Raw genomic sequence first — 288,358 nt, 5'->3', positions numbered from 1 at the left:
AGGGAAAAGGACAGACACTACCTCAGAGTAAAAGGCTAGAAAACACTTTTCCAAGCAAACAGTCCTAAGAAAGAAGCTAGAGTAGCCATTCTAATATCAAATAAAATCGACGTACAACCCAAAGTTATCAAAAAAGACAAGGAGTGGCACTTCATACTCATCAAAGGTAAAATCTTCCAAGAGGAAATCTCAATTCTGAATATCTATGCTCCAAATGCAAGGGCATCCACATTCATTAAACAAACTTTAGTAAAGCTCAAAGCACACATTGTACCACACACAATTATAGTGGGAGAATTCAACACCCCACTCTCTTTAATGGACAGATCCTTGAAACAAACTAAACAGAGACACATGGACACAAACAGAAATTATGAAACAAATGGATTTAACAGATATCTACAGAAAATTTTATCCTAAAACAAAAGGAAATACCTTCTTCTCAGCACCTCATGGTACCATCTCCAAAATTGTCCATTTAATCTGTCACAAAACAGGCCTCAACAGATACAAAAATATTAAAATTATCCCATGCATCCTATCAGATCACCATAGACTAAGGCTGATCTTCAATAACAACATAAATAATAGAAAGCCAATATTCACATGGAAGCGGAACAACACTCTACTCAATGATAACTTGGTCAAGAAAGAAATAAAGAGATTAAAGACGTTTTATTTAGAGTTTAATGAAAATGAAGCCACAACATATCAAAACTTATGGGACACAATGACAGCAGTCCTAAGATGAAAACTCATAGCCCTGAGTGCCTCCAAAAAGAAACTAGAGAGAGCATACACTAGCAGCCTGACAGTACACTTAAAAGCTCTAGACAGAAAGGAAGCAAATTCACCCAAGAGGAGTAGACAGCAGGAAATAATCAAACTTAGGGCTGAAATCAACCAAGTGGAAACAAAAAGAACTGTTCAAAGAATCAACCAAACCAGAAGCTAGTTCTTTGAGAAAATCAACAAGCTAGAGAAACCCTTAGCCTGATTAACTAGAGGGCACAGGGACAGTATCCTAATTAACAAAATCATAAATGAAAAAGGAGACATAACAACAGAACCAGAGGAAATTCAAAACTTCATCAGATCCTACTACAAAAGGCTATACTCAACAAAACTGGGAAACCTGAATGAAATGGACAACTTCCTAGACAAATACCAGGTACCTAAGTTAAATCAAGATCAGATTACTGATCTAAACAGTCCCATTTCCCCTAAAGAAATAGAAACAGTCATTAATCATCTCCCAAGCAAATAAAGCCCAGGGCCAGCTGGGTTTAGTGCAGAGTTCTATCAGACCTTCAAAGAAGACCCAATTCCAATTCTCCTCAAACTATGCCACAAAGAGGAAACAGAAGGTACTCTACGCAATTCATTCTATGAAGCCACAATTACTTTGATACATAAACCACATAAAGACCAACAAAGAAAGAGAACTTCAGACCAATTTCCTTTATGAATATCGATGCAAAAATACTCAATAAAATCCTCGATGTGGAGAAAGAGGAACACTCCTCCATTGTTGGTGGGATTGCAAGCTTGTACAACCACTCTGGAAATCAGTCTGGTAGTTCCTCAGAAAATTGGACATAGTACTACCGGAGGATCCAGCAATACCTCTCCTGGGCATATATCCAGAAGATGTCCCAACCAGTAAAAAAGACACATGCTCCACTATGTTCATAGCAGCCCTATTTATAATAGCCAGAAGCTGGAAAGAACCCAGATGTCCCTCAACAGAGGAATGGATACAGAAATTATGGTACATTTACACAATGGAGTACTACTCAGCTATTAAAAAGAATGAATTTATGAAATTCCTAGCCAAATGGATGGACCTGGAGGGCATCATCTTGAGTGAAGTAACACAATCACAAAAGAACTCACACAATATGTATTCACTGATAAGTGGATATTAGCCCAAAACTTAGGATACCCAAGATATAAGATACAATTTGCTAAACGCATGAAACTGAAGAAGAATGAAGACCAAAGTGTGGACACTGTGCCCCTTCTTAGAATTGGGAACAAAACACCCAGGGAAGGAGTTACAGAGACAAAGTTCATAGCTGTGATGGAAGGATGGACCATTTAGAGACTGCCATATCCAGGGATCCATCCCATAATCAGCTTCTAAACGCTGACACCATTGCATACACTAGCAAGATTTTGCTGAAAGGACCCAAATATAGCTGTCTCTTGTGAGACGATGCCGGGGCCTAGCAAACACAGGAGTGGTTGTTCACAGTCAGCTATTGGATGTATCACAGGGCTCCCAATGGAGAAGCTAGAGAAAGTACCCAAGGAGCTAAAGGGATCTGCAACCCTATTGTTGGAACAACATGATGTACTAACCAGAACCCTGGAGCTCTTGTCTCTAGCTGCATATGTATCGAAAGATGGCCTAGTCGGCCATCAATGGAAAGAGAGGCCCATTGGACTTGCAAACTTTATATGCCCCAATATAGGGGAATGCCAGGTCCAAAAGAATGGGAATGGGTGGGTAGGGAAGTGGGGGGCGCTATGGGGGACTTTTGGGATAGCATTGGAAATGTAATTGAGGAAAATATGTAATAAAAATATTAAAAATTTAAAAAAAAAGAAAAAAAAAAGAAAAAAATCCTCACAAACTGAATCCCAGAACTCATTAAAAATCATCCATCATGATCAAGTAGGCTTCATCCCAGGGATGCAGGGATGGGTTAACAAAAGGAAATCCATCAACATAATCCACTACAGAAACAAACTCAAAGACAAATACCACATGATCATCTCATTATATGCTGAGAAAGCATTTGACAAAATCCAACACCCATTCATGATAAAAGTCATCAGAAAAATCAGGAATTCAAGGCATATGTCTAGACATAATATAAGCCATATACAGCAGACCAGTAGCCAACATCAAACTAAATTGAGAGAAACTTGAAGCAATCCCACTAAAATCAGGGACTAGACAAGGCTGCTTACTTTCTCCCTACATCTTCAATATAGTACTTGAAGTCTCAGCCAGAGCAATTTGACAACAAAAGGATATCAAGGGGATACAAATTGGAAAGGAAGAAGTCAAAATATCACTATTTGCAGATGATATGATAGTCCATATAAGTGACCCTAAAAATTCCACCAGAAAACTCCTAAACCTGAAAAACAGCTTCAGTACAGTAGCTGGATATAAAATTAACTCAAACAAATCAGTGGCCTTTCTCTACACAAACGATAAAAAGGCTGACAAAGAAATCAAGGAAACAACACCCTTCACAATAGTCACAAATAATATGAAATACCTTGGTGTGACTCTAAGTAAGGAAGTGAAAGATCTGTATGATAAGAACTTCAAGTCTCTGAAGAAAGAAATCGAAGAAGATCTCAGAAGATGGAAAGAGCTCCAGTTCTCACGGATTGACAAGTTTAATATAGTCAAATGGCTATCTTGTTGAAAGCAATCTACGGATTTAATGCAATCCACATAAAAATTCCAACTCAATTCTTCACAGAGTTAGAAAGGGCAATTTGCAAATTCATCTGGATTAACAAAACACCTAGGATAGCAAAAACTTATCTCAACAATAAAAGAACCTCTGATGGAATTAACATGTTTGACCTCAAGCTGTACTATAGAGCAATTGTGATTAAAACTGCATGGTACTGGTACAATGACAGACAGGTAGGTCAATGGAATAAAAGTGAAGACCCAGAAATGAACCCACACACCTCTGGTCACTTGATCTTTGACAAAGGAGCTAAAACCATCCAGTGGAAAAGACAGCATTTTCAACAAATGGTGCTGGCTCAACTGGTGGTTATCATGTAGAAGAATGTGAATTGATCCATTCCTATCTCCTTGTACTAAGGTCAAATCTAAGTGGATCAAGGAACTCCACATAAAACCAGAGACATTGAAACTTACAGAGGAGAAAGTGAGGAAAAGCCTCTAAGATATGGTCACAGGGAAAAAATTCCTGTACAGAACTGCAGTGGCATGTGCTGCTGTAAGACTGAGAATCAACAAATGAGTATTCTTAAAATTGTAAAGCTTCTTAAGGCATGGGACACTGTCAAGAAAACACAAAAGGCCACCAACAGATTGGGAAGGTATCTTTACCAATCCTAAGTCTGATAGGGGACTAGTATCCAATATATACAAAGAACTCAGGAAGCTGGACTCCAGAAAATCAAATAACCGTATTAAAATTGGGGTACAGAGCTAAACAAAGAGTTCTCAACTGAGAAATACTGAATGGCTGAGAAGCGAGTGAAAAAATGTTCAACATCCTTAATCATCAGGAAATGCAACTCAAAACAACCCTGAGATTCTACCTCCCACCAGTTAGAATGGCTAAGATAAAAAATTCAGGTAACATCAGATGCTGGCAAGGATGTGGAGAAACAGGAACACTCCTTCATTGCTGGTGGGATTGCAAGCTGGTACAACCACTCTGGAAATCAGTCTGGTTGTTCCTCAAAAAATTGGACCTAGTACTACCGAAGGTTCCAGCAATACCTCTCCTGGGCATATACCCAGAATACGTTCCAAGTTGTAATAGGATACATGCTCCCTTATGTTCATAGCAGCCTTATTTATAGTAGCCAGAAGCTGGAAACAATCCAGATGTCCCTCAACAGAGGAATGTATACAGAAAATGTGGTACACTTACACAATGGATTAGTACTCACTATTAAAAACAATGAATTTATGAAATTCGTAGGCAAATGGATGGATCTGGATGATATTAACCTAGGTGAGGTAATCCAATCCCAATGAACACACATGATTTGCACTCCCTGATAAATGGCTATTAGCTCAGAAACTTAGAATACCCAAGATACAATTTGCAAAACACATGAAACTCAAGAAGATGGAAGACCATAGTGTGGATACTTTGTTCCTTCATAGAATGGGGAACAAAATACTCATAGAAGGAGTTACAAAGTTCAGAGCTAAGATGGGAGGAAGGACCATCCAGAGACTGTCCCCCCCCCCCGGGGGAATCCATTCCATAAACAACCACCAAACCCAGACACTATTGCATATGCCAGCAAGATTTTGCTAACAGGATCCTGATATAGCTAACTCTGTGAAGCTCTGCCAGTGCCTGTCACATACAGAAGGGGATGCTCACAGTCATGTATTGGATGGAACTCAGGGCCCCCAATGAAGGAGGTAGAAAACATACCAAGGAGCTAAAGGGGTCAGCAACCCTATAGGAGGAACAACAATATGAACTAACCAGTATCCCACAGAGCTTGTGTCTCTAGTTGCATATGTAGCAGAGGATGGCCTAGTCAGCCCTCAATGGGAGGAGAGCCCTTTGGTCTTGGGAAGATATATGCCTCAGTACAGGGGAATGCCAGGGCCAGGAAGTGGGAGTGAGAGGATTGGGGATCAGAGCATGGGATGGGTATAGGGGACTTTCAGAGAGGAAACTAGGAAAGGGGATAGCATTTGAAATGTAAATGAAGAAAATATTCAATAAAAATTAACATTAAAAAAAAGAAGTGTGAGGGTATGGGGAAGAGAGGAAGGTAATCCTTGTATTGTTATATAACCTTATTTATCATTCTTATGTCTAAGCAAGTGGTGATTTTTCTAATTGAGATTAAATAAATCATTGAACATGTAAGCCACATGTGCGGCTTTTGACCTTCCTTTTAGCCCAGTCCAAACCTTTGAGGTCTGTCTTGTCCCTCTTCTCTAGTATAGAAGGGATGGAGACTTGTCGAGGATCTGTGGCTGGTAAATGACAGTGGTAGTGTGCTTACCTAGCATGTTCCATGTCCTGTCACCCAGAACCACAGGGTGCATGTCGGGGTGGAGAGGGGGAGGAGAGAATGGGAAGAGGAACATGGAGAGAATATTAAAACTTTTTTTTTTTTGTTATCCAATCATTTTTAGGGTTTGAGAGTGTTTCTGCCTGGAGTGGAAGAGTTTGCCTAGGATCAAAAACAACTTTTAGTGTCAAAGCCCATCATAGAGCCTAAAGCTTTTTGTTTTGAAAACTTGCTTTTCTCCACTCAGGACTCAGTTGTATGTCCTTCTTCACTCCTTCCTGGTAATGGCTGTAAGGCTGGCTCCACTAGATCTCATGGTCTCGTGTTTCCTGTCTAACTTTTAGGCATCACCTACAAAAATACAAGAATCATAATGTGACATGACTGGGTGCCATTAATTTGAATCTGGGATTGGGTGTTAGGAAATTCTGTATTGTGTAAAGAGCTAAGATTTCCAAGGACACAGTGTAGTTTTTTTCACACTTCATTACCAGGTAAGATCAAAACTCCCAGACCTGGAAGATATCTCAGAAACTTTCCTATCTCATCCTTCTCATGGACTACAACTTGGTTTTCTTGGCTAGACTGTACCCAGAGCTGAGGACTCATGACACAAAACAGTAAAAGTCACCCAGAACTTAGCACTTGCTTAAAACATTAGGATGAATTCAGTTCCTTTGGGGTGAGGTTTTAAAACAGGGCATTTTTCCTATCTATCTATCTATCTATCTATCTATCTATCTATCTATCTATCTATCTATCTATCTATCTATCATCTATCAATTTAACATCTGTTTATCTATCTATCTATCTATCTATCTATCTATCTATCTATCTATCTATCTATCATCTATCTATCTATCATCTGTTTATCTGTTTAAATATCTATCTCTCATCTATCTACATGTGTTATATGTTATTTTTAAATTAATTGTATACAGCAAGTATTGATTAAATTTTTAGTTGGAACAACTATAATTTATTTTAAAAAATACATAGATAGTGCTTGCTAGATTATAATTTTCTGCAAGATGCAAAGAATCAATTACAATAGTCATGCTTTCAGTTCTGAATGAGTTTATTAAACATGGGAAGCCAAGGAAAAGAATAAATAGTAGATAGATAGGTAGATAATAGATGGCACATATAGATGATAAATTAATAAGCAGTTAGATGACAGATAGATATCAAAAAATCATATACTTGTGTGCTCAAAAGATCCAGCAGAAATTGACTATACAGTTTGTTTTACATCCGTGGAGAGAGCAGTGTCTCATGAAGCTTCCAAGAAAAACAACAAGTATCACATATAATATCAAATTAGACCCTAATGAGATCCAGATGAAACCAACTGGGGAAGCTGACTGGCTGGATGTCCCCATTCCTTATGTCTGAGTTTCTCAGGGTTGAACACTTTAGCTTCTCTTTCCCACTGTGGGCACTCCTACATCACGGGTAGAAATAACCCTTGGAAATTGTTTTATCTTTTCTTAAGGGCACAGGGTTTTCCCTCATTTTGATTTTAAGAAATGACTAGCAAGTCTGTTTTTGGACAATTATGTACATATGTAGTGTGTGAGGGAACGACACAAATTGTTTTCATACTTTTCTCCATAAGTGGACACACACATTTGTTATGTTTCATGTTTTTCCCCAAAGCTAGAAAATTGGTAGGTGTAGCTCAAATTTGGTTCATGTGTATGTCTTAGCCAAAACCAAACCAAAACCAAACCAAAACCAAAACAAAACAAAACAAAAACAAAAAACCCAAACAAACAAACAAACAAACAAAACCCACTTGTGAGTTTTGCTTTTCTCTTTTTTAGTTTTGCATGAGCTTGTGTGTATGTGTGTGTCCACGTGTGTGTATTGCTGAGTACTGAACCCAGGGCTTGGCACATGCTAGGCCATCATCCAATATTGAACTGCTTGCCTGTGTTTCTATCCCTTTTTCTTAAGTTTTACTTTAGTTGACAACATTTATAAATTGGGAAATTGACCATAAAATCTATGTTTTTGGCATCATTTTGAGTAGTACAGACTATAACGAGTTTTCGCCTTGTTTCTAGCCATGGAAATTCAGGCTTGGCCTGAGACATAACTGATCTGAGGAAGCTGGTGTTTGCCACTTGGTCAAAGTTTTCAACATTTTTCTGCTGCTATTTAGAGTTCTCTTGCTATATCTACACGTTTGGCTTTTGACAGTTGGATGTGATTATATGTACCTCTTTATAGGCAGAGGAAGATTGGACTGCTTAATGAATTAAGCATTAAAATGAGACATTATGTGGAGACTTCCTTCTTTTGAATTATTTTTTTGTTTGTTTATGCTTGTTTCTGTTTGCCTGCTTGAGCTCATTTATATCATATACCTACAGGGCCACCATGCATGTGGTGGAAACCAACCTTATGTCCCCTGGAAGAATAGTGAGTTCTCTGGACCAGTGGTCCTTCTCTCTAGTTCTGAGTGGAGATTTCTTTAGTATACAGTGAAAGTTTTCTAAGAAAATGGCTTTTAAAAGCCTTTAGCCTAAAATATCATGGTCATGGACAAACATCCTTGAAATGCCTGCTAAGCATCTTATTTCTTATAGACATCTATCTCTGACTTTTATATGAACAAAATAAATAGGAATTGGAGGCACAAGGAGAAAGAAGAACGTGTACAAGATCATACATCTCACATGTGGTGGAATCAGAGCATAAGCTGGGCAATCTTGATTTAGTACATTTTTATTTTACACCAGATTTTCTTTCTAGAAACTCTGAGTCTCTAGCTCTGTAAGCAAGTGGAATTTGATGGTGATTTTACAATGGCTATGTGAATTCTCAAGCCTCAAGCACTTATCCTCATGGATGTATTTATATTTCTGTTCAGACTGGGAGAGTTTGCCCTGAACCTTCTCTAATGCTGGCTTAGTAGTCATGACTTTCTTTAGCCTTCTTTGATCATGTAAAGTTTTTCTTTTTCTCTTACCAAGTCCGGCTTGACAGCCAGTCTTTTAACTTGGAATACATCCTTCCTTGCTGCTTTTGCTCTTAAGTTTCTGTGGGTCAGTCAACTGGTAATCCATTGGGCCTGCATTCAATATAACTTGGTATTTTTCCCTTCTAACGTTCACTGTAGACCGTTTCTTTGGTCTATTTATTTAGTACTTTTACCTATAATACGATATAGGGAGAGCTCCTTTTACCTGATGTGTTGTGCTTCTCCTGATATATTCTATGTGCTAGAGTTTCTACTACTTAAGTTTTCTCTTCAGAATTTCTCATTATTGAGTTATATTTTCATATATCAACCTACATATTTTTAATTAATCTGTTTGTCTTCACTTGAAATTCACTTAGTAATTTATTACCGCGCCCTTTGATTTGTTTCAATGAATTTATAATTATTATTTTGCATTCTTTATCCAATATTTCATCTGATGTACTCCTTAGCCCTCACTGTTGGATTACTCATTTTGGTCAAAAGTCATATTGCTTCAGCTTTTCATTTCTTGTTTTTAGTGTGTGTGTTAAGATTTGCATATTTTGGATTAAGTCATTAGATGATTGAAAACAATAAGCCACATTTATTCTTTCAGTAGAATGGTCAACAAGGACTAGGTTATAGTGTAACTGAGGACCTGTTTTCTTCTACCAGGCTGATACCCATGGTATCAGACTTGATCCCAAGTACTCCCTGAGACTAGAATACTGTCAGAAACAAAAATTATTATCATAGGGTAAGCTCAAGATAAAAATAAAATGGTAGAAACTAAAAGGCAGTGATTTTATGTGGTCATTAATATATTATCTAGTGTGCTTTACTTATGAATGGAAAGAAAAATGGAATGGAAAGAAAGTAAGAGTGGTTATTAATATTGGTTTTATAGCCAAGACATAGAGGGGGAACACAAAGGGCAAAGGACACAGCAAAAGGCGTTTTTAGATGGAGGTGACCGAAAAGGGAGATAAAGACCTAGAAATAAGTAACATCATCAGAAGCCTGGGTCATGGACCTTGCAGACTTGCCTAGGCCATAATTTTTTTCTTCTGAGAAGGAAATTAAAAGGGAAAGAATAGGGAGAGAGAACAAGAGAGAGAAAAGCAGAGGTGAAGGACAGGGGTGAGCAGCAGGGAGTTGACATGCTAGACTCATCTTGGGCATCACAGAGGATTAAGTATGAAGAGGATAGAGCTGGGTGAGGGTAGAGAGCAGGCTGTCTTACCTGATTCCTGGTTTCAGTTTCTAGTTTTTGGCATGCCTTCCTTAGTTCCTAGAGGCCTCTCTTACTTTTGGGCATTCCCTTTATGATGTCAGGTCACCAGTGCTGGACATATCCCTGGTTAGTCATGCCCTTATCTCCTGGTAAGAACCTATCTTTCTTTTGAGAGTGCTTTCTGTCCAGGGGGTACAACTACATAGATACCTGTCATACTTCTGGACAATCTTTCAGAAGTCTAATTGTGAATGCTGGTGAGACAACTGTGCAATCTTTTTTATTATCCAGTGTCAGCATTAAGTTGGCCCCTAGGGCCAATGACTTAGCTAGCCACAGGTTATTGGCATAGTTAATGTCACCAGGCCTAAGTTCCACTTTGTGACACGAGTCTTTAATCCAGTCATAAAGTGATTGGTTACTCTCCTAATATCTGTACCAGTGGGCATACTTTCTCATTCCAGATGTTACTATTATCAAGGTTCACAGCTGTGTAAGATTGTACTTTTTCTTTTCCCTCCCTCCCTCCCTCTCTCCCTCCCTCCCACCCTGCCTCCCTCCCTCTCTCCCTCCCTGTGTCCTTTCTTTCTTTTCCTTTCTTCCTCCCTCCCTCCCTCCCTCCCTCCCTCCCTCCCTCCCTCCCTCCCTCCCTCCCTCCCTTCCTCCCTCCCTCCCTGTGCCCTTTCTTTCTTTTCCTTTCTTCCTTCCTTCCTCCTCCTCCTCTTCCTTCTTCTTCTTCTTCTTCTTCTTCTTCTTCTTCTTCTTCTTCTTCTTCTTCTTCTTCTTCTTCTTCTTCTTCTTCTTCTCTCTCTCTCTCTCTCTCTCTCTCTCTCTCTCTCTCTCTCTCTCTCTCTCTCTCTCTCTCTCTCTCTTTTCCTTTCTCCTTGCCTAGAACATTTCAGCTTTATGAAATCTGTCCATTAGAGATGAACCTTCCAGGTCAGTGCTGGCTTGATTTACCCATATCCTATGCTGCTTCCTATATGATGTCTTCAGCAATAGAGTTTTACCATAAAGTTCTGGAAAGTAAAAAAGAACAATAACAATAGCGTGCAATGTTTTAGGGGTTTAGAAGCCTCACATAACAGAAATTTGAAAGTAGGTAGCCCATACATGAGCACTTGGCTTTTTCTTGATAGCCTACGGTGTCAGGGGTGGCATCATCCATTGATTACAGACTAACTCCATTTTAATTCCTTTTATATATACATATGCATGTGTTTTAGGAAGCAACTGCAGTAATACATTTCTACATGGCATTTTCAAAGTTCTTTAGTGTTAATTATTTCTATCTCTCCCTCTCTCATCAGCCTCTACACTGCTTTAACAATTTCTTTTCTATTATTACAATCTCTCTTCATATACCTGCTTTCTATTCTCCTTCCCCTGACATCTGAGCTATGCCTCCATATTAGTTCCTTACCTTCTGTGGGTACTCCAGTTTAAACAAACATATCTGAAAATTCAAAACTAGCATCCACATTATCAACATGTGGCATTTTTCTTTTTGGATCTGTGTCATCTCACTCTATGATTATTTTCAGACCCATCTACTTACCTGCAAATATCATAATTTCATTCTCTTTATGGATGAATAATATTCCATTGTGTATTTGTACGATGTTGTCATTGTTCAGTCATCAGTTGATAGACATTAGTTGTTCTTGGTGTTGTGAATAGAGCAGCACTGAGGAAGAATGAACACATGTCTCTTTGGTGAGATATAAAGTATAAACTTTATATTGCCTGTGGGTGTTATTGCCATATCATTGGGTAGGTCTATTCCTATTGTTTTGAAACTCTACACTTGATGTGACCCTCAGGAATAAGGGTCCTCAATAGTGAGGTGTGAAGTGAGAGAGACAGAGATAAATACTAAAGAAGACAAAACAAAGTATTTTATTTGCAAGGGGGAGAGCAAAGTCAACAGGGTTGGTAAGGAGAACACAGCATACCTCAGGCACAGTTGCCTAAAGACTGAAAACCACTCCTAGGCAAGGACACAGAACTCAAATTCCCTTTCTCCTTTTATCAGGGCCTCTTTGAAAGTCTTTGGTTGATTTGCCCCCCACCGCTCCCCACCCTGACTCATTTCCATGATGGTTGTATCTACTTCATGATCAAAACTCAGTAAGTGTTCCTCTTTCTCCTTGTCTATGCCAACAGTTGCTGTGGTATGCTTTTCTTTTTTTTTTAAATCTTAGCATATGTATACATACAAACAAAAACATACAATTTTCATCAGATATAATTGTCTTTGGGATGTATTTAGGAATGTTTTAAATTCTGCTCATTGCCTTCATTGAGAATATCTCTTTTAAGTACTATAGCAACTTTCTGAGAAAAGAAATGCCAACAAAATACATGGAAATGAAAGGAAAACAAAAACAAAAACAAAAACAAAAATCCCTTAACCAGAAAAGTACAATGGAAGAAACATAACAGGCAATGAAGAGTTTTTTCTTTAGTCCATCAGTAACCAGGTTTAAAACAGTTTCAAATTCTATTTTCCTAATGACAAGTTTCTATATTTATGCAAATTAAGATGCACTTATTTTTCAAATTCTTTAGGTGTTGTTGGTCTCTATGTTTATATCTGCCTAATCCTCCCTGTAGCATCCTACATTATATATTATTTACACATTGTGTAAAGTAAGTTATTTAGGCAGAAGGAATATGTTAGACAGAAAAATCATGCACTGATATGATGAAATGAAAGTGTTAAAAATGATAAAAAGAATTAAATATAAAATGTACTTTTTCTTAGTTTTGAAGATAAATGACTAGACATTTATAGCAATGCATTTTATGTATACAAGATGAATGTTTATTGAGACTGATTTGCTATTTGGATATCTGGAAAGTTTAATAAGGTTTGGCGTGACTGAAGATCATTGTTTAGCATTTAGTTCACAGATCCATATGCCCATGCAACAAACCAACCAACAAAATTATTCCAGAGATTTTAACATTAAAAAACCCTATATTTAAGAAATTTTTTTAAAGAAAAAATTTTATACCAACATTTAGGGTTGGTTTTTATTGTGGCTTTGTTCCAAAGGATGGCTTATTGTTATAGCAATGCTTCTTCTTCTTCTTCTTCTTTTTTTTTTTTAATCTCATATGCCTCGGAGAAACATTAGCTAAATTGCCCAATTGGATTCATAACAGAATTCTACTCTGTTTATGAACAGATATCATTTTCTATCATTGTATCATTTCTATTTTGTATCGTTGATACAGCATCCCTTGTCTGCTTTTCCCATGCTGATTAAATGCCAGTTCTTTTGTTTTGCTTAGTTTTGTAAAATTAGTTTTGCTTTAAAAGAGTTGGAAGGAGAGGAGAGGAGAGGAGAGGAGAGGAGAGGAGAGGAGAGGAGAGGAGAGGAGAGGAGAGGAGAGGAGAGGAGAGGAGAGGCCATATGTGCGTATGTGAGAGGAGTCTTTCAAATATTATGTTGTACAGTTTTGTTGGGTTTGAAGAAGAAATAACTTGATAAATAGAAACTCAAGCAGTTCATATTTTCTTGAATGTGTTTCTAACTCTTGTCTGTGTGAGTAAATTGATTGGTAAAGTTCTAGGTTAAACGAAACATTTCACTCAGATTTTGCATATAACTGTGGGTTACAGTAATCTGCCACAAGATGTTTGTGGTACTTCGTAAGGACCCATTTGATACAACCCAAGGTGACGTAATGTGGTGCTGCTGGAGCAGCATTCACCTTTGACTCAGTTGTTTCCCAATAAGCCAGCAGTTCTTGTGTATTCTCTTCATCCCACCAGCCTCTATTGACTTCTAGGAGTCTACATTTCTTAAAAACTTGTTAAGTTTTGAAACTAACTGGCTATCCGATACTAAAAATTTTCCCTGAAAACATAAATACAAGTAACACTATACAGACTGAGCAGGTTATATTTAGGAACATTCAACATACATATATGTATACATATGCATGTGCATAAATGAATGTAATAACAATTAATAGAAAATAGACCACGAAATTGAAATGAAGCAAAGAGGAGTTTATGAGAAGATTTGGAGGGAGAAAAGGAGAACAGTAAAATGATGTAATTATATTATAATCCCAAAAATAAAGAGATAAGAAAATGAAAACCATGGCAAGTTTCATGCATTACTGGTTAATAATGATTAATTTGATATCACAATTTTTATCATTGGTTTTAAATTTCTTTAGTCATTTTTATTATTTATTTTTTATTTTTATTGGATATTTTATTTATTTACATTTCAAATGTTATCCTCTTTCCCAGTTTCTCCTCCTCCAAACCCCTATCCTATCCCCCCTCCTCCTGCTTCTATGAGGATGCTCCCCCCTCCCCCCACTCTCACCTCACTGCCCTGGCATTCCCCAACACTGGTGCATCAAGCCTTCATAGGACAAAGGGCCTCCCCTCCCATTTTTTAATTTACTCTTATAGTTAATTTTTTTTTTCTTATTCTTTCTTGTATTGAACCTTTTTCTAGCTTCTTGAACCGAACATCTAAAAAAAATCAGGTTGGTTGGGAAACTCAAGTGAAGGCTTTGTTTGGTAAGGGATTTGTTGCTGTGTCATTAGATGACAAAGAGAAGGTATGCACCAGAAAGTGAAGTTGGGCTGAGCCCATTCTTTTCACTGGAAACCTTGATAGTTGACCAGGCCTAATGAAAGAAACAATGGTCCCTTAATGAGAGAAACAGCTTGGGAAGACCAACCATTGCATTGCTCTACAATGACAACTAAAGTCAACACATGTTTTGGAGGAGCCATCCATGCTATACCAATTATTGTTAGTACTTACTTATTTTAAGCCTTCTACTAATATTTTCTCCAATTTTGTAGGAAAGTAATTTTACTTACAGTTTTTGTTTGTTTGTTTGTTTTGTTTTAGTAAGTCATCCACAGACTCTTGTTTTGGGTTAATTTTCACTTCCCCGAGTTTGTGAGAAGATGGAAATGTCAATCAGTTTCTCCCTTGTATCTTGTTAAATTCATAAAATTGTATACAATTTAGTAAATGCAGATGTTCATTAAAATAGTTGTCCCAGGGCAAGTTACTACCCAAGACAACCATTCAGGGTAACAAGCATTTCAGAGATTAGCAATTGTTTTTAAATGGTATAACCACTTCTGAAATCCAGAAATCTTATGAAGTTTCTTTGACAGAATTAACTTTTATATTAATAGCATGGGTACTATAATACAAAATAATAGCTATTTTTCTATAGCTTCATTTGAACAAGTTATTACTTTTTTCTTCTTTTTTTTCTTCTTTGTATATTACGTTCACAAATAATAGAAAAGGTCTACATGAATAAAGAATAAACAGTACAATCGTATTAATAAATTCTAAGAAAATACTGTTTTCCTTAGAAAATGAATATAATACAGACCATTTAACTACTTCAGAAAAAAAATAACCAAAAAACCATATAACTAGGGCCAATGAAGCCCCCAGGTGCAGTCTGCTGTCATTAATCTGAGAAAAATTCATTGCACTTTTCTCTTGAAATTATGCTTGCACTTAAGATTAGTAACTCATCCTGACATCGAGCCAAGAATCTTTGCAGACAGGTACAAAATGTCTGGATTGTTGATAACACAATTGAATTTCTTAACTTGATTATATTTGTTAGGCAAATGAAAGATGGCTACGTTCTGGGACAGGCGGGAGCCACAGAACTGCTGAGGCAGCACCCTTTTGGGGCTGCAAACATCTGGCACCCTCCCAGCCGGAGGACAGTGGCCCGCCCTGCACGGGAGCCCTCTGTGTGAGGAGCAGAGAGCGCCATCTTGGATCCAGGACTCCACTGAACTTAGGAACTTAGTCTGCACAGGTGAGAGTGTGCACGACAGAAGCTGACAGCTTCTGTGACCTGCCAAAGCAACACAGCATCTGGCAAAGGTCCTGTTTTGGGCCTTCTTCTTTGGCCGGGAGGAGGTCCAAACACCAGTTATCTGTGCACCTTCCCTGTAAGAGGGAGCCTATCAGCAGAGAGTGCTCTAACCACTGAAACTCAGAGGAGAGAGCCTGTCTCCCAGGTCTGCTGATAGACGGTAATCAGAATCACCAGAAGAACAATCTATAAACAGAGACAACTATAACGACTCCAGAGATTACCAGATGGCAAAAGGTAAACGTAATAATCTTACTGACAGAAACCAAGACCACTCACCATCATCAGAACCCAGCACTCCCACTTCGCCCAGTCCAGGGCACCCCAACACACCTGAAAAGCTAGACCTGGATTTAAAAGCATATCTCATGATGATGGTAGAAGACATCAAGAAGGACTTTAATAACTCACTTAAAGAATTACAGGAGAACATTGCTAAAGAGTTACAAGTCCTTAAAGAAAAACAGGATAACACATCCAAACAGATGATGGAAATGAACAAAACCATACTAGACCTAAAAAGGGAAGTAGACACAATAAAGAAAACCCAAAATGAGGCAACAATGGAGATAGAAACCCTAGGAAAGAAATCTGGAACTATAGATGCGAGCATCAGGAACAGAATACAAGAGATGGAAGAGAGAATCTCAGGTGCAGAAGATTCCATAGAGAACATCGGCACAACAATCGAAGAAAATGGAAAATGAAAAAAGATCCTAACTCAAAACATCCAGGAAATCCAGGACACAATGAGAAGACCAAACCTACGGATAATAGGAGTGGATGAGAATGAAGATTTTCAACTCAAAGGACAAGCAAACATCTTCAACAAAATTATAGAAGAAAACTTCCCAAATCGAAAGAAAGAGATGCCCATGAATATACAAGAAGCCTACAGAACTCCAAATAGACAGGACCAGAAAAGAAATACCTCCCGACACATAATAATCAGAACAACAAATGCACTAAATAAAGATAGAATACTAAAAGCAGTAAGAGAAAAAGGCCAAGTAACATATAAAGGCAAGCCTATCAGAATGACACCAGATTTTTCACCAGAGACTATGAAAGTCAGAAGACCCTGGACAGATGTTATACAGACACTAAAAGAACACAAATTCCAGTCCAGGCTACTATACCCAGCCAAACTCTCAATTAACATAGATGGAGAAACCAAAGTATTCCACAACAAAACCAAATTCACACATTATCTCTCCACGAATCCAGCCCTTCAAAGGATAATAACAGAAAAAAACCAATACAAGGACAGGAACCACACCCTAGAAAAAACAAGAAGGTAATCCCTCAACAAACCTAAAAGAAGACAGCCACAAGAACAGAATGCCAACTTTAACAACAAAAATAACAGGAAGCAACAATTACTTTTCCTTAATATCTCTTAATATCAATGGACTCAACTCCCCAATAAAAAGACATAGACTAAAAAACTGGCTACACAAACAAGACCCAACATTTTGCTGCTTACAGGAAACTCATCTCAGAGAAAAAGATAGACACTACCTCAGAATGAAAGGTTGGAAAACAATTTTCCAAGCAAATGGTATGAAGAAACAAGCTGGAGTAGTCATTCTAATATCTGATAAGATTGACTTCCAACCCAAAGTCATCAAAAAAGACGGGGAGGTGCACTTCATACTCATCAAAGGTAAAATCCTCCAAGAGGAACTATCAATTCTTAATATCTATGCTCCAAATACAAAGGCAGCCACATTCATTAAAGAAACTTTAGTAAATCTCAAAGCACACATTGCACCTCATACAATAATAGTGGGAGACTTCAACACACCACTTTCACCAATGGACAGATCATGGAAACAGAAAATAAACAGGGACACAGTGAAACTAACAGAAGTTATGAATCAAATGGATCTGGCAGATATCTACAGAACATTCTATCTTAAAACAAAAGGATATACCTTCTTCTCAGCACCTCATGGTACCTTCTCCAAAATTGACCACATAATTGGTCACAAAACAGGCCTCAACAGATACAAAAATATTGAAAATTTCCCATGCATTCTATCAGATCACCATGAACTAAGGCTGATCTTCAATAACAAAATAAATAATAGAAAGCCAACATTCACGTGGAAACTGAACAACACTCTTCTCAATGATACCTTGGTCAAGGAAGGAATAAAGAAAGAAATTAAAAACTTTTTAGAGTTCAATGAAAATGAAGCCACAACATACCGAAACTTATGGGACGCAATGAAAGCATTTCTAAGAGGAAAACTCATAGCTCTGAGTGCCTCCAAAAAGAAACTAGAGAGAGCACACATTAGCAGCTTGACAACACACCTAAAAGCACTAGAACAAAAGGAAGCAAATTCACCCAAGAGGAGTAGATGGCAGGAAATAATCAAACTCAGGGGCGAAATCAACCAAGTGGAAACAAGAAGAACTGTTCAAAGAATCAACCAATCAAGGAGCTGGTTCTTTGAGAAAATCAACAAGATAGATAAACCCTTAGCCAGACTCACTAGAGGGCACAGGGAAAGCATTCTAATTAACAAAATCAGAAATGAAAAGGAGACATAACAACAGATCCTGAAGACATCCAAAACACCATCAGATCCTTCTACAAAAGGCTATACTCATCAAAACTGGAGAACCTGGATGAAATGGAGAAGTTTCTAGACAGATACCAGGTACCAAAGTTGAATCAAGATCAGGTTAATGATCTAAACAGCCCTATAACCCCCCAAAGAAATAGAAGCAGTCATTAATAATTTCCCAACCAAAAAAAAGCCCAGGACCAGATGGCTTTAGTGCAGATTTCTATCAGACCTTCAAAGAAGATCTAATCCCAGTTCTTCACAAACTATTCCACAAAATAGAAACAGAAGGTACTCTACCCAACTCATTTTATGAAGCCACAATTACTCTGATACCTAAACCACAAAAAGACCCAACAAAGATAGAAAACTTCAGACCAATATCCCTTATGAATATTGATGCAAAAATCCTCAATAAAGTTCTTGCTAACCGAATCCAAGGACACATCAAAACAATCATCCATACTGACCAAGTAGGTTTCATCCCATGGATGCAGGGATGGTTCAATATACAGAAATCCATCAACGTAATCCAGTATATAAACAAACTCAAAGACAAAAACCACATGATCATCTCCTTAGATGCGGAAAAAGCATTTGACAAGATCCAACACGCATTCATGATAAAAGTCTTGAAAAGATCAGAAATTCAAGGCCCATACGTAAACATGATAAAAACAATCTACAGCAAACCAGTAGCCAACATCAAAGTAAATGGTGAGAAGCTGGAAGCAATCCCTCTAATATCAGGGACTAGACAAGGCTGTCCACTTTCTCCATACCTATTCAACATTGTACTTGAAGTCCTAGCCAGAGCAATTCGACAACAAAAGGAGATCAAAGGGATACGAATTGGAAAAGATGAAGTCAAAATATCACTTTTTGCAGATGATATGATAGTATATATAAGTGACCCTAAAAATTCCACCAGAGAACTCCTAAACCTGAGAAACAGTTCGGTGAAATAGATGGATATAAAATTAACTCAAACAAATCAATGGCCTTTCTCTACACAAAGAATAAAAAGGCTGAGAAAGAAATTAGGGAAACAACACCCTTCTCAATAGTCAGAAATAATATAAAATATCTTGGCGTGACTCTAACTAAGGAAGTGAAAGATCTGTATAATAAAAACTTCAAGTTTCTGAAGAAAGAAATTATAGAAGATCTCAGAAGATGGAAAGATCTCCCATGCTCATGGATTGGCAGGATCAACATTGTAAAAATGTATCTTGCCAAAAGCAATCTACAGATTCAATGCAATCCCCATCAAAATTCCAACTCAATTCTTCAACGAATTAGAAAGTGCAATCTGCAAATTCATCTGGAATAACAAAAAACCTAGGATAGCAAAAACTCTTCTCAAGAATAAAAGAACCTCTGGTGGAATCACCATGCCGGACCTAAAGCTTTTCTACAGAGCAATTGTGATAAAAACTGCGTGGTACTGGTATAGTGACAGACAAGTAGACCAATGGAATAGAATTGAAGACCCAGAAATGAACCCACACACCTACAGTCACTTGATCTTCGACAAGGGAGCTAAAACCATCCAGTGGAAGAAAGACAGCATTTTTAACAAATGGTGCTGGCACAACTGGTTGTTATCATGTAGAAGAATGCGAATTGATCCATTCCTATCTCCTTGTACTAAGGTCAAGTCTAAGTGGATCAAGGAACTTCACCTAAAACCAGAGACACTGAAACTTATAGAGGAGAAAGTGGGGAAAAGCCTTGAAGATATGGGCACAGGGGAAAAATTCTTGAATAGAACAGCAATGGATTGTGCTGTAAAATCAAGAATTGACAAGTGGGACCTCATGAAACTGCAAAGCTTCTCCAAGGCAAAGACACCATCAATAAGACAAAAAAACCACCAACAGATTGGGAAAGGATCTTTACCTATCCTAAATCAGATAAGGGACTAATATCCAATATATATAAAGAACTCAAGAAGGTGGACTCCAGAAAATCAAATAACCCCATTAAAAAATGGGGCTTAGAACTGAAAAAAGAATTCTCACCTGAGGAATACCGAATGGCTGAGAATCTCCTGAAAAAATGTTCAACATCCTTAATCATCAGGGAAATGCAACTCAAAACAACCCTGAGATTCCACCTCACACCAGTCAGAATGGCTAAGATCAAAAATTCAGGTGACAGCAGATGCTGGCAAGGATGTGGAGAAAGAGGAACACTCCTCCATTGTTGGTGGGATTGCAAGCTTGTACAACCACTCTGGAAATCAGTCTGGCGGTTCCTCAGAAAATTGGACATAGTACTACTGGAGGATCCAGCAATACCTCTCCTGGGCATATATCCAGAAGATGTCCCAACTGGTAAGAAGGACACATGCTCCACTATGTTCATAGCAGCCTTATTTTTAATAGCCAGAAGCTGGAAAGAACCCAGATGCCCCTCAACAGAGGAATGGATACAGAAATTATGGTACATTTACACAATGGAGTACTACTCAGCTATTAAAAAGAATGAATTTATGAAATTCCTAGCCAAATGGATGGACCTGGAGGGCATCATCTTGAGTGAGGTAACACAATCACAAAGGAACTCACACAATATGGATTCACTGATAAGTGGATATTAGCCCAAAACTTAGGATACCCAAGATATAAGATACAATTTGTTAAATGCATGAAACTCAAGAAGAATGAAGACCAAAGTGTGGACACTATGCTCCTTCTTAGAATTGGGAACAAAACAGCCATGGAAGGAGTTACATAGACAAAATTTGGAGTTGTGATGAAAGGATGGACCATCTAGAGACTCCCATATCCAGGGATCCATCCCATAATCAGCTTCCAAACGCTGACACCATTACATACACTAGCAAGATTTTGCTGAAAGGATCCAGATATAGCTGTCTCTTGTGAGACTATGCCGGAGCCTAGCAAACACAGAAGTGGATGCTCACAGTCAGCTATTGGATGGATCACAGGGCTCCCAATAGAGAAGCTAGAGAAAGTACCCAAGGAGTTAAAGGGATATGCAACCGTATAGCGGGAACAATATGATGACCTAACCAGTACCCTGGAGCTCTTGTCTCTAGCTGCATATGTATGGAAAGATGGCCTACTCGGCCATCACTGGAAAGAGAGGCCCATTGGACTTGCAAACTTTATATGCCCCAATACAGGGGAATGCCAGGGCCAAACGAATGGGAATGGGTGGGTAGGGAAGTGGGGGGTGCTATGGGGGACTTTTGGGATAGCATTGGAAATGTAATTGAGGAAAATACGTAATAAAAAATATTAAAATTTTTTAAAAATAAAGACATAAAGCACAAAAAATAAATAGGTTTTACGAACCCCCCCCAAAAAAAATGAAAGATGGCTACACTTTAAAGCTTACTTGAGAGACTCGTTACCAGTCCAAATGTCCCTTAGGTTGGCATCATCAGGAAAAGGAAATAAGCAAGCAAAAAGTACACCAGTAAACCATTGGCAAAGGGAAATAGTAGCACAAGTACATGAGCCTAGTATGGCTTCAGTGTACATTTGATAACCTAAGAAAACTAGTTGAGGGTATTTGTTCTAAGTGTATGTTGGAATAGGCAACCGTCAGGACTACGGGAATCCTACTCTAACTCAGTGACCCTGCAGCCTGGCCTCTCTGCATCCTAGACACTGAAGCAGAAGGGCTTGGCTTGGTCCTGCACTCACAGATCTCCAGGCCCACATCCGGGTCTGAATCAGAGGTAAAGGTCAAATTTTTCTCCTAAGATGGAAATTGGGAATTCATCTTAGAACATCACGTTTCTGGCTTCCATGAGTCGTTCCGCATTACCAGTTAATATGTAAATTTAGATGAGAGGTTATTGTGGTTTTTTAAAGAATGTATAATCTTTGGTGTAGATTGAACTAATGAAATGTTTGGATTTTGTTTTGTTTGTTTGCTTGTTTTTAAAGAGCTGACAGCTTTCCATCCTGCAGTGGTTAAGTGGGTAATTTCCCTTTTCTCTGGGCATTGATTTGATTTTTTTTCAGTTTTCATTGTTTGTGCTGGTCTATAAGCATGTTTTAAAACTAATACTAACATTTATGAGAAATTGTTTTTGTTTACATTTGTTAAAACTCTTAAAATTTTTTCTTTGGTTCTCAAATTTCACCCTTTGAAGATATAAGGAATAGTTTAGAAGACATTGTTACATCCAGTGTGGTCAGAGGCTTGATGTAAGCTGATTCTGAGGTTCTAAAACGTCAGGATTTGGGAGTTCATAACGTATCAGCTATCATCTGTTTCAGACATAGGTGTAAGAGAAAACTGAAGAAGCTGAATCTGTACACTAAACCATGCTTTAGGAATTTTAAATCCAAAGATGGCTCTCGGTTCTCTATCGGCCTGAATGGCTCTTTATATATCTCAATTCCAGATGCTTGATGGATGAGCACATGTTTTCTTTTTCCTTTCCCCACAGCAAAATTCCTCTGCTTTGGGGAGCTCTCTACCATTCAGAGGATTTAATGAGCATCATGAAATCTACACTGACATTCAAGGGCATCCTGTCACATGCTCCTGGTATAAGGTTACAGCTCACTTTTAGACATGGTTAATCTAACTTATATTAAGCAAGACACTATAAAGTAAGTAAATGACCCATACAACGGCTAATACTGTGGACACGCATGCCCTGCTGTAGTAAGGATTTATATCAGGGAAGGCAGAATCTCTGGTCTTGGAAAGTGTCCATGCTACAATGCTATGAGAAGCTGAGAAAACAAGGAAATATAACAGCTGTGAAGAATGAGGCAGAAGTTGTTGCCAAAGCAGTGTGAGAGGATAGAGGCATAAAGGTTAGTTTTCTAGGACTCTTTGCAAGATCATTTCTATTTTTTGTCACAATACTTGTATTAATAATCTGGAGAATTTAAAATACAGTGATTGTCATGAAATCATTATTCAGCTCTCTGTAGTTGCTTAAATACATTTTAAAAAGTCTAAAATTGGCACCTTCTTTGGAAATTCAGAAGCAAAGGAAGGTTTGCTAGATTTTGGTAAAATTTTATTGAAAACACAGCAAGCTGTTACTACAGATTTCATCAGATTGTTGCTTTTTTGGCTTCTGTAGAATTGGAGATTATTTAAGAGTTGGCAAGGGTTGGTGTCCACAAATTGAACCTGGCTGAAGTAGAGGCATATTATCTTCCCACAGCCGTCTGAACAAGGCAGTGGTTAGGATTATTTACGCTCATGTGCTCTTAACTAGATTTTCATCTGAAGATGTACTTGACAATGACAACAGCTACACACACACCACACAGACACACACACACTACACAGACACACACACAGACAGACAGACACACAAACACACACAAATACACACAAACATACACACAAACACACAGACACACACAGACAGACACACACCACACACACAGACACACACGAGCACGTATACACACATAAAACACACACACAAACACACACAAACACACACACAAACACACACACAAACACACACCACACAGACACACACCACACAGACACACACCACACAGGCACACACCACACAGACATACACACAGACACACAAACACACACACATACACAGACACACAGACACACACAGACACACATGCGCACATACACACATACACAAACACACATACACACACACATACACACACACATACACACACACACATACACACATACACACACACACACACGCAGGCACACGCACACATACCCCTTTCACATAGACGAGAGCCATACAGCATCAGAAAATCCAACCCTGCTTACCAGGGAGAAATGGCAGAGACTCTGATGAAGTCTATGATAGGCCTTCCCTTGCAAAACCCACTGCTGCTCTTTTGGATATTGAAGAAGTATTTGTAATTATTCTTGGCTGCAACTTCAGGAAGTGTTGTATGCTGTAAGTCTCTGAAATATAACTTTTTCACCTTTTCTTAGTAGTCTGGTTTTAATGTAAGAAGAAATTATAATATGAACAAGTCAATTTTCTAGGCAGAATAGGCTTTGTCTATCTAAGGATAAACACTGAAATATTTTATGCAATGAAAGCATTATTGGAATAGTCTTTAGTGGACATTTTAAAGACACAGCCTATAGTGGAATACAAACCTTTTTGTACACTCAATTCACACTTCAAGAAATGGTAGTACGAAATAAGTTACATCATCATGATTCCACAAGAAAATCATGTGAGAACGAGGAACTATTTTCTGCCTGGGCTTCCTGGTGGAGTTGGCTTAGACTTTGCTTCTAAAGAATGTCAGTAACAGGCTGGACAGATGGCAAGAGGCTTAAGAGCACATGCTTGCCCCTGCAGAGGACCAGGGTTTGGTTTCCAGCAGTGACATGGCTCCTTACAACCATCCATAACTGTAGTTTTGGGTGATCCAACACTCATCTCTGACCTCTGAGGTATCAGACACATAAACAGTGCACATACCTATAAGCAGACAAGACACTCATACATCTTGTACCCTACAAAGGAGTTGGAAGTCTTTTAAAATACAGAGAAACTAGAAGTTTACATTTCCTAAGGCAGTGTCAAAGCATAGTACTTAATTAAGACTGTGAGCTATGGTTGGTTTGATGTTATGACAAAACTCTTTTCTGTGTTTTCTGATTTCTTTATTTAAAGTTTTTTTCATTTTATTTTATGTGTGTGTGTGTATGTGTGTCTGCCTGTCTGCCTGTCTGCCTGTCTGTCTGTCTGTCTGTTGTCTGTGTATATATGTGTCATGTGTGTGCAGGTGCCTATGGAGGCCAGAAGAGGATATCTGGTCACTTGGAACTGGAGTTGCAAGCAATTGAGATCTGCCTCATGTGAGTGCTGAGATCTGAACCTTGATCCTTTGCAAGAGCAGCCAGTGATATTTTCCACTGAACCAGCTCTTCAGCCATTGTTTTAGTTTATTTAGGTATAACAAATAGGGTGATACTTAGAAACTTTGAGATTAACTCTCTCTCTCTCTCTGTCTCTGTCTCTGTCCCTGTCTCTGTCTCTGTCTCTGTCTCTCTTTCTCTCTGTGTGTCTTTCTCTCTTTGACTGGGATTCAGTTTCAATCCTTATTATGTGGTGATAAATAACATCATTACTACTTCACAAAACAGCTGAATACAGGAGACCCCAGGACAGAGTCAAAAGACTTTCTACTGGTGGCATGTGGCATGTGGCATGTGGCATATATCCTCAGCTTCAGTGAGTTTCCAAGTCCTGGTTGAGGGGAGGGTGTTATGCACAAGATCCAGGTTGCTGGTAGATGCTCTGCTCCCAGGGAGTTTGAGATGAAATGAAAGGCTTGATGAGCCATACTTTTGGAAGAGGATAGTAAACAGATTTCCCCAGGGTCCTGGTGGGAAATATTTCCTTCTTAGCCTGCTTCAGACTTGGAAACTGGTCTTGCATTATTGGCATTCCTAGGGGGACATATTCCTTATGTGTACACATGGAAGGCTGTCTTTTCTAATAACTTAAAGGACTTACAAAAACCACTGTGTACATATTAAATGATACGGCTGTCTTTACTGGGCCCTAGACTACGTATCCTAAAACATAGAAGACATAATTTTCATGAACTAAAATTTATGATTTATGTATTCCAAAACTTACTTTTGTAAGTAAAAGTTACAAAAATGTTTTTCATAATACATATTTCTCAGATATACTTAGCAACACTTGGTCTATAGCATGAATACTTAGTATTTATTGGTCACTGTAACAGAAAAATAAAATATCATTTTACTAAGCAACACAAAATATAAACAATTGGAATTTAACAAATTTTTTTTTCTGAAGGCTTTCTTTGAGGAAGTCAGTGAGCAGGATGCAAAGTGAATAAGGAAAAAATTAAATTAAAAAAGAAGTTGCTACTACTTTTACATGCAGTAGATTTTTTTTCAGTTTCTTTCTTGATGAATATTTTTAAGACTTCAGATTTTCAGAAATTCTTTTTCATGACACTACATCAGAGTGTATGTATATGTATATATATATGTGTATATATATATATATAATAAGCATATATACGTATAGAAAAATAGAGGCATATTATAAACAAATATTATGAAAGGAAGAGGAACCATTAGCACAATAACAAAAGCAAAAATAAAGGAATAACCCTGAAATGTTGAGTATCTCAGTCATTAAATTTCAAGAAGAAATAAAAAACCTTGGGATGAGTCTGTTTTAAAGAACATAATTGAGAGAGTGGGAGTAGGGCAGGGGAGAGACTTGTGTAAGTATTAATGAAAAATTATAATATTAGTCAAAAATATAAACTTTCAATAAGAATTCATGCTACAAGATGGAAGCGTCACAGACTCCAGTCATACTGAGAGGGATTGGCCACAAGCATGACACCCCTCCTCCCTGGGCACCAATCCTCTGGCCTCCTCTCCAGTCTCAGCTCTTGCCTGTAGTTAAGCTTAAGTGCTTTCTCTGTGGTTGAAACCACACTGCGTTGCAAACTGAAACATTATTAAAAAAAAAAAAAAACACACCACTTTTTGTGTGCCTTGTACTGGCATTTAAACTTGCAAGAAACTTAGACTCAGAGTCTTCTCGTGGAACAGGCTGAGCTATTTGGCATGTTGCGGTTGAAGCCTGTGTAAACAGACTATTTCCTTTTATGTTGTTCCTAAAGGAATGGTGAGTTGGGTTTCTGCAGATGCATTATATAACAGAATAAAATGACACTGTAGAGCAGTTGTTCTCAGCCTTTCCAACGCGGCAGTTCTAGATGCTGCAGAAGTTATAGTTCCTTATGTTGTGGTGACCCCCAACCATAAAAATATTCTCATCGCTTCTTCATAACTAATTTTGCTTTGTGAACTGTAGCTGTGAATCTCTGTGTTTTCCAACAGTCCTAGGTGACCTGCAGGAAAGGAGTGTTGTCTCCAATGGGGTCATGACCCACAGGGTGAGAACTACTGTTTTAGAGTTTTCATTCACACTTGGAAACTATGACAATGACCAAAATTGAAACTTGAACATGTAAACACAACTTAATAATAATAAAACAATGGGACTGAACTAAAATAAATGATTTTGCACAGTACTGGAAACAATGCATAAAATGAAAAGGCAGCCTACAGATTGGAGGAGATATCTGCAAACTATACATTTGAGAGGCTGATAAAGAAGATAGGAAAACAGCCCCATAGCTATTACAAAGCCATAAGTTTGCCTCAAATTTAAACTAATTTATAGCATAGGTACATTTTATTTTCTTAATTTTTCATAAAGCACTACAGAAGCCAGCGTAAACTTTTGAAAACTGGTAAATGAAAACAAGGCTTTCCTTTGAGTCTTACTGCATGTCTACTTTATTGTTACAAAATTGAACCTATTTCCATGTTTAACATCATTTCCTTCTCTGTGATTTTTATATTCATGTCTGTGGCTCCTTATTTCACTGGGCTTATATTCTGTTTTTAAAATACCATATCTTAAAAAGAAATAAATACTGTTCTGCAGTTGAAAATAAAAAGACAGTTGTATTATTCAAAGTTTTTAATGAGTTTTTCAAAAAACAATAGTTTTTATCTCTTCATCTTCTTTCATTTATTTATTTATTTATTTATTTACTTACTTATATCCCAAATGCTGCCCCCTCCCTGTTCCTCCTTCTATCCCCTCTCCCCATCTACTCTGAGAGGACAGCCCACTCCCTGGTATCCTCTGACCCTGATACATCAAGTCTCTGCAGGATTATATACATCCTCTCCCACTGAGCCAAACAAGACAGCCTTCTGTGACATATGTGCGGTGGGCCTTGGACCAGCCTGTATCTGCTCTTTGGTTGGTGGTTCAGGAAGAGTTAGGGGAAGGATTGAAGGCCCTCAGGGAGATGGCAAAACCACAGGAAGACCAACTGTGTCAACTAACCCTTTTGGTCCTTTCATACTCCATTCTGTGGGAAGACACATACATCTATTAGACATGTAACTTATATTTTTGTGACCTACGTTTATATACTGAATAACAACTACTGCTTTAAAATACAAAGTAAAGGCTTCATAGGCTGGGCTGGAGAGACTGGACTGGCATTCAGTAAGCAACCATGTTGGGTGGTTCACAACTGCTCGTATTTCAGGGGTAATGCCCTTGGCCTCTGCAGGCATCTGCACTCATGTGCACATACCCTCACACAGACTTATAATTTTAAACAAAATAATTCTCAGAAAAAACTTCATAGGTTCAGGTCCAGGGTAAAGGAAAAAATCAAGTAAAATGTATGTTATGTAACAGCAAATCCTATGAGGGCAGAATAGTGATTAAAAACTAGCCCAGTTTAATTTGTGCAGAACAGCTGAAAAGTGATATAGAAATATATTTAAAGATGAAATTTAAACTAAAAAGGATGCATGTACACTATATACAGAAATATGCAAGTTTACATTTAAAGTTAATTCTCATCTACTGCCTTGGAAAGACATATTTGTTAAGTGGGAAGCTGTGGCTTTTCTCCAAAAACCAGGTTTTAAGTGAGATAATGCTTAATGGCTTTTTCCTGGAAACAGAACTCTCTGCCTGTGTGGAAAATTCCATGACATATAAAACAGGCTAAAAACCAAAGTAATATACTTCAGAGGTGTGACTCTGAGATGCTCTGTCAAAAAGTTATTGAAATAAATACACCCTACCCAACATAGAGCCAGAGATGGAGCACCAGGAACAAGAAGATATTGGACTAAGTAAGTTCTGCAAATCTTCTCATCTCAGGAAGGCCCTGACAGAGAGCCTATCCCAGACCCTGGACGTGTTCCTATGGCACAGGGGTGACAGTCTTCAGAAGTTGACCAGTGTTCTCATTGGTATAATTCTGTAATTTCTGGGATGTCAGAAACAAATATGTTCTCTCTTAAGTAGCACAAATTCTAACAAATCAGGATGAAGGCTCAGTAATAATGTCTTACTATTCAAATAGCAGTCTTTAATAGGAAAATGAACTGGAAGCAATCTGCAGGCATGTTTATGGTTTTTCTCCCTAAGGAAGAGGTTTTGCTGTGGGTTCTAACACATTTACCATCACTAACAACACTTGGAGAATTTATGGAATTGGATAAGTCTTTGTGGACTTGAAATTAGGAGAAAAATACAACTTTTCAAACCATGTTTAATAAATTTTACTTTCATGCTTTTGCTAAACTTGGGATCAAACTAGAACTTGATTTTCTGTGCTCAATGGTTGTACCCTGAGCTCCAGAAGCTAAACATTTCCTTGGCTACGCATTAGCCCAAGTGGCCTCATGCTGCGTGTGTGGCCTTCAAAACACATCCTGGAGTAGTTTAGACAGCAATGTAATCACAGTTTTCAAAACTCCAAACAACAGATTGAGTTTTCTTGGCTTACTACTATCATGAGTGGCTCTCACTATGAGAGTTCCCCTTTCTCTTTTCCCTTTCTCATGGCTGATATCATCTTCTAGACATGCTATCTGGGGACCCAGAGCCTCTCCTGCATAGCTAGGTAGGACTGTAGATAGCTTCTCTCCCTTAGCTCATATAAACACCTTTCAGCACCATAAAATCCAGTCTGTAGCAAGGGAAGCTTTCAGCTCAGTTCTAAATTTCTCTGGGTCCTGTAACTGAAGTATGTGATATCTTCATCAAAAGTACCTTATGAGCTAGTATTGTTACATATCAAGAGCACAGACAATAGTCTGGTGTTTGAAGACCTCTGAAACCTCCCTGAATGTCAGCTTGCAGTGGACAGTGACTTTTTAAACAAATTTATTTTCTTTACCCTATTGCTTGAAGTAGGAAAATACTGACTTGATCTTTGTTTTGAAGACTCTTCTTCAGCTCCTTTCTTTCTGTATGATCAATATTCCCCATTTGGCTCACTGGAAACCTAACTTTTTTTTTTTTTTAAGTGAGGTGGTACCCAATTCTAGAAGTGAAAATGAAACAGAATGGTTAGCATGTAAAATAATGCTGTAAAATCGTTTGTTTGTTTGTTTGTTTACAATATCTCAGTGGTCCCAAGACTTAGAATGTGTCAGAATTATTCAAAAGGCTGTTTAAAACTCAGGTTTCTGGGCCCTAGGACAGAGTTTATTATTCAGTTCTTACTGAATCCTTGTAATTGGTTCCTTTGGTTCCAGGTGATTAGGATGCTGTAAGTTCAGGACTACTTCAATAATCACTGTTGTACTTGAACCAATTTCATCAAACAGCAATGAGTTCAGTAGAGGAGACAGTCTGGCTTCCTGTTCTGCCACATGAACAGCGAGCCCTTTCTCCATCTAACCAGACCCTTGCTTAAATGTGGAATTGTTTCCTCTATGATTGCATATTCTATACATTAAACTCTGAGGTGTTTGTTCAGATGTTTACAATCTCCTAGAAATAATTAAATTTGGAATGGAGCTTTTAACGTGGGGCTAGCCAGGAACTCCCAGTTAGTGAAAACTATCAATCTTATAATATAATTCAGGTCAAAGAGAAACCAACAGCTGAGCTTTTGGGGTACAAAAATTTGAGAAGTTGAATTGTGCTATTAAATAAGGGTAAGCTAGCTGTTTAGGACCGCAAAAGGAGATGCTATGTCCCACTTCTGATATGTCTCCTCCAGAATGCTATTTGACTGTGATGTACCCCCTCTTCCTTATGTCTACAACCTGACTGTTTCCCCTCCCCCCTTTTTGAAAGTGAACGAAAAGCTATTTACAGGGGCCAATCAGACTCCCCTTGAAATTCTAAAATAAACACAAAGTTATTTAATAGATTCAGGGAGTTCTATAAGCACATTAATATGGAGGACTGACATATAGGAGGCTGTCATTTGTCTTCAGATGCAAGATGAAGAACAGAAAGTATATAGCTGAGAGATGGGATACAGTTACCTCTATCTGAGACTCTTCATGTGATTTTCTTGCTGGATGAGCCATGTTTTGCATCACTTGCCTCTATCCAGACAGTTTTCTGTCACATTGACACTGTAGCACTGAGACTTCTGCTGGAATTATATTATAATTGACACAGCAGTCACTGGTGTTCCTCACTCACACCAAGGGTCATGAGCATCATTGGCGCTCTCACAAGAAAAGCAAGAGAAAACAGCAAGAGAAAAACGTGCACCCCATGGACTCCGAGTGTTACATCATGGAGGTTTTCAGAATTGGAGATGCTACATTTCAGAAAGAAAACACAAACAAACAAACAAACTAGTTTTCGTCGTTAGGTTTGATGAAAATTATTTTTAGCCATTATGGTTAAGGAAGCATTGGCAGCCATGTAGAAGGCATAAAGAAGTTGTTTTAGATGGAGGAGAGCAACACACAAGACTTCTTCTCATATTTGTGTAGACCTTTCCCCTGGGCATAAAATAGGAGCCCTCCAGACTAAGAGTCTTTAAAGAAAGAATTAGTGACCTTTCTTAAGGTTTGTGGCTTGCTTTATGGGACAGGGGTTGCAATGTGTCTATGAATAACCTTGAGAATAAGAAATTCTGATGTCTGTGATGCCCCTTTGTGGCATGAGGACTAGAGGAAGACCAGAAAGAGTTTGTTTCTGAGGCTTTCCCTGTCTCCTTCTGCTCTGAGTGCTCAGAGCACTAAGCTGCTGCCTTGCTGTGGGGATGCCAGGTTTTGAGCTCCAGTTACTTCGGTGTCTCAAGTCTTTTGTTAGTAAATGAAGGAGGACTTGACAGGACTATTATTAAGGAGACTCTTCAGGTCTAGTATTCAGCACAAGTATGCTGTAGGAAGATGAGAAAATGGATGTTTCCATTCTAGGGATGGTCTGCTAAATGGGAACTTGAATTTTTCAAAGCTGAGTGTTGGCAAACATAGTGGAAAGGAAGCAAGGGGAATTAACTGGGACAGACTAAATTTCTATCTAAGAGAGTCAAGGATTATTGAATGATTATTCCTAAAAATAGGTAGATATTTTGAGTCATTTCAAATTTCTCTTACACTTTTATGTGTTATAACATGAGGTATATATTAGAATCACTCAGGACCAAAAGGAGACAGCTAAAAAAAAAAAAGTCAAAGAAATAAACTGATTTAAGGAGTCAAACTGATCTAGCCATATCACTGGCCAATTAAATCCTAAGTTTTTCAGGCTGAAGAGAAACAGATGGAAGAAAAGCCATGACTATCCTGATTATTGTGTCTAAGACTTTTAAGTATATCAATATAGTGAGACTACTCTAGGGTTATCAAGATAATGCCAAACTCTCTCTATAACATTCTTCACACATTTTAACATTTAGTTCTCTCTCTCTCTCTCTCTCTCTCTCTCTCTCTCTCTCTCTCTCTCTCTCTCACTCTCATGTGTGTGTATGTGTGGTGTGTGTTCATGTGTGAGCAGTACTCATGCTGAAGTCAGGGGGTAACTTTTGGGACTTGGATCTGTCTTTCTGTTCTATGGGTACCAGGTATCTGCTTTGGCAGAAAGCACCCTCACCAAACTGATATCTTTTGCTGATTGTCCATCAGCAAAATCTTTAAAGATATATATATATATATATATATATATATATATATATATATATATGTGTGTGTGTAAAATGTTTGAATAAAAGACAAAGATTCTGGGTTTTTTATTTGTTTGTTTGTTTGTTTTCTTGGTTTGGTTTTGGTTTTGGTTTTGGTTGTGAGCCTAGTTTTTGATGGTCAAGACATCACACAAAGAAAGAGTTTCTTCTTCACACGGTAGGGCACCTATACATATTGTATATACATACATAGCATAAACAAATCCTACACAAGCCCTAGGAAAGCCAAACCCATCAGAGGGGCACAGAAATCCCACCCCTAGTTACGGAATACTGGTAATTGTTAGCTGCTGGGAGAGAAAGAGACTGTTTTCTCTAAGACAACTTGGTAAATAGAGCACTAAACAGTTCAAGACCACACATCTAAGAATGTTTGGGCAGCACAAACATGTCCTCAAAGATAAAAACAAAACCAAAAAACTATGAAGATGGGTGGGTGCGGGGTAGGGGTGTAGATCCAAGAAGAGCTGAGAGAAGAATTTCATATGATTAAAACCAGCTATATGAAATTCTCAAAGAACTGAAAGAAAGAACAAATGAAAGAAAAATAACAGACAGGAAGGAAGGAAGGAAGGAAGGAAGGAAGGAAGGAAGAAAGAAAGAAAGAAAGAAAGAAAGAAAGAAAGAAAGAAAGAAAGAAAGAAAGAAAGAAAGAAAGAAAGAAAGAAAGAAAGAAAGAGAGAAAGAAGAGAGAATCATCCAGTCTGAGGTAAGTTTCACTAACCTATGATGAAAAAATGGTCAGTTCCAGTATGTTGTCAGCAAAGCAAGTGCTGTGTTTACCAGGACACAGATGATTTAGACATCTCAGGGCTCACAAAAGGGACTCAACCTTAGCCTCTGAACATTTAGAATAATTCATAGAAATTAGTGGCCTAAGAGCAAGTTTGTGATCTGTGATTTATGCCCACTCATCCTTAAGATTAGTCTTTTCTATTTTATTAAAACAAACTTTTCTCTCTTCCTTCCTCTCTGCTCTCTACTTGATGGCTTCTCTGTGCTGTCATTCAGATCCTTTGCTCAGCTTGTCTGTCTCTTGATTTGAAAGATCTTCACTCCTTTTTTGGACCTATTAGTTGTTAGGGGCTGGAAGTTCACTGTAGTGAATGCTATAAAATTCCACTCCTTTCATAGATTTATCATTTTTTTATTTAATTTTTAATATTTTTATTACATATTTTCCTCAATTACATTTCCAATGCTATCCCAAAAGTCCCCCATAGAGCCCCCCACTTCCCTACCCACCCATTCCCATTCTTTTGGCCCTGGCATTCCCCTATATTGGGGCATATAAAGTTTGCAAGTCCAATGGGCCTCTCTTTCCAGTGATGGCCGAATAGGCCATCTTTTGATACATATGCAGCTAGAGACAAGAGCTCCGGGGTACTGGTTAGTTCATAATGTTGTTCCAACTATAGGGTTGCAGATCCCTTTAGCTCCTTGGGTACTTTCTCTAGCTTCTCGATTGGGAGCCCTGTGATACATCCAATAGCTGACTGTGAACATCCACTCCTGTGTTTGCTAGGCCCCTGCATAGTCTCACAAGAGACAGCTATCTTTGGGTCCTTTCAGCAAAATCTTGCTAGTGTATGCAATGGTGTCCGCGTTTAGAAGCTGATTATGGGATGGATCCCTGGATATGACAGTCTCTAGATGGTCCATCCTTTCATCACAGCTCCAAGCTTTGTCTCTGTAACTCCTTCCATGGGTGTTTTGTTCCCAATTCTAAGAAGGGGCACAGTGTCCACATTTTGGTCTTCATTCTTCTTGAGTTTCATGCGTTTAGCAAATTGTATCTTATATCTTGGATATCCTAAGTTTTGGGCTAATATCCACTTATCAGTGAATACATATTGTGTGAGTTCCTTTGTGATTGTGTTACCTCACTCAAGATGATGCCCTCCAGGTCCATCCATTTGGCTAGGAATTTCATAAATTCATTCTTTTTAATAGCTGAGTAGTACTCCATTGTGTAGATGTACCATAATTTCTGTATCCATTCCTCTGTTGAGGGACATCTGGGTTCTTTCCAGCTTCTGGCTATTATAAATAGGGCTGCTATGAACATAGTGGAGCATGTGTCCTTCTTACCAGTTGGGACATCTTCTGGATATATGCCCAGGAGAGGTATTGCTGGATCCTCCAGTAGTACTATGTCCAATTTTCTGAGGAACCGCCAGACTGATTTCCAGAGTGGTTGTACAAGCTTGCAATACCACCAACAATGGAGGAGTGTTCCTCTTTCTCCACATCCTCGCCAGCATCTGCTGTCACCTGAATTTTTGATCTTAGCCATTCTGACTGGTGTGAGGTAGAATCTCAGGGTTGTTTTGATTTGCATTTCCCTGATGATTAAGGATGTTGAACATTTTTTCAGGTGCTTCTCTGCCATTTGGTATTCTTCAGGTGAGAATTCTTTGTTCAGTTCTGAGCCCCATTTTTTAATGGGGTTATTTGACTTTCTGGAGTCCACCTTCTTGAGTTCCTTATATATATTGGATATTAGTCCCCTATCTGATTTAGGATAGTTAAAGATCCTTTCCCAATCTGTTGGTGGTTTTTTTGTCTTATTGATGGTGTCTTTTGCCTTGCAGAAGCTTTGCAGTTTCATGAGGTCCCACTTGTCAATTCTCGATCTTACAGCACAACCCATTGCTGTTCTATTCAAGAATTTTCCCCCTGTGCCCATATCTTCAAGGCTTTTCCCCACTTTCTCCTCTATAAGTTTCAGTGTCTCTGGTTTTATGTGAAGTTCCTTGATCCACTTAGACTTGACCTTAATACAAGGAGATAGGAATGGATTGATTCGCATTCTTCTACATGAAAACAACCAGTTGTGCCAGCACCATTTGTTGAAAATGCTGTCTTTCTTCCACTGGAAGGTTTTAGCTCCCTTGTCGAAGATCAAGTGACCGTAGGTGTGTGGGTTCATATCTGGGTCTTCAATTCTATTCCATTGGTCTATTTGTCTGTCACTATATGAGTACTACGCCGTTTTTATCACAATTGCTCTGTAGTAAAGCTTTAGGTCCGGCATGGTGATTCCACCAGAGGTTCTTTTATCCTTGAGAAGAGTTTTTGCTATCCTAGGGTTTTTGTTATTCCAGATGAATTTGCAGATTGCACTTTCTAATTCGTTGAAGAATTGATTTGGAATTTTGATGGGGATTGCATTGAATCTGTAGATTGCTTTTGGCAAGATAGCCATTTTTACAATGTTGATCCTGCCAATCCATGAGCATGGGAGATCTTTCCATCTTCTGAGATCTTCTATAATTTCTTTCTTCAGAGACTTGAAGTTTTTATTATACAGATCTTTCACTTCCTTAGTTAGAGTCACGCCAAGATATTTTATATTATTTGTGACTATTGAGAATGGTGTTGTTTCCCTAATTTCTTTCTCAGCCTGTTTATTCTTTGTGTAGAGAAAGGCCATTGATTTGTTTGAGTTAATTTTATATCCAGCTACTTCACCGAAGCTGTTTATCAGGCTTAGGAGTTCTCTGGTGGAATTTTTAGGGTCACTTATATATACTATCATATCATCTGCAAAAAGTGATATTTTGACTTCATCTTTTCCAATTTGTATCCCTTTGATCTCCTTTTGTTGTCGAATTGCTCTGGTAGGACTTCAAGTACTATGTTGAATATGTATGGAGAAAGTGGACAGCCTTGTCTAGTCCCTGATTTTAGAGGGATTGCTTCAAGCTTCTCACCATTTACTTTGATGTTGGCTACTGGTTTGCTGTAGATTGCTTTTATCATGTTTAGGTATGGGCCTTGAATTCCTGATCTTTTCAAGACTTTTATCATGAATGGGTGTTGGATCTTGTCAAATGCTTTTTCCGCATCTAACGAGATGACCATGTGGTTTTTGTCTTTGAGTTTGTTTATATACTGGATTACGTTGATGGATTTCCGTATATTGAACCATCCCTGCATCCCTGGGATGAAACCTACTTGGTCAGGATGGATGATTGTTTTGATGTGTTCTTGGATTCGGTTAGCAAGAACTTTATTGAGTATTTTTGCATCAATATTCATAAGGGATATTGGTCTGAAGTTTTCTATCTTTGTTGGGTCTTTTTGTGGTTTAGGTATCAGAGTAATTGTGGCTTCATAGAATGAGTTGGGTAGAGTACCTTCTGTTTCTGTTTTGTGGAATAGTTTGTGAAGAACTGGGATTAGATCTTCTTTGAAGGTCTGATAGAACTCTGCACTAAACCCAGCTGGTCCTGGGCTTTTTTGGTTGGGAGACTATTAATGACTGCTTCTATTTCTTTGGGGGATATAGGGCTGTTTAGATCATTAACCTGATCTTGGTTCAACTTTGGTACCTGGTACCTGTCTAGGAACTTCTCCATTTCATCCAGGTTCTCCAGTTTTGTTGAGTATAGCCTTTGGTAGAAGGATCTGATGGTGTTTTGGATGTCTTCAGGATCTGTTGTTATGTCTCCTTTTTCATTTCTGATTTTGTTAATTAGAATGCTTTCCCTGTGCCCTCTAGTGAGTCTGGCTAAGGATTTATCTATCTTGTTGATTTTCTCAAAGAACCAGCTCCTTGATTGGTTGATTCTTTGAATAGTTCTTCTTGTTTCCACTTGATTGATTTAGCCCCTGAGTTTGATTATTTCCTGCCGTCTACTCCTTTTGGGTGAATTTGCTTCCTTTTGTTCTAGTGCTTTTAGGTGTGTTGTCAAGCTGCTAATGTGTGCTCTTTCTAGTTTCTTTTTGGAGGCACTCAGATCTATGAGTTTTCCTCTTAGAAATGCTTTCATTGCGTCCCATAAGTTTGGATATGTTGTGGCTTCATTTTCATTGAACTCTAAAAAGTCCTTAATGTCTTTCTTTATTCCTTCCTTGACCAAGGTATCATTGAGAAGAGTGTTGTTCAGTTTCCACGTGAAGGTTGGCTTTCTATTATTTATTTTGTTATTGAAGATCAGCCTTAGTCCATGGTGATCTGATAGGATGCATGGGACAATTTCAATATTTTTGTATCTGTTGAGTCCTGTTTTGTGCCCAATTACTTGGTCAATTTTGGAGAAGGTACCATGAGGTGCTGAGAAGAAGGTATATCCTTTTGTTTTAGGGTAAAATGTTCTGTAGATATCTGCCAGATCCATTTGATCCATAACTTCTGTTAGTTTCACTGTGTCCCTGTTTAGTTTCTGTTTCCATGATCTGTCCATTGGTGAAAGTGGTGTGTTGAAGTCTCCCACTATTATTGTATGAGGTGCAATGTGTGCTTTGAGATTTACTAAAGTTTCTTTAATGAATGAGGCTGCCTTTGTATTTGGAGCATAGATATTCAGGATTGATAGTTCCTCTTGGAGGATTTTACCTTTGATGAGTATGAAGTGCCCCTCCCTGTCTTTTTTGATGACTTTGGGTTGGAAGTCAATCTTATCAGATATTAGAATGGCTACTCCAGCTTGTTTCTTCATACCATTTGCTTGGAAAATTGTTTTCCAGCCTTTCATTCTGAGGTAGTGTCTATCTTTTTCTCTGAGATGAGTTTCCTGTAAGCAGCAAAATGTTGGGTCTTGTTTGTGTAGCCAGTTTGTTAGTCTATGCCTTTTTATTGGGGAGTTGAGACCATTGATATTAAGAGATATTAAGGAAAAGTAATTGTTGTTTCCTGTTATTTTTGTTGTTAAAGTTGGCATTCTGTTCTTGTGGCTGTCTTCTTTTAGGTTTGTTGAGGGATTACCTTCTTGTTGTTTCTAGGGCGTGGTTCCCGTCCTTGTATTGGTTTTTTCCTGTTATTATCCTTTGAAGGGCTGGATTCATGGAGAGATAATGTGTAAATTTGGTTTTGTCGTGGAATACTTTGGTTTCTCCATCTATGTTAATTAAGAGTTTGGCTGGGTATAGTAGCCTGGGATGGAATTTGTATTCTTTTAGTGTCTGTATAACATCTGTCCAGGATCTTCTGGCTTTCATAGTCTCTGGTGAAAAATCTGGTGTAATTCTGATAGGCTTGCCTTTATATGTTACTTGGCCTTTTTCTCTTACTGCTTTTAGTATTCTGTCTTTATTTAGTGCATTTGTTGTTCTGATTATTATGTGTCGGGAGGTATTTCTTTTCTGGTCCAGCCTATTTGGAGTTCTGTAGGCTTCTTGTATGTTCATGGGCATCTCTTTCTTTAGATTTGGGAAATTTTCTTCTATAATTTTGTTGAAGATGTTTACTGGTCCTTTGAGTTGAAAATCTTCATTCTCATCCACTCCTATTATCAGTAGGTTTGGTCTTCTCATTGTGTCCTATATTTCCTGGATGTTTTGAGTTAGGATCTTTTTGCATTTTCCATTTTCCTTGATTGTTGTGCCGATGTTCTCTATGCAATCTTCTGCACCTGAGATTCTCTCTTCCATCTCTTGTATTCTGTTGCTGATGTTCGCATCTATGGTCCCAGATTTCTTTCCTAGGGTTTCTATCTCCAGTTTTGCCTCATTTTGGGTTTTCTTTATTGTGTCTACTTCCCTTTTTAGGTCTAGTATGGTTTTGTTCATTTCCATCATCTGATTGGATGTGTTTTCCTGTTTCTCTTTAAGGACTTCTACCAGTTTGGTTGTGTTTTCCTGTTTTTCTTTAAGGACTTGTAACTCTTTAGCCATGTTCTCCTGTAGTTCTTTAAAGTCCTTCTTGATGTCCTCTACCATCATCATGAGATATGCTTTTAAATCCAGGTCTAGCTTTTCAGGTGTGTTGAGGTGCCCTGGACTGGGCGAAGTGGGAGTGCTGGGTCCTGATGATGGTGAGTGGTCTTGGTTTCTGTTAGTAAGATTCTTATGTTTACCTCTCGTCATCTGGTAATCTCTGGAGTTGTTATAGTTGTCTCTGTTCAGAGGTTGTTCTTCTGGTTATTCTGAGTATCGTCTGTCAGCAGACCTGGGAGACAGGCTCTCTCCTCTGAGTTTCAGTGGTTAGAGCACTCCCTGCTGACAAGCTTTCCTCTTAAAGGGAAGGTGTACAGATATCTGGCGTTTGGACCTTTTCCTGGCCGAAGAAGAAGGCCGAAAACAGGACCTTTCCCAGATGCTGTGTTGCTTTGGCAGGTCACAGAAGCTGTCAGCTTCTGTGGTGCATACTCTCAGCTGTGCAGACTACGTTCCTAAGTTCAGAGGAGTCCTTGATCCAAGATGTGCTCCCTGCTCCTGAGGCAGAGGGCTCCTGTGCAGGGCAGAATACAGTCTCCCAGCTGGGAGGGTGCCGGATGTCTGCAGCCCCAAAAGGGTGCTGCCTCAGCGGCTCTGTGGCTCCCGCCTGTTCCAGAAGCTGTCTGCCTCTGTGGTCCTCACTCTCACCTCTGCAGACTAAGTTCAGCGGAGCCCCGGAGCCAAGATGCTGCTCCCTGCAGGGCGGATCACTGTCCTCCGGCTGGGAGGGTGCTGGATGTCTGCAGCCCCAAAAGGGTGCTGCCTCAGCGACTCTGTGGCTCCGGCCTGTCCCAGAAGCTGTCTGCCTCTGTGGTCCTCACTCTCACCTCTGCAGACTAAGTTCGGGGAGCCCTGGATTCAAGATGGCGCTCCCTGCAGGGTGGATCACTGTCCTCCGGCTGGGAGGGTGCTGGATGTCTGCAGCCCCAAAACTAGATTTATCATTTTAATGGAAGAAAAACACACCAAGAAAGTGATAGATAATTGAAGAATATACTGTGCAATAAAAAGGGCCCGGTGGGAGAGAGATGTATTGCCCGCGCTTTTGTTCCCCCTGGTAAGAACACGCTCAGGGCAACCGGAATCTTCTGCAGCACAAGCTTTATTGCTTACCCCTTCAGGAGCCAGTGGAGAAGAGAGCCAGAGAGAGAGAGAGAGAGATAGAGAGATGATCGAATGGTGGAAACCCGTCCCTTTTATGGAGGACTGTCCTCCACCTCGGACGTGTCGCTCCCTGATTGGCTGCAGCCCATCGGCCGGAGTTGTTGTCACAGGGAAGGCAGAGCACATGGGGTGGGAAACTACCCCGGCACATGCACAGATGGTTTGATTACATGGGTGCCAGTGCCATCAACGCCATCTTGTAATGGCAAATGTGAGGGCGGCTCCTTACAGAGATGGTGATGGGAGCATCGGATCACCACCTTGCAGTGTAGCTGTACTAGAATTGGTTTCGAAGAGCTTTTGTTTTGCTGTTTTATCATCAAAGTGTTTTCCTGTGAAGCAGTGTTTCTCATTCATCACCTTAGGTGTATCAGACTCACCTGAGAAACTTACAACAACTCTAGTTGACATTGCTTCAACCCTGAGAAGTGATCTAAAGTAGCCTTAGCATCAATGTTGTAGACCCTGTTGACTAAATGAGCTGACTTTGTCATGACATGAATGACAGACTAGTCAGATATAAAAATATGTAGAGAATCTGAACTCAAACTAAGCTGTATGTAAATATGTGTTTGTTTAAATCAGATTAGACATCCATATGGAGATCAAGGTTTTTCTTGACTGAGTATATATGTTGAACAGGCTGTTTTACCAAGCTGTAACACCTACCCTCTATAATATTGTTTATAGTTGGTTGATTAAAAATAAGAAAGAAAATATTGCATGGTTATTATTATAATAATATAAATAAAGTTGTCCAAACAGCTGAGAACATATGCTTTCTAATGTTGCTTATCATGTGCCAAAGTTCACATGCGTTCAAAGAATCCTGGAATATGAAGGAAGTCCTATAAATATTTGCTACAAACAGTCTTCAGATTTCTTGGTAAACATACAACTTGAGAAAATATCATGGTTTTCAATAAAAACTCACCACATATTTACCTTCAGTTTCCCAAGTTAAAGTAGGAAGCGTGTGGTCATTCATAACATGTGAATGTGCCATTTACTTCTGGCTCAGGCCACCCTGGGAGTGTGTATACTTAGGAGCCTGTGGAGAGCCAGAGTCTTGATTTATTAACCTATTAAGTATGAAAATCCTAATTTTCTTTCTGTAAGTACAGGTGAAGGGGAAAAAAGAAAGAAAACTAAGCAAATAAAGAATCTTAAGATATATCTTTTTCTGTGTGAATTTCTCTATTCTCTGTAATGAATATCTTACACGAATGTTTTAAAAGGGGGATTTTATGAACTAGAGAACCATTCCATTAGATTTCTTACCAAAATATAGACCTCATGATAGGATATGTGCTGGCCCAATAATAATAAACGTTTCTACAATTTTAGTTGCATGTAGAAAAGCAGCTTAAATCATATATTTATTTTACCACCTTTATTTCAACCTAAATTCTGCTTTTTCTTTCCTTTTTCAAGAATTACTAAATTACTAAAATCTGCTTGGAATTAGTATAGACATGAGAAGTGTTAAATTCTGACAAAGAACTATGGAATTATTCTCTAGGTTGAGCTGCTGACTCAATTTCAGTTATAAGACGTTATGCTACAAACAGAAGAACAAACCATATATAGAACATTATAGACACTTGGGTGATTTGAACAACAGAGAGGACCATGGTACCATTTCCTTCTTGTTCCTACATCTTAGTGGCTTCTAGTCTCCAAAGGAACATTTGGCTCTTAACTCCTTCTTTCAGTCTCTAATTTGCTCTGCCTTTACAGGACCTTTTACCAACTTCTCAGAGCCTCAAAGCTCCCTTTCCCAGCCCTCAGATGCTTACTGAGATCTCACTGTACCAAGTACATCTTTGGAAATGAATAGATAAACATTTTTAATGTTTCCTTTCCATTCCAGTCACTTGGGTGTGACCTCCACATGGTGAATGAGATGATTTTATAGTTCATTCTCTGACTATTATAATCATAAAGAATGTCTGTGTGAAAGGGGAAAGGGAGATGGATTTGAAGGAGGAAATGTGAGGAAAGACAGTGAAAATCGAGGGGTATTTAAGGGATGTATAGAAGCCTAGTGCCATGCAAATGCCATAAAATATATGAAGTGATCCTAATGAAGTCTCCAAATAACGAGGGAGATCAGGCCCCAACTGGCCATCCCATAATCAAATGAAGCTTCTAGTACTGGGACTACATCTAATAATTGGGAGTTATAGCCAATTGAGTTTTTGGCCAAAGGAATCCCATGGAAATCCCCAAACATCTCAGGCTGTTGTCAAGACAATTGGTTGTTCTCCACAAACTGACAGTAAGACTCCATGTTGAAGCTTAAAAAACACACAACTCATTGAAAATGGAAAGGTAGAGCTGGTGTCTCCATAGAACCTTCACTCAATATTCTAATGTCTTTAGTATGGGAAGGTACTGTGCCACCTACTAAAAGAAAAGCATAAACACAAATCTAGCCATGAAAATTTTGATCTACAATCTTTTCTGTTGCAAAGTATGCTAGGAGAGTGGTGGCACAAAACTTGTGGGAATAACCAACCAATGTCTGATTTAACTTAGCACTCCTTCCTTGCAATGGAACCTATACTCAACATTGCTCGGGTAACTAAGAACCAGAGACTTGATGGTCCAGAGACCTGGGGTAAACCCAAATACTAATGTTCTAAAAAAAGTAACAATTAATCAGATCTTAATGATACTCTATTATAGTCATAGGTCAGTGTGTTGTTTAGTCATCATCAGAGAAGCTTCCTCCTGCAGCAGATGGTAAAAATATAAAAACTCAGACAGACATGAGAGAGAGAGAGAGAGACAGAGAGAGAGACAGAGACAGAGACAGAGACAGAGACAGAGACAGAGACACACAGAGAGAGAGAACTTAGAAGCCATAGCTCTAAATGAGATGTCTCTATCAAATCCTTCTTTGAGCTCAGGGAACTCCAAAGAAGAGAAGGCAGAAGGAATGTGTGAACCAGAAGGGATGAAGAACACCAGGAGAACAAGTTCCTCTAAATCAAGTAAGAAAAGCTCACATGTACTCACAGAATCAAAAGCAGCAAGCACAAGGTCTGCTCAGCTATGCATCAGGTCCTCTGTGTACATGCTATAGCTTTCAATTTAGCACTTTTATGGGACTCGTGGGTATATAAAGTAGTAGCTTTCAGTTTAGCACTTTTATGGGACTCATAGGTATATAAACTAGTGTGTCTTTGATTTTTGTGCCTTCTTTTGGGGCTCTATTCTGTCTGTTTGTTTGCCTTGTCTAACTTCAATGTGTTTTTTTTTTAATCACACACACACATATAAAATGTTTTGTTAAAAAAAGAGTAAGAGAATTTTCACTCATTTACATTCATATTACTATTTAAATTCATATTATCTAATCAAAAAGAAGGGAAATATATATATATATATATATATATATATATATCACATATTGCTTTAGATTCACTTCTTCTTTTTTTTTTTTTAGTGACTTTATTTATCATTGTTAAACCCCATGATTAATTCAGATGACTTTTAGTGTGGAAATGGTAAGTAAATGTATACCGTGGTAATGCAGACAATAGACTAACATCCAACATTCAAAAGAAACATGTTATAAAACCCTGGACAACCTAGAGGAAATGTTAATTCACATTACATAGAGAAGGAAACCTACAGAGCAAGACAGCCACATACCACTTGCTAAAATATACTCCAAGAAAAAAAATACCCAAACTATAGATGCTGAGTAAATAATGAATAAGTACCAGCAGTTGGGGAGAGGGAAGAATGAATAAGCAGGGACAGAGAATTTTCAGGATGGTGATTCCCTTTGTGCAAACCATGGGCTTTGGGTGATGATGTTGCAGCAATGTAGCTTCATTTCTTGGACCACTCTGCTAAGGGCAACTCTGCATGTGCAAGGAAGATCTCCAGCCTTTGCTCTGAATTTTGTCTTTACTGGAGAACAACAAACAGGGGATCTGCCTAGATATGCTTTGAAAACCAAGACACATGAAACCTCCAGAAGACTTTGACCCAAGTAGAGATACTAAATTCAAACTTTTCCACCAAAATGTAGCAATGAGGTATTTCATGTTTGCTACACAACTAAAGACACCAGATGCCTTTCCAAGACAAGATTCCTGAAGCTACTGAAGAGAGGTGAATTTGCGCTAAAAAGTTGAAACTAAAAGTTTAGTTTGCAACTAAAAAGTTGAAAGCCATCTATCATGGGGTCTTTAGTGTGGATATTTACAACCGAGAAGACTCATGCTCAATTGAGATGCTTTCTTTCTACCCGTGAAGTATGCATTGAGTATATTCTTCTTAGTTTCACTTCTTAGAAGTAAAATCTATATCATTAAAATCCTGCAAGCTAACAGGAAAAGACTTAGGCATTTTATATCTCATCATAATGATTTTTCTTTAAATGTTATACTCATTTCATCATGATTTGAGATATCATATGAAATACTCTAAGTTGTATAATTTTTTCTCCAGTATTTATCACTGTTGTATCTTTTACTATTGTTGGGGAATTTCATATATGAATATAATGGGTTTTGATCAAACCAACTCCCTATTTTCTCCCATCTAAATTCTTTCCTCTCCCCTTAACATCTTTATATTTCAACTTTATATGGCCCCCTTTTAAATCCATTGAGTTCACTCATAGCTGCCTATATGTTCATGGTTATGGTGCTATCTACCAGAGAATGGCTAGATCTTAGGGGAATAAGAGGAGTCTCAGGGTCTGCATCCCTGAAAAATATCTGACATTCCCTTTCCCAGCTAAGAGGTGGGACTTAATGAATTCCTCTTTATTGATGCTGGGGTTGTGACTGGCTTGATCTAGTGCAGGTCTTGTGCATACATGTTGTTTTACCCCCTGTGAGCTTGTATGTGCAACAGCCTTGCCATGTCAGGCAAATAGTGTTTCATCCCAGAAATCTACTAACCCAGTTCTTAGAATCTTTCGGCTTTATCCTCCTCAATAATTCCTGGGGCTTGGAGAATAGGCTGTGTTACATGCCTCAATTAAAGTCAAGCTTTCCTCTTCATATATCTTATTCTTGGCATGTGGAATACGACTCTGCATTGATTGCCATCTACTGCAAAAAAACAAAACAAAGCAAAGCAAAGCAAAGCAAAACAAAACAAAACAAAAACCAAACGCTTCTCTAGTGAGGAACAAGAGATGTACTAATCTATGGTATTCTATGGGATAAAGATGGTGACTTATGGACAGATTATTACTATGTCTATTTAGAAGAAGAATAGTATTAAGCTCTCCCCTAGGATACATGACCTAGACAGCCACAGGAATTTTGCCCAGATAATGATTCCAAGCATAAGTTCTCTCTTGTGAATTATGCTATATATTAAATGAGAAAGTGATTGATTATTCCCACAGTAGTCATGCTACTATTGTAGCAGTGGGCCTTTTTTTTTTTTTTAAACTGGCAGGCTCTTAGCTGGATAAGAATGCTGATAACTTTTGTCCCTAGTAGCTTTTGTCCCCTACTGACCAACAACTGAAACTGAGGTAACCCATGTGCCTTTTAATTTGACAGTGTATGTATGGTGTTTATGATAGGCATTATAGGGTAAGGCCATTTAAACTCAGTTTGTGTGTGTGTGTGCGTGTGCGTGTGTGTGTGTGTGTGTGTGTGTATTTTAGGAAGCTTTTATAGTAGCATGTTTCTATATAGCCTTTTCAAAGGTGCTGTCCCATCCCATATGCCCTCCCTGCCTGCCCATTCCCCACCTTGCCTAACTTTTTTGAACCATCATTTCCCCTTCTCCATATCTCCTGCTTTATCTCCTGCTTCCCATGAGAGCACTGCCACCCTCATGGGCCTTCGCTAGGTTCATGACCTCTATGAATATACTAATTTAAAAGCAGCCACCTACAGATTCAGAGTTACAATTCATACACTACAAAGGACATGTGACATTTGTTGTCCTGGGTTTGATGCTTATTTCCAGATACAACAATTTACTTGTGAATTTTAAAATTTCATCTTTGTATAGCTTAAGAATATTTCACTGTCGAGGCCAGCCTGGTCTACAAAGTGAGTTCCAGGACAGACAGGGCTATAGAGAGAAACCCTGTCTCGAAAAAAACAAAACAAAAACAAAAACAAAAAAAAATGTTTTTTTCACTGTGCATTTGTATCACATCAGTCCATGGACATTTATGGTGTTTCCATTCTCTGGCTACTGTGAATATACTAGCAATGAGCATGAATGAACAAGTATTGTTGTAGTATTATATAAAGTTATTTGGAAATATGCCTAGGGGTCTCACACTTGGATCACATAGAGATCTATTTCTTGCTTTTTTTTTTTTTGCTAAGTCTTTGCACTTATGTTCACAGTGGCTGTACCAGTTTGCACTCTCTTTATCAGTGAGTAAATGTTCCCCTTTACCCACATCCTGGCCTGCATTTGTTGTCATTTCCTTTATTTCATCTTCCTAGTTCAGACTGGGGTAAGAAAGACATCTCAAATAAGCTTGAATTTGCATTTCATCAGTAGCTAAGGATATTGAGATTTTTAGAACATATTTTTATTAATTCTTTTAGAATTTCATATACTACCTTATTATTAACTTCTGTATACTGTTATAAAATTATGTTCAAGTTACCCATTAATAAAGGTAATGCAGATAAGATGAAGGGTTATTGTTCGGGTAATGGCATTGAATGGAGTTAAAAGCGTAGAAGATATTCAGAGATAAAACATAAGGAGATTCTGCCAAGTATGGGTTCAATCCCACAACTCATGTACAAAACCCAACCATGCTGGAGCAAACTTTTAGCACCAGTGCTAAGGAGATAGAGGCAGGCAGATCCCCAGGGCTCACTGTCAGGTTACCCTTGCTTGCTCAGCCTACTTGGTGACCCCAAGCCTAATAAGAGACCCTGTCCCAAAATATAGAGTGGATAGCTCCCGAACAATGACATCCACAGTTGACCTCTGACCCATGTGCACACAGTTACATACAGACTTATGTACAGAGAGAGAGAGAGAGAGAGAGAGAGAGAGAGAGAGAGAGAGAGAGAGAGAGAGAGAGAGAGAGAGAGAGATTAGGGAACAGCCTTTTGGACCAGCCTTGAAAGAGATGAGTTGGCTGTCTTCTCAGATTCCTGAGGGTAGAGGGTTCTGCTTATTTGAACAAGGGAGCAGCAACATAACCATTTCCCTATGTCTTAAGCCTGATTCATTTTGGCAGCTGTGCCTTGAAGATTACCAAACCATATGAAGTTAGTTTTCTTTTCTCCAAGTATTACCCAGCAGAGGAAGAGCTTATATGTTCTTGGCATTCCTGGCTTCCTGTCATGCAGACGTAAAGAATGATGGATAATATTTCCATGTATAGTATTTCCAGGGAGAGGAATTGGCCACATCTTGACATTTAAGAAATAGTAATTAATAACAAATGTTTCTCTGTAGTTTTCAGTCCTTTGTTTTTGCTTGTGGCAGATGAGAAATTAACCTTGGGGACTGGCTAACTCTAGACACTGAGTTGTAGCTAAAATGTCTCACAAAAGATTGTCCTCCTTTTGGTACCTAAGAATTGTATAATGAATTGAGATTAGTCATGTTACCTCAAAAGCCTATGGCCAATAAAGGATTTAGCTGATTTTGAGCTCTTACTTTTATCCAGGAACAATGGAAATGCTTCTTTAGTTATTAAACTTATCATTGAGAACTGTGGGATGGATTATTTTTTATATATATATATATATATATATATATATATATATATATATATATATATATATATATATATATTAAGAGGGGCCCTTGCAGCACATGGGAATTTGGTACACCATCTGTGACCTTCTTACAAATTTCTCTTCTCACCACTCTCTCATACATGTGCTTCAGCATCATGGTCCCTAATTTCTGAGTCAGTTAGTCCCCTTGATCCAAATTTATATCTTTTTTTTTCACAAGGCATCTGAATATTTGTCAAATTCAATTACAGGAAAATGAGAGTATGCCCAGTTGCCTTTCATAAATCCCAGGCCCAGTTCACTGAGTCCAATAACAGCATCTATGTGATGCAATTTACAAAATCTCCCCATTGTATGAACAAAATAAAAGTTTCAAAGCTTAGTTATTGTTTCATTATCTTAAGAGTACAAGAATTAAGGAAATCTTGGAGCACATAGACTGTGCATCATGATTGGGATTGTCAGACTATATCCTAGGCTCTTTTCTTCTATTTTTCATTTTAAACAATTCTAAAGGTTCATGACATCAAATGTTGGGATGACTCTTCCTAGTGTGCACTTGGGATTTAGAATTTTGAGGAAGAGGGAAAGTGAGAGTTAAGTGTTCTCCTTGAGTCCTGTGGAGTCTGGGAAACAGACTTAACAGACTTGTGCTTGGCATTGGTACAAAGGTACCAGATAAGCAATAGTCATCAGAGGGCAATAGTCACCAATTCCAGTCTCATGAGACCTAAGAATAAAACATTCTAATAGTAGGTGAGTGTACATACAAATTACATTTATTGAACAGCAAGCAAAGGACACACACACACAGAGACACACACACAAACACACACACCACATTCGGGGGAGAGCTGGGGGACAGGGGGAGGGAAAGGAAGAGAAAAAGAGACAGAAAGAGGAGGAGGGGAGGGGAGGGAAGAGAGAGAGAGAGAGAGAGAGAGAGAGAGAGAGAGAGAGAGAGAGAGAGAGTGAGAGCGAGCTAGAGAAGAGTACAAAAGGGACTTGGATCAATAGTAATCACTGTCACTACAGCTGCCCAACAGGAAAGATGGAGTGCCTTGGTCCAGATTTTTGTTTGGAACTTACTAAAGTTCTCTGCAAAGCAGTAGGTATTATAGCTGCATGCCATTCTGCAGATTGATGGCTGTGTGTGTGTGTGTGTGTGTGTGTGTGTGAATGTGTGAGTGTGTGTCTGTGTGTGTGCTTTCTCCAACTCAAGATGTCTTCAGTTATTTGGTTATCAAGTCGTTGTTACCAAGCAGTAAGCTGTCAATTCAGAAGTGGCAACCTGTTGGGCCATGAGGGTGAGGGCCTTGAGGGTGGGGGCCATGAGGGTGAGGGCCTTGAGGGTGGGGGCCATGAGGGTGGGGGCCGTGAGGGTGAGGGCCATGAGGGTGGGGGCCGTGAGGGTGAGGGCCTTGAGGGTGAGGGCCTTGAGGGTGGGGGCCATGAGGGTGGGGGCCATGAGGGTGGGGGCTGTGAGGGTGAGGGCCTTGAGGGTGGGGGCCATGAGGGTGAGGGCCTTGAGGATGGGGGCCATGAGGGTGAGGGCCTTGAGGGTGGGGGACATAAGGGTGAGGGCCTTGAGGGTGGGGGCCATGAGGGTGAGGGAGGTGCTCTATCCTGACTGCTTGGTGAAGTCTCAGAGATAGCCTCAAAAAACACTCAAGTATTCTCTCTCTCTCTCTCTCTCTCTCTCTCTCTCTCTCTCTCTCTCTTTCTCAAGCTTTATTTACTTTTATTTTGTATGTACGTGTTAGTGTCTACATGAATTACAAATATTGTCAGGTCCAAAATAAGTGTGGGACAAATGGAATGTGGTATCTATTAGTATACCAAAGTGAATGCTGGTTTCCAGGCTTCCTCAGTACCACACCTAGCTGTGACTCCTCTCAGCTCTTCTTATTCTGCCCTTACCCTAAACTTCACTAAACTGCTAGCCTTCCCTCCCTCAGCTTCTCATTCTCATATAACTCTGTCATTGTAGTCACTATCTGCTTACTCTTTTTGTCTTACCCTCTTGATCCCCTCTCTTTTTTGGTCTCCTTTACTTCTGTTCACTTTGTCTTCCTTTCTTCCATAGCCTTGGCTAAGTCCAGTCTGCTGGTCATGTCAGTACACTACAGTACTGTACTGGCTAGTTTTGTGTCAACTTGACACAGCTGGAGTTATCACAGAGAAAGGAGCTTCAGTTGAGGAAATGCCTCCATGAGATCCAACTGTAAAGCCTTTTCTCAATTAGTGATCAAGGGGGAAAGGCCCCTTGTGGGTGGTGCCATCTCTGGGCTGGTAATCTTGGTTCTATAAGAGACCAGGCTGAGCAAGCCAGGGGAAGCAAACCAGTAAAGAACATCCCTCCATGGCCTCTGCATCAACTTCTGCTTCCTGACCTGTTTGAATTCCAGCCCTGACTTCTTTTGGTGATGAACAGAAGTGTGGAAGAGTAAGCTGAATAAACCCTTTCCTCCCCAACTTGCTTCTTGGTCATGATGTTTGTGCAGGAATAGAAACCCTGACTAAGACAGGAACTCTCCCTTTTCTGGACTCTTCCAGATGCCTCTGGCAGTACTCTCTCTCGCTGCTACAATCAAAACCCTCTCCTCAACGTATCTTGGAGCACTCAGGTCTTCAGTTTATACACATACTATGTGTATTCCTGATACTTGCAGAAATCAGAAGAGGGGATCAGATTCCTTGAAACTTGGGGTTACTTGCAGTTTTGAACCACTGTGTGGGTGCTAGGAATGGAATCTAAGTACTTTGCAGGAGCAGCAAGAAGTTGTAACTGCTGAGCCATTTCTCCAGCCTTTAGTCTTCTTCGTTTCTGAAAATATGTGACCTGATTGTTTCATGCCTGTAGACATTTCTTTTCTTGATTTTTTCCATTCACTGTTCTCTTCTGATTCAGAGCTAATTTATCGAGGTTGCCCAGGCATCATTCTCACTATTTCCTGCTGTACTGCCTATTTTTTTTTAATTAAAAAAAATGGTGGGTAGTTAGTCTTTTTTAAATTATTAGCTATTTTCTTCATTTACATTTCAAACGATATTCTGAAAGTCCCCTATACCCTCCCCCTGCCCTGCTCCCCAATCCACCAACTCTCACTTCCTGGCCCTGGCATTCCCTTGTACTTGGGCATATGATCTTCACAAGACCAAGGGCCTCTCCTTCCATTGATGGCTACCTAGGCCATCCTCTGCTACATATGCAACTAGAGACACAGCTGTGGGGGTTACTGGTTAGTTCCTCTTGTTTATCCTTCCATAGGGTTGCAGACACCTTTAGCTCCTTGGGTACTTTCTATAGCTTCTTCATTAGGGGCCCTGTGTCCCATCCAATAGATGACTGTGAGCATCCACTTCTGTATTTGCCAGGCACTGGCATAGCCTCACAGGGATAACTATATCAGGGTCCTGTCAGCAAAATCTTGATGGCATATGCAATAGTGTCTGGGTTTGGTGGTTGTATTTGGGATGGATCCTCAGGTGGGGCAGTCTCTGGATGGTCCTTCCTTCCTTCTCAGCTCTGAATTTGGTCTCTGTAACTCCTTCTATGGGTATTTTGTTCCCCATTCTAAGAAGGAGCAAAGTATCCACACTTTGGTCTTCCTTCTTCTTGAGTTTCATGTGTTTTGCAAATTGTATCTTGGGTAGTTTAAGTTTCTGGGCTAATATCAGCTTATTAGTGAGTGCATATCATGTGAGTTCTTTTGTAATTGAGTTACCTCACTCAGGATGATATCCTCCAGATCCATCCATTTGCCTAAGAATTTAATAAATTCATTGTTTTTAATTGCTGAGTAGTACTCCATTGTGTAAATGTACCACATTTTCTGTATCCATTCCTCTGTTGAGGGACATTGGGTTCTTTCCAGCTTCTGGCTATTATAAATAAGGCTTCTATGAACATAGTGGAGCATGTGTCCTTATTAAAAGTTGGAACATCTTCTGGCCCAGGAGAGGTATTTCTGGATCTTCCAGTAGCACTTTCCCCACTAGAGGAGAGTTGGCCTCCAGGGAGGGCTCTGACACCGGGACCTGGAGTACTGCTTATTTAATCACTGCTTCCTTCTTCCTCTGTCTCTGCCTTAAACTACACACCATAACCAAAATGCCACTATGAGAGTCTGGCATTTTCATTTGATGGAGACTGCACCTCAACCTTGCATCTTAGGCTACACTTCTCTTTCCATTTTGTCAGCTTCTTCCCTCTTAACAGTTGCATGAACTTTGTAATGACCTTTGTCTATTACTTTTCTTCTGTCTCTGCAGGCTCATCCCAGTGCCAATTCAAGCGTCTTCCTCTTATCTTTATTTGTAGTTTCACCTGCAAGCTGCACTCCTCCAGATCTTTCAGACTTTTGAACTTCCTTTGATTTAGAATCTGCATATGACTTTAAACCAGGGATAAATGCAGCCACTAGGGATAATACTCCATCTTCGCATAAATTAAATCACCCAGTGAAATGTCAAGGAACTGGAAGAGACAGCAGGCAGGGTGGACCTCCGTGATCCTCTGTTGAGGTTCTTTAGCTCAAGTGGGAACATGGACACCTCCAAGTTCTCAGACCCAGTCTCAGACTCTCTCCAGACTACAAGTCATGTGATAGTAACTGCTATTGGCCTCTGCTGTTGGATGCTCTACTGATGATTTCTTCTATGACACTCTTGCAGCAATGCCAAGGGAAAGGGCCCAGTTGGTGTCCTAGTATTTTCAAGAAATAAAGACTTGGGGAAGAAGCTGTACAGGATGCTTCTAGACATTGTGGTGGTTGGCAGAACTAACCTTTGCAAAGGTCAGACCTAGCTCCTAAGATACCACATCATTATATAAATAAAGGCTGCTGCTAGTTTTCTACAGCATGTGATGTCACATGCATCTGCATTTATGAACTGTCAAAACTTGGCAATAACTGTAAACATCCGATTTATTAACACTATCATCAGCCTACTCTTACTTCCTAATGCTTGGGAATCTAAGGATAAAAGATTATTTGGTTGATTCTGAGTTCAATATTGGCAGTGGTTATAAGAAAGTTGCAAGGGTTTTTTAGTTTTTGGGTTTTTTTGTTGTTTTTGTTTTGTTTTGTTTTTATGCAAAAGCAAGAGGTTTATTTTCTGGTGTGTGGGAGTCAACCCTCAATCAGTCCCTCAAAGTGAGTGACCAGAAGGTGACCCTGCATGGCTATTACAAGCAGTTTTTATACTTTTTAGGGACACAGGTTATATCAGCAAGGTTGCAGTTCAAACTTATTGGCTAAGCATATTGACCTTTAAAATCTATTGGCTAGCAAGCATGGCATGAATTTGAACTCTACCTGGGACTTTCCAGAGGGTTAGATGACTATTGTACATTCTGCGATTTTTAACTCAAGAATATTCCTGTGGGTGTAGAATGGAACTTGGTCTAGCCCTGACCCCAGGTGGGAGGGAGACGCTGTAAGGAAGGTATAGGACTGGAAAATCCCTTAGAGTCTCTCATTGCCCTAAAAGTAAGCTTCGTTGTTTCTGCCCAGTTGAGAACCAGGGACCTTTTGCATGTGAGGCAAGTGTGAAACCACTGCACTACAGAAACAACATGTAAGTGGTTATTGAAAAGGATAAAGTAATTTTAGTGTTCAGGCTGAGTAAGTGACATGAGAAAATGGGAATTTGGGTAAAAACCAATGTAACATTAAAATGGAAAGACAGGGAAAGCAGGTTAAGAGATATGATCAGAGGGTAAAAGGTCAGAGCTCAATATTTCAGTCATAATTATGATCAACTAAAAATCAGGCCTTATTGACATAAAAGTTTGTTGTTTAAACAGTGAAGGTTGGGACTGTTCTGAAGGTGAGGCAATGTGGCAGGTGGACCTGCCCTGGAGTGCTTCAGGAAAAATGAGACTCGTAACAATGAGGCAGCATAAAAGCAAGACTAGATAGAGCACAATAGGGAGGAGAGAGAAAACGGAAGCTGGGTAGCAACTCTGAAATGGAAGAAACCTGGTATCCTTCCAAGGCACTCCTGCTGCACTGATGTGCTCTCTGTGAGGTGCACTCTCTCAGGAACTTCAGAGCAGGCAGTGCTGTCTATTAGAGAACTCTGCCACTAGAGATCTTGTCATCTTGTCTATAAACCTCATAGGGGACAAAAGTCAAGACTGCAGTATGTTCTCTAAATATTTAACATGTTATCCATCCACCATAGTTGCTGTTTTCATTTCTCACCCTACACAAAATTCAACTCCAAATGGATTTGAACTCTTAAAAATATCATCCTGAATGAGGTAAACAGACCCAGAAGGACAAACATGTACTCATGAATAGTAGCTATTAAGTAAAGAATAATCATGCTACAATCCACAGACCCCAGGAGGATAAGTAATAAGGAGGGCTCAGAGGGGACATATGGATCTTGCTAGGAAGGGGAAATAGAATGGATTTTGCAGATGGAATGGGGAGGATAGAGATGAGAACAAGAAGGATCATGTAGGGCATGGGGAGAGAGAACTGGAAGAGATGACTGGAAAAGTAATGCATTTCGGTGGTGATGTTGAAACCCAGTGCAGTGGAAACTCCATGTAATCTATGAGGGTGACCTAGGAAAGACTCCTACTAATAGGGGATATGAGCATGAACCAATCATCTTCTGTAACTAGACAAGGCTTCCAGTGGTGACTTGAACACCAATCTAGCCCCAAAACTTTCAACCTATAATTTGTTCTGCCTGCAAGATGTGCTAGGGTACAGTGTTGCAAAACGTGTGAGGGTGGCCAAGCAATGACTGATCCAACTTGAGGCCCATGCTTGACACTGCCTGGATGGCCAGGAACCAAAGGTTGGATAGAAGCAAACATAACTGTTAGGGGGAAAAGTCAGTGAAAGATTCATTAATGATATTCTACTATACTCACTGGTTAGAGTCTAGCCCAATTGCCATAAGAGAGAGACTTCATCCAGAAACTGATCGGAGCAGATGCAGAGATTCACAGCCAAACATTAGATGGAGCTTAGGGAACCCTATGGAAAAGGGGTGAGGACTGTAGGAACCAGAGGGGTAAAGGACTGAACACTTTGCACAGAACCAACTAAGCAGGCCTCATAGGGGCATACAGAAATGGAAGTAGCAATTAGGAAACCTGCATGGGTCTACAGTAGGCCCTCCATGCTGCTGGGGTTTTTTTGTTTTTTGTTTTTTTGGTTTTTGTTTTTTGTTTTTTCTCTCTCTTCTAGGCACATATGTCATATTACAGACACAAATAGAAACTGGCTTCAGAAAGACTCCGTTGGGACTTGCCTCTCATCCAAACTGCAAACCAGCTGAGCACAGTCTATTTTTAATACTTTTGCTCATTCTTTGGCTTTCATTTTCCCATAGAAGAAATAAAAATGTGTGGAAAAACTCTAGTTTATTCTTACTTTTAATGAAAAATCATGGGAATGTTTTTGATTTAAGAATTCTACTTCAATGTTTCCATTGAACAAAGATTGGAATAATTACATTTTTTCTTTGTGGTTTCCAAATTGGTGGCTATGAGCTCACAGAGATCAGTGACTACCCTCATGTCTGCCTGGCTGTATCAAACAATTTTAAAGTCTTGACTGAGCTTCTTTTATGCATGACTCTTTTTCATATGAGCAAAGCATTGGCTTTTATCTTAGCAGCATTCTAACAGAAGCTCAGAATCATGTTTCCCTCTGCCACCCTTGACTCTGGTAGACTAGAGATCTAGAGATTAGCTTTCATCTCCACATTTAAAAAATTTCACTTACCATTCCTCATTTTTACATAAAACTCTTGAACCAACTTTACATTTAATCCTCTCTAGGCTATTGCAAAAGGCTTCTTCTGAGTCCACTTGTGGCCTTATTCACCTGCTTTTTCACCTGTCAGCCCTCTCAATCCATCGATTATACAGCCAAGTTATTTGATAGTGTTGGAACAAAGGCATAAGGAAATTAGGAACTGCAACGAATTAATCTATTATATACATGTACTGGCTAATTATTTAGCTAGATTATATAAATAAACAGTTTGGCTACTTTTTATCTTTTCCTTCTAAGAATAATTCTAAGATGAATGTCACTAAAATATGCCAATTATCAATATAAATACACAAATGGGGTCATATTTTAAGGCTTTCAGGGTTAAGTGATATGCATACTTGTAATTTGAGGAGCTATTATTTAATAACCTTTCTCAGAGACAGTTTCAAGACATGGTCTCCATGGGAACATGTGAAGGTTCCCATAGTTAAATAGCTTCACCAGCAGGTTTTGGTTTTAATAGAATTTTGTGATTATTGCCAATTATGACAAGCATGAAATATGTCTAGCTGAATATGGTTAGGTGTTGCCTGAAATATTTAAACGAGGCACCAATTTTCCGTGCTACACCCAGCTACTCTCTGCCTTGGTGGGCTGGCCTGCTATGTACTGGTGTCAATGGCTGGCCTGCTCTTATCTCATGGAGACAGTTTGACTCAGAGCTCCAAAATCTCTCCACCCAGCTTGCTAAGTTCCCATTGCCAGGTCGATACCACATCAGCCTCATGCTTCAAAAACTCCCACGGCCTTTTGTGGTGTACATCAGGCAAATCTACGCTTTGCCTCACCCCCCACCCCCTACCTTTCTCTCTGGGATCCAGTCAAACAGCTACTTGAAGGAAAACACACAAACTTAGTTCAGAAACAATGGTAACTCAATCTCTGGGTATAACAACTAGAATCCTAATCTTGTAAAACATATTAAATCTAAATCCTCCGTTGGCAAATCCTGGCAGATCCACCATAGAAACCAGGAGACTTTAGCAGCTACTTCATGTCCTTTCCTATCCTTGCCCAAAAAGCTCACAACTCTCTCCTGCTTCCTCTCTTCCTCTGTCCAACCAGGAAGTCCTGCCTACTCACCCATTGATTGGTCCCTTTATTCAATTGGGGGAAGGTTCACAAGACTCATTCCTCATTCCAGACAACCGCTTCAGAGAAAGCAGAATTAACACCAAAATACAGGGAGCACCAGGGACATCCACAACAGTTAGGAACTATTTGAAAAATTTCTGTTTCACATTCATGGTCACTGAAATATGACATCAGATAAAATATCTCTTTGACATTTTGTGATGAGTTGTGCATTTTTAACATTATTAGCAGCCAGATATTAGAAAGTTTGGAGGTTGTTAATGAAGAATTTCTCTAGCAATTAGCATTGAGCTTTACCTCTTGTATCTCTAGTGATGCACTAATTTTAAGAAAGGTGAAAGAATAAAAATTGTCCCCTTTTAGCATAATCATCACTCCTCCTCATTACCAATACCTTGCTCAGACGTTGATTTTTTTGATGAAGATGACAGGAGCTTCTTTTGCCAAGGCAAAGCCAAAGTCCTCCCATAAAAAGGGGAAAATTATATTTATAACCCCAGAGAACAGCCAGAAAATGATAAAACCATACACCTAAAGATAAATCGAGAAGATCGCAGAAATATCTGTTCTGTAATTATACACACACACACACACACACACACACACACACACACACACACACACATATATTCTTATATAGTCTAGAACCTCCATACCATACAATTGCTTATAGACACTTACTGCTAAACTGGCTAGTTTCTATCTTTTCACTTTTTCTGTTTCTTTCTCTTTATATACTATTTAAATTCTAAATCTGGTTACCACAACACTGTGGACTTTTGGACTCTCTGTTTCTTTCTCCCTCCCCCAACCTTTCTCCCAAGCTCCCTCCTCTCCTCATTCTCTACCATGCAGCTGGCTGCTCGCTCCTACTGCTGAGCCTGCTTGCTTTCCATTCTTCACCTTTTCCATTTCCTTCCTTCGGGCAGTTCCAGAGGGCGTGATCTTACCTGGCACAGTGTTACATTTCCACTCAAACTCCAAAAAGATTCTCTTCAGTATTCCTTCTGAGGCTGTCATTAAATTCTTTATTCTCTTCATCTATGAGTTAAAGAACTTGCAAAATGGGTCCTGAGTCACCAGGGGGTAATACCCATCTCCTTAATTATCTGTGTTTGCATGCACTCATAGTGGACAGAGAGGCTTCATTATATAAATCCAAGAGAAGGAAAATATTAACTCTAAGTTTTGATAAAGTTTTCTTATTAAGAAATAATACTGACTTTGTTAACACAAATCCAGCTTCTTATTGGTCTATGAAAGTACGCACTGACCTAATTTAAACTGGATTTTGGTTCTTTCCCATTAGTTTTCCTGAGCCTTTCTCCTCTTCCCTCTATTTCAAAGGTGCAGAGATGGAAAACAAAGTCTGCAAAAGTGGAAAATGAATAGACTTGGAAGAAAAACTGTTGGGAAGCAAAACAGATTGAGATATGTTTTAATGTGGTTTGAAATGGAATTAAAATGTATCAAAAATAAAGTGTAAAGCCTCATTCATTCATTTTTCCATATCCTGCATTGCCTACAGTCTTTGTAGCTTAGAAATATCAGTAAACAGACAAAATGGCTATGAGGTGAAGCTTGCCTTGTCTTCTGCCTTTAATATTTTAAACTGTTCTTCCTGCTTGTGATAATTTCTGTGAAATACTTTTGGAGGGCTATTATTGGAGTGTGGTTTCATTACACGCATGTCAAAATTTAATGACACATAGGGAATCCTTTAGATTTGGAAATAATTTTTGACTATGAACATCGGACACGTGGCCTTCGGAAAGGATTCAGAAAGAATGTCTCACTAAAATGGAGCTCTATGACTGAATCCTGGTGTCCTTACATGAGAGGGAAAGTCTAGCTAGACAGAAACACATAAATAACCATACCTTCCTCCTCTCTTGTTGTGTGATGACTGTCTGGACTCGGATAATCAGGAGGTCATTACCAGATGCAGGCCCTTAGCTTTGTATATCCAACAGGTCGCCAATAAACCTGCTTACCATAGAAGGAGGCCTGCATCAGATATGTGAATTGCTATTAAACTAGGGTCATGGCAGAGATAGGGATTTGGATATTAAAAACAGAATAATTCTTTTGAAATGATTTTTTGGCTAACCTCACTGAAAAGTCTCACTAAAATGTCAAGAAATGCTTTCATAGATGTGGAAGAATTTCATTTAATTATACGTTCACAAAACAAGAGCAGCAAGGACTCCTTGCTGTGTGGTGATCAGGAACTGTGGGGGAATTACTTGTGCTGTAGTGGAATTCCTCTACTGACAACCTACAAGCTTGGAAAAGCCATTCTTGACTGTTCTTGGAACTTGGCTCTTAAGTTCTAGAAAACTGTTAATAGCCCTTTTAATTTGAATGTCAAAGATTTTGAAGTTTCCTTAGTTTAATCTGTTTTCTCCTGGCAAATATTTTTTCCAAATCTATTATTTATAGATTTCTTTGAATCCCTATGCTCTCTACAAATAGTTCAAAGACAAATCCGAGTGGGAGAATAGATTGCTCTTTACAGACTTTGCGCTCTTAAAGACTGAGAAACAACAATTCAGAATGACTGTGAAGCTCAGGAGCTGCCTGGGCTTTGGACCTTCAGAAAACAGTGAAGGAGGATGATATCCTCCTGGTCCATCCATTTGCCCGAGAATTTCATAAATTCATTGCTTTTAATAGCTGAGTAGTACTCCATTGTGTAAATGTACCACATTTTCTATATCCATTCCTCTGTTGAGGGACATCTGGGTTCTTTCCAGCTTCTGGCTATTATAAATAAGGCTGCTATGAACATAGTGGAGCATGTGTCCTTATTACCAGTTGGAACATCTTCTGGGTATAGGCCCAGGAGAGGTATTGCTGGATCTAGTGGTAGTACTATGTCCAATTTTCTGGACAAGGAGTATCTCTTGCCTAAAATCAAAGTATGGACCTCTCAGACAAAGATATACAACACAGATGAAAAACTATTCTCATTACCTATCAATTTGTGGTAACCATAGTTACTTTTCCCCAACTTTTTGATTTTTTAAAAAAGTTTATCTTAATGGTCTTGAAATTAGAGAGTATTTTAGTGTTCACACCATAAATTGGTGGACTGAAACTATCCTCTTAGATGAACAAGGTAGAATATTAGCCAAATTAAACAACAGCAGCAGCAGCAACAACAACAACAACAACAACTACACAATAGGCATCAGAACCTTGAGGTTTGAACTTGAGAAATAATTTATGGTTAGACAAAACAAAATCTCAGAGGTATGGTTTCTTTGCTTGTTATTAATAGTAATTTCTAGTACCGTTGCTTTTCTTTTATGACTTTTAGGCTTTTTAAATGGTTTGCAAAAATATTAGATGATTGAGTGTTTACCCTATTTTCATTCAGACATGTGCTCAGGTGTGTTAAGTGGAGTGCTCTTCTTTCTGACAGGTATAGAAATGAATATGTGTGTACTGAGCCTGTATGTAGAAGATCAGGTTACTCACTGTCATTGTTGATAGATCACCCTTACTGGGCAGTGATGCCCAGTTGCAGAAATTACCACCAACATATGTTTTTATCTGTCAGGATGATCTAAGAGGTGCTGGGCTTAATTATGTTTCAGAACTTCAAAATCACAATGTTCAAGTTGTTCATGACCATGTTGAGATGGAATCCACAGACAATGGTCATATATGGCATCATCACTTAATTTACATATGGATTTCATGCATTAGACATATCTATATGCATCAGATCTTAAACATATCTAATGCCTATATGTGATTCTATCTATCATCTATCTATCTATCTATCTATCTATCTATCTATCTATCTATCTATCTATCTACCTATCTATCTCAGATATAAATGTATAAAAAATACTTACTTATACCTCAATGAAGTTTAATTTGAGATAATTTATAGGTGTATAAATAACAATGTAGTTTCTGTTGTCTAACTCTAGACTTGAATCAGTTGTAAGTTACTATGTCTCCTTAAACTAAATATTAAGTTGTCTGTCTCATACACTCTATAATATGAAGTATCAGTACAATTATCCTTTTAGTTTATTCTTCTTCTTGTGGTTCCCAAAGGGGCTAACACTTGATGAAACTTTTAAAAAGTAGTGATCACTATTACTGAATTTAAGTTCTCATACCAGACAGCTGTAATTTATTATTCATTTATTTTGGCTTTTGAGACAGAGTCTATCTAAATAGCCTAATGCTGCCTTAAACTCATTATCATCCTGTCTTAGAATCCCAAGTAATGAGATTAGAGGCACTCCCAATCCAAGCATCAGTTTTTATGTTATTGCTTGTCCCAAGACTTTCATGATCTGACAGTTTTTTATTGACTTCTTAGACATTGGTGGTAGTTTGTCATGTCCTTATTCAGAATTAGTATTGAGCAAATGGAAGAATTATAGATAAATATGAACTTTCCCTTTGCTCTATACATGCCATATAATATCTGAAAACAATTGAATTTTCTTGTCCATGCATATGATTTGATGTTGCAGGAGAGGTCTTTTGAGTCTTTTACTAGAATATGTCATGTAGTCTATCTGTTTAATATTTTCACCTAAATACATTCACTATTTAGTTTGACATCTCTCAAAAATTTTCATTTAATGTTGATTTAAAGAGCAGAGTAATTATTCTATTCTCTCCCTTTGATTATTTTTCTATGGGGGATTTTACTCTATCTTTATTGGCTAGTCCTTCCCTGAAGTGATCATTGCTGTCTGTTAAAAAGCATTAACATTTTGTTTTTAGTATTTTCTTTGTATTCATGTGCTTATAAGTTTTTATTATAATGTTCATTACACTTGATATGTATACAGTCAGGCAAATTTCACTACCTGGGAGCCACTGGATAGCTCCATCACTGCAGATACTTACTCCTCTTTGTCTAGTGAAACTCTCCCTTCACCCTGTCTTTTATAGCTGCTGGTCTTTTTTTCTCCATATGTTAGTAAAAGATACTGTATGTAGACTTTTGTAGCATTTATCCATCAAGTGCCTTTTATCTCATACTTTTTTTTTACTTTAATGTTACATTTCCCTATGTCCTTATCTCATTTACATCTTATGTCAGTTTTATTCTCCCATTTGTCCATTTGTATCTCACTTATAGTTTTTGAAATGCTATAGTTTGCTTGATCAATTGTTTGTGGGCATTTCCTTTTTAATTTTGACAAAGTGTCCCTCTCTTTGTTGTCCGAGCTAGTATTAAATTCCTGATGTCAAGTGATTTTCCTGCGTCAACCTCCCAAGTGTCTGAGACCAATGGCATGCTCTGGATGATGAGGCTATATTTTGTAGACTAATATGTAGTGTGCTATTTACAAATTTCTAGGGTTTAATGAGTCTGGGTTTTCTTTCACACCATTGGTAATGTTCTTCTCCATTTTCAATGGTCTTGGTGACTGGTTTATTTTAAAACAAGATGTGGTTTATTTCTGTTCTGTGTGCTTTTCTTGCCTATAGCAATGTTATTGCTTGGTTTTCTATTTATTTTGAATTAGGGAGTTCAACACTATAATTTTCTTAACTTTCAGAAGGAGGTGATGATTTTGGTTCTTTTCTAACCTGTGGCTCTAGAGCCCCTTCTTCAATTTATTGTTCTTCCAGACTTTACCTTTTCTTTCCATGCTTCATTTCATTCACCATGCATCGGCCCAATTCTATTTGACTTTCTGAAGTTTCTTCTCAGTGTGGAAATCTTTCTTTGACATGGCTTTAATTGAAGAGTGCTGAGTGTTAAGAGAGCTCAGCTTAGGCCCCTCAGACGTAACATCAGATGGGTTCCATTTACCTACATTAGGATGTGGTGCCCTGCTAGGGTCAAATGCTGTTTCACATTTATCAGTACAATTTCAAGTGAGTGCATGCTCTTCAGTCATATATTCTTTTGCTTCCTGCATAGATTTTTTTTTTTTTATGATCAAGCTTTGTGGTTGTTGGAATATTCTTCCTGTGTTAGGTTTAAACATTTATACAATAAAACAAGTTTCCTTGTCCTTATGTAACTTAGGAATGTGCCAACTAGGAAAAAAGGCTTTTAGAAAGTATTTTCCTACCATTAAGTCAGTGGATATCCAACAACTGAAGGAGTTGCCAATGGAAAAATGTATAAAACAAAACTGAAATCTAATCATAGGTTTTAAGTATCTTACTGAGGAAGAAGAGGAAACAAAGTCCTTGTTTGTATTTCCAATCGAGTACTACCATCATCATCATCATCATTATCCGTAGTAGTAGTAGTAGTAGTAGTAGTAGTAATAGTAGTAGTAGTAGATTGCTGCAGTCTAACCTCTATTGGGTCCCCTATCTGCTGGGAAGGGGTTTGTGGTTGCAGGTGAGCAAGGGGTCGGCAAGAATTGACAAACAGACTAAGGCACAAGAGAGTGTGCTGGATCTGAATGTATTTTGTCCAAATGAACACCAGACTTTTAATACAGAAGAAAAACAAGAAATCCAGGGGAATACATCTACCAAGTTACATTGACACAATACAAAAAGAATGCATACATAAAAAGATGGCAGGGGCCGGGCAGTGGTGGCACACACCTTTAATCTCAGCACTCTGGAGGCAGAGGCAGGCTGATTTCTGAGTTCGAGGCCAGCCTGGTCTACAAAGTGAGTTCCAGGACAGCTAGGGCTATACAGAGAAACTCTGTCTTGAACCCCCCCCCCAAAAAAAAGACGGGGGGAGCCAGGCCATGTTACCACTTAATTAAAAAGCTCAGCTAAACACTGGAGCCAGGTGAATGCTCTGATGTAATGCTAGTCTATTGTTAAACCCACCACCAGGGGTTCTTTAGTAAATAGCTAATTATGCTATTCCTCTGGGCCTAGTGAAGAAACCTGTACCAGGGGAATTCCCTTCCACTAATTCTTTCATGTGACAATTCACCTATTTACTAGGCCATTGTGTATTCCTGTGTTTGGGTGTGAATATTGTCCTAAGTAATTACTATGCAGACTAGCTCTGAGCTTTTCTAGTTCGGTTTAGAGTAAATTGTAATGCCTAGTTTTACCTTCTCTACTAGAAGTGAATTTGAATGTTACTGAATAGGAAACATTCTTACTGAATTCCAAGCTCAGGGTTGGCTTCAAGGATTTTCTAGGAACTATGGGAACACTGGCAGAGGCTTACCTATATGTCAAAAATCAATCCTTAAAGGCACTTATAATAAAACAATACTGAAAGAGAGCACATGGATCCATACACCAGACTAACGTGGGGACAGGATTTGAGTATAGGGGCTATTGGAATGCCAAGGTTCCAGGAGGCTGTTTCCATAAAACTCTTCACCTCGTGACTGCTTTCAGGCCCTTAGACCTACCAAGCAGACTGCACTGGAGTGGACATAGCATTCTCCCCCTTTCTTTTATTATTTTTCAGCCGGAAGTTCCAGAGTGTCCCTCTTCGTTGTAGCTACAGATCTCAGAAGAACTCTAAAGATGAATGGAAACACAATGATTACTAAAAAAATAATGCCAATAATAACAGCAAGCAGGATTATATATTGAACCCAATCCAAGGTATTCAATACACTTAGGTTATTTTTTAAATCTCTGGCCAATTCATCAATGTTCCAAGTGTCCAAATGACTTCTGCTACTGCTAATATCTGAAATTTCTACCTTTCTAGCATTAATATTTGCTATATCCTGCCCTATTGCTAAAACTACTTCTAAAGCATTAGCCTTTTACCTCCAATTTTTTATCTATAATATGCAGCTCTGACAAAGCTATGGAAATATTCCTATGCATATCATTAACAAAATGAGTAGTATTCAGCTGCTGAACTAAAACTGTGGTAGATAATACACAAGAAGTTAAAATTGCAATTAAAGCAGTAATTCTTAAAATCAGAGCTGCAATAAATCTCCTTGGTCTCATAAGCTCATTTTACCTTTTCAAAGTTTGCATTCCCGAATTCTGAAACCAAGGATCATTTCATAACTCTATTGTCAGCAAAACATAAGCAGGTCTTTTTTTTTTTAATATTTTTATTACATATTTTCCTCAATTACATTTCCAATACTATCCCCAAAGTCCCCCATAGCGCCCCCCACTTCCCTACCCACCCATTCCCATTCTTTTGGCCCTGGCATTCCCCTATATTGGGGCATATAAAGTTTGCAAGTCCAATGGGCCTCTCTTTCCATTGATGGCCGACTAGGCCATCTTTCGATACATATGCAGCTAGAGACAAGAGCTCCAGGGTTCTGGTTAGTACATCATGTTGTTCCAACAATAGGGTTGCAGATCCCTTTAGCTCCTTGGGTACTTTCTCTAGCTTCTCCATTGGGAGCCCTGTGATACATCCAATAGCTGACTGTGTACATCCACTCCTGTGTTTGCTAGGCCCCGGCATCGTCTCACAAGAGACAGCTATATTTGGGTCCTTTCAGCAAAATCTTACTAGTGTATGCAATGGTGTCAGCGTTTAGAAGCTGATTATGGGACGGATCCCTGGATACAGCAGTCTCTAAATCGTCCATCCTTTCATCACAGCTACGAACTTTGTCTCTGTAACTCCTTCCCTGGGTGTTTTGTTCCCAATTCTAAGAAGGTGCACAATGTCCACACTTTGGTCTTCATTCTTCTTGAGTTTCATGCGTTTATCAAATTGTATCTTATATCTTGGGTATCCTAAGTTTTGGGCTAATATCCACTTATCAATGAATACATATTGTGTGAGATCTTTTGTGATTGTGTTACTTCACTCAAGATGATGCCCTCCAGGTCCATCCATTTGGCTAGGAATTTCATAAATTCATTCTTTTTAATAGCTGAGTAGTACTCCATTGTGTAAATGTACCATAATTTCTGTATCCATTCCTCTGTTGAGGGACATCTGGGTTCTTTCCAGCTTCTGGCTATTATAAATAGGGCTGCTATGAACATAGTGGAGCATGTGTCCTTTTTACCGGTTGGGACATCTTCTGGATATATGCCCAGGAGAGGTATTGCTGGATCCTCCGGTAGTACTATGTCCAATTTTCTGAGGAACCGCCAGACTGATTTCCAGAGTGGTTGTACAAGCTTGCAATCCCACCAACAATGGAGGAGTGTTCCACTTTCTCCACATCCTCGCCAGCATCTGCTGTCACCTGAATTTTTGATCTTAGCCATTCTGACTGGTGTGAGGTGGAATCTCAGGGTTGTTTTGATTTGCATTTCCCTGATGATTAAGGATGTTGAACATTTTTTCAGGTGCTTCTCTGCCATTCGGTATTCCTCAGGTGAGAATTCTTTGTTCAGTTCTGAGCCCCATTTTTTAATGGGGTTATTTGACTTTCTGGAGTCCACCTTCTTGAGTTCTTTATATATATTGGATATTAGTCCCTTATCTGATTTAGGATAGGTGAAGATCCTTTCCCAATCTGTTGGTGGTTTTTTTGTCTTATTGATGGTGTCTTTAGCCTTGCAGAAGCTTTGTAGTTTCATGAGGTCCCACTTGTCAATTCTCGATCTTACAGCACAAGCCATTACTGTTCGATTCAGGAATTTTTCCCCTGTGCCCATATCTTCAAGGCTTTTCCCCACTTTCTCCTCTATAAGTTTCAGTGTCTCTGGTTTTATGTGAAGTTCCTTGATCCACTTAGACTTGACCTTAGTACAAGGAGATAGGAATGGATCGATTCGCATTCTTCTACATGTTAACAACCAGTTGTGCCAGCACCATTTGTTGAAAATGCTGTCTTTCTTCCACTGGATGTTTTTAGCTCCCTTGTCGAAGATCAAGTGACCATAGGTGTGTGGATTCATTTCTGGGTCTTCAATTCTATTCCATTGGTCTATTTGTCTGTCACAATACCAGTACCATGCAGTTTTTATCACAATTGCTCTGTAGTAGAGCTTTAGGTCCGGCATGGTGATTCCACCAGAGGTTCTTTTATCCTTGAGGAGAGTTTTTGCTATCCTAGGTTTTTTGTTATTCCAGATGAATTTGCAGATTGCACTTTCTAATTCGTTGAAGAATTGATTTGGAATTTTGATGGGGATTGCATTGAATCTGTAGATTGCTTTTGGCAAGATAGCCATTTTTACAATGTTGATCCTGCCAATCCATGAGCATGGGAGATCTTTCCATCTTCTGAGATCTTCTAGAATTTCTTTCTTCAGAGACTTGAAGTTTTTATTATACAGATCTTTCACTTCCTTAGTTAGAGTCACGCCAAGATATTTTATATTATTTGTGACTATTGAGAAGGGTGTTGTTTCCCTAATTTCTTTCTCAGCCTGTTTATTCTTTGTGTAGAGAAAGGCCATTGATTTGTTTGAGTTAATTTTATATCCAGCTACTTCACCGAAGCTGTTTATCAGGTTTAGGAGTTCTCTGGTGGAATTTTTAGGGTCACTTATATATACTATCATATCATCTGCAAAAAGTGATATTTTGACTTCATCTTTTCCAATTTGTATCCCTTTGATCTCCTTTTGTTGTCGAATTGCTCTGGCTAGGACTTCAAGTACAATATTGAATAGGTATGGAGAAAGTGGACAGCCTTGTCTAGTCCCTGATTTTAGAGGGATTGCTTCAAGCTTCTGACCATTTACTTTGATGTTGGCTACTGGTTTGCTGTAGATTGCTTTTATCATGTTTAGGTATGGGCCTTGAATTCCTGATCTTTCCAAGACTTTTATCATGAATGGGTGTTGGATCTTGTCAAATGCTTTTTCCGCATCTAACGAGATGACCATGTGGTTTTTGTCTTTGAGTTTGTTTATATACTGGATTACGTTGATGGATTTCCGTATATTGAACCATCCCTGCATCCCTGGGATGAAACCTACTTGGTCAGGATGGATGATTGTTTTGATGTGTTCTTGGATTCGGTTAGCAAGAACTTTATTGAGGATTTTTGCATCAATATTCATAAGGGATATTGGTCTGAAGTTTTCTATCTTTGTTGGGTCTTTTTGTGGTTTAGGTATCAGAGTAATTGTGGCTTCATAGAATGAGTTGGGTAGAGTACCTTCTGTTTCTATTTTGTGGAATAGTTTGTGAAGAACTGGGATTAGATCTTCTTTGAAGGTCTGATAGGACTCTGCACTAAACCCATCTGGTCCTGGGCTTTTTTTAGTTGGGAGACTATTAATGACTGCTTCTATTTCTTTGGGGGATATAGGGCTGTTTAGATCATTAACCTGATCTTGATTCAGCTTTGGTACCTGGTATCTGTCTAGGAACTTGTCCATTTCATCCAGGTTCTCCAGTTTTGTTGAGTATAGCCTTTGGTAGAAGGATCTGATGGTGTTTTGGATGTCTTCAGGATCTGTTGTTATGTCTCCTTTTTCATTTCTGATTTTGTTAATTAGGATGCTTTCCCTGTGCCCTCTAGTGAGTCTGGCTAAGGGTTTATCTATCTTGTTGATTTTCTCAAAGAACCAGCTCCTTGATTGGTTGATTCTTTGAATAGTTTTTCTTGTTTCCACTTGGTTGATTTCACCCCTGAGTTTGATTATTTCCTGCCGTCTACTCCTCTTGGGTGAATTTGCTTCCTTTTGTTCTAGTGCTTTTAGGTGTGTTGTCAAGATGCTAATGTGTGCTCTCTCTAGTTTCCTTTTGGAGGCACTCAGAGCTATGAGTTTTCCTCTTAAAAATGCTTTCATTGCGTCCCATAAGTTTGGGTATGTTGTGGCTTCATTTTCATTGAACTCTAAAAAGTCCTTAATTTCTTTCTTTATTCCTTCCTTGACCAAGGTATCATTGAGAAGAGTGTTGTTCAGTTTCCACGTGAAGGTTGGCTTTCTATTATTTATTTTGTTATTGAAGATCAGCCTTAGTCCATGGTGATCTGATAGGATGCATGGGACAATTTCAATATTTTTATATCTGTTGAGGCCTGTTTTGTGACCAATTATGTGGTCAATTTTGGAGAAGGTACCATGAGGTGCTGAGAAGAAGGTATATCCTTTTGTTTTAGGATAGAATGTTCTGTAGATATCTGCCAGATCCATTTGATTCATAATTTCTGTTAGTTTCACTGTGTCCCTGTTTAGTTTCTGTTTCCATGATCTGTCCATTGGTGAAAGTGGTGTGTTGAAGTCTCCCACTATTATTGTATGAGGTGCAATGTGTGCTTTGAGCTTTACTAAAGTTTCTTTAATGAATGTGGCTGCCTTTGTATTTGGAGCATAGATATTCAGGATTGATTGTTCCTCTTGGAGGATTTTACCTTTGATGAGTATGAAGTGTCCCTCCCTGTCTTTTTTAATGACTTTGGGTTGGAAGTCAATCTTATCAGATATTAGAATGGCTACTCCAGCTTGTTTCTTCATGCCATTTGCTTGGAAAATTGTTTTCCAGCCTTTCATTCTGAGGTAGTGTCTATCCTTTTCTCTGAGATGAGTTTCCTGTAAGCAGCAAAATGTTGGGTCTTGTTTGTGTAGCCAGTTTGTTAGTCTATGTCTTTTTATCGGGGAGTTGAGTCCATTGATATTAAGAGATATTAAGGAAAAGTAATTGTTGTTTCCTGTTATTTTTGATGTTAAAGTTGGCATTTTGTTCTTGTGGCTGTCTTCTTTTAGGTTTGTTGAGGGATTACCTTCTTGTTGTTTCTAGGGCGTGGTTCCTGTCCTTGTATTGGTTTTTTTCTGTTATTATCCTTTGAAGGGCTGGATTCGTGGAGAGATAATGTGTGAATTTGGTTTTGTCGTGGAATACTTTGGTTTCTCCATCTATGTTAATTGAGAGTTTGGCTGGGTATAGTAGCCTGGGCTGGAATTTGTGTTCTTTTAGTGTCTGTATAACATCCGTCCAGGATCTTCTGGCTTTCATAGTCTCTGGTGAAAAGTCTGGTGTAATTCTGATAGGCTTGCCTTTATATGTTACTTGGCCTTTTTCTCTTACTGCTTTTAGTATTCTATCTTTATTTAGAGCATTTGTTGCTCTGATTATTATGTGTCGGGAGGTATTTCTTTTCTGGTCCAGTCTATTTGGAGTTCTGTAGGCTTCTTGTATGTTCATGGGCATCTCTTTCTTTAGATTTGGGAAGTTTTCTTCTATAATTTTGTTGAAGATGTTTGCTGGTCCTTTGAGTTGAAAATCTTCATTCTCATCCACTCCTATTATCCGTAGGTTTGGTCTTCTCATTATGTCCTGTATTTCTTGGATGTTTTGAGTTAGGATCTTTTTGCATTTTACATTTTCCTTGATTGTTGTGCCGATGTTCTCTATGGAGTCTTCTGCACCTGAGATTCTCTCTTCCATCTCTTGTATTCTGTTGCTGATGCTCGTATCTATGGTTCCAGATTTCTTTCCTAGGGTTTCTATCTCCAGTGTTGCCTCATTTTGGGTTTTCTTTATTGTGTCTACTTCCCTTTTTAGGTCTAGTATGGTTTTGTTCATTTCCATCATCTGTTTGGATGTGTTTTCCTGTTTTTCTGTAAGGACTTCTACCTGTTTGATTATGTTATCATGTTTTTCTTTAAGGATTTGTAACTCTTTAGCAGTGTTCTCCTGCAATTCTTTAAGGGATTTTTGTGCTTCCTCTTTATTGTCTTCTGCCTTTTTATCAGTGTTCTCCTGCATTTCTTTAATTGTGTTATTAAAGTCCTTCTTGAAGTCCTCTATCATCATCAGGAGATATGCTTTTAAATCCGTGTCTAGCTTTTCCGGTGTGTTGGGGTGCCCTGGACTGGGCGAAGTGGGGGTGCTGGGTTCTGATGATGGTGAGTGGTCTTGGTTCCTGTTAGTAAGATTATTACGTTTACCTTTCGCCATCTGGTAATCTCTGGGGTTAGTTGTTATCGTTGTCACTATTTAAAGATTGGAGCAGAAGCTGTGTTCCACTCACCAGCAGTCTCTAAATCCTGCGGCGGGGGTCGTGGGTAGCTGAAGGTACCCCGGTGCTGGTCCAGCTGGAAGAGGCCTGTGGTCCTACTCAGGCCGTTTTTCTGCTTCCCTAACTAATGCAGTCTCTGGTCCAGCGTGCAATTGGATTGGAGCAGAAGCTGTGTTCCACTCTCCAGAAGTCTTAAGATCCTGTGGTGGGTGTTGTGGGTAGCTTGTGAGTGTCAGCTGACCCTGCGCCCCAGCTGCCCAGGTGCTTTTCTGACCGGAAGAGGGTTGTGGCCCTATGTAGGCCGGATTTCTCTCTCCCCAACCAGAGCAGTCTCAGGTCCCGCGTGATTGGACTGGAGCAGAAGCTGTGTTCCACTCACCAGCGGTCCCAAAATCCTGCGGCGGGGGTCGTGGGTAGCTGGAGGGTGTCAGGCAACCCTTAGCTCCCGCTACCCCGGCGCTGATCTGGCCGGATGAGGCCTGTGGCCCTACTCAGGCCGGTTTCTGCTTCCCTAACTAATGCAGTCTCAGGTCCCGCGCAATTGGATTGGAGCAGAAGCTGTGTTCCACTCACCAGCAGTCCCAAAATCCTGCGGCGGGGGTCGTGGGTAGCTGGCGGGTGTCAGGCAACCCTGCGCTCCCGCTACCCCTGCGCTGATCCAGCCGGATGAGGCCTGTGGTCCTACTCAGGCCGGTTTCTGCTTCCCTAACTGTCTTAGTCAGGGTTTCTATTCCTGCACAAACACCATGACCAAGAAGCAAGTTGGGGAGGAAAGGGTTTATTCGGCTTACACTTCCATGCTGCTGTTCATCACCAAAGGAAGTCAGGACTGGAACTCAGACAGGTCAGGGAGCAGGAGCTGATACAGAGGCCATGGAGGGATGTTCTTTACTGGCTTGCCTCTCCTGGCTTGCTCAGCCTACTCTCTTATAGAACCCAAGACTACCAGCCCAGGGATGGTCCCACCCACAAGGGGCCTTTCCCCCTTGATCACTAATTGAGAAAATGCCTTACAGTTGGATCTCATGGAGGCATTTCCTCAACTGAAGCTCCTTTCTCTGTGATAACTCCAGCTGTGTCAAGTTGACACATTAATAGCCAGTACAATTGACCCCTTGTCAACTTGACACACAAACACATCACTAGTAAGCCTCAACCCTTACATTCTTATTCATCCCCAAGATCTAAATAACTTTAAAAGTCCCACAGTCTTTACATATTCTTAAATTTTCAATCTCTTTAAAATATCCATCTCTTTAAAATCCAATGTCTTTTTACAATTAAAAGTCTCTTAACTGTGGGCTCCACTAAAACAGTTTCTTCCTTCAAGAGGGAAAATATCAGGGCACAGTCACAATCAAAGCAAAAATCAATCTCCAACCGTCCAACGTCTGGGATCCAACTCACGATCTTCTGGGCTCCTCCAAGGGCTTGGGTCACTTCTCCAGCCATGCCCTTTGTAGCACACATGTCGTCCTCTGGGCTCCAGATGCCTGTACTCCACTGCTGCTGCTGCTCTTGGTGGTCATCTCGTGGTACTGGCATCTCCAAAACACTGCATGACCCCTTCAGTCCTGGGCCTTCAATTACAACTGGGGCTACACCTTCACCAATGGCCTTCCATGGCCTCTCACAGTGCCGAGCCTGAGCAGCTGTGTGACCCCTTCATGCCTTCAAAACCAGTACCACCTGGGTGACCCTTACACATTACCAAGTCCCACTGCAGAAGGAGTACAACCTTGCCTATCTCTGGAACACAGCCTCTTTGTGCTTTCAGAAAACACTTCCCAGAAGATGTCACCTCACGATGCTGGTCTCTTCTTAATCACCGCTAATTTCTTAGCTCCAGCTAACCAGCATCAATAGTCCCAGTAATGCAAAGTTTTTGCTTTAGTAGTTCTGGTATCTTGTTAATCACAACTGATTCTTCAGCCCCAGCTAACCAGAACTACAAAATCTTCACAATAAAAACAGCAATGGCCCTGAAGAGAGTCTTTAATTTTCCCTCTGAAATTTCACAAACCAGGCCTCCATCTTCTGCACTGTTCTCAGCATTATCTTCCAAGCTCCTACACAACATCTGACAGAGCTCTTAACAACGAATGGATCTTCAAGCCCAAAGTTCCAAAGTCCTTCCACAGTCCTCCCCAAAACATGGTCAGGTTGTCACAGGAATACCCCACTCTGCTGGTACCAATTTGTCTTAGTCAGGGTTTCTATTCCTGCACAAACACCATGACCAAGAAGCAAGTTGGGGAGGAAAGGGTTTATTCGGCTTACACTTCCATGCTGCTGTTCATCACCAAAGGAAGTCAGGACTGGAACTCAGACAGGTCAGGGAGCAGGAGCTGATACAGAGGCCATGGAGGGATGTTCTTTACTGGCTTGCCTCTCCTGGCTTGCTCAGCCTACTCTCTTATAGAACCCAAGACTACCAGCCCAGGGATGGTCCCACCCACAAGGGGCCTTTCCCCCTTGATCACTAATTGAGAAAATGCCTTACAGTTGGATCTCATGGAGGCATTTCCTCAACTGAAGCTCCTTTCTCTGTGATAACTCCAGCTGTGTCAAGTTGACACAAAAATAGCCAGTACACTAACTAATGCAGTCTCAGGTCCCGCGCAATTGGATTGGAGCAGAAGCTGTGCTCCACTCACCAGAAGTCTTAAGATCCTGTGTCATAAGCAGGTCTTTTAACAAAATCATAACAGCAGATTCCTTATCTAAATTAATATCTACACAAGTAGTTAATTGACAAGAATTACAATGAATATGAAAAGACTTGCCAAGATTGTTGATTTTAACTCTGTCAACATTATCTAGCAATATAGCATGCAGGTAAGGTACACAAAGTTTTACAGCTACAGGGGAGTTGGCCTGAATGGCCAAAAACAGTGTCTCTGAAAAAAGCATCTTGTCCAATACTCTAGCAGTCCCTCTGCCTCATGAGTCAGCTTTTTTCGTTGTTTTTATTTTAAGTTGGCACCAGGTCGGTTCTCCTTGCTGTAGTCTGTGGTGGAGATAGGAAGATTCTTCATTTTGCTTGCAAGTGTCTGCTTTCCCTGCTTCCTCCTTCTCGGTGTGCTCAATACACCTTTCCTGTCACCACTGTCAGGGAACTCAAGAACTTACAGGTCAGCCTGTTACAGGAATCATTCTGGAAGCTAGTATGCTCCTGCAGCATTCTGTGGAAAAAACACAAACATGCCTCCTCTTCCCCATATTAAGTACCTAAACAGGATCATACCATGTGCCAGTAAGTGGATCCTTTCACTTCACCTAGATATAAGTATGCCTAGTTGTAGAATACTATAAGGCACTCACTCAGCAAGGAGTATTTTGGCATCTAAATTTTAGCGTTGCAATAGGATGTTAAAACTTTACTTGTAGATGAAGAAAGATTAATTTTTTTTTTTGGTCAAAGAATTGCTGTGTGCAAATTAAGTGACAATAACTAGAAAAAGCAGGTAATATTTGATTACCATTGATTACAATTGATACCAATTGATCACAGAAGTTTCCCCTACTTTCTGTAAAGCTTTTTTGTTTCTCACCAGTTAATTTGAATCTCACTTGATAGCACCTAACAAAGGCTTAAGTTCTCCTGTGGTGAGTTTAAGGTGCGGTCTTAGCCAATTAACATCTCCTGGAAACTTTTGAAAATAATTGAAGTAAGCAAATCATCATTTCTTTCTTAAATTTTCTGTACTACAATTTTTCTAGGATAACTAAGACCCTAAATATTAGAAAGACATTGCCTCTGAATCTCTATTATGGAGCAACAGCTACTCCCCAGAACTTTAAAGTTCATTATGTGAAAGCAAAGATTTGAAGTAAATTTTTCTTTAGAGGCATTTGTTAATAAATTACTTTCTATTTAAGAAACAATATACTGAAAGATTCAAAGCTTCTTGTATTGAAGCCGAGATGATAAAAATTTCTTATATAATGTAAGACTATTAGCCATACATAGGGGCAAAATTTCCCAGTGATAACAAGCTCACTAGAAGCAAACACTTTACAATTATCAGGATGCAAAGGAAAAAAACAAACGTTCAAATCTATAATAATTTTATATGAAGTAAGCAAGCCAGCTTGTAATGCCTTTAAGTTGTACAGCCTGATTGAACTTTTATGAATCTTAAAATTAAGCTTTAAACCTTACTATGAACAACACCTGGTAGATCTGAAACAAGGTCATTTAGCTAAAAAGAAATTCTCCTGAAGGCAGGGAGAAGTTTCAAGAATTTCTTTGAGCACTGTGCGCAAAACTGAGATTAAATGAAAACAAAATTGGAGCTGGAGAGATGGATCAGTGCTTAAGAGAGTGTACTGCTCTTGCAGAGGACCTGAATTCCGTTCTTAGCACCCACATCAGGCATCTCACAACCACCAGAGGCCCAGACACCGCTGCTAGTCTCTATGGGTACCTGCACTCACATGCAAACACTCATACACAGAGACACACAAGTAAGTATACACAATTAAAAAATTAAAGTCTCTTAAAATATCTGGTTGTAAGTAGAGAATCAGGTAGATTTTCATGTCATGATATTAAGTATTGACCTTAAAGATTGAATTACCTTTAATTATAAACAAGTTATATCTCTGTTCACTTTAAGTTTAATTCACATATCTTTCTAGCACATATTTTAATCTTCTAACTCTGTTTTACATGCATTTTATATTCATTTACTTTGTTGTGTTCTTTTGCTATTGTTTTACCTTTGATTATCGTAACATTTAATAGGCTCGTTGGAGTTTTTTAAGTGTAATATATGCAAATCACTTTCTATATGTGATTATACAAATTTTGTATTCTCTCTCATACAATAATCCCAACCACAATTTCTCCTCCCTCCTGTCCTCTCAGATCCCTTCTCTTCCCTCTCCCCCAGATACACTCCTCCTCCATTTCCATTCAGAAAAGAGCAGGTCTCCCAAGGATATCAACTGAACATAGCATAACATGTTACAATAAGTTGTTCATATTAGTACAACCCTTCATATTAGCATAGCCTGAAGCAACACAGTAGGAGTAAAAGGGTAACAAGTAGACAAAAGAGTCAGAGACATCCCTATTACCACTATTAATAGTCCCATAACATATTTGTAGGGGATCTACTGTGCATCCATGCAGGCCAGTGATTTCTTCTCCAGTCTCTGTGAGCCCCTATGAGCCCTGCTTACTTGGCAATGTGAGATGTGTCCTTGACCTCTCTAGTTCTTACATATCTTCCCTTTCGCTCTTTCTTGGGGTTCCCCAAGCTCCAAAGGGGACAAACCCAATGGAGATCTCCAATTTGAGCTCTCTCCTGGGATAATGCTTAGCTTTGGGTCTCTACATATGCTCACATTAGCTAGCTGCCACAGGAAGTCTCTCTGATGATGACTGGGATAAGCACTCATCTTCATGTATAGCAGAATATCATTAGGGATCAGTTTATTGACTTTTTTCTTTCCTAGGTCTCTGGGCTATCCAGTCTCTGATTTCTGATCATCCTGGCAATGTGGGTCATGGGCTCGCTTTCCTGGCGTGTGCCCCATTTGCTGGCCACTCCCACAAGCTCTGAACAACCATCATTGCCCCTTTACATCTTGAAAACAGGATAGATCATAGGTAGAAAGTTTTGTGGCTGTGTTGGCGTCCCTGTCCTACCTCTGGAAGTTGCCCATTTACAGAAGATGACCAGTTTAGGCTCTGAATCCTCCATTACTAGAATCCCTTGCTAGGGTCATTCACCTAAAATCCTAGGAGTTTCAACCTTATTAGGGTCTCCGATGCCCTTCAGTTCCAGTTGTGTCACCCCATACACTCTCTCTCTCTCTCTCTCTCTCTCTCTCTCTCTCTCTCTCTCTCTCTCTCTCTCTCTCTCTCTCTCTCTCTCCATCCCTCCTGGTGACATGATTCCTCCTGTTCCCATTCCACCCACCCTGGTCTACCCATAAAATTTATTTTATTTTCCATTCCTAGGGAGATTCATACATCTGCCTTAGAGCTCTCCTTGTTACTTAACCTTTTTGGAACTGTGGGTTATAGCCTAATTATCATTTATTTAAAAGCTAATATCTACTTATCAGTGAGCACACAGCATGTTTGTCCTTCTGGGTCTGGGTTACCTCATTCAGGATGAGATAATACAAATGTTTTATACCTGTTCTTAAAACTTCAGTAGGTTTAGATATATGTTGAATATTTTATTTTATTCAACTTTTAATATGTAATTCTAGGCCTATATGCACAAGGACATCATTTTAAAATTAGAAAACATGGGCTAAATATACTGGGTCATGACTGGTTGGTGTTAGGGATATCTATGAAATAAGGAAGTTAGGATTTTTCTGAAAAGAAAATGTTTATAAATACTTGGATTAGTATAAGCCTTCTTTTGTCTCTTACTGTTTTCTTTTTTCCAACCTTCATTTTTCTTTCTCAAAAGGAACATATCAATGATGGAATCTGGAGTTAATATATGTATAAAGTCTATTCAATGTGCACTCTCAGTTGTCTTTTCCTTGGTTTGTTTTGTGAAAAAAAAGTAAGACTTTAAAAGTACAGCTCTTGATATTAGTAGGAGAAACAATCTCAGAGCCAAGTCTTTGATCCTTTGGTTCTTACAAGAGCTCCAGTCTTGCTTTCACAATGTTCTAAACATATATTGAACAATGGGGACACCAGTGCATTCTACTGGGGATATCTCATGACTCTTCAACTCTTCAAAGAGAACTAAAGGCAACTGAACCAAGCCACAAGTGGAAGGGGTAGTCTTCTTTAGGGAAGAACAGACCAATTGGCTGTCCAGTGCCAAGTGGTCAGCTCTGAAAACATATATACAAATAGCATTATATAGACTCAGCACGTCCTATGTATATGCAGACACACAGACATGCAGACCCCGCCCCTACACACACACATACTAGCAATTGATGAAAAGAAGGCCTTGATTATGGAGAGTATGGAAGGACATATGGAAGAATTTGTAAGGAAGAAAGGAAAGGGGAAAATGTAATTAAAGTATAATCTCAAAAGTGTGTAATAAAAAAAGTTCATGTGGTTTTCATGAGAATTTTCATTTCCTTACATTAAAGATTATTTTATGAAAAGTGAAGAGCACAAGATAGTTAGACAGAGAAGGGATAGGGTTACCCCTCCTGTTTTAAAAAGATATCCTGTATTTACAAAGATGCTCAAAAACAAACAATCCTTGGCAAGCACTTCTAGAGGATAGTAAATGTATTATTTATCTTTTTGTTTCAACCTCTAATCCAAGAGCCTTGATTAACCAAGTCTCATGTCTGTGTTGTGTTCAAGTAACGAAATTCTAGAGGTTCCTAAATTTCTTTATTATCATAAGTGGAAATTGGTGGCGCTTATACATCAAGGCATATGAAATTCACTAATATGGCATTATTATGTTTTGCTAAATACTTTAACAGAGATAGAATTTCTCTTTAAATTCATTCTGAATTTTGTCATAATCTTCTAAGAATACTTTAAAGCTAGAGTTAAGGTCAAGTGTTTTTGTTTTTATGGCGAAATATTCTTTTCTGTTACTCTTAGAAAAGGAAAAGCCAGGAAAAAATAGGGAAAGCAGCTGTCCCAAAAGAATATCCACCAAAATCTGAAAGCAGCGCAGAAACAACTTAACACAGGCTTTAGTTTATTGTGGTGTTTGGAATACTGTCTGCTACTTTGTCAATTGGACTCAACAAAGTTTAATCCCTTGTAAAATCCTGTTTAGAAAATGATTTCTGTAAATTATTCCCTATGCCTTATTCATGTGATGCTTTGTGTGCTACCCAATAAATGTAGAAAAAACTTTTTCAGGAAAATATGCACATATATACACATAAGGCAAAGGGACATACAGACAAACATGACAGCCTTGAGGAAAATACAGGTCTAGACTCATACAAATGTCAGTTTACAGTCAGAGGACAACAGAAACTCAAGGAGACACAAGTAGAGAAATAAATTCTGGTCTCTCTCTTACTAAAATCACCCCAAAGGAAAATATTTTAATTCTTTTTCTTAATGTGAAAGAAACAGTTTTGCTTACTCTGATGGTATTACTAATATATTCAAAATTACACAATAATAAATGACAATGTGTTAGGAATTATTTTTCACAGCTTCCAAACCATGCAATTGCTAACAGACATACTGCTAAGATTGCCCATGGTCTTTCTCCCCACCCATATTTTGGAGTCTGGAAACATTTCTAAACTTATTTTTCCTGACACACAGGGCTCTCCAATTTTCTCTATGAAGCCCGTTCTTCCTGTATTCACAGATTTCTGCTGCTAAACCAGCCTACTTTCTTGACCTCTAACTCAGAAGCCATGACTTCGTCCCTCTTCTCCATCTTTTTTGTACTGGTAGCCAGAGGCTCCAGCTTACCTGATACACTATTGTTTTCCTATTCAATTCCATAGGATTCTTTTCAAGATTCTTTCTCTGTCTGTTTCTAATTCTTTTCATTTTTGATACTAAATACATGCAAAATGTGCTCTATGTTCCAAGGAGACAAGAATTGTCTCCTTAATTATCTGTCTGTAAATACAGTTATAATGCAGAGTTGGGCTTCATTATATATATTTTGAGGAGACAAAAATATTTTTTTCTGTTTTAATAAATCTTTCTTCTTATTACATAAGATTGGTTCTGTAAGCCAGACCTGCCATCTTCTGCCTGAACCCAGTGGAGGTCACTAAGGGCTCCGGAGTACTCTCCATGCTGCAGTACCTCTGGATTACCTCAGGATCAGAAGTGAGTGGAATGCAACATCAGCTTCAAACAATTGCGGAGGGTCTTGCACCAGCAGGAATTGGGACATAGGAACCCAGCCCAACGAGAGGGTGGGATCCATTCCGGCCGGGGCCAGAACCACCATCTTCCTGGTGAACCAGTCTAGGGCCACAGAGGACTCTCCAAGCCACAGGACCCCTAGCACACCCAGGATCTCGTGATCATGGGAGAGAACATGGGTGACAGAAGTAACAGAGCTTCTTGTTCAGGGTCCCTTCAGGCCTTCATACTCAGCAAGGAGGCAGAGCTGAGACCCAGATCCCTGGGTACCTACCTTGCAAGAGGAGAGTTGGCTTACAGGGAGGGCTCTGACTCCAGGAATCAGGAGGTGGATCAGAGCTCCAGACTTCTGGACACCTGCCCTGTAAGAGGAGAGCTTGCCTGCAGAGAGTGCTCTGACCACTGGGACTCAGGTGACTCCCAGGAGTGCTGACAGAGGCTAATAGAATCACAGGAGGGGTACCTTCCATTGGCGCCAACACCGGGGCACCTTGGGCACAGAGTCTGTGGACACCCCCAAGGTCCCGAGAGGACTCTCCACGGGATCTTAGGACCTCTGGTGAGTGGAACATAACTTCTGCCAGGAGGCAAATTTATACGCCAGGTATCTGGGCACCTTCCATGCAAGAGGAAACCTTGCATGCAGAGAGTACTCTGACCACTGAAACTCAGGAGAGAACTAGTCTCCCAGGTCTGCTGATAGAGGCTAACATAATCACCAGAGGAACAAGCTTTTACAAGAGTCAACAAAAACAACTAACTCCAGAGATTACCAGATGTCGAAAGGCAAATGTAAGAATCTTACTAACAGAAACCAAGACCACTCACCATCATCAGAAGGCAGCACTCCCACCCCACCCAGTCCTGGGCACCCCAACACACACAAAAAACTAGACACAGATTTAAAACCATATCTCATGATGATGGTAGAGGACATTAAGGACTTTAATAACTCACTTAAAGAAATACAGGAGAACACTGCTAAAGAGTTACAAGTCCTTAAAGAAAAACATGAAAACACAACCAAACAGGTAAAAGTCCTTAAAGAAAAACAGGAAAGCACATCCAAACAGGTGATGGAAATGAACAAAACCATTCTAGACCTAAAAAGGGAAGTAGACCTGATAAAGAAAACCTAAAGTGAGGCAACACAGGAGATAGATACCCTAGGAAAGAAATCTGGAACCATAGAGTGAGCATCAGCAATGGAATACAAGAGATGGAAGAGAGAATCTCAGGTGCAGAAGATTCCATAGAGAACATCGGCACAACAATCAAAGAAAATGCAAAATGCAAAAAGATCCTAACTCAAAACATCCAGGAAATCCAGGACACAATGAGAAGACCAAACCTACGGATAATAGGAGTAGAGGAGAATGAAGATTTTCAACTTAAAGGGACAGCAAATATTTTAAACAAAATTATAGAAGAAAACTTCCCCAACCTAAAAAAAAGAGATGCCCATGAACATACAACAAGCCTACGGAACTCCAAATAGACTAGACCAGAAAAGAAACTCCTCCGGACACATAATAATCAGAACAACAAATGCACTAAATAAAGATAGAATATTAAAAGCAGTAAGAGAAAAAGGTCAAGTAACATATAAAGGCAGGCCTATCAGAATTACACTAGATGTTTCACCAGAGACTATGAAAGTCAGAAGATCCTGGACAGGTGTTATACAGACACTAAGAGAACAGAAAGGCCAGTCCAGGCTACTATACCCAGCCAAACTCTCAATTACCATAGATGGAGAAACCAAAGTATTACACAACAAAACCAAATTCACACATTATCTTTCCATGAATCCAGCCCTTCAAAGGATAAGAACAGAAAAAAACCAATACAAGGACAGAAAACATGCCCTATAAAAAGCAAGAAAGTAATCAATCCTTCAACAAACCAAAAAGAAAACAGCCACAAGAACAGAATGCCAATTCTAACAACAAAAATAATAGGGAGGAACAATTACTTTTCCGTAATTTCTCTTAATATCAATGGACTCAATTCCCTAATAAAAAGACATAGACTAACAGACTGCCTACACAAACAGGACCCAACATTTTGCTGCTTACAGGAAACCCATCTCAGGGAAAAAGACAGACATTACCTCAGAGTGAAAGGCTGGAAAACAATTTTCCAAGCAAATGGTCTGAAGAAACAAGCTGGAGTAGCCATTCTAATATCGAATAAAATCAACTTTCAACCCAAAGTTATCAAAAAAGACAAGGAGGGACACTTCATACTCATCAAAGGTAAAATCCTCCAAGTGGAACTCTCAATTCTGAACATCTATGTTCCAAATGCAAGGACAGCCACATTCATTAAGGAAACTTTAGTAAAGATCAAAGCACACATTTCACCTCACATAATAATAGTGTGAGACTTCAACACCCCACCTTCATCAAGGGAGAGATCATGGAAACAGAAACTAAACAGGGACACAGTGAAACTAACAGAAGTTATGAAACAAATGGACTTAACAGATATCTATACAACATTTTATCCTAAAACAAAAGAATATACCTTCTTCTCAGCACCTCATGGTACTTTCTCCAAAATTTACCATATAATTTGTTATAAAACAAGCCTCAACAGATACAAAAATATTGAAATTGTCCCATGCATCCTATCAGATCACCATGGAATAAGGCTGATCTTCAATAACAACATAAATAATGGAAAGCCAACATTCATGTGGAACTGAACAACACTCTTCTCAATGATACCTTTGTCAAGGAAGGAATAAAGAAAGAAATTAAAGACTTTTTAGTTTAATGAAAATGAAGCCACGACATACCTGAACTTATGGGACACAATGAAATTATGTCTAATAGGGAAACTCACAGCTCTGAGTGCCTCCAAAAAGAAACTAGAGAGAGCACACACTAGCAGCTTGACAACACATCTAAAAGCTCTAGAAAAAAAGGAAGCAAATTCACCCAAGAGGTGTAGACAGCAGGAAATAATCAAACTCAGGGGTGAATTCAACCAAGTGGAAACAAGAAGTATTCAAAGAATCAACCAAACCAGGTGCTGGTTCTTTGAGAAAATCAACATGGTAGATAAAACCTTAGCAAGACTCACTAGATAGCACAAGGACAGCATCCTAATTAATAAAATTTGAAATGAAAAGGGAGACATAACATCAGATCCTGAAGAAATCCAAAACACCACCAGATCCTTCTACAAAAGGCTATACTCAACAAAACTGGAAAACCTGAATGAAATGGACCAATTTCTAAATAGATAAGAGGTACCAAAGTGAAAACAGGATCAAGTTAATGATCTAAACAGTCCCTTATCCCCTAGAGAAATAGAAGCAAAGTTAATGATCTAAACAGTCCCTTATCCCCTAGAGAAATAGAAGCAGTCATTAATAGTATCCCAACCAAAAAAAAAAAAAAAAAAAAAAAAAAAAAAAAAGCCCAGGACCAGATGGGTTTAATGGAGAGTTCTATCAGACCTTCAAAGAAGATCTAATTCCAGTATTGCACAAACTATTTCACAAAATAGAAATAGAAGGTACTCTAAACAACTCATTCTATGAAGCCACAATTACTTTGATACCTAAACCACAGAAAGATCCAACAAAAAAAGAAAACTTGAGACCAATTTCAGTTATGAATATCGATGCAAATATACTCCATAAAATGCTTGCTAACTGAATCCAAGAACACAATAAAACCGTCATCCATCCTGACCAAGTAGGTTTTGTTTCAGGGATGCAGGGATGGTTTAATATATGGAAATCCATCAACGTAATCCAGTATATAAGCAAACACAAAGACAAAAACCACATGATCATCTCCTTAGACACAGCGAAAGCATTTGACAAAATCCAACACCCATTCATGATAAAACCCTTGGAAAGATCAGGAATTCAAGGCCCATACCTAAACATGATAAATGCAATCTACAGCAAACCAGTAGCCAACATCAAAGTAAATGGTGAGAAGCTTGAAACAATCCTACTAAAATCAGGGACTAGACAAGGCTGCCCACTTTCTCCCTACCTATTCAACATTGTACTTGAAGTCCTAGCCAGAGCAATTCGATAACAAAAGGAGATCAAGGGGAAACAAATTGGAAAGGAAGAAGTCAAAATATCACTTTTTGCAGATGATATGATAGTGTATATAAGTGACCCCAAAAATTCCACGAGAGAACTCTTAAACCTGATAAACAGCTTCAGTGAAGTAGTTGGATATAAAATTAACTCAAACAAGTCAATGGCCTTTCTCTACACAAAGGGTAAACAGGCTGAGAAAGAAATTAGGAAAACAACACCCTTCTCAATAGTCACAAATAATATAAAATACCTTGGCGTGACTCTAACTAAGGAAGTGAAAGATCTGTATAATAAAAACTTCAAGTCTCTAAAGAAAGAAATTAAAGAAGATCTCAGAAGATGGAAAGACCTCCCATGCTCATTGATTGGCAGGATCAATATAGTAAAAATGGCTATCTTGCCAAAAGCAATCTACAGATTTAAGGCAATCCTCATCAGAATTCCAACTCAATTCTTCAACATATTAGAAAGAGCAATCTGCAAATTCATCTGGAATAACAAAAAACCTACCATAGCAAAAACTCTTCTCAAGGATAAAAGAACCTCTGGTGAAATCACCATGCCTGACCTAAAGCTGTACTACAGAGCAATTGTGATAAAAACTGCATGGTACTGGTATAGTGACAGACAAGTAGACCAATGGAATAGAATTGAAGACCCAGAAATGAACCCACACACCTATCTATGGTCACTCAATCTTTGAAAAGGTAGCTAAAACCATCCAGTGGAAAAAAGACAGCATTTTCAACAAATGGTGCTGGCACAACTGGTGGTTATCATATAGAAGAATGTGAATTTTTCCATTCCTATCTCCTTGTACTAAGGTCAAATCTAAGTGGATCAAGGAACTCCACATAAAACCAGAGACACTGAATCTTATAGAGGAGAAAGTGAGGAAAAGCCTCAAAGACATGGGTACAGGGGGAAAATTCCTGAATAAAACAGTAATGGCTTGTGCTGTAAGATCGAGAATTGACAAATTGGATCTCATAAAACTGCAAAGCTTCTGTAAGGCAAAAGATACCATCAATAAGGCAGAAAGGCCACCAACAGATTGGGAAAGGATCTTTATCTATCCTAAATCTGATAGGGGATTAATATCCAATATATATAAAGAACTCAAGATGGTGGGCTCTAGAAAATCAAATAACCCCATTAAAAAAAGGGGCTCAGAGCTAAACAAAGAATTCTCACCTGAGGAATACCGAATGGCTGAGAAACACCTGAAAAAATGTTCAGCATCCTTAATCATCAGGGAAATGCAAATCAAAACAACCCTGAGATTCCATCTCACACCAGTCAGAATGGCTAAGTTAAAAAATTCAGGTGACAGCAGAGGCTGGCAAGGATGTTTAGAAAGAGGAACACGTCTCCATTGTTGGTGGTATTGCAAGCTTGTACAACCACTCTGGAAATCGGTCTGGTGGTTCCTCAGAAAATTGGTCATAGTACTACACGAGGATCCCGCAATACCCCTCCTGTGCATATATCCAGAAGATGTTCCCACTGGTAAGAAAGACACATGCTCCACTATGTTCATAGTAGCGTTATTTGTAATGGCCAGAAGCTGGAAAGAACCCAGATGCCCCTCAACAGAGGAATGGATACAAAAAATGTGGTACATTTACACAATGGAGTACTACTCAGCTATTAAAAAGAATGAATTTATGAAATTCCTAGGCAAATGGATGGACCTGGAGGGCATCATTGTGAGTGAGGTAACCAAATCAATCACAAAAGAACTCACATGATTATGTACTCACTGATAAGTGGATATTCGCCCAGAAACTTAGAATACCCGTGTTATAAGATACAATTTGCGAAACACATGAAACTCAAGAAGAACAAAGACCAAATTGTGGATACTTTGCACCTTCTTAGAATTGGGAACAAAACACCCATGGGAAGGAGTTACAGAGACAAAGTTTGGAGCTGAGACAAAAGGATGGGCCATCTAGAGACTGCCATATTCAGGGATCCATCCCATAATCAGCCTCCAAATGTTGATACCATTGATACACTAGCAAGATTTTGCTGAAAGGACCCTGATATAGTTGTCTCTAGTGAGACTATGCTGGGGCCTAGCAAACACAGAAGTGGATGCTCACAGTCAGCAATTGGATGGATCACAGGCCCCCCAATGGAGGAGCTAGAGAAATTACCCAAGTAGCTAAAGGGATCTGCAACCCTGTAGGTGGAACAGCAATATGAACTAACCAGTACTCCCGGAGCTCGTGTCTCTAGCTGCATATGTATCAAATGATGGCCTAGTCAGCCATGAGTGGAAAGAGAGTCCCATTGGTCGTGCAAACGTTATATGCCTCAGTACAGGAGAACGCCAGGGCCAAGAAGTATGAGTGGGTGTGTAGGAGAGTGGGGGGCTGGGTATGGGGGACTTTTGGGATAGCATTGGAAATGTAAATGAGGAAAATACCTAATTTAAAAAAAAAAAAAAAAGAATCACAGGAGGAACAAGCTCTGGCCAGAGACAGCTAGACTATTAACCCCAGAGATTACCAGATGTCAAAAGGCAAACATAAGAATCTCACTAACACCCGGGGTAGCTAGGGCGCAGGGTCAGCTGACACTCTCCAGCTACCCACAACACCCGCCACAGGATTTTGGGACTGCTGGTGAGTGGAACACAGCTTCTGCCCCATTCCAATCACGCGGGATCTGAGACTGCTCTGGTTGAGGAGAGAGAAATCCGGCCTACATAGGGCCACAAGCCTCTTCCGGTCAGAAAAGCACCGGGGCAGCTAGGGCGCAGGGTTGGCTGACACTTGCCAGCTACCCACAACACCCGCCACAGGATCTTAAGACTTCTGGAGAGTGGAACACAGCTTCTGCTCCAATCCAATTGAGCGCAGGACCAGAGACTGCATTAGTTAGGGAAGCAGAAAACCGGCCTGAGTAGGACCACAGGCCTATTCCGGCTGGACCAGCACCGGGGTACCGCCAGCTACCCACGACCCGGATTTAAAAGCATATCTCCTGATGATGATAGAGGACTTCAAGAAGGACTTTAATAACACACTTAAAGAAATGCAGGAGAACACTGCTAAACAGGCAGAAGACAATAAAGAGGAAGCACAAAAATCCCTTAAAGAATTGCAGGAGAACACTGCTAAAGAGTTACACATCCTTAAAGAAAAACAGGATAACATAATCAAACAGGTAGAAGTCCTTACAGAAAAACAGGAAAACACATCCAAACAGATGATGGAAATTAACAAAACCATACTAGACCTAAAAAGGGAAGTAGACACAATAAAGAAAACCCAAAATGAGGCAACGCTGGAGATAGAAAACCTAGGAAAGAAATCTGGAACCATAGATACGAGCATCAGCAACAGAATACAAGAGATGGAAGAGAGAATCTCAGGTGCAGAAGATTCCATAGAGAACATCAGCACAACAATCAAGGAAAATGTAAAATGCAAAAAGATCCTAACTCAAAACATCCAAGAAATACAGGACACAATTAGAAGACCAAACCTACGGATAATAGGAGTGGATGAGAATGAAGATTTTCAACTCAAAGGACCAGCAAACATCTTCAACAAAATTATAGAAGAAAACTTCCCAAATCTAAAGAAAGAGATGCCCATGAACATACAAGAAGCCTACAGAACTCCAAATAGGCTGGACCAGAAAAGAAATACCTCCCGACACATTATAATCAGAACAACAAATGCTCTAAATAAAGATAGAATACTAAAAGCAGTAAGAGAAAAAGGCCAAGTAACATATAAAGGCAAGCCTATCAGAATTACACCAGATTTTTCACCAGAGACTATGAAAGCCAGAAGATCCTGGACTGATGTTATACAGACACTAAAAGAACACAAATTCCAGCCCAGGCTACTATACCCAGCCAAACTCTCAATTAACATAGATGGAGAAACCAAAGTATTCCACGACAAAACCAAATTCACACATTATCTCTCCACGAATCCAGCCCTTCAAAGGATAATAACAGAAAAAAACCAATACAAGGACAGGAACCACGCCCTAGAAACAACAAGAAGGTAATCCCTCAACAAACCTAAAAGAAGACAGCCACAAGAACAAAATGCCAACTTTAACAACAAAAATAATAGGAAACAACAATTACTTTTCCTTAATATCTCTTAATATCAATGGACTCAACTCCCTGATAAAAAGACATAGACTAACAAACTGGCTACACAAACTAGACCCAACATTTTGCTGCTTACAGGAAACTCATCTCAGAGAAAAAGATAGACACTACCTCAGAATGAAAGGCTGGAAAACAATTTTCCAAGCAAATGGTATGAAGAAACAAGCTGGAGTAGCCATTTTAATATCTGATAAGATTGACTTCCAACCCAAAGTCATTAAAAAAGACAGGGAGGGACACTACATACTCATCAAAGGTAAAATCCTCCAAGAGGAACAATCAATCCTGAATATCTATGCTCCAAATACAAAGGCAGCCACATTCATTAAAGAAACTTTAGTAAATCTCAAAGCACACATTGCACCTCATACAATAATAGTGGGAGACTTCAACACACCACTTTCACAAATGGACAGATCATGGAAAGAGAAACTAAAAAGGGACCTAAACATGATAAAAGCAATCTACAGCAAACCAGTAGCCAACATCAAAGTAAATGGTGAGAAGCTTGAAGCAATCCCTCTAAAATCAGGGACTAGACAAGGCTGTCCACTTTCTCCATACCTATTCAACATTGTACTTGAAGTCCTAGCCAGAGCAATTCGACAACAAAAGGACATCAAAGGGATACAAATTGGAAAAGATGAAGTCAAAATATCACTTTTTGCAGATGATATGATAGTATATATAAGTGACCCTAAAAATTCCACCAGAGAACTCCTAAGCCTGATAAACAGCTTCGGTGAAGTAGCTAGATATAAAATTAACTCAAACAAATCAATGGCCTTTCTCTACACAAAGAATAAACAGGCTGAGAAAGAAATTAGGGAAACAACACCCTTCTCAATAGTCACAAATAATATAAAATATCTTGGTGTGACTCTAACTAAGGAAGTGAAAGATTTGTATAATAAAAGCTTCAAGTCTCTGAAGAAAGAAATTATAGAAGATCTCAGAAGATGGAAAGATCTCCCATGCTCATGGATTGGCAGGATCAACATTGTAAAAATGGCTATCTTGCCAAAAGCAATCTACAGATTCAATGCAATCCCCATCAAAATTCCAAATCAATTCTTCAACGAATTAGAAAGTACAATCTGCAAATTCATCTGGAATAACAAAAAACCTAGGATAGCAAAAACTCTTCTCAATGATAAAAGAACCTCTGGTGGAATCACCATGCCGGACCTAAAGCTCTACTACAGAGCAATTGTGATAAAAACTGCATAGTACTGGTATAGTGACAGACAAATAGACCAATGGAATAGAATTGAAGACCCAGAAATGAACCCACACACCTATGGTCACTTGATCTTCGACAAGGGAGCTAAAAACATCCAGTGGAAGAAAGACAGCATTTTCAACAAATGGTGCTGGCACAACTGGTTGTTAACATGTAGAAGAATGCGAATCGATCCATTCCTATCTCCTTGTACTAAGGTCAAGTCTAAGTGGATCAAGGAACTTCACATAAAACCAGAGACACTGAAACTTATAGAGGAGAAAGTGGGGAAAAGCCTTGAAGATATGGGCACAGGGGAAAAATTCCTGAATCGAACAGTAATGGCTTGTGCTGTAAGATCGAGAATTGACAAGTGGGACCTCATGAAACTACAAAGCTTCTGCAAGGCTAAAGACACCATCAATAAGACAAAAAAACCACCAACAGATTGGGAAAGGATCTTCACCTATCCTAAATCAGATAAGGGACTAATATCCAATATATATAAAGAACTCAAGAAGGTGGACTCCAGAAAGTCAAATAACCCCATTAAAAAATGGGGCTCAGAACTGAACAAAGAATTCTCACCTGAGGAATACCGAATGGCAGAGAAGCACCTGAAAAAATGTTCAACATCCTTAATCATCAGGGAAATGCAAATCAAAACAACCCTGAGATTCCACCTCACACCAGTCAGAATGGCTAAGATCAAAAATTCAGGTGATAGCAGATGCTGGCGAGGATGTGGAGAAAGAGGAACACTCCTCTATTGTTGGTGGGATTGCAAGCTTGTACAACCACTCTGAAAATCAGTCTGGCGGTTCCTCAGAAAATTGGACATAGTACTACCGGAGGATCCAGCAATACCTCTCCTGGGCATATATCCAGAAGATGTCCCAACCGGTAAGAAAGACACATGCTCCACTATGTTCATAACAGCCCTATTTATAATACCCAGAAGCTGGAAAGAACCCAGATGTCCCTCAACAGAGGAATGGATACAGAAATTATGGTACATTTACACAATGGAGTACTACTCAGCTATTAAAAAGAATAAATTTATGAAATTCCTAGCCAAATGGATGGACCTGGAGGGCATCATCTTGAGTGAAGTAACACAATCACAAAAGAACTCACACAATATGTATTCACTGATAAGTGGATATTAGCCCAAAACTTAGGATACCCAAGATATAAGATACAATTTGCTAAAGGCATGAAACTCAAGAAGAATGAAGACCAAAGTGTGGACACTGTGCCCCTTCTTAGAATTGGGAACAAAACACCCAGGGAAGGAGTTACAGAGACAAAGTTCGTAGCTGTGATGAAAGGATGGACCATTTAGAGACTGTAGTATCCAGGGATCCATCCCATAATCAGCTTCTAAACGCTGACACCATTGCATACACTAGCAAGATTTTGCTGAAAGGACCCAAATATAGCTGTCTCTTGTGAGACGATGCCAGGGCCTAGCAAACACAGGAGTGGATGTTCACAGTCAGCTATTGGATGTATCACAGGGCTCCCAATGGAGAAGCTAGAGAAAGTACCCAAGGAGCTAAAGGGATCTGCAACCCTATTGTTGGAACAACATGATGTACTAACCAGAACCCCGGAGTTCTTGTCTCTAGCTGCATATGTATCGAAAGATGGCCTAGTTGGCCATCAATGGAAAGAGAGGCCCATTGGACTTGCAAACTTTATATGCCCCAATATAGGGGAATGCCAGGGCCAAAAGAATGGGAATGGGTGGGTAGGGAAGTGGAGGGCGCTATAGGGGACTTTTGGGATAGCATTGGAAATGTAATTGAGGAAAATATGTAATAAAAATATTAAAAATAAAAAAAAAAGTATCTCACTAACAGACACCAAGAATAGTGGGCATCTTCAGAACCCAGTACGCCCCCCACAGCATGTCCTGGATACCCCAACACACCCGAAAAGCAAGACTTGGATTTAAAAATCATATTTCATGATGTTGGTAGAAGATTTTAAGAAGGACATTAATAACTCACTTAAAGAAATACAGGAGAACACTGCTAAACAAGTAGAAGTCCTTAAAGAGGAAACACAAAAATCTCTTCAAGAATTACAGTAAAACACAATGAAACAAATGATGGGAGTCTTTCACTAGCAGCCTTTGGATGAAGATGTAAAACTCTCAGCTCCTCCTGCGCCATGCCTGCCTGGATACTGCCATGCTCCCACCTTGATGATAATGGACTGAACCTCTGAACCTGCCTCATCTGGCTGGATCAGCGCCAGGGTAGCAGGAGCTCAGGGTTGCCTGACACCCGCCAGCTACCCACGACCCCCGCCGCAGGATTTTGGGACTGCTGGTGAGTGGAACACAGCTTCAGCTCCAATCCAATTGCGCGGTACCTGAGACTGCATTAGTTAGGGAAGCAGAAACCGGCCTGAGTAGGGCCACAGGCCACATCCGGCCGGATCAGTGCCGGGGTAGTGGGAACACAGGGTTGCCTGACACCCGCCAGCTACCCACGACCACCGCCGCAGGATTTTGGGACTGCTGGTGAGTGGAACACAGCTTCTGCTCCAATCCAATTGCACGGGACCTGAGACTGCATGAGTTAGGGAAGCAGAAACCGGCCTGAGTAGGGCCACAGGCCTCATCCGGCCAGATCAGCACCGGGGTAGCGGGAGCGCAGGGTTGCCTGACACCCGCCAGCTACCCACGACCCCCGCCGCAGGATTTTGGGACTGCTGGTGAGTGGAACACAGCTTCTGCTCCAGTCCAATCACGCGGGACCTGAGACTGCTCTGGTTGGGGAGAGAGAAATCCGGCCTACATAGGGCCACAACCCTCTTCCGGTCAGAAAAGCACCGGGGCAGCTGGGGCGCAGGGTCGGCTGACACTCACCAGCTACCCACAACACCCACCACAGGATCTTAAGACTTCTGGAGAGTGGAACACAGCTTCTGCTCCAATCCAATTGCACGCGGGACCAGAGACTGCATTAGTTAGGGAAGCAGAAAACCGGCCTGAGTAGGACCACAGGCCTCTTCCGGCTGGACCAGCACCGGGGTACCGTCAGCTACCCACGACCCCCGCCGCATGATTTAGAGACTGCTGGTGAGTGGAACACAGCTTCTGCTCCAATCTTTAAACAGTGACAACGATAACAACTAACCCCAGAGATTACCAGATGGCGAAAGGTAAACGTAATAATCTTACTAACAGAAACCAAGACCACTCACCATCATCAGAACCCAGCACCCCCACTTCGCCCAGTCCAGGGCACCCCAACACACCGGAAAAGCTAGACACGGATTTAAAAGCATATCTCCTGATGATGATAGAGAACTTCAAGAAGGACTTTAATAACACACTTAAAGAAATGCAGGAGAACACTGCTAAACAGGCAGAAGACAATAAAGAGAAAGCACAAAAATCCCTTAAAGAATTGCAGGAGAACACTGCTAAAGAGTTACAAATCCTTAAAGAAAAACACGATAACATAATCAAACAGGTAGAAGTCCTTACAGAAAAACAGGAAAACACATCCAAACAGATGATGGAAATGAACAAAACCATACTAGACCTAAAAAGGGAAGTAGACACAATAAAGAAAACCCAAAATGAGGCAACACTGGAGATAGAAACCCTAGGAAAGAAATCTGGAACCATAGATACGAGCATCAGCAACAGAATACAAGAGATGGAAGAGAGAATCTCAGGTGCAGAAGATTCCATAGAGAACATCAGCACAACAATCAAGGAAAATGTAAAATGCAAAAAGATCCTAACTCAAAACATCCAAGAAATACAGGACGCAATGAGAAGACCAAACCTACGGATAATAGGAGTGGATGAGAATGAAGATTTTCAACTCAAAGGGCCAGCAAACATCTTCAACAAAATTTTGGAAGAAAACTTCCCAAATCTAAAGAAAGAGATGCCCATGAACATACAAGAAGCCTACAGAACTCCAAATAGACTGGACCAGAAAAGAAATACCTCCCGACACATAATAATCAGAGCAACAAATGCTCTAAATAAAGATAGAATACTAAAAGCAGTAAGAGAAAAAGGCCAAGTAACATATAAAGGCAAGCCTATCAGAATTACACCAGATTTTTCACCAGAGACTATGAAAGCCAGAAGATCCTGGACTGATGTTATACAGACACTAAAAGAACACAAATTCCAGCCCAGGCTACTATACCCAGCCAAACTCTCAATTAACATAGATGGAGAAACCAAAGTATTCCACGACAAAACCAAATTCACACATTATCTCTCCACGAATCCAGCCCTTCAAAGGATAATAACAGAAAAAAACCAATACAAGGACAGGAACCACGCCCTAGAAACAACAAGAAGGTAATCCCTCAACAAACCTAAAAGAAGACAGCCACAAGAACAAAATGCCAACTTTAACAACAAAAATAACAGGAAACAACAATTACTTTTCCTTAATATCTCTTAATATCAATGGACTCAACTCCCTGATAAAAAGACATAGACTAACAAACTGGCTACACAAACAAGACCCAACATTTTGCTGCTTACAGGAAACTCATCTCAGAGAAAAGGATAGACACTACCTCAGAATGAAAGGCTGGAAAACAATTTTCCAAGCAAATGGCATGAAGAAACAAGCTGGAGTAGCCATTCTAATATCTGATAAGATTGACTTCCAACCCAAAGTCATTAAAAAAGACAGGGAGGGACACTTCATACTCATCAAAGGTAAAATCCTCCAAGAGGAACTATCAATCCTGAATATCTATGCTCTAAATACAAAGGCAGCCACATTCATTAAAGAAACTTTAGTAAAGCTCAAAGCACACATTGCACCTCATACAATAATAGTGGGAGACTTCAACACACCACTTTCACCAATGGACAGATCATGGAAACAGAAACTAAACAGGGACACAGTGAAACTAAGAGAAATTATGAATCAAATGGATCTGGCAGATATCTACAGAACATTCTATCCTAAAACAAAAGGATATACCTTCTTCTCAGCACCTCATGGTACCTTCTCCAAAATTGACCACATAATTGGTCACAAAGCAGGCCTCAACAGATATAAAAATATTGAAATTGTCCCACGCATCCTATCAGATCACCATGGCCTAAGGCTGATCTTCAATAACAAAATAAATAATAGAAAGCCAACCTTCACGTGGAAACTGAACAACACTCTTCTCAATGATACCTTGGTCAAGGAAGGAATAAAGAAAGAAATTAAGGACTTTTTAGAGTTCAATGAAAATGAAGCCACAACATACCCAAACTTATGGGACGCAATGAAAGCATTTCTAAGAGGAAAACTCATAGCTCTGAGTGCCTCCAAAAGGAAACTAGAGAGAGCACACATTAGCAGCTTGACAACACACCTAAAAGCACTAGAACAAAAGGAAGCAAATTCACCCAAGAGGAGTAGACAGCAGGAAATAATCAAACTCAGGGGTGAAATCAACCAAGTGGAAACAAGAAAAACTATTCAAAGAATCAACCAATCAAGGAGCTGGTTCTTTGAGAAAATCAACAAGATAGATAAACCCTTAGCCAGACTCACTAGAGGGCACAGGGAAAGCATCCTAATTAACAAAATCAGAAATGAAAAAGGAGACATAACAACAGATCCTGAAGACATCCAAAACACCATCAGATCCTTCTACCAAAGGCTATACTCAACAAAACTGGAGAACCTGGATGAAATGGAGAAGTTCCTAGACAGATACCAGGTACCAAAGTTGAATCAAGATCAGGTTAATGATCTAAACAGCCCTATATCCCCCAAAGAAATAGAAGCAGTCATTAATAGTCTCCCAACCAAAAAAAGCCCAGGACCAGATGGGTTTAGTGCAGAGTTCTATCAGACCTTCAAAGAAGATCTAATCCCAGTTCTTCACAAACTATTCCACAAAATAGAAACAGAAGGTACTCTACCCAACTCATTCTATGAAGCCACAATTACTCTGATACCTAAACCACAAAAAGACCCAACAAAGATAGAAAACTTCAGACCAATATCCCTTATGAATATTGATGCAAAAATCCTCAATAAAGTTCTTGCTAACCGAATCCAAGAACACATCAAAACAATCATCCATCCTGACCAAGTAGGTTTCATCCCAGGGATGCAGGGATGGTTCAATATACGGAAATCCATCAACGTAATCCAGTATATAAACAAACTCAAAGACAAAAACCACATGGTCATCTCCTTAGATGCGGAAAAAGCATTTGACAAGATCCAACACCCATTCATGATAAAAGTCTTGGAAAGATCAGGAATTCAAGGCCCATACCTAAACATGATAAAAGCAATCTACAGCAAACCAGTAGCCAACATCAAAGTAAATGGTGAGAAGCTTGAAGCAATCCCTCTAAAATCAGGGACTAGACAAGGCTGTCCACTTTCTCCATACCTATTCAACATTGTACTTGAAGTCCTAGCCAGAGCAATTCGACAACAAAAGGACATCAAAGGGATACAAATTGGAAAAGATGAAGTCAAAATATCACTTTTTGCAGATGATATGATAGTATATATAAGTGACCCTAAAAATTCCACCAGAGAACTCCTAAGCCTGATAAACAGCTTCGGTGAAGTAGCTGGATATAAAATTAACTCAAACAAATCAATGGCCTTTCTCTACAAAAAAGAATAAACAGGCTGAGAAAGAAATTAGGGAAACAACACCCTTCTCAATAGTCACAAATAATATAAAATATCTTGGCGTGACTCTAACTAAGGAAGTGAAAGATCTGTATAATAAAAACTTCAAGTCTCTGAAGAAAGAAATTATAGAAGATCTCAGAAGATGGAAAGATCTCCCATGCTCATGGATTGGCAGGATCAACATTGTAAAAATGGCTATCTTGCCAAAAGCAATCTACAGATTCAATGCAATCCCCATCAAAATTCCAAATCAATTCTTCAACGAATTAGAAAGTGCAATCTGCAAATTCATCTGGAATAACAAAAAACCTAGGATAGCAAAAACTCTTCTCAAGGATAAAAGAACCTCTGGTGGAATCACCATGCCGGACCTAAAGCTCTACTACAGAGCAATTGTGATAAAAACTGCATGGTACTGGTATAGTGACAGACAAATAGACCAATGGAATAGAATTGAAGACCCAGAAACGAACCCACACACCTATGGTCACTTGATCTTCGACAAGGGAGCTAAAAACATCCAGTGGAAGAAAGACAGCATTTTCAACAAATGGTGCTGGCACAACTGGTTGTTAACATGTAGAAGAATGCGAATCGATCCATTCCTATCTCCTTGTACTAAGGTCAAGTCTAAGTGGATCAAGGAACTTCACATAAAACCAAAGACACTGAAACTTATAGAGGAGAAAGTGGGGAAAAGCCTTGAAGATATGGGCACAGGGGAAAAATTCCTGAATCGAACAGTAATGGCTTGTGCTGTAAGATCGAGAATTGACAAGTGGGACCTCATGAAACTACAAAGCTTCTGCAAGGCTAAAGACACCATCAATAAGACAAAAAAACCACCAACAGATTGGGAAAGGATCTTCACCTATCCTAAATCAGATAAGGGACTAATATCCAATATATATAAAGAACTCAAGAAGGTGGACTCCAGAAAGTCAAATAACCCCATTAAAAAATGGGGCTCAGAACTGAACAAAGAATTCTCACCTGAGGAATACCGAATGGCAGAGAAGCACCTGAAAAAATGTTCAACATCCTTAATCATCAGGGAAATGCAAATCAAAACAACCCGAGATTCCACCTCACACCAGTCAGAATGGCTAAGATCAAAAATTCAGGTGACAGCAGATGCTGGCGAGGATGTGGAGAAAGAGGAACACTCCTCCATTGTTGGTGGGATTGCAAGCTTGTACAACCACTCTGGAAATCAGTCTGGCAGTTCCTCAGAAAATTGGACATAGTACTACCGGAGGATCCAGCAATACCTCTCCTGGGCATATATCCAGAAGATGTCCCAACTGGTAAAAAGGACACATGCTCCACTATGTTCATAGCAGCCCTATTTATAATAGCCAGAAGCTGGAAAGAACCCAGATGTCCCTCAACAGAGGAATGGATACAGAAATTATGGTACATTTACACAATGGAGTACTACTCAGCTATTAAAAAGAATGAATTTATGAAATTCCTAGCCAAATGGATGGACCTGGAGGGCATCATCTTGAGTGAAGTAACACAATCACAAAAGAACTCACACAATATGTATTCATTGATAAGTGGATATTAGCCCAAAACTTAGGAAACCCAAGATATAAGATACAATTTGATAAACGCATGAAACTCAAGAAGAATGAAGACCAAAGTGTGGACATTGTGCACCTTCTTAGAATTGGGAACAAAACACCCAGGGAAGGAGTTACAGAGACAAAGTTCGTAGCTGTGATGAAAGGATGGACCATTTAGAGACTGCTGTATCCAGGGATCCGTCCCATAATCAGCTTCTAAACGCTGACACCATTGCATACACTAGCAAGATTTTGCTGAAAGGACCCAAATATAGCTGTCTCTTGTGAGACGATGCCGGGGCCTAGCAAACACAGGAGTGGATGTTCACAGTCAGCTATTGGATGTATCACAGGGCTCCCAATGGAGAAGCTAGAGAAAGTACCCAAGGAGCTAAAGGGATCTGCAACCCTATTGTTGGAACAACATGATGTACTAACCAGAACCCTGGAGCTCTTGTCTCTAGCTGCATATGTATGGAAAGATGGCCTAGTCGGCCATCAATGGAAAGAGAGGCCCATTGGACTTGCAAACTTTATATGCCCCAATATAGGGGAATGCCAGGGCCAAAAGAATGGGAATGGGTGGGTAGGGAAGTGGGGGGCGCTATGGGGGACTTTTGGAATAGCATTGGAAATGTAATTGAGGAAAATATGTAATAAAAATATTAAAAAGAAAAAAAAAAAGAAACAAATGATGGAATTGAACAAAATCATCCAAGTTCTAAAAATGGAAGTAAAAACAATAAAAAAAAAACCCAAACAAACAACCCAAATGGAGACCATGCTGGAGCTAGAAATCCTAGGAAAGAAATCAGGAACCATAGATGCAAGCATTAGCAACAGAATACAAGAGATGGAAGAGAGAACCTCAGGTGCAAAAGATTCCATAGAGAAAGTGGACACAACAATGATAGAAAATCCAAAACACAAAAAGATCTGAACTCAAAACATCTACGAAATCCAGGACACAATGAGAAGAACAAACGGATAGTAGGAGTAGATGAGAATGAAGATTTTCAACTTAAATGGCCAGCAAATATCTTCAACAAAATTATAGAAGAAAACTTCCCAAACCTAAAGAAAGAGATGTCCATGAACATACAAGAAGCCTATAGAACTCCAAATAGACTGGACCAGAAAAGAAATTCCTCCACACTCATAATAATCAGAACAACAAATGCACTAAATAAAGTCAGAATATTAAAAGCCATAAGGGTAAAAGGTCAAGTAACATATGAAGGCAGGCCTATTGGAATTACTCCAGACTTCTCACCAGAGACTATGAAAGCCAGAAGACCCTGGACAGACATTATACAGACTCTAAGAGGACACAAATGCCAGCCCAGGCTACTATACCCAGCCAAACACTCAATTACCATAGATGGAGAAACCAAGGTATTCCATGACAAAACCAAATCCACACAATATCTTTCCATGAATCCAGCCCTTCAAAGGACAATAAAGGGAAAACATCAACACAAAGATGGAAACTATACCCTAGAAAAAGCAAGAAAGTAATTCTTCAACAAAACTAAAAGAATACAACCACAAGAATAGAATCCCAACTTTAACAACAAAAGTTACAGGAAGCAACAATTACTTTTATTTGATTTCTCTTAACATCAATGGACTCAATTCCCCAATAAAAAGACATAGACTAATAGACTGGCTACACAAACAGGACCCAACATTTTGCTGCTTACAGAAAATCCACCTCAGGGACAAAGACAGACACTACATCAGAGTAAAAGACTGGAAAACAACTTTCAAAGCAAATGGTCCAAAGAAATAAGCTGGAGTAGCCATTCTAATACCGAATAAAATCGACTTCCAACTCAAAGGTATCAAAAAGACAAGGAGGGGGCACTTCATACTCATCAAAGGTAAAAGCTACCAAGATGAAGTCTCAATTCTGAACATCTATGCTTCAAATGCAAGGGCAGCCACATTCATTAAAGAAACTTTAGTAAGCTCAAAGCACACATTGCACCTCTCAAATAATAGTGGGAGACTTAAAACCCCACTCTCACCAATGGACAGATCCTGGAAACAGAAACTAAACAGGGACACAGCGAAACTAACAGAAGTTATGAAACAAATGGACTTAACAGATATCTACAGAACATTTTATCCTAAAACAAAAGGTTACATCTTCTCAGTACATCATGGTACCTTCCCCCAAACTGACCATATAATTGGTCACAAAACAGGCCTTAACATATATAAAATTATTGAAATTATCCCATGCACCCTATCAGATCACCATGTACTATAACAGCATAAATAATACAAAGCCAAGATTCACATGGAAACTGAACAACACTTTACTCAATGATACCTTGATCAAGGAAAAAATAAAGAAATTAAAGACTTTTTAGAGTTTAATGAAATAGAAGCCACAACATACCCAAACTTATGGGATACAATGATAGCAGTCCTAAGAGGAAAACACATAGGTCTGAGTGCCTCCAAAAAGAAATTATAGAGAGCATACACTAGCATACACCTAGAAGCTCTAGAATGAAAGGAAGCAAATTCACCCAAGAGGAATAGAAAGCAGGACATAATCAAACTTAGAGCAGAAATCAACCAAGTGGAAACAAAAAGAACTTTTCAAAGAATCAACCAGGAGCTGGTTCTTTGAGAAAATCAACAAGATAAATAAACCCTTAGCCAGACTCACTAGAGGGTACAGGAGAAGTAAGAAAATCAGAAATGAAAGGGAGATATAACAACAGATCCTGAGGAAATCCAAAATACAATGAGATCCTAATGGACAACTCCCTAGACAGATACCAGGTACCAAAGTTAAATAAGTATCAGATTAACGATTTTAACAGTCTCTTTTCCCCTAAAGAATAGAAGCAGTCATTAATAGTCTCCCAACCAAAAGATTCTCAAGGAGCTGAAGGGGTCTGCAACCATATAGGTGGAACAACAATATGAAATAACCAGAGCTTGTAACTTTAACTGCTTATGTAGCAGAAGATGGCCTAATCAGCCATCACTGGGAAGAGAGGCCCCTTAGTATTGCAAACTTTATATGCCCCAATACAGGAGAATGCCAGGGCCAAGAAGCAGGAGTGGGTGGGTAGGGGAGCAGGGCAGAGGGAGGGTATAGGGAACTTTCAGGATAGCATTTGAAATGTATAAAAAAAAATATCTAATAAAAAAATATCACAGGACCAGGTGATATTTTAGTGCAGAATTCTATCAGACCTTCAAAGAAGACCTACTTCCAACTATCCTCAAACTATTCCACAAAATAGAAACAGAAGGTACTGTACCCAATTCATTCTATGAAGCCACAATTACTCTGATACCTAAACCACACAAAGATCCAAGAAAGAAAGAGAACTTCAGACCAATTTCCCTTATGAATATCGATGCAAAAATACTCAATAAAATCCTTGCAAACTGAATCCAAGAACACATCAAAATGGTTATCCATCATGAGCAAGTAGGCTTCATTCCAGGGATGCAGGGATGGTTTAATATATGGAAATCCATCAACGTAATCCACTATATAAACAAACTCACAGACAAAAATCACAGGTTCATCTCGTTAGATGCTGAGAAAGCATTTGACAAGATCCAACACCCATTCATGATAAAAGTCATGGAAAGATCAGGAATTCAAGGCCCATTCCTAAACATAATAAAAGCAATCTATAGCAAACCAGTAGCCAACATCAGAACAAATGGAGAGAAGCTCGAAGCAATCCCACTAAAATCAGGGACTAGACAAGGCTACTCACTTTCTCCCTACCTATTCAATATAGTACTTGAAGTCCTAGCCAGAGCAATTCGAAAACAAAAGGAGATCAAGGGGATATGAATTGGAAAGGAAGAAGTCACAATATCACTATTTGCAGATGATATGATAGTATATATAAGTGACCCTAAAAATTCCACCAGAGAACTCCTAAACCTGATAAACAGCTTCAGTGGCGTAGCTGGATATAAAATTAACTCAAACAAATCAATGGCCTTTCTGTACACAAAGGATAAACAGGCTGAGAAAGAAATTAGGGAAATAACACCCTTAACAGTAGTCATAAATAATATAAAATACCTTTTGTGACTCTAACTAAGGAGGTGAAAGATCTGTATGATAAGAACTTTAGGTCTCTGAAAAGAAATCAAAGAAGATCTTAGAAGATGGAAAGATCTCCCATGCTCGTGGATTGGCATGACCAATATAATAAAAATGGCTATCTTGCTGAAAGTAATCTACAGATTCAGTGCAATCCCCATCAAAATCCAACTCAATTCTTCAACAAATTAGAAAGGGCAATTTGTAAATTCTTCTGGAATAACAAAAAAACCTAGGATAGCAAAAACTCTTCTCAATGATAAAAGAATCTCTGGTGGAATAACAATGCCCAAGCTCAAGTTGTACTACAGAGCAATTGTGATTAAAACTGCATGGCACTGGTACAGGGACAGACAGGTAGATCAATCGAATAAAATGGAAGACCCAGAAATGACATCACACACCTATGGTTACTTGATATTTGACAAAGGAGCTAAAACCATCCAGTGGAGAAAAGACAGCACTTTCAACAAATGGTGCTGGCACAACTGACAGTTACGTAGAAGAATGCGAATTGATCCATTCTTATCTCCTTGTATAAAGGTCAAGTCTAAGTGGATCAAGGAACTCCACATAAAACCAGAGACACTGAAACTTATAGAGGAGAAAGTGGGGGGAAAGCCTCAAAGACATGGGCACAGGGAAAAAAAAATCCTGAATAGAACAGCAATGGCTTGCTTTGTAAGGTGGAGAAATGACAAATGGGACCTCATAAAATTGTAAAGCTTCTGTAAAGCAAAAGACACTGTCAATAAGACAAAAAGGCCACCAACAGATTGGGAAAGGATCTTTACCAATCCAAAATCAGATAGGGGACTATTATCCAATATACATAAAGAACTCAAGAAGGTAGACTTTGGAAAATCAAATAATTCCATTAAAAATTGGGTCACAGAGCTAAACAAAGAATTCTCAACTGAGGAATATCAAATGGATAAGAAGCACCTGAAAAAATGTTCAACATCCTTAATCATCAGGGAAATGCAAATCAAAACAACCCTGAAATTCCACTTCACACCAGTCAGAATGGCTAAGAAAAAAAAATCAGGTGACACAAGATGCTTGCTAGGATGTAGAGAAATTGGAAAACTCCTCTATTGTTGGTGGGATTGCAAGCTTGTACAACCACTCTGGAAATCAAATTGGCAGTCTTAAGAAAATTGGACATATTACTACCGGAGGATCCAGCAATGCCTCTCCTGGGCATATACCCAGAAGCATTCCAACTTGTAATAAGGACACATGCTCCACTATGTTCATAGCAGCCTTATTTATAATAGCAGAAGCTGGAAAGAACCCAGCTGTTCCTCAGCAGAGGAATGGATACAGAAAATGTGGTACATTTACACAATGGTGTACTACTCAGCAATTAAAAACAATGAATTCATGAAATTCCTAGGCAAATGAATGGATCTGAAGTGAGTGAGGGAACCCAATTACAAAAGAATGCACATGGTATGTACTCACTGATAAGTGGATATTAGCCCAGAAACTTAGTATACCCAAGATACAATTTGCAAATCACATGAAACTCAAGAAGAACAAAGGCCAAAGTGTAGACACTTCTTCGACCCTTCTTAGAATTGAGAACAAAACGCCCATGGAAGGAGTTACAGAGACAAAGTTGGAGCTGAAATGAAAGGATGGACCATCCAGAGACTCCTGCACCCTGGGATCCATCCCATAATCAGCCACCATACCCAGATACTATTGCATACGCCAGCAAGATTTTGCTGAAAGGATCCTGATAAAGTTGACTTTTGTGAGGCTATGCCAGTACCTGGCAAACACAGAAATGGATGCTCACAGTCAGCTAGTGGATGGAACACAGTGTCCCCAATGGAGAAGCTAGAGAGAGTACCCAAGGAGCTGATGGTGTCTGCAATTCTATAGATGGAACAACAATATGAACTAACCAGTACCCCCAGAGCTTGTGTCTCTAGCTGCATATGTAGCAGAAGATGGTCTAGCCGCCATCATTGGGAATAGAGGTCCCTAGGTCTTGAAAACTTTATATACTCTAGTACAGGGGAACACCAGGGCCAAGAAGTGGGAGTGGGTGGAGAGGGGAGCAGCGGGGGGTTTAGGGGACTTTCGGGATAGCATTTGAAATATAAGTGAAGAAAATACCTAATAAAAAATTGGAAAAAGAAAAAAAAAACCTCAGGTGACAGCAGATCCTGGTGAGGATGTACAGAAAGAGGAATACTCCTCCATTGCTGGTGGAATTGTAAGGTGGTACAACCACTCTGGAAATCAGTCTATTTGTGCCTCAGAAAATTTAATATTGTACTACCTGAGGACCCATCTTCACCATTCCTAGGCATATTCCCAGAAGATGCTCCAACATGTTATAAGGACACACACCCTGCTATGTTCATAGTAGTCATATTTATAATAGCCAGAAGCTGGAAAGAACCCAGATGTCCTTCAACAGAGGAATGGATAAAGAAAATGTGGTACATTTATACAATAGTGTACTATTCAGCTATTAAAAATAATGACTTCATGAAATTTTTATGCAAATGGACAGAACTAGAAAATACCATCCTGAGTGAGGTAACCCAGTCACCAAAAAAACACACATGGCATGCACTCATTGATAAGTGGACATTAGCCTGAAAGTTCAGAATACCTAAGACACAATTCACAGACCATATGAAGCCCAAGAAGGAAGACAGGAAAGTGCAGATGCTTCAGTGGGGGAACAAAACACTCACAGGAGGAAATATAGAGACAAAGTATGGAGCAGAGCCTGAAGAAAAGGCCATCTAGAGACTGCACACCTGGGGATCCATCCCACATACTGTCACCAAACCCAGATGCTATTGTAGATGCTGGGAAATGCATGTTGATAGGAGCCTGGTATTGCTGTCTTCTGAGAAGCTCTGCCAGAGCCTGACAAATATAGAGGTGGATGCTCATAGCCAACCATTGGGCTGAGAATGAGGTCCCCGATGGAGGAGTTGGAGAAGGGACTGAAGGAGCTGAGGGGGTTTGCAGCTCCATGGGGGGAGCAATAGTATCAGCTGCCCAGATTCCCTGGAGCTTCCGGGTACTGTACCATCAACTAAAGAGTACACATGTAGAGACATCTGATCACAGTTGTGGCTTAGGATGACCTTGTTGGACATCAGTGGAAGGAGGAACGGTCCTTGCCCTGAGGGTGTTTGGTGCTCCAGTGTAGGTGAATGCTAGGACTGGAAGACAGTAGTAGGTGGCTTGGTAGGGGAGCAACCTCATAGAGGCAGGGGGAGGGATGATAAGATAGGGGAAGGGGAGACCTGGAAAGGGGAAAACATTTGAAATGTAAAAAAAGAAAACATTCAAAACAAAACAAAAAAGGTATTCAAGAACACTGATTAAAATAAAAATATCCAAAATAAAAATATCTGTGTAGAGAAAAAAAATCTGACTACTGATTTCATTTTTAAGAGCCATAGACTGGGAATGTAAATAAACAAAATAAATGTCTAAAAAAGAAAAAAAACAGAATAAGCACTAAACATGTCAAACAATCATAAACGAGCAGCAGAATGACCAGGACCTCAGAGAAATAGCTTTAATTTCGCGGTTTCCCAGTGGAAATGCAGCTATTTTGAATTCATTTGTGCTGATAGGAACTTGAGTTCCATCATCACAGGAAAGCAAACGTGTCTGGAGATCATCAACTCAGATAACTCCCTGGATATGCAGTCTCTGCGCACACAGTGGATCACCTCAGGAATTCAAAAGAATGCTATAAGTAATTATACCTACAGCCTGTAGTTGACTGGGTACCATCCCTCCATTAAAGGGCTTTAGGAATATGTGCAGTGAAATGTTAACAGTTTCCTCCAATACACAGATTGTTCTCTTGAAAAGCAATATATAAATTCCATGAGATGAATAACAAGAACAACTACCTTAATTTACCTACAACTGACTAAAATAATGTATGGATAGCACATGACTGGAAAAACCATAGCACAAGTACATTACAATGCTCAGTCGATAGAAATGTCACTACAATTGTACTTTATCACATTTTCTTCTCATTTGTGGTTTCTTTTCTTTGATATTTATTAAAATTTTTCTTTTCTTGAGACAGCATGCCACTATATAGCCATGGTTGTACTAGAATTAGCTATATAGATCATCTGAACCTTGACTCTCAGATTTCTGTACCTTGTTGCCTCTGGGGTACTGGACAGGAATGTGCCAACCCAGCCAGTCATCAAGATTCCATCCATATTGCAAGCCTGTATGTCACCACATTTTTGCACTATCCTATCATTTTTGAAGACTCAGAATATATCTTTCCTGATAAATATAAATTAATTGCAATCATGAAGTGAATATCCTCATTTTAGCAATATTTCTAAGACTTAGAAGATGAAGTAACTTTCTCAAACATATTCAGTCCTCTTTATTCAAACTGAAATATAGTTTACCCCAAACTCAGATTATTTTGTGCCCATTCATCATACAGTAGCTCAAATACAGCTATCAGATTACTTTTCTAACTAGATCACTTCATGGCTACATGTACCTCTAATTTATAGGTAGGTTTTCCTCTAACCAACGAATATACATATCTCTTATTTTAAATCCTAGATGTAAAGCCAATGTACCCATAGTGAATGAGAGAGCCCCATGAACACCTTCCTCTATGTGCTCATGAATAACCCTAACTCCAACATTTCTAAGCTGAGTGATGTAAATGAAACTATCATCTCTCAATAGATCATGTTCACAAGAGAGGATGTAAGTGAGAGGCAAATTCTGCAACTGGGAGTCATTGACTAACAAAGGAAACATTCTGCTGTCCATAAATGCTGGGTAGGAAGCATTCCATTTTCCAAGCACTGGTTCAGTGTAAACATGGTTCTTTTTATACTTCTCAGGAAGAAAGTCACTCCAGTTAGCAAACTTGAATAGGTGCCTTGATTCTTCGGGCATGTGCACATTTCTCAGTAAGGCCTGAGTCAGTGATGAGTCTTTAGTCACATATAGAGATGCCACCCGTAGCATCATCTCCCTGTGCAGGATTGGACCATGTCCATACTCTCGGTGAGATGGCAGAAAGGTGTCAATCATTTGTAGGGCAGGGTATAGTAAGGCTTGTGCCTTGATTTTATTTTTGAATTCTGGATCATTTCGTAGCTAGAAATATAATGAATATTAATGAGTCAATAACTTCCACACAAAAGGATTGGCAGTTTTACTTTAATAGCCTGAGGTAAAATTGATTTATTAATATGAAACATTATCAGTGATTTTTTTTCATAAAATTTACTCATTAACTTAGACATGAGAGTATGTCATTCTAATTTCATCTGTTCAGGAACAATGCATATTCTGTTTCTTACACATTTATTCACATATAACAAGCAAACAGGAGTATGGTCAGGATGATCAGAAGCATCCTAGTAAATATGACAGAATAACTACAATGTATTTGTTGTTTGTTCTTTTAAGAGATTTAGCTTCTGTTTTAATAAATCTTTGTTGTGAATCTCAGGCTGTTCTAGAACATAGTTTCCTCCTGACTCAGTTTCCCAATTTCTATAATAATAATAATCATGTGTTATTATGTCTAGTTTCCCTAGAAGAATATTTGACCTGAGTAATATGATGAGAAAAATCTACAAGTATAATGAAATACAATTGCCAATACTTACATATAATGTCTAGTCTAATGGACCATGGCATAATAAAGAAAACATTGATCTAAGTAGTGTGGTGTGATAACAGTGATAGATGAGACAGAATAATTTATGAAAAGCAGAAGATCAGAAAAAGATGCAGAATGTTGCATGTGAAGTCCTTGTTTCTTATCAGAAATAAGAGGAGTCTTGAGTCTGCAGCTAAATTCTTTTCTTCATGTACACTCTGTAGCAGTGAACCTAGACTTCACCTGTGAGCTTGAGAACCTTAAGAGCACCAGCTTCTACAGCACTTCTGCATCAGTGACTGTATCTGCTGCCATTCTTTAGGAAATCCCAAACTATTCAAAGTGCTCTCAAGTATAGAGAGAATTGCTTGTGCAACGTATAAAAACATCACTTGTCAATAAAATGCTGTTGGTCTATGAGCATAGGCAGGAAATAAGGAGGTGGAAGTACTGGTAGAGTAAGAGGATTTCTGGGATTGAGTCAGATGCTGCAAGATTTGCCCCAAACTCTTAGGAAGATGTTTAAATGAACCTGAGGAGAGGTAATTAACCACACGGGGGTAGTTAGAATAGAGGAAGTGGGATAATTAAGCTAGTGGGAGGAAGCTAAAATGTGTGGTCTAGGGATTTATTCATATATGTTTAAGTCTCTGAGTCATTATTTCTGGAACTTGTGCATGGGTGGGAAAGCACGAGGATTTACTCAAGGCCATAAAGCCCTTGTAAAGGAAAAGGACTTACACAAAATGAAAGAATTCTGGGAAATTCCTTAGCTCATCACAAGGCTAACCATCTGCACTATTTCAAATTACAGAACAATAGAAGCAGGTTGTACAGGTCAGGAAGAAATGAAGAAATAAAAAATTTCTCAAGAAAATCTTTCTAGATTCTTGTTACTTCCCAGTGGTTTTAGAATAGGAATTTTCTAAATGAAATGAAGCCTTTCAGAGGAGTAGAGAAAGATTCTTCAATGAGCATAGTTTGTTTCAGCATCTTCATGTGTATCAGGGCTTACAAGTGACTTAGCACACATGCTTGTACCTGAGGAACACCAAAGTTATAAGGTAGATGACCTTTTAATGCCATATTGAAATACAAAAGAAAATAGATGAGAAATTATTCCAATCAGATGTGGAGTACATGGAGATGGCTCAGTCATTAAATTATTAGTTGAAACAAGCTTGGTGAGCTGAGTACAGATGGCCAGGACATAGAAACCTGGGCATAGCAGCATATACCTGCTACCTTAGCATTGTGTGGGTAGGATGGACTTGAGGGGAATCCTGAATCTCAATGTACAGCAAATCTAGCTGCTCAGATATCTTAGGCCCTGTTAAAGACCCATTTTAAAAAATAAGGTAGAGAAATATAGAAGAAGACACTTAATGTCAACTTCTGGAGTCTACATGCATAACCATACATGTGAACATGCATATGTAAGTACACACATTTAAAATGTGTATACTAACATAAACCCATGTACACACACACACACACACACTCATTAAATAAAAAGTATTGCACTTAACAAAGAAAAAGTCGGAGAACATTAATTCTCTAGGTAGTAGTTGAATATTCCACATGCTTTAAATGAAAATAGTCTGGAATAAATGCCACAATATATTATCCATTGGGGATGGGGTCTGGGCTTCAAATTGTATTAGTCCTGTGCTGATCTGAACCACTATATTCCTTTGTCTTTTAATACCCACTGTACTAAAGCTAGCAAGTTTTCATGGTGGAAATACTTTCTTTACCTCTAAGTTTTTGTATTAAACTTTACTTTCGACTTCATTATAATTTTTATTTCAAATAACAGTCATCATAAATACTCATTACTATCAGCATCATTTATTATAAACTCCTGAATTTGGATCATAATACACTAAAACAATTTCAGAATATCACATACCAAATCTTCTGTAGAGACTTTGGTGACCAGGTAAAGGTCCTTTTTCACCAAAGAGGACAATTGCTGAATAGTTGGCAGTGTTAACATTTATCTAGGACACTGAACACCTGATGAGGAACAACAATGGATGTCTTAACCTTAGCAAGTCAGGTGGGTCAGAGGGTCAAATCTAGTCCAAAGTATCTGACCCTTGAAGCACAGGAAGGCAACTTTGCGGCCACATCTCTGCTTCTCACAATCTTTTTACATGTGACAGTCTCTTGTGACACCAACCTGGACTTTGTGGGAAAGGTATCACCCTTACAACAGAATCAGAAGATGGCTTTACACTCTATACAATGTTCCTACTGCCATAGTCATAAGCAATTTCCACTGCCATACCTTTCCTGCCATTATGAACTGAATGTTTCAAACTAGGAGCTGTTAAAATCCCCTCTTTCCGTTAAATGCTTCTTGCCAGATATTTAGTCTCAGAGGAAAAGAGTGACTAACGCACTCATCAATGATATTGATTAAAAAATTGATAATTTTATATTTTATCTATAGAAACTCAAATCATGAGTGTAAAATCCATTATTGTAAAGAATATAGTGGTTCATAAATAATGTTTCATTTTTTCCTATCATTGGCAGGTTGAGCCAGAATCATTACAATTTCCTAATATCTGGTTCTTGAGTTGTTGGACCAGGAGGCTCATAAGTTCAAGGCCAGCACAAACTACAGAGCAATTCAGGATATTTTATCAAAACCACATTTTGAAACAGTTTACTTTTAAAAGTGAAGTTTGCATAGTCCTCTGGTAGCATATATACCTGGCAAGCACACTGCCCGGGATTCAAAGCCTAGAATCTGCCCCCAACCTCTTAAAATACCTTCCCTTGCATTAGACACGAAAACCACATCTGAAGTAATATCATGCAAAATGGATAATCACACTTGTTTAGTTTAAATTTCACATACTTTCCATACCTAAAGAAAAAGATGCCCATGAACATACAAGAAGCCTACAGAATTCCAAATAGACTGGACCAGAAAATAAATTCCTCCAGACACATAATAATCAGAACAACAAATGCACTAAGTAAGGACAAAATATTAAAAGCTGCAAGGGAAAAAGGTCAAGTAACATATAAAGGCAGACCTATTAGAATTACTCCAGACTTCTCACCAGAGACTATGAAAACGAGAAGATCCTGGACAGATGTTATACAGACAATAAGAGAACACAAAGGCCAGCCCAAGCTACTATACCCAGCCAAATTCTCAATTACCATAGATGAAGAAACCAAAGTATCCCATGACAAAACAAAATTCAAACAATATCTTTCCATGAATTCAGCCCTTCAAAGGATAATAACAGAAAAAAAAATGCAAGGACAGAAAACACACCCTAGAAAAAGCAAGAAAGTAATCCTTCAACAAACCTAAAAGAAGACAGCCACAAGAACAAAATGCCAATTCTAACAACAAAAATTATAGGAAGCAAGAATTAATTTTCCTTAATATCTCTTAATATCAATGGACTCAATTCCCTAATAAAAAGGCATAGAATAGCAGACTGGCTACACAAACAGGATCCAACATTTTGCTGCTTACAGTAAACCCATCTCAGGGAAAAAGATAGACTCTACCTCAGAGTGAAAGACTGGAAAACAATTTTCCAAGCAAACGCTCTGAAGAAACAAGCTGGAGTAGCCATTCTAATATCGAATTAAATCAACTTCCAACCCAAAGTTATCAAAAAAGACAAGGAGGGACACTTCATACTCACCAAGGTAAAATCTTCCAAGAGGAACTCTCAATTCTGAATATCTATGCTCCAAATGCAAGGGCAACCACATTCATTAAAGAAATGTTAGTTAAGGTCAAAGCACACCTTATACCTCAAACAATAATAGTGGGAGACTTCAACACACCACTTTCATCACTGGAAAGATCATGTAAACAGAAACTAAACAGAGACACAGTGAAACTAACAGAAGTTATGAAAGAAATGGATTTAACAGATATCTACAGAACATTTTATCCTAAAACAAAAGGATATACCTTCTTCTTAGCACCTCATAGTGCCTTCTCCTAAATTGACCATATAATTGGTAACAAACAGACCTCAACAGATACAAAAATATTGAAATTGTCCCTTGCATCCTATCGGATCACCATGGACTAAGGCAGATCTTCAATAACAACATAAATAATAGAAAGCCAACATTCATGTGGAAACTGAACAACACTCTCAATAATGCTTTGGACAAGAAAGGAAAAAAGAAAGAAATAAAAGACTTTTTAGAGTTTAATGAAAGTGAATCTACCAATAACCAAACTTATGGGACACAATGAAAACATTAGTAAGAGGAAAACTCATAGCTCTGAGTGCCTCCAAAAAGAAACTAGAGAGAGCACACACTAGCAGCTTGACAAAACACCTAAAAGCACTAGAACAAAAGGAAGCAAATTCACCCAAGAGGAGTAGATGGCAGGAAATAATCAAAATCAGGGGTGAAATCAACCAAGTGGAAACAAGAACTATTCAAAGAATCAACAAACAAGGAGCTGGTTCTTTGAGAAAATCAACATGATAGATAAACCCTTAGCCAGACTCACTAGAGGGCACAGGGAGAGCATCCTAATTAACAAAATCAGAAATAAAAAGGGAGACATAACAACAGAACTGAAAAAATCAAAAACACCATCAGATCCTTCTACAAAAGGCTATACTCAACAAAACTGGAAAACCTGGATGAAATGGACAAAATTCTAGACAGATACCAGGGACCAAAGTTAAATCAGGATGATTTTAATGACCTAAACAGACCTATGTCCACTAAAGAAATAGAAGCAGTCATTAATAGTTTCCCAACCAAAAAAAGCCCTGGACCAGATGGGTTCAGTGTGGAGTTCTATCAGAACTTCAAAGAAGATCTAGTTCCACTTCTGCACAAACTATTCCACAAAATAGAAGCAGAAGGTACTCTACCCAACACATTCTATGAAGCCACAATTACTCTGATACCTAAACCACAGAAAGATCCAACAAAGATAGAGAACTTGAGACCAATTTCCCATATGAATATCAATGCAAAAATCCTCGATAAAGTTCTCAGTAACCAAATCCAAGAACACATTAAAACAATCATTCATCCTGACCAAGTAGGTTTCATTCCAGGGATGCAGGGATGGTTTAATATAGAGAAACCCATCAATGTAATCCACTATATAAACAAACTCAAAAACAAAAACCACATGATCACCTAGTTAGATGCGGAGAAAGCATTTGACAAAATCCAACACCCATTGATGATAAAAGTCTTGGAAAGGTCAGGAATTCAAGGCCCAAACCTAAACATGATAAAAGCAATCTACAGCAAACCAGTGGCCAACAACAAAGTAAATGGTGAGAAGCTGGAAGCATTCCCACTAAAATCAGGGACTAGACAAGGCTGCCCTCTTTCTCCCTACCTATTCAACATTGTACTTGAAGTCCTAGCCAAAGCAATTCGACAACAAAGGGAGATCAAGTGGATACAAATTGGAAAGGAAGAAGTCAAAAATATCACTTTTTACAGATGATATGATAGTATATATATATATATATATATATATATATATATATATATATATATATATGACCCTAAAATTTTCACCAGTGAATTCCTAAACCTGATAAACAGCTTCACTGCAGTAGCTGGATATAAAATTAATTCAAACAAGTCAATGGCCTTTCTCTACACAAAGGATAAACAGGCTGAGAAAGAAATTAGGGAAACAACATCATTCACAATAGTCACAAATAATATAAAATACATCGGTGTGACTCTAACAAAGGAAGTGAAAGATCTGTATGATAAGAAATTCAAGTCTCTGAAGAAAGAAATCAAAGAAGATCTCAGAAGATGGAAAGATCTCCCATGCTCATGGATTGGCTGAATCAATATAGTAAAAATGGCTATCTCGCCAAAAGCAATCTACAGATTCAATGCAATCCCCATCAAAATTCCAACTCAATTCTTCAAGGAATTAGAAAGGGCAATTTGCAAATTCATCTGGAATAACAAAAAACCTAGGAGAGCAAAAACTCCTCTCAATGATAAAAGAATCTCTGGTGGAATCTCCATGCCTTACCTAAAACTGTACTACAGAGCAATTGTGATAAAAACTGCATGGTACTGGTATAGTGACAGACAAGTAGACCAATGGAACCCACACACCTATGGTCACTTGATCTTTGACAAGGGAGCTAAAACCATCCAGTGGAAAAAAGACAGCATTTTCAACAAATGTTGCTGGCACAAGAGGCAGTTATCATGTAGAAGAATGTGAATTGATCCATTCTTATCTCCTTGTACTAAGGTCAAATCTAAGTGGATCAAGGAACTCCACATAAAACCAGAGACACTGAAATATAGAGGAGAAAGTGAGGAAAAGCCTCGAACATATGGGCACAGGGGGGAAATTCCTGAATAGAACATCAATGGCTTGTGCTATAAGATCGAGAATTGACAAATGGAACCTCATAAAATTGCAAAGCTTCTGCAAGGCAAAAGACACTGTCAATAAGACAAAAAGGCCACCGACAGATTGGGAAAGGATATTTACCAATCCTAAATCAGATAGGGAACTAATATTCAATATATATATAAGAACTCAAGAAAATGGACTCCCGGAATTCAAATAACCCCATTGGAAAATGGGGCACAGAGCTAAACAAAGAATTCTGACCTGAGGAATACCGAATGGTTGAGAAGCACCTAAAAAATGTTCAGCATCCTTAATCATCAGGGAAATGCAAATCAAAACAACCCTGAGATTCTACCTCACACCAATCAGAATGCCTAAGATAAAAAATTCAGGTGACAGCAGATCCTGGCAAGGATGTGGAGAAAGAGCAACACTCCTCCATTGTTGGTGGGATTGCAAGCTTGTACAAACACTCTGGAAATCAGTCTGGTGGTTCCTCAGAAAATTGGACATGGTACTACCAGAGGATCCCTCAATACCTCTCCTGGGCATATATCCAGAAGATGTTCCAGCTGGAAATAAGGACACATGCTCCACTATGTTCATAGCAGCCTTATTTATAATAGCCAGAAGCTGGAAAGAACCCAGATGCCCCTCAACAGAGGAATGGAGACAGAAAATGTGGTACATTTACACAATGGAGTACTACTCAGCTATTAAAAAGAATGAATTTATGAAACTCCTAGGCAAATGGATGGACCTGGAGGATATCCTGAGTGAGGTTACCCAATCACAAAAGAACTCACATGATATGTACTCACTGATAAGTGGATATTAGCCCAGAAACTTAGAATACCCAAGATACAAGTTGCAAAACACATGAAACTCAAGAAGAATGAAGACCAAAGTGTGGTCACTTTGCCCCTTCTTAGAATTGGGAACAAAACACATATGGAAGGAGTTACAGAGACAAAGTTTGGAGCTGAGATGAAATGAGGGACCATCTAGGGAATGCCACACCCAGGGATCCATCCCATAATCTGCCTCCAAATACAAACACCATTGCCTAAGCCAGCAAGATTTTGCCTAAAGGACCCTGATATAGCTGTCTCTTGTGAGGGTATGCCAGTGCCTGGCAAACAGAAGTGGATGCTCACAGTCAGCTATTGGATGGAACACAGGATGTCCAACGGAGCAGCTAGAGAAAGTACCCAGAGTGCTAGGTGGAACAACAATATGAACTAACCAGGACCTCCAGAGTTCGTGTCTCTAGCTGCATATGTATCAGAAGATGGCCTAGTTGGCCATAATTGGTAAGAGAGGCCCCTTCGTCTTGCATACTTTATATGCCTCAGTGCAAGGGAACATCAGGGCCTAGAAGTGGGAGTGGGTGGGTAGGGGAGTTGGGGGGTATGGGGAACTTTTGCAATAGCATTTGAAATGTAAAATAAAAAAATACCTAATTAAAAAAAAGAAATATGTGAAAGGAAAAAAAAAGACTTCAGAATTCATATATTAGTCTATATAGCACCACTACAAGACAGTATGTCTTTGTGGATCTGCAGAGATCTGGTCCACAGGGCTGTGATATTACTTAATGATTGTTACATGTATTTAATATGAACAGGAAACACATATTAATAGCAGGAAACTTTCCTAAAATGAATCTCTAAAAGCCTTGCTTAATAAGGGCAAACCTGTCACAGTTGATATAGTAATCCAAAGCAGGTCATCTCAGGAAGATTCCAGGTAGCTTGATCCAATATGGCTCCTGAAAAAATTGATCAGTAATGTCTTAGATAGCTTATCAAAAATACTCAAGACAGCCTGACTTCAATGGTATAATTACAAGGTAGCTTCTCTTTCCTTAGAGGAATTTTAAGAAAAAGAAACTGTTTTGTAACTGGAAATGAGGATCATAAACTATAATTAACATAGTAACTGCAAAACATTTTATAATCTTTAAACTAAAGTAGAGATAACAGAGATTGCATAATGGGCAAAAATCCTTGCTGCACAAGCATAAAGATCTTCATTCGGGTCTCCAGAACTCACAGACATCTGAATGTAGTAGCATGGATTTCCTGCAGTGGGAGGGGAGGGGAAGACAGGAGAATCACTAGAAGCTCCTGGATCAGAAAGATTGGCATATATAGCTGGAGCAATTGAACTTGACTTTAAAAAGGTTAAAAGATAAAGACCAACACCACAGTCTAACTTCCACAAGCACACATGGTTGACATGATTACACACACACACATACACACAAGGAGAGAGAGAATTCTATAATACTAAATTGAATGACCAATGAAACAAAAATAAAATATTGGAATATACATAGAATGTCATATTATAGACAGTTTTTTTAGATAAAACTATAGTTAAATCATACCTATGCAAAATGCATTGAAAAATTTGGTGGCATTAAATGAGATTACTATTTCTAAACATTTAGAATTTAAGTTATTTATTTATTTGTACCTTATGTATTCCCTGTTGCATTAATTCTTTGAGAATTGTATACAATTATGTTTTTACCAGTCTTGAAACTCTTTACTTAACCATCCAAATTTCCTAACTTTCTCTCTCTCTCTCTCTCTCTTTTTCTTTTCTTCTCTACTAATCATGTTCAATCTGTATTACCTGAGCCCTCTTGGATATGGCATCAACTGGAGGTAGGGTGATATATGAGAAGCCAACTCCTTTGAAAAAACTGACTCTTCCTCTCCAACTAGCTAAAGGTTTCCAATAGCTCCTTGGCTAGGTGTAGGACATCATGTCCACTTCCCTCAACCAAGATGGGATTTAGGGTGACTTAAGTTTCATGGGCTTGTGCATGGTGAAAAATCACTGATTTCATGTAATCAGCTAACATTGTTTCTGAAGAACACTGGGTTGTTGGTATTTTTGTTTTTGTTTTTGTTTTTAATTCATTCAATATCTCTGGCCTATATAGTCTTTCAGTCTCCTCTTCTGCAATAATCTCTGAGCTTTGGCAGAAGAGAAGACAGTATAGATAATCCATTTAGAGTTGAGTCCATATTGCATCTCTGTGTTAATCACAATCTACTACCAACAGATGCTTCTGTAATAAGGACTGAGAGATTCATTAATCTACAGCTATAACAATAAGTCATTAGGAGATTGTTTACGACTATGCACATTTATGAGTGGCAGTAGTAGGTTCCTACTATGGCCTATGACCTGTCTATTCAGATTCTTGACCCAAAAATGGGATTAGATATAAGTTTCATCTTGTGTAGTGGGGCTTAAATCCAATAAAAATGTGATTTTTTTTAACCCATAATATTCAACTCTCTATTGCAATAGTAGGCAAATTTTGCCATCCCAGTGGCTATTGTAGTTCACAAGGTTCACAGTTGGGCAAGATTGGTGATGGCAATTCTCCTCTGGTAGTATGCATAGCAACTTCCGGTCTTATAATAACAGGAAAGTAGGGATAAAGTTTCCAAGTCAGTATCAATTATAATATGTGCAAGTAGGCATTTATTTATTGTTTGTTCATTTGACAGTTTTATTCATTTACCTGATGAAGTTCCTTCTTTCACCCCTTCATGAGCCTACTTGAATCCATTTTCTAAACATGTTTTCCTCCTACTTTTATATCTTCAATCTTTTGTGTGATCCAATGAGTTTAATTAGTAACTTGATAAGAATTTCAGGGAGATTATTTACTAGAACAAGGGTAAATGACTCACAGATATTAAAAAAAATTATACCTCCTTCCTCAATAACCAATAACTGCCAGTATGTCTCCAGGGAGGAATGGGATTTTGCTCATCCCCCATCATATGACTTGTTCATGAACTCAATCTTGTGCTGGTCTGATGCAGATGAACACACTGAGATATCCATGCTACAAAATACAGTCTGAAAATAATATCAGTCCTCTAAAGAATTATCACATTATATCTGTCATTACAGATGTGTGTTTGTTGCTATTAAAGTAAAAATGTATAATGGTTAAATTTTTTGTCGTGCTTTTATAGGCTGAATTATTTGAAAAAATAGGTCTCATGAAATATGAAAAAATATTTTCAACTATATCAGCACTTTACATTGTACAAGCAGTTTCAGATGAAAACGTTACAGTGATTGACAAAGACTTCAATAACATCCCTGTTCGTCTGTACTTGCCAAAGAGGAAGTTGGAAAGAAAGAGTCCAGCTGTGATTTTCATTCATGGTGGCATGTTTGCCTTCGGAAGTTGCAGTAAGTATATTTCTGATATATGTGTTGTTCATACACACACACACACACACACACACACACACACACACACACACACACACATATATATTCAAAAAAGTTCTGTGTATTGACAGAGTTTTGTCCATATAATGTTGACTTGGGTAATATGTACTTCTTAGCAGACATACATTAGAAATTATAGGCTGTGGCTTACACATTTACAGCTTTGTAATTAAAACAGTCTTTGAAAAATAAGATTGTTTCATTAGGAAAATGTTACTTTTAAATAAACATGTGGATAGCCTAGACTTGGAAGTGTAAATGATGACCTTGGAATTCAGATTAAAATCACATAAATTTCACATAAATTGTATGAAACACTAACGTGAACCAGTTACTTTAGTTGTCAGACCTGAAATATAATTGTGATACTGCAGTCCACATTTGTACAAGTAGTAGATTTTGATATAACAATAACATGTGAAGGTTAGAAAACAAAGCATAGCTTGCTATTGAAATGATAAAAGTTAAATAAAGCTGAGTAATCAGTTCCTGGCTTAAAATTCTGTACTTTTTTCCGTTTTGTTTTCTTTCTTTCTTTTTTTATACCCCAGTACAGGAGAATTCCAGGGACAAGAAGTGGGAGTGGGTGGATAGGGGAGCAGGGCATGGGGAGGGTATGGGGGACTTTCGGGATAGCATTTGGAATGTAAATGAAGAAAATATCTAATAAAAATTGGAAAGCAAAACAACAACAAAAACAAAATAGAAACTTCTGTATTCTTATCCAGAGGTGAGTGTGGTTGCTATAACACCAACATACACACATGGGGGTGGGGGGTGCAGAGAGACAGAGATAGACATAAGAACTCAGGGGGAAAGGGAGAATTTTAAACTTGATGACTTATGGATTTACTACACAGAAAAGTATTGGAATGTTGTACTGTGTACTTAACAGATGTAACAAACAAGTAATGGAACTCCTGTCCTCAATGACTCTGTAGCTAACAATGATATCTAGTATTTTGTCTTCATAATCTGTGAATATTTCAAGTTAAGCTAAAACACCACTGTGGAAAGCTGGGCAGCAAACTGAGTGAGCATGTTTCAGAAAGGTATTTCAGAGACTTCTGCTGAGTAGTTCCTTTTTAGATAGGTGTTATCATCATGCTTTACTGCTGAAAAAGCAAATAGAGTGAGAAATGTTTTCAAAGTCCAAAAGAAAGAAGAGGAAGCAAGAAGCCTGTAAGCAGAAATCAGGGAGGAGCAGCCCATGCAAGCTCTCCGTGTGGCTGGAAAATTCTACCTCTCAGAAGCACTTAAGCCCTCTGTTGTGCTCCAATGTCTAAACTGTCATCCTGTTTCCATCCTTACCTGCTCTTCTGGAATATAGGTGCATGTTTGGTATCTCCCAGTCCACCTCTCTCCTTACCTGTCTACACTGTCTGAAACCTACTGTCATATTATTGATCCCTTCTTCATTACTCTCTACTTATATCCTGGGATAAGACATGTTTATCTTATGTTATCAAAATGAGTCTCCACTTCCTTGGAATTATATTTCCTTCCAATTTGTTACCTAATTTGTGTTTCTTCTACCTACAATTGTACCCCCTTTGTTGATTCCTAAGTATGCACTCTTTTCTGCCTTGACCTCTGGCTGTTCTGAGACTTGTTTCCATATTTGTCTCTTTCTTGGCTTTTGACTCTTTCTTAGAGAAGCATAGTCTGAGAGGAATCCTTGTGCTTTGCTCCACTGTTAGCTTGTGTAAAAGAAATTACGGTGTCCTTCATTTTTCCTCCTTTACTTTATCCCTTCCTTTGCACCTGCAACATTAAAACAAGAGAAAAGCTAAAACCATGATGAAATAAGTTAATTATTTGTACTTTATCAATACTAATATTCCCTACATTCTAGTATTTTATTCTTCAGTTGTTAATTCCACATTTTCCTATACTTTATTCTTCATTTGTTTCCACTCTAATCCCATGCCCCTACTGTTGATATGGGCTGTTCCCCTCCTCTAATATTCTTGCTGAACTTAAGTTCAATCAATTCATGTAGACTGTTGTGCATACCTGGTTATTAGTGTGTCATATGAATTCCTTAATGGATACCATCATATTTCTTTCTCAAAGAGTAAACAGAGAAATGAATACATCTTCCAAGAACAGAAGAAAGGCAGATATCCCTCGGCAGTGACCACTGTACACTGTGTTACAGTCTCTTACCTCTTATACTTTATAACATGCTCTGGGCAAAGAATTCTGAGCATCTTCCTGTTCCTACCCATACTTGGTAGCTTAACATTTAGATTGCATCCTGGTCTTCAATTCTGTCACTTTTTTTCTCACCTTCCATGCCTTGAAAATATAGCTACAGAAATTATTGATCAACATTTGAGATATACTGACCACCTAAGGATAAACCTTTGGTTGAACATTGATGCGTAGATCTTTCTTTCCTAATTTTATAATTTTGTCCACTTTCTGACTCTACTTAGTTACATATATTTCTCTGAACTCTGAAAATTCTCATAAACATTAATTTTTTCACTAAAATATTTTAATTTTTCTCTAATGTGTTTCTTCATGGTTATTTTTTATCTGTTTATGTCTAACATGATGGATGGCAATTTATACATTTTAGGTGAATCAATATATTTTGCTACCTGAAAGGAACACTGACATTGCTGCCTGTGAAGCATTTTCCTTTGCTCTCCTATCTAATTCTTTTAAGTTGATTATGACTTTATTCCATCCACAGTTTACATTTTAAGGAACTCCAAATGTAAGTAAGAACAGGCTATTACTTGATTTTATACAAATTAAATTACTTTTCTATACATAAAATTAATATGAAGTTTACTTCTAAGTTTATTAAATATGCATGACCTTATGTAAAAATGTAAGCCTTTGGCAAAGGAAAATATTCATTTGTTTTAATTACAGTAAAAGTACATCTTGCTTTAAGTAAGTTGACGTCCCTTCATTGAAAAATTCCTTTAAAAAATAACTATGGTTATATCTTCCTTTGTGAAAATTATAACACTAGCTACAATGTTATTTCTCAACTTAATTCCATATTTCCTAATTCTTCTATCAAGGGTTTTAGGGAATATGGTGGTAATGAGTTGCAGACAATTTACTTTTTATTTCCTAAATTCTAACAGTATTTTTCTATATAAGAACAAAAGTGGGGACTACAGTGTTCCATCAATTTACCACAAATCACATTTCTAGCACATTCATAGGTATTGGTAGGTTGCCATTGTTTTTCTACTAACAGTGCACCAATTTATATTTATTTCATTCATTTCAGAGTTAGAGGCTTATGACAACCTGAACAGACTCACATCAAACAAGCTTGGAGCTGTTGTTGTAGGAATTGAGTAAGAGAATAATAATACTTTTTAACACATCCTGTGTCCTCACAATATAAGCTTGACTTTTTCAAAGCTTGTCACCTAGCCATCATATAGCTATATTCTGGGGGATTTCGGTATATAATTTTTCCTAGAAATTTTATATCAATATATCCTCAAAGGCATTAGTATCTGCTGTAATTTTTGCCATTGTACATACAATTATAAAACCAGAGGAATAAACATCTTTATTGTCACAGCTATGACATCTCTTGAAATATGAATTCCAGGTTTCACAAGTAGCTAACTTTACCTGCAGGTAACTTACCTAAAATGTGTACTCATTCTATTCTTGGTATGTTGGGTTTTATTTGACCTGGCTATAAAACAGTATAAGGTTACTGCTGTTCTTGGTTCTAGTGTTTTTAAGTTAAAATGTTAGAAAATTTTTGAATATTTTAAGACATTAACAGAATAATATCTTAATATCTCATAACTTTTATCAACATTTCCACTAACATACAAAAATATGAGCAAGTTCTTTTTTACTTTATGAACAACAGTTTCCTCTGTACTACTGAAACTCTCATCAGAAGGATGAAGACTTTGCTATATATTTTGCCAGTTCCATAGTGCATGATGTAGAAATAGACTTTACAGACTTACAGAACTCAGGCAAAATTACTGAAAGAAATTTCATAGTTCAGAGTAGATTATGAGCCAGTAGAACCCACCAGAGATTTCAGTTCCAATCTGGTCATAGTTTCTTGTTAATGGAACCAGAAAAAAATCTTAGGTTTTAAGAAATATTATAACAGGAAAAATGATGTGCCTTTCATACATAAATTTTGGCTAAATTTAGTACATTATTGCCTTAAATAATGTACTAAATGCTTTTTAGTGGGATGATATATTGTATACTGTTTAAGACTTCAGATACTTTTCAGATACTTTTTGTTCTTTATCTTGAAGAATATTAATATTTAAGTTATTTTGCTAGTTTTCAAATATTAAAAAAACAGTAAAATATAAACATGCACAAGGATCATATGGTGGGCACTATTTGATATAAGCATGTGTAGTATTCACTAATTCTAGCAGATATTAAGATGATAAAAATAAAAATGTGAACTCCATTGAAGTGCACTCCAAAGACAAAACACACACAACAAAGACTGAAAAGATGTAGTAGTACTTAGTCTAATGAAAAAAAAACAAAAATTTGTGTAAGATCTTTGGTATACTTAAAATATGTATATTTCATAATGACTATGTTGATTTAAACACTGATCTTCAGTTTAAGATATGAAATTCTACATTTTTGTTGATTATGTACATACATATATTTATAATTAAAGTCATCTGTCAATAATTTTTTCTCATATTTTCTGCATTCAGTTTCTGGGTACTCCTGTCAATGATTCTGAATTGTTTGCACTGGGGACCACTGACACATGCAGACATCAACCTGTGAACACACCTTCTCACTCATTTACCTTCTACCAATATCTCAAACCCTTAAGCACAAACTAGTCCTCACTTTTAAGACAGAAGTTACCAGTGAGCTCTATTTAATTTGTGAGACTGAGAATTTAACGTAGGGCAAATATCAGTGTATCTGTTGGTGAAAGTGAGATATTTCCTTGCATAACTTTAACAAGGGATTTGTTTTGCTTCTGCTTGATTTACCTCTAAAGCTACAGGCTTACTCCTCAATATCAATTCCCAGCTGCCCTTGAAGACTGTGTTTATGTGACCAAGTTCTTTCTCCAGGATAAAGTTCTTGCAAAATTCAGAGTGGATCCTTCTCGCATATGCAATATGGGAGACAGTTCTGGGGGTGCCTTGGCAGCAACAGTGACTCAGCTGGTATGTTGTGTGTGTTATATACATTTTAATCCTAATGTAAAAGAAGCTGTGTTTCAGGTGTGTTTGTGTCACTTTGAATTAAAAGACGTTTCAGTGGAAAAAAGCCTTGAAGATATGGGCACAGGGGAAAAATTCCTGAATAGAACAGTAATGGCTTGTGCTGTAAGATCGAGAATTGACAAGTGGGACCTCATGAAACTACAAAGCTTCTGCAAGGCTAAAGACACCATCAATAAGACAAAAAAACCACCAACAGATTGGGAAAGGATCTTCACCTATCCTAAATCAGATAAGGGACTAATATCCAATATATATAAAGAACTCAAGAAGGTGGACTCCAGAAAGTCAAATAACCCCATTAAAAAATGGGGCTCAGAACTGAACAAAGAATTCTCACCTGAGGAATACCGAATGGCAGAGAAGCACCTGAAAAAATGTTCAACATCCTTAATCATCAGGGAAATGCAAATCAAAACAACCCGAGATTCCACCTCACACCAGTCAGAATGGCTAAGATCAAAAATTCAGGTGACAGCAGATGCTGGCGAGGATGTGGAGAAAGAGGAACACTCCTCCATTGTTGGTGGGATTGCAAGCTTGTACAACCACTCTGGAAATCAGTCTGGCAGTTCCTCAGAAAATTGGACATAGTACTACCGGAGGATCCAGCAATACCTCTCCTGGGCATATATCCAGAAGATGTCCCAACCGGTAAAAAAAACACATGCTCCACTATGTTCATAGCAGCCCTATTTATAATAGCCAGAAGCTGGAAAGAACCCAGATGTCCCTCAACAGAGGAATGGATACAGAAATTATGGTACATTTACACAATGGAGTACTACTCAGCTATTAAAAAGAATGAATTTATGAAATTCCTAGCCAAATGGATGGACCTGGAGGGCATCATCTTGAGTGAAGTAACACAATCACAAAAGAACTCACACAATATGTATTCACTGATAAGTGGATATTAGCCCAAAACTTAGGAAACCCAAGATATAAGATACAATTTGCTAAACGCATGAAACTCAAGAAGAATGAAGACCAAAGTGTGGACACTGTGCCCCTTCTTAGAATTGGGAACAAAACACCCAGGGAAGGAGTTACAGAGACAAAGTTTGTAGCTGTGATGAAAGGATGGACCATTTAGAGACTGCCATATCCAGGGATCCATCCCATAATCAGCTTCTAAACGCTGACACCATTGCATACACTAGCAAGATTTTGCTGAAAGGACCCAAATATAGCTGTCTCTTGTGAGACGATGCCGGGGCCTAGCAAACACAGGAGTGGATGTTCACAGTCAGCTATTGGATGTATCACAGGGCTCCCAATGGAGAAGCTAGAGAAAGTACCCAAGGAGCTAAAGGGATCTGCAACCCTATTGTCGGAACAACATGATGTACTAACCAGAACCCCGGAGCTCTTGTCTCTAGCTGCATATGTATCGAAAGATGGCCTAGTCGGCCATCAATGGAAAGAGAGGCCCATTGGACTTGCAAACTTTATATGCCCCAATATAGGGGAATGCCAGGGCCAAAAGAATGGGAATGGGTGGGTAGGGAAGTGGGGGGCACTATGGGGGACTTTTGGGATAGCATTGGAAATGTAATTGAGGAAAATATGTAATAAAAATATTAAAAATAAAAAAAAATAATAAAAAAAAAGACGTTTCAAATATACTTATACCATGGTGCCCTGATTCCCCTTTTAAAATATATTACCATATGTGAAATCACTCGTACAAGAGTATCCGTGAATCTCACTTTCCAGGGTTCTTCAATATTCTCTGGAATGGGTGAATAAAGACAATAAGCCAATAAAATACAAGAGAATCCAAAGCACAGAGACTTGTATCCCATGATAAATGTCCCGCGAACCTGTGTGCTGTGATAGTGAACATCGTCCCATATATGGAACAGAAAGACAAAGGTAGGTCAACTGTGTGAGGTCCAATGATGGTATTAGCAATGGAGTTCTAAGATCAAGTCACTGTTGAAACTGGTTATGCAACTGCAATGCTTTCTGGAACAGAACTTACTACAAAATGTCTGATAAAGTATGCAGCAGTGGCAAAACCTTATGAGAGCAGTGAGTTCCTAGTTCACCACAGGACACCAGAAAAGCAGAAGCATTAGGAAACCTAATTAGAGCACATAAAAAAGACCAAGAAATCCCTTTGTTCTATTGCCATTTGCAAAGAGTAGAAGCAACACTATGAAAACAACATAAAATGTTAGGCAACATTTGATCATCCTTAAGGCTAACAACCACAGCACAGGTCATTTAGAAAATTTCAATGAAATGAAATTGCTATTCTTTTCCAACTTACCAACCAATTCATCTAATACTTAGATTTGTATGTAGCTCGCCACATATTAAACATAAACCTTGTAGATTCATATAGTTACTTGTACAATCATGGAAAAAGCTACACTTTGATTAAACACTTGCTGCATCCTGTTATTCCATATCCTCAGATTAGATGAAAAATTTTAAAAATTGAGAAGGACTTGCCATCATCTGTTCCCCTGTGAAATTTTTTTGTCTGACTCTCCTAATCATGTCCTACCAGCTCATCCATAGAACACCTACTTCAGGTGAGGGCTCTCCCAGCTTCCACATTAACCTGTCTCTCAGAAGCATTTCCAGGCATTCCTCTCATGTTGCAATCATAACACAGCCCTGCTTTCATGTCAGTCTGAACACTGGAACTTCTAGGTCAAAAGTCATTCTCCAATTTGGGGAACTAAAAGGGTATGGATCATGGATAGAAGAAGGTTTAGGAGGCTGCAAACCAGTTGAACTGGTCAACCCTGCAGGTGCATCCTAGAAGCATCAACCCACTACTTAAAATATTAGGTTACTTTTGCATATTCTTCCTACCTTCTCTCCTCTGAAGGGCAAAGAACTCTCACATGGAATTAAATTGACCTTATTCTCACTCCCATCCAGTCAGGTTAGCTCTGTTTACCCTCAAATTTTCAAAAACAAAATTATAATCAGTAAGAAAGAAAACATTAAAATGTTTTTATGTCTGGCTTCTGACATCACATTTTATTTCCTAATAAGGAAAGCTCCACATTTCTAACCTGGAGAGATGGGAAAGGCAAATCAGAACAAATTCAGGTGTATGTTATGTTGAATTTGCCTGTAACTCTATGGGGAAGAGATCTCTTGTCACAGCTGGGAGTTATAATATACAGTCCTAATGAGAGGATGACTAAGCAGATGCTCAGACAGGGACTTTTGCCTGGTCATGGGCTAAAAAAGAAGGGACAAGGTATTAAGACTTTTGAAGATCCTAAACCCCACTCTAACACAAGAGGTTTGGAGTATTTTCAGTAATGGCCATTATCTTGCCTGCATCCCACACCGATAAAATTCAATGGCTTAATGATATTCCGGTGTGGGTGGATCAGTGGTCTTTACCTTAAAAAAAAAAAAAATAGAAGATGCCTCTTCGCCAGTGCAGGAGCAAGTAGATGCAGGACATTTAGTAGAATCTCAGTCCCCTTGGAATACACCAATTTTCATTATCAAGAAAAAAAAAATCTGGTAAATGGAGATTGTTGCAAGTTTTAAGAAAAGTTAATGAGACCATGGCATCTATGGGAACTTTACAACCTGGGCTTCCATCCCCAGTAGCCATTCCTAAAAGATATTATAAAATTGTGGTATATCTGAAGGATTATTTCTTTACTATTCCTTTGCTTCTTAAGGATTGTGAAAGATTTGCTTTTAGTGTTCCTTCTATAAATTTATTTATTTATTAATTTATTTATCATTATACATAAGTACACTGTAGCTGACTTCAGACGCACCAGAAGTGGGTGTCAGATCTCATTATGGGTGGTTGTGAGCCACCATGTGGTTGCTGGGATTTGAACTCAGGACCTTCGGAAGAGCAGTCAGCGCTCTTACCTGCTGAGCCATCTCGCCAGCCCCCCTTCTATAAATTTTAAGGAACCTATGAAGAGATATCAATGGACAGTTCTCCCACAGGGCATGGCTAATATTCCTACCTTATGCCAAAAGTTTGTGGCACAAGCCATTCAGCCTGTGAGACAACAATGGCTTATTATCCACATCATTCATTTCACAGATGATGTTTTGATGGTGGGAAAAGAACCCCCAGGATTTTGCTTTTGTGTTATAGAGATTTACAAAAAGCTTTAGCTGGTAAAGAATTACAGATAGCTCCTGAAAAGATACAAACTAGGGATCCTTATAATTATTTGGGCTTTAGACTTACTAATCAAGCTGTTTTTCCCCAGAAGATAGTTATTCGCAGAGACAACTTAAGAACTTTGAATGATTTTCAAAAAATTTTAGGTGATATTAATTGGCTTTGCCCCTATTTAAAGCTTACTACAGGGGAGTTGAAACCTTTATTTGATATTTTTAAAGGGAGTTCTGATCCTACCTCCCCTAGATCTTTAACCTTAGAAGGATTGCTGGCCTTACAACAAGTGGAAAAAGCTATTGAAGAACAATTTGTCAATTATATAGATTACTCTTTGCCTTTACATCTCTTAACTTTTAATACAATTCATGTGCCTACAGGATTATTATGGCAAAAGTTTCCTCTAATGTGGATACTTTCGAGGATATCTCCTAAACGTAATATCTTGCCATATAATGAAGCAGTAGCTCAGATGATTATCCTTGGAAGAAAGCAGGCACTAACTTAATTTTGCAAAGAGCAAATATTATTGTTCAGCCTTACAATGTAGGTCAAGACACTTGGCTGAAGCAGCACAGTACAGATTGGTTGCTTGCTCAAATAGGATTTAAAGGAACTATAGACAGCCACTACCCTCAAGATAGGTTGATAAAAGTTTTGAATGTACATGAGGTGATATTTGCTAATATGACCTCTTTACAACCCTTATACAATTCTGTTCCAGTGTTTACTGATGGCTCCTCTAAAGGGTAAGCTGGATTTCTTATAAATAATCAACAGGTAATCATAAAGACTCCTGGCCTCTCAGCTCAATTAGCAGAATTAACAGCAGTACTGAATGTCTTTCAGTCTGTGAATGATGCTTTTACTATTTTTACTGATAGTTTATATGTTGCACAATCAGTGCCCTTATTGGAGACCTGTGGTATGTTTAATAACTTTAATACGCCAGCAGGATCCCTGTTTTCACAATTGTGAAACATCATTCTTGCCCGAAAACATCCGTTCTATATTGGACACACAGGATCTCATTCTGGTTTTCCTGGACCTCTAGCTGAAAGCAATGATTGCATCGACAGAGCTCTAATAGGAGAAGCCTTAATTTCAGAACCTGTTGCTTTGGCCAAATGTGATCATGAAAATTTCATCTCTCTAGCTATACCTTAAGGCTCCGACATAAGATCACTAAGGAGCAGGCAAGAATGATTGTAAAACAATGTCCTAAATGTATTACATTATCTTCAGTGCCACATTTAGGAGTTAATCCACGAGGTCTTATACCTAATCATATTTGGCAACTGGATGTAACTCATTATGCAGAATTTGGAAAGTTGAAATATATACATGTTTGTATTGACACTTGTTCAGGATTTCTTTTTGCTACTCTGCATACTGGAGAAGCCTCCAAAAATGTAATTGATCGTTGCCTACAAGCCTTTAATTCCATGGGATTGCCTAAACTTATTAAGACAGATAACAGGCCATCCTATTCTAGCAAAAATTTTACTTCATTTTGTAAAGAATTTGGCATCAAACATAAATCTGGAATTCCTTATAGCCCCATGGGACAAGGAATAGTTCAACGTGCTCATCTCACTTTTAAAAACTTGGCTTTTAAAAATGAAACAAGGACTGCTATATCCCCCAAGGTCCCCAAAGGCACATCTTGCTTTTGCTTCATTTGTTCTAAATGTTTTGCAAACTGATGTTAAAGGTCAGTCTGCAGCAGATCACCACTGGCATCCAGTTACTTCTAGTTCTTATGCCATGGTAAAATGGTGGGACCCATTAACTAACGAATGGAAGGGTCCAGACCTGGTCCTAATCTGGGGAAGGGGCTCGGTCTGTGTTTTTTCACAAAAAGAAGATGGAGCATGATGGCTGCCTGAAAGATTAGTTTGTCAACTGGACACAGATCCTGAATCTTCCAGTAAGCATGACTCTGACCTTGATTATAGCTAAAAATCCTCTTTAGCTGAAAAGTTAATTTGGAGCACAACCTCCTCTCCCAGAAAGTTACAGCCTTTCTGTGATTCTCAAAGCACCTCCCCAACACCAGGACCTCTGAGTCTAAGCCTGATCATTGCTAATTTGCAATTGAATGGAGTACCTGGACTTCCCTCAAGGAAGCTTATATATTGTTGCTTTTCACTGTCTCGACTTTGATTTTCAAGCAGGTCAGTCAACTCCCTTCAGCTTGACTGCAGCAGGTGTGCAGCCTCACCTCCAACAGCACAGATGGCAGTTATTAATCTTCATCAAGAAGAGAACATATTGTGGCTTTGGTCTGAATTGGAATTAAGGTGTGCTAATGAGAGGGCTGGACAGTCAATGACAGGCACCCATATCTCAGAACCATACCAATTTAAGACAGAGGTACATGCCAAAAGGCCGTGGCTGTTGATAACACACCACAGAGCCATGTTTTGTGTGAAATATAACACAAACAAGCTGCATGTAGCTTCCAAGACAGAATTGGATGGTTCAGGAAGATCTAAGATTTCCTAAGACAGCCACCATAACTCTCAGGCAGGACTACAGAGCATAAATAAATTTTATGCCTCAGTCCAGTTTTTTTAATATTAATAACAGGGAGGAAATTGTAACCTCCCCACAGCCTGAAGCAGGCTGAGCCAGACCTTGACCTTGCTCCCACTAAGGAGATTACCTAGGGTGGAGCTTTCCTCCCTAGATCACTCTATTGTTCAGCCACTGCCTTTGTTCCCCTTCAAGATACTGCTACCTGCTGGGAGGCTGCTGAGCTATTCCGGAGACTACACCCTATCCTGCATGTGTTCACCTGCAGCTGGTTCCAGGCTCCAAGGATGAATTGGTGGGAATGGGCCTCCCCCCTCCCCCTTTATAAGGACATTTCCCATTAAACATTTGAGCTTTGATCAGGAACCTTGACTTAACTCCATTTTTCTCTCAACTGCCCAATTCCCCTCTCTTTTAGCTCCAGCCTGCCACTCAGGTGTACCCAGTCCATGTGAGCCGCTGGCCAGCTCGAAACATATTCCTAAAAGCATAAACATGAAAGCACGAGAACACGCCAATACTTATGTCAATAGTATCAGAGAAAAATAAAAATGTCAAAGGCAGCAAAGCCTGAGAGATGTTTTCCTGCCCTGATTTCCTGTGTATCCAGGTGACTCTCATGAGCACAAGAGAGAACTGGTTGGGGAGAGGGCATTGCTCTGGGTGAGGGGCATTGTTGTGTTGGAAGAGACTGAATGTGCGCTGGTGCAAACTGAGAGAGGACACCAAACCAAACTCCAGTATCTCAGTGTAACTAGCAGTTTTGCAAGCAGTATAAAGACAGCAGTTTTGCAAGCAGTATAAACACAGAGGAATCCCCCAAAAATTCACAACTGCTGACAAAACAAAGTAAAAACCGTGGAGTAAATAGAATTCTAAGGTGACCCTCAAGGTTCCCAGTCACTGGGAAATACACATTATCTTACATAGTCAGTTAGACAATAAGATTAGTACTGAGGAAATTTTGTAGGTGAAATGAAATTTTCAAACAAGGGGCCTTCAGACCAGGTGACTAGATTAGATGCCCTAACCAATCACATGGTCCCTTAAATCAAGGATTTACATTTTCTGCACAAAAGACAAGTCTGAGAGGGGAAAAATGGAGACCAATTGAGATATCTCAATTGCCTCTTAAAGTAAAAGGGTTCACATGGCAAACTTTAAAAAAGAGATGGTTTCCCAGAAAGTAACTGAAAAAAAAAAGCCAAAAAAAAAAAAATTTACGCCAGTTATGGTTGGGCACAGCTGAATCCCCAGCAAGAAGGATATCACTTGGAAAAAGAATTATGAGTTCAAAGTGAATCTTGGCAGCATTTCGTGCTTTAGGTCAGCTTTACTATGAAGTAATCCTTTTTCTCAAAATATAAAAGAGACTGGTAGGGAGTAAGAGACATAGAGAGATGGGAGAAGAAGAGCAGGAGGGAAAATGGGAGGAATGAGAGAAGAGGGAAAGAAAGAGAGAAGGAGGAGAGGGGGAGGGGAAGATTAAGAAGTAGACAATGGAGAGGGAGAGAGAGAAGGAGAGGGAGAAGGGAGAGGGAGGGGAAGTAGAAAGGAGGGAGGGGGACATGAAGGGGTAGGGGTACAGGTATGGTTAGAAGGAGGGGAAAGGGGAGAGAGGGAGAGGGGGAGGTAGGGGACAAGAGAGGGAATGTTCTTAGAATGATTCTTTAGTTTCATAGCCATAGAAAATTACAGAGGTTCAGTATATAATATCTAAAGATCTGCATCTTGTAGCATACTTTTGCTAGTTGGTTTTTATTTTCCACCAGTCGCTGGGTTCACATGCAACAGGCAAAACCAGAATGATTTTATGTGAAGACTGAGCTCCCAAGCCAAAGCTATAGGGGTCTGAATATTCAGTGGGGGTTGTGAGAGGATATTCTAATTGCTGATATAAATGTTGATCACTGTGAGAAATTTTAGTGCTGTTTCCTTTGCTGTCCATTTGATGAAAAAAGAAATTGAACTGGGCATTAGAATATCAGAAGGCTGACATTGTCTTATAAGTACCAAGCAAAATGGGAAGGGTGGGGTCAGATCTTCCATCTCTACCACTAACATATGGTGCTTCTTTTAATACCTATTTCTGGAATGTTTGTCAAATTCAGGATGATGAGGTCACATGGGTTATTTTCATGACTTCTAGTCTGATCCAATGAGTCCTTTGATCTACACATCTATTTTTAAGTCTGTGTCATGCTTATTTCCTTCCTATGGCTCAGCACTATAAGAAATCTAGTATGAGGCTTTGTGGGAATTTGTCAAGCAGCATTCTTTTCCCTAGAACTCTTTTGCTGTGCAGGATCTTTTTTAATTCCTGATGCATTTAAGATTGGTTTGCAGCGACACTGCAGTTTTAAATGATGGCCTTGAATCTACAGTAGGCTTTGTATAATGGATATTTACTCAATAGTAATTAGTGATATCTGTAGTTATGTTTGGTTTTTCATTTTCTAGTGTCCTGCTCAGTTGTTTTAAGGTTTTAACCTGTTGTCAGACTGTTAAATGAATAATAAGGTATTATTTTCTCAAATTATTGATGATGAGATTATTTTACTGATTCATTCCCAAAGGGATTGCCAGCTGTATAGAGGGAGACTACAGATTATTATATTTTAATTTTGTCTTCTTCCACTTTACTGTATGTACTTTTCATGTCTTAGTGTTTTCTGGTCGACTATTATTAGGGGCACTTATATGTCGAAACATGTACAAAAAAGGAGGCTGAGACTTCTCCTTAGTCTACACATCACTTTTGTGTTTATCTTGTCTTATTTCTCTAGTGAATATTTTAGCATAAAATTAAATAAGAATAAGAAAATTGTACATTTTACCCAAATGTTTCTTTATATATCCTTTATTATGTTGAGATATATTTCTTCCCATTTAGAAAATTTTATCATGAAGATTGCTGTTTTGTCAAAATACGGTTTTTGCACCTATTAAGAAAACCATATAATTTCTTTATTTGAGTTCACTCATATCATTTACAACATATATTGGCGTATGCATATTGAACCATCCCTGCACATCTGCAAACAAATCTACTTATGGTGAGTGAACTTCTTCATGTGTTCTTGATTTTGGCTCACATGTATCTTTTAAATACTTAATCCCAGATATTTGTTTGTCAATATAATTGGTCACAAAACAGGCCTCAACAGATACAAAAATATTGAAACTGTCCCATGCATCCTATCAGACCACCATGGACAAAGGGTGATCTTCAATAACAACATAAATAATAGAAAGTCAACATTCACGTGGAAGCTGAACAACATTCTTCTCAATGATACTTTGGTCAAGGAAGGAATAAAGAAAGAAATTAAGGACTTTATAGAGTTTAATGAAATGAACCCAAAACATACCCAAATTTATGGGACACAATGAAAGCATTTCTAAGAGGAAAACTCATAGCTCTGAGGGCCACCAAAAAGAAACTAAAGAGAGCACACACTAGCAGCTTAACAACACACCTAAAAGCTCTAGAATAAAAGGAAGCAAATTCACCCAATAGGAGTAGACAGCAGGAAATAATCAAACTCAGGGGCAAAATCAACCAAGTGGAAACAAGAAGAACTATTCAAGAAATCAACAAAGGAGCTGGTTCTTTGAGAAAATCAACATGATAGATAAACCCTTAGCCAGACTCCCTAGAGGGCACAGGGAGAGCATCCTAATTAACAAAATCAGAATGAAAAGGGAAACATAACAAAAGATCCTGAAGAAATCCAAAACACCATCAGATCCTTCTACAAAAGGCTATACTCAACAAAACTGGAAAACCTGGATGAAATGGACAAATTTGTAGACACATAACAGGTACAAACGTTAAATCATGATCAGATTAATGATCTAAACAGACCTATATCCCCTAAAGAAATAGAAGCAGTCATTAATAGTCTCCAACCAAAAAAAGCTCAGGACCAGATGGGTTCAGTGCAGAGTTTTATCAGACCTTCAAAGAAGATCTAATTCCAGTTCTGCACAAACTATTCCACAAGATAGAAGCAGAGGGTACTCTACTCAATTCATTCTATGAAGCCACAATTACTCTGATACCTAAACAACAGAAAGACCCAACAATGACAGAGATCTTTAGACCAATTTCCCTTATGAATATCGATGCAAAAGTCCTCAATGAAATTCTCGCTAACCGAATCCAAGAACACATCAAAACAATCATCCATCCTGACCAAGTAGATTTCATTCCAGGGATGCGGGGATGGTTTAATATATGGAAATCAATAAACGTAATCCACTATATAAACAAACTCAAAGACAAAAAACCACAGGATCACCTCCTTAGAAGTGGAGAAAGCATTTGACAAAATCCAACACCCATTCATGATAAAAGTTTTGGAAAGATCAGAAAGTCAAGGCCCATACCTAACCATGATAAAAGCAATCTACAGCAAACCAGTAACCATCATCAAAGTAAATGGTGAGAAACTGGAAGTAATCACACTAAAATCAGGGAATAGACAATGCTGCCCACTTTCTCTCTCCCTATTCAACATTGTACTTGAAGTCTTAGCCAGAGCAATTTGACAAGAAAAGGAGATCAACGGGAAACAAATTGGAAAGGAAGAAGTCAAAATATCACTATTTGCAGATGATATGATAGTATATATAAGTGACCTTAACAATTCCAACAGAGAATTCCTAAACCTGATAAACAGCTTCAGTGAAGTAGCTGGATCTAAAATTAACTCAAAAACTCAATGGCCTTTCTCTACACAAAGGATAAACAGGCTGAGAAAGACATCAGGGAAACAACACCCTTCTCAATAGTCACAAATAATATAAAATACATTGGCGTGACTCTAACTAAGGAAGTGAAAAATCTGTATGATAAGAACTTCAAATCTCTGAAGAAAGAAATCAAAGAAGACCTCAAAAGATGAAAACATCTCCCATGCTATTGGACTGGCAGGAACAATGTAGTAAAAATAACTATCTTGCTGAAAGCAATCTACAGATTCAATGCAATGCCCGTCGAAATTTCAACTCAATTCTTCAATGAATTAGAAAGGGAAATTTGCAGATTCACCTGGAATAACAAAAACCTAGGAGAGCAAAAACTCTTCTCAACAATAAAAGAATCTCTGGTGGAATCACCATTCCTAAACTTAAGCTATACTACCGAGCAATTATGATTAAAACTGTATGGTACTGGTACAGCTACAGACTAGTAGACCAATGGAATAGAATTGAAGACCCAGAAATGAACCCACACACCTATGGTCACTTTATCTTTGACAAGGGAGGTAAAACCATCCAATGGAAAAAAGACAGCATTTTCAACAAATGGTGCTGGCACAACTGGTGGTCATCATGTAGAAGAATGACAATTGATCCATTCCTATCTCCTTGTACTAAGGACAAGTCTAAGTGGATCAAGGAACTCCACATAAACCAGAGACACTGAAACTTATAGAGGAGAAAGTGGGGGAAGCCTCAAAGATATGGGCACAGGGGAAAAATTCCTGAACAGAACAGCAATGGCTTGTGCTGTAAGATCAAGAATCAACAAATGGGACCTCATAAAATTGCAAAGCTTGTGTAAGAAAAAGGACACTGTCAATAAGACTTAAAGCTACCAGAGGATTGGGAAAGGATATGTAACAATCCTAAATCTGATAGGGGACTAATATCCAATATATATGTAAAGAACTGAAGAAGATAGACTCCAGAAAATCAAATAACCCCATTAAAAATGGGGTACAGAGATAAATAAAGAATTCTCAACTGAGAAATACTGAATGGCTGAGAAGCACCTAAAAAAAAAAATGTTCAACGTCCTTAATCATCAGGAAAATGCAAATCAAAACATCCCTGAGATTCCACCTCACACCAGTCAGAATGGCTAAGATAAAAAATTCAGGTGACAGCAGATGTTGGCAAGGATGTGGAGAAAGAGAAACAATCCTCCCTTGCTGGTGGGATTGCAAGCTCAAACACTTTGGAAATCATTTTGGTGGTTCCTCAGAAAATTGGACATAGTACTACTGGAAGAACCAGTAATACTTCTCCTAGACCCCAACCAAAAATATTCTCCTGACACATAATAATCAAAACACAAATCTACAGACCAAAGAAAGAATATTAAAAGTGTTATGGAAAAAAAGGGCAGATAACAGAAAAAGGCAAACCTGTTAGAAATACACTCACTTCTCAAGAGAGACTCTAAAAGCTAGAAGGGATTGGAGAGATAAGTTCCAACCTGGTAAAGAAACATACATGCCAACCTAGACTACTTTATCTAGCAATACTTTCAATCACCATAGATGGAGAAAACAAGTTATTTCAAGACCAATCAATGTTTATACAATACCTATCCACAAATCCAGCCCTTAGAAAATAATATAAGGAAAATTCCAACCCAAAGAGAATAACTACATCTAAGAAAACACACATACCAGCAAAATCAAGAGAAATACACACACACACACACACACACACACACACACACACACACTACCAACATCAAAATAACATGAATTAACAATAACTAGTCATTAATATCTCTCTACATCAATGGTTTCAATTCCCATGTAAAGACACAGGATAACAGAATGGATGCATAAACAGGATCCATTATACAACTGTATATAAGAAACACACCTCAGCAATAATGATATACATTATCTTAGAGTAAAGGACTGGAAAAAAGGTTTTCAAGCAAACAGACCCAAGAAGTGAGCTTGAGTAGCCATTCTAATATCTAATAAAATAGACTTTCAACCAAAATTAATCAAAAGAGACAGGAAAGGATGCTTCATTCTTAAAGGAAAAAAAAAAAAACTACCAAGAAAGAATCTCAATTCTGAACATCTGTGCTCCAAACTTAAGGGCACCCACATTTGTAAAAGAAACATTAATAAAGCTTAAATCCCACCAAAAAATGCATTAATAGTGGGAGATTTCAACTCCCTACTCTTCCCAATTTACTGGTCATCCAGTCAAAAGTTAAACAGAAGCTCATTGGCTAAACACTCAGGGCCCATCTAGATATCTCCGTAGTATGCAAAATTCCAGGTTTTTATGCTATCTGACTGTCCTCAAGTAGAGGCAAGTGTGGGGGCTTAGAATCCACTGACAAGGTCAGAGAAGGAGAAAATCTGTTTAAAAGTGTGTTCCGTTTTATACCTTTCTCAGAGGTCATCAGGTCATGGTGAACTTCAACACTAATTAGCAGAGTTGTCCCAAAAAATTAATGAGAGTAACAGACATTATGAATCAAATGGGCCTAAAAGACATCTATAGAATGTTTCAATGAAACATAAAAGAATATACTTTCTTCTCAGCACCTCATGGATCCTTCTCCAATACTAACCATATAGTTGGACAAACAGCAACCCTCAACAAATGCAAGAAAACTGAAACAACACCTTGTATCTTGACAGACCACTGTGTATTAAAGATGGAATTAAACAACAACAGAATCACAGAAAGCCTACATACTCATGGAAATTGAAAAACTTTATACTCAATGATCTCTGAGTCAAGAAAGAAATAAAAAAAATAATAAAGACATTTTATAATTCAATGGAAATGGAGGGACAACAGCACAAAACTTGACTTACTTCAAAAGCCTATACTCCACAAAATTGGAAAATCTTAAGGAAGTGAATGATTTTCTTTTTTCTTTTTCATTTAAATTTTTTATTAGGTATTTTCTTCATTTACATTTACAGTGCTATCCCAAAAGTGCCCCATACTCTCCCCACCACCACACTCCCCTACTGACCCACTCCCACTTCTTGGCCCCGGCATTCCCCTGCACTGAGGCATATAAAGTTTGCACAACCAATGGGCTTCTCTTTCCACTGATGGCCGACTAGGCCATCTTCTGCTACATACGCAGCTAGAGACATTGGCTCTCGGGGGTGGGGAGCGGGACTGGTTAGTTCATATTGTTGCTTCACCTATAGGGTTACAAATCACTTTAGCTCCTTGGGTACTTTCTCAAGCTCCTGCATTGGGGGCCCTGTGATCCATACAATAGCTGATTGTAAGCATCCACTTCAGTATTTGATAGGCACCTACATAGTCTCACAAGAGACAGCTATATCAGGGTCCTTTCAGCAAAATCTTGCTAGTGTATGCAATGGTGTCAGCGATTGGAGGCTGATTATGGGATGCATCCCTGGATATGGCAGTCTCTAGATGGTTGGTCCATCCTTTCTTCTCAGCTCCAAATTTTGTCTCTGTAACTCCTTCCATGGGCTTTTTATTCCCAATTCTAAGGGGCAAAGTGTCCACACTTTGGTCTTCATTCTTCTTGAGTTTCATGTGTTTTGCAAATTATATCTGGTATCTTGGGTATTCTAAGTTTCTGGGCTAATATCCACTTATCAGTGAGTACATATCATGTGAGTTCTTTGTGATTGGGTTACCTGACTCAGGATGATACCCTCCAGGTCCATCCATTTGCCTAGGAATTTCATAAATTCATTCTTTTTAATAGCTGAGTAGTACTCCATTGTGTAAATACACCACATTTTCTGTATCCATTCCTCTGTTGTGGGGCATCTGGGTTCTTTCCAGTTTCTGGCTATTATAAATAAGGCTGCTATGAACATAGTGGAGCATGTGTCCTTCTTACCAGTTGGGACATCTTCTGGATATATGCCCAGGAGAGGTATTGTGGGTTCCTCCAGTAGTACTATGTCCAATTTTCTGAGGAACCACCAGACCGATTTCCAGAGTGGTTGTACAACTTGCAATCCCACCAACAATGGAGGAGTGTTCTTCTTTTGCCACATCCTGGCAAGCATCTGTTGTCACCTGAATTTTTAATCTTAGCCATTTTGACTGGTATGAGGTGGAATCTCAGAGATGTTTTGATTTGCATTTACCTGGTGATTAAGGATGCTGAACATTTTTTTCAGGTGCTTCTCAGCCATTTGGTATTCTTCAGTTGAGAATTCTTTGTTTAGCCTTGAGCCCCATTTTTAATGGGGTTATTTGTTTTTGGGGGTCCACCTTCTTGAATTCTTTATATATGTTGGATATTTGTCCCCTATCTGATTTAGGATTGGTAAATATCCTTTCCCAATCTGGTGGTGGCCTTTTTGTCTTATAGACAGTGTCTTTTGCCTTACAGAAGCTTTGTAGCTTTCATAGTCTCTGGTGAAAAGTCTGGTGTAATGCTGATAGGCCTGCCTTTATGTGTTACTTGACCTTTTTCCCTTACTGCTTTTTTTTTAATTTTTAATATTTTTATTACATATTTTCCTCAGTTACATTTCCAATGCTATCCCAAAAGTCCCCCATAGCGCCCCCCACTTCCCTACCCACCCATTCCCATTCTTTTGGCCCTGGCATTCCCCTATATTGGGGCATATAAAGTTTGCAAGTCCAATGGGCCTCTCTTTCCATTGATGGCCGACTAGGCCATCTTTCGATACATATGCAGCTAGAGACAAGAGCTCCAGGGTTCTGGTTAGTACATCATGTTGTTCCAACAATAGGGTTGCAGATCCCTTTAGCTCCTTGGGTACTTTCTCTAGCTTCTCCATTGGGAGCCCTGTGATACATCCAATAGCTGACTGTGAACATCCACTCCTGTGTTTGCTAGGCCCCGGCATCATCTCACAAGAGACAGCTATATTTGGGTCCTTTCAGCAAAATCTTGCTAGTGTATGCAATGGTGTCAGCGTTTAGAAGCTGATTATGGGATGGATCCCTGGATACGGCAGTCTCTAATTGGTCCATCCTTTCATCACAGCTACGAACTTTGTCTCTGTAACTCCTTCCCTGGGTGTTTTGTTCCCAATTCTAAGAAGGTGCACAGTGTCCACACTTTGGTCTTCATTCTTCTTGAGTTTCATGCCTTTATCAAATTGTATCTTCTATCTTGGGTATCCTAAGTTTTGGGCTAATATCCACTTATCAGTGAATACATATTGTGTGAGTTCTTTTGTGATTGTGTTACTTCACTCAAGATGATGCCCTCCAGGTCCATTCATTTGGCTAGGAATTTCATAAATTTATTCTTTTTAATAGCTGAGTAGTACTCCATTGTGTAAATGTACCATAATTTCTGTATCCATTCCTCTGTTGAGGGACATCTGGGTTCTTTCCAGCTTCTGGCTATTATAAATAGGGCTGCTATGAACATAGTGGAGCATGTGTCCTTTTTACCGGTCGGGACATCTTCTGGATATATGCCCAGGAGAGGTATTGCTGGATCCTCTGGTAGTACTATGTCCAATTTTCTGAGGAACCGCCAGACTGATTTCCAGAGTGGTTGTACAAGCTTGCAATCCCACCAACAATGGAGGAGTGTTCCTCTTTCTCCACATCCTCGCCAGCATCTGCTGTCACCTGAATTTTTGATCTTAGCCATTCTGACTGGTGTGAGGTGGAATCTCAGGGTTGTTTTGATTTGCATTTCCCTGATGATTAAGGATGTTGAACATTTTCTCAGGTGTTTCTCTGCCATTCGGTATTCCTCAGGTGAGAATTCTTTGCTCAGTTCTGAGCCCCATTTTATAATGGGGTTATTTGACTTTCTGGAGTCCACCTTCTTGAGTTCTTTATATATATTGGATATTAGTCCCTTATCTGATTTAGGATAGGTGAAGATCCTTTCCCAATCGGTTGGTGGTTTTTTTGTCTTTTTGATGGTGTCTTTAGCCTTGCAGAAGCTTTGTAGTTTCATGAGGTCCCACTTGTCAATTCTCGATCTTACAGCACAAGCCATTACTGTTCTATTCAGGAATTTTTCCCCTGTGCCCATATCTTCAAGGCTTTTCCCCACTTTCTCCTCTATAAGTTTCAGTGTCTCTGGTTTTATGTGAAGTTCCTTGATCCACTTAGACTTGACCTTAGTACAAGGAGATAGGAATGGATCGATTCGCATTCTTCTACATGTTAACAACCAGTTGTGCCAGCACCATTTGTTGAAAATGCTGTCTTTCTTCCACTGGATGGTTTTAGCTCCCTTGTCGAAGATCAAGTGACCGTAGGTGTGTGGGTTCATTTCTGGGTCTTCAATTCTATTCCATTGGTCTATTCGTCTGTCACTATACCAGTACCATGCAGTTTTTATCACAATTGCTCTGTAGTAGAGCTTTAGGTCCGGCATGGTGATTCCACCAGAGGTTCTTTTATCCTTGAGAAGAGTTTTTGCTATCCTAGGTTTTTTGTTATTCCAGATGAATTTGCAGATTGCACTTTCTAATTCGTTGAAGAATTGATTTGGAATTTTGATGGGGATTGCATTGAATCTGTAGATTGCTTTTGGCAAGATAGCCATTTTTACAATGTTGATCCTGCCAATCCATGAGCATGGGAGATCTTTCCATCTTCTGAGATCTTCTAGAATTTCTTTCTTCAGAGACTTGAAGTTTTTATTATACAGATCTTTCACTTCCTTAGTTAGAGTCACGCCAAGATATTTTATATTATTTGTGACTATTGAGAAGGGTGTTGTTTCCCTAATTTCTTTCTCAGCCTGTTTATTCTTTGTGTAGAGAAAGGCCATTGATTTGTTTGAGTTAATTTTATATCCAGCTACTTCACCGAAGCTGTTTATCAGGCTTAGGAGTTCTCTGGTGGAATTTTTAGGGTCACTTATATATACTATCATATCATCTGCAAAAAGTGATATTTTGACTTCATCTTTTCCAATTTGTATCCCTTTGATCTCCTTTTGTTGTCGAATTGCTCTGGCTAGGACTTCAAGTACAATGTTGAATAGGTATGGAGAAAGTGGACAGCCTTGTCTAGTCCCTGATTTTAGAGGGATTGCTTCAAGCTTCTCACCATTTACTTTGATGTTGGCTACTGGTTTGCTGTAGATTGCTTTTATCATGTTTAGGTATGGGCCTTGAATTCCTGATCTTTCCAAGTCTTTTATCATGAATGGGTGTTGGATCTTGTCAAATGCTTTTTCCGCATCTAAGGAGATGACCTTGTGGTTTTTATCTTTGAGTTTGTTTATATACTGGATTACGTTGATGGATTTCCGTATATTGAACCATCCCTGCATCCCTGGGATGAAACCTACTTGGTCAGGATGGATGATTGTTTTGATGTGTTCTTGGATTCGGTTAGCAAGAACTTTATTGAGGATTTTTGCATCAATATTCATAAGGGATATTGGTCTGAAGTTTTCTATCTTTGTTGGGTCTTTTTGTGGTTTAGGTATCAGAGTAATTGTGGCTTCATAGAATGAGTTGGGTAGAGTACCTTCTGTTTCTATTTTGTGGAATAGGTTGTGAAGAACTGGGATTAGATCTTCTTTGAAGGTCTGATAGAACTCTGCACTAAACCCATCTGGTCCTGAGCTTTTTTTAGTTGGGAGACTATTAATGACTGCTTCTATTTCTTTGGGGGATATAGGGTTGTTTAGATCATTAACCTGATCTTGATTCAACTTTGGTACCTGGTATCTGTCTAGGAACTTCTCCATTTCATCCAGGTTCTCCAGTTTTGTTGAGTATAGCCTTTGGTAGAAGGATCTGATGGTGTTTTGGATGTCTTCAGGATCTGTTGTTATGTCTCCTTTTTCATTTATGATTTTGTTAATTAGGATGCTTTCCCTGTGCCCTCTAGTGAGTCTGGCTAAGGGTTTATCTATCTTGTTGATTTTCTCAAAGAACCAGCTCCTTGATTGGTTGATTCTTTGAATAGTTTTTCTTGTTTCCACTTGGTTGATTTCACCCCTGAGTTTGATTATTTCCTGCCATCTACTCCTCTTGGGTGAATTTGCTTCCTTTTGTTCTAGTGCTTTTAGGTGTGTTGTCAAGCTGCTAATGAGTGCTCTCTCTAGTTTCGTTTTGGAGGCACTCAGAGCTATGAGTTTTCCTCTTAGAAATGCTTTCATTGCGTCCCATAAGTTTGGGTATGTTGTGGCTTCATTTTCATTGAACTCTAAAAAGTCCTTAATTTCTTTCTTTATTCCTTCCTTGACCAAGGTATCATTGAGAAGAGTGTTGTTCAGTTTCCATGTGAAGGTTGGCTTTCTATTATTTATTTTGTTATTGAAGATCAGCCTTAGTCCATGGTGATCTGATAGGATGCATGGGACAATTTCAATATTTTTGTATCTGTTGAGGCCTGCTTTGTGACCAATTATGTGATCAATTTTGGAGAAGGTACCATGAGGTGCTGAAAAGAAGGTATATCCTTTTGTTTTAGGATAGAATGTTCTGTAGATATCTGCCAGATCCATTTGATTCATAATTTCTGTTAGTTTCACTGTGTCCCTGTTTAGTTTCTGTTTCCATGATCTGTCCATTGGTGAAAGTGGTGTGTTGAAGTCTCCCACTATTATTGTATGAGGTGCAATGTGTGCTTTGAGATTTACTAAAGTTTCTTTAATGAATGTGGCTGCCTTTGTGTTTGGAGCATAGATATTCAGGATTGATAGTTCCTCTTGGAGGATTTTACCTTTGATGAGTATGAAGTGTCCCTCCCTGTCTTTTTTAATGACTTTGGGTTGGAAGTCAATCTTATCAGATATTAGAATGGCTACTCCAGCTTGTTTCTTCTTGCCATTTGCTTGGAACATTGTTTTCCAGCCTTTCATTCTGAGGTAGTGTCTATCCTTTTCTCTGAGATGAGTTTCCTGTAAGCAGCAAAATGTTGGGTCTTGTTTGTGTAGCCAGTTCGTTAGTCTATGTCTTTTTATCGGGGAGTTGAGTCCATTGATATTAAGAGATATTAAGGAAAAGTAATTGTTGTTTCCTGTTATTATTGTTGTTAAAGTTGGCATTTTGTTCTTGTGGCTGTCTTCTTTTAGGTTTGTTGAGGGATTACCTTCTTGTTGTTTCTAGGGCGTGGTTCCTGTCCTTGTATTGGTTTTTTTCTGTTATTATCCTTTGAAGGGCTGGATTCGTGGAGAGATAATGTGTGAATTTGGTTTTGTCGTGGAATACTTTGGTTTCTCCATCTATGTTAATTGAGAGTTTGGCTGGGTATAGTAGCCTGGGCTGGAATTTGTGTTCTTTTAGTGTCTGTATAACATCCGTCCAGGATCTTCTGGCCTTCATAGTCTCTGGTGAAAAATCTGGTGTAATTCTGATAGGCTTGCCTTTATATGTTACTTGGCCTTTTTCTCTTACTGCTTTTAGTATTCTATCTTTATTTAGAGCATTTGTTGTTCTGATTATAATGTGTCGGGAGGTATTTCTTTTCTGGTCCAGTCTATTTGGAGTTCTGTAGGCTTCTTGTATGTTCATGGGCATCTCTTTCTTTAGATTTGGGAAGTTTTCTTCTATAATTTTGTTGAAGATGTTTGCTGGTCCTTTGAGTTGAAAATCTTCATTCTCATCCACTCCTATTATCCGTAGGTTTGGTCTTCTCATTGCGTCCTGTATTTCTTGGATGTTTTGAGTTAGGATCTTTTTGCATTTTACATTTTCCTTGATTGTTGTGCCGATGTTCTCTATGCAATCTTCTGCACCTGAGATTCTCTCTTCCATCTCTTGTATTCTGTTGCTGATGCTCGTATCTATGTTTCCAGATTTCTTTCCTAGGGTTTCTATCTCCAGTGTTGCCTCATTTTGGGTTTTCTTTATTGTGTCTACTTCCCTTTTTAGGTCTAGTATGGTTTTGTTCATTTCCATCATCTGTTTGGATGTGTTTTCCTGTTTTTCTGTAAGGACTTCTACCCGTTTGATTATGTTATCCTGTTTTTCTTTAAGGATTTGTAACTCTTTAGCAGTGTTCTCCTGCAATTCTTTAAGGGATTTTTGTGCTTCCTCTTTATTGTCTTCTGCCTGTTTAGCAGTGTTCTCCTGCATTTCTTTAAGTGTGTTATTAAAGTCCTTCTTGAAGTCCTCTATCATCATCAGGAGATATGCTTTTAAATCCGTGTCTAGCTTTTCCGGTGTGTTGGGGTGCCCTGGACTGGGCGAAGTGGGGGTGCTGGGTTCTGATGATGGTGAGTGGTCTTGGTTTCTGTTAGTAAGATTATTACGTTTACCTTTCGCCATCTGGTAATCTCTGGGGTTAGTTGTTATCATTGTCACTGTTTAAAGATTGGAGCAGAAGCTGTGTTCCACTCACCAGCAGTCCCAAAATCCTGCGGTGGGGGTCGTGGGTAGCTGGCGGGTGTCAGGCAACCCTGCTCTCCAGCTACCCCGGCGCTGATCGGCTGGATGAGGCCTGTGGCCCTACTCAGGCTGGTTTCTGCTCCCCTAACTAATGCAGTCTCAGGTCCCGCGCAATTGGATTGGAGCAGAAGCTGTGCTCCACTCACCAGAAGTCTTAAGATCCTGTGGAGGGTGTTGTGGGTAGCTGGCGAGTGTCAGTCGACCCTGCGCCCCAGCTGCCCCGGGGCTTTTCTGATTGGAAGAGGGTTGTGGCCCTATGTAGGCCGGATTTCTCTCTCCCCAGCCAGAGCAGTCTCAGGTCCCGCGTGATTGGACTGTAGCAGGAACTGTGTTCCACTCACCAGCAGTCCCAAAATCCTGCGGCGGAGGTCGTGGGTAGCTGGCGGGTGTCAGGCAACCCTGCGCTCCCGCTACCCCGGCGCTGATCTGTCTGGATGAGGCCTGTGGCCCTACTCAGGCCGGTTTCTGCTTCCCTAACTAATGCAGTCTCAGGTCCCGCGCAATTGGATTGGAGCAGAAGCTGTGCTCCACTCACCAGAAGTCTTAAGATCCTGTGGCGGGTGTTGTGGGTAGCTGGCGAGTGTCAGTCGACCCTGCGCCCCTCTCCTGCAATTCTTTAAGGGATTTTTGTGCTTCCTCTTTACTGTCTTCTACCTGTTTACCAGTGTTCCTTTGTATTTCTTCAAGTGTGTTATTAAAGTCCTTCTTGAAGTCCTCTACCATCATCATGAGATATGCTTTTAGATCCGTGTCTAGCTTTTCCGGTGTGTTGGGGTGCCCTGGACTGGGCGAAGTGGGAGTGCTGGGTTCTGATGATGGTGAGTGGTCTTGGTTTCTGTTAGTAAGATTATTACCTTTACCTTTCACCATCTGGTAATCTCTGGGGTTAGTTGTTGTCGTTGTCACTGTTTAAAGATTGGAGCAGAAGAGGGCTCCCAATGGAGAAGCTAGAGAAAGTACCCAAGGAGCTAAAGGGATCTGCAACCCTATTGTTGGAACAACATGATGTACTAACCAGAACCCCGGAGCTCTTGTCTCTAGCTGCATATGTATCGAAAAATGGCCTAGTCGGCCATCAATGGAAAGAGAGGCCCATTGGACTTGCAAACTTTATATGCCCCAATATAGGGGAATGCCAGGGCCAAAAGAATGGGAATGGGTGGGTAGGGAAGTGGGGGGGGGGTAATGGGGGACTTTTGGGATAGCATTGGAAATGTAATTGAGGAAAATATGTAATAAAAATATTAAAAATCAAAAAAAAAAATCCTGTGGCAGGGGTCCTGGGTAGCTGGTGGGTGTCCGCCGACCCTGCGCTCTAGCTACCCCAGTGCTGGTCCGGCCGGAAGAGGCCTGTGGTCCTACTCAGGCCGGTTTTCTGCTTCCCTAACTAATGCAGTCTCAGGTCCCGCGCGCAATTGGATTGGAGCAGAAGCTGTGTTCCACTCACCAGAAGTCTTAAGATCCTGTGGCGGGTGTTGTGGGTAGCTGGCGAGTGTCAGCCTACCCTGCGCCCTAGCTACACCGGCGCTTTTCTGACTGGAGAGGCTTGTGGCCCTACTGAGGCCGGATTTCTGCCTCCCCAACCAAAGCAGTCTCAGGTCCCGCGTGATTGGACTGGAGCAGAAGCTGTGTTCCACTCACCAGTAGTCTCAAAATCCTGTGGCAGGGGTCCTGGGTAGCTGGCAGGTGTCAGCCGACCCTGCGCTCTAGCTACCCGGATGCTGGTCCGGCCGGAAGAGCCCCTTACTGCTTTTAATATTCTATCTTTATTTAGTGCATTTGTTGTTCTGATTATTATGTCGGGAGGAATTTCTTTTCTGGTCCAGTCTATTTGGAGTTCTGTAGGCTTCTTGTATGTTCATGAGCATCTCTTTCTTTGCTGGCCCTTTAAGTTGGAAATCTTCTTTCTCATCTACTCCTATTATTTGTAGGTTTGGTCTTCTCATTGTGTCCTGGATTTCCTGGATGTTTTGACTTAGGGTCTTTTTGCATTTTGCATTTTCTTTGATTGTTGTGCCTATGTTCTCTATGGACTCTTCTGCATCTGAGATTCTCTCTTCCATCTCTTGTATTCTGTTTCTGATGTTCGAATCTATGGTTCCAGATTTCTTTCCTAGGGTTTCTATCTCCAGTGTTGCCTCACTTTGGGTTTTCTTTATTGTGTCTACTTCCCTTTTTAGGTTTAGTATTATTTTGTTCATTTCTATCACCTGTTTGGATGTGTTTTCCTGTTTTTCTTTAAGGAATTCTACCTGTTTGGTTGTGTTTTCCTGTTTTTCTTTAAGGACTTTTAACTCTTTAGCAGTGTTCTACTGTATTTCTTTAAGTGAGTTATTAAAGTCCTTGTTGATGTCCTCTACCATCATCCTGAGATATGCTTTTAAATCCAGGTCTAGGTTTTTGGGTGTGTTGGGGTGCCCAGGACTGGCTGACGTGGGAGTGCTAGGTTCTGATGATGGTGAGTGGTCTTGGTTTCTGTTAGTAAGATTCTTACATTTGCCTTTAGCCATCTGGTAATCTCTTGAGTTAGTTGTTATAGTTGTCTCTGGTTAAAGCTTGTTCCTCTCATGATTCTCTTAACCTCTATCAGCAGACATGGGAGACTAGCTCTCTCCTGAGTTTCAGTGGTCAGAACACTCTCTGCAGGCAAGCTCTCTTCTTGCAGGGAAGGTGCACAGATATCTGGTGTTTGGATCTGCCTCCTGACAGAAGATGAAGGCCCGAAACAAGGCTTGTCCCAGAAGCTGTTAGCTTCCGTAGTCCACACTCTGACCTGTGCAGACTGGTCTCAGAGGGGTCCGGGAACCAAGATGGCTCCCCTAGATGCTCCAGGAAATCCCTCCCAGGCAGGGCAGACACCTCTCCTCTGGCAGGGATGGTGCCTGGATGTCTGGAGCCCGAAAAGGGGTCTGCCTCAGAAGCTCTGTGGTTTTTGCCTGTCCCAGAGGCTGTTAGCTTCTGTAGTCCACACTCTTACCTGCACAGACTAGTCTCACAGGGATCCGGGAACCAAGATGGCTCATATTAAGAGATATTAAGGAAAGTAGTTTCTTCATGTTATTTTTGTTGTTGGAGTTGTGATTCTGTTCATGTGGCTATCTTCTTTAGGTTTGTTGAAAGATTACTTTCCTGCTTTTCTAGGGTGTAGTTTCCCTTATTGTGTTGAAGTTTTCCCTTTATTATCCTTTGAAGGGCTGGATTTGTAGAAAGATATTGTGTAAATTTGGTTTTGTCATGGAATTCTTTAGTTTCTCCAACTATAGTAATTGGGAGTTTTGCTGGGTATAGTAGCTTAGTGCTCTTGCAGAGGATCTGAATTATATTTTTAGCACCTGCATCAGGCAGCTCACAACCACCTAGAGCTTAAGTTCTGGAAGCCCAGACACCGCTGTTGATCTCTATGTGTACCTGCATTCACATGCACACAATAATACACAGAGACACACAAGTAAGTATACACAATTATAAAATGAAAGTCTCTTAAAATATCTTGTTATAAGTAGAGAAGCAGATATATTTTAATGTCATGATATTAAGTATTGGCCTTAAAGATTTAATTACCTTTAATTATAACCAAGTTATATCCCTGTTCACTTTAAGTTTAATTTCCACATCTTTCTAGCACATATTTTAATCTTCTAACTGTGTTTTATATGCAGTATTGATTCTTTTACTTTGTCATGTTCTTTTGCTATTTTTTACCTCTGATTATCTTAATATTTAATAGGCTCATTTGATTTTTTAAAATGTAATTTATGTAAATCACTTTCGATATGTGATTATACAAATTTTTGTATTCTCTCTCATACAATAATCAAAACCACATTTTCTCCTCCCTCCTGTCCTCCCAGATCCCTTCTCTTTCCTCTTCCCCAGATACACTCCTCCTCCATTTCCATTCAGAAAAGAGCATGTCTCCTAAGGATATCAACTGAACATAGCATAACATGTTACAATAAGACATGTTCATATTAGTACACCCCTTCATATTAGCATAGCAGGAAGCGATGCAGTAGGAGTAAAAGGGTCCCAAGTAGACCAAAGATTCAGAGACATCCCTATTCCCACTACTAACAGTTCCATATCATATTTGCAGGGGATCTAATATGGACCCATGAAGGCCAGTCATTGCTACTCCAGTCTCTGTGAGCCCCAATGAGCCCTGCTTACTTTGAAATGTGAGATGTGTCCTTGACACCTCTAGCTCTTACAATTCTTAACTTTCCCTCTTTCTTGGGGTTCCCCAAGCTCCAAAGGTTAGGAACCCAATGGAGATCTCCAATTTGAGCTCTCTCCTGGGATAACGCTTAGCCTTGGGTCTGTAAATATGCTCACAATAGCTAGATGCCAGAGGAAGTCTCCCTGATGATGACTGGGATAAGAACTCATCTACATGTATAACAGAATATCATTAGGGATCAGTTTATTGACTTTTTTCTTTCCTATGTCTCTGGGCTCTCTAGTCTCTGGTTACTGGTCATCCTGGCAATGTGGGTCATGGGCTCCCTTTCCTGGTGTGTGCCCCAAATTAGACCAATCATTGGTTGGCCACTCCCACAAGCTCTGAACAACCATCATTGCCCCTGTACATCAGGCAAACAGAATAGATCATAGGTAGAATAAGTTTTGTGGCTGTGTTGGTGTCCCTGTCCTACCTCTCAAAGTTGTCCATTTACAGAAGATGATCAGTTTAGGCTCTGAATCTTCCATTACTAGAAGCCCTTGCTAGGTTCATTCACCTAAAATCCTGGGAGTTTCCACCTTATTAGGTTTCTAAATCACCCCTCCAATGCTCTTCAATTCCAGTTGCCTTGCCCCATACTCTCTCTCTCCATCCCTTCTGATGACATGATTCTTCCGGTTCTCATTTCTACCCACCCTGGTCCATACACAAAATTTATTTAATTTTCCCTTCCTAGGGAGATTCATGCATCTGCCTTAGAGCACCCCTTGTTACTTGGCCTTTTGGAACTGTTTGTTATAGCATAATTATCATTTATTTAACAGCTAATATATACTTATCAGTGAGTACACAGCATGTTTGTCCTTCTGGGTCTGGGTTACCTCACTCAGGATGAGATAATGCAAATGTTTAATACCTTTCCTTAAAACTTCAGTAGGTTTAGGTATATTTTGAATATTTTATTTTATACAACTTTTAATATGTAACTCTAGGCCTATATGCACAAGGACATCATTTATTTTTTTCTTTTCTTTTCTTTTCTTTTCTTTTCTTTTCTTTTCTTTTCTTTTCTTTTCTTTTCTTTTCTTCCCTTCCCTTCCCTTCCCTTCCCTTCCCTTCCCTTCCCTTCCCTTCCCTTCCCTTCCCTTCCTTCCCTTCCCTTCCCTTCCCTTCCCTTCCCTTCCCTTCCCTTCCCTTCCCTTCCCTTCCCTTCCCTTCCCTTCCCTTCCCTTCCCTTCCCTTCCCTTCCCTTCCCTTCCCTTCCCTTCCCTTCCCTTCCCTTCCCTTCCCTTCCCTTCCCTTCCCTTCCCTTCCCTTCCCTTCCCTTCCCTTCCCTTCCCTTCCCTTCCCTTCCCTTCCCTTCCCTTCCCTTCCCTTCCCTTCCCTTCCCTTCCCTTCCCTTCCCTTCCCTTCCCTTCCCTTCCCTTCCCTTCCCTTCCCTTCCCTTCCCTTCCCTTCCCTTCCCTTCCCTTCCCTTCCCTTCCCTTCCCTTCCCTTCCCTTCCCTTCCCTTCCCTTCCCTTCCCTTCCCTTCCCTTCCCTTCCCTTCCCTTCCCTTCCCTTCCCTTCCCTTCCCTTCCCTTCCCTTCCCTTCCCTTCCCTTCCCTTCCCTTCCCTTCCCTTCCCTTCCCTTCCCTTCCCTTCCCTTCCCTTCCCTTCCCTTCCCTTCCCTTCCCTTCCCTTCCCTTCCCTTCCCTTCCCTTCCCTTCCCTTCCCTTCCCTTCCCTTCCCTTCCCTTCCCTTCCCTTCCCTTCCCTTCCCTTCCCTTCCCTTCCCTTCCCTTCCCTTCCCTTCCCTTCCCTTCCCTTCCCTTCCCTTCCCTTCCCTTCCCTTCCCTTCCCTTCCCTTCCCTTCCCTTCCCTTCCCTTCCCTTCCCTTCCCTTCCCTTCCCTTCCCTTCCCTTCCCTTCCCTTCCCTTCCCTTCCCTTCCCTTCCCTTCCCTTCCCTTCCCTTCCCTTCCCTTCCCTTCCCTTCCCTTCCCTTCCCTTCCCTTCCCTTCCCTTTCTTTCTTTCTTTCTTTCTTTCTTTCTTTCTTTTTGGTTTTCCTGGAACTCACTTTGTAGACCAGGCTGGCCTCGAACTCAGAAATATGCCTGCCTCTGCCTTCCAAGTGCTGGGATTAAAGGCATGTGCCACCACCGCCTGGCAGACATCATTGTAAAATAAGAAAACATGGGCTAAATGTACTGAGTCATGACTGGTTGGTGTTAGGGTTATCTATGAAATAAGGAAGTTAGGATTTTTCTGAAAAGAAAATGTTTATAAATACTTGGATTAGTATAAGCCTTCTTTTGTCTCTTACTGTTTTCTTTTTCCCAACATTCATTTTTCTTTCTCAAAAGGAACATATCAATACTGCAATTTGGAGTTAATATATGTATGAAGTCTATTCAATATGCACTCTCAGTTGTCTTTTCCTTGGTTTGTTTTGTGAAAAAAAAAGTAAGACTTTAAAAGTACAGCTTTTGATTTTACTAGGAGAAAGCATCTCAGAGCCAAATCCTTAATCTTTTGGTTCTTACAAGCACTCCTACCTTGCTTCTACAATGTTCTGAACATATCCTGAACAATGGGGACACCAGTAAATTCTACTAGGGATAGTTCATGACTCTTCATTTTTCACAGAGAACTAGAGGCAACTGAGCCAAGCCACGAGTGGAAGAGGTGGTCTTCTCCAGGGAAGAACAGACCAGTTGGCTGTCCAGTGCCTAGTGGTTAGCTCTGAAAACATATATACAAACAGCATTATATAGACTTAGCAGGTCATATGTATATGCAGACACACAGACACACTGACACCCCCCCCCCACTAACAACTGATGAAAAGAAGACTTTGAATTTGGAGAGTAGGGAAGGACATCTGGAAGAATTTGGAAGGAAGAAAGGAAAGGGGAAAATGTAATTAAATTATAATCTCAAAAGTGTGTAATAAAAAAAGTTCATGTGGCTTTCATGAGAATTTTTATTTCCTTGTATTAAAGATTATTTCTTGAAAAGTGAAGAGAATAAGATGGGTAGACAGAGAAGAGCTGGAGTTACTACTCCCGTTTTTAAAGGATATCCTGTATTACAAAGATGCTCCAAACCAAACAACCCCTGGCAAACCCTTCTAGAGGATAGCAAATGTATAATTTTTATTTTTGTTTCAGCCTCTAATCCAAAAGCCTTGATTAACCATCAGTCTCATGTCTGTGTTGTGTTCAAGTGACAAAATTCTAATGGTTCCTAAATCTCTTTATTATCGTAATAAATGGAAATTGGTGGCACTTATACATCAAGGCATGTGAAATTCACTAATATGGCATTTTTATGTTTTGCTAATTACTTAAACAGTGACAGAATTTCTCTCAAAACAAACTTATTCTTGATTTTATCACAATCTTCTAAGAATACTTTTAAGCTAGAATTAAGGTCAATTGTTTTTGTGTTTATGGCAAATCACTGTTTTCTGTTACTCTTAGAAAAGGAAATGCCAGGAGAAAATAGGAAAAAGCAGCTGTGCCAAATGGATATCCACAAAAACCTGAAAGCAGCATAGAAAACAACTTAACCCACAGGTTTTAGTCTGTTGTGGTGTTTGGAATCCTGTTTGCTACTTTATCACTTGGACTCAACAAAGTTTAATCCCTTGTAAAATCCTCTTTTAAAACAGTAATTTCTGTAAATTATTCCCTATGCCTTATTCATGTGATGTTTTGTGCACTATCCAATAAGTGTAGAGCAAGCTTTTTCAGGAAAATATGCACATATGTACACGTAAAGACAGAGGGGCAGACAGACAAACTTGACAGCCTTGAGGAAAGCACAGGTCTAGACTCATACAAATGTCAGTTTATAGTCAGAGGACAACAGAACCTCAAGGAGACACAAGTAGAGAAATAAATTCTGGTCTTTCTTTTACTAGAATCATTCCAAAGGAAAATATTTTAATTTTTTTCTTAATGTGACACAGTTTTGCTTACTCTGATGGTATTACTAATATATTCAAAATTACACAATGATAAATGCCAATGTGTTAGGAATTATTTTTCACAGCTTCCAAACCATGCAATTGCTAACAGACATACTGCTGAGACTGCCCATGGTCTTTCTCCCCACCCATATTTTGGAGTCTGGAAACATTTCTAAACTTATTTTTCCTGACACACTGGGCTTTCCAATTTTCTCTATGAAGCTCATTCTTCCTGTGTTCTCAGATTTCTGCTGCTAAACCTGCCTACTTTCTTGACCTCTAACATAGAAGCATGACTTTGTTCCTCCTCGTCATTGCTTTTGTATTGGTAGTCAGAGGGTCCAGCTTACCTGACACACTGTTGTTTTCCTGTTCAATTTCATAGGATTCTTTTCAAGATTCTTTCTCTGTCTGTTTCTAATTCTTTTCATTTTTGATACTAAATACCTGCAAAATGCACACTATGTTTCGAGGAAACAAGAATTGTCTCCTTAATTATCTATCTGTAAGTACAGATTTATTGCAGAGTTGGGCTTCAGTATATAAATTTTGAGGAGACAGAAATATCTTTTTCTCTTTTAATAAATCTTTCTTCTTATTAAATAAGATTGGTTCTGTAGAATCTGAGGTAAAAATTTTGTTAGCAATTAGTGCAAACTGAACAAATTCCAAATATTTTCTATCTCAATCCTTCAGTTTTCCTAAGTCTCATTTTTCCTCTTCCTGTATTTAAAGGCTGCACCCAGATATGGGTAATAAAGTCTTCATCCAGAAAAAAATATGAGTAGACTTGGGGGAAAAGGCTATTTTGAAGAAAGTGGGGTGATGAGATATATTTGGAAGTAACTTGGGATGGATTAAATTGTCTCAAAAATGAAGTTCACATTCTCACTCACTCCTTTCCTTCTTGCTGGTATTCACAGTCTTTAGAGCACACCAACTTCACTCAAGTCAAATTGTTTTTTTCTGCCTTTACATTTTTTAAACTGATCTTCTAGTAGGGATAATTTCTATGAACAGATTTTGGAAGGTTATTGTTTGTATGGTGTTTTCCTCACATTTATGCTAAAGTTCATTCAATCATCAGAAACATTAAAACTGGGAACTATATAACTTAGATGTACTTATATGGGTCCTTTGAGAGGGTTTAAGGTAGAATGAATCCTGTTCCTAATGGTACCTTAATCCTGTTTTTTTTTTTTTTTCCTCTAAGAGTGAGGGAGACTGGATAAACAGATACATACAAACAAGCATGCTCTTTCTGTCTCTTTCAATCTGACTGGTCTCCTAGATTAAGCTAGATAGAAGGTACTTGAACCGGCTACAACTCGGAGGCAGGCTGGGGCTGAAAGAGACTTAGATGGCAAGAGATTAATGGAGATCAAGACATGATTCTGTTCAAGGCCTGCCAGTTTATTAAGAGAATCTGCTTATAAAAGGGGAAGGCCCATCCCCTACCAGTCCATTCTTGGTGTCTGGAGCCAGCCTGGAGGCAACTTGCAGAATAGGATGTTCCTCTGGGATATCTCAGGGGCTTCTCAGTGGGTAGCAGTGTCTTAGAGAGAGCAGTAGAAGGTGACAGAACAAAAGAGCCATCTAGGTCAGGAGGTTCCACCCTAGGTAACCTCCTTCTCAGTGGCAGCAAGGTCAAAGTCTGGATCAGCCTGCTTCAGGGCTATATGCAATATGTGTATGTGTGTGTGTGTGTGTACATAGACATTATTTTAAAATTTAAATCATTTTTTTGTTTATGTATGCATGCATGATTCTCTCTCTCTCTCTCTCTCTCTCTCTCTCTCTCTCTCTCTCTCTCTCTCTCTTTCTGGTTGGATATGGCATGGACATACCACAGAAGGAGGTGAATGTCAGGAAGACTTGCAGGAGTCAGAGACCATATTCCTTTGAGTTTTGAGGATTTACCTCAGATGGTTAGGTTTAAAGCCAGCACCTTTTCTTGCAGAGCCATCTCACCATCTGATGTATATACACCAACCCTCTGATTCTAGTAACAGTACATTATTATTTGCACAGTCAATAATTTGTCCTTACAAGGAACGATTTAATAGGATTTATCTGAATAAATAAATAAATAGAGTTATGAGAGATTTTCCTAAACAGATGAACACCCAGAGAAGAATTATTTTCTAAGTTCTCTGTTTCCTGGAGAAATTTAAATAGGAAATAAATGTAGATTTGTGCTATTTTATTAAGCCACATATAATAAGCAGACTTATTTGACATAATTTGTCTGCTCTGTGAAATGCGTGAGACACTATTTTATGCATTAGCTCTTTATTCCCCAAGTATATTTGTCTTTTATTATATAGACTTTTGGGTTAATAAAATTGAAGGAACATCTTTTTTTTGCATAAAAATCAGACTGACTCCTCAGAACAAAGCTGTACAATCATATCTAAAAATCATTACCCATTTATCTGTGGTGCTCAACAGATTTGCTAAGCATTGGTTTCTGTTTCAAAGTTTATCTTAGCATGTCTGGTATAAAATTAAAGTATTTCTGTGTATATGTCCAAAATGGCATACTTAAATTTCTTATCCAGGATGAGAGAACAGAAGTCAGAAAGTAGAGAGAAAGGGAGAGCATGAGGGAGGGATGGGGAGAGACACAGAGTGAGAATGAGACAGAGAGACAGAGGAGGAGAGAGGGAGAGAGAGAGAGAGAGAGAGAGAGAGAGAGAGAGAGAGAGAGAGAGAGAGAGAGAGAGAGAGAGAGAGAGAGAGAGAAACACCATGTAGCACTTAGAACTTAGAGTATGCCCCTAGAAATTTACCTTCTCCAAGTAAGGATAACCTTCTAACACCAACTTTAGCTATGAATTAAGCCTCCAGTGAAGCTAGACTGCCATGGATCACTAACCAGTCTATGACACCAACTCTGAACAATACTCCTTTAGGATTAATTTCACAACATATAAGTTTTTGCGGGACATTCCAGATCAAAACCATACCAAGTTTTGAATGACTTTGAAGTGGATATTATGGTACTTAAAATAAACAGTAGCTATATAATAATATTTTTGTCAAACCCATTTCTGATTTAATTTTGTATTGCAGTTTATGCTTTTCCCCCTTATTTCATTGAAAAATTATTTCCATCCATTACCATTGCCAATTTCTATACCAATATTTTGGGTATATGAAGTAAACTAAATATTATTTCTACACCAAAGGCTAAGGAATATGATATATAGATAAAAATATAATTTACCATCACATATTATAATAACATTTTCACTACAGACTGTATTTACTGGCACTAGAAAGAAGAAATTGGTTTAACTTGCTTTGATAGAAAAGGATGAAAAGACATAGTAGAGGAACATATTTCATAATTTAATAGATGGTTTTCAAGTTAATTAAATTGAGACATTTCTCTTAACAAATATCATTATTTAATGACTCATAGTTGGTAGCACCAGTCTACAAAAAACTGTCACATCTCAAACCATAGTGCTCCTAATGTTTAAGTACTTACAGTTTACTTATATGTGGCTGCTGGGAGCCATTAAGACAACACAATTGTCCTGATCTCTGAATTGGGCCTCTCCCCCCGAGAAGAAAAGGGGGTCAAAAGTGGGCCACTGACACACCACTCCGAAAGCAACCACAGATTGTTCCAGCCCTAAGTCAGCGCCGGATGTCCTGATACCACCAAGTTCCTGCATCCCCGTGTAATCGCCAAAAGAAAAATTTCTATTGTCCCACCCCTCCCGCTGATAAGTAACTGTACTTCCTCTTTTGCTTGTACAATTCTACTGCCCCATCCTTCCTGCTGAAAGGCACTTCCCCTTTTGCTTGTGCATTTACACCTTGGGCCTGGCTAATACAGTGGGACCTTGATGCCACTCAGAATGTTTCTGTGTCATTCTTGCACAAGGTTCTCGTCTCTCTCTATCCCCCCATTTGGTTCTTAGGAGAAGGTCCCCTCAAGACCCTCGAATAACTGGACCTGCTGGACAGGTCACGTGGCCAGACTTGAAGTATGAAAGAATCTAAGATACAATTGAATCAGATTGTTAGTGGAATACACTGAAGTAGAAATGCTTGAAGTAAAAGCCAATATCCACAGTTAATGATTAAAAGATGCAAATGAATGATATTCATTCAGATTAAAAGAGGCAAATGAATGATATACATTCAGAGAAGGGGGAGCAGGAAGAAGAGTAAATTAGATGGAAGACTTAGGAAAAGATTATGCGTAAACTCTAGTAATGAACGCTATAAGTGCATGACAATAGAGCTCTATACTCTTTGCTTGTTTTGCTAAGAGAAAATAATCACACAAAACACTATAAGGGAGAAAGGGTTATTTTGGCTTCTAGGTCCAGGGGATGTAGTCCATCTTGAATACAAAAGCTAGGCTAGTCACACTGATTCCACAATCAAGAAGCAGAGGGAGATAAAAATTTCATTGCTTAGGATTCTTTCTTTCTTCTTTTCATTCAGTCCAAAACCCCAGTCCATGGAATGGTAGAGCTTCCTACCTTGCCCAATATAATCTAGATAATTGCTAGTAGATATGTAAAGATACCTGTTTTCCTTGTGATTCCAAATTTCATCAAGTTGACAGTCAAGAATAATAATAACAGAAACAGAATGTTAAGATATCTAATAACCTTTTTTATGAAGACTTAATTCTAGACTCATGTTGGTAGAGTTTCTTGGTATGAAAATTTACTGAGTTTATGTTTGAACTTCTGTTTCCTGTTATTCAACTTTATCAGGTGACTGGTCAGGTACAGAGCTTAGAATTTAATCTTTAGGCAATTCTGTGTTGGTTTTTAAGTGACTTATGAGAAGTAGTGCAGGCTCATCTTGAGCTGAGTGAGGTTTTTAAGTCCAGAAGTACACCTTTGGTAGAAGGTTCCCAGAGCCAATTTTCAGGAGTTTTTCAGATCTTTCCCTCATGCAACTGCTGCTTGTGAAGTTGCCAATTTGAGTCCAGTATCCATACCGGAAAGGAGGCGTAGGAAGTGGGGCCAGAAGGAAAACCTGGGATACATGGTCCTCAGATAAGTAGCAGGGATCAGTAGAGTTTCAGTGTGGGACTAGTGTCTGTCTAGAGAAGCCAAGAATGTAAAGTAGAAATGGTTATTTTGACATGCTATTAATCTTAGTATCCACTATCATTTGTGAATTATTTGTACTAGAATTTCTCTTAGAGTAGCAAATAACTAAAACATTTAGTGTAATTTAACACATGTTAAATATTAGCTTTGATTTATTTTGTGCTTATTCTCTCCTTCAACATGTAGTTTAGTATAAATGATATCCCTTCAAAGTTTTTCAATAATTAATTTTTATTGACTTTACATCCTGATCTCAGCACCCCATCACTCCTCTCCTTCCTCTCACCCTTCCCACTTCTTTTCCTATTGCCCTCTCCTCTTCCCCTCAGAGAATGGGGACCCCTCTTTGGTACTACCCCATTTTAGGATATGTAATCTCAAGACGACTAGGCACATCTTCTAACATTGAGATCCAAAACAGCAGTCCAGGTAGGGGAAAGGTGTTACAATGGCAGGGAAAAACAAAAACAAAAACAAAACACAAACAAAAACAAAAACAAGACAACCTCACTCCACTTATTAGGGGATCCACATGAAGACTGAGCTGCACATTTGTTGTACGGTGGCCTAGGTTTAGTTCCTGCATGATCCCTGATTGGTAGCCCAGTTTCTCTGAACCCTCATGGGCCCAGGATTAGTCGACTTTGTAGGATTCCTTGTGGTGCCACCAACTCTTCTGTTTTGATTAATTCTATCCCCTACTCTTCCACAAAACTTCCCGCACTCCTCCTCATGTTTGGCTGTGGGTGTCTGCATATGCCTCAATCCACTGATCAATGAAGCCTCCCAGGAGACAGTTATGCTAGGTCCCTGTTTGCAAGCATAGGAGAGTATCACTGATAGTGTCAGGGATTGGCTTTTTCACATGGGATGGGTTGGGTAGTCATTGGTTGAATGTTCTTGCAGTCTCTGCTCCATCTTCATCCCTGCACATCTTATAGACAAGACAAATTTTGGGTTAAAAGTTTTGTATGTGGATTGATGTCCTTCTCCCTCCTCTGGAAGTCCTGTCTAGCAACAGAAGGTGGCCACTTTAGTCTCTGTCTTAGTTCGGGTTTTACTGCTGTGAATAGACATCATGACCAATGTAACTCTTATAATAACAACGTTTAGTTGTGACTGCCTACAGGTTTAGAGATTCAGTCCAATATCATCAAGGTGGGAGCATGACAGCATCCAAGCAGGTATGGTACAGTCTGAACTGAGTGTTCTATGTCTTGATCTGAAGGCTGCTAGCAAAGTACTGGCTTATAAGAAGCTAGGATGAAGGTCTTAAAGCCCATGCCCATAGTAACATTTCCAATGAGGCCACATCTCCAAATAGTGCCACTCCCCAGGCCAAGCATATTCAAACCATGACAGTCTATATATCCCCCCTCTGATAGAAGTTTCAGCAATGTGATGATTTGTATATTAATGGAACAGGGAATGGTACCATTTGGAGGTGTTACCTTGGAATAGGTGTGACCTGGTTGGAGTAGGTGAGTCATTGTGGGTGTCAGCATAAGTTCCTCACCTTAGTTGCCTGGAAGCTAGTCTTCCACTAGCAGCCTTTGGATGAAGACATAGAACTCTCAGCTCATCTTTTCTTTTAAACATTTTTCCCTTGTTGTTGCTGTAGCCTTCCTCCACTTAAAGCTGCCACAAAGATCTCTCCTCTTGCTTCTAACCCTCTCTTCTGTCACCTCTCTCTGCTTCCTGCCTTTCATTTTCCATTTATTTACTCAAACATCTAGTACTTTCAGGTTTCTACAAAAGTCCCCGATTCCCAGCTACACTTACAGAAGGCTGCTTGAGCCAAGAACAGACTTCATTAACATTTCCCTTTCTCCCTTCTGACCTTTCCAAATTGGAATAGTCTGGGATCCTTGTGTACAGAGCCTAATCACATTCTTACAATGTGACTTTCTTGGATATATAGATCATTGTCTCCTCGTACACCAGAGTGAAGAACAAACATACAAACAAATAAGCAACCAAAACAATAAAACCTCCAAGTAAACATCAACAACAAGAACAACAAACAATAAGAACAAGAGCTACACAAAAACAAACCAAATAAAACCAAAATTAAAACCATATTTGGGCTTTAGTTGTAGTTTTGTAGTTTTCTTTTCTCATGCTCAGGGATCATACCAATATCTACCAGGATATATCAGTGCCCTCTTCTGACCCTAATTGGAACTGTCTATCAGACTCACCAGTCTGTTCGGCATGTCCAATTTCATAACCCACATGATGAGGGTTGATAGTAAGCCATTTTCATCCTTTTAGATGTGGAGGTTATGCTATGGCCTTAATTGAACTCTCATGACCATCAAATCCATCTTCTAACTCTATCATGGAATGGGCGGCTATGAGGGAACCTGACTATTAAGGTTACTATGATTGGATGGCTTTCTGAGCTTAGCACGAAATGGGGGGTGGGGGGCATTTCCATTCTTGATGGGGTTTCCCTGTCTCTGCTGCTGTCTGGAAAGTGCCCATGAACACAAGTGGCTAGGCACGTGTGAAAAGTAACTTTGTACAGAGCTCTTTGGAAGGCCCAATAACTTAGTACACATATCCTGCTCTTGCTTCCTGCCCACACGATGATCTGGTGCTGTAGTATAATCAACCAGCCCTTCCTGATTGCCATGACCAATTACTCCTTTTCACTCATATCCCTAAAAAACCCAACCAACCAAACAACCAAACAACCCTCACCAAATAAACCCAACAACCAAATGGCAAAAACAACAACAACAAAAACCCTTATCTGTTATCCCTGAAACAATAAAGTAGACTTGTCTTACTGCAGAGGTCTCTGGACATCATTCCATCCATACTCAAGCTCTTCCAAACCCTGCTATTGGCCTCTGCTCCCTATTTCCCCTCAGGCTGGTGGCCAACAGTATCAGAGGAAGGAAGAGAACAGAAGAGGCTTTTCAAACCCTAGCATGCTGGAGACCAGCCCAGGGTGAGGGCAGGGCTTGAAGCAAATGGTTGCAGGAACATTGAGGGAAGAATCAGATTCAGGACATCACTTAGTTTTATTTAATGAGAGATTGTATTGAGAGGAATCACATCTCAGTATGACTTGGCCTATTCTGGCCACCTGTAACTCTCACAGGCTTTATTTATACACAAAACCATTTCCTCAGAAATTTTATTCATTGATTATACAGCCATTAGAATACATTTTTCTTCTAAAGTCTTCTTTGACTTCATAAGTATATTGAAAAAGAAACAAAGCAAACAGTAATTTTATAAGAGCTAAAAATTAATATCATAATAAGATCAACTTTCTTTTAAATCAATATTTTCTTCCTTAAGATTGATGTTGTAAAGCTTTGCTGTTACAGAAACACTAGACAGGATGACACTATTTTAATTCCTTTTCTTTAATTCTTAAAATACTGTGCTGCCCAGTGTTTAAGCAAAGGTAGTTTGTTCTTTGTTTTCTATAATATTTGAGAAGTTCTCTTCTGACAAGTCTGTTCTGGAAGGCAATCAGTTCACTGAGACAACTGTTTTCCTCTGTGCCTTTGTCATGTAGCCTTGTTTCAATACAATTTTCATATTTGTTACAAAGAACAGGAGGACTCCTCAAACTGATTACTTTGCCTTTAGCAAAGACCAAGGTTTTTCATTAATTGTATGATCAAATTCTTTTCCTTTACATTATGATTCATTATTTCTGAAGCTGAACATAAAAGCCTAGTGATTCAATCACAGTTTTTCAGCTTCCAGAATTTCCCTAAATTTCTCTTCTTTAATAATTTTTCTCAAATCATTTTTCTTGTGCTTACTAATAACACTCATTAATAAACTATTCCTCTAAATAGTAAGTTCTACAAATAAGTCAATTTTCTGCATAACTGTTTTTCCCAGGGAATTTTTAATAATTTCATTCTTTTTAACACCAGCTTCTGTTATCCCAGAACTAGCTTTTGGAAGTAAGTAGCCTTTAACAGTGAGAAATATAAGTACACGCAGAATATGTATATCTTGGAAATAGAAAATTTCCACCAAGGACAGAGAAGGGTTAGTCCAGGTTGTCCAAGCATTGGAACTTTCTCAAGTAATGCCCTTAGGATCCTTGGCATCACCCCCAGAAAACAGCTTCTCTCCTGTGATTTAGACATAGTGCTACTTATTCCTTCTTGAGTATTTCCTCCTGTCCTAGTTCTGGGATGAGACAATGTTTTTTCTAAACTCCAGATTGTTATCTCAAAGTACCAGCTGTAACCCACAAATGCACTCTCCTCCCTTTTCCCATGGTCACATCATTTCTTCATCTATTGCATTGCCCACATACTAGAACACCTGGGCATCTTCTTCTTTAGTAACTTCAGCCTACATCTGTCCTTTTACCAATGGGCCTGGGGTGTGTACCTTAGCATTCTTATTCACCAATTGTTCTGTGGGACTGAAGGGTATGAGGGAAGAGGGGAAAGGGAGAGAGCCGGCGTCCAGCCAGAGTTCCTGTGCTCTGGGCAGGCAGACGCGGGAGGATGCTGGTCTATTTCCACTTGGCCCTGGGTGAGCATCTGGCTGTGTGAAGCCACTGACCCCACACGGCAGGGGGTTGGCATGGGGCAGACACTGATACCAGGGACCCTGGGGCGACACTGCAGCTCCAGAGGTATGGGAAGTGGGCAGAGGGAGAGAGGTTCCCACACAGGTGAGAGTCCTTAGTCTGGTCTGTGGCTGGACTGTAGGAAGGCCTTCTGATGGGAGATTAGGCACAGCTCGTTAGGAGAAAGCCTATCACATCATCCAAGCACGGAGAGCCTTGATGAACAGAGACAGTATGGTTTTAGAGTTGTATTGTAGAAAGGCAGGTGGAAAGAGAAAAGCTAGAAAGAGAGATATTGGCCATGGCCAAGAAGAGAGAAAGGGGAAAAGGAGAGACAGAGAGAGAGAGAGAGAGAGAGAGAGAGAGAGAGAGAGAGAGAGAGAGAGAGAGAGAGAGAGAAGAAAGACTAGAGAGTAAGATGGAGAGATTAAGAGAGAGAGTAAGGAAAGTAAAAGCTTAAGAGAGTAAGAGGGAGAGAGTGAGGTGGGGCCAAGCAGCCCTTCTTATAGTGGGCCGTGTTATTTTGCTGTTGCTAGGTAACTGGGAGGAGTCTAGCCTGGAGGTCAGAAGCTTGGGAAATTGTCTACATGACTACTTAGCCACATGCTTCTCCTGTGGGGGCTGTGGGGGTAGTACCTTCAACAGGAGCCAGGGGTCCAAGAGACATGAGGGGAATGCCTTCTGTCCCATGTAGGTGGGAATTACCACCACCAGGGTTCTACCTCAGCTTGACTGGAGACCAGACTGTCTGTGTATAGCCCAATGCCCCACAATGGTCCCTAAAAGCTAGGGCTTTCCAGTCTTCTTAAGTGACCACACATACAAACAGTTGCCCTCCTTTGTGGAATTACATAGGGTAGCAGGTGCTATCCCAGGAACATGGACTTTAGCTATATCGGTGACATACAAGAAAGCCTTGATGAAATCTCTCACAGCTGTCAAATATCCAAGATCAGGTGGATTCCTTGGCAGTTCTTGCACTTCAAAATAGGAGAGACCTAGATCACCATAAATGAGAAAAGAAACAACAAACAAACAAACAAACAAACAAACAAAAACAGAAACAAAGGACCCAATATCTTCTTGGAGGGAGAATGCTACTTTTATGCAAATCTATCCAGTTTGGTCAGAAACACAGCAAAACTTTCAGCTGATTAGGTTTCAAAATTCTAACAGACAACTTCACAAACTCATCCTGGATCCCCTAGTTTACACCTACCAATACCCCCTTAGTAACCACTTTGATTATTTTATGCATAATGCCTACCTAGGTCAAGCTTTCTAATTTCCAGGGACCCAGGAGGTGGCTGTTATATACCTTTTATAGATTTTGAAAACATCTATATTCCTTTTTGTCCAAACCTTCTGTCTCTTGAAAAAAAATTTTTTGACATTACAGCAATTTGGTAATTTGCTTTATTTTGTTTTTAATAAATACTTTTTAAGTTTGAATTTTGACATCTTATCAACCATTGGAAAGCTGAAATACAACCTTTTTAATTGGTTATTTTATTTATTCATATTTCAAATGTTATCCCCCTTTCTGGCTTCTCCTCCACAAGCCTCCTATTCCCTCCCTCTTCTCCAGCCTCTTAGAGGGTGTTTCACTAGCTGCCCAAACACTGCTGCCTCAGTGCCCTAGCATTCCCCTATCTTGGGTTATCAAGAAACCACAGAACCAATGGGCTCCCTGCCCAGTGATGCCAGATAAGGCAATCCTCTGCTACATATCCAGCTGGAGCCATGAGTTGTTCCCCCCCCCACTTCCCACTCCCAGTATATTCGTTGATTGGTGGTTTAGTCCCTGAGAGAAATTCAACTTTCAAATTCAATAAATTGTCCGGTAAAGTTGATTTCAGACTACTTATTTTGTGGTCTACCACCTTCTTTGGTTCTATGTTCTTGAAATGGTGTTTCAGTTTCTTCCTAAAGTGAAGGCTCATGAGAGCAGATATTCTGACTCTTCCACCAGACTTTTTTGAGGTGGAGTGGGCCATGTTTCTCTGTTTCTAGAGGTAGTACTATTTCACTAATCTACCCTTTTCTTGGTTTAGCTAAAGGGAAGAAGACTTTTGTCTTTGTTTTGGCTGTGTCCATGATTTTGGAGGTTACTGGTGTTTTAGGCACAAACTCTTGGAAAGATGAAACATAAACAGACTTGGAAGAGCAGACTGCTATGCTGTGCTATAGGTTTAGTGCAGTATCGATCTTCTCTTCAGCTTTCACACTGATCATGCTTTTTTATGTACATTATTTACTAGTTTCTTTTATATTTAGAGGTAATAGAGAGTAATTCATAGTTGCTCTTCTTCCTGGATGCAGAATTTCACTCTTTTGTTTGCATTCAGTTTGAAACAGTTTGGTCTGGTTTGTTCATTGTCTACTCTACCTTACAGAGTCTGATCTTCTTATGAGATAAGTTGAAATTGTTTTCTTTTTATAAGACAGTAGTACTTTTCATACTGATTGAAATACTTAGTATGTTTTAGTTATGAAATTCTATGATTATTTTGTGTTACGTGTTAGTTTATAAGATACATATTTAACATATTTATTATTTTACCTAGAAGGTTTAATTTTCTGTTATCTTTGTATTCATGCTTTTAATCACTATTTTTTTTTCTGTTTCTTATTGGTTTAGGCAATTTCTATTCAGTGTGACCCATCCAGCAGGTCCAGTTATTCAAGGGTCTTGAGGGGACCTTCTCCTAGTAACCAAATGGGGGGTAGAGAGAGACGAGGGCCTTGTGCGAATAACGACATGGAAACCGTTCTGGATTGCATCAAGGCCCCAAATGTATTGAGAAAGGCCCAAGGCTTAAATGCACAAGCAAAAGGGGAAGTATGAATACTTATCAGCGGGAGGGGTGGGGCAATACATGCAAAAGGAGAAGTACTTATGGGAGGGGGGCAATAGAAATTCTTTCTTTTGGCAGCTACACGGGGAAGCAGGAACTTGGTGGTATCAGGGTGTGGTCAGGATATGGGCGATGACTTAGGGCTGGAACATTCTGTGGTCATTCTCGGATTCAGTGTGTTGGTGGCCTGCTTTTTACCCCTTTTTCTTCTCGGGGGGAGAGGCCCAATTTAGAGATCAAGAGTTGTCTTAATAGCTCCCAACATCAGTGTACTTAAATGCTCTGTTGTATTTTCTGTTTTCTATAGAGTGACAAGCATTATCTATTTTCCTCATTCTTTAGAGCTCCCTGTTTTTTTCAGTTGCTTAATTTCTACTTTGTTCATTCTACAAAAATTGAACCTACTTGTAACCTCCCCCCCCCCCCAGCCTGAAACCTGTTTGCTCAGGTTTCACTATTAGCAAGAAGAGAGCATGGGGTGCCACCCTATCGTTCTGCCACTCCCACTGCTGCTGCCTGCTGCCTTGCTGTTTCAGAGCCAAACATGTGGTCATCTGAAACTGGACTCCAGGATGATTTGGTGGAAATGGGCCCCTTCCCCCTCCTTCATAACTTGGTGCACTGAATAGTAAAATTGAGCTTTGATCAGAACCTGGTTTGTCTTAGCTCTGTTCTTTCTCTCATCTGTCTAGTTCCCTTTCTTTCAGCTTGAGTCTGCCATCTCAGCCGTACCCACTTCCTTGAGAGCCGCTGGACAGCACACAACAGTTTGGCGCCTGAACAGGGACCTGAAGAATGGCAGAAGGACACTGAGAGAACGCTGTCCATGTGGAGCTCCACGGGAAAAGCAAATGGTCTTCATATCGGGCACTGGAGCAACAAACAGGTACACATGCTAGCTCTAGCTTAAAATTTCATTTTAACTTTAAAGTGTTGCCAAGGGTGCCAGTAGGATACGAACTAAGCTTGAATCGGCACTAACCCAATGCTGGTTCTACTTTGGTCAGCAGCGTATTAATTGGAACTAGAAACTGGAATCAGGCGGTTGTCCCCAGCTTTTAAGAGCTGTTTTAGGTGAGAGAAGGTAGAGTTTGAAGTTATGGATCTGGTGGTCGTCCGTAGTTTTCAGGAGCTGTTTCAGGCCAGAGGAGTAGGGCTTGAAGTACAATTGGTAAGAAATTTTTTTAGATAGGATAGATAGCTGTTGCCCATGGTTCAAGGAAGAAGAAACAGTAGATTGCAGAACCTGGGAGGAAGTTGGTGAGGCTTTGAAAATCACTCAGGCAGATAATTTCACCTTAGGCCTTTGGGAGCTTGTAAATGACGCTATCAAAAATGCTACCTCTCTGGGGTTAAATTGTACCCAGGCAGAGCTTTTAGAATCTCAGGAAGAGTGCCTATCGGAGAGGGACTTCTCAGAAAAGGGTCCTCTTAACTCTAAAATTGATAAATGTAGAAACTCTGATGCTGAACTAATTTCTAACAAAAATCACTCAGATAGAGGAGCTGCCCATTATTTTGATGAGAATTGGCTTTCTTGCGAGTCTCCCGCTCCACCTAGGGTCCCCACCCTACTCATAGGGACATGCGACTAAGCAAATTAGAGTTTGAAATTAGGCTTCAGAAGTTGACTAATGAGCTTCTGGAGGTAAAAAGGATGTCAGAAGTGGGGAAGAGTAACTCTTCTGAAGTTCACCAGGTGCCTCTAGAAAGAGCTGTGAGTCAGGCTCGGGAGAGGACATCTGATATGCTAGCCTTTCCTGTGGTCGAGGTAGTTGATCAGCAAGATACTAGAGTCAGACATTACCAGACTTGGGATTTCAAGTTGATAAAAGAGTTAAAAATGGCTGTTGTGCAATATGATCCTTCAGCCCCATTTACTCAAGCGTTACTGGATACAGGTGGAGTCACACTTAACCCCCCTAGATCGGAAGACTCTTTGTAAGGCTACCCTGTCAGGAGATTTTTTTGCTTTGGGATTCTGAATGGCGAGACGCCAGTAAGAAAACTGCCACTTTAAATGCTCAGGCTGGTAATTTAAACTGGGATAGCAACATGCTTTTAGGAGAGGGTCCATATGAGGGACAGACAAATCAGATGGATTTTCCCGTTACTGTGTACACGCAGATCGTGGTGCTGCGCGCTGTGCTTGGGGACTGTTGCCAGTTAAAGGAGATAGTGGTGGAAGTTTAGCTAGCATTCATCAGAGTTCTGCTGAGCCTTACCAAAACTTTGTGGACAGGCTTTTGATTTCAGCTAGTAGAAGCCTTGGAAAGTCGGACATGGGAAGTCCTTTCGTTATGCAATTGGCTTATGAGAATGCTAATGCAATGTGCTGAGCCACGATTCAACTGCATAAGGGACAGACAGATTTGGCGGGATATGTCTGTCTTTGTGCAGAAATAGGGCCATCTTGTGCAATTTCACAGGGGACCCACATACAAGCGATGTTCTTGCGGAAACGAGGGAATAATGCATATTTTAAAAGTGGAAGTTTGGATCATTTTAAAAATAATTGTCCTAAGAACAAAGGTGCTGAGAATGGGCAAGCAGGCCATGCCCCAGGAATTTGTTCCTGGTGCAGGAAGGGCCACCATTGGGCCAGGGAGTGCAAGTCTAAACCAGGTGTTCTGAGCCACCTGGTGCTGGGAAATGAGGGAAGGGGTCAGCCCCAGACCCTGACTTACTCGAAGAAAATAGCTTATGGGACTATAAATCTGCTGCCCAGCCAACAAGATCAGTTTTTGAGCTTGTCAGGTCAAACCCAGGAAATACAAGACTGGACCTCTATTCCACCATCCACGCAGTATTAACCCCAGAAATAGGAATCCAAACTCTGCCTACTGGAGACTTTGGACCGCTACCTGTAGAAATCTGCGGCTTTCTTTTAGGACAAAGCAGTTCTATTGTAAAAGGCCTGAAGATTTATCCAGGTGTTATAAATAATGATTATGAGGAAGAAATTAAAATCATAGCTGCTTCCCCTCATGGTGTTATAACTGTACCCGCTAATCAGAGAATTGCACAACTTACTTTGCTCACCATATAGAGTCTTTAAAAATGAGAGAGGACAAAGTAGCTTTGATTCCTCTGACATAAATTGGGTTTAATATATTACTAATCAGAGACCTAACCTTAAATTGACATTTGATGTAAAAAGCTTTGAAAGATTAATAGATACTGGGGCTGATGTAACGATTATAAAAGGGCAGGACTGGCCTTCAAACTGGCCCTTGAATGATTCCTTAACTCACCTTCAAGAAATTGGGTATGCTAGTAACTCAAAACGTAGTTCCAAATTGCTAACCTGGAGAGATGGGGAGGGAAAATCAGGAAAAAATCCAGCTGTATGTTATGTCAAATTTGTCTGTAACTCTGTGGGGAAGAGATCTGTTGTCACAGATGGGCGTTGTAATGTACAGTTCTAATGAGATGGTGACTAAGCAGACATTCAGCCAGGGACCTCTGCCTGGTCATGGACTAAAAAAGAAGGGACAGGAAATTAAGACCTTTGAGGATCCTAAACCTCACTCTAACACAAGAGGTTTAAAGTATTTTCAGTAGCGGCCACTATCTTGCCTGCATCCCACTCGGAAAAAATTCAATGGCGTAATGATATTCCGGTGTGAGTAGATCAGTGGTCTTTACCTAAAGAGAAAATAGAGGCTGCTTCTTTGCTAGTGCAGGAGCAGTTAGAAGCTGGACATTTGGTGGATTCTCATTCTCCTTGGAATACACCAATTTGCATTATCAAGAAGAAATCGGGTAAATGGAGACTGTTACAAGATTTAAGAAAAGTTAATGAAACTATGGTACCTATGGGAACATTACAACCGGGCTTCCTTCCCCAGTAGCCATTCCTAAGGGATATTATAAAATTGTTATAAAATTGAAAGATTGTTTCTTTACCATCCCTTTGCATCCAAAGGATTGTGAAAGATTTGCTGTCAGTGTTCCTTCTGTAATTTTTTAAATATTTTTTATTACGTATTTTCCTCAATTACATTTCCAATGCTATCCCAAAAGTCCCCCATACCCTTCCCCCCACTCCCCTACCCACCCATTCCCACTTTTTGGCCCTGGCGTTCCCCTGTACTGGGGCATAAAGTTTGCCTGTCCAGTGGGCCTCTCTTTCCAGTGATGGCCGACTAGGCCATCTTTTCATACATATGCAGCTAGAGTCAAGAGCTCTGGAGTACTGGTTAGTTCATAATGTTGTTGCACCTACAGGGTTGCAGATCTCTTTAAGGAACCTATGAAAAGATATCAATGGACAGTTCTCCCGCAGGGGATGGCTAATAGTCCTACTTTATGTCAAAAGTTTGTGGCACAGGCCATTCAGCCTGTGAGACAACAATGGCCAAAGATTTACATCACTCATTTCACAGATGATATTTTGATGGCAGGAAAAGACACCCAGGATTTGCTTTTGTGTTATAGAGACTTACAAAAAGCCTTAGCTGATAAGGGATTGCAAATAGCTTCTGAAAAGATACAAATTCAGGATCCTTATAATTATTTAGGTTTTAGACTCACTGATCAAGCTGTTTTTCCCCAGACGATTGTTATTCCTAGAGATAACTTAAGGACCTTGAATGATTTTAAAAATTGTTAGGTTATATTAATTGGCTTCACCCCTATTTAAAGCTTACTACAGGGGAGTTGAAACCTTTATTTGATATTCTTAAAGGGAGTCCTGATCCTACTTCCCCTAGATCCCTAACCTCAGAAGGATTGCTGGCCTTACAGGTAGTGGAAAAAGCTATTGAAGAGCAATTTGTCACTTATATAGATTACTCCTTGCCATTGCATCTGTTAATTTTTAATATGACTCATGTGCCTATGGGACTGCTATGGCAGAAACTCCCTATAATGTGGATACATTCGAGGATTTCTCCTAAACATAATATTTTGCCATATCACGAACCAGTGGCCCAGATGATTATAACTAGAAGAAAGCAGGCATTAACTTATTTTGGCAAAGAGCCAGATATTATTGTTCAGCCTTACAGCATAATTCAGGACACTTGGCTGAAACAGCATAGTACAGATTGGTTGCTTGCACAAATAGGGTTTAATGGAACTATAGACAGCCACTACCCCCAAGATAGGTTGATAAAATTTTTAAATGTACATGATGTGATATTTCCTAAAATGACTTCCCTACAGCGTTTATATAATGCTCTATTGATTTTTACTGATGGCTCCTCTAAAGGGCAAGCTGGATATCTTATTAATAATCAACAAGTTATCATAGAGACTCCTGGCCTTTCGGCTCAGTTAGCAGAATTAACAGCACTACTGAAGGTCTTTCAGTCTGTACATGAGGCTTTTAATATCTTTACTGACAGTTTATATGTTGTGCAATCAGTACCCTTATTGGAGACCTGTGGCACGTTTAACTTTAATACGCTATCAAGATCCTTATTTTCAGAATTGCAAAACATCAGTCTTCCCCGGAAAAATCTGTTTTATATTGGCCACATACAATCTCACTCTGGTCTTCCTTGACCTTTGGCTGAAGGCAATGATTGCATTGATAGAGCTCTAATAGGAGAAGCCTTAATTTCGGATTCTGTTGTTTTGGCCAAACGTGATAATGAAAAGTTTCATCTCTCTAGCCATACCTTAAGGCTCCGACATAAGATCACTAAGGAGCAAGCAATAATGATTGTAAAACAATGTCCTAAATGTATTACATTATCTCCAGGGCCACATTTAGGAGTCAATCCTAGAGGGAAATGGATATAACCCATTATGCAGAATTTGGAAAATTAAAATATATACATGTTTGTATCGATCCTTGTTCAGTATTATTTTTGCTTCTCTGCATACAGGAGAGGCTTCTAAAAACATAATTGATCATTGCCTACAAGCCTTTAATGCCATGGGATTGCCTAAACTTATTAAGACAGATAACAGGCCATCCTATTCTAGTAAATTTTTTTTCATTCTGTAAAGATTTCGGTATCAAACATAAAACTGGAATTCCTTATAAGCCCATGGGACAAGGAATAGTTGAACATGCTCATCGCACCTTAAAGAATTGGCTTTTTAAGACAAAACAGGGGCAGTTATATCCCCCAAGGTCACCAAAGACACATCTTGCCTTTGCTTTATTTGTTCTAAATTTTTTGCACACTGATATTAAAGGTCAATCTGCAGCAGATCACCACTGGCCTCCAGTTACTTCTAATTCTTATGCATTGGTAAAATGGAAGGACCCACTAACTAACTAATGGAAGGGTCCAGATCCGGTTCTAATCTGGGGAAGGGGCTCGGTCTGTGTTTTTTCACGAGAAGAAAATGGAGTGCAATGACTGCCTGAGAGATTAATTAGTCACCTGAACACAGATCCTGAATCTTCTGGTAAGTATTCCTCTTAGGGCTAAAATTCCTCTTTTGCCTAGAAATCAGTTGGGAACACAGGCTCCCAGAAAAGCTGTTTTCTTGCAAGTCTCAGAGCCAGCTCCCCCACAAGGAGGTGGGAATCTGAGCTTAGCCTTGCTAATTTGCAACTGAATAAAGTACCTGGACTTCCCCAAAAGAAGCTTTGCATTGTTACCTTCTCATTGTCTGGATCTTGTCTTTCAAGTAGGTCAACCAACACCCTTCAGCCGGAGTGGGCATGCATCCCCGACCCCTAGAGTGTGCAGGAAGCAGCTACAATTTTCATTCTAAAGACATTCTAGCACGTGTTGTAGCTTTTGGTCTGATTTGTGATTAAGGTTTGCTACTAGGGCTAGAAAGTCAGACATTTCAAATATTAGAAGAAATTGGTTTTTATTCTGATAGACAGGCTTAGTCCCTTAGCTGGTCCCTGGTTTTCCTCCCTTGCTGTTATTGCAATGTCACCTCAGTTCCTTAGGCTGTGGAAATAACAGAGATTAGGAGGGTGACTTCCAGCTCCTAATATAGCCTAGAGCCACAAATTGTGGTGTTACTAGTGATGTAATTTTTGTAGAGGCCTTCCTGAATCTGAGGTTGACAATTCTCCCTTGGGAGCTGCATAGTACTCAGGACTGTGCATGCTGATTCGTGATAATAGGAATACAGTATGGGCACCAGCTTGGGTGCAGAAATTATACTGCAGGGGAAGGCCCAACTTGACCATTTCTGGGTTCCCTGAGAGATACACCTGGTTTGGATGGAGGTTTTCATCTAGTTCCAGTTACAACCAAGAATATCTTTCTAAGGCTCTGCCTACCCTCCCCAAAAGATACCAAGAGCCATGATTGTGGGTCATGATAGCACCCACAGGAGGAATTGGGTCAATATCTCCCCAGCTATGGTTAAAGCCCATTCAGCCAAGGATGAGAAAATCATTTGATCACCTCAGTTAAGCCTTATTAAGTTTAATTCATAGGGGGAAGAGAGGTTGGAGACCCTACTGTGAGAAGGGCAAGCCCTTCACAGCCTCCCACCCTAACAAGCCAAATGGCCTTGTTCTACGGAACCAGTCATCACCCCCTACCTCTCTGTTCCCGGCCTGTCATCGAAGGCTACAGAGGAGAATCCACATACTCTCCTTCAGTGTTATCATAATAAAGTGCTTTTCAAAATCACACAGTCAGTCTTCACCCAGTGTTCCAATGCCCTAGAAAGACTGTGTAGCTGACTACTTGGCATTCAGCTAGGAAGTTACCTATTCAGTAACTAATTAGCATTATAAAAGACGGAGCCAACAGCTCAGGGCTAGTCTGCAAGATGTTTACTAGGACAGAAAGGATAGTCTATTCCAGATACGGTTTACCATGAGAAAAGTTAGGAAATCCCACTGAGAGAGGTTTCTTCATTAGGCCCTAAGAATTCAGGCAGAACTATAGAGCATAAATAAATTTTATGCCTCAGCCCAGCCTTTCCTTTTTTAATTTAACAACAGGGAGGAGATGTAAACTCCCCCTCCCCAGCTTGAAACCTGTTTGCTCAGGTTTCACTATTAGCAAGAAGAGAGCATGGGGTGGAGCCTGCCTCCCAATTGTTCTGCCACTCCCACTGCTGCTGCCTGCCACCTTGCTGTTCTGGAGCCAAACACATGATCACCTGAAACTGGACTCCAGGATGATTTGGTGGGAATGGGCCCCTTCCCCCTCCTTCATAACTCGGTGCACCGAATAGTAAAATTGAGCTTTGATCAGAACCTGGTTTGTCTCAGCTCCGTTTTTTCTCTCGTCCATCTAGTTCCATTTCCTTCAGCTGGAGTCTGCCATCTCAGCCGTACCCCCTTTCTCGGGAGCCACTGGATGGCATGCAACACCTACTCAGTCATTGCTCATATATGTATTAACATATTTTAAAAGGCTCATCTTCTATTCTCTTGCTGAAGATTTCCAATCATTACTTAATCAGTTATAGATTGCTTTGCCATACTTTTCAAAGAGGACCATAAACTTTTCTTGGGGCCACCCTATCCACTTGCTCTGAAGATTATAGATTCACTAGCCTCCACACTATATAAAGGAATTCCTGAAAGTGTTTTATAGGGAAAAGTTTACAAAAATTAATTTTGTGCTGGACATGGGACCTACCTTTAAGGTTTTAATCAGAACCTAGAATGTTATGTGAAGAAATACCATGACCATAGCAACTCTTAGGAAGTAAAACATTTAACTGGGGCTGTTTCACAGTTTCTGAAATTCAGTCTGTTATTATCATGGAGGGAAACATGGCAGTATGCAGGTAGGCATGGTGCTGGAGAAAAAGATGAGAGTTATAATTTTTTTTTTAAAGTATCACATTTTCTGCCAATCGATTTTTTTCTTAATTTTTATTAGATATTTACTTCATTTACATTTCAAATACTATCCCCAAAGCCCCCTATATGCTCCCCCTGCCCTGCTCACCAACCCACCCACTCCCTCTTCCTGGCCCTGGTATTCCCCTGAAGTGGGGCATATGATATTCACAATACCAAGGGCTTTTCCTCCCATTGATGAGCGACTAGGCCATCCTCTGGTACATATGCAGCTAGAGACACAGCTCAGGGGCATACTGATTAGTTCATATCATTGTTCCTCCTATAGGTTTTCAGATTCCTTTAGCTCCTTGGGTACTATCTCCAGCTCCTTCATTAGGGGCCCTGTGTTCCATCCAATAGATGACTGTGAGCATACACTTCTGTATTTGCCAGGCATTGGGATAGACTCAAAAGAGAGAGAGCTATGTCAGAGTCCTGTTAGCAGAGTCTTGCTTGCATATGCAATGGGTTTGGTGGTTGTGAATGAGATGGATCCCCAGGTTGGGCATTCTCTCCATGGTCTTTCCTTCCATCTTAGCTCTGAACTTTGTCTCTATTACTCCTTCCATGGATATTTTGTTCCCCATTCTAAGAAAGAAGAAAGGATCCACACTTTGGTCTTCCTTCTTCTTGAGTTTCATGTGTTTTACAAATTATATCTTGGATATTCTAAGATTCTGGGCTAGTATCCACTTATCAGTGAGTATATACCATGTGTGTTCTTTTGTGATTGGGTTACCTCACTTAGGATGATATCCTCCAGATCCATCCATTTGCCTAAGAATTTAATAAATTCATTGTTTTTAATTGTTGAGTAGTACTCCATTGTGTAAATGTACCACATTTTCTGTATCCATTCCTCTGTTGAGGGACATCTGGGTTCTTTCCAGCTTCTGCTATTATAAATAAGGCTGCTATGAACATAGTGGAGCATGTGTCCTTATTACAAGTTGGAATGCTTCTGGGTATATGCCCAGGAGAGAAATTGCTGGTTCTTCCAGGAGTACTATGTCCAATTTTCTGAAGTACCACCAAACTGATTTCCAGAGTGGTTGTATCAGCATGCAAACCCACCAGCAATGGAAGAGTGTCCCTCTTTCTCTACATCCTCACAAGCATCTGCTGTCACCTGAATTTTTGATCTTAGCCATTCTGACTTCTGTGAGGTGGAATCTCAGGGTTGTTTTGATTTGCATTTCCCTGATGATTAAGGATGTTGAACATTTTTCAGGTGCTTGTCAGCACTTCAGTATTCCTAAGTTGAGAATTATTTCTTTAGCTCTGTACTACATTTTTAAAATAGGGTTATTTGATTTTCTGGAGTCCATCTTCTTGAGTTCTTTATATATATTGGATATTAGTCCCCTATCTGATTTAGGATTGGCAAAGATCCTTTCCAAATCTGTTGTTGGCCTTTTTGTCTTATTGATAATTTCTTTTACCTTACAGAAACTTTGCAATTTTATGAGGTCCCATTTGTCAATTCTCGATCTTACAGCACAAGCGATTGCTGTTCTGTTCAGGAATTTTTCCCCTGTGCCCATATCTTAGAGGCTTTTCTCAACTTTCTCTTCTATAAGTTTCAGAGTCTCTAGTTTTATGTGGAGTTCCTTGATCCACTTAGATTTGAACTTAGTACAAGGAGATAAGAATGGATCAATTTACATTCTTCTACAAGATCACCACAATTTGTGTCAACACCATTTGTTGAAAATGCTGTCTTTTTTTCCACTGGATGGTTTTAGCTTCTTTGTCAAAGATCAAGTGACCATAGGTGTGTGGATTCATTCTGGGTCTCAATTCTATTCCATTGGTCTATCTGTCTGTTACTGATACTGTTACTGTATCACAATTGATCTGTAGTAAAGCTTTAGGTCAGGCATGGTAATTCCACTAGAGGTTCTTTTATCATTGAGAATAGTTTTTGCTCTTTTAGGTTTTTGTTATTCCAGATGAATTTGCAGATTGCCCTTTCTAATAGTTGAAGCATTGCGTTGGAAATTTGATGGAGTTTGCATTGAATCTGTAGATTGCTTTTGGCAAGATAGCCATTTTTACTATATTGATCCTGCCAATCTATGAGCATGGGAGATCCTTCCATCTTCTCGGATCTTTGATTTCTTTCTTCAGAGACTTGAAGTCCTTATCATACAGATCTTTCACTTCCTTAGTTAGAGTTATACCAATGCATTTAATATTATTTGTGACTATTATGAAGGGTGGTATTTCCCTAATTTCTTTCTCAGCCTGTTTATCCTTTGTGTAGAGAAAGGCCACTGAGTTGTTAATTTTATAACCAGCTACTTCACTGAAGTGGTTTATCAGGTTTAGGAGTTCTCTGGTGGAATTTTTAGGATCACTTATATATACTATCATATCATCTGAAAATAGTGATATTTTGACTTCTTCCTTTGAAGGAAAATGAGATTTTGTAACTTGTGATTCATGTAAAAGAGTTTTCTATGAGCCTGCAGCCTGGGGCCGAAAACAAAGCAGAACAGACAGGGCTGTTGTTAAGACATTCCTAAGAACAGCTTGACTGTAAAAATGAAAAAAACACAAGGATAAACAGGGCTATCTTGTCTGGGTCAACACCACCTGACCGGAACCTCCCCTCTGTCTACTGTCCCTTGACTCTGGGTAAAGTCATACATCAACTGGTTGCTATGTGAACAAGATAAGCCCCCAGCCCACAGGAACAAAGTCCTGATGCCCTTTTGCTGACATGTAATCTTTCTGTTAATGTTTAAATAAGTCAATAGTGTGTCGCTGTGCTGAATTCCACACCCCTATGCCCCTTACCCCATAAACCCCCTAGCTTTTGAACCTCGTGGCCGACATCCGTTATCTCCTGTTTGGAATGCATGTAGGTCTGTAGCTCCATCATTAAACGACTTCATGTAATTACAGCAAAATGGGTCCTCGTGTTTCTTTGGGTGCTCTCTCACTCCCGAGACTAGAGTGGGGATCCCCGAAAGGGGGGGAAGTCTTACTTTTTGGGGGCTCATCCGGGAATTTCGAGCGCCCCAAAAACCCAAGAATACCCCTTGGAAGTACGTTTGTGTGTGTGAGTCTTGTATGATGTCTGTTGTCTAAGTGTCTAAGTGTGGCACTGCTGAATTTGTGTCTTGGTTTTTCAGTTCTGAAATTGTGGGTTTGAGTCCCACCTGTGTTTCCAGTTCTGGTACTCTGTATTCTGGCAGCTGCCACTGTGGACCTTGGCTGTGGGAAGAAGACGTTCTATGACCCCATGGGCTGCAACCTTGGAAGATGTTCCAAGGGTGACCCTGGAGGAAGTGCCCATGGTGAGTGACAGTCAGAAAGGACTGGCTGTCCTCTGGCAGAGTGAGGGAGATCTCTCTGCCAGAGCGGGAGTGGATGTGGAATCCCACCCCATCAAGAAGGGAGTCGATGTAGAATCCAACCCGTCAGGAAGTAGCGTTTGGCACGGACGAGTGTGCTTAGATATACTGGTGTTTTTTTCTCTGTTGCTATCTTGTTTTTTTTTTTTTTGTGGTTTTTGTTATGGGACACAGACACTGTACATAGGAGGTAAAGTGGAATCCCTCCCTGCCTTTCTGTCTTTATGTCTGTGTGTCTGTCTGTCTTGTTCAGTTGTGTGTCCTCCATTGGACCACCTTCTGATTCTGTTTTGCTTTTGGTTTGTCTGGTTTCAAGTCTGGTTTTGGTCCCAAGGAGTTGACTGATTATCTTTGTTTGGTTTTAGGCCGGTCTCAAGTTCTGGGGCCTTCCCATGGAGAGAGGTCCATTTGGGTTGGTTGTGGTGACAGTGAGCTTCTCTGGAAATTGCGTGTAAGATGCCCTGTATTGGTCTTGCTTGTGTTTGTCATTTCTGTGGTACTGTGATCCTATTGGTATTCTGTTGATCTCCTTTTGTTTTCTAATTGCTCTGGCTAGGACTTCAGTACTATATTAAATAGTTAGGGAGAAAGTGGGCAGCCTTGTCTAGTCCCTAATTTTACTGGGATTGCTTTTAGCTTTTCTTCATTTAGTTTGATGTTAGCTACTGGTTTGCTGTATATTGCTTTTATTATGTTTAGGTATGGGTCTTGAATTCCTGATGTTTCCAAGACCTTTATCATGAATGGGTATTGGACTTTGTCAAATGATTTCTCAGTATCTAATGAGATGATCATGTGGTTTTTGCCTTTGAGTTTGTTTATATAGTGGATTACATTGATAGATTTCCATATATTAAACCATAAGTGCAGCACTCAGATGAAGCCTATTTGATTGTGATGTGTTGCTCTTGAATCCAGTTTTTGAGAATTTTATTGAGTATTTTTGCATTGATATTCATTAGGTAAATTGTCCTGAAGTTCTCTATCTTTGTTTGGTCTTTCTGTGGTTTAGGTATCAGAGTAATTGTGGCTTCATAGAATGAATTGGGTAGAGTACCTTCTGTTTCTATTTTGTGGAATAGTTTGAGTAGGACTGGAATTAGGTCTTCTTTGAAGGTCTGATAGAACTCTGAACTAAACCTATCTGGTCCTGGGCTTTTTTGTTTGTTTGTTTGAGAGACTATTAATGACTACTTCTATTTCTTTTATATGGGACTGTTTAGATAATTAATCTGATCCTGATTTAACTTTGGTACCTGGTATCTGTCTGGAAATTTGTCCATTTCATCTAGGTCTTCCAGTTTTGTTGAGTATAGCCTTTTGTAGAAGGATCTAATGGTGGTTTGGATTTCCTCAGGTTCTGTTGTTACATCTTCCTTTTCATTTTTGATTTTGTTAATTAGGATACTCTCCCTGTGCCCTCTAGTGAATCTGCCTAAGGGTTTATTTCTCTTGTTGATTTTCATAAAGAACCAATTCCTGGTTTGGTAGATTCTTTGAATAGTTCTTTTTGTCTCCATTTGGTTGATTTCAGCCCTGAGTTTGATTATTTCGTGACATCTACTCCTCTTGGGTGAATTTGCTTCCTTTTGTTCGAGAGAATTTAGGTGTGCTGTCAAGCTGCTAAGGTATGCTCTCTCTAATTTCCTTTTGGTGGCACCCAGAGCTATGAGTTTTCCTCTTAGGGATGCTTTCATTGTTTCTCATAAGTTTGGGTATTTTGTTTCTTCATTTTCATTAAATTCTAAAAGGCCTTTAATTTCTTTCTTAATTTCTGCCTTGACCAAGGTATCAATGAGTAGAGTGTTCTTCAGGTTCCAGATGAATGTTGGTTTTCTATTGTTTATGTTGTTATTGTAGATCAGCCTTAGTCCATGGTGATCTGATAGAATTCATGGGGTAATTTCCATATTTTTGTATCTTTTGAGTCTTTTTTTCTTCTTCTAATTATATGGTCCATTTTGAAGAAGGTGCCATGAGTTGCTGAGAAGAATATATAACCTTTTGTTTCAGGATAAAATATTATGTAGTTATCTGTTATATCAATTTTTTCATAACTTCTGCTATTTTTAATATGTCTCTATTTAGGTTCTGTTTCCAGGATCTGTTCAATGATGAGAGTGGGTTGTTGAAGTTTCCCATTATTATTGTGTGAGGTGCAATGTGTGCTTCAAGCTTTATTATAGTTTCTTTAATGAATGTGGATGCCCTTGCATTTGGAACATATATATTCAGAATTGAGAATTCATCTTGGAAGATTTTACCTTTGATGAGAATGAGGTGCCCCTCATGTCTTTTTTTGATAACTTTGGGTTGGAAGTTGATTTTATTCGATATTAGAATGGCGACTCCAGCTTGTTTCTTGGACCATTTGCTTGTAAAATTGTTTTCCAGCCTTTTACTCTGAGGTAGTGTCTGTCTTTGTCCCTGTCATGGGTTTCCTGTCAGCAGTATAAAGTTGGGTCCTATTTGTGTAGCCAGTCTGTCAGTCCATGCCTTTTTATTTGGGATTTGAGTCTAGTGATATTAACAGATATTAAGGAAAATTAATTGTTACTTCCTGTTTTTCTTTTTTTGTTGTTGTTAGAGTTGGGATTCTGTTCTTGTGGCTGTCTTTTTATAGGTTTGTTGAAGGATTACTTTCTTGCTATTTCTATGACTTAATTTCCATCCTTTTGTTGGTGTTATCCCTTTATTATCCTTTGAAGGGCTGGATTCGTGGAAAGATATTGTGTGAATTTGGTTTTGTCATGGAACACTTTGGTTTCTCCATTTATGGTAATTGAGAGTTTTGCTAGGTATAGTAGCCTGGGCTGGCACTTGTGTTCTCTTAGGGTCTGTATAATATCTGACCAGGATCTTCTGGCTTTCATTGTCTCTGGTGAGAAGTATGGTGTAATTCCAATAGGTCTGCCTTTATATGTTACTTGACCTCTTTCCCTTACTGCTTTTAATATTCTATCTTTATTTAGTGCATTTGTTGTTCTGATTATTATGTGTCGGGAGGAATTTTTTTTTATGGTCCAGTCTATTTGGAGTTCTTTAGGCTTCTTGTATGTTCATGGGCATCTCTTTCTTTAGGTTAGGGAAGTTTTCTTCTATAATTTTGTTGAAGATATTTACTGGCCCTTTAAGTTGAAACTCTTCATTCTCATCTAACCAATTATACATAGGTTTGGTCTTCTCATTGTGTCCTGGATTTCCTTGATGTTTTGGGTTAGGATCTTTTTGCATTTTGCATTTTCTTTGATTGTTGTGCCCATGTTTTGTATGGAATCTTCTGCACCTGAGATTTTCTCTTCTATCTCTTGTATTCGATTGCTGATGCTCACTGCCATGGTTCCTGATTTCTTTCCTAGGGTTTCTATTTCCAGAGTTGTTTCCCTTTGAATTTTCTTCAGTGTGTCTACCTTCATTTTTAGATCTTGGATGATTTTGTTCAATTCCATCACCTGTTTGGTTGTATTTTTCTGTAATTCTTTAAGGGATTTTGTGTTTCCTCTTTAAGGACTTCTACCTACTTAGCAGTGTTTTTCTGTAATTCCTTGAGGGATTTTTGTGCTTTTCATTTAAAGGCTTCTACCTGTTTAGCAGTGTTGTCCTGTATTTCTTTAAGTGAGTTATTAATTTCCTTCTTAAAATCCTCTACCAGCATCATGAGATATGATTTTAATTCTGAATCTTGATTTTTGAATGTGTTGGGGTATCCAGGATACTCACTGTGGTGGGCATACTGCATTCAAATGATGCCCAGTGGTCTTGGTTTCTGCAAGTAATATTCTTTTATTTGCCTTTCACCATCTGGTAATCTCTGGTGTTAGATGTTCTAGTTTTCTCTTGCTGGAGCTTGTTTCTCCTGTGATTCTTTAGCCTCTGTCAGCAATCCTGGGAGATTAACTTTCTCCTGAGTCCCAGTGGTCAGTGCAATCTCTGCAGGCAAGCTCTCCTGGTGCATGGAAGGTGCACAGAAGTCTGGAGCTGAGATCCACCTCCTGATCCTTGGGGTCATAGCCCTCCTTGGAGGCCAACTCTCCTCTTGCAGGGAAGGTGTCCAGGGGTCTGGGTCTGAATGATGTTACATTCTAATGATTTTGATTCTATCTCATTTTCATTGAAATGTATTATAATTTAAAGGAGTAGCACAAATATATAAGAAGCCAGGCACACATTGTAAAGTTAACTAATGTAACATGGTTAGTACACTAGATCCTAGGTATAATATTACACCTTCTAAAGCATTTACTAAGTATAGTAGTCAGGGTTCTCTAGGGTCCCAGAACTACTTATGGAATCCCCCCCTTCTCTCTCTCTTGCTCTCTCTCTCTCTCATACATAATATATAATTTATTTATGTATGCATGCATATATATATATATGCATGCACATATGGATTATTGCAATGATTTACAATCTAACAATCCAACGATGACTAGCTGTGAATGGAAAGTATCCAAGAATCCAAGAGTCTAGAAGTTTCTCAGTCTCACAAGACTGGATAGTTCCACTGGTCTTCAGTGTATTCTGGAATCCTGAATAAATAGGCTCTAATACCAGTGAAGGGATGAGTGTGCTAGCAAGGTGAGGGCAAGCAGGCAGAGAACAAGAACTTCCTTCTTCCAGGTTCTTAAACAGACTTCAACCAGAGGTGGGGCCCAGATTAAGGTGAGTGCCTTGCCTCAAAATTTGAATCAAAGGTGTATGTCTTCCTATGTCAAATGTCCAGAGTAGAAGTGGATTCATACATTTCAAACCCACCAGAAATCTCTCACAGGTGTGCCCTCCATTTCTGGATTTTAGTTCATTCAAAGATAGTCAAGTTGACCACCAAGAATAGCTATTACACCAAGCTTCTAGTTTTCTACCTATATGTTATTGTTTTGCAAAAATTACTGAAGTATTAAAAGCAGATTGATTAATAAAATAGGAAATTTGTTATTACTAAACAGAGTTCTCAAATTCTATGGAACCTAAAGTAATGTAAAAGGAAAAAAAGTTAAGGGGGAGGGGTCAGGTGGTTGCCTAGGAGACTGCTGAGCTCATTCCATGAACAAGTAGGCTCTAGTGCCAGTGAAGGAATGGGTGTGCATCCCAGGTAAGACAGAAGACAAAATCACAGAGAAGGCAAAGTAACAGCTTTATTTTCAGGAGCTTTTATCAGGATCGTGGGATCCTGAGCTGGATCCAGCAAAACAGACTCTAGATGGGGCACTTTATCAGGTCCCTAGGTGCTCCCATTTCCCATTTTGGTTATGTCTTTTAAAAAAGACAAACTATCATCTGAGGGAAACCACATTCACTTTCCATGGCGACCTATGTTCTTCTCATTCTCTCTCAATCTGTGATTAATATTTAATGGAGAGGAGCAATTTTCACCAAGTCTGGCTTGACATGATTACCAGCATTGTTTCTCTTTTACAAATGCAACAAGAAGATTGATATTAATTAAGATGTTATAGCTTCACACACAATAGCAAAGAAACCTTGTAGTTAACCTTTCCTGATGTTCTTGCAAGAGATTAGTGTCTGAATGGCTGGTAAGAAGCTCATGTTGTGAAATCTAGGAGACCAATTGGCTAATCATAGTTGAGATGAACAAAAATCTCAAGCTGCAGAAAAACATTAATGAAAATATGTTTGGAGATGAGGATCAGATTGCCAACTAAATTCACAAAACATGCTTAACTTCCGTTTCACAAAGTTTAGGAACAGAGCTACCTAAACAGAATTCTCAACTGAGGAAACTCAAATGGCTGAGAAGCACCTAAAGAAATGTTCAGCATCCTTAGTCTTCAGGGAAATGCAAATCAAAGCAACACCAAGATACCACCTCACAGCAGTCAGAATGGCTAAGATAAAAAACTCAGGTGACAGTAGATTCTGAGGAGGATGCAGAGAATGAGGAACACTCCTCCATTGCCGGTGGATTTGCAAGCTGGTACAACTACTCTGGAAATCTGTCTGGTGGTACTTCAGAAAATTAGACATTGTACTACCTGAGGACCCAGATACACCACTCCTGGGCATATACCCAGAAGATGCTCCAACGTGTTATAAGGACACATACTCCATTTTGTTCATAGTAGTCATATTTATAATAGCCAGAAGCTAGAAGGAACCCACATGTCCTTCAAAAGAGGAATGGATAAGGAAAATGTGGTACATTTATACAATGGAGTACTACTCAGTTATTAAAAACACTGACTTCATGAAATTCTTAGGCAAATGGACAGAACTAGAAGATACCATCCTGAGTGAAGTAACCCAGTTACCAAAGAACATACACGGCATGCACTCACTGATAAGTGGATATTAGCCCAAAAGTTCGGAATAACTAAGACACAATTCACAGACCATATGAAGCCCAAGAACGAGGAAGACCGGAATGTATGGATGCTTCAGTGGGGGAGCAAAATACTCACAGGAGGAAATATGGAGACAGTGTGTAGCAGATACTGAAGAAAAGGCCATTTGGGTTTGGTGACTGTATGTGGGATGGATCCCCATTTGGCCAGACACGCTGGAGCTCCCTGGTACTGGACCTTCAACCAAAGAGTACACATGGAGGGACACCTGACCACAGTTGTGACATAGGATAGACTTGTTGGACATCAGTGGAAGGAGGATCTGCCCTTGGGCCTGAGAGTGTTTAGTGTTCCAGCTTAGGAAAATCCTAGGGATGGAAGACAGTAGTGGGTGGCTGGGTAGGGGAGCACCCTCATAGAGTCAGGATGATAGGATAGGGGATTTCTGAAGGGGAGACATGGAAAGGGGAAAACATTTGAAATGTAAAGAAAGAAACCATCCAAAACGAAACAAAAGAGGTATCCAAGAGAAATGATTAAAATAAAAATGTCCCTGTAGAGAAAATTAAAAAAAAAATTGACTATTGATTTCAATTTTAAGAGCCATAGAATAGGAATGTAAATAAACAAAATATATTTTTAAAAAAGAAAAAACAGAATAAGCACCAAACATGTCAAACAATCATACACAAGCAGCAGAATGACCAGGACCTCGGAGAATTAGCTTTAATTTCGCGGTTTCCCAGTGGAAATGCAGCTATTTTGAATTCATTTGTGCTGATAGGAACTTGGGTTCCATCATCACAGGAAAGCAAACGTGTCTGGAGATCATCAACTCAGATAACTCCCTGGATATGCAGTCTCTGCGCACACAGTGGATCACCACAGGAATTCAAAAGAATGCTATAAGTAATTGTAGTTGACTGTAGTTGACTAGGTACCATCCCTCCATTAAAGGGCTTTAGGAATATGTGCAGTAAAATGTTAACCGTTTCCTCCAATACATAGATTGTTCTCTTGAAAAGCAGTATATAAATTCCATGAGAAATGAATAACAAGAACAGCTACCTTAATTTATCTAGAACTGACTGAAATAATGTATGGATAGCACATGACTGGAAAAACCATAGCACAAGTACATTACAATGCTCAGTCGATACAAATGTCACTACAATTGTACTTTATCACATTTTCTTCTCATTTGTGGTTTCTTTTCTTTGATATTTATTAAAATTTTTCTTTTCTTGAGACAGCATGCCACTATATAGCCATGGTTGTACTAGAATTAGCTATATAGATCATCTGAACCTTGACTCTCAGATTTCTGTACCTTGTTGCCTCTGGGGTACTGGATAGGAATGTGCCAACCCAGCCAGTCATCAAGATTCCATCCATATTGCAAGCCTGTATGTCACCACATTTTTGCACTATCCTATCATTTTTGAAGACTCAGAATATATCTTTCCTGATAAATATAAATTAATTGCAATCATGAAGTGAATATCCTCATTTTAGTAATATTTCTAAGACTTAGAAGATGAAGTAACTTTCTCAAACATATCCAGTCCTCTTTATTCAAACTGAAATATAGTTTACCCCAAACTCAGATTATTTTGTGCCCATTCATCATACAGTAGCTCAAATACAGCTATCAGATTACTTTTCTAACTAGATCACTTCATGGCTACATGTACCTCTAGTTTATAGGTTTTCCTCTAACCAATGAATATACATATCTCTTATTTTAAATCCTAGATGTAAAGCCAATGTACCCATAGTGAATGAGAGAGCCCCATGAACACCTTCCTCTATGTGCTCATGAATAACCTGAACTCCAACATTTCTAAGCCGAGTGATATAAATGAAACTATCATCTCTCAATAGATCATGTTCACAAGAGAGGATGTAAGTGAGAGGCAAATTCTGCAACTGGGAGTCATTGACTAGCAAAGGAAACAGCCTGCTGTCTAGAAGTGCTGGGTAGGAAGCATTCCATTTTCCAAGGACTGGTTCAGTGTAAACATGGTTCTTTTTATACTTCTCAGGAAGAAAGTCACTCCAGTTAACAAACTTGAATAGGTGCCTTGATCCTTCGGGCATGTGCTCATTTCTCAATAAGGCCTGAGTCAGTGATGAGTCTTTAGTCACATATAGAGATGCCACCCGTAGCATCATCTCCCTGTGCAGGATTGGACCATGTCCATACTCTCGGTGAGATGGCAGAAAGGTGTCAATCATCTGTAGGCCAGGGTATATCAAGGCTTGTGCCTTGATTCTATGTTTGAATTCTGGATCATTTCGTAGCTAGAAATATAATGAATATTAATGAGTCAATAGCTTTCAAACAACAGGATTGGCAGTTTTACTTTAATAGCCTGAGGTAAAATTGATTTATTAATATGAAACATTACCAGTGATTTTTCTCATAAAATTTACTCATTAACTTAGACATGCACGTACATCATTCTGATTTCATCTGTTCAGGAACAATGCATATTCTGTTTCTTACACATTTATTCACATATAACAAGCAAACAGGAGTATGGTCAGGATGATCAGAAGCATCCTAGTAAAGATGACAGAATAACTACAATGTATTTGTTGTTCGTTTCTTTTAAGAGATTTAACTTTTGTTGTAATAATAAAGCTTTGTTGTGAATCTCAGGCTGTTCTAGAACATAGTTTCCTCCTGCCTCAGTTTCCCAATTTCTATAATAAAAATAATCATGTGTTACTGTGTCTAGTTTCTCTAGAAGAATATGTGACCTGAGTAATATAATGAGAAAAACTACAAATATAATGAAATACAATTGCCAATACTTATGTATAAAGTAAAGTCCAATGGAGCATGGCATGGTAAGGAAAACACTTAACATTTATCTAAGTAGTGTGGTGTGATAACAGTGATAGATGAAACAGAATAATTTATGAAAATCAGAAGATCAGAAAAGGATGCCGAATGTTGCATGTGAAGCCCTTGTTTCTTATCAGAAATAAGAGGAGTCTTGAGTCTGCAGCTAAAATCTTTTCTTCACGTACACTCTGTAGCAGTGAACCTAGACTTCACCTGTGAGCTTGAGAACCTCAAGAGCACCAGCTTCTACAGCACTTCTGCATCAGTGACTGTATCTGCTGCCATTCTTTGGGAAATCCCAAACTATTCAAAATGCTCTCAAGTGTAGAGAGAATCTCTTGTGCAATGTACAAAAATATCACTTGTCATTAAAATGCTGTTGGTCTATGAGCTTAGACAGGAAATGTGGAGGTGGAAGTTCTGGTATAGAGAGAGGATTTCTGGGATTGAGTCAGATGCTGCAAGATTTGCCTGAAACTCTGAAGAAGATGGTCAAGTGAACCTGAGGAGAGGTAATAACCACATGGAGATGTTAGAATAGAGGAAGTGGGATAATTAAACTAGTGGGCATAATTTAAAATGTGTGATCTACCCATTCATATATGGTTAAGTCTCAGAGTCATTATTTCTGAAACTTGTGCATGGGTGGGAAAACATGAGGATTTACTCAAGGCTATAAAGCCCTCATTAAAAAAAAAAAGAACTTACACAAAATGAAAGAATTCTGTGAAATTCCTTAGCTCATCACAAGGCTAACCATCTGCACTATTTCAAATTACAGAACAATAGAAGCAGGTTGTACAGGTCAGGAAGAAATGAAGAAATAAAAAATTTCTCAAGAAAATCTTTCTAGATTCTTGTTACTTCCCAGTGGTTTTAGAATAGGAATTTTCTAAATGAAATGAAGCCTTTCAGAGGAGTAGAGAAAGATTCTTCAATGAGCACAGTTTGTTTCAGCGTCTTCATGTGTATCAGGGCTTACAAGTGACTTAGCACACATGCTTGTACCTGAGGAACACCAAAGTTATAAGGTAGATGACCTTTTAATGCCATATTGAAATACAAAAGAAAATAGATGAGAAATTATTCCAATCAGATGTGGAGTACATGGAGATGGCTCAGTCATTAAATTATTAGTTGAAACAAGCTTGATGAGCTGAGTATAGATGGCCAGGACATATAAGCTTGGGTATAGCAACATACACCTGCTATGTCAGCACTGTGTGGATAGGTTGACTCAGGGAGAATCCTAAATTTAAATGTACAGTGAATCTAGCTGACTCAGAGGTCTTAGCCCCTGGTAAAGACCCATTTACAAAATTAAGGTAGAGAAATATGGAAGAAGACACCCAATGTCAACCTCTGGCATCTACATGCATAACCATACACATGAACATGCATATGTAAGTACACATATTTAAAATGTGTATAGTAACATAAACCCATGTACACACACACACACACACACACACACACACTAAATAAAAACTATTGCACTTAACACAGAAAAAGTAGGAGAACAATAGTTCTCTAGATAGTAGTTGAAAATTCAACATGCTCTAAATCAAAATAGTCTGGAATAAATGCCACAATATATTATCCATTAGGGAGAGGGTCTAGGCTTCAAATTTTATTAGTCCTGTGCTGTTTGAACCACTATATTCCTTATTCTTTTAATACCCACTGTACTAAAGCTAGCAAAATTTCATAATGGAAATATTTTCTTTACCTCGAAGTTTTCAGTTTTAATCTTTACTTTAAATTTCATTATAAAAAAAAAACTTTTCAAAGGTCATCACAAATACCCATTAATATCAGCATCATTTATTATAAACTCCTGAATTTGGATCATAGTACACTAAAACAATTTTAGAATACCATATGCTAAATCCTCTGTAGAGACATTGGTGACCAGGTAAAGGTCCTTTTTCACCAAAGAGGACAATTGCTGAATAGTTGGCAATGTTGACATTTATCTAGGACACTGAATACCTGATGAGGAACAGCAATGGATGTCTTAACCTTAGCAAGTCAGATGGGTCAGAGGGTCAAATCTAGCCCAAAACATCTGACCCTTGATGCACAGGAAGTAGACTTTGTGGCCACATCTGTACTTCTCACAATCATTTTACATGTGACAGTCTTTTGTGATGCCAACCTGGACTTTGTGGGAATGGTATCACCCTTACAACAGAATCAGAAGATGGCTTTACACTCTGTACAATGTTTCTACTGCCATAATTATAAGCAATTTCCACTGCCATGCCTTTCCTGCCATTATGAACTGTATATTTTAAACTAGGAGCTGTTAAAATCCCCTCTTTCTGTTAAATGCTTCTTGCCAGATATTTAGTCTCAGAGGAAAAGAGTGACTAATGCACTCATCAATGATATTTTTAAAAAGTGATAATTTTTATATTTTATTGATAGAAACTCAAATCATGAATATAAAATCCATTATTGTAAAGAATATAGTGGTTCATAATGTTGCATTTTTTTCCCTATCATTGGCAGGTTGAGCCAGAGTCATTACAGTTTCCTAATACCTGGTTCTTGAGTTGTTGTACCAGGAGGTCCATAAGTTCAAGGCCAGCACAACCTACAGAGCAATATAGGAAATCTTATCAAAAGCCCTTTTTGAAACAGTTTGCATTTAAAAGAGAGGTTTACATAGTCCTCTGGTGGCATATATACCTGGCAAGCATCCTGCCCTGGATTCAAAGCCTAGATCCTGCTCTGGACCTCTAAAAATGTAAGACTGTAAAAGCCTTTCCTAGGATTAGACAATAAAACTACATCTGAAGTAATATCATGCAAAATGGATAATCACACTTGTTTAGTTTAAATTTCACATTTAACAGTATAAAAGTAACACAAACACACCTGAAACACAGCTTCTTTTGCATTAGGATTAAAACATATATAATGCACATAACATACCAGCTGAGTCACTGTTGCTGCCAAGGTACCCCCAGAACTGTCTCCCATAATGCATATGCGAGAGGGATCCACTCTGTATTTTGCAAGAACTTTATCCTGGAGAAAGAACTTGGTCACATAAACACAGTCTTCAAGGGCGGCTGGAAATGGATACTGAGGAGCAAGCCTGTAGCTTTAGAGGCAAATCAAGAAAACCACAACAAATCCCTTGTTAAAGTTATGCAAGGAAATATCTCACTCTCACCAACAGATACACTGATATGTTGGTCCTACGTTGAATTCTCAGTTTCACAAATTACATAGAGCTCATTGGTCACTTCTGTCTTAAAGTGAGGACTAGATTGTGCTTAAGAGTTTGAGATATTGGGTGTAGGGAAATGACTGAGAAGGGGTGTTCACCCTGTGATGTCTGCATGTGTCAGTGGTCCCCAGTGCACACATTTCAGAATCATTGACAGGAATAACCAGAAACTGTGAATGCAGAAAATATGAGAGTAAATTATTTACAGATGACTTTAATTATAAATATATGTATGTATATACTCAGCAAAAATGTAGAATTTCGTATCTTAAACTGAAGATCAGCATTTAAATCAACATAATCATTATGAAACATGCATATTTTAAGTATACCAAAGATCTTATTTTTGAATTCTTTCATTAGAATAAATACTGCTATATCTTTAGAGTTGTGTGTTTTCTGTCTTTAGAGTGCACCTAAATGGAGTTCAAATTTTTATTTTTTCCATCTTAATATCTGCTAGAATTAGTGAATATTTCACATGCTTACATAAAACAGTGCCCATCATATGATCCTTGTACATGTTTATAATTTACTCCGTCTTAAATATTTAAAAACTAGCAAAATGACTTAAAATACTAATATTCTTCAAGGTAAAGAACAACAAGTAGCTGAAATCATGTAGAAATCTTAAACAATATACAAAATATCATACCATTAAAAAGCATATTTAAGATGATAATGTGCTAAATTTAGCTAAAATTAATGTATGAAAGGTACATCACTTTTCCTGTTTATAATATTTCTTAAAACCTAAGATTTTTTTTTTTTTTGGTTCCATTAACAAGCAATCATGAGCAGAATAGACTGAAATCTCTGGTAGGTTTTACGGCCCTTAATATACTCTCAACTATATAATTCCTTTCAGTAATTTCCCCCGAGTTCTGTAAGTCTGTAAAGTCTATTTCTACGACAGGCACTGTGGATCTGGCAAAGTGTATAGCAAAGTCTTCATCCTTCTGATGAGAGTTTCAGTAGTACAGAGGAAACTGTTGTTCATAAAGTAAAAAAGAAGTTGCTCATATTTTATATTTTAGTGGAAATGTTGATAAAAGCTATGAGATAATAAGATATTGTCTTGGTAAAGTCTTAAAATATTCAAAAATTTCCTAACATTTTTACCTAAAAACACTGTAACCAAGAACAACAGCAACCTTATACTGTTTTATAGCCAGGACAAATAAAACCCAAAATCCCAAGCACATAATGAGTACAATTTTTAGGCAAGTTACTTGCAAATGAAGTTAGCTACTTGTGAAACCTGGAATTCATACTTTTAGAGATGTCAAAGCTGTGACAATAACGATGTTTATTCCTCTGGTTATATAACTGTGTCTACAATGACAAATATCACAGCAGATACTAATCCCTTTGTAGATATATTGATATAAAACTTCTATTAAAAGTTATATATCAAAATCCCCCAGGATATAGCTATATGATAGCTAGGTGACAAGCTGTGAAACAGTCAAGTTTATATTGTGAGGAATCATGATGTGGTAAAAAGTATTATTATTCTCTTACTCAATTCCTACAACAACAGCACCAAGCTTGTTAGACGTGAGTCTGTTCAGGTTGTCATGAGCTTCTACCTCTGAAATGAATGAAATAAATATAAATTGGTGCACTGTAAATAGAAAAACAATGACAAACCACCAATACCTATGAATGTGGTAGAAATGAGTTGTGGTAAATTGATGGAACACTGTAGTCCCCACTTTTGTTCTCATGTAGAGAAATACTGTTAGAAATTAGGAAATAAAAAGTAAATTGTCTCCAACTCATTACCACCATATTCCTTAAAACCCTTGGTAGAAGGATTGGGAAGTATGGAATTAAGTTGAGAAATAACATTGTAGCTAGTGTTATAATTGTCACAAAAGAAGATAATTACTATAGTTATTTTTTAAAGGAATTTTATAATGAAGGGACATCAGCTTACTTAAAGCACAATGCAATTTTACTGTAATTAAAACGAATGATTTTTTTTCCTTTGCCAAAGTCTTACATTTTTACATAAGGTCATGCATATTTAATAGACATAGAAGTAAACTTCATATTAACTTTCTGTATAGAAAAGTAATTTAAAGTGGATAAAATCAAGTAATAGCCTGGTCTTACTTACATTTGGAGTTCCTTAAAAAAGTAAACTGTGGATGGAATAAAGTCATAATCAACTTAAAAGGATTAGATAGGAGAGCAAAGGAAAATGCTTCACAGGCAGCAATGTCAGTGTTCCTTTAAGATAGCAAAATATATTGATTAACATAAATGTATAAATTGCCATCTATCATGTTAGACATAAAATCATAAAAATACAATAACCATGAAGAAACATATTGGAGAAAAATTCAAATATTTCAGTGAAAATTAATGTTTATGAGAGCTTCCAAGGCTCAGAGAAATATATGTAACCAAGTAGAGGCAGAAAGTGGACAAAATTATAAAATTAGGAATGAAAAATCTATACATCAATGTTCAACCAAAGGTTTATACTTAGGTGGTCAATATGTCTCAAATGTTGATCAATAATTTCTGTAGCTATATTTTCAAGGCATGGAAGGTGAGAAAGAAGGTGCCAGAAATGAAGATCAGGATGTACTCTAAATGTTAAGCTACCAAGTATGGGCAGGAACAGGAAGCTGCTCAGAATTCTGTGCCCAGAACACATCATAAAGTGTAGGAGATAAGAGACTGTAACGCAGTGTACAATGGTTACTGCGGAGGGATATCTGCCTTTCTTCTGTTCTTGGAAGATGTATTTATTTCTCTGTTTACACTTTGAGAAAGAAATATGATGATACCTGTTAAGGAATTCACATGATACACTAATAACCAGGAATGCACAATAGTCTACAGCTGAATTGATTGAACTTAAATCCAGCAACAATGTTAGAGAAGGGAAATAGCCAATATCAACAGTATGGGTATGGGGGTTAGAGTGGAAACAAATGAAGAATAAAGTACAGGAAAACATGGAACTAAAAACTGAAGAATAAAATACTAGAATGTGGGGAATATTAATATTGGTAAAGTACAAACAATTAACTTATTTCATCATGGTTTAGCTTTTCTCTTGTTTTAATGTTGCAGTTGCAAAGGAAGGGATAAAGGAGGAAAAATAAAGGACACAGAAATTTCTTTTACACAAGCTAACAGTGGAGCAAAGAGAAAGGATTTCTCTCAGACTATGCTTCTGTAAGAAAGAGTCAAAAGCCAAGAAAGAGACAAACATGGAAACAAGTCTTAGAAAATAAAGAACGATAAGATAATTAGAAAGAACAGCCAGGGGCCTACAGAGGTCATGGCAGAAAAGACAGTGCATACTTAGGAATCAACAAAGGGGGCACAATTCTAGGTAGAAGAAACACAAATTAGGTAATGAATTGGAAGGAAATATAATTCCAAGGAAATGGAGACTCATTTTGATGACATAAGATAAACCTGACTTATCCCAGGATGTAAGAAGAGAGTAATGAAGAAGGGATTGATAAGATGACAGTAGGTTTCAGACAGTGTAGACAGGTAAGGAGAGAGGTGGACTGGAAGACACCAGATATGCACCTTTATTCCAGAAGAACAGGTAAGGATGGAAATAGGATGACAATTTAGACATTGGAGCACAACAGAGGGCTTAAGTGCTTCTGAGAGGTAGAATTTTCCAGCCACACGGAGAGCTTGCATGGGCTGCTCATCCCTGATTTCTGCTTACAGGCCTCTTGCTTCCTTGTCTTTCTGTTGGACTTTGAAAACATTTCTGACTCTATTTGTTTTTCAGCACTAAAGCATGATGATAACACCTATCTGAACTAACTCAGCAGAAGTCTCTGAAATACCTTTCTGAAACATGCTCACTCAGTTTGCTGCCCAGCTTTCCACAGTGGTGTTTTAGCTTAACTTGAAATATTCACAGATTATGAAGAGAAAATACTAGATATTATGATTAAGCTACCGATTCACTGAGGACAGGAGTTCCATTACTTGTTCATTAAATCTGTTAAGTACACAGTACAACATCCTAATGCTTTTCTATGTAGTAAATCCATAAGTCATCAAGTTTAAAATTCTCCCTTTCCCCCTGAGTTCTTATGTCTATCTCTGTCTCTCTCCCTCTGTCTGTTTTCTCTGTCTGTCTCTGTCCCTGTCTCTCTGTCTCTGTCTCTGTCTCTCTCTCTCTCTCTTTCTCTCTCTGTGTGTGTGTGTGTGTGTTTGTGTGTGTGTGTGTTGTAGCAACCACACTTACCTCTGGACAAGAATACAGAAGTTTAAGCCAGGAACTGATAACTCAGGTTTATTTCACTTTTATCATTTCAATACTAAGTTATGCTTTGATTTCTAACCCTCAAATGTTATTGTTATATCACAATCTGCTACTTGAACAAATGTGGTGTTCAGTATTACAATTATATTTCTGATCTGACAACTAAAGCAACTGGTTCATGTAAATGTTTCATACAATATATGTGAAATTTATGTTATTTTAGTCTGAATTCCAAGTTTATCATTTATACTTCCAAGTCTAGGCTATCCACATGTTTATTTAAAAGTAACATTTTCCTAATGAAACAATCTTATTTCTACAAGATTGTTTTAATTACCAAGCTTTAAATGAAGAAACACGTGGCGGCCACAACCCATACTTTCTCATGTATGTCTGCTAAGAAGTACATATTGCCCAAGTCAACATTATATTGACAAAACTCTGTCAATACGCAGCACCTTTTTGAATATAAATATATGAACAACACACATATCAGAAATACACTTACTGCAACTTCCGAAGACAAAGATACCTCCATGAATGGAAATCACTGCTGGTCTCTCTCTTTGAGGCTTCCTCTTTGGCAAGTACAGACGTACAGGGATGTTATTGAAGTCTGTGTCAATCACTGTAACATTTTCATCTGAAACTGCTTGTACAATGTAAAATGTTGCCACAGTTGAAAATATTTTTTCATATTTCATGAGACCTATTTTTTCAAATAATATGGCCTATAAAAGCATGACAAAAATTTTAACCATTATTCATTTTTATTTTAATAACAACAATACACATATGTAATGATAGAAATAATGGGATAATTCTCTAGAGGACTGATTTAATTTTCAGACTGTATTTTGTAGCATGGATATCTCAGTGTGTTTATCTGCATCAGACCAGCACAAGATTGAGTTCATGAACAAGAAAGTTTTAGGACTTTTTGGAAGTTATCATCAACATTTCAGTAGAGATTAGAGAACTAGAAAGTCCTGAGATTTTAAAGCCACCCCCAGAGTCCTACTCTGTGCCCCACCACTATACTCTTTGTGTTGGGGAGGCTCCCAGCATAATTTCAGTTAAATCATTGTATATTTTTATGTGACTAGAGTATTCCAGATACGATATTGTGCCAGTCTTATGATTCTAAAGTCATAAAGGTATATCCATCTACATTGATGGTATACTAACTCAAGAAACTCCTATGGTTGACCAATGTTACACAGATAGTAACTGAAAGAACAATGGTAATCCCATTTATATAGGTTAGTGCTTTTTTGTATAAGCAGCTGATATATTATAGATCTAAAAAACCAAAAGTTAATAAAATGCTAAATTCTAGAGGATTGTAATAAATACAAAGAAAAATGGTAAGTGTATAAAGAATTGTGTATGAGGAGTGAAAAGTGATGTTGATGGTATTAGAGGTTCTGTTTTGTCACATTCAAGAGTTTTTCAATAGTATAAAGCTCAATTCAAAACCAAATATGTACATATAAAAATATGCTCATGCAGAAAAACATCCATTAAGAAAAGCCCAGGGCCAGAGAGTTTTAGCACAATATTCTACTAGATGAGGAGCTAATACCAACACTCCTCAAATTATTTCACAAAATACAAACAGAACGAACATTGCCAAATTTGTTCTATGAGGCCACAGTCATACCCAAACCACACAAAAATTCAACAAAGGAAAGAATTACATACCAATTTCCCTATGAACATAGATAGAAAATGCTCAAATACTGAATCCAATGTCATATCAATTATACCATCTACCATGATCAAATAGGCTTTATGCCAGAGATGAAGGGTTAGTTCAACATCAGACAATCAGTATGTAATTCAGAATAAAAGATTTGAATGAAAAACAAAACAAAACACATGACCATCTCATCAGGTGCCAAAAAAAAAAAGCCTTTGAGAAAATTCAACCTCCTTCAAGATAATATTCATGGAAAGATTAAGGATATAAGGCAATTTGCAACGAAGCCCATAGCCAAAAATTAAATGGAGTGAACTCAAAGTAATTCCACTGAAAGATGGAACAAAACAAGGCTGTCTACTCTCTCCATATCTACTCAATATAGTACTTGAAGTTCTAACTAGAGCAATCAAAAAACTGGAGAAAAATCAAGCATGATATGTACCAACTTAAAAATGATCATTATCTCTTAAATAAAGAATAAACATGTTATAATGCATAAAACTAGAGGAGCTAAGTAACAAGAAGAGATCAAGGGAGAACACATTGCTCCCCTGGGAAGGGGGATTAGAATAGAGTTTGCAGGTGGATGAAGGGCAGGTGGCAATGGGAAGAGGGGGATTAGGTGAGGCAGAGAGAGATTTGAGAGAAACAATTGAAAGTGGCAGACATTTGGTTTGTGATGCAAAAATCAGTGCAGTAGAAACTTCTTAGAATCTATGAGTATCTATTTGCAGATGATATGATTATATATATATGAAAACCATACCACCAGGCAACATCTACAGTGGATTAACAGTTTCAGCAAAATAAGAGGATACAAAAAACTCACAAAAATCAAATAGCCTTCCTATGTTAAAATGACAGTTTGAGAAAAGAAAATAGGGAAATAATACTTTTCACAATAGCCTTAAAAATTAAAATATTATGGAGTAACTCTACTCAAGCAAATGAAAGATTTGTATGATAAAACCTTTAATACATTGAAGAGAAATATAGAATAAGGTATTAGAAAATGTAAAAATCTACATTGGTCATGAATCAGTAGGATTAATACAGTTAATATACCAACCTCACCAAAAGCCATATAAGATTCACTCAAATCCTCATCAAAATTCTATCACAGTTCTTTGGAGAAATTGCAATGATAATTTTGAGCTTCATATGAAAACACAAAATAGCAATGACAGCTAAAACAATCCTAAATAATAAAATAACTAGTAGAGGTATCACCACCCCTAGTCTCAAATTGTACTATAGAAGTATAATAATAAAATCAGCATGGTATTGGCATAAAAACAGATGCACAGATCAATGAAATCAAGTGAAGGCCCAGTCATAAATCTACATACCTATAGACATCTGACTTTTGATAAGGAAGACAGAAATACATACAGGAAGAAAGATAACATCTTCAACATACAGTGGCAGTCAAAATAGTTTGCTGCATGTAGAAGAATGCAAATAAATTCATATATTTCACTCTGCATAACACTCAACTTCAAATGGATCAAGGATCACTACATAATGCTAGATATCCTGAATCTGATAAAAGAAAAAGCATAGAATAGTTTTGATCTCATAGGGGCAAGAAGAATCATTCTGAGTGAGACACCATTAGCACAGGCACTAAGAACAGCAATTAATGAATGGGACCACATGAAACTGAAAGGGTTCTATATAGCGAAGGACAATATCATTTGGACAAAATAGTAGGCTACAGAATGAATAAAGATACTTACCAAATATACAACCAGCAGAAGACTAATATCAAAACTATATGAGGAACTAAAACATCTGGACATTAATAAAATAACCAACTTAAAAATGGGGGTATAGAATTAAAATTAGAGTTCTCAAAAAATGAAACACAGATGGCTGAGAAGAATCACCTAGAGAAATATTCCTATGCATAGTCATCAAGGAAATGAATATCAAAACTCCTTTGAGAGTTCACCTTCCACGAGCTAGAATGGATAAGATCAATAAACAAACCACAGCTCATGCTGGTAGGGAGATTGGGCTAGAAGGGCATTTATCATGACAGTGCGAACATGAATAGTCACTATGGATATCAGCATAGTGGTTCCTAGGGAAGCACAAGATCTATCTGTGTCCAGATCCAGCTTTATCACTCTTGGGCATATACCTGAAGGACTTGATATCCTACTTTAGAGACATTTGGTCAAGCCTCTTCATGACTTCTCTCTTTATAACAGCCAGAAATTGGAAAACACTCTAGATGTCCACCAACAGATGAATAGATAATGAAAACGGTGTTATTTTTGTAAATATAAAACGATTCAGTTATAAAGTTGAAATCATAAAATTTGAAGGTAAATTGATGAAGCTAGAAAAAAAATCATCCTGGTTGAGGTAATCCAAATAGTGTATGTATTTTCTTATATTTGGATTTTAACTTTTAAGATTTCCATAGACATACAAAACTTTTATAACCATAGAGGTTAGGCATAGAGTAAGGGACTATGGAAAAGTAGTGGATATCTTAAGGGAGAAAAAAGAGATTGCACTTTTATGGAGCAAAAGTGGGGAGAGTGGAACAGGAGGATTAAATGGCAAGGAGGAAGAAAAATGAGCTAAGCAACACAATAGTAGGAGAAACATCCAATACTAAGGGCCATTTGAGAGTCACATGGAATACTACTATTGTAGAAGCTTCTTCATGCAGTGATAATAACTAACTGTGAGAGACCAAACTGTGGGGAACTAGGCCCTCAGTAGCTCTCACCCTGAAGATCCTCTGACCCTTTGAAGGGAACTATGTCACCCCCTCCTTCATTGCCTCCACCTGGCACCTGAGACTGCCAACTTCACTCCCTCCTTCACTTGGCGCCTAGAACTGCTTAGATTCAGGCAGCTTCACCTCCTCCTCCATGTCTCCGTTTGGTGCCTGGGACTGTTTATGGCATCCAAGATAAACTGCAGAATGCTTGAAGGCCACCCGGGACTGTTAGGGGGCCGACATTCCAAGATAAGCTAAGAGAAGCCTGTAATCAGCATTCTCCCCAGATGCCCATCCCTTTCTCTGTATTTTATTATGCCACCTGGACCCCTCCCTATTTTCTCTCACTGTGTGCTTATAATCAGGCTCCTAGCTTTCATTAAACAGATCTTGACAACTCTTTGCTTGGTCTCACTCCCCTTTCTCCACCACTTTTCTTTGCAGGCCTAGGTCCTCCTCGACCCACTGGACGGGACAACTAACTACTTATAAATTGTACTGCAAGTGGAAGTTTGTCCACCACTATGAAGAATATTTAAATAACTAAGTTTGTCCATATATATGCATATATAAGTAAAATCATTTATGCATCTACATATGTCATTAACTTTGAAATATGAGAAATAAGAATTAATCAAAAATTGGGCATTTTCTGAATACATTCCTGTTGATGAGGAGATAAGTGTCAGTCTCTTATTCCTGACAGACTCAGAGAAGATGTATCAGTTTCTCTACTGAAACACAATGTCCATCCACCTCTTCTACTGTCCAGTAAAGTGAGATGTGAATCAGCAAAAAAGAAAGTGGTTCCTGGATGATTCAGCACATGTTGGACTCTGGGAATAAGATGTGTAAGATGTCTAGATGGGAAAGTTGGCAGCCCTTCTCCAGTGTATTGACAGCAATTTCTCATCTCCCACACTTTTGCATGACTTTGTCATTCATTGTTTTCTTTTGCCTAGGCTTCCTATCATTCTGTACTGGTAAGGCGTCCAGAGAAAAGCATATTTTGGTTAATGGTAGCCTGCTGTATTCTATGTGTTTAAATTATATCTTTGCCATTTTTAATAAAAGGTCTGAATTCCAGCCAACAACTGAGAACTCAAGAAGATAATAATAGCAGTAGATGTCAAGAAGTGACTTTTGATCACTGTGGTCTTGGGGACATGTCAGTGAACTTTCAGATTACAAATACATCTATTCTGTTTATGAGAACACAGTGCAGCTCTCCAGGAGATTTTGCAGATGGATATCACAACAGACTATTAGAAATCCAGATGGAAGAGCCAACTATCGTCCACAAATAAATGCAGGAAAGTGATTTGAGGAAACAAAATAAATTCCACTAACTCATCTGCATGTTATTTATACATATTTTATCTAATTGTAAATATATTACAATTACTTAGAGAGATGTTTTCATCATCATCAGAAAATCTGTTCACATAGTTAGTATTGACAATATGTACTTAAATCAAAATTTATTTTAAAGCCTCAATAAAGTAATACAAAGCATATACAAAGCTTCTATGAGCAGAAATCTTGAGAAGAAGTTTAAAAAACAAAATCACTGGAACAGCAAATAATTAAATACACCAAAAATTTAAACTTAATTTTCACAGACTGTATTAGCTTATTACATTGCTGAGAGCATCAAACACATCTAATCTTCTTAATTCCCAAATATTAGACATACTAATTTTTTATTCTGATGTTGATATATGGCAACTACATTTAGTATTATAATAAACACTGTATGTTCACCTGTTTATAGAAAATCAGTTAGGATTATTTTTAAAATTTTAAAGAAAATTAAAAACAAATCAGCTATTTTTTTTAAATCAGGATTATCTGGTTTACATATCACAAAAATGCCAGGAAATGGTGACACATGACTTTGATCCCAAAACTCAGGAGACTGAATTCTGAGTTAGAGGCCATCCTATTCTATATAGATCAAGTTTCAGGAAGGATCAGGGCTATACAGAGAAACCCTGTCTTGAAAAACCAAAACCAAATCAAGGAAACAAAGAAACCACCACCACCCCATAAAAATAAAAAAATCAAAACAAAACAAAAAGAAAAAAGCACAATAAAAAACACCACAACGAACCACCACTACCAGCAACAACAACAACAAACAAATACAAAAAACATAACCACAAAAAACCCCCAAAAACAAACCAAAAAGCAAGCAACAACAAAACAAAGAAAATTAAAACCTGAAATCACTTTCAAAAACTTTAAATTAAAAGAAGTTTCAATTATACTTATACCATGGTGCCCTGATTCCCCGTTTAAAATACATTACCATATGTGAAGCCACTTTTATAAGAGTATCCGTGAATCTCACTTTCCAAGGTTCTTCAATATTCTCTGGAATGGGTGAATAAAGACAATAAGCCAATAAAATACAAGAGAATCCAAAGCACAGAGTCTTGTATCCCATGATAAATCTCCTGCGAACCTGTGTGCTGTGATCGTGAACAGCATCCCATATATGGAAGACAAAGGTAGGTAAACTGTGTAAGATCCGATGATGGTATTAGCAATGGAGTTCTAAGATCAAGTCACTGTTGAAACTGGTTATGCAACTGCAATGCTTTCTGGAACAGAACTTACTACAAAATGTCTGATAAAGTATGCAGCAGTGGCAAAACCTTATGAGAGCAGTGAGTTCCTAGTTCACCACAGCATACCAGGAGAGCAGAAGCATTAGGAAACCTAATTAGAGCACATAAAAAAGACCAAGAAATCCCTTTGTTCTATTGCCATTTGCAAAGAGTAGAAGCAACACTATGAAAACAACATAAAATGTTAGGCAACATTTGATCATCCTTAAGGCTAACAACCACAGCACAGGTCATTTAGAAAATTTCAATGAAATGAAATTGCTATTCTTTTCCAACTTACCAACCAATTCATCTAATACTTAGATTTGTACATAGCTCACCACATATTAAACATAAACCTTGTAGATTCATATAGTTACTTGTACAATCATGGAAAAAACTACACTTTGATTAAACACTTGCTGCATCCTGTTACTTCATATATTCAGATTAGATGAAAATTTTTAAAAATTGAGTAAGACTTGGCATCATCTGTTCCCCTGTGAAAATTTTTCTCTGTTTCTCCTAACCAAATTCTACCAGCTCTTCCATAGACCACCTACCTCAGGTGAGGGCTTTTCCACCTTCCCCATTAACCTGTGGGGCAGAAGCCTTTCTTAGCATTCCTCTCATGTTGCAATCATCACACAACCCTGCTTTGATGTCCATCTGAACACTGGAATTCCTGGGTCAAAAGTCATTCTCCAATTTGGGGAACTAAAAGGGTATGGATCATGGATAGAGGAAGTTAAGGAGGCTGCAAACAAGTTGAACGGATCAACCCTGCATGTGCATCCTGGAAGCATCAACCCACTACTTAAAATATTAGGTTACTTTTGCATATTCTTTTTACCTTCTCTCCTCTGAAGGGCAAAGAATTCACATGGAGTTCAATTGACCTTATTCTCACTCCCATCCAGTCAGGTTAGCTCTGTTTACTCTCAAATATTCAAAAGATGAATTATAATCAGTAGGAAAGAAATCATTAAAAAGCTTTTATCTGTCTGGCTTCTGACATCACATTTTATTTCTTAATAAGTTTATGTAGAAGCATAAACATGAAAGCATGAGGACATGCCAATAATACTTATGTCAACAGTATCAGAGGAAAACATAAATGTCAAAGGCAACAAAGCCTGAGAGATGTTTTCCTGCCCTGATTTCCTGTGTATCCAGGTGACTCTCATGAGCACAAGAGAGAACTGGTTGGGGGAGAGGGGTTGCTCTGGAGGGGGGGCATTCTGTGTTGGAAGAGACTGAATGTGAGCTAGTGCAAACTGAGAGAGGACACCAAACCACACTGCAGTATCTCCGTGTACTGCAAGCAGTATAAACACAGAGGAATCCCCAACAAACTCACAACTGCTGACAAAACAAAGTAAAAACCGTGGAGTAAATAGAATTCTAAGGTGACCCTCAAGGTTCCCAGTCACTGGGAGATACACATTATCTGACATAGTCAATTAAACAATAAGCTTAGTACTCTGAGGAGAAATTTTGTAAGTGAAATGAAATTTTCAAACAAGGGGCCTTCAGACCAGGTGGCTAGATTAGATGCCCTAACCAATCACGTGGTCCCTTAAATCAAGGGTTTACATTTTCTGCACAAAAGACAAGTCTGAGAGGGGAAAAATGGAGACCAAATGAGATATCTCAATTGCCTCTTAAAGTAAAAGGGGTCACATGGCCACCTTTAAAAAAGATACTGCTTCCCAATCAAGTAACTGGGGAAAAAAAGCCTAAAAACAAATTTAAGGCAGTTATGGTTATGCACAGCTGAATCCCCAGCAATAGGGATTTCACTTGGAAGGAGAATTTTGAGTTCAAAGTGAATCTTGGCAGCATAGTGTGCTTCAGGTCAGCTTTACTATGAAGCAATACTTTTTCTCAAAATATAAAAGAGACTGGTAGGGAGGAAGAGACAAAGAGAGATGGGGGAGGAAGAGCAGGAGGGAAAGTGGGAGGAATAAAAGAGGGAAAGAAAGAGAGAAGGGGAAGATTAAGAAGTAGACAAGGTAGGAGAGGGAGAGAGAGAAAGAGAGGGACAAGGGGATAGGGAGGGGAAGGGGAGAGGAGAAAGGAGGACATGGAGGGATAGGGGTACAGGTATAGTTAGAAGGAGGGGAAGAGGTAGAGAGGGAGAGGAAAGGTGGGGGGGGGAAGAGGGAATGTTCTTAGACAGAATGATTCCTTAGTTTCACAGCCATAGAAAATTACAGAGGTTCAGTATATAATATCTAAAGATCTGTACCTTGTAGCACACTTTGCTAGTTGGTTTTTATTTTCCACCAGTTGCTGGCTTCACATGCAACAGGCAAAATCAGAATGATTTTATGTGGGGACTGAGCACCCAGGCCAAAGTTATAGGGGTCTGAATTTTCAGTGGGGGTTGTGAGAGGGTATTCTAATTACTGATATAAATGTTGATCACTGTGAGATGTTGTTTCCTTTGCTGTCCATTTGATGAAAAAAGAAATTGAACTGGGCATTAGAATATGAGAAGGCTGACATTGTCTTATAAGTACCAAGCAAAATGGGAAGGGTGGGGTCAGATCTTCCATCTCTACCACTAACATATGGTGTTTCTTCTAATGCCTATTTCTGGAATGTTTGTCAAATTCAGGATGATGAGGTCACATGGGTTGGTTTCATGACTTCTAGTCTGATCCATTGAGTCCTTTGATCTACACATCTATTTTTAAGTCTGTGTCATGCTTATTTCCTTCCTATGTCTCAGCACTATAAGAATTCTAGTATGAGGATTTTTGAGGATTTGTCAAGCAGCATTCTTTTCCCTAGAATTCTATTGCTGTGCAGGATCTTTCCTAACTCCTGATGCATTTAAGATTGGTTCGGAATGACACTGCAGTTTTAAATGATGGCTTTGAATCTACAGTAGGCTTTGTATAATAGATATTTACTCATTAGTAATTAGTGATATCTGTAGTTATGTTTGGTTTTTCCATTTTCTAGTGTCCTACTCAGTTGTTTTAAGGTTTTAACCCTTCCGTTGTCTCACTGTTAAATGAATAATAAGGTATTATTTTGTCAAATTATTGATGATGAGATTATTTTAGTAATTTATTCTCAAAGGGATTGCCAGCTGTATAGAGGGAGACTATGGATTATTATATTTTAATTTTGTCTCCTTCCATTTTACTGTATATACTTTTCATGTCCTCGTGTTTTCTGATAGACTATTATTAGTTGCACTTACATGTCGAAACATGTCACATGCAAATAAGGAGGCTGAGACTTCTCCTTACTCTTTACAACTTTTATTTGTTTATCTTCTCTTATTTCTCTAGTGAATATTTTAGCATTAAGTTAAATAAGTATAAGGAAATTGTACATTTTACCCAAATGTTTCTTTATATATCCTTTATTATGTTGAGATATATTTCATCTCATTTGGAGAATTTTATAATGAACGTTGCTGTTTTTTGTCAAAATATGGTTTTTGCACCTATTAAGAAAATCCTATAATTCCTTTATTTGAGTTCATTTATATCATTTACAACATGTATTGGCTTATGCATATTGAACCATCCCTGCACATCTGCAATCAAATCTACTTTGGTGAGTGAACTTTTTCATGTGTTCTTGAATTTGGCTCACATGTATTTTATAAATATTTAATTAATTAATCTGTTTGTCATTTTTTTCTCATGAAATCTTTAAGTGGTTTCATTGTCAGAACAACACACTAAGATACTTAGCTTTTTTCAAATTCACACAATCTAGAGTCATTTTGGAGGAAGAAACCTAAATTGTATAGATCACATTAGCTTGTGGCCTGGTCAGTGAGACATTACCTTAATTAGTAAATGGTAGTAGTAGTGGGGACCACTCCTGTGGGTCATGGACAGGTAGGCTTTGGTTATATAAGAAAGATGAACAAATCATGAATAACAAGCTAGTAAGCAGCATTCTATGGTCTTTCATTCAGTTCCAGACTCTAGGTTCATGTGTAGCAGTGTACACTGGTGTGCATGTGCACGCACATATGCATACTCTCTCTCTCTCTCTCTCTCTCTGTCTGTCTCTCTCTCTCTGTCTCTCTCTCAAACCCACACACACACCCCACACAAACATATACACATATACATGCACGCACACACACAGACAGTTTGCTTTTGAACAATTTTTTTCATAGCAAATAAGAAACAAACTAGAATAGAAATTGCTACCTGTGAGTGAGATATTACTATAGTGTTATTTTTCAGGGAGGATTATAAAGTTTTGGAACCCTGGGCTGAGAAATACTATTGATTACTCAGGGATTAATCATCTGTTATGTCAGCTTGTGGGACATGAGTATTGAGCAAGGTCCAGATGAAGTTTCAGAGTGAAACAAATACTATATCAGTTCATTTTTGTGATATTTCTATTAGAATCTGAGGAAGTAAATAAGCAAGCAAACAAAGCTTTACTGTATTTGGATAATTGGTGCTGGATATCTGGAGAAAAAAAATAATCAGTGTTGTCCTGGTGAAATCTTCTGGGAGTTCTTCCTCAGCATATAGAATCTATGGTACAATGAGGTACAAATGGTGTACTTCAGGTTGTTAACAGTACTTGTCAAGTAATATATAGTGTGGAAATCTCTCACCTAGTTTTGCTTTGGAAAGTATGGGGGACCATGGAGATCTGCTGAGAATCAAAACTGTGTGAAAGGTTCAGAGCCTTCCTCCAGGCCAGGCCAGGCCTTGCGGATGAAGCCTCAGTTGCAATGGAGACCACAGGTTCCTGTAAATGCCAGTTCAAAAAGAGTTTGCTTATTCACAAAGCTATCATTCCATGAATGTACCAGTGGGCATTTCTTGCCAAACCAATGATCATTGTAACTTGTAAGTTTCTTTCCAGTAGTGTATATGGAACCTGAAGCACTGTGCAATCTCTCTAGCAGGGCTGGAGCTTATAGATCAGAACTACTTTGATTTCTCCATGTCCAGTGTCTCAAGTGTTCAGCAATAAAGCCTTACCATCAACTTCTGGATTGTATCTGAGAACAATTAAAATAAGCTTGAAGATTTAACCGTGTACTGTAGGACCTTCTAACTACCAACTTGGAAAATATGTTGTCCCTTACCTGGCACTGATTTTTTTTTTCATTGATAGACTATGGTGTCTGGAAGAGGAATTGTCCTCCTGAAAAATGACAATTCCATTTAAAATTTTCATATATGTCTAGAGTAGTTGATTTCTATAAAGATTTTTGAAAGTTTTATGGTAGTTAGCCTTCTTCATACTCCCTCCCTATTCTGCCCTTCTGTCCTTCCCGCCATAAACCCTTTCTCTATTTTATTATACTCCTTTCTTCCTTCATACCCCCTGCTTTCTTGAAATCCTCTCATGGCCCTACTAGTTTTGTGATTTCTCTGTGCACACCAATTTAAACACATTTATCTAAAAATTCAAAGATAACAAGCACACATAAGGGAGAACTGGCCGCAGTTGTGTTTCTGGACCAGAGTCACCTCACTCAGAAGTAATGATTTCTTCATTACTTATGAATCTCATAATTTGTTTTCTTTAAATGGAGCAATATTCTCTGTGTTTCTATGTATATTTCATCATCCATTCGTCAGTTAATATATATCTAGGTAGTTTCTGCTTCTTGAATATTGAGACGAGTGTAATGAATATGAAAGAGCAGGTGTTGTGTGAAATATCAAAAAGTACCTACCCAGTATGCCATAACAATAGAACCTTCATGAACTCAGAGATAAGCAAAATTAATAAATGATTATAGTGCCTTTAAATTATTGTTTAACTTTTTAATTTTAATTTTATTTATTTTACATCCTGAGCACAGTTCTCCCACTTCCCCTCTCTCTGCTCCTCCAAGTTGATCCTCCCTACCTCTTCTCTACCCTGTTCCCCATCAACTTCTCTTCCCTTTCTCTTAAGAAAATAGATGGCTTTGAGGGGTATCAACCAGCCATGGCACATCAAGTTGTAGTGAGAGTAGGTGTCTCCTCTTCTATTAAGGGTAGACAAGGGAATAGAATCAGACACAGCTCCTCCTCTCACTGTTAGGGAGTTCCACATGGAGTGGAGACGAAGACATGCTACAAGAACATATATACAGAGGAGCTAGGTCAGGCCCATACAGACTCCCTGGTTGGCAGTTCAGTTTCTCTAAGCACCTGTGGGCCCAAGTTAGTTGATTCTGGGGTTTCTGTAGGCAGTCCTTAACTCTTTTAATTCCTATAATCCTTCCTCCTCCTCTTTTGTGGGATTCCCCAAGCTCTGCCTTATATTTCACTTTGGGTCTCTGAATGTCTTTACATCAGTTTCTGGGTGAGCCTCTCTGATGATATTGGACTAGATGCCAATCTATGAGTATAGCAGAGTATCACCAGGAATCATTTCATTGACATTTTTATTTGCCACTTCTGTTTGGTTCTATAGTGGGTCACTGGGTTGTCCACCCTCTGGGCAGTGTCAGAGGTGGGCTTCCTCTCATGACATCAGTCTCATGATGGACAAGTAATTTGTTGGTCATGCCCATAATATCTGAGCCAACTTTATCCCATCACATATCTTGTTGGTAGGACAAATTTTAGGTTGAATGTTTTGTGGCTGGGTTGGTGTCCCAATCTATCCACTGGAAGTTTTGCCTGGTTCAAACCTCCTCACACCTGATCCCTCCTATGCCAATCCCCATCCCCATCAAGCCCCTCTCCCCATCCATAGTTGATGTCTATTCTGTTTCCCCTTCTCAGTGAGATTCAGTCCTTCCCACTTGAGCCCTCCTTGTTAGCTTTTTTTGAGTCTGTGGATTGTAGCATGGTTACCCTTTATTTTATGGGCAATATCAACTTATAAGTGAGTGCATACCATATTTGTTTTCCTGTTAGCCTGTGTTATTTTATCGAGGAATTTAGCTCATTAATGCTGAGAGATAATAATGACCAATGATTGCCAATTCCTGTTATTTTGATGTTTTTGGTGGTAGTGTGTGTGTGTGTGTGTGTGTGTGTGTTTGCTTCCTTCTTTTGGTTTTGTTGGTGTGAAATTATTTATTTCTCATGTTTTCATGAGTGGAATTAAGCTCCTCTGATTAGAGTTTCCTTCTAATATCCTCTATAGGGTTGGATTTGTGGATAGATATTGTTTAAATTTAGTTTTGTCATGGAATATCCTGTTTTCTCAGTCTTTAGTGATTGAAAGATTTTCTGGCTATACTAGTCTGGGCTGGCATCTGGGGTTTCTTAGAGGCTGCAAGACATCTATCCAGGCCCTTCTGACTTTTAGAGTCTCTGTTATGAAGTTAAGTATAATTCTAGTAGGACTGCTTTTATATATTACTTGGCCTTTTCTGTTGCAGCTTTTAATATTTTTTCTTTGTTCTATACATTTAGTATTTTGATTATTATGGGGTGATGTGGGGGAGGACTTTTCTTTTATGTTCCAATCTACTTGGTGTTCTGTAAGCTTCTTGTACCTTTATTATCTTGTCCTTCTTTAGATTAGGTAAGTTTTCTTCTGGATTTTGTGGAAAATATTTTTTGGGACTGGTCTGGGAGTCTTTTTATTCCTGTTTTTCTTGGGTTTGGTCTTTATATAGTGTCCCAGATTTTCTTGAATTTTTGTGACAATAATTTTTTACATTTAACATTTTCTTTAACCAATGAATGAATCCCTAAGATTCTTCCATATTTTCTATTCTGTTGGTGGTGCTTGCATCTATAATTTCTGTTTGTTTGCTTATATTTCCCATCTCCAGAATTCTCTTAGTTTGTGTTTCTTTATTGCATCTACTTCAATTTCAATTTTCAAGTCTTGAATAGTTAGTTTACTTCACCTATTTTTTTTTCTGTTGTTGTAGTTGTTTTTTATTTTTGACTTTTTTGGCATTCTTTAAGGGATTTATATAATTCTTCAATTTTTTTTATTTGTCTTTTCCTCTATTTAAGTTCTTTTTCATTTCTTTTTCAAAGTTCTCCATTATCTTCATAGTGTTGGTTTTAAGATTGTTTTCTTGTGTTTCATCTGCATTGAAATATCTAGGTCTTGCTGTGGCTCTGGTAGTGCCATATTGCCCAGGCTGTTGTTGACTGTGTTTTTGCACTGGCATTTATTCATCAGCGTTTGAGATGATTCTAGGTCTAGGTGCTGATTTCTGATTCTGTCTTTGTTGAATGGGTGTTTTCTTCCTTATTTATGTTTCCTCTTTGGCCTCTTGGTCTTTTGTGGCCTGGATTTCTTGTGGCCTACTTGACCTCTGAACCACTAAAGCATCTCTGACCAGCTTGAAGGCTAGACTTCTGGCAACTTCCTTAGTCTTTTGTATAGCAGGGGGTCTCTGTTCTTCTGATCAGTGTGGCTTACATATGATCAACTGAAGAGTACTGGAACTGGCGGGGGGGGGGGGCAGCAGCTGGACCATGGGACAGGGAGTGGGCCAATTCAACAAGCAGTAGCTTACTCTCTTGTCCTTCTGACTGGTTTTGCCTGCTGCTGAACAGCTGGAGTCTTCAGAAATTGGAGGCAGGGGCCCAGCCATGGGGCAGGCAATGTGGTAGGCATGGATAGTCACAGTCAAGTGAGTTTCGGTGAACTGAGTTTAGGGAGTGGGGCAGTTAAACTGGCAAGGGCTCACTCATCTGGCCTTCTTAGTGGTTTGGTCTACTACTTGCTGCTCTTAATCTAGGTTTCTAATGTACATTGTAAAATTATTTGTTTGTGGTTTTTATAATTTCCTGATGCATATACTTAAAGGTAATTATAACTATTATTTTTTATATACCATAAGATTTAAAAAATGTTTGATTTAAATTTTATTTTATTCTAGAAAATGTAATTTCTTTCTACTTTAAGTTTTTGAGGTTATAAATTAATAACAACATTTTTCCGTCTTCCAAATCTCCCTATACACCTCTTCTCATCATGCTTTAATGCAACGGTCTCTCAATACTCTGAATCTGATATAAGAGTAAGTAGAGAATATTATTAATCTTATTAGCACAGGAACAGACTTTCTAAAAAGTATACCAATTGCACAGGCAATAAGACCAACAATTAAAAATAGGACCTCATGAATCTGAAAAACTTCTCTGTGACAAAGTCCACCATCATTTGGACAAAGGGACAGGCTACAGAACTGGAAATATCCGTATCAACTACACATTGTGTGAATATTAGTATCCAGAAAAATAAAGAATTGAAAAGCAATATAATTTTAAAAAATGAATACAGCTTTGCGTTCAATCCTGCCTTTCAACTGAAAGTAATGGGCTACAGACCCCAGATAAGCTATCTTCTCTGGGGAGTCCCGTTTTACTTCCGTATTACCTAAATTCTCAGAGGACAGAGCAAACCTGGTGGGACATCCATGGAGTGGAGTTTTCTGTAAAGTATCCACTAGTAAACAAGCCCACATCACTTCTTTTAGGGGAAGTGCTTGGGATCTCAGATATAAATACAGTTTGAGTCTCTTTTTCAATCACAGATCTACAACAATAGAGCTGGCTTACTGGCATGAGTTTCTTTAGTCATGTTTACCATGGAAAGTTTCTCTCTCTCTCTTGCAGTTGTGAAGGATAGCTTTGTTCGATACAGTAATCAGAGTTGGCCATTAACATTTTTCAACTGGAGTATCTCATTCCAAAAAAAAAAAAAAAAAAAAAAAAAAGCCCTCTTGCTGCTGAGAAATCTGCTGGTCTGTTTTTGGTTTTTGCTTTTTTTGTTTTTTTTCTTTTTTTGTAAAGATATTTTCTTCATTTACATTTCAAATGTTATCCCAAAAGTCCCCTATACTCCCCCCACTCCCCTGCCTTGCTCCCCAACCCATCCACTCCTGCTTCCTGGCCCTAGCATTCTCCTATACTGGGGCATATAATCTTCACAAGACCAAGGGCCTCTCCTCCCATTGATGGCTGACTAGGACAAACTCTGCTACATATTCAACTAGAGACACAAGCTCTGGGGGGGGGGGGGTACTGGTTAGTTCATATTGTTGTTCCTCCTATAGAGTTGCAGACCCCTTTAGCTCCTTGGTTACTTTCTCTAGCTCCTTCATGGGGGAACCTGTGTTCGATACAATAGATGACTGTGAGCATCCACTTCTGTGTTTGCCAGGCACTGGCATAGCCTCACAAGAGACGGCTATATCAGGGTCCTGTCAGCAAAATCTTGCTGGAACATGCAAACCTAGGATAGGTCTGTTGGGTTTTATTTTATATATAAATTGGTACTTTTGTCTTATTTAGTATATTGTTTATTTTGTATACTTATTGTTCTCACTATTATATGTTGGAGTGAGGTTTTTGTCTGCTCTTATAAAATTGGTTTAAACCTGTTAAAGCAGGTTCTTAAGTAGGCAGTGTCTTATCTCAACAGGCTATTGTTGAGTGGTTTTCTGCCAGGGCATCAGCAGAGGTCAGCCTTCCCTCATGAATTTTTTAGCCATCTGTGCAGATTTCTTTTCCAGGATATCCTCTTCCTTCCAGCACTAGTCTGCTTGCTTTTTCTACATGTTCTGCCTAGACAGGATTTTAGGTACAGATTTCAGTGTCTGAGGTCCTGAGGTCTAGCTGTGGCTAGACCCACATCTAGAGAAGATGGAGGAGAATTCTCTCCTCTTCTGCTTTTGGCACTCTGAGTTTGAGTTTGTTGTTTCCCTGATAAATTTAATGGTTAGTATTTTCTTATTTTATCTAGTCTCGTGTGTTTGCTGATTATTATGAGCTTACACTGTCCTTTTCACCTCTTCTCAGAGACTTTCATCAGAGGCATTTGTTCCTGTCAGATTTGTGTGTATGTGGAGAAGTGCCATTTCTTGCTACTGGTCTCCTTCACTCACATTGACAACTCTTATCCCTCTAATTAAACTTATCTTCGAAAAGTATTGGAAAGAGTAGATGAGTAGATATTGCAAGGTCACTTAGAGAAATAAAAGCTTATCAAACTTTTATCAGAAACCCCCTTTATTAAGTTGAATTCTTTAAAGTTATAAAATAAAAAAATCCATGTAATCATTGTTAAAGAAATAATTAAAATAAACCATTTTACCATCACCTTAAATAAACATTATTGTATATGTGTTAGTTTCTGTCAGCTTGAGACAATCTAAACTAATCTGGAAGGTGAACTTCAGTTAAGATATTGTTTCTCTCAGATTATTCTGTGGGCAAATCTGTGGGGGCATTTTATTGATTAATGATTGATACTGGTTGACTCAGACTATGGTTATCAGAGCCAGGCCTAAACATGCAGTCCTGAGTTGTATAAAAACAATCAAGCTGAACAGCTGATGGATAGCAAACAAGTAAGCACCTTTCTTCCATGGCTCCCGTTTCTGTTCCTTCTTGACTCTACTTTTCTTTTTCCTCTCTCCAGCAGCTCCCATCTGTGTTCATCCAAATCTACTGGAATTCTGACCTCTTATTCTGTAATTATTGTGATATACTCAGTAGTATACATGTATATATGTATAAATGTATATATATGTACATACATTGCAATACATGCATATGTATATATGTATACATGTATATATACCTATATATAATATTATGTATTACAGTCAGTTTTGCCCTTGTTTGCATTTGTTTAGTGCTGATTGTTTAGAATTAGATTCTTTGTGAGAAAATAAAAACAAACAAACCCTGATTTAGTCTGCCTAGCAAAGCATCAACATTGTGTATAATTTTAACATTTGATAACTTTTTTGTTTTATATTGCTTTGTTTGAGCTGTTTTTTTTCCCCTCAGATCAGTGGATGAAACACAGAGATACACAGACACACACACAGACACACACACAGATACACACACAGACACACACACACACAGATACACACACAGACACACACACACACACACACACAGTTATTTTTGATATGCTTTAGCTGGATTCTTCTAATTATTCCCCAGCTATCGCTCCCTTCTTTTCACTACCAAGCCAGGACCTTAAATCTATTCTCAACTTTAATAGTTGCTCAATTACCTTCTTGTTCAGCCCCCTAAATCTGCCTTCAGCTTAATTATGCTTCTAATATCATGCCTGCTACCCCAGGTCCTTTTGGGGAAGCAGCTGAAGGCCACTCTGCCTGAAATCTCACATGGCTGATGGCTCCTTCTTTGAAGCATGGCAAAAACCTCTTTTCCTCTCCCCTGCATCTGCTAGCCTGCCACCAGGAAAACTGTGAGTCCTGCCTATTCTGCCCAGCTCAATGGCTGCTATCATCTTTATTGATCAATCAAGAATCAACTGGGGAAAAGGACCTTCAGGGTTCTCATGCAGATTCCTTTCCTGAACTGTAGGGATAGTCAGCAGGAACCCAGGGCAGGAGAGAGAGGGAGAGGGAGAGGGAGAGGGAGAGGGAGAGGGAGAGGGAGAGGGAGAGGGAGAGGGAGAGGGAGAGGGAGAGGGAGAGGGAGAGGGAGAGGGAGAGGGAGAGGGAGAGGGAGAGGGAGAGGGAGAGGGAGAGGGAGAGGGAGAGGGAGAGGGAGAGGGAGAGGGAGAGGGAGAGAGAAGATACCTGAAGAATGAGAGCAAGCCTGGTCTACAAAGTGAGTTCCAGGACAGCCAGGGCTATACAGAGAAACCCTGTCTCAAGAAAAAAAAAAAAAAAAAAAAAAAAAAAAAAAAAAAAAAAAAAGAATGAGAGCAAGTCAATCATACTGATCAAGCTCTGAAAACTTTATTCAGGAGTAGCTATATCAGCATAAGCAAGAGGAGGCTCCAAGGGAATGGGGAAAAGCCTGGGGGCTCTCTGAAAGTCAGATGGCAATCTTCAGCTCCTGGAACCAACGGTTACTGTGTCCTCTTTTCCCACAAACATTCTTACTGTTATGACCACAAACGTCCTCTCAGGATTGACTAGGCAAGCTAGAAAATATCCACAAGGCCATGGCTGAGGCCATGGCTCCTGGCAGATTCCTGATCAAAATATCAGAACCACCCCCTACAAACTTGTTTGTCTGTTTATTGCATAAAAAGAAAGAAAAAAATGCATGGAATTGTTTGGTGGATGGTGAGGTAGGGATGATCTGGAAGCAGTTGAGGGAGAGAAACAGTAATCAGAATATATTGTATGAAAAATGTTATTTTAATTAAAAAGGAAAAAAGATTTGACAACATTGTATTGCATATATATTTGGCATTGTGATATATAAATTGGATTTCCCCTGTCTGCATTTCTCAGGTACAAGCAGTATAATGATTCGAAATTCACTAGAAAAATTTTATGTATATATCTTTTTTTGTGATGCTATGAATGTGTTTGGTATTAAAAACTCATTCAGCTTAACTCATAGGGAAGGTAAATGTATTCCTACTTATGAAATAGCTTTCAGAAGCCATACTTAAATACTAAAAAATGAAATCAAACACTAGTATATTTTGAAGTGGATTAGCAGCTGAAAGTACAATATAAAACATTATTGGAAAACTGAAACTTGAAAGAATTAAAAAATGATTTTGGGATATATCCTATGTAAGAAAATCTTCATGTGATAAGACAAATTTTTGTAACTTGTATGCAGGCTTCCCTGTTAATCAGGGTAAAGTATACCATACTTAAGCTTCAAAAAAATTAAGAATTGCAACTGTAGACATAATTTAAAATATGCTCAGTGGAGGGAAGCAGAGTGGGAGAGAGGGAGAGAAGGATGGATTAAGAGGGAGAAAAAGATGCCAAGACGTGCATGACTGATAGGAGTCTGATATAGCTGTCCCCTGAGAGGCTCTGCCAGAGCTGACAAATACAGAGGCAGGAAAGGACTGAAGGATCTGAAGGGGTTTGCAACCCCATAGAAAGAACAACAATATCAACCAACCTAACCTCTCCTCACCACCCCACAGAGCTCCCAGGGACTAAACCAACAACCCAACAAAAACCAACAACCCAACAAAAACATCCAAAGAGTACACATGGAGAGACCTATGGCTCCAGTCACATATGTAGCAGAGGATGGTGTTGTTGGGTATCAATGGGAGGTGAGGCCCTTGGTCCTGCAAATGCTCGATGACCCAGTGTAGGGGAATGTGAGGGCAATGAGGCAGAAGTGGGTGGATGAGTAGGGAAACACCCTCATAGAAGCAGGGGAGGTGAGATGGGATAGGTTTTTTTTTTGGGGGGGGGAAACCACAAAAGGGGATAACATTTGAAATGTAAATTAAGAAAATATCCAACAAAAAAAAGTGATGGAGAAAAGATGCTTTCTTTTTTTTCCATTGTACATGTTTGCCTTCTTTCTCAATCAAATATCTGTTAGTGTCTGGGTTTATTTCAGGGTCTTATATTCAATTCCATTGATCAACCTGTCTGTTCTTATACCAACACCATGCAGTTTTTATTACTTTTGCTCTGTAGTATTGCTTATGAACAGGGATTGCCAAACCCACTCCAGTGAAGTCTGTGTGACAGGCCTAAAGGCTTGGGACGCAGTCCCAAGGCAAAGAGTTTCACGGAAACTCAGTCTTCTGGAACCTTGGCACGAATGCTCCAAACCTGTCCCTGTGTTAGTTGGTATATGGATCTTTGTGCTTTCTTTCAGTATTGTTTTATTATAGGTTCCTCCAAGAAATGATTTTACAGATACCTAAATCAGGTTGAAGTCTACTGCCTGGCCTTCACCAATGTCCGAGGCAGTCCTTGAGCTGACTCTGGGGTTGGAATTTTGTAAGAATGTTATTCATCCAGATGAAATGCCCCAGTGTTGACAGTTAGTAATCAGGCATCCCAGTTTGCCAGATAGGAGCTAGTATTCTCAGGGCTAGTTCAAAATAGTAAACTCAGAATTCTCATTACAGTCAGGTATGGCAGACTACATTGCATATTAGAAGAAAGTTGGTGAGTTCTTCTGACAAATGGAGATTCCCTACAGACACTTAAAAAGAGCACCAAGTTACTCCCATATGCAAGAATTTACCATGGCCTAGGAAGAAGGAGGGTATAAGGAAGAACTACAGTATTGCATTATTCATGAAAAGGTCAGCAAGAGCAGAACCCCCTGGTGCAAGCTTTCACAAGGCTCAGAAGAATAGCATAAATTGTGACTACGGTGTGAGGTGTGAAATCCTCACCTGGCTCCTGTCAATAGCTGACTCTAGATAGGGCTGATCTTATCTCAATTGTAAACATTGCCTGGTTTCTGAAAGTCTTTTGTATGCATTTCACTGTTTTTTTGTCAGATAACTTCAATGTACCTTGGCTGATGTGTCACCTAACTTCTTTGTTTTTTTCTGAAGTATATAAGTCTGATGCTCACTTTGACAAATTACATTCAGATTCAGCACTCTCTCTGGTGTCCATGTCTGTTTTGTCATCCACTGACTCCTTCCTCACCTGTACCAGTATCCTGGTTCCCCACTGGTGGAAGGACCAACTGAGTCCAGTCTGTGGCAAGAGATGTTGATGCCTTCAGAAGTTCTTTTCTTTTCAGGATTGTTTCAGCTATCCTGGTTTTTGTTTTTCCATAGGAAGTTGAGGATTCTTCATTCAATGTTTATAAAGAAATGTGTTGGAATTTTTATGGGAATTCCATTGAATCTGTAGATTGCATTTGGTAAGATGACTATTTTCACTATGTTGATTCTACTGATCCATGAGCATGGGAGATCTTTCCACCTTCTGATATTTTTTTCTCCAGTGATTTGACATTCTCACTATATAAGTCTTTTACTTGCTTGGTTAGAGTTACACCAAAGTATTTTCTATTATTTGTAAATATTGTAATGAGTGTTGTTTCCCTAATTTCTTTCTCAGCCCAATTATTGTTTGTATAAAGGAGGGCTACTCATTTTTTGGAGTTAGTTTTGTATCTAGCCACTTTTCTGAATGTATATATCAGGTATAGGAGTTCTCTGGTAGAATTTTTGAGGTCGCTTATGAATACTGTTATATCATCTGCAAATAGCTTTGACTTCTTCCTTTCCAATTTTGTATCCCCTTGAAATCTTTTAGTTGTCTAATTGACCTAGCTAGAACTTCAGAAATACTTTGAATATATAGAGAGATCATGGGCAGCCTTGACTTGTCCCTGGTTTTAGTGGAATTGCTTTAAGTTTCTCTCTAATTTAATGTTGGGTGTTGGTTTGCTGTTTATTATGTTTAGGTATGCTCTTTGTATCCCTGATCTCTATAAAACTTTTAACATGAGGAGATATTGGATTTTGTTAAAGGCTTTTTGAGATAATCATGTGATTTTTTTTTCTTTCAGTTTTTTTATATGGTGGATTATGTTGATGGATTTTTGTATATTGAACTGTTGCACCCCTGGGACGAAGCCTATGCGATCATGGTGAATGTTTTTTAATCTGTTCCTGGATTCAGTTTGTGAGCATTTTATTGAGTATTTTTGCATCCATGTTTATAAATAAAATTGGTCTGAAACTATCTTTTTGTTGAGTTTTTTTGTGGTTTAGTTATCATGGTGACTGTGGCCTCATAGAATGAGTTGGCTATGTTCTTTCTGTTTCCATTTTGTGGAATAGTTTGAGGGAATATTGTTAATATCTCTTCTCTGAAAGTTTGGTAGAATTTTGTGCTAAAAGTATCTGGCTCTGGACTTTTATTTAGAGGGGATGTTAGAAGACTTTTAATGACTGTTACTGTTTCCTTAGGGGTTATAGGGCTACCTAAATAGTTTACCTGATACTGATTTAACTTTAGAAAGTGGTATCTGTCTAGAAAATCATTTACTTCTTTAAGATTTTCCAATTTTGTGGAGCATAGGCTTTTGAAGTAAGACCTAACTTTCTTGGTATCTGTTGTCATGTCTTCATTTTCCCTTCTGATTTTGTTTATTTGGATACTGTCTCTCTGTCTTTTGGTTAGTTTAAGGATTTGTTTGTTTATCTTGATTTTCTCAAAGAACTAGATCTCAGTTTTGGTGTTCTCTTTGTTTCTCCTTGATTGATTGCAGTCCTGATTTTGATTATTCCCTGCCTTATCCTACTCTTTGGGATGCTTGCTTCTTTTTTTCCCCTAGATTTTGCAGGTGTAATTTAAACTGCTGGTATGAGAATTTTCTCATTTCTTTATTGAGGCAGGTAGTTTTATGAACTTTCTTCTTAGCACTGCTTCCATCACATACCATAATTTTGTGTTGTTGTGCCTCCATTCGCTTTGAATTCTAAAAAATCTTTATTTTCTTTTTAAATTTCTTTCCAGACCCAGAGTTCATTGAGTATAGACTCTTTCAATTTCCATGAGTGTGTAGGCTTTCTGGTGATTCTGTTGTTGCTGAATTCCATATTTAATCCATGGTGGTTTGATAAGATGCAAGGTGTTGTTTCAGTTTTCTTGTATTTGTTGAGGCTTGCTTTGAGGCAAACTATATGGTTAGTTTTGGAGAAGGATCCATAAGGTGCTGAGAAGTAGGTATATCCTTTTATGTTTGGTTGAAACACACTATAGATGTCTTTTAGGTCCATTTGATTCATAATGTCTGTTACTTTCATTATTTTTTTGAGACAACTCTGTTAATTAAGTTTGAAGTCCACCATGACCTGATTACCTCTGAGAAAGGCATAAAACAGAAGACTCTTGTTGACAAATTGCTCTTTCTAACTCAGTGAAGAATTGGGTTGGAATTTTGATGGGGATAGCATTGAATATGTAGATTGCTTTCAGCAAGATAGCCATTTTGACAATATTAACCCTGACAATCCATGAGCATGGGATAGCTTTCCATCTTCTGAGTTCTTCTTTAATTTCTTTCTTCAGAGACTTGAAGTTCTAATCATACAGATCTTTCATTTTCTTAGTTAGGGTCAGACCAAGATATTTTTATTACAGGTGACTATTGTGAAGGGCGTTGTCTCCCTAACTTCTTTCTCATCATGTTTAGTCTTTGTGTAGAGAAAGGCAACTGATTTGTTTGAGTTAATTTTATATCCAGCTATTGCACTGAAGCTGTTTATCAGGTTTAGGAGTTCTCTGCTAGAATTTTTAGGGTCACTTAATATGTACTATCATATCATCTGCAAATAGTGATATTTTGAATTCTTCCTTTCCAATTTGTATCCCCTTGATCTCTTTTTGTCAAATTGCTCTGGCTAGGACTTCAAGTACTATACTGAATAGGTAGGGAGAAAGGGGGCAGTCTTGCCTAGTCCCTTATTTTAGTGGAATTGCTTCTAGCTTCTCTCCATTTAGTTTGATGTTGGCTACTGGTTTGCTGTAGATTGCTTTTATCATGTTTAGGTATGGGTCTTGAATTCCTGATCTTTTCATGCCTTTTATCATGAAGGGGTGTTGAATTTTGTCAAATGTTTTCACAGCATCTAAGATGAACATGTGATTTTTGTCTTTGAGTTTGTTTATATAGTGGATTATGTTAATGGATTTCTGTATATTAAACCATTCCTGCATCCCTGGGATGAACTTGATCATGATGGATGACCCTATTGACGTGTTCTTGGATTCGGTTTGCAAGGATTTTATTGAGTATTTTTGCATTGACATTCATAAGGGAAATTGGTCTGAAGTTCTCTTTTTTTGTTGGATCTTTCTGTGGTTTAGGTATTAGAGTAATTGTGGCTTCATAGAATGAATTGGGTAGAGTACCTTCTGTTTCTATTTTGTGGAATAGTTTGGGGAGAGTTGGAATTAGATCTTCTTTGAAGGTCTGATAGAACTCTGAACTAAACCCATCTTGTCCTAGGCTTTATTTGGTTGGGAGACTATTAATTACTGCTTATATTTCTTTAGTGGAAATGGGACTGTTTAGATTGTTAATCTGATCCTGATTTAACTTTGGTACCTGATATCTGTCTAGGAAGTTGTCCATGTCATCCAAGTTTTCCAGTTTTGTTGAGTATTGCCTTTTGTAGTAGGATCTGATGATATTTTGGATTTCCTCTTGTTCTGTTGTTATGTCTCCCTTTTCATTTCTGATTTTGTTAATTAGGATGTTGTCCCTGTGCCCTCTAATTAGTCTGGCTAAGGGTTTATCTATCTTGTTGATTTTCTGAAAGAACCAGCTCCTTGTTTGGTTGATCCTGTTTAGGAAGTTGACTCTTGTGCCAATGCATTCAAGGCTATCCCACATTTTTATTTCTATCATGTTTAGTATATCAGGTTTTATGTTGAGGTCTTTGATCCACTTGGACTTGACTTTTGTGAAGTGCGATAATTATGGACCAAATTGCATTCTTCTACATACAGCAATTTGTTTAGACAAGCACTGCTTGTTGAAGATGCTGTTTCTCTTTTTTTCCCAGTGTGTAAATATGGCTTTTGTGTCCTTCCTTATCTCTTTGGATTAGCTTTGGTTTGGAGTTTTGTTAGACATTTAAAAAGCAATACCAGCTTGCTTTTTAGGTCCATTTGTTTGTAATATTTTCCCCTACCTTTCTCATCCTGAGGTGATATTTATCCTTGATGCTGTAGTTTGATTTTTGGACAGCAAGGAAAGATGGATACTGTTTTTGTATTTATTCTATTAGGTTTTTTATCTTTTTGTTGGGGAATTGAGTTCATTGATACTGAGAGATATCAATAGCCAATGATTGTCCATTCCTGTTATTTTGTGTTTGTTGTTGGTGGTATTAAGGAGGTGGTGGCAGAGGCTTCAGTGGTGGCAGTGGTGGTGGTGGTGTGTGTATGTATGTGTATGTGTGTTTGTGTGTGTATCTGTGTGTGTGTGTGTGTATATTTGTCTTGCATTGATTTTGTTGATGTGAGGTTTTTTTTAAATCTATTTTTATTAAATATTTTCTTTATTTACATTTCAAATATTATCCCCTTTTTTTTAGTTTTCCCTCTGAAAACCCCCTATTCCTTCCCACCCGACTACTCACCATCCCACCCGCTCCTGCTTCCTGGCCCTGGCAGTCCCCTATACTGGGGCATACAACTTTCACAGCACCAAGGGCCTCTGTTCCCATTGAAGCCTGACTAGGCCATCCTCTGCTACATATGCAACTACAGCCGTGAGTTCCACTATGTGTTTCTTTTTGGTTGGTGCTTTAGTCCCAGGGATCTCTGGAGATACTGGTTAGTTCATATTGTTGTTCCTCCTATGGGGCTGCAAACCTCTTCAGACTCTTGGGCACTGTCAGTGTGAGATTTTTTTTTATTTATTTACTGTTTTTCATGTGTGAAGAATATGCAAGTATTACTATCCACCTTACATTGGAGTTTTACTTCATGCACCTTCTGTAGGGATGGATTTGCAAGTAGAGATTGATTAAATTTTGTTTTGTCTTGGAATATATTTTCTATATATAAGTTGACTGAGATTTTTTTTTTTTTTTGGTATAGTAGTCTGGTTTGGCATCTGTGTTTTCTTAGAATCTATTGCACATATGTCCAGGACCTTCAGCCTTTTAGAATCCTTATTGAAAAGTCAAGTGTAATTCTACTAGTCTGCCTTTATATGTTATTTTCTCTTGCAAATTTTAGTATTTTTTTCCTACTGTATGTTTAGTGTTTTGATTATTATGTGCCATGGGAACCTTCTTTTCTGGTTCAACCTGTTTCATGTTCTGTGTGCCTGTTGTACCTTTATTCAACTTCTTCATGTTAAAAAATGTTTCTTCTATGATTTTGTTGAAAACCATTTTGTGTTCTTTGAACTAGGTTTTTCTCTTTCCTCTATGTCTATTATTCTTGTGTTTGGTCCTTCAATAGTGTCCCATATTTACTGGATTGTTTATATCAGGAGTTTTTAGATTTAACATCGTCTTTGACTGATAGATGTATTCATTTTTTTAAAAAAATTGTATCTTTTACACCAAAGCTTCTCTTTTTCATCCCTTGTATTCTTTTGGTAAAGCTTGCTTTAAAAAAAAAATTTTGGTAGAACATGAGTTTAATATCTTCAACTGTTAATATTCAGCAAACAGAATAATTATTTTAACATACATTTTGGTGATCTCTCCCTTATTATTTCTGATTTTATTAATTTGGAAACTGTTTCTGTGCCCTCTGGTTAATTTGGCTAAGGGTTTATCTATCTTGTTGATTTTCTCAAAAAACAGCTCCTGGTTTTGTTGATTCTTTGTACAGTTCTTTTTGTTTCTATTTTGTTGATTTCAGCCCTGAGTTTGTTTATTTCCTGCCATCTACTCCTCTTGGGTGTACTTACTTCTTTTTGTTTTAGAGCTTTCAAGTGTGCTGTCAAGTTGTTAGTGTAAACTCTTGGCAGTTTCTTTATGGAGTCACTTAGTGCTATGAGTTTTCCTCATACCACTGCTTTCATTGTGTCCCATAAGTTCTGGTGTGATGTGTCTTAATTTTCATTAAATTCAAAAAAGCCTGTAATTTCTTTCTTTACTTCTGTGTCCCAGTTATCATTGACTAGAGCTTCTATGTGTATGTGTACTTTCCATTGTTTTTGTTGGTTTTTAAGACCAGCCTTAATTTGTGGTGATTTGATAGGGTGCATGGAATTATTTCAATCTTCTTGTATCTGTTGAGGCCTGTTTTATGACCAGCTATATGGTCAATTTTGGAGAAGGTACCATGAAGTGCTGAGAAGAAGTTATGTTCTTTTGCTTTAGGATGAAATGTTCTATAAATACCTGTTAGATCCATTTGGTTCATAACTTTTGTTAGTTTCACTGTGTCTTTGCTTAGTTTCTGTTTCCATGATCTGTCCATTCCATAGGGTATTGAAGTCTCCCACTATTATTGTATAGAGTGTGATGTATGCTTTGAACTTTAGTAAAGTTTCTTTTATGAATGTGGGTGCCCTTGCATTGGAAGCATAGACATTCGGAATTGAGACTTCATCTTCGTAGATTTTTCTTTTGACCAGTATGAAGTGTCCTTCCTTATCTTTTTTGATAACCTTTGGTTGAAAGTTGACTTTAGCTGATATTTGAATGGCTACTCCAGCTTGTTTCTTGGAACCACTTACTTGGAAAATTTTTTTCCAATATTTTACTTTTAGGTAGTGTCTGTCTCTGTCACTGAGGTGTGTTTCCTGTATGCAGCAAAATTCTGGGTCCTATTTACATATTCAGTCTGCTAGTCTATGCCTTTTTATTGACATATTGAGTTCATTGATGTTAAGAGATATTAAGGAAAAGTGATTGTTGATTCCTGATATTTCTGGATGTTATTTTTATGTTTGTGTAGATTTCTTCTTTTTGGGTTTGTTGTAAGAAGATTACTTTTTTGCTTTTTCTAGGGTGTAGTTTTTCTTCTTGTGTTGGCATTTTCCACGTATTTTCCTTTGTAGTACTGGGTTTGTAGCAAGATATTGTGTAAATTTGTTTTTGTCATGGAGTATGTTGGTTTCTCCATCTATGGTAATTTAGAGTTTTGCTGGGTATAGTAGCCTGGGCTGGCATTTGTGCTTTCTTAGGGTTTGTATTACATCTGCCCTGGATCTTCTAGCTTTCTAAGTCTCTGGTAAGAAGTCTGGTGTAGTTCTGATAGGTCTGCCTTCATATGTTACTTGACTTTTTCTCTTACTTTTAATATTCTTTCTTTGTTTTGTACATTTAGTGTTTTTAGTATTATGTGATGGGAGGAATTTCTTTTCTAGTCCAATCTATTTTGAGTTTTGTAGGCTTCTTGTATGTTTATGGACATCTCTTTCTTTAGGTTAGAGAAGTTTTCTTCTATAATTTTGTTGAAGATATTTACTGGCCCTTTAAGTTGGGAACCTTCACTCTCTTCTATACCTATTATTTTTAGGTTTGGTCTTTCATTGTGTCCTGGATATCCTGGATGTTTTGGATTAGGAGCTGTTTGCTTTTTTGCATTATCATTGACTACAACAGTCAATGTTTTTAATAGTATCTTCTGCACCTGAGATTCCCTCTTCTATTTCTTGTATTCTGTTGGTAATGCTTGCATCTATGACTCCTGATCTCTTTACTAGGTTTTCTGTCTCTAGAGTTGTCTCCCTTTGTGATATCTTCATTGTTTCTATCTCCATTTTTATATCCTGGATGGTTTTGTCTAATTCCTTCACCTGTTTGGCTGTATTTTTCTGTAGTTCTTTAAGAGATTTTTGTTTTGCTTCTTTACTGGTTCCTAGCTGTTTACCTGTGTTATCCTGTATTTCTGTAAAGGAGCTATTTATGTTATTCTTAAAGTCCTCTATCATCATCATGAGAAGTAATTTTAGAACTGAATCTTGCTTTTCCAATGTGATGGTGTATCTAGGACTTGCTGTGGTGGGAGAACTGGGTTCTGATGATGCCAAGTAACCTTGGTTTCTGTTGCTTATGTTCTTAAGCTTGCCTCCCACCATCTGATTATCTCTAATTCTACCTGCCCTCTGTATATCTTACTGGAGCCTGTCCTTCCTGTGATCCTGGTTTTGTCAGAACTCCTCAGAGCTCAGCTGTCTCTGTGATCCCATGATTCTGGGATACTATGATCCTGAGATTCTGAGTGTTTCAGGGCTCCCAGGAATTAAGCTGCCTCTGGGGCTCTGTCATCCTGGTGTGACCAAGCTCCTGGGAACCTGGGATCCTGGGATCCTGGTCTTGTTAGAGCACATGGGGGTGGAGCTTCTTCTGGGTGGGCCTGACTGAAGAGTTTGCGCCCAAGGTCTGCTCAGGGCACTGGATCAAACCAGAAGGCAAAGCTTGCCTTCTTAATTCCTGTTCAAATTACGACATTTTTCATTTCCAAAATTCCCTCAGCTTTTAATTAAATCTAATTACAAGTCTTGAAATTTATTTATTTATTTATTTACACTATTTTTTTCTGGATTTCTTTAGAGATTTATTCATTTCCTTTTTTAAGAATCTTATTTTTTTAAAAATAGCCTTTTATAGTATTTTTCTTGTGCTTCAGCCCATGTTAGAATATTTAGAGCCTGCTGTGGTAACATAGCTGGGCTCTAGTGGAGGCATAGTATCTTGAATATGTTGGTTATTGTGTTTTTACACTGGCATCTGGGTTTGGGGTGATTTTAGGTCTAGGTGCTGACTTCTGGATTTGTCTTTGTTGGATGGATGCTTTGCTCCTTGATACTGTGTCCTTTTTGATATTCGGGAATGTGATGGCTGTTTCTTGCCTGCTTTACTGGTCTGTTCAGCTTGTTTGTTCACAGAAAATGCCTGCTAGTGCTAGAGTCTGGGTAATTGAGATGAACTGGGGAAGGAAGGTTGGAGAAGTCTTTTGGGGTGTTTGTGTGTGATGAGGAAAGAGAGATCATAGCAGGTTTCTACATATATAGCTTGGGTTGAGACTGGAGAGAGAATCTCACAGGCAATAGGAGAGGTGTTGGTCTGCTTTCTGTCTGCTTATTGCCCTGGGAATTGTGGTCCTTGGGTTAACAGGGCATACTTGCTGGAGTTGGATTCTGCCATTCAGTGGTAAGTGGAGTGAGTGAGTTTAAGAGTGGAAAGTCTATGGGATATCCAGAAGATGTGGGTATTGTGGAGAGAAGGCTGTAGTTAGTTTTCTGTTGCAGCACTATGGAATAGACTGAGGGAATTAAGTCTAGGGGAATAGAAATTTTTTTCTAAATCAGATAAATTCAGAGTCATCAGACTCTGTGAATGCATGTTATCTTTCCCATGTAGATCTTCCACAGAGAAGTACTTTGTCATTAGATCTAGTCAGTGCCTCTTCCCATTTTATTATTGAAAGCTTCTATTCTTACTTATAAGAGTTTTGGTTTTGATCAATCAGTTGTTCTTTTTTGTTTGTTTATTTAATTGGGTATTAATTTCATTTACATTTCCAATGCTATCCCAAAAGTCCTCCACACACTCCCCCACCGACTCCCCCACCCACCCACTCCCACTTCTTGGCCCGGGCGTTCCCGTGTACTGAGGCATATAAAGTTTGCATGACCAATGGGCCTCTCTTTCCACTGATGGCCGACTAGGCCATCTTCTGATTCATATGCAGCTAGAGACACGAGCTCCAGAGGCAGTATTGGTTAGTTCATATTGTTGTTCCACCTATAGGATTGCAGATCCCTTTAGTTCCTTGGGTACTCTCTCTAGCTCCTCCATTCGGGGCCCTGTGATCCATCCAATAGCTGACTGTGAGCATCCACTTCTGTGTTTGCTAGGCCCCGGCATAGCCTCACAAGAGACAGCTATATCTGGGTCCTTTCAGCAAAATCTTGCTAGTGTATGCAATGGTGCCTGCATTTGAAAGCTGATTATGGGATGGATTCCCGGATATGGCAGTCTCTAGATGGTCCATCCTTTCATCTCAACTCCAAATTTTGTCTCTGTATAACTCCTTACATGGATGTTTTGTTCCCAATTCTAAGAAGGGGCAAAGTGTCCACACTTTGGTCTTCGTTCTTCTTGAGTTTCATGCGTTTAGCAAATTGTATTTTCTATCTTGGGTATCCTAAGTTTCTGGGCTAATATCCACTTATCAGTGAGTACATATTGTGTAAATTCTTTTGTGATTGGGTTACCTCACTCAGGATGATACCCTCCAGGTCCATCCATTTGCCTAGAAATTTCATAAATTCATTTCTTTTAATAGCTGAGTATCTTTACCTATCCTAAATCAGATAGGGGACTAATATCCAATATATATAAAGAACTCAAGAAGGTGGAATCAAGAAAATCAAATAACCCCATTAAAAAATCGGGCTCAGAGCTAAACAAATAATTCTCACCTGAGCAATACTGAATGGTTGAGAAGCACCTGAAAAAATGTTCAACATCCTTAATCATCAGGGAAATGCAAATCAAAACAACCCTGAGATTCCACCTCACACCAGTCAGAATGGCTAAGATCAAAAATTCAGGTGACAGCAGATACTGGCGAGGATGTGGAGAAAGAGGAACACTCCTCCATTGCTGGTGGGATTGCAAGCTTGTACAACCACTCTGGAAATCAATCTGGTGGTTCCTCATAAAATTGGACATAGTACTACTGGAGGATCCCGCAATACCTCTCCTGGGCATATATCCAGAAGATGTTCCAACCGGTAAGAAGGACAAATGCTCCACTATGTTTATAGCAGCCTTATTTATAATAGCCAGAAAGAAGGTGGAAAGAATCCAGATGCCCCTCAACAGAGGAATGGATACAGAAAATGTGGTACATTTACACAATCAGTTGTTCTTGATGGCATATTTATAAAAACTCTTCACCACAAAAAATTGCTCATGTGTTTTTTTTTTATAAGACATATTTATTATATTGGTCTACTCTTTTTTCCCCCTGTAGCCTTGGTTCTCCTTGTTCATAAATTCAAAAGAACTTGGTCCTTCAAATATGGTTGACTTAGGCATAGTCACTTTATTTTTAGATTAAGCACCAGTTTAAGTTAAAACTATACACTTGAACTCAATCCCACATGGTAAATGGTGGATAAGCCAGGGCACAGGTGTTAGGAAGGCTTGTTTTGTTCACCACTGGCTAGGTCAGAGAGTCTTTCAGGCCTGTTATAGAACAAAGCATGGGATGGCAGATGTTAGGTTATTATCAGTCATAGCCACAATTGGAGAGAGACTAAGGAAGCTGTTATATTTTCCATCTTTTGAATTGTATCTTTGGAATAAAAGAAGATTGACACTGTTCCCACCACAGGGTTGATAGTTTTCTGTACTATCTGTCAGTCAAGATTGACTTCTGTTGAGAACATACCCTTAACTTCCTGCCTAGTCTTCAGTCTATTCCATTTGTGGGCACCCATACTTGGCTAAATAATCTCTTTCAGCTTCAGTATGCATTTGAGGATGGAAAAACCCTTTTGAATAAACTTGCTTCATCTTTTTACTGGAAGACTGAATCTGTATAATTGGATTAAAGTAATTGTAGAATATGTCAAACTGAAAGCAAAGATGAAGAGAATGTCACGTTAAGTCTTACATTATTTCTGTTTTTTTTTTTTTTTCCATAGCCTTGTCAGACACTTGGAGAAAATGGTATCTATCTGTGTACATGTGAAGAACTAAGTTAAAAAAATAAAAACCTGAATGAAATGCATGAAAAAAAAAAAAAACCATAGGGATCCTACATAGGATGTCATAAGTTGTGGGTTATAATGTATGTGGCATTTAAAAATGTATAAGAAAATGTATTGGCAACTGACTGGATATTGTTTAAAAGAGAGAAAATTTAAAATTACAACAAAAACAAAGAAACTGAGACATGACTTATTTCAAATGAAAAAAGAATTCGGACAGAAATCTGAAGAGCCTGGAATTTCTTGAACATGTCAAAGAGAGAATGAGGCATGAATGTGAAGTTCCAGAATGGGTGAGGAAAGCAAGAATATGAGGGAACTTGTTTTAACAGAGATAATGTAAGAACTTCAAAGCTCTTGGGAAGTCCTGTTCAAGGAAAGGTCAGAAGTTTTGTCTGAACTATCACATAAAGTAGACTCAGTTAGGGCTTGGGTAAAACCTTAATTTGGAGTTTTACCTATTACATCCAAAATATTCCTCACTATAATAAACATTTCTGTGTTAGATTTTGCTCAGACACCTATGGCTTGGCCTGGAACAATGCCAAAAGCTACACAGACTTTTGCTTGGCACGGGTTTTGTGTGATGAAAATTTCAGGTAAAGCTGTAACACTTACCCATGCTCCAAGCAATTTTCAGGCCGCTTCATGAATTTACAATAAAAAAGTACGAAAATTAAAATACAAAAGAAACTTCTCCTTGCAGAAAAACCCCTTTGTCTTCTCCTTTCCTCAAGGAAAACAAGTTAAAGGTTTAACCAGATAAACATCAATGATGCTAGTGACTCTCTTAGGAGGCTGGAAAATGTCCACCTGTGTTTTTTTGACCAGCAGATGGAATTGGCTTTGTACCTTCTAGAACATGCAAGTGATCCACTCAACCTCATTTTTAACCCAGGCATTTGGAGTACATTGCCAGAACTAATTATCTTTACAAATACTAAGTCTGGGTTTAGAGAATTGCAGCACTGGGCATCTTTCTCCAGTTCCCCAAATGATGGCACTCTTAGTTGCTTTCCCCAGAACAGGCACAAATTAATCCCAGCTGAGAGGCAGAGGCATTCTTGAAAATCCTGGAGAAATACTTTTCAAAACTCATGAGATCATCAGAATTTACTACAGTGACCAATACAAAATTTATAGACACTGCCAGAGCATTTATTTTTATGAATAACAATCAACATTTACTACACAGTTTAATATTTTTAGTCTTTTTTGACAAAAATCCAACTTGAATTCCTTATTTTAATTTTTATAGTTTTTGAACTATATTGCTACATAATTATATATGCCTATACATAGTTATGTTTTTATCATAGTATATGTAATTATGAAAAAATAAACCAATTATGTATTTTAAAAGTTGAATTTGCCTATACAGTAGTATATTGCATTGTGCTATTTTTCAAGAAAATATGTTGTGTTGACTTCCTGATTCTTTTTCCTCAATCTTCTGAGCCTTTTTGTGCTCTTCTACCCATCACCCATATTGGTTTTTTTTGTTGCTCATGTCCTATATCTCTACCTTTCCTTCACCAATACTCATTGTCTCAATTTAGAAAATAAATTCTCAGTTCAATTATTTACTTATATAAATTAATCAAATGGAATATATGTGCAGGAATACAATGATTATATAATAACTATGAATTGCAAAATTATATTGAAAAATAATTATTTCATACCTGATTTCTGAAGGTTATATTCTTTTAACAGAGTATTTTAGCAACAATGTTTATTCAATATGATTTGCCTTTATTTATGTTTTTATGTGAGAGAATGCAGGTAGGTAGATTGCAAATATTTATATGCAAACATATTTATATTTTATTGATATATAGATACATTCTATAATCTAATTTGCATATGTTGCATTCATCTCATAACTGAAAATGTGAACTTTTAAATATGAAAACTAAAAATATTGACTTTAAGAAGCAATTTAAAGAGAATATCTCTGTTTAGAGAGACCTAAAATCATCTATCTAGTAGATGTAATGAAATTATGTGATTTTTTTTGTATACTATTTTTTGTATCCTATTAGATAAAAAGTGAGGAAATCTGATGTGTAGAGCTCAGGTCAGCATTAATTTTTAATACTATACACAGAATGTCACAAATGTATAAGTTAGAGGGAAAACACTCATAATTTAATCAGAGAGTTTAATGTCTAATTGGGAAGGCATAAACTGGTAAGACAAGATGACTGTCATAAGATCTTAAACCATTAATGGCAATTAGCCAAATAATTAACTTTAAACAAATATATCACAGTAATTTTTAATAAAGTGGGTTACTGGGCCAGGGTACATGGTATCTTTCTGTACTGTATATATATATTATTATTTAAGTACAAATATTTAAAAACTTTTAAAGGTTTAAAAAGTGATGGAGTATTCCACACACTTTTGTGTGGTCTTTTGTGACTGACTTACCTCACTCAGGATGATATTTTCCAAATCCATCCATTTGTCTGCAAATTTTATGAACTCACTGTTTTAATAACTGTGTAGTATTCCATTGTATAAATGTACCACATTTTTTTTTTATCCATTGCTCTATTGAGGGACATCTGGGTTGTTTCCAGCTTCTGGCTATTATAAATAAGGCTGCTATGAACATAGTGGAGCATGTGTCCTTATTACATGTTGGAGCATCTTCTGGGTATATGCCCAGGAGTGATACAGCTGTCTCCTGAGAGGCTATGCCAGATCCTGACCAATACAGATGTGGAGATTCATAGCCAACCATCAGACTGAGCACAGGAACCCCAATGGAGGAATTAGGACTGAAGGAGCTGAATGCCTAATCTGGCATCAATGGGAGGGGAGGCTCTTGGTCCTATGAAGGCTTGGTGTCACAGTGTAGAGGAATTCTAGGGCAGTAGGGTGGGAGGAAGTAGGTGAGTGGGGGAGACCCTCATAGAAGCAGGTTAAGGGGGAATGGAATAGGGGGTTTGCAGAGGGGAAAACGGGAAAGGAGATAACATTTGATATGCAAATTTAAAAAGTGATGGAGTAGATTTAATGTGGGAATGATGGATGGAGGCCATGGTAATTGCTCCCAGCCCCCAAATATGAAAAAACAAAATCATCAAAACAGCCACAAAACCAAAAGAAAAAAAGCAGCAACGAGTAAAGTTCTGTTGAATGGAAAGTAATATGGTTTAAATTTGAGAGCAACACAGCTAGCAGCCCATGGGAAACGTTCCAGTTCCATGGGACAGAGGGGTCTGATCTGCTGCTTCTTTGTTTCACACAGTTGATGATCTCTCCCTAATAAACCTTAATATTGAGCAGTGTCATGCATCCTTGCTAGCTAGAATAAAAGTAAATCCCATGATACTCTCAGTGGTTTCCTGTTGCAAAGTAGGGCAAGGTTTTTTGTTTATCTTCTCTTGGGCTTCATGCCAGATGCAGAGTCCTCCACTGTTGTCCTCAGGAAACCTCATCAAGAGATCCAGCCTCCCACATTATCTTCTCTATTGCCAAGTTTACAAGAGAATATTAATACATGCAATAATGATGAAACACACAAAAGTTCACAAGTACTGTTTATGTGCCAAATGTTTTGATGCATTTAGTTCAGTCATCATGTCACATATATTTTGCCATTGTTATAAAACCCAAGTATTTGACTTTCCTCTGACTTCCCGAGTTGGGAATGAGAGCATACTGAAGTGATAATGTTGGATGCTTAGATCTTGTGTTAGACATAGTGGTCCCCAGTTACTGCTGGAACAAACAGTGACACGAAACAACATATACTTATCTTATAGATATTTAGATTACAGATCTGAACTAGGTCTTTCTGGGCAAAAGCAAGGTACTTACAAAGCTCTCTTGTTTTCAAGAGAATTGGTTATTAGTTTATGCTTCTCCTAGTTTTAGAATTTTGAGGCTCTCTGAATTGCTATGGTCTCTTTACATCATCAAAGATTAAAATGGCTGATTATGACTTCATTTTTTAATTGTTTTAAAAATGTATTTACTTATTCATTTTCACTGTGTATGCCTGATTATGTATGTAAACATGAGTGGGCCATGGCATATGCATGGAGAAAGAGGATAAACGTGTGAATTTCCTTCTCTCCTTCCACCTTTATGTGTGTTCCTGGGATTGAACACAAGTTGCCAGGTATGTGTAGGAAATACTGTAAGAACTGAGACATCATGTTTCCACAGATAGAAGTCTGTGATCATTCTGTCTCTGTCATTTTTGGGAACACTTATGATTATAATAAAACAGCTGGGATATTCCTAGAATAATTTTTCAATTTTATATTGAATGTTTAACTGTGAGCCAGAACTGTAGATTAGTAATACCAAATTTTTTCAGGTCATGCTTAAAATAGTCAATTATATTGCCTTAAACAAGTTAAGCTCCATTCACCATGAATTATGTTAGTAAAAAGCTTTGGTTGTCATGTGACATATAAAATATGTTTTCATTAATGAATCCTATTATAAATTCATTATAAATCCTATTAAAGTTTAGTGTACTAGTCTTTCATATATATGTTTCCATTTTAGTTATTTATTTTTATTTTAAGGAAAGGTCTCACTATGTAGCTCAAGCTGGCCTCTGACTCACTATGTGTTCTTGGCTTGGAATGAAATCATAATGACCTTCTTGCCTCAGCTTCCCACATGCTGGGATTTTAAGTATATATCATCATGGATTGCCTTTTTCATGTTTTTAAAGCCATTGAGGCAGAAAAGAATATAAAATAGCAATCTAGAACTCCATTGGACTTGGACTACTTACACATTACTCCTCTACCAGTGCTCTTGAAAACTTAGAACTCTTATCTGCATGTTCTATACACATATACCCTTTCCCTATCAATGCACATAGACACCTAAAACACTCACCTATATCACACCGCACGTACCTGCTTTAAACACTGTAAATATATTATTTCTTTTCACAGACCCTTGGTTTCCAACTTCTATTCAAATATATCCTGATACACATTTTGAAATCAAGGGTGATGGGCCCAACTAGCATAAACTATCTTCAGGTGTATGCACAATTAGAAAAATGGGTCTTCTAGATTTCTTTTTTCTGTTTCTGTTTCTTATTTTATTAGATATTTTCTTCATTTACATTTCAAATGCTATCCCAAAAGTCCCCTATACCATCCTCCTGCCCTGCATCCCAGCCCACCCACCCCCGATCCCTGGCCCTGGCATTCCTCTGTACTAGGGCATATAATCTTTGCAAGGCCAAGGGCCTATTCTCCCAATGATGGCCAACTAGCCCATCTTCTGCTACATATGCAGCTAGAGACACAAGCTCTGGGGGTACTGGTTAGTTCATTTTTTTGTTCCTCCTATAGGGTTGCAGATAATTTCAGCTCCTTGGGTACTTTCTCTAGCTCCTCCATTGGGGTGCCTGTGTTCCATCCAATAGATGACTGTGAGCCCAACTAGCATAAACTATCTTCAGGTGTATGCACAATTAGAAAAATGGGTCTTCTAGATTTCTTTTTTCTTTTTCTGTTTCTTATTTTATTAGATATTTTCTTCATTTACATTTCAAATGCTATCCCAAAAGTCCCCTATACCATCCTCCTGCCCTGCATCCCAGCCCACCCACCCCCGATCCCTGGCCCTGGCATTCCTCTGTACTAGGGCATATAATCTTTGCAAGGCCAAGGGCCTATTCTCCCAATGATGGCCAACTAGCCCATCTTCTGCTACATATGCAGCTAGAGACACAAGCTCTGGGGGTACTGGTTAGTTCATTTTTTTGTTCCTCCTATAGGGTTGCAGATAATTTCAGCTCCTTGGGTACTTTCTCTAGCTCCTCCATTGGGGTGCCTGTGTTCCATCCAATAGATGACTGTGAGCATCCACTTCTGTATTTGCCAGGCACTGGCATAGCCTCACATGAGACAGCTATATCAGAGTCCTTTCAGCAAAATCTTGCTGGCATATGCAATAATGTCTGCGTTTGGTGGCTGTTTATGGGATGGATCCCCAGGTGGGGCAGTCTCTGGAGGGTCCTTACTTCCATCTCAGCTCCAAACTTTGTCTCTGTAATTCTTCCATGGGTATTTTGTTCCCTATTCTAAGGAGGAATGAAGTATCCACACTTTGGTCTTCCTTTGTCTTGAGTTTCATGTGTTTTGCAAATTGTATTTTGGGTATTCTAAGTTTCTGGGCTAATATCCACTTATCAGTGAGTACAAATCATGTGAGTTCTCTTGTGATTGGGTTACCTCACTCAGGATGATGCCGTCCAGGTCCATCCATTTGCATAGGGATTTCATAAATTCATTATTTTAATAGCTGAGTACTACTCCATTGTGTAAATGTACCACATTTTCTGTCTCCATTCTTTTGTTGAGGGACATCTGGGTTCTTTCCAGCTTCTGGCTATTATAAATAAGGCTACTATGAACATAGTGGAGCATGTGTCCTTATTACAAGTTAGAGCAACTTTTGAGTATATGTCCAGGAGAGGTATTGCTGGATCCTCCTGTAGTACTATGTCAAAATTTCAGAGGAACTGCCAGACTGATTACCAGAGTGTTTGTACCAGCTTGCAATCCCACAAACAATGGAGGAGTGTTCCTCTTTCACCACATTCTCACCAGCATCTGCTGTCACCTGAATTTTTGATCTTAGCCATTCTGACTGGTGTGAGGTGGAATCTCAGAGTTGTTTGGATTTGCATTTCCCTGATGATTAAGGATGTTGAACATCTTTTCAAGTGCTTCTCAGTCCTTCAGAATTCCTCAGTTTAGAGTTCTTTGTTTAGCTCTGTGCCCCATTTTTAATGGGCTTATTTGATTTTCTGGAGTACAGTTTCTTCAGTTCTTTGTATATATTGGATATTAGTCCCCTATCAGTTTTAGAATTGGTAAAGATTCTTTCCCAATCTGTTGGTGGCCTTTTTGTCTTATTGCCAGTGTCTTTTGCCTTACAGAAGCTTTGCAATTTTATGAGGTCTCATTTGGCAATTCTTGATCTTACAGCACAAGCCTTTGATGTTCTGTTTAGGAATTTTCCCCCTGTGCCCATATCTTTGAGGCTTTCCCCCACTTTCTCCTCTATAAGTTTCAGTGTCTCTGGTTTTATGTGGAGTTCCTTGATCCAATTAGACTTGAGCTTTGTGCAAGGAGATAAGAATGGATCAATTCACATTCTTGTACATGTTAACTGCCAGTTGAGTGAGCAACATTTGTTGAAAATGCTGTCCTTTTTCCACTGGATGCTTTTAGCTCCTTTGTCAAAGATCAAGTGACCATATGTGTGTTGGTTCATTTCTGGGTTTTCAATTGTATTCCATTGATCTACCTGTCTGTCGCTGTACCAGTACCATGCAGTTTTTTATCACAATTGCTCTATACTACAGCTTGAGGTCAGTGACTGTGATTCCACAAGAAGTTCTTTTATTGTTGAGAATAGTTTTTGCTATCCTAGGTTGTCACAGACCCTATGGATCCCTTTGTCTGCCTGAACGGGTCTCTGGGGCAGGTGGGCAAAGCATTGGAGGGAATGACAGACAGATCAACACGAGAGATCGTGTAGAATCTGAATGTTTTTGTCAGCTCGAGCATCAAACTTTTTATACCAAAGAAATAACAAGAAACCAGGCAACATACAATCCACTGAGTTACAGTGACACAATACAAAAGAAATGTATACATCAAAAGAAGGTGGGGACCAGGCTGCTGCTGCAAAAGAAGTGAGCCAGGTGTAAACTAGTCTATTGTAAAACCCACTCCCCCAGGGGTTCTGCACTAGCAGACCTTATCATGAATATTGCAATACCCCAACACCTTATTTCTTAGGTCTATAGAAGAATATACCAACTTGCTTTTAATATGCAATGTAGCCTGTACTGAAGATTTTTATCTCAGTGAGATTCTCTGGCTCTTTCTGCAGACCAGCTGAGCCACTGGCTCTGTCTGTTGTAATGCCTAATTAGTAACTTAATAGGTAACTTCCTTTCTGCATTCCTGCTGGAGTTTAAGCTCGGATTTCAAGCTTGCAGGCTACTGGAACCTTGGAACACTATAACAGAATTTAATCTTAAAAGGCATTTATAATAAAATATTAAAAGAGAGCTCGTAGATCCATACACCAGACTAACGCGGAAATAGAGTATGAGTATGTGGTTGAATGAGAACACAAAAACTCCAGGAGGTGAGCTTCCTTGAAACTCTTTGCCTTGTGAGTGGCTTTTAGGCTGCACAGCCTGTCAAGCTGACTGGACTGGAGTGCGTGGCACTAGGTTTTTTCTTATTTCAGATGAATTTGCAAATTGCCCTTTCTAACTCTGGGAAGAATTGAGTTGGAATTTTGATGGGGATTGAATTGAATGTTTAGATTGCTTTTAGTAAGATAGCCATTTTTACTATATTAATCCTGTCAATCCATGAGCATGGGAGAACTTTATATCTTCTGAGATCTTCTTTTGCAGAGATGGTTTAATATATGGAAATCTACCAATGTAATCCACTATATAAACCAACTCAAAGACCATAACCACATGATAATCTTGTTAGATGCTGAGAAAGCATTTGACAAAATCCAAGACCCATTCATGATAAAAGTCTTGGAAAGATCAGGAATTCAAGGCCCATAGCTAAACACAATAAAAGCAATATACAGCAAACCAGTAGCCAACATCAAACTAAATGGAGAGAAACTTGACACAATCTCACTAAAATCTGGGACTAGACAAGGCTGCCTGCTTTCTCCCTACCTATTCAATATATTACTTTAAGTCCTAGCTAGAGCAATTAGACAATAAAAGGAGATCAAGGTGATACAACTTGGAAAGGAAGAATTCAATATATCACTATTTGCAGATGATATGATAGTATATATACGTAATCCTAAAATTTCTACCAGAGAACTCCTAAACCTGATAAACAGATTCAGTGGAGTAGATGGATATAAAATTAACTCAAACAATTCATGTCCTTTCTCTACACAAAGGATAAACTGGCTGAGAAAGAAATTAGGAAAAAACACCCTTCACAATAGTCACAAATAATATAATATACCTTGGTGTGACTCTAACTAAGGAAGTGAAAAATCTGTATGATTACAACTTCAAGCCTCTGAAGAAAGAAGTCTTCTAGATCTCTAATTGCACAGGCTGATGTTGGTATAATACAAGCTGATTTGGTCTTAATTATTCTTTATGCACTCAGGTTGAAATGCTTTGGATTAGACAATTTTTTTTCTATTCCATACACAGTGCTTATGTGTAAGCTGTAGTCGATCAGGTCTTAATAGTAGCAAAGGCACTCATTAGTCTATTCTTGTAAACCTATAGTTTTCTGGTTAACAGTGTTCCAATATTTATATGGTACTCAAGAAGGAGATTCCCTCCCCAGTGAAAATGATTTTTTTGTCACATAATGAACTCTCATAAGGTTTTTCTTCTGTCTATTCCTCTAAGTTCCTCCACACTTCCCCTCCCACCCAGGTCCTGCTCCTTTCTGTCTATTCTTAGGAAACAAACAGGCATCTAAGAGATATAGAGACCCACTCATTCCCACATTCAGGAATCTCATTGTAACACTAAACTAGAAGTCATAATATATTTAAAAAACAGACAAAACATAAATACAAATAAAATAATGGAACACTATTCAGCTATTAAGAACTAGGACATCCTGAATTTTGCAGAGAAATGGATGGATCTAGAAAATATCATCCTGAGTGAAGTATCTCAGACCCAAATGGACATGCATAGTATGTACTCACTAATAAGTGGATATTTGCAAAAGAAAAAAAATACCCAAGATACAGTCCACAGAAGTCAAAAAGATCAACAAGCTGAAGTACCCAAGTGAGGACACCTTAGAACCACTTGGGAGGAAGAAGAAAGCAAGCACAAGTGGGGAGGGAGGGAGGGAAGGCCCTGGGAAGGAAAGTGGATGGGTAAGGGGAGTGTGTGTGTGTGTGTGTGTGTGTGTGTGTGTGTGTGTGTGAACCTGATCTGGTATTGGGTGAGGGAAAAGGACTGAAATCCTGAGGGCCAGCAGAAAGAATGGAAACAGACAACCTAAGGAGATAGGAGGAAGACAGGGCATCAAATGAGGAAGAGGAGAGCCATTCCACAGTCACAACTCTGACCCATAATTGTTCCTATTTGAAAGAATTACAGGGATGGAAATGGAGAGGAGCCTGTGGAAAATAAGGTCCAGTGATAGGCACAAAGTGGGATCCAACTCAAGGGGAGGTCCCAAGGACTGCCACTATTACTGAGGCTATGGAGCGCTCACAAAAGGGGGTCTATCATGATTGCCCCCCGAAAGACCCAACAAGCAGCTGAAAGAGTCAGATGCAGATATTTGCACCCAACCAATGGACAGAAGCAGATGACCCCTGTTGTTCAATTAGGGAAGGCTAAAAGAAGCTGAGGAGAAGGGCAATCCTGTAAGAAGACCAGCAGTCTCAATTAATCTGGACCCCTGAGATCTCTCAAACATTGGACCACCAAACAGACAGCATACACTAACTGATATGAGGCCCCCAACACACATATAGGAGAGGACTTCCAGGTCTGTGTTCATTCAGAGATGATGCACCGAACCCTCAAGACACTGGAGGCCCCACGGAGTTTAGAAGTCAGGTGGTATGTAGGGGTCGGGGGTGGGGTGGGGACATCTTTTTGGAGACAAGGGTGTGGGGAGGAGCTATGGGATGTGGAACAGTTGGAGGGTGGACGATGGGGCTGGGTCGTGGAATAAAATATGGATTGTGAAAACTAAATAAATAAATTAAGAAACATTAAAACATCCTGATAACAGTTGTAAGACAAGAAACTTCCAAACATGCCACTGAGTTCATTTTCTGTTGGCCATCTACTTCTGGGCATGCAGCTAAGAGTAGTTTGTTTCCCCAGTGAGACTCTCCTGGAGAAAACCGACATTTCACTCGCAAGAGGCTATCAATTGGAGATTGCTCATGAATTAGGGATGGGACATGTGTCTGCTTCTCCTCTTCTCCTGTCAGCTCTAGGACCGCATCTATTGAAGACTTGTGTAGGCTTGTGAATACTGCCCCAGCTTTTGAGAGTTCACATGTGCATCAATTGATCCTGCTGATTTAGAAGGCTCTGTTTTCTTAGTGTTATCCATTCTTTGTTGCTCTTACACTCTTTACACCTTCTTTGAGGATTTGAAGAAGATAGGGAATCATTGTAGATCAAAGGATCTGTGGCTAGGTGGGTTTCATATTTCTACTTTGGCAGTCTATAGAGTACTTTCTCTTACCAAAAATACTGGAACATACATGTGAACATACATACATCTATGCGGCTACCAGCTCAGAATCTTCAAGTTCATTGTTTAGGTGTTGTCTTCATAAAAAGAGCAGCTAACAGTCTTGGCAACAATCTGTATTTTTTGGTGGTTCCCAGGGAACCTCGGTGGTCAATTACTCAATTAGATGTAACCCAGTCCAGGAACTGGAAGATTCATTTGGTGACAAGAGATGGCCAGTTGGGGGTCTGTATTCCCTATTACTTGGAATTTCCTTTATATTACCTTCATATATGTATATATTTTAGGAAGCTATATTGGGGTTCCCTATTACCCCTAAAATTGTGTTTAATTATATTTGCCTCTTTACATAGTCCCTCTTTTTGAGAGAGAATTCTTAACTCTGTTTTATGTTACAAATCAGAGTAGAATTGCAATCATAAGAGCATAACAAATGCCTGGCTAGAGTATCACAAGCCTTTAATGCAGAGGCACAGGCAGGCCCAACTCTGAGTTGCTGTCCAGCCTCATCTTCACAGTAAAATCCAGGACAGCCAGGGCTACACAGGAAAAAAAAAATATATATGTGTGTGTGTGTGTATACACATATATATGTGTGTGTGTATATGTATATATATATGTATGTATATCTATCTATCTACCTATCATCTATCAATCTATCTACCTATCATCTATCTATCTATCTATCTATCTATCTATCTATCTATCTATCTATCTATCTATCTATCTATCTATCTCTCTATCTATCATCTATCTATCTATCTATCCATCTATCAACATAACAAAGAACTTTAAAAGCATTGAATATTGCCTATGATATTGAGCTTCATAGGCTCTGTAAATTGTATCGGGGGTATTCTGAGCTTTGTAAAAAAAAACAATCCACTAATCAGTGAGTATATACCATGTATGTTCTTTTGTGACTGCGGTACCTCACTCAGAATGATATTTTCTAGTTCTATCCATTTGCCTATGAATTTCATGAAGTCATTGTTTTTAATAGCTAAATACTACTCCGTTGTGTAATATACCACACTTTCTGTATCCATTTCTCTGTTGAGGGACATCTGGGTTGTTTCCAGCTTCTGGCTATTATAAATAAGGCTGCTGTGAACATAGCGGAGCATGTGTCCTTGTTATATTTTGGAGCATCTTCTGGGTATATGCCAAGGAGTGGTCTAGCTGGCTTCTCAGGTAGTACTATGTCCAATTTTCTGAGGAACTGCCAGACTGATTTTCAGAGTGGTTGCACCAGCTTGCAATCCCACTAACAATGGAGGAGTGTTCCTCTTTCTCCACATCCTCACAAGCATCTGCTGTCACCTGAGTTTTATTTTTGTTTTTGTTTTTTTTTTTTTAACTTAGCCTTTCTGACTGGTGTGAGGGGGGAATCTCAGTGTCATTTTGATTTGAATTTCCCAGATGAGTAAGGATGTTGAACATTTCTTTAGGTGCTTCTCGGATGCTAGAGATTCTTCAGTTGATACGCTTATTTGATTCTCCAGAGTCTAACTTCTTGAATTTCTTTGTATATATTGAATATTAGCCCTCTATTGGATATAGGTTTGGGAAAGATCTTTTCTCAATCTGTAGGTTGCCATTTTGTCCTGATGACAATGTCCTTTGCCTTACAGAAGCTTTTCACTTTTATGAGATCCCATTTGTCTATTGTTGATCTTAGAGCATAAGCTATTGGTGTTCTGTTCAGGAAATGATTCCCTGTGCCCATATGTTCGAGGGTGGACTGGGCTCTTCCCCACTTTCTCTTCCATTAGTCTAAATGTATCTGGTTTTATGTGGAGGTCCTTGATCCACTTTGACTTGAGCTTTGTACAAGGAGATAAGAATGCATCCATTTGCATTCTTATACATGCTAACTGCCACTTAAGCCAGCACTGTTTGTTGAATATGCTGTCTTTTTTTCCATTGGATGGTTTTAGCTTTTTTGTCAAAGATCTAGTGACCATAGGTGTGTAGGTTAATTTCTGGGTCTTCAATTCTATTCCATTGATCTACCTGTCTGATACCAATAAATACCATTTTTTTTTTTAAATCACTATTGCTCTGTAGTAGAGCTTGAGGTCAGGAATGGTGATTCCCCAGAAGATCTCTTATTGTTGAAAATCATTTTTGCTATCCTGGGGTTTTTGAGAATTGCTCTTTCTATCTGAAGAATTGAGTTGGAATTTTGATGAGGATTGCATTGAATCTGTAGATTGCTTTCTGCAAGATGGCCCTTTTTTCTATATTAATCCTGCTGATTTATGAACATGGGAGTACTTTCCATCCTCTGAGGTCTTCTTCAATTTCTTTCTTCAGAGACTTGAAGTTATTGTTGTACAGATATTTTACTTGCTTGGTTAGTGTCATACCAAGATATTTTATATTATTTGCAACTATTGTGAAGGGTGTCACTTTCAAAATTTCTTTCTCAGCCCATTTGTCCTTTGAGTAGAGGAAAGCTACTGATTTGTTTAAGTTACTTTTATATTTAGCTACTTTTCTGAAGTTGTTTTTCAGCTGAGGGAGTTCTCTGGTGAAAATTTTGGGATCACTTAATTATACCATCATATAATCTACAAATAGCAATATTTTGAATTCTTCCTTTCCAGTTTGTATCCCTTTGACCTCCTTCTGTTGTCTAATTGCTCTGGCTAGAACTTCGAGAATTATATTGGATAGGGAGAGAGTGAGCAGCTTTGTCTAATCCCTGATTTTAATGGGATTGCTTCAAGTTTCTCTCCATTTAGTTTGATCTTGGCTATTGGTTTGCTGTATATTGCTTTTACTATGTTTAGGTATGGGCCTTGAATTCCTGATCTTCCCAAGACTTTTAACATAATGGGGTGTTGGATTCTGTTAAATAGTTTCTCAGCATCTAATGAGATTATCTTGTATTTTTTTTCTTCCCTTTGAGTTTGTTTGTATAGTGGATTAGGTTGATGGATTTCCCTATATTGAACCATCCCTAGGTTAAAGCATACTTGATCATGGTGAATGATCATTTTGATATGTTCTTGGATTCTGATAGTGAGAATTTTATTGATTATTTTTGCATCAATATTTATAGGAGAAATTGGTCTAAAGTTCTCTTTCTTTGTTGGGTGTTTGTGTGTTTTTGGTATCTGTATAACTTTGGCTTCTTAGATTGAATTAGGTATTGTTCCTTTTTATTTCTATTTTGTGGGATAGTTTGAAGAACATTGGTATTAGGTCTTCTTTGAAGGTCTGATAATATTTTGCACTAAAACCAACTTGTCCTGGGCATTTTTTTGGTTGGAAGACTTTTCATGACTGCTTCTATTTCCCTAGGGGTTATGGGACTATTTAGATGATTTATCTGATCCTGATTTAACTTTGCTACCTGGCATCTCTCTAGAAAATCGTCCATTTCATCCAGAGTTTCCAGTTTTGTTGAATATAGGCTTTTGCAGTATGATCTCATGATTCTTTGAATTTTCTCAGTTTCTGATCTTATGTCTACCTTTTCATTTCTGATTTTATTAATTTGGATATTGTCTCTGTGCCCTCTAGTTAGTCTGACTAATGGTTTCTTTATCTTGTTGCTTTTCTCAAAGAACCCACTTCTGGTTTTGTTGATTTTTTTGTATAGTCCTCTTTGTTTCTACTTGGTTGATTTTCAGTCCTGAGTTTCATTATTTCCTGCCATCTACTCCTCTTGGGTATTTTATTCTTTTCATTCTAGAGCTTTCAGATGTGCTGTTAAGCTACTAGTGTATGATCTCTCCAATTTCTTTATCAAGGCACTCAGACCTATGAGTTTTCCTCTTAGCACTGCTTTCAATGTGTCCCATAGGCTTGTGTATGTTGTGCCTTCACTTTAATTAAATTGTAAAAAGAAAAAATCTTTAATTTCTTTATTTCTTCTCTGACCATATTTTCTTTGAATAGAGAGTTGTTCTGCTTCCATGTCTATGTCAACTTTGTTTTGTGTGTGTGTGTGTGTGTATTTTGCTTTGTTTTTGTTTTGTCATTGAAGTCCAGTCTTAGTTCCTGGTGATCTGATAGGATGCATGAGATTATTTCGAACTTCTTGTATCTGTTGAGACTTGTTTTGCGAGTGATTTTATGGTTAATCTTGGAGAAGATACCATGAGGTGATGAGAAGAACATATATTCTTTTGTTTTAGGATGAAATGTTCTATAGAACATTTCAAACCTTCTGATTTTTTCACTGTGTCTCCGTTGAGTTTGTGTTTCCATGATTTGTCCATTGGTGAGAGTCAGGTGTTGAAGTCTCTCATTATTTTTGTGCGAGGTTCAATGTGTCTTTTAACCTTTTGTAAAGTTTCCTTTATGAATATGGGTTCCCTAGCTTTTGGGGCATAGTTGTAGTTGATATTGGTAGATTTTTCCCTTGATGAGTATGAAGTGTCCTTACTCATGTTTTTGATAACTTTTGATTGAAAGTTGATTTTATTTGATATCAGAATAGCTATTCCAACTTCTTTAATTGCGGCCATTTGCTTTGAAATTTTTTCCCCCAGGCTTTTGGAGTATTGTCTGTCTTTGTTACTGAAGTGTGTTTTCTGTATGCAGCAAATTGCTGGGTCCTGTTTATATATCCAGTCTGTTAGTCTGTGTCTTTTGATTGGGGAATCAAATTCATTGATGTTAAGAGAAATTAAAGAATAGTGATTGTTTCTTCCTGTTATTTTTGTTGTTAGAAGTGGAATTATGTTTGTGTGGTTATCTTCTTTTGGGTTTGATGAAAGAAAATTATTTTCTTGTCTTTTCTTGGATGTAGTTTTCCTCATTGTATTGGAGTTTTCCATATATTATCCTTTGTAGGGCTGGATTTGTGGGAAAAAATTGTATAAATTTGTTTTGTGATGGAATATCTTGGTTTTTCTGACTATGATAATTGTGAATTTTGTTGGGTATAGCAGGCTAGACTGGCATTTTTATTCTTTTATGTTCTCCATGACATCTGCCTAATATTGTCTGGTGTTTAAAGAACTGTGCCACAGGGAAAGCACAAGGGTGCAGATAGAGTCAGTACTAGATTTTGAACTTAGGTGTACAACAGAAAATATTTCTTCTTCCATTTTTATTGAAATATTCTCTGTCTGGAAGTTTTATTGATGACAGTGACAATAGGATTTTTCAGGGAGTTCCCTGCCATGTTTTGTGTAATACAGAGAACTATGTCTTCCTCATCTACTACTTGTCTTTTCTTTCTCTGATCAAACATTGTCTATTTCTGTTTCCTTAAAACATCCTATTGTCGCTGTCGATTTCCCATGAGTTCAGGTCTATTCCCCACTTTTTCTTATATCATGCTCAGTGGATCTGGTTTTACATGGAAATCATTGATTCATTTGAAGTCGAATTTTGTTCAGGTGTGTAAGTATGGATCTGTTAGCATTCTACTGCAAGCATTCATCCAGTTTAACGAGAATAATTTCTTGAAGATGTTGTCTTTTTTTCTAATGTATATTTCTTACTTATCAAAATATGCTTACTTATCAAAATTTATCAAAAATCAGGTGTCCATAGGTGTGCGGGTTTATGTCAGATTTTTTTTTTTTTTTTTTTTTTTTTTTTGGTTTTTCGAGACAGGGTTTCTCTGTGTAGCCCTGGCTGTCCTGGAACTCACTTTGTAGACCAGGCTGGCCTCGAACTCAGAAATCCGCCTGCCTCTGCCTCCCAAGTGCTGGTTATGTCAGATTTTTAAATTCCAATCCATTGATCAACATGTATGTTTTTTGCCAATACCATACTATTTCAATTACTATATCTTTATAGTGCATCTTGAAATTAGAATTGGTGTGTCCTTAAGAATTTTTTTAATTGTTAAGGGTAGCTTTAGATATCCTAAGTTTGTTGTTTTTTCATATAAATCTTGGAATGGTCCTCTTTGTGGCCTCATGTAACAAATTACACAGCATTCTTTCTGTTTCTATCTTGTGGAATAATTTGAGAAGCATTGACACTATTTGTTGAAAGAGTGGAAGAATTCAGGGCTAAATCCTCCTGGCTCCAGGCATTTTTCTTGGGGGATGTTTAATGAATATTATATTTCACTGGGGCCTATAGCTCTTGATTTCACTTATCAAGTGATACCTATAGAGAAAATTATCCATTTAAAAATATTATTCCAATTTGGTAGAGTACAGGATTTTGAAGTATGTCATTATGATTCTCTGTATTTTGTCTGTGTCTGTTGTTATGTTCCACTTTTGATTTTTGATTCTTTTTTCATTGATTACTTGTGTTGTTTTCCTGGATTTTATTTTATTGATTACAGCTCTGAGGTAGAATTTCTTTTTTATTGTCTACTCCAGTTGTGTGTAATTTCTTCTTTTTGTTCTAGAACTTTCAGCTATGCTGTTAAGTTGATAATATGAGATCACTCCATTTATTTAAAAAATATAGACACTTATTGCTATGAATTTGCCTCTTAGAACAGCTTTCACTGTGTCCAATATGATTGGGTATGTTGTGTATTCAATTTTATTTAAATAAAGAAGGTTGTTAATTTGTTTCTGTCTTAATTCATTTTTCATTTCGTAGAAATTTGTTTATTCTCTGTGAGATTTTAACCTTTCTGTTTTTCTGCTGTTGTTGATATCAAGCTTTAATCCATAGTGGTTTGACAAATTATAGGGAGTTATTTCAATTTTCTTATATTTGTTGGGACTTGCTTTGTGTTCAAGTATGTATTAAGTTTTAGAGAAAGTTCTATGAGGTGCAGACAAGGAGTTATATTCTTTGTTTTTGTGTGAAATTGGGTCTAGGAGAACAGAGAGCAGGGAAAAGTTCTTGTTGGCAACATACCTGTGTTTCTCACATGCTAAACTTATAGGTTAGCAGGGAGTGTCTGCAGGAGTTGGGGGCTAGGACAATGCAACAAGTAGGGGAGAAGGAAGTTAGAAGGGGATGGTCTGTGGGATTCAAAGGAGATGTGGATAGTAGGGAGGGAAGGCTGAGCTGATGCTCTGTTGTAGCAATAGGACAAGATTAGGGGACTGAGTCTGGGAAAAAAGAGAGTATAATATTTTGCTAATGAAATATTTTCTGGTACCTACTTCATCATACAACCACAGTATGGTTAAAATACCGTATAGCTTTATTTATATCTGTGGCATAAAACCAGTAATGATCTACTAAAGGCTGGAATGCTTAATTCATTGACCACAAAGTGAGAGAAATAATCCAGATATAAAAAAGAAATATTTCATATTTTATACTTGATGACATATATAAACAAAATGGAAAGCAAGTCTGGTAGGTCTTTACAGGCCCTGGAGGCAGCAGATACCTGATTGAAGCATGTCTTTCACTCCCTTAAAGAAGGTAACCCAAAGTTTCCATCTGTGAATGATACCCTTTATATAAGCAGGTTTGTAAATCTATTTATGTGTAAGACATATTCCAAAATAACTAGAATTTGTAGATCTAATATAATTTCCAGATACAGCTCCTATATGTATTGAGTGGTATCTATGATGACAGCAAACTGAATGTAGGTATTCTAGCATCTTTGTTTTTGAACTTAGAGATCACCTGAGGCAAGTACTAGATAAGCCTCTTTTAGAGAACAACTCATTGCTGAATACTGAATACTGAGTGTCATATAGTTGTAGACCCTACATGTGACCTTAGTTGTCCATTTTCTACTTTGATTTTTATAAAATGAATAGGCTTAGCAAGGTTCAATTATCACATGGAAACTGTGTATTTTAGGTAGGGCTTAGTTTGGTCATTGTAGTGTGTATATGTAATACCTCCACTCAGGAGGCAGCAGCAGGACAAATGTGAGTTCACAGTCAACCTTTCTGCCCAAACAAACAAACAAATAAACAAACTAACCAAAAATAAAAAAGAAATGGACAAAATGAAAATATTTGGCCACAACATTAGAAACCTTGAAGAAATGGCTAAATTACCAGTGGGTACCTTTTAAGCCTAGAATATGTACAAGATTCTAGGTCTTGTTGCCTGTGTACATGACTCAGAGAAACACCTACTTACATTTTGGCAAGACTGGACATAGAAATTCTTAGCAATGGAATAAACTACAAGGACTGGAGCTAGCCATAAATTTATCCTCTTTCCCCTATATCTTACTATATTTTCAACAAGTATTCCACCATTGCCAGTGTTTGAACCATCTGTTCAGGGAAATGGAACATCACTAAGTGGACTAATAAAAATTATCAATTTTAATCCAAAGGCTAAATAGTATATAACTTGCTGTTGGGAAGAAAGGGCTTCATTCATAAAGAGGTGTTAAACCTCTTTACACACCAGGATAATTGGTTAAATAACTGAAGGTAATTAACACAGCCACCATTCAAGTTCTGTTGCCTGTAAGCAATAAGATGGCAGAAGCATACTCACGATCCCTTTTGTGTTTCTGTGTCACTAAAAGATGTTTTCATAACAATGAGACCTTGGAATATTCGTTTAAATGGTGGCTGTGTTAATTAACTTGAATGATGGCTGCTAACCTGGATTTCCTGTGGAGATGTGAAAGAACATATGGCCAACCAAATAAGAAACACAGAATGGACCAAAGACACAATTCCACTTTATCTAGTTTGAGTTTAATTGGGGTTACTTGGAGGAGCATGGGCAACAGATGAGAAGTTACACTCTCTAATGCATTTATACCTTTCCCGATACCTTTACAGAAAAGGGAGAAGCCTCATGTTCCTCCTGTGACCTTGATATGCTTCTGAATATGACAGTTCCTGTCCATTATGAACCCTGTACCACTCCATGAAGGAATGTTAGTGGGTTCTATGTTGTGAGAGTGTAATGTGATAATCACAGCTGATGTCAGGAGGGAAACTGTTGCATCATAACAAGAGGAGAAATTTTTATACTAAAACATATTATATGCTTAGCAAATGATGGAAGATTATCAAATTTGCAAGAGGCAATTTAACTCACTCCTACACTCACATGATGAATAAAAAAGAGTGTGCTCTACTAGCACAAAGGACTTAGATTAGTTTTTGGAGGGGAACACTGAACTATTGGAGGGCATAAGAAGATTATAAAGCCATATTCCTGGGCAGTGTAGAAACCCAATGATATGCTCCAACCAACCAAAGCATCGTGCACTGACTAGTAAGAGTAGCCTTGTATCATGAACAGGAAGACTGGTTAGATTACAAAATGTCCCAGCCTAACTTCTACTGGTAGATAAAGAATAGCCACAACTGGAATAGGGTTAACCTGGTAAACTGCCTTATCTACAAGAATATGACATTAGTAACTGGGGGTGTGGCATACCTCTTTGCCTCCTCTCTTGTGGTGATACCACAAATGAACTTACAACATGTTACAAATGCTATTTGATATATTTTTCTTTTACCAGTCCTCAATTCTCTCACCCTGCTAGTGTAAATTTCACCAGCAGTTCTAACAGCACAGATGCATAACAGAGCCTGAGCTTTGGAATATCAAAGAGGATGGAACCCATCACATATGGAGTGGGAATAAAGGAAAAATATCATATGAGAAATAAGTTGATCTTAATGGAAATATGGCTGTCAAATGCTAATACTGCTAAGATTCTGAGCTTGCCATTGAAGAATACACTGGAAAGGAGCTACATACATTCCCTGTGGAATGTTTAGGAACAACTCAGGTATAAGAAAGGCATTTATGATTGTGAAACTGGTGGATGCTAGAATTCTCCCTCCTTTGTGTTCTCATGGAATACCTGGAAATAACCTTAAGGGATGAGTTCAACTATTGGATCAGTAGACTGTAGCTATACTTTAGGATTGCTAAACATCTATCTGTAGACTACTTTCTTTTTTGTTGCTATAGTAAAAGTCCTTGCAAACTACAACCAGTAGGAGTAAGGGTTGTTTGACTTTACATTTCAAGCTTATAGTCTATTACATCAGATAAAGGCAGCAGGAGGTTGAGGAAGCTATTCACATCATATCCATTGAAACAGAGACATAGGATACTTGGATTTGGGTCCCCTGATCCCTCCAAGACTAGTCTGCGCAGTCTGTGGACTACAGAATCTAACAGCTTCTGGGACAGGCAGAAGCGACACAGTTTCTGAGGCAGACCCTGTTTCGGGCTCCAGACTTCTGGGCTTCTTCCCTGCCAGAGGAGAGGTGTCTGCCCCACCCAGGAGGGCTTTGTCGGAGCACCTGGGAAGCCATCTTGGTTACCAGATCTCTCCAAGACTAGTCTGCACAGGTGAGGATGTGGACTACAGAAGCTAACAGCTTCTGGGACAGACCTTGTTTTGGGCCTTCATCTTCTGCCAGGAGGCAGGTCTGAACATCAGATATATGTGCACCCTCCCTTCAAGAGGAGAGCTTGCCTACAGAGTGCTCTGACCACTGAAACTCAAGAGAGAGCTAGTCTCCCATGTCTGCTGATAGAGGCTAACAGAATCACGAGAGAAACAAGCTCTAACCAGAGACAACTATAAGAGCTAACTCCAGAGATTACCAGATGGCAACAGGCAAACTTAAGAATCTTACTAACAGAAACCAAGACCACGCACCATCATCAGAACCCAACACTCCCAACCCAGCCAGTCCTGGGCACCCCAAAACACCAGGAAAGCTAGACTCGGATTTAAAAGCATATCTAATGATGATGGTAGAGGACATCAAGAAGGACTTTAATAACTCACTTAAAGAAATATAGGAGAACACTGCTAAAGAGTTACAAGTCCTTAAAAAACAAACAAACAAACAAACAACAAAAAACAGGAAAACACAACCAAACAGGTAGAAGTCTTAAAGAAAAACAGGAAAACACATCCAAACAGGTGATGGAAATGAACAAAACAATACTAAACCTAAAAACGGAGGTAGACACAATAAAGAAAACCCAAAGAGAGGCAATGCGGGAGATAGAAACCCTAGGAAAGAAATTTGGAACCATAGATACGAGCATCAGCAACAGAATACAAGAGATGGAAGAGGGAATCTCAGGTGAAGAAGATTCCATAGAGAACATCGGCACAACAATCAAAGAAAATGCAAAATGCAAAAAGATCCAAACTCAAAACATCCAGGAAATACAGAACACAAGGAGAATACAAAACCTACAGATAATAGAAGTAGATGAGAATGAAGGTTTTCAACTTAAAGGGTCAACAAATATCTTCAACAAAATTATAGAAGAAAACTTCCCAAACCTAAAGAAAGAGATGCCCATGAACATACAAGAAGCCTAAAGAACTCCAAATAGACTGGGCCAGAAAAGAAATTCCTCCCAACACATAATAATCAGAACAACAAATGCACTAAATAAAGATAGAATATTAAAAGCAGTAAGGGAAAAAGGTCAAGTAACATGTAAAGGCAGACCTATCAGAATTACACCAGACTTTTCACCAGAGACTATGAAAGCCAGAAGATCCTGGACAGATGTCATACAGACACTCAGAGAACACAAATGCCAGCCCAGGCCACTATACCAAGCCAAACTTTTAATTACCATAGATGGAGAAACCAAAGTATTCCATGACAAGACCAAATTCACATATTATCTTTTCACTAATCCAGCCCTTCAAAGGATAATAACAGAAAACAAAACAAAACAAAAAACAAAAACAACAAACAAACAAACAAAAATACAATACAAGTACGGAAACCATGCCCTAGAAAAAGAAAGAAAGTAATCCTTTAACAAACCTAAAAGAAGACAGCCACAAGAACAGAATGCCAACTCTAATATCAAAAATAATAGGAAGGAAACATTACTTTTCCTCACTATCTCTTAATATCAATGGACTCAATTCCCCAATAAAAAGACATAGACTAACAGAGTGGCTACACAAACAGGACCCAAAATGTTGCTGCTTATAAGAAACCCATCTCACGGAAAAATACAGACACTATCTCAGAATGAAAGGATGGAAACAATTTTCCAAGCAAATGGTCTGAAGAAACAACCTGAAGTAGCCATTCTAATATCTAATAAAATCAACTTCCAACCCAAAGTTATCAAAAAAGACAAAGAGGGGCACTTCATACTCATCAAAGGTAAAATCTTCCAAGAGGAACTCTCAATTCTTAATATCTATGCTCCAAATGCAAGGGCAGCTACATTCATTAAAGAAACTTTAGTAAAGCTCAAAGCACACATTGCACCTTACACAATTATAGTGGGAGACTTCAACACACCACTTTCACCAATGGACAGATAATGGAAACAGAAACTAAACAGGGACACAGTGAAAATATCAGAAGTTATGAAACAAATGGATTTAACAGATATCTACAGAACATTTTATCCTAAAACAAAAGGATATTCCTTCTTCTCAGAACCGCATGGTACCTTCTCCAAAATTGATCATATAATTAGTCACAAAACAGGCCTCAACAGATACAAAATATTGAAATTGTCCCATGCATCCTATTAGATCATCATGGATTATGGCTGATCTTCAATAACAAAATAAATAATAGAAAGCCAACATTCACGTGGAAACTGAACAACACTCTTCTCAGTGATACTTTGGTCAAGGAAGGAATAAAGAAAGAAATTAAAGACTTTTTAGAGTTTAATGAAAATGAAGCCACAACATACCAAAACTAAAGGGACACAATGATAGCACTTCTAAGAGGAAAACTCATAGCTCTAAGTGCCTCCAAAAAGAAACTAGAGAGAGCACACACAAGCAGCTTGACAACAAACCTAAAAGCTCTAGAACAAAAGGGAGCAAATTCACCCAAGAGGAGTAGATGGCAGGAAATAATCAAACTCAGGGGTGAAATCAACCCAGTGGAAACAAGAAGAACTAGTCAAAGAATCAACCAAAAGAGGAGCTGATTCTTTGAGAAAATCAACAACATAGATACACCCTTAGCCAGACTCACTAGAGGGCACAGGGACAGCATTCTAATTAACAAAATCAGAAATGAATAGGGAGACATAACAACAGATCCTGAAGAAATCCAAAACACCATTAGGTCCTTCTACAAAAGGCTATACTCAACAAAACTGGAAAACCTGGATGAAATGGACATATTTCTAGACAGATTCAAGGTACTAAAGTTAAATCAGGATCAGGTTAATGATCTAAACAGTCCCATATTCCCTAAAGAAATAGAAACAGTCAATAATAGTCTCCCAACCAAAAAAAAAATCCCAGGACCAGATGGGTTTAGTGCAGAGTTCTATCAGACCTTCAAAGAAAATCTAATTCCAGTTCTTCACAAACTATTCCACAAAATAGAAACAGAAGATACTCTACCCAATTCATTCTATGAAGCCACAATTACTCTGATACCTAAACTACAGAAAGACCTAACAAAGAGAACTTCAGAATAATTTCCCTTATGAATATCGATGCAAAAATACTCAATAAATTCTCACTAACTGAATCCAAGAACACAACCAAACCATTATCCATTCTGAGAAAGTAGGTTTCATTCAAGGGATGCAGGGATGGTTTAATATATGGAAATCCATCAACTTAATCCACTATATAAACAAACTGAAGGACAAAAACCACATAGTCATCTTGTTAGATTTTGAGAAAGTATTTGATAAAATCCAACACCCATTCATGAGAAAAGCCTTGGAAAGATAAGGAATTCAAGGCCCATATCTAAACATGATAAAAGCAATATACAGCAAGCAAGTAGCCAGCATCAAAGTAAATGGTGAGAAGGTGGAAGGAATCCCACGAAAATCAGGGACTAGACAAGGCTGCCCACTTTCTCCATACCTATTCAACATAGTACTTGAAGTCCTAACCTGAGCAATTCGACAGTAAAAGGAGATCAAGGGGATACAAATTGGAAAGTAAGAAATCAAAATATCACTTTTTGTAGATGGCATGATAGTATATATAAGTGACCCTAAAAATTCCACCGGAGAAGTCCTAAACCTGATAAACAGCTTCAGTGATGTAGCTGTATATAAAATTAACTCAAACAACTCAATGGACTTTCTCTACACAAAATATAAACAGGCTGAGAAAGAAATTAGGGAAATAACACCCTTCTCAATAGTCACAAATAATATAAAATACCTTGGTGTGACTTTAACTAAGGAAGTGAAAGATCTGTATGATAAGAACTTCAAGTCTCTCAAGAAAGAAATTAAAGAAGATCTCAGAAGATGGAAAGATCTCCCATGCTCATGTATTGACAGGATCAATATAATAAATTTGGCTGTCTTGCCAAAAGCAATCTACAGATTCAATGCAATCCCCATCAAAATTCCAACTCAATTCTTCAATGAATTAGAAAGGGAAATCTTCAAATTCATCTGGAATAACAAAAAACTGGAATAGCAAAAACTCTTCTCAATGATAATAGAACCCCTAGTGGAATCATCATGCCTGACCTAAAGCTGTACTACAGAGCAATTGTGATAAAACCTGCATGGTACTAGTATAGTGACAGACAAGTAGACCAATGGAATAGAATTCAAGACCCAGATTTGAACCCACACACCTATGATCACTTGATCTTTGACAAGGGAGCTAAAATCATCCAGTGGAAAAAAGACAACATTTTCAACAAAGTGTGCTGGCACAACTGGCAGTTATCATGTAGAAGAATGCGAATTGATCCATTCCTATCTCCTTGAACCAAGGTCAAATCTAAGTGGATCAAGGAACTCCACCTAAACCAGAGACACTGAAACTTATAGAGGAGAAAGTGGGGGAAAGCCTCGAAGATATGGGCACAGGGGAAAAATTCCTGAATAGAACAGCAATGGCTTGTGCTGTAAGATAGAGAATAGACAAATGGGACCTCATAAAATTGCAAAGCTTCTGTAAGGCAAAAGACACCATCAATAATACAAATAGGCCACCAACAGATTGGGAAAGGATCTTTACCTATCCTAAATTAGATAGGGGACTTATATCCAATATATATATAAAGAACTCAAGAAGGTGGACTCCAGAAAATCAAATAACCCCTTTAAAAAATGAGGCCCAGAGCTAAACAAAGAATTCTCACCTGAGGAATATCGAATGGCTGAGAAACACCTGAAAAACATGTTCAGAACACTGAGATTCCACCTCACACCAGTCAGAATGGCTAAGATCAAAATTTCAAGTGACAGCAGATGCCGGCAAGGAGTGGAGAAAGAGGAACACTCCTCCATTGTTGGTGGGATTGCAAGCTTGTACAACCACTCTGGAAATCAGTCTAGCAGTTCCTCAGAAAATTGGACATAGTACTACCAGAAGATTCAGAAATACCTCTCCTGGTCATATATCCAGATGATGTTCGATCTGGTAAGAAGGACACATGTTCCACTATGTTCATAGCAGCCTTATTTATAATAGCCAGAAGCTGGTAAGAACCCAGATGTCCCTCAACAGAGGAGTAGATACAGAAAATGTGGTACATTTACACAATGGAGTATTACTCAGGTATTAAAAAGAATGAATTTATGAAATTCCTAGGCAAATGGGTGGACCTGGAGGGCATCATCCTGAGTGAGGTAACCCAATCACAAAAGAACTCACCTGATATATACTCACTAATAAGTGGATATTAGTCCAGAAACTTAGAATACCCAAGATACAAGATACAATCTGCAAAACACATGAAACTCAAGAAGAACGAAGACCAAAGTGTGGACACTTTGCTCCTTCTTACAATTGGTAATGGAACACCCATGGAAGGAGTTACAGAGACAAATTTTGGAGCTGAGATGAAAGGATGGACCATTTAGAGACTGCCATACCCAGGGATCCATCCCATAATCAGTCTCCAAATGCTGACACCATTGCATACGCTAGTAAGATTTTGCTGAAAGGACCCTGATATAGCTGTCTCTTGTGAGGCTATGCCGGGTCCTAGCAAACACTGAAGTGGATGCTCACAGTCAGCTATTGGATGGGTCACAGGGCCCCCAATGGAGGAGCTAGAGAAAGTACCCAAGGAGCTAAAGGGTTCTGCAACCCTATAGGTGGAACAACAATATCAACTAACCAGTACCCCCTGAAGCTTGTGTTTCTAGCTTCATATGTATCAGAAGATGGCCTTGTAGGCCATCATTATAAAGAGAGGCCCATTTGTCTTGCAATATTATATGCCTCAGTACAGGGGAACGCCAAGGCCAAAAAGTGGGAGTGGGTGTGTAGGGGAGTGTCGGGGGGGGGAGGGTATGGGGGACTTTTGGGATAGCATTGGAAATGTAAATGAAGAAAATACCTAATTAAAAAAAAAAAGATACTTGGACTCAGCACATTTTATCGTTTTTCTACAGTTTGGGACTTCTACTTGTGGAATGGTCCTGTGAGTTGGCAAGTCTTGATATCTTAACTTACTGAATCCAAATTATCCTTTATTGGCATGTCTAGAGAATAAATAATCCATCACAGGTAGGTCTGGAGGCTTGTCTCCCAAGTGATCCCAGAGCCCATCATGATGGCAATTACAAAGTACCACCAAAGCACTATAGAGTACTTTCACTTTTAACTGAGTTTATAACTTTTCTGAGATCTTTGTTACCAAAATGAGTGCTCATGAAAAATATTGAAAACCACTGTCTGGGACATATTTTATCTTCATCACTTCCACTGCTTTGTTAGGTAAGAAGTATTCTTCTATTTTCTCAGGTTGATTTAGAAACATTTTTTTTCTAGACTGTCAGAGAACTAGGAGGGGTGTACTGTTGTTTAAACCTCCTTACATAACTACATAATGCTGAAGATAATATCAAAACTCAAGTAAGAGGTGATCTATAAACAGGTCCATTGACTACTCAGTGGGATTATCTAAAGTATCTTATCTTTGGCACCTACTTACATGAATATCTGAAATCCTAGGTTAGGTCACATTGCCTTAGGCAGCTTTGATCAAATTCATGTAATAGGAGTTATCAGAAGCCCAGTGACATGCATTATAGCTCTATGTAAATAATATTTCATTGAGAATGCATAAATGAAAGCCTCATTTGAATTTGATAAAACATTTCTTCACCTCCTAGTTTGGAAAGCACAGTGATGTAAGAAAGCAGATAGGCCAACCCAGTTTCCCAAATGTTTTATAAATTAATTTTCAGGCTGGAACTACGTCCAGAATCATATCAGTGGCCTAAGACAATCCCAGACATCTATACATTTCTTCTTTTGAAATTCTCATACATAACTTTAAGATATTGTATGGGAAGCAATATTTTCAGATAAGGAGAATCTTGTCAAACTTGTCTTGGCTTTTCTGTGATACTCCGAATGAACACCTGTACTTTAGTGACTTAGTGCAGCTTCTCCTGTTTTCTCAGGATTTGAGTCAACAGGTGGAGCCTTGTTCTTTCTTCTGGACCAATCCACTGCTGCTGATTCATGTTTGGTGTTTTGCTAAGTGGACTGGACTGTAGACAACAAAGACTGGAATCACCCGAAGGAACTACTTCTAAACAGGTGTTATCCCCTTTGTTCATTTAGCCATTTTCCTCTCCTATCTTTGGTTGGTGGGCTATACAGGATTTGAAACTTTTAAGAACACTTATTGAAGTAGGTTTTGAAAAATATAAGCCTACACTTTTAACCCACGATACAATTTTTGTGCTTTAAAACTCACCCTGACAAAGGCTCAGGGCTACATTGGAGTCCTAAGCACTCAGTATTGTGGGATCATAAAAGGCAGTCTGTGTTCTGGTCAAGTGAGGCTTGCTCCAGAGACCCAATAGAAAATTCTACAAGTGATGGAACAGTGAGCTACACCCCCAGACAAACACCTGACACCACAAGCCCTCAACTCCATCATTCTGTGGCCATCAGTCACATAGGCTGTCCAGACTCCTCCCCACAGTTACCCTGCAACAGCAAGGTAGCCCAGCCCACCATAAAAAGAGCTGCTTGGCCCGTCCTCTCTCTTGCTTCTCTTGCTTTCTCTCTAGTCCTCTTGCTCCCTCTCTCACCCTCTCTTCTCACCTCTCTCCATGTGGCATGGCTGCCCTGTGCCTCGCCTCGCCTCGCCTCGCCTCGCCTCGCCTCCCTTCTCCCCCCCCCCCCCCCCATCTCCATGGACCATCTCTGCTCATTGAGATCTGCTGTGCTGGTACAATGGAGCATGCTTTCCTCTAATGAGCTATGCATCTAACCTCCCTCCAGGAGTCCCTCCTGCGCTCCAGCCATAGCCACCAGCCAACCCAAACAGCCCACAGAGCCAGCAGCCTGAGGGAGCCAGTCTCTCTCATCCCCAAGGTAACCTGCTAGAGCTCTCCCCTTGCCTTCCCTTCTGATCTGTTCTCAGCTCTTCCACAACATACAGTGGTATGTGATGTCTAAGAGCAAGAACCTGTCATCCCCGGCCACCCCAAAACCCACTCTTCTGAGGTACCCAGATCTTCTGTTGTGCTAGAGAGTCATAGTGGAGACTGAGCCAGGGTTCTGCAGTCTGTGAGGCCGGACACCAATCTCAGGGAAGTTCTGTGTGATCCCACAGCAGTCTCCCTGAGCTCTGGTGGGACAGGGATCTCTCCCACCCCTTTATTTCCCCATGCCTGATGCCCAACACAGTATATTCTCCAATTTGTTAATAAAGACTTTCTAGTGGCTTAAATATATATCTGAGCAGTATTTCCTAATAGATACCTCACCACATTGAGCAGATTATTTGTTTTTCCTAACTCTTACCTTTTTAAAAATGAGTCAGAGCTAAACTCTCAAGGAAATCTGACACTTTAAAAAATGAATTCAAAAGTTAATTTTTTTGCGTTGGGCAATTTAATGGCTGCCTACTCTCCTCTAGCTCCTTAATATCACAACTGTTTTCTGAACATTGGACTTGCTGCTTCCTTAAAATGATGTGTTCCCTAGACTAACTCTGGGGTCCTCCCAAAAAAATACATATTCCACTTTTTCTGTACTAACTCAGTGACATAAAAAAGCACTTAGACAATTCCATTGGTAATCATGACCAATAAACCCAAATTTTTAACAACTGACTTTCTTGCATGATCAGGCAATAATGAGAGGTTGCTCCTTGACAAGACCATAACTTCTGAAGTCGGGAGAGGCTTTGGAATGCTAGATTTAAGTCTTCAGATGTGTGTGCTTCCTTAGAAATAGCCATAGAAGTCAAGAAATCAAGGACTGTGGGATGTGATTCAAAGGGAAGGGATATAGAGTTGACTGGTGAAAGGTGAATGAAACAGGAATAGTTAAATGGGAGCAGAGGATGGGATTGCAGGTTAGAGTAAGAAATATAGGAAAAGATAAATAACACTAAAAACTTCACATGGAGTCTATACACTATTATAGATATGACATTATATATATAATATATATTGTCTTAGTCAGGGTTTCTATTCCTGCACAAACATCATGACCAAGAAGCAAGTTGGGGAGGAAAGGGTTTATTCAGCTTACAGTTCCATACTGTTGTTCATCACCAAAAGAAGTCAAGACTGGAACTCAAGCAGGTCAGAAAGCAGGAACTGATGCAGAAGCCATGGAGGGATATTCTTACTGGCTTGCTTCCCCTGGTTTGCTCAGCTTGCTCTCTTATAGAATCCAAGACTACCAGCCCAGGGATTGTCCCACCCACAAGGGGACTTTCTCCCTTGATCACTAATTGAGAAAATGCCGTACAGCTGGATATCATGTAGGCATTTCCTCAACTAAAGCTCCTTTCTCTGTGATAACTCCAGCTGTGCCAAGTTGACACAAATTTAGCCAATACAATTGACCCCTTGTCATCTTGACACACAAACACATAACCAGTAAGCCTCAACCCTTACATTCTTATTCATCCTCAAGATCAAAATAACTTTAAAAGTCCCACAGTCTTTACATATTAAAAGTTCAATCCTTTTAAAATATCCAATATCTTTTAAAATTCAAATCTTTTTACAATTAAAAATCTCTTAACTGTAGGCTTCAATAAAATGCTTCCTTCAAGAGGGAAAAACATCAGGGCACAGTCATAATCAAAAGCTAAACCAAACTCCAACTGTCCAATGTCTGGGATCCACTCAACATCTTCTGAATTCCTCCAAGGGCTTAGGTCACTTCTCCAGCCTTGCCCTTTGTAGCACACACGTTATCTTCTAGGCTCCAGCTGCCTGTACTCCACTGCTGCTGCTGTTCTTGGTGGTCATTCATGGTACTGGCATCTCCAAACCACTGCATGACCCCCTTCAGTCCTGGGCCATCAATTACAACTGAGGCTGCATGTTCACCAATGGCCTTCTATGGCCTCTCACAGTGCTGAGCCTCAGCTGCTCTGCATGACACCTTCATGCCTTCAAAACCAGTACTACCTAGGTGACTCTTACACATTACCAAGTGTAATAGGCATTTCCTCAACTAAAGCTTCTTTCTCTGTGATAACTCCAGCTGTGTCAAGTTTACACAAAACTAGCCAGTACATGTATAAATATAGTTAGTTAGTTTTTGTTTATCTGTGTAGACCTGGCTGTTCTGGAACTCATTGTGTAGACCAGCTTATTCTCAAACTCAAAGACCAGCAAGCCTCGTTCTCTCAAGTGCTAGAATTAATGACGTGTTATTCTTCTCAGTTTATATAAGCAGTTTAAATGGAGCCATCCAATAATTAAATGACAGTGTCCCTACTACACACAACATGCTAACAAATATAAACCCTAGTGGGAGGAATGTGTTACCTCCTTTGGAGTTGTTTGCAAGTAACTCTTCTCTGAAATCTCTTGAGCTGAGCTTCCACCAATCAAATCTCCACTAGTACCATGTCTTCTAAGTTCCTCCTATGATAACCCATTAGGTCCCACTTAAAGTGATCAGTTACTTTTCTAAATCAGAGTCCCAAAGTGAAGCATGGTGGCATACACAAAGGCAAGGTGCTACAGACATAGCTGAGAGCTGTACATAGCTGGATTAGCAGGCAACTGTAAGAGAGAGTGACATTGGGCCTGGCTTGTGTATTTGAAACCTCAAAGCCTAGCTCCAGTGAGGAATGCTCTTTAACAAGGTCACACCTCCTAATAGTGCCATTCCCTTTGTGCCTATCTGGCAATTTTCATTCAAACCACCACAGACCCCAAAATATGTTATTGCCAGTGCTCTTCATTCCCCACTAAGAACTTAATGGAAAGATACTATCATAAAAGATGACAATAGACTTGAGCCAAAGAGCATGAAGGTATCAAGCTTTCTCTGACATTGAAGCTCATGCCCTATTGCCTATATTTTAACGTACTATAATATGCTATACAATCTAGTGAAAAAGAAACAGAATTATCAGTCTTACTTAGCTAAGAACACTGAACTACAATAACATCTGTACTGGCAAGGCTTGCACACTGGTGCAACAATGGCATGAACAACAATGGAATAACTGATCTTTGATTTAAGTTTTGATCTACAAGATGAGACTCAAATGTGGTATTAAGGTTATGCCAAGAATCTATGGCTGAACAGATCATAGTCCTATGGGAGAATCTGCTATCTGAATAGAGTTTTAAACAAATTCCTAATGTCTTATCATAAGATCTCAGAATAATGGGGTATTTGCTAGTTCTCAACAGAGAAGTTTGTGCCTACAGCAGACAGTGATTATTCCAGAGATATACAGCTGGCCAAGATGTAGATAAAAAAATTGTTGGGAAAAATCAGGAATAATCAGGACATAAGTATTATAATTTTTCTTTTAAAATTCAGGAGTCATTTTTGAGGAGGGTAGAAAAAACTTGGTCCCACTTTTCAAATCTAAGTGGCAGGATTGGAACCCTACATCATTCATGCTTGCCAAGTGGTGGGGAGTCCTTATTCCTATGAGAAACTACCAAATTCAAGTAATGAAACTTGTATATTACTACAAGCTGATCCATAGTCTATTGTCCAATAAAAGCTATTTTTTAAAAAAATGTAAGTGCCTTGATGTTTAACTAAGCCTATGACAATGCATCTAAGCCACTGCATTTAGTCTCTCTAATCCCATTTCTCTGATCCTACATTGTGGTGCATTCTATCACATGATTTCTTCTCTACTGTGACCTATACTACCTATCCTGTCTGACTTAACATTCTTACAAAATTTGTATTCAACAGGCAAAACATGTCAATATAGAAATGGTTCTGCAAATGAAAATTCCATGTACTGAAAGAAAGATGAAATTTCAAGACCTGTAAGTCATATAAAGTACTCAGAAATTGCTGGTTGTTTGTGAGCCTAGAGGCTGCCAGGGGCTGAGAAAAAAGAAAAACAAACCCGAGTATGCCCCGTAGTTAAAACATTCCTGGGAACAGCTTAACCTTAAAGATAAAGAGGAATGTGAGGACATAACAGGGCTATCTGAATTGAGTCAACAACTCACAGAACTCTGACACCCTGCACATACATGTAATTTTTCTGCTGCTGTATGAATAAGCCAATATGTCACTATGCTGAATTTCACACCCCTAAGCCCCTTACTCCATAAAAACCCCTAGCTTCTGAGCCTCGTGGCCGACATCCGTTATCTCATGTGTGGGATGCATGTGGGTCCGGAGCTCTGTCATTAAACTACCTCGTGTAATTACATCAAGGCCTTTTTGTGATTTTTTTGGGTGCCCGCCAAATCAGGAATTGAGTTGGGGTTTCCCCACTAGGTTCTATCAGTACATTTTGTGTGCCATGGGTAGTCTGACCAAATGTCCATCTTAGGGCTCTTATTTTGATATAACTTCACAAATTATATCAGAGAGAGATCACTACAGCTCTCTCTCAGTAGTTGGAGGGAATACTCAAAGGGGTATTAATCTGGGATTCCAATCTGGAAGAAGAGGGAATATTAATCCCCAAGTTGTGATTTTATGGCCCTCCCTACTCACAGGTAGTAAATTTCCCTATTATTATAGCCTTCTATACTCAGAAGAAAGTTTCTATTTCTCTGAAATTCATGTTCAACTACATTCTATCAACTTTTCTGTCATTTCTTTCCTTGTGGACATCAGAGATGCCATCTGCTACATGCACTCCAGTAGTGACTAGCATTACAGGTTTAGAAACCTGGACACAGTCTTGAGGCAAAGAGTTTCATGGGAACTTAGCCTCCTGGAACCTTGGCATTCCAATAGCACGTATACTCAAAACCTGTCTCTGTGTTAGTCTGGTGTATGGATCTGTGTGCTCTCTTTCAGTATTGTTTTATTATAAGTGCCTTTAAGGATTGATTTTGACATATATCTAAGTCTTTGCCAGTGTTCCATGTCCTAGAAAGTTCTTGAAGCCGATCTTGAGCTTGGAATTCATTAAGAATGTTACCTATTCAGTAACACTCAAATTTACTTCTAGTAGAGACAGTGAAAATAATCAGGCATTACAATTTACTTGAATAGAGCTAGAAAGCTCAGGGATAGTCTACATAGTAATTACTTAGGACAATAGCCAAGTCACACCCAAACACAGGAATACACAATGGCCTAGGAAATAGGTGGGTTGTAGTATTATTCATGAAACGGTTAGTAGAATGGAATTCCCCTGGTGCAGGTTTTTTCACTAGGCCTAGAGGAATAGCATAATCAGGTATTTACTATAAAGGACCCCTGGTGGTGGATTTAACAATGGACTAGCATTGTATCACAGCATTCGCCTGGCTCCTGTGTTTAGCTGATCTTAATTAGGGTTGTTCCTATTCTCAGTTGTAAACAAGGCCTGGCTCCCACCTCCTTTTTATGTATACATGTTCTATTTTTGTGCTAAGAACCAGTATAACTTGTCAGATGTATTCGCCTAGCCTTCTTGTTTTTCTTCTGTATTAAAAGCCTGGTGTTTGCTTGGAAAAAAAAAATTACATCCAGATACAGCACTCCCTTGTGTCTGTGTCTGTTTGTCATTTCTCCCAGAGCCTTGCTCACCTGCAACCAGAACCCCATTTTCTGCAGATTGGAGACCCAGTAGAGGTTTGTCTGTAGCAGCCATCCATGCAACAGAAGGTGCACATGGAAAGTACAATTGCAAAAATAGGAAAAGAAATATTACTATGTATGCCACTATGTATGCTGTTATGAAACTTATGGTAATATTGTTTCTAGGAGATTTGAATGCCTGTAAGCATATATAAAGTGTATTTCAGCTACTATTTTGAAACACACTTTGTTTATTCTTTAGGGATATATAAGCCAAATAATAATATTATTTATATTATTAAACATTAGCATGTTTAATTGACTATGTTAAACTATGAGATACATAATTCTTGATAAGCATTTATTTCTAAAATAAGTATTCATATAATGTCATTGGAATAAAATAATATTTTCTGTGATGAATTAGTAAAAAACTTGAACATATCTGAGACTTTAAGGAAACTCAGGATCATTTATTCTCTTAAGGTTTTCATATATAACGTTTTAATCAAATGTTACATTCATTTCATCTTTTACTATTTTTCCAATGTTGGAGAGTTCTCATAAGTTCTATTTCCAGAAACTCTGTCCATTTTCTGAATTCCTGGTAACTCCAGAGAGTTTTAGACATGACTAATATTTATCAATATTAAATGTATTAATAATTAACTCAATGGTAAAATTGTTGATGAAGGTATTTATATAAGAAGTTAATATATATGAAATATTTATATTAAAATGAAATATATTTCAGTAACAGAAAAATCATGATTGTAGCATTCATTCCATCTCCTCAGATCTACTGAATACATGTCTTTATGGAAAACAGCTGGTTTTCCATCTGGTTCTGTGTTACTCATTTCTAGATATCCCTCTGGAAAGACTGACGGTTCATCCAAGAAGCAAATTAGATTTAGTGTGTTTATACTGAAATACCCCTGGAGGGCAGAACCTCACTCAAGCCTCGGGACAGCCGCGTACCCAAGAAGACACTGAGACCGAACTTAAGATGTAGAGAGTAAGATTTAATAAAGCAACAACAAGAAAGCACATAAAAAGCACATAAACCAGAGCTCTGGGGTCGAAACTCATACACCAGGCATGGTGTAGAGGAGAATCGATGACGACCCAAATTTTTTACAGGCTTATATAGGAAAAACCAGGGGGGGAGCAGGGTAGGAAAAGTACAAGTTTGCTTAACTGAGGGGTTTTGCCAAGGGTTTTACGTAACCAAGGGGTCGTGTCCTATATTTTGGCAATGTACTCGATCTATTGGAACATTCTGAGGTGGTTCCAGGAGGCCCTTATCTCAAAAATGTTCTGGGGGTTGTTCCAGGAAGCCCCTACCTCAAAAATGTTCTTGGAACAGTCCTCAGTTGGGAGGGGGTCGGACTCTGAGTTGAAGAGTTCAGGAATTTACTCTGGGGTGAAGAGTTCAGGAGTGTTCCGGGAACAATCTCCAGATGGGAGGGGTAGGACTCTGGGGTGAAGAGTTCAGGTGGTCAGTAATTTTCCTCCTTCATTCCCCACTCCTTTTAGTAAGTAGCTCTAATCTTAGAGCGAGTTTTCGGCCTCCTGGAGGACCCGATTGTTGCTTTAGTACCATAACTTGCACTGCATTTACTCTATTTTTAACATGGGAACAAAAACAGAATTAAAAGGATTAGTAAACAGAACTAGGCAGGGGCCCTTTTAGCGAGGCTTGAGGGTCTGGGCATGATGTAGGTGCACGTAGATCAGATCTCTGGCTGGAACTGGTGAGACGTCCTTGGGGTACCCAGCTCGTTCACTGTAGCCAGTTGTGACCAGACTTCTTTCTGTACCACCTGCAAGCCTTTTAACTTAGCATACAGATTATTATTATAACAACATAGGTTTAAACACATCATTTAAGACTATGATGGGCATAGGAGTCTCATAAAGGATCTTAAAAAGAGTAAAACTGAATCAAGAGGGAGTATTTCTAGTACGTTTAAATAGGGCATAGGGAAGGAACACCAAGTCTGTGCCAGTCTCTACGATTAATTTTGTCAAGGTCTGTTTTAGAGTTTTAAACTAATTTTTTTTTTTATCTGTCCTGAGCTCTGAGGTCTGTACACACAATGTAATTTTTATTTGACCTCTAAATACTTGGCCACACCCTGACTTACCTGGGCAACAAAGGCAGGGCCATTATCTGACACTATTGCTTTTGGCACTCTGAACCTTGGAAAAATTTTCTTGATGACTATGTGAGCAGTCTCATTTTTACAGGGAAAAGCTTTTATCCATTTTGAGAACGTTCACAAAAACCAGAAGGTATTCATACACATATTTTTCTCAGTAAAGTCTATTTCCCAGTTGATGTCAGGTCTGTCTTTCCAAGGGAGGACTAGTTTTCTTCTTTCAGTTTAGTCTTCAGACTGCCAGGATTATTGCTCTTTGGGATGCCTGTTTGGCGGTTAGATCTGCCATCTGATTTCTTCTGTTCACAGCATCTTAGGTCTTTTTCTGCAGATGTCAACAGCTTTCTTTGTCTGTATATTGTTCCATACAGTGGCAAAAGCATACCTGCTGTCAGTGTAGACTTTTCTTTTGTCATTTATAGAGCTTGTATCAAAACCACAAGTTCAGCTTTTTGGGCTGAAGTCCCTTTAGGGAGGCTGCTGGCCTAGATCACTTGCTTTTTGTCCACCGCTGCACTGCTGTCCCCGCCTTCCGCTTACCTTCAACCATGAGGCTACTGCCATCTGTGTACCAGTTCAAACGTTCAGACCAAGGCTGATCTGATCCTTCAGATCATTTCCAGTATCAGTTCCTTCTGCCAGAATGTCAGAGCAGTGATGAGTAGGTGAAGACTCAGCAGGTTAGCAGGGGAAGCGAAGGTCACTTGTTCAGTCAACAAAAAGCTCTGATAATGTGTCCATCAGTCAGGGGAATGATTGGATAATGTTTTCCAGAGCATTAGTCAGCCATCGGCCAGGGGGGCTGAACCACACTTTTAGGGCATGTGCCAAGTTTTGTATCAGAGTCAATTTATCTGTGTCCTTGACCAGAAGCCACTATGTGCAGACAAGCAGGCCATCTTACAGTCACCAGGTCTAATTTTTACAAGTATGCCACCGGTCTTTTCCAGGGTCCCAATCTCTGAGTAAGAACCTCTTTGGCAATACCTTTGTTCTCAGTCACATCTAGGAGTCCCAAAGTTGGGGACAACATTAGGGCAGTCTCAATAGCATCTAAGGCCATCCAAGGTTGTTCTTTATTTCTTATACGGAGGGCTGTTTATCTTTTTAATTCAGCAAAACCTGGAATCCACAGTCTGCAAAGGCCCGCAGTGTCCAGGAACCTTTTAAACTTGCTTTGCACTGGTCAGTGGAGGAATATGAAACACAGTCTCTTTTTAGCTGCTTCAACAGGTAGGCCACCGGTCTCTTTTAAGGACTCAGCTTCTGTGTTAGCACCCCTTCTGCTATCTCTTTACTTTTAGCCACAAACAGGTGAAGGGTTTGGTCATGAGGGGGGCTCCTCTTCTTTTTGTTAGGGCAGTCTCTCACCCAGTGCTCTTTTTTTAACAGTAAACACTTTGATCTTTAGCCAAAAGCTTTCTTTTGTTGCCAGGTACTAAATTTTCTAGTTTCCCTGACTTTTGTGGCCAGCATTTCATTTCTCTTATCTTTTTAAAAAAAATTTTCTGGCTCCCTATTTCTTACAGATCATTTCTAAGTGCTAGCATTATTAGCAAGTGTCACTTTGCTAGGTTCTAGTCTTTGTCATTTACCTCTCTTTGCTCCTGTTTTCTAACTGTAATAGAGATCTCATATAATCTCTCTCTCTCTATATATATATATATCTTTTTGTTCCTCTTTCTTGTCTTTGCTTCCTTTGGATGTTATTTAATTATCACATCTATATATTTTTTCTCATAGTTTGCCTCTACCCTGGTTTATCTTTCTGTCTCACAGCACATCTCTGATTCTGACTCTGGTCTCTGTCTTTGTCAGCCTCATTTTACTGGTTCTTCTTTTAAATATTTCTCATTTAGAGTTAACCTATCTCTTTTGAGTCTGCTGAAGGTTTGCTCTCAGCTCTTCTTTGCAGACCTCTATCCTTCTCTTAACTTCTGTAACTTTTTATTACCTCGGTCAGATTGTTGGGGCACTTTCTAGTCCCACAGAGACGAGACCCTCATCAGAGCCTGGCAGTTAGACTTGCAGGTGCTCCTTACCTTGGACAGAAGAAGCCCCAAGTGGGTGGATGTCTCCCTCACTGGAGCTTAGAACAGACTCACTGCCAGCAGCTCAGGGCGGTGCCTGAGAAGAGAAAACACGTGGGGCAGAGAAGGGAGTGCAGCTCTCACATCTGGCTACACCAGACCACTGATATCTCAAAATGAACGCAATTTTTTCTGTTAACAAGAGACAGGATACAGGGGACAGGGGAATGAGAAGCAACCAGGGAACCCGTGGCGCAAACTCCTGGGAGTGGCAAACAAACACTGGCAGGGAGGGGGGGAAGGTGGCAAAGGCAGCAATTTAACCACTTGATAGACACCCGGTGCTCTCTGCAATGTCTTCCCGCATGGCTTGAGCCCTTGGAGGCGGCGGTGGACCAGGCGGACACAAGGGAGTGTGGGCAGGCACCTGTGCGCAGACTCTGGGAGGAGCCAAATGAGGGGCAACTCAACCACTTGAGACACCCCCGTGCTCCCTGCACTGTCCTTGGTGAGGGAGCACGCAGCCAGGCAGGCACAAGGGAGTGCGGGTAGACTCTGGGGGGAAGCCAAAGGAGGGACGGCGGCTGTAGTCGGCCCCTCCCCAGCTGTGGCAGGCTTTATGGCCACTCTAGGGCGCCAGGTGGGACCGGCAGGCCGCCGCACTCTCCATTAGCATCTCACAACTCGCTCGCGGGGCACAGACAGCCTCTGTTGCTGCTGTGCCTGCAGAACCCAGAACCTCAGCGCCACTGCTGCTATCAAAGCCCTAACTGCGCCGCCAAAGCCGGAAGTTTTTAGCCCAGCTCTGCATCCCAGAGCTCTTTTGAGCAGCCCGGGGCTCACCAGCACTGAGTTTTTTTTTTCTTTTTTTCCTTTTTTAAAACCATTGCTGACAAATTCTGTCCTGACGTCAGTCCAAGTCCACAGTCGACAAAGGGTTGACACACACACACACACAGTCTGTCACGTGACAAAAACCACAAACAAGCACACTCGTCCACGCCTGGACTTATACAACCAGCCAAACGCTATTTTCTGACGGGGTCGGATTTCACATCGACTCCTTTTCCTGACGGGGGTGGGATTCCACATCCACTCCCGCTCTGGCAGATTGTCCTATTTCTAGAATAATAGTAGACACAACAAGAGCGGACATGAGACTGAGACAAAAAAAAAAAACAAAAAAACAAAAACAAAAACAGCGGCGACTTCGCGTCGACCACAGGCAACTTACGTCGACCACAGGCAACTTACAGCCAGATGGCCTTTCCAAGGCCGGCCGATTGAGACCTTCCACCAAAGTGATGGTCTCTTGGCCCTCAGAGGGGTCCACCAGGCGTCCCTGGTCCTCCCCTGTTCCTCCTGGGACGTCTCCCAGGGCGAGCGGACGGTGGACACCTGGACACGTCTATCCTTATCCACACCGCGTTCCCTCTCGGAGCGCGGTCTCTCTGTAACAGAATCAGGCCTCTCCAGGCCTCACAGAGCGTCCGCAAAACCGAAACTGCGATCGCACCAGATACAGAATCAGATGGCCTCTCCAAGGCCTACAGATTGAGACCTTCCTGGCCTCCAGAAACAGAACACAGACACCAGACCAAGACAGAACAGAAAATCTTACCTCTGAGTGGGTCCAGGACCTCTGGGTGATCGCGCTGTTTCCCGGCCAATGCACCAAATGAAAGACCCCCGGAGGGCAGACCCTCACTCAAGCCTCGGGACAGCCGCGTACCCAAGAAGACACTGAGACCGAACTTAAGATGTAGAGAGTAAGATTTAATAAAGCAACAACAAGAAAGCACATAAAAAGCACATAAACCAGAGCTCTGGGGTCGAAACTCATACACCAGGCATGGTGTAGAGGAGAATCGATGACGACCCAAATTTTTTACAGGCTTATATAGGAAAAAGCCAGGGGGGGAGCAGGGTAGGAAAAGTACAAGTTTACTTAACTGAGGGGTTTTGCCAAGGGTTTTACGTAACCAAGGGGTCGTGTCCTATATTTTGGCAATGTACTCGATCTATTGGAACATTCTGAGGTGGTTCCAGGAGGCCCTTATCTCAAAAATGTTCTGGGGGTTGTTCCAGGAAGCCCCTACCTCAAAAATGTTCTTGGAACAGTCCTCAGTTGGGAGGGGGTCGGACTCTGAGTTGAAGAGTTCAGGAATTTACTCTGGGGTGAAGAGTTCAGGAGTGTTCCGGGAACAATCTCCAGATGGGAGGGGTAGGACTCTGGGGTGAAGAGTTCAGGTGGTCAGTAATTTTCCTCCTTCAATACCTACTCAAAGTCACAGAGTGTCATAGGGTTCTAAGCCACTAGTGATGGCTATGTATCTCATAGTTTAACATAGTCAATCTTTCTCCAGTTCCTGTGCTGAGTTTCAGAATTTTGTCAAGGGGCAGTTCCTGAAGTTGATGTCTTAGCATTTTATTGCTGTGAAGAGACACCATGACTATGCCAACTCATATAAAAGAGAACATCAAATTGATGTTGGCTTATAGGTTTAAAGGTTTACTGGGTAAACTCCAAACTCTTTATCTTCATGTCTGATATCAAAATGATCTTTAGATCTCCAACTACTCTCAGATTTTTGATTTCAAGACACTTCTTGCAGTCCGTGGTGGCACACACCTTTAATCCCAGAGGCAGAGGCAGGCCGATTTCTGAGTTCGAGGCCAGCCTGGTCTACAAAGTGAGTTCTAGGACAGCCAGGGCTATACAGAGAAACCCTGTCTCAAAAAAACAAAAAAACAAAACAAAAAAAAAACAAAAAACAAACAAACAAAAAAAGGACACTTCTTTCTTTTGGGATGCTTCCAGATCTTGGTAGCAGTTCTCCTTTTCAAAATATCACACAACTTTGGCATTTCACTTTTACAGATCCACACATTGGCCTCTCTAGTCCTCCATGTAGGGACATTCCTGATACATGTCTGGCCTTGATGGCTTTCCTTAGTCATTGAGGGAGATTTCATAATCCATTTCTTCTGTCATTCACTCTAAAGCCAGAACTGCATGGCCAAAGCTGCCAAATTCTTTTGCTTGCTGGGGCTGGAACATGGTTCCCTTGTTCAATTACATCTTCACCAGCTTTCTATTTTTGATTGTTTCCTTCATTATTGAAATTTTACTGTCCTGAAACTTGATCTGTCATCTAGGCTGGCCTTGAATTTAGAGATCTGCTTCTCTTTTCTTCCTGGGTTCTGGGATTAAAGGTGTATGCCACTACACCTAACCCTAACACTTCCTTTAATTCCTTCTTATTTTTCTTTAATTTCTTCTCACAGACTGGGAGCTTAGCTGCTCGAGGTCTTACATTGAGGTCATCACACCCTTTATTATACTTAGCACTAGGCTTTTCTTTAATTATTTTAGAATATCTGGTGCCTGCTTTCTCTTCACATTGTACATATTTTTTCCTTTTCATTATCAATCTCCATAAGAAGAGTGAACACGAACAGCCATACAACAGAATTAGTACACGACTGTTTTGAAATTTCCTCTGCTAATGTAATTAATTCAAACTCTTTTGTTTGTTTGTTTGTTTGTTTGTTTGTTTTTCTTAGACAGGGTTTCTCTGTGTAGCCCTGGCTGTCCTGGAACTCACTCTGTAGACTAGGCTGAGCTCCAACTCAGAAATCTACCTGCTTCTGCCTCCCAAGTGATGAGATTAAAGGCATGTGCCATCACTGCCCAACCCAAAACTCCCATGCAGACCTTTGGAACAAGGACAAAATACCATAAGAACAGTCTCTAGGCCACATACTAACACTCTTCCTCTGAAACCTCCTGAGTCAGGCTCCACAGATGAAATCACCTTCAGTACCACAAAGATATGGGATTTTTACTACAGAGGCCAGGTTTGAAGAATGTTACTTATATCCTTCTGAACCCTGGATTAGTCCAATTGGGGGAGTTGTTGGGGCTCCTGAGCATCTTTGAATTCTATCATGCTGAGACAGTCAATATATTTTCAGGCAGCCCATATGCAGTACAGACTGTTTAAATATTATCATTCTCCTACATAAAAGAACAGAATAAACCCATATATATCCTTATGAAGTTTCTTCAAGGAGCCCTTGAGAATAGGGCACAGCCATGGTCTATTTCTCACATTGGATTACACTCCGGGCTGCCAGGAATCATAGCTAAGGGCAATGAGATGACTGACTTAATGATAACGATTGTTGAGCAGGGATTCTTGGGACAGTTGAGAGCATTGCATCAACAATTTCACCTTTCCCTACAAAACTTACATAAGGTCTTGCTGGAATTATCCATGGCATAGTGCAAAACATCTTGCAAAAACTAGCACCACCTGCACCCCATTTGCACCATTGGCACCACTCAATTAGGGGAGGTGTCAACCCAAGAGGGTTACTCTCCAATGCTATTTTGCAGGTGGATGTGACTCAGTATCCATATGCATATGTTGTTGTAGATACTTGCTCCTCCTTTGTTTATGCTGTGGCCTTGACAGAAAAAGCCTCCCATCTCATCAAGGCTATGAAATCTGCTGTGTAGGTTATGGGTGTTTCTTGGGTTTTGAACATTGATAATGGCCTTGCCTATGCCTCTCAAAAATTCAATGAGTTTGCCTCCTCATGGAGGATTAGCCATACTTTTGAGTTTCCTATATCCCTCAAGTTCAGGCAAGAGTAGAAACATTAACTTGGACTCTAAAGGAGTTGCTAACTTGGGTTGCTTCTCCTGAGTTCAAATGTGATCCTCACCTGACCCTGGCAGATACCCTCTTTCACCTAAACTTCCTCACCTTGGATGATCAGTGATTAAGCCCTGCCTATAAATACTGGCCTTTCCTACTCAGGAATAACCCTCTTCCATTCATACAGTGGTGAGATCCCTAATATCGAAATGGCAGTCACCCGCTCCCTTGCTGACATGAGAATGAGAATACTTATGTGTTTTCCCACAGGACTCCACACCATGATGAATGCTGGTACAGGACTTCTGAGCAGCCATGGAAAATGAGGACAGGGATGAAGCCTCCTCTCCATCAGACCTTCTGTCTGAGGAGGTGACATTTGTTAGAGATGTGTCTCTACTTGCCTGTGATTCCTGTTTTCATGTCATTTGCCTTACACCCTATCAAGTACAACATATTTCCCAGGCCTGTGAACAACTGACCCATTACATTATTGGAACGTGATCTAACAAATTCTCAAACTGTTAGGTCCTATTCAGAGAAAGTATATCCAAGCTCAATGAGACCAGGATACCCTTTCTTGATTTTGAGATGGCATTAATGGAAAAGGTTTAAAATAACATAAAATAGTATGTTTTGGAGGCAAATATGAATACCATGGCCCAAACAAGCTTTGCTGTGGGTTTCAGATGCTGTCCAGTCACATTCTTAGGTTTCTTCTTTTGATGTTTTAATAATACGTTCTGTCATATATCCTGACCATAGTTCCCACACCTCCTTTCCTCTCATTCCTTCATCCTCCCACTTTCAACTCCCCATCTACTCCTCCTTCATTTCTCTTCAGAAAATGGCAGTCCTCTTAGGAATATCAACCAAACACTGTATATCAAGTGGCAGTAAGACTAGGTATCTTTCTCTCCTCATACTGAGGCTGAATAAGACAACCTAGTAAGAGGACAAAAGTACCTAAAGCAGGCAAAAGCATCAGAAACTACCCCTGATCACTCTGTTAGGAGACCCACAAAAACAGCAAGCTACACAACAATAATAAATTGAGGGTGTAGCCAACCAGTGACTGGTTCAACTTGAGATCCATTCCACTTGAGGGAGGCCAACCCTGCCATTACTTAAAGGACCAAAAAATCAGGCCAGGAAGGTGGCCCAGTGACCTAAGATACAACCAAACAAGACCTAAAAAATGTAGAGAGATAATTTTTAATGTTATTCCATTATAAACATTGACAGGGGCAGGGCATAATCACCATCAGAGATGGCGCCATCCAGCACCTGATGGAAACAGAAAGAGACCTACAGCCAAACATTAGGTGAAACTCCGTGAATCCTGTGGAAAAGAGATAGGAAGGACTGTAGGAGCTTGAATGGTCAAGGGCACCATAAGAAAACCCACAAAATGAATAAACCTGGATTTAGAATCACTCACTGACATTGAACCAACAATCAGGGAGCCTACGTTGGTCTAACCTAGGCCTTCTGCATGATGTAAATTTATTTATGGTGGAGTAATACTCCATTGTGTAAATCTACCACATTTTATCCACTTCCTGGCCATTATGAATAGAGCAGCAAAGGACCTGGTTGAGCAAGTGTCTGTGATAGGATGAAACACCTTTTGGGTACCCAAAAGTTGTATAGCTAGATCTTGGGGTAGATTAATTTCCATTTTCCTGAGGAACCACCACACTAATTTTGATTTCCATAGTGGCTGTATGATTTTTTCATACCAACCAGCATGAATGTTCTTCTGACTCACATTCCTGCCAGCATGAATTGTCCCTTGTTTTGATGATCTTAGTTGTTCTAACAGGTAGAAGATCCAAAGGGGATGGAGAACATCAAGAAAACAATGCCTTCTAAATCAACATGAGCAAAGCTCATATGAACTTACAGACACTGAAGCAGCATGCACCAGGTCTTCTCTGTATATATTATGGATCCCAGTTTATTGTTTTTAGGGGAATCTTGTGTGTGCAAAAAAGTGGGTCTTTGAATTTTGTACCTTCCATTATTTTTATTAGGAACCTCCAAAGCAGTTAAGTATTATTATAAAGAAAAAAATGCATAGACTGGAGCTCTAAAGTTATATATAATCTACTTTGTAATTTGCATAATAAGACTTACTGAATTCCTTATATTTTGTTGCAGAAAAAAATTTCAGACACATCCCATTTTTTTTCTGCACTCAGCTTGCTGCTTGTTAACTCTGCTCCAAAAAATGGCTGGTTAACTTTTCTCATTAGTCTTGGGTTAGAGATATCAGTCCCTAAGTCTAGTAGTACTTTGGTGCTAAACATCTATATTCAAATCTTCATTTTTTTTTTCTGGGAAGTAAGCTACTGAGCATGTTCTCAATATTGGATTTCACATAGATTTTGAATTCCTTCTATATTTCCATGTAAAAGAAGATGGTTAAATTGAAACAAAATATCATTGTGCTTTAAGCACTAATAGCATGTGCTAACTCACTTAGGAATCACTCTTGCTCTCACTAAAAAAAGTGCATTATGACTCTGTCTCAGATTTGGTACCAGTGTCACTGTGGTTCCCTCCCCTATCCTTCTGAGACAATATATTTTATTTAGAAATTTTCAATTCCAAAGCCACTGGGGGGGGGGGTGTGATCAAGGGGTCTGGAAATGTTCTCTTGGGGAGAACATTTTTTCTTCTTGGGATGTGACAATAATATTTCAAGGAATTCTCTCATTTTGTGTAAATCCTTTAATGAGAGCTTAACCTTGAGAACACTTTGCATATTTGGAATTTCCTGAAGAGCAGTATCAAATGCAGCCATGGGTGTAGATGGCACTTCGATAGAAGCTTGTGTTGCTAAATAATTATGCTTAAGAGAGCCCCTCCAATTTCTCTCCTGTAGTGTATAGGACCAGAAAGAGAAAAGGAAAGAGAAGTCTCATACCTATAAACTCAGAACTCTTCTTATTTTTGGTAAGAAACAATAGCTGCACAGTGAACATTCCAAGTCTTTTTAGGTTCTTGTGAACTTCATAAATTACTCTGAATATTTTCATCACACCACACCACAAAGATTCATAGCATGTGTAAAAGTAATATTTTTAAATGTAATCTTTCTTGTCAGTTTACTTAGTATTTAAATTTGTATTCGTTTCTTTAGAATCTCATATAATATATTTTGTTCATGTCATACTCATGCATCCTCTTCCCGAACATTCTATATCCATCTTCCCCTTTCTACCATTCAATGTTGTTTCCTCATGATTTTCTTTTATTAAAATTCCAAGTCCAATTTCTTTTGTTTATGTATCCAAGATGTGTGAATTTACATCCTTATGTGGAGGATCTACCAGAGGCCAAACTATTAATGGAAAATGACTGTTCATCTCCCAGCACAAATCAGTTGCCAACTGTTTCTCAGAGGTGGGATTTTGTGTCCACTTCCCCTCTCCATCCTGAGATTTTTTGTCTTTTGAGCTGGTATAAATTTTGTGCATGCTGTTATAATGACTGCAAGCTCATATGTGCAGCTGTTCTGCTCTGTATTGAAGACTCTAGTTCCTGGTAGTCATTCAAAACTTCTGCTCTTTCTTCCTGACTCCCCTATCATGAAGATATTTGAACCAAGGAGATGTATGCAGATGTCCGATTTATAGCTGAATGTTCTTTAGTCTCTTATTCTCTGCTTGCTGACTAGTTGAGGGTGTATGTGTAAATTACTATTTACTGAAAGGATATGATTCTCTGATGCGTGTTTACAGATACACTACTCTATCGGTATAGCAATAAGGCATTACAAGTCAGTTTAATACTATATTCACTTAGTAGAATAATAATAGTAAGGCCTCCTCTTGGTCAGTGGGGCAGTGGACAGTGCCACCATACAGAATTCTTGGTACGGTTGAATGGATTCAGAAAGCCTGGTAATTCTCATATCTGAGAACCATAAGCATTTAGTCCACTCCTGGTCAGGTTCCTCTCCTGAAACATGTGACTCTGACACCCCATGGAAAAGACTGTGACAATCAGTCATGGAGCAGCACCTTTCCACGTGCAGATCAGGTGTCCTTAACTTCTCAGATCAAACCAATAGAAAGCATCTGCTTTTAGACTCCAACCCAGCCTAAAGTATATATAAGAACCTATCTACCTACAATGAATAAAGTACATGAGTTATTTCATCAAAGACCATCTGAGAGTGTCTTATGGAGCCGTTACACCTTGGAAAAGAGAATTCTCTCCTGAAGCTTTTATTGCTAGAAGCTTCTCAGGCCAACTACAGTCACTTTCTCCTCAGTGGCCCTGACCTTGGCTTCTAGACACCTGCTGCACACATGCCCCTCAGATAGTTGCAGCCCTTTGGACACTCAGGCTGGGCCAGAGCCCCTCAGATCCCTAAGGATAGCACCTGGTATGCAGACCCACATAGGGGATGTGACCAGTACAGACACAGGATTTTGTCCATGAAAATGCAGCCAGGTATGGGTTCTACCTTGTGGAACAAGTCTCAAATCCAATCAGAAAATGGTTGCTCATTCTTGTAACACTTGAGTGATACTACTATTCAGGTCCTTTTGGGGGAGTTATTATGGTGGACTTCATAGTTCATAGCTGGGTAATGCTGATTACTTTTCTCTTCTAATAGAGTACATATCACCTTCCTACAATATGGGCTCTAGCTAGTAGGGCTATAAAGGCTCCAGGTCAGTACCAGCTGGTTCTCTCCACATTCTATGACTCAGGCATATGGTGTCTATACCAATATGATCTCACCATTAAGTTCTGGATAGTTACCAAGCGCCTTGGTAAAAGGCTATAATGTCTGGACATCTAAGGGGCATACCTAGTCAATAACTCCAAAGGAGTCTGTAGATATTTTAATAAGGGCATTATCACCCTGTTATATGGTAATGACCTTTAAACTCTTTTTTACATATGTAAATGTATACATCTTAGAAAGCTTCTACAGTAGTAACTATCCATATAATATGTAAAATTTGTCATTGGCATTTTATTATTTTCATTGCTTCTTTATATTTTGATTAACATATTTTAAAAATGGATTGTTACAGGGTGGGTACATTTACCATTGGCTCAAGACTACAATCCAAGCACTTTCGATATAAGAGTATAGCATGTTTCAGAAAAAAATGTATTAGCTAATAATGTTCTGTCACAGATATTCACAAAGAAATTAAGCTAAATACCATTCTAAACAAGATAGTCTTGCCATTCACTATTACTCTCTTGATTATATTAGTTGTTAGGTTGATATATATATATATATATATATATATATATATATATATATATATGTGAATGACTGAGCATAAAAGAGTACATCATTTTTCCAGTGCTGAAAGTGGAATGAAACATTCATAGATCTCTAAAAAAAGATATAATTATTATGAGAATAATCACTATGGTTTCAGTGTTATAATTTATCCCAGGTTATTAAAATTTTTTTTCCAATTATCTTGTTTAAAATATATCACCTCATTGGTATTTATTATATAATTTTAGCTGCAGAATGATTCAGAATACAAAGATAAAATTAAGGCACAAGCCTTTATTTACCCCTATTTACAGGAGATTGATACTTTTATGGCATATCATCAAGAGTATGAACACAGTTCAGTTTTCTTAAGGAAGATGACAATTAGGTTGATATGCCTATCTGACTAAAGATCAAATACTTCCCAAGGATATGCAGTGAAATGTGTACATGTCCCTGTAGAGGAATTTTAATCCTGGAATATGACTGCTCTGGCAAGGGATCACTATAAATACCTATAAATACCTTCTAGGTATGTTTGATCTAGCTGGAAATGAAGACATACCACATACCTTTAATCCCTCTGGCTGGAATACAGACATGCCCTTAGTACACACAACATTATATATAAATTTAGTTTGTAGAAGGAAGCCGCCATGTTTGAAAGTGTCATCTCATTGAGGGGCAGAAAAAATTGACAGATCAGGGAGAGATTTAACAGAATGAGTCAGAGATAGGATACACCCAACTCTAAGGAGAACAAACTAGACAAAGATGACTTATATGAGAGCTGCAGAAGTAGAGCAGAGGGGGAGGCCGATATACTTGGGGGAAGTTTGACAAGAACAGGTTGCAGGTAAAGACAGAACAAGCCAGAAAATGGGAGGGAACCAGAAAATTAGAACAGATTGTCAAAGTTAGAATGACTCCTGGCAGAGCAATTAAGTCAGAATCAGAGAGAAGCTGATAGTCACGTTGGAGAGGAGTTTTAAGTCAGAACAGCTGAGTCAAACCTGCCAGCCAGAGTTCAGAAAGAACTAGAAAAGGTGAGCTATTCAGCAGTGAGCTTCTGAGATGACAATGACATCAGGAGAGTAGAAGTCATATTTATATATCTATCAAAACATCTGTTCAAGTTTGGTAACTTCATTTACTTCCTAAAAGTATATTAAAAGGATCCTGTTTACCCTGAACTAATTCTCAGAAAACTAAATGCTTCTTATCCAGGACATGTGGATAGTACAGCATTGCCTTTACTAGTCCAGTGATTTTCACCTATAGATTTTGTCTTTAACTTACATCCTTGTAAACATGGCCGGGAAAGAGATAATGAACTCATTTATGCCTCACAGCTTAGAAATTGCATACACATGACAACATAGAGGATGCAATTAGTGGAGCTATGTCACTCCTAACATCACCACTGCTTTCCTGCTTAGGCTTGAAAATAAGCTGGAAGTACAACAGTCAGTTAAAAATAAACCTATTAATCTATAGCACATTTACAAAGTAAGAATTTAGCTAATGATGTAATCCAAACATTTCAAAGAATCATAAGTTTATAGAACACAACAATTATTTGAATTGGGGATATAACAAAGATTACTGTGTATGTTTGAGAAAGTTATTTATTTTTTCTAGTATTAGACATTACTTAAGAGAATCCATTTTCTTTACCCTTCCCATTTAATGTTATTTATTGTGACTGATAAGTTCTAAAAGATTGATAGATACCAGTAGTAATATTGTAATAAGGTGAGAATATTTATATGCACAAAGGGCATGCCAGTTTTCATACAGTGATAAAGATAAATGAGATTAGCTGAAGTACACAACAGAGGGGAGAGAGAACCTGTAGAGACCACATCCACAGGTTAGGCATGGCCCCTGGTTGAGGGATAGGGCCACCCACCTATCTCAAAAATATTAACCCAAAATTGCTCCTGTCTAAAGGAAATGCAGGGACAAAGAATGAAGCAGAGACTTAAGGACAAACCATCCAGAGACTGCTCCACCTAGGGATCCATCTCATGTTCAGACATCAAACTCAGACACTATAACTGATGCCAAGAAGCTCTTGCCGACAGGAGTCTGGTATGGCTGTCCCCTGAGAGGCTCTCTCGGAGCCTGACCAACACAGATATGGGTGCCCACAGCCAACCATCAGACTGAGTGCAGGGACCTCAATAGAGGAGTTAGGTTGGAGAAGGACTGAAGGAGCTGAAGAGGTTACCAACCCCATAGGACAGTGACAAAAATATTCAACAGTAAATAAAGATGAATCATTCTCTATTTTATCACAGAAAAATCAACAAAAATATTAAAGCATAATACTCTATGGCCTATGAGGACCTATTCCTGAAATAACAGAGTGACTCAATTAGGACATATATAGAATAATTTTAAAATTAACATGTAAAAGAAAAGTAATTAAATCAAATATGATGCATAGGTATTTGTTAAATCCACTTTTTCTATATACTTGGATATATTATAAATTTATAAATGTCTAAATATATATAGTATACATATGATATGTATGTGTACATACATAAGTATGTATACATATATACATAATATATACATATATTTTACATATAGCAAAAACAAAAGTAGCAGGAAAAAAATCAAGATAACATGTTTTACTCATAGTTTACTAATCCAATACTGTTGGATCCAAATGAGAATGATTTGAAGAACTTTCAAATAATATCAAAGAACAATTATAATTATCTTTGCACAGTTTAATAATATGCAAATGCATGTTAATATAACTGAAACAAAAATTAAAATTAATAAATGCCTCAATTGCTGAGGGAAAAAGGAAACTGAAAAGATACTGGGTCAGAAGCCATCTAAGAAAGTCTAAAGGCATATAAGTGACTTTTCAAGAGATGGCCCACCATTTTGCATGGTCTGTGATAGGTGAGCTCTGAGACAAGGTCCAAAGAGACTTCATCACAGGATAGCCACTTGCCACTGAGATGTCTTGTTTCTGACACTATTATATAGGCTAATGATTCCTGGGCATTTAGCTCACCATATTGGACATATTTTCTGAAGATTTACATGAAGATGTACTCTTACATGGTAATGCTGTGTGGATAAATGTATGATTTCATAATTCCTAAAACTGATTCTATAAAATTCCTAAATTTACACAAGTAATTTTGAGCCCTCTAAAAGCTGAAATTAGAGCTTTGTAAACCTTCATGTGTCATAGGCTAATTGCACAAGGAAAAGAAAACAGGCTTGGAACAAATTTATGATCAGGGAAAACAGTCCTTCTATGTTAGCTGTGAGACCACTATTTGGTAACTAAAGGTCATAAACTGGGAATGGAAAAATTTTTGCAGGTGTAAGTACAGTAAATGAAATATTGGCTAGTTATCCACAAAAACCTTCAAAAATAATAAGACTCTAGACTGATTTTTTTATTGATAAAACCATGTGGACATATGACATAAAAATAATTGCTTTAAACTTACAATGATCTTATTGGTCTAAAATATATATAATGTATGTTTAATCATGTATTAGTCTTATAATAAAGACATGCAAACATTTCTGCTGTAACTCTTTGTCATAACTCATTGAGGCTTTGGCCCCAGGCCCAGACTGGATCTAGCCAAATCTGTACCCGGGCAAAGACTCTGAACTAGATTCCCTTGTCCTTACAACAGAGCCTCTGAGAAAGCCTTAAATCAGCTTGACTCTTTCAACAGTTTCAGGCAAGATGTATCTCCCTCTACCTCATCCAGGGCCTGGAGGATTCCCCATAACTATGGGGAATCCTGCTATACTCGATTTCTCACTGAATAGAGATGGTTGAAAATATCACATATATTGCTCTCAGCACACAGAAAAATAAAGTTGAAACTGAACTGCTAGAATCATTCTCCATGTTGGATAGCATTCACACTACTGGGAGGTGCTATATATAGGCTACTAGGGAAACAAGTCTTTAATGTATTAGAATGTACTTATCACCTACTGACTTGATAAACAAGATGTGTCCACTGTACAGTACTTACATGTAGCAATAGCTGTCAATAAACCACCTTTTGTTTGGATTTCAGGACTGTTCTACAAGACAGAATACATTCCTTATACTATAAGGCTGGTCAAAACTTTTGGCTCAGTCTCTGAAAGACTTCAGAGGTGACCCTGAAGTTATTTTGGTAAATGAAAAAATTGCCTTAAAATATTTATGTATATACACTTAGATTAGTGCTGCTTCATATTAGGGAAGGGAAGATGCTTTTAACTTTGGATATTGAATAATGCAGTGATTCATAACTGGGCAACAGGAAGAGAATAGGTAATCATGGAATGTTCTATCTCAAGACACTTATATCATCTCCTCTATTGCAGAGGAGGAGGTAGAAAAAATATAGGAGCAAACCATTATACTCTTAAAATCCCAGCAGATGTGGTTACTCTCACAAGATCTCAACAAAATGAGCCCATCGATGTTCCCTAATGGTTTGGGGAGAGGATTATAAAGCAAAATCCTTATATATTTATAATACTTCTGTATTATAAATATTAATGACTACTAGTCATTTTTCTTCAGTTATGTAGCATATTTTAGTTTGCCTATATTCTGGTAAATAATCTCAAACCCACAACCCTAACTGAACACAGGATATTGGGGAAAAGAGACAAGAGAAAGCCAGTGATATGGCTCAGTGAATGAATACACTTGGTATTTGGAAGATCTGAGTTCTGTCCCTGAAACCACATGTTGGAAGGATACCTAAGAGTTGTTCTCTGACATCTAGATAGATACACTTTAATACACTTTAATGTTCTCTGTCTTTCTGTCTCTCTGTCTGTCCCAGTCTCTCTGTCTGACTGTGTCTCTTCTCTCCTTTCACTGCTAAGACAAATAAATATAATAAAAATTTTAAAAAGGTAGAACTACAATGGTAGTGTCTGGGAAGAAGAAGGGGTTCAAATAGAATGGGTGGGCACAGAGAAAGTAATAAGGGTTAATATGATCAAAATATAGTATTCACATGATTGAAATACCAAAGAATAGATAAAATATTCAGTTCCTTTATCAAAATATCTTCATTCTTATCATGGCATTAATCAAAATATTTAGTGTAGAATCAAATCAGGTATCTATACCTGAATTAAGGACTAAGTACCTGCTTGTATATAAAACAAACTATAAAAGGTAAGCAAAGGGGAAAAAATTGGTCTATTAGTAGAAAGACTATTTCCTGGGACAACAGTGTCAGGAATAAGAGGCAATGTTGACCAGTGGACTTAACAGTAACAGTAAGGGAATAATTTCAAAAGCTCTTTGGAAAACAATGGTGATTCTACTTAATTATCATATGTTGTAAACATGAATTGTTCTAGAAAAATATTGTAGACAAATGAATATTGTCAAGTGTAGTGACAATTTTGGAATTTTGGTGTCATAAAGAATCAGAGATATTATAAAGATATATTTTGTTTCAATTCCAGGTGTGGGATATGGAGAGGCTCCACATTGCCCATAGTAGCTGACTATGATTTGCCTTGTGCTCTAGCAGGGGTATGATTTTGCCAGCTGCAGACAGTTACAGACACTTAGAGTTCTGAGGGCTTTTCAGAGGGTGTGTAATTGGTAGGGTTGGTGTTTGGTGGTCTATCAGGTGGGTAGTTAGTTGGCTGTTGGTGGTTCATTGTAGTTTGTGGTCATGCAAAAGAAGAAATTAGTCTGATGGGGAAGATCAATCTTGCTTCAAGGAACTCAAGGCAGGTAGTCTAACAATAGCCCACTGTCTGACTTCTGACTTTATTCAGAGGTCTCTTTCCTTTCCTCTCTATCATTTTTCTCTTCTATCTAGTGATAGGGAGTTTAAAGGGTAGAAAAAAAGGGAGGGGTGTAGAGTGGAGGAAGATATGACAATGTAGCAAATACTGGTTACAGTCAAGAGTAAAATTTAAGTATTAATCAGCTTGAATTAATCATCTCATAATATGTGCATATGTCAAAACACATGTTAACCAAAAATATATACAATTACTAATAAGTAATATAATAATAAAGGTAGAGTAGAAATGAATAATACCACTGCAATGACCAAGCAAAATTTAGTGTTTTAATGAGATACTTGATCATATCACATTAAGTGAAACTCTAATTCTTTCTGCTATCAGAGACAATGAGACATTTTCACTAAAATTGCATTTCATAAATGCTTAAGACACCAAATTCATGTGCACATCATGTTTGTATAACCTAGTTCTGAGAACTTAAGTGAATCACTCTTCCATCATGGAACAGCTTTTTCTGAAAATACCTTTTCCCTTCAGAAACTGAACTTTTGCTAGACCTTGAACCCAGTAAGTTATATCCAATGAGGTCTTTAAAAGTCAATTTTTTGCTACACAACTGTGGACAAAGACTATTTAACTTGCCTTAAAGAAAAAAAAATGACGTCCCTTATGAGAAGCTATTTGAAAATAATATCTGCTGGAAGAGGGAACACAAGATTTCGTCAAAGAAGTGACACCAGATGTATCAAGCACACGCCAAGTCAGTTTCCATGCTCATGAGCATGTGTACAACACAAATTAGGTTACATGTTTTTAGTGGCGTTTTGTTTTGTTTTGTTTTGTTTTGTTTTGTTTTGTTTTGTCTTTGTTAAAGAGGGAAAGAATATGAAGTTGAGTGGATAGAGAAAGGAAGATCTGGAGTTGGAAGACAGGGAAGACATAAAATATATGTTGTATGATATTCTAAGAAATAGTTTCCCTAGGTAAAGCAATTTAAAATCATATGACTAATATTTGTGTCTTATATTTCTATGTAATTAGATTAGTTTTTAGTTTAAACTAAATGCATAGCTTTAGTCTTAAACCATATAATTTTCAGTGACCTTCACCAAGGATTCTCTCTCTCTCTCTCCCCATCCAATTCCTCCTCACCCCCTCTGTCTCTTTCTCTGTCTTTCTCTGTGTGTGTGTGTGCTTCTGTTTGTGTTGTGGGAATCATTTACTGATAGTAGACAACATATTAAAAGAGAGCTTAAACAAGACAAATATTCATTGTAAATACTGATATAAATGTGTGAATGTAGGTTAATATCTGTTCATGATTTTGAGGACATTTCTGGGTCTGATTGTGTCCATAAAGTAACTCCTTTCTTTGTAAAACTATTGAGGAGTTCTATATAAAAGATGTTCTTCAAGCCAGGCATAGTGGCTCATAACTTTAATCCAAGCATTTGGGAATCAGAGACAGTAGGGTCTCTGTGAGTTCAGTCCTATCGTTGGAACAATACTCAATAAAATTCTCCCCAATTGAATCCAAGAACAGATCAAAGTGATCAGTCACCATGATTAAGTAGGCTTCATCCCAGGGATGCAGGGATGGCTCAATATAGGAGAATCCATCATCGTAATCCCCTACATAAACAAACTCAGAAAAAAAAACCCACATGAACATTACACTAGATGCTAAAAAGGGATTTGACAAAATTCAACATCCCTTCTTGCTAAAAGTCTTGGAAATATCAGAAATTTAAGGCCCATACCTAAACATAGAAGAAACAATATACAGCACACCGGTAGCTAATAGCAAACTAAACGGAGAGAAACTTGAAGCAATTCCACTAAAATCAGGGACTAGAAGAGACTACCCATTCTCTCTCTACCTATTCAATACAGTACTGAAAATTCTAGCCAGAGCAATTAGACAAAACAAGGAGGTCAAAGGGATAGAAATTGGAAAGGAAGATGTCAAATGTCACTATTTGCAGATTACATGATAGTATACTGATGAGACCCTAAAAATTCCACCAGAGACCTCCTAAAGCTGATAAATAACTTCAGCAAAGTATGTAGATATAAAATTAATTCAAGCAAATCAGTAGCCTTCCTCTACTCAAAGGATAAATGGACTGAGAAAGAAATTAGGGAAACAACACCTTTCACAATAGTCACAAACAATATAAAATATCTTGGTCTGACTCTAACAAAAAAGTGAAATATCTGTATGACAAGAACTACAAGTTTCCAAAGAAAGAAATCAAAGAAGACCTCAGAAGATGGAAAGATCTCCATGTTCATTTATTGGCAGCATTAACATAGTAAAAATGGCCATCTTGCTAAAAGCAATCTACATATTCAATGAAATCCCCATCAAAATTCCAAATCAATTCTTCATATAGTTAGAAGGAACAATTCTCAAATTAAGGGGTCCAGGAGAGGAAACCTGGAAAGCGAATAACATTTGAAATGTAAATACATAAAATATCTAATAAAAAAGGAAATGAAAAAAGAAACAAACACTAGAACAAATAATGATTCCACAAATGTCTTACTTGGTGAACCAATATTTATTGGTTTAATTATAGGAGTATCGATAAGGGGTACCTCACAGGATCATGGATAACTCAAAGGCATTAATATCATCAAAATGTCCATCCTGAGCCAGGCAGTGGTGGCACGCGCCTTTAATCCCAGCACTTGGGAGGCAGACGCAGGTGGATTTCTGAGTTTGATGCCAACCTGGTCTACAGAGTGAGTTCCAGGACAGCCAAAATTGCACAGAGAAACCCTGTCCTGAAAAACCAAAACCAAAACCAAAAACCAAAAAAACACAAAAAACAAAAACAAAAACAACAACAACAAAAAAACAACAACGACAACAAAAAAAACCCCTCCATCCTGGCATAGGTGATGACTCTTTGGACCCCATTAAAGAACTTGTAGGCATCACAATAGGCTGAAGATTCACCTTTACACAATTCTACTGATCTGAGATCGTCTGCACCAAACCATTTATACACACACACACACACACACACACACACACACACATGCACACACACGCACACATATATATTCTTTTTTACAACTTTCTTCTTTTATGAATTTATTTATGCAACATACAGCCACCACACCTATTTCTAACTACTGTCTTCAGAACTCCTCAACTTTAAGTTCATCTTTAATTATTGTAATTTTTAAAGACTTTGGAGACCTTTAAAGGTAGATAATGATAGATATATGATGTGGGGTTCAAGAGGAGTAGGAAGATTATTAGAAGATTTATTAATATAATGGACACACAAATAGTAAAGTGTAGTGGGTCCTCTGAAGGTAGTTAAGGTCCATTAATGAGTTGGGAAGAGTTGCCAACCTAGGAAGAAGATCCTGCATTGCATGAAGGAAGAGGAAGCTTGCTGAGCACTAGCACCCATACATTATTCATTCACTGTGCTCTGCTTTTAACTGTTGATTTGAACAACCAATTCAAGTTCCTGTCACCTTGAATTCTGGCACAGCTAGAATATGAGCACAAATTATGTGCCAAATAAACCCTGTGTCTTTTAAATTGCTCTTGTCAAGGTATTTTCCACAGCAACATGAAATACGAGTGGAATTTAACTGTCTTCATAACTTTACCTAACATAGTCTTTAATGTGCCCTTTGCTCTTCAGATTGACTAGGCTAGGCAGTTAATTTTTAAATCTTTTTATATTTACTGACTATATATTCTACACTTAAAATTTTGAGAGAAAATGGCTTACCTGACTGAATGGAGAGGACAAGACTCATCAGGTACATGTAGCTCAGTGTTTTTCAACCTTCCAAATACTGTGACTCCATAGTACAGTTACGTTGTGATGAGCAATCAATTATATTCATTGCTACTTCATAACTATAATTTTGATACTCTTATAAATCATAATGTAAATATTTGATATATAGGATATCTGCTATTTGACCCACTATGAAAATGTCATTTGAACCCCAAAGGGGTCATGACCCACAGGTTGAGAGCTGCTGATGCAAGGGTGATGTAGATGAAAGGAGAAAAGTAAGGAAGAACTTTGTATATGTAATCTAAAATATTTAAAACTGGTTGACATTCCAGTGTGTCCATGTGGGATTTTTCCCATTGGAATTTTTTGTCTCTTATCTTCCATCCATAATCTGTGTACTTCCATTTCCCAATATGTACTTGAGAATGACCTTTCCTTCAGATATTCTGATGTTCAGACAGACACGGTTGGTAAAGGTTACAGCATAAAATTACATGGAACAATTAAGAGTATGCAGATAGCTTTCCCCCCACATCCTGGCAGTTAGTTTAAATGAGGACCTTGCTTTGTGGTAGCAATTATAGAAAGTCTTATAACAATGAGAACTAAAGGACAGAGGAAGTTTTCCCAAAGAAAGAACAAGTACCAAGGTTTGCTCAATTTTTTCCCATAATCAATTGTACAGCAAATATTTTCTTAATTAATACTCAGAGTTTTCCAAATATTATACAAGTAGTTAAAAAACTAGTAGTTTTTTAGTTGAAGGTCTGGTGAGCACTGCATTAATGTTTCAGAATCTATGAATTAATTCTGAAATTTTGACAATAGCTTCACTTTCCCCTTTCCTTCCTAATTCATTGGATTCAGTAGGTTTCAGTTTTCTAAGCCTTCTATGTTTTACCCTTCAGATTAATTAAATAACCTCCAATATTGCATCTTTATTACATCAAATAGGCAATCAAACCAGGATAACACAATGACAACAGCAAAATAGAAAAAAGAAACACATCCACATGCACATGTACACACACACATACACACCCGCGCGCACGCGCACACACACACACACACACACACACCACTGGGAGGGAGAGAGAGCAAGAGAGAGAACATAATACCACAAATTCACAAATCATAATAACCCAGCCATAGACTGGTATCCTCAAATAAAACAGTATTCAGACAAAAAGTTTACAAAAATACTGTCAGTGTCATTTTGTGTTTACTGTCTACTGCCAAGCATGAGGTCTACTTTTAAGTGTGATTAATATAACCAATGAGACTCTATTGGAAGAAACTATGCTTTAATTTGCAATATTGGAGCCAATTGAAGATAGTT

At 38.8% G+C, this 288,358-nt stretch overlaps 2 protein-coding genes and 1 pseudogene across 2 annotated transcripts; 1 reads left to right on the top strand and 2 right to left on the bottom strand.

The window, feature by feature from the left end:
- Positions 1-106,314: 106,314 nt before the first annotated feature.
- On the bottom strand, positions 106,315-109,436 carry LOC110291819 (arylacetamide deacetylase-like 2). The gene is made up of 2 exons (XM_021159074.1): positions 109,350-109,436; positions 106,315-106,926 (listed from the first exon to the last, which is right to left on the bottom strand). The coding sequence occupies exons 1-2, from the start codon at positions 109,434-109,436 to the stop codon at positions 106,315-106,317; spliced, it is 699 nt and encodes a 232-aa protein (XP_021014733.1).
- A 36-nt stretch (positions 109,437-109,472) lies between these two features.
- On the top strand, positions 109,473-277,906 carry LOC110291820 (arylacetamide deacetylase-like 2; annotated as a pseudogene).
- Positions 185,803-201,351, bottom strand: LOC110291709 (arylacetamide deacetylase-like 2). Its single transcript, XM_021158975.1, has 5 exons — positions 201,214-201,351; positions 194,966-195,188; positions 191,721-191,790; positions 189,896-190,067; positions 185,803-186,405 (listed from the first exon to the last, which is right to left on the bottom strand). The coding sequence occupies exons 1-5, from the start codon at positions 201,349-201,351 to the stop codon at positions 185,803-185,805; spliced, it is 1,206 nt and encodes a 401-aa protein (XP_021014634.1).
- Positions 277,907-288,358: the final 10,452 nt, after the last annotated feature.

Source organism: Mus caroli, unplaced genomic scaffold (assembly GCF_978045245.1).
Source record: "Mus caroli unplaced genomic scaffold, Mus_caroli_1 scaffold_3, whole genome shotgun sequence".
NCBI lineage: Eukaryota > Metazoa > Chordata > Mammalia > Rodentia > Muridae > Mus > Mus caroli.
This window is presented reverse-complemented; position numbering and strand designations above follow the sequence as displayed.

Coding starts and splice junctions, on each gene's coding strand:
- LOC110291819 (XM_021159074.1), bottom strand. CDS start 109,436: ATGTTAACACTGCCAACTATTCAGCAATTGTCCTCTTTGGTGAAAAAG. Junction 106,927..109,349: donor AAGTCTCTACAGAAGATTTG/GTATGTGATATT, acceptor TTATATTTCTAG/CTACGAAATGATCCAGAATT.
- LOC110291709 (XM_021158975.1), bottom strand. CDS start 201,351: ATGGGATACAAGACTCTGTGCTTTGGATTCTCTTGTATTTTATTGGCT. Junction 195,189..201,213: donor TAAAAGTGGCTTCACATATG/GTAATGTATTTT, acceptor ATGCTTTTATAG/GCCATATTATTTGAAAAAAT. Junction 186,406..189,895: donor CAGCAACAGTGACTCAGCTG/GTATGTTATGTG, acceptor TTATATTTCTAG/CTACGAAATGATCCAGAATT.